The 288,358-nt window shown below is 38.0% G+C and overlaps 5 protein-coding genes across 10 annotated transcripts in view; 1 reads left to right on the forward strand and 4 right to left on the reverse strand.

Annotated features, from left to right (window-relative positions):
• Positions 1-34,525: 34,525 nt before the first annotated feature.
• LOC121309474 (histamine H3 receptor-like) lies at positions 34,526-61,564 on the reverse strand. Its single transcript, XM_041242428.1, has 3 exons — positions 61,339-61,564; positions 48,814-48,980; positions 34,526-35,452 (listed from the first exon to the last, which is right to left on the reverse strand). The coding sequence occupies exons 1-3, from the start codon at positions 61,562-61,564 to the stop codon at positions 34,595-34,597; spliced, it is 1,251 nt and encodes a 416-aa protein (XP_041098362.1). The 3' UTR covers positions 34,526-34,594.
• A 10,642-nt stretch (positions 61,565-72,206) lies between these two features.
• Positions 72,207-159,413, reverse strand: impact (impact RWD domain protein). 2 transcript variants are annotated; one of them, XM_041246125.1, is made up of 11 exons: positions 159,126-159,413; positions 155,968-156,096; positions 155,433-155,485; positions 153,025-153,087; positions 151,676-151,761; positions 121,239-121,373; positions 119,325-119,419; positions 115,416-115,489; positions 112,950-113,040; positions 90,164-90,298; positions 72,207-72,622 (listed from the first exon to the last, which is right to left on the reverse strand). In XM_041246125.1, exons 1-11 carry the CDS (start codon positions 159,174-159,176, stop codon positions 72,563-72,565), a joined length of 972 nt encoding a protein of 323 aa, XP_041102059.1. In that variant the 5' UTR covers positions 159,177-159,413; the 3' UTR covers positions 72,207-72,562. The 2 variants fall into 2 exon arrangements, with proteins under 2 accessions (XP_041102059.1, XP_041102058.1); XM_041246124.1 differs by having other exon boundaries at positions 121,239-121,376; positions 159,126-159,412.
• A 5,809-nt stretch (positions 159,414-165,222) lies between these two features.
• On the forward strand, positions 165,223-219,198 carry osbpl1a (oxysterol binding protein-like 1A). Of its 2 annotated transcripts, XM_041246126.1 has the most exons (29): positions 165,223-165,618; positions 168,581-168,705; positions 169,478-169,563; positions 169,662-169,736; positions 169,996-170,107; positions 170,469-170,554; positions 172,759-172,903; positions 173,188-173,255; positions 173,733-173,777; positions 174,264-174,337; positions 174,426-174,489; positions 174,937-175,038; positions 175,472-175,594; positions 176,017-176,098; positions 179,407-179,513; positions 195,856-196,018; positions 197,717-197,876; positions 205,449-205,524; positions 206,737-206,871; positions 207,879-207,976; positions 208,175-208,357; positions 208,856-208,963; positions 210,667-210,756; positions 211,883-212,009; positions 212,610-212,726; positions 213,671-213,794; positions 214,944-215,034; positions 215,726-215,746; positions 217,291-219,198. In XM_041246126.1, exons 1-29 carry the CDS (start codon positions 165,566-165,568, stop codon positions 217,391-217,393), a joined length of 2,943 nt encoding a protein of 980 aa, XP_041102060.1. In that variant the 5' UTR covers positions 165,223-165,565; the 3' UTR covers positions 217,394-219,198. The 2 variants fall into 2 exon arrangements, with proteins under 2 accessions (XP_041102060.1, XP_041102061.1); XM_041246127.1 differs by lacking the exon at positions 215,726-215,746 and having other exon boundaries at positions 165,224-165,618; positions 217,291-219,197.
• Positions 219,199-245,258: 26,060 nt separating this feature from the next.
• On the reverse strand, positions 245,259-280,606 carry LOC121313498 (tetratricopeptide repeat protein 39C-like). 3 transcript variants are annotated; one of them, XM_041246129.1, is made up of 15 exons: positions 280,410-280,606; positions 279,616-279,766; positions 274,490-274,538; positions 270,880-271,008; positions 260,703-260,817; positions 258,897-259,251; positions 257,894-258,062; positions 257,398-257,491; positions 255,446-255,553; positions 254,114-254,223; positions 253,185-253,308; positions 248,795-248,892; positions 247,868-247,972; positions 247,124-247,162; positions 245,259-245,596 (listed from the first exon to the last, which is right to left on the reverse strand). In XM_041246129.1, exons 2-15 carry the CDS (start codon positions 279,753-279,755, stop codon positions 245,507-245,509), a joined length of 1,725 nt encoding a protein of 574 aa, XP_041102063.1. In that variant the 5' UTR covers positions 279,756-279,766; positions 280,410-280,606; the 3' UTR covers positions 245,259-245,506. The 3 variants fall into 3 exon arrangements, with proteins under 3 accessions (XP_041102063.1, XP_041102062.1, XP_041102065.1); XM_041246128.1 differs by lacking the exon at positions 280,410-280,606 and adding an exon at positions 279,930-280,225; XM_041246131.1 differs by lacking the exon at positions 280,410-280,606 and having other exon boundaries at positions 279,616-280,225.
• Positions 280,607-286,635: 6,029 nt separating this feature from the next.
• Positions 286,636-288,358, reverse strand: part of LOC121313499 (laminin subunit alpha-3-like) — a 150,651-nt gene continuing 148,928 nt past the window's right edge. For both annotated transcript variants that reach the window (XM_041246133.1, XM_041246132.1), the window contains exons 77-78: positions 288,180-288,296; positions 286,636-288,074 (exon numbers count right to left, since the gene is read on the reverse strand). In XM_041246133.1, the coding sequence (XP_041102067.1) occupies positions 287,932-288,074; positions 288,180-288,296 (260 nt within the window). In that variant the 3' untranslated portion in view covers positions 286,636-287,931. The remainder of the gene's footprint in view (positions 288,075-288,179; positions 288,297-288,358) is intronic.

A 288,358-nucleotide genomic window follows, 5' to 3' on the forward strand; every position in this document is an offset into this window, starting at 1 on the left:
ACACTTCCTTTTAAAGGTGTGCTAACCAATGCTTTAAAATGAATATTCTTTCCTTTAAGGTTTGTTAACATTTTATGGTATTGTGCTGATTCTTCACTTTAATGTGCATGTGCTTAAGCTTGCATATATTTAAAGTACTGGCACGATACCTTTGCTGAAGGTCACTTGGTCTGATTGCAGCTTGATTATTGTAACCAGCAAAGAACCAAAAGATCTTCCACAAATGAAAGGGGGCTGTGGTACTGAATATTTCTGGTGGTAATAGGATGTAAGAAAATATTGTACTTTTAAAACCTTGCTTAATTCCAATGGTTCCGTTTCTTAGTTGCTCTGCACATACTGCAGTGCCATATTGAATATTGTAACAACACCATTATCTCTCTTAAAAGGAAATGGGATTTGTGCCTTGCCCTTGTAGACTGCAGAAAATGATGACCCTTCGCATACTATGATCTAAAGAGTTTTTGTATAAACACCACGAACACTGCAAAATATTAGCTTCTGACAGTGACTTGGTCTTACTCGACTATAAACATCTCTTTGAAAGAAGCCTTCAAGGGCTTGTAAAAAGAAGAGATTAGGTGCGACTTGACGACGCTAATGGCATAACTTCTGTAATGGAATAATCAACCAACTACTTCCCCTTCTGACTGACATGCATAAAACCAGTAGCAGGCTTTCAAGCCGAAGACTTTGCTGAAGTGACATGACCTAGTGGAAGATATAATGTTTTAAAATGAAAATACTTATTTGCTATAACTCTTGCTTCTTCCAAAACTGCACACTTGAGACCTATTTAGGGAGTGGAAGTGTTTGACAGGTAAGATTTATGGAATTATTTTGTCTGCTTTAACCACTGTAATGACCAAAACTACAGTGCCCTAGTAGTAAAGCCACACTTCAGCATAAAAAGATTTTGTTTTGTTTTGTTTTGTTTCAGCTGGTGAAAAATACAAAATCTCTTCGTCATCTGTGTAACTCAAAGTCAAAGTAAATGCAAGATTTCTGAAATATTGACTGTGCTTCACGCTGCTGTCATATATGTTGATAATGAACTCCATTGACAGTTGATGGGTTTTCTATTCGCCGCTTCTACTGGGATAGGTTGATGTTATGATTTTTTGTCTCTGTGGTCTCTTATGGGAAGAAGGAAGCCACCATGCTATGATCTGAACAGCAGGATGGCTCAGGATCTTTTTAGGAATGGTAAACAAAACAGTGTACAGTAAGCTCTCATATACTATACTAAGCAATAGAACAGTTGTACTTCTATACTTAAATGTAATGTTTCTTGAACACCCCCCAAAAAATGGGCTAAAGCTATGTAACAGTGTGATATTACATACGTGGGTCGTCACTTAATAATACTGAATCAGACACAGAGCAGTGGGTGTTGACACGCCGCACATGGGTGCAGATTTAACATCAACACATACCAACAATGGTAATCTTAGCACTGGATTTAATAAAGAAAAGAAAAGAAAACTAAACTAAAAATAAAAGTTTGCCACACAAGGTGAGTGCTAGGCTCACTCCAGGAGCCCACTACATTACAAAACCTCTCTATACTTGTTTGAGAGCAAATCCCCTAAAATGACCTAGTGAAGTCCCGGCATCCTCCTCTCGATGGAGACAACGCTCTCCTCCTTGACGTAAATACAGCTACCTTTAGCTCAGTGTCTGTTTGTATAGCTATGGCCACGCAATAGCCTCGAGCTGTGGTGGAAACACCTTTAGAGCTGTGCGCCACCTCCCTGAGCAAGCCCCCTAGCCAATCCGGGCCTCACGACCACTCAGCGCCAGGCAAGTCTAACTGATGTGTTGCCTAGCAAAAATTGAAGACACATTTCCACCGTGAGGTATATACATTTTATTAATGTACCATTATTAGGATTCAAATATTAATTTTATTTACTATAAAAGTTAATTTTCTGAGCAAATATGTGTTTCAAGGCTACAATCAGGATAAAACAAACATTTGTAAAGAGCCATAGTGACATCTGCTGGGCAGTAGAAAGTAATTTCTCATAATAAACTGTCTATTGCAATTTAGTTTGTGCAACTTTATTCATATAAATGTTGATATATTATTCTTATAAAACAAAAATCCTAAAAAGTTCTTTGTAATCCTTAAACAATGAGTTCAGTTTCCAACCCTGCGTCCAATACTAAATCTGTTTTGCAGTCCTTTATAAGTTATTTGTCCTTTCTGCATTTACTTTAGAGTAAAAACTGCTGATACATCAGTAAATAATGTAAAGGATTGCAATACTTTAGACAGGTAGCTGCTCATCTGACAGACAGGACAATCCTAGCAATCATGAAAAAGTTAAAGCAGCGATGATATATGCTGACTGAATACAATTGATAAAATACATTCATTCAAGCTAATTTGAATATTTCATACTATATCTGTCATGCATTTTAAATGTCAAAATAAGTAAATATATCTATTTGTTTATATTGTACATAATAAATTAATATTTTGGCACATTTTTGAAATAGAGCTTGAATAAAATAAAAATTAACATAATTCTGAGTGCTTTCTTAAGGGTAACAAAACTGAATGCAGTTCTCACACCAGCCCTCTCGAGACAGATATGTGAGCCAGGTTAGTGAAATATCAGATAGCTTTCAGAATCTTCTTTTCATCAGAATATTGAAAATAAGTTCTTTAAACCCAGTTTTTTGACACCAGCAAAGACAAATGAAACATAAAATCACCAATAGGTGGTGCCATTGATTCACAAAAGACCATTCTTTCTTTTTTTCTTTTTTAACATTCAAGACCTTTGTGTTCATTGCTTGCCAACGATGTTTTCATTCACAGTGTTTTAAACATTGTCAATGAAACAGTTTTACAGCATAATAATTAGATTCCTGCAGGCTTTCAATTGACTCGTTTTTTTTTCAACAGACCTCGAGGTGGTTGCCTTAACCAGTGTTGTCTCTTCACATTTTGCCACATACATCCTTCTCACATATCTTATGCCACGCGTATGTGTTTTTCATGCTAAAAGAATGGTGTGAGAAATGTGAGAAGCAAGACAAGTGAGAAACAATTGTAGGAGGTTGGAGAAAAGCTTGTTGCCAGCCAGCCCTTGATGATGGGATGGGATTATGGGCTAGATTCTCATAGCTATTTATTCCAAATCGTCATAAGTATATTTTTTATCTGAAAGAGGGGAAAACAAAAAGCCACCACAATTCTAAAACAAATAAGAAACAACTCAGGACTACTTACAAGTTCTTATTTTTTTATATCTGGTTGGTAACTTTATTGGGCATATTTTGTCCTTTTTGAAAATGTTCTGAATGTTCTAATGACGATTCGAAGTGAATAGCATTCAGAATTTAGTCTTATGTATCTAAGAGACAATGGTCTAGATTCTCAAAGCTATTCACACCAAAAACATCATTAGCATAATTCAGCTAGTAAAAACAACCAATAAAGTTACTAAACAAGAATTAAACAGGCATTCAAATTAGGGGCTTGTGGGTAGTGTGACAGAAATAGAATTGTTTTTAATGGTAAATCTCCCTCCCGACCTGTGAGGGAGCAAAGTAACGGGAACAGAGTACCCTACCCTGGTTGGCTTGACAATTCATTCCCAGGGTTAAAAGGAAGTTGGTCATCTAGAAAGGGGGTGAACTTCATTGCAGTAACTCACCGACCAGGTAGTCAACAATGTGGCAGCTGTGGATAGGAGGAGCGGCTGCACTCGTTTACCAAGGGGTCATGTGTAAAGTAAGTACAAATAAGGGACGGAGAGACGTGATTTGTTCCTTTGTTTCTGGTTAATGAAACAACCCGGAAGGACTACTGTTGTGTTATCGTATGTGAGGGTTTTGTTTGTTTTGTCTCATCTCTAATTGTTGATTGTCATTATTAGTAGACAGCTAACACGTTCTGGAGCTGTCGCCAAGAGGCCAGAATAAACTCGGATATCACTACACCTGTGTCACAATAATTATTGTATTAGCACCACAAGCACTGCAGCACACATCTAGGACTGGTGATCCTGTTTGTATCGTGTGTTTGTAACTGGACTGTGTTTATTATTTGGGACTGCAAACCCTTTGTTTTGAACAGTGCAATACACATTGCTGTGTATTGCCTGACATTATAAATTAAATCTGTTTTCTGATTGTATTATCATTGTCTGTCTCTTCATTGCGCACCACATCACTCCTACACCTGTACCCTGCTAACCACTTTGCCACAGTAGTTGAGAGGTGTTTTTGTTTGATTTGAATTGCAAATAATGTTTTTTTTTCCCCCATGAGACAAAAGTAATGCTAATGACGAGTAAACAGCTTTGAGATCCTAGCCCAATGTAATTGTGTACCATTATATTCTTTATTGCCATCAGGTCGTCTAGTTACATTGTACTATGCAGTAGAATGTACACACTTGCTTTTGCTGTACTAAATCAGGCTTTATTCATCTTATAATGTTTTAATTTCCAATGTAATCATGTGATTGTAAATTTGTTTGAATATTACTGTTAATATTGTAAAGGGTAAAGAGTTTAAAAGAATAGAATACAGTCCAAGAAGAATATATTAATACAGTGTGTCACCAAGTTAGCACATTCTATTAAATGCTTGAAAGGGGGACTCTGTACAGTGTAAAAGATACAAAAAAATATATACATCATCCACAGACAGACCTAACAAAACAGAAATCAGGAAAAAAAAAAACTGACCTGAATATTCCCTGATGCACAGTATTTATTTTACTGGTTGTCTGTCTAAAAGCTGCACTGTGATAGAAAATAAAAAACAGGACCATAGGTTTTTATCGGTACTACAGTGGAGGAAGAAAGTGGCAGAAACTCCTTAGAACCAAATAGTACATATTTTCTTTGGTAATGTATTCAAAATGATCCCTTATTGAAGCAATATCTGTAAAACCCATCAATTCAAAAGATGAATTTGTTCAGCAATAAATGAAGCCTGACCCCAGGCACCTAGGAGATTGAAGCTTAAGGCATAACATAAAAAAAATACTTTTTGTACTTCTCCACCTCCAGCATTGCTTAATAAGTGAAAGTGAACGATCTGACATGTGGATATTGTATTTTCGGCGATAACTGTTAAGACCACTGTAAAATAAGGCAGCTTAACTACCGTTTAAACATACACATTTTGTACAAATAAAAACTGGTAATTAAGTATCAGAAACATGTAGTTACTGTGTGGTAGAGTAGCATTGTGGTCAATAAAAATAAAGATTATTATTAATAATAATAATAATCAAACAAGATAATCATATGCAATTATAAAATAGATACTGTGTCATTTTAAATCACTTTGTCAAAAAGCAAAACAATTGGGTAAGAATATAACTGGTATGTGTTGTTACTCCTCCTCACAGCTTTCCGCATATGGTTTTAACTATGTAAAATGCTTTGCAGCAATTTATTGCAAAAGGTGCAATATTAAATAAAGATAGATTGATTGAATAGTTTGGTTGTTTTGTATGTTTTAGTGATCTACAAGGTTAGATTCCCGGTCCCAAATCTGGATATTCTAATACTTTAGTTACAATCACATAATAAATGTTTCACAATACATTGATTTTAATTTGTAGTGTATTTAATATTTTTGTATGTCCCCAACCCCCATTTACCAAGATTTATTTTAGGCCTGAAAGCCAGTGTTACGTGCTGAAAAGACTCGCCATGTTGAAAAGCCTAAGGGCTGAATCAACCAATCAGGAAGGACCACCGTCACATCTGATTGGGTACAATATCCAATACGGCACAGGCAAGGCTTTTTATCACAGTATTTTTTGCTTTTATTTCGAATCAATTCTAAGAAAGTATAGGACATTCTGATATAAATATAAGCTTTATGTTTTCAAATTGTTTATACACTCTTGTTCTGTTTTTTGCCCATGTTCCTCTCGTCTTGTCAGTTTTACTTATATTTGAATAGTACAAAGTGATATCATCTCGTATTTCACCCCCATCTCTCGTCTGTTTAATTCTGCATAATTCTAACATATATAAGAACATGTACGTTCATTTGAAACACACAATCACATTTATTACATTGCTTATGATCCCAGGTTTCATTGTAGAAAATAAGTATTCGGTGAATGTGTATTCACTTTATTAAAACACATTTTCACTAACAGAGAACATAAAAAATACATGTACAATGCAGTCACGCGTCTTTCTTTTTCATGCCATGTCAACACACATAAACTGCGCGACTTGCTTTTTTTCTACTAGGAGTCATTGCGGACCAGGGATTATACTGCACATGCTGTGTATATGCCTAATCACATGACATGTGATCAAATTCAAATTCAAAAACAGCTTTATTGGTTGTTGTGACAGAAATACGATGAGTTCCGGTTGTAAATCTCCCTCTCGACCTGTGTGGATGTCAAATAGCGAAAGGAAAAGTATCTGGACTGGCTGGCCTGACAGTTTGTTTCCTAGGTCGGGAAGTCGGTCAGCCTGGATGGAAGCGAGACTCTGTTGCAGGAACGTATTGACCCGGAAGGTAAACGAGGTAGCAGCTGCAAGCAATAGACGCAGCTGGAATCATTTACCAAGGGATCATGTGGGATATCATAAGAGGGGCCAGAAAAACGCTAATCTTTTCCTTCGCTTGGGTTTGCGCTTGAACCGGGAAGGACTGAGAGAGCTGCATTAGAGATTGCCAGAGAACATGAAAGAATATTTGTAAGTGTTGTGTTTGTTTGTATTGTCTGTTAGTAACTGTCTGTGTTATTGAACCACCAGACAGCTAATAATTATCCGGAGCTGTTGCCTTGGGCCAGCACAAGCCGGATTATCACTGCACCAATAGTCACAAAATAACATTGGTTATCACCCATCACCATCACGAGCACGACCACATGCACCCAGGACTGGTGACCGTGTGTCGTATTAATGTGGGGCAGATACGTTGGTGATTATTGTTTGGGACTGGATTATAATTAAACCCACTTTTCTACTGGATTACAATTGTTTTGTGATTTCTTCTGCACTCCATCACCTCTACACCTGTTCACAATCACTAGTCACTTTGCCACAGTTGTACACGTACAATACTGGCTTTGCAAACAATTAAAATATGTGCCAGTTATCAGGCACTCCAATTCGGAGTGTACCATCAAAACTGGTATGTAGGGAATCAGACACTGATTTTTTTGTTCCTAGTGCCTATTCTAGGGAAAGACTCATTTGATTTTCCCATGGACAATAGATCGCTTCATTGGTGCCCAGGCACCAAAATTGGACTGGTCAGGCGCCATATAAGCATTTCCATAACAAATGGGTAGAGATTCTTAAGTCAAGGTTCTGCCTATAGAAAAAGTATGGCTTTCCAGCGCATTCTGGCTCGACTACACCAATGCATACAACAGTATCTCAAACCGCTTTACAAGTCATTAAAAACAAAAATTACAATTCAGTTAATTAAAACAATTACAAAAGCATGAACATTAAAAAGTTATAGTAAAATACATCTAAACAACAAGAAAATATGTATTAGTAGAGAAATAAAATGAGAAAGCACACTTTTAACATTTTGCTTAAAATGCTAGTCTGAAAAAGTGAGGTCCTTTGCACGGAGGCCCACAAAAACCTGGTGCCGGGCCTGGATACGAGCCTCAAAAAATAAATCAGAGTCAAATACAAATCCCAAATTTCTGGCCTCTGATTTTGGGTCTGAAGTTTTGTTTTTAGAGAATGGGCAAATTGCAGTTGTTGCTAAGAACCCAACATTAAAACTTAAGAAAATCCCTTGCTGCTGACAGTCTGTTAGCCCTTAAATTTGTATTCTTCTGGGGAGACGGTTCTGAGGGTTCTGGTTGGGACAAAGTAGTAGTTTGACACAGCTAAGAGTTCCACCGCTTTTTTTCTTTTCTTTTGTTTCACAGCCGAGCGCAGACACAAGCTACAAAACCAAAACACAGAGCAGCGGCCAGACGCTGTTGCTCAGTGTCCAGCCAGAAGAAGATTACTACCTGTGCGTCAGCAAAAACTGTCCCACTACTCACACAACATAACATAGCAGTATTATGCAGGGAAAGCCTTACAATAAAATAAAATATAATCAATGTCACATCGCCATAGCTGTGAAAATGTACTCATGTATAAAGAAAATAATATAGGACCAAGAATCCTGATATTGACTCTCCAAAGGAAACAAAATTCCATCTATTAGTAAGGTATGACTTAAACCAGTTTAGTACAGTTCCAGACAACCCTACCCAGTTTTTAAGGTTATCCATTAAAATGATACAATCAACACTATCAAATGCTGCACTTAGGTTTAATAAAACCACAATGGAAATAGACCCAGAGTCTGCATTTACCAATATTTCATTTCAGCACTCTAACCAGTGCAGTCTATGAATTATGAGCTGGTCAAAAACCCGTTTGGAATTTTTCAGGAATTTTACCATTATCGAGAAACATATCAAGTTGATCTCCAAGATCTTAGCTATAAAAGGTAAATTTGTCTAAAATTGAATCTAATTTCGATTTTTTGAGTGATGGCTTAACCATGGCAGATTTAAAAGCAGTTGATACTGTTCCAGTTGATGAAGATCTGATAATAATTTCTAAAACAAAGTCACATAGATCACTAAAAATGATTTTGAGGATTTTTGTTGGAATTGAATCTAAAAAACAAGTGGAAGAGCTCATCTGCATCATTAACTTTTTCAGAGCTTGTATGAGGGAAAATGAATCCATGAAAGAAGTAATTGGTCTAATCGGCACATTAAGATCAGAACCACCCTGAAAAATATGATCCCTACTTTACAAATAATTAGGGAATGCCTCACAGTTAGCTGCTGTATCTTCATTGTGAGGGACTGCAATCGAGGATGGGTTAGCAAATTTATCACTAGTGGAGAAAAGGACCCTGTGATTATTTCTGTTTGCATTCATAAGTTTTGAAAAATTAGAGCATTGGGCTTCTTTCAAAGCTTTATTGTACTCCAGCCTGTGCTGTTTCTAGATATCATAATGAATATGCAATATTGCTGTCCTCCATTTACTTTCTATTGTTTACGACCTTCCTTTTTCTTTCAGCGCATGTCATCAGTTATCTAAGGTGAGGTTTGTTTAGAAGAAATTTTGAGTTTTAGCCAGTGCCGCTGTATCAAAAGTATTTGATAAAAGGCAAGTAAAACTATCAACTAACCTATCAAGTGAAAGAGACAGAGCAGCAGTGAGCGGTGATAGCCTCAGTATATCAAAGGGCCAGGATGCAGCTGATGAATATATTTTGCTTTTAATGTAATGCACTGCACTCTAAGAGGTAGATGTACTAAGATGGGCCAGTCTCAAGGCAAACATCCCATAATTTGCATTTCTGTTGGAACAATTCGCAAAGTATTCATTTTTCAGTCTATACCAAGAGAACCGCAATATACTAATTTAAATAATTGTTGAGTCATCTTAGCAAGATCTCTAGTATTGCAAGAGTCCTGTGACATTTTTTCCCCAATAAATAATGAAAGGCAGTTTAATCCCATCAGATTCTGCAGTGGGGCCTCCACCTTCACCCCCAAATAACAATTGTGTTTCTATCAAGTCCGACATAAGGAGGTGTTGGGTTTAAAAAAATACAATAAAATTGTGCACACATACATTTATAGTGCTCAATGTACTTTACATGTATAAAAGATTGCGCTGAAATAACAGTAAAGTGTTTTGGGTAGACTGCACATTACATTATTAACAAAAATATAAATCTCTACAGTATGCCTATACAGAATACAGTACAGTAGTAAAATCAGCACGTTTTTTTTTTTACATTAGCCTGTAGGCTACCAGTAACACATAATAAATTATGCTGCTGCATTGAACAGATTGGTGTACAATGCGAATAAAATATTATTTTAAATTGAAAGTAAATTATGTTATTATTATTATTATTATTATTATTATTATTATTATTATTATTATTATTATTATTATTATTATTTGGCCTACTTAGTAGCACAGACAATTAGCACAAAATAGATCACTGTGCCGCTTTGACAAGTTATGATAATTACAGGAGGGCAGTTAACATGAACTTCGAGGAACCAGCAACAAATTTTGCATTTTACCACTAATTTGTATTATCACAATTATCCAGTAAGCCAAATGCATACTGTCGTTTTTTATTTAAGTTAGTCAGGGGTGCAGTGCTAAATTGTGCACAATTACAAACCACCTGCACATTAATAGAATAGGTGTGTTTCCTATTTAAATACAGATGTTCAGAATGAGCTGGATTGTTTTCAAGGCTTGTAAGTACACCCTGCTTTTATGGAAAAATAGGTATTTGGGTGTTCTTGAAAATGCATTGAGCACAGCTGCCAATGATCAAGAAAAAGCAGACTGGAAAATGCCAGCAACAATTGTGACTGTTTTAAAAGTTCTTAACAAATGAATGCAATTGTAAGTGTCACAAGTGGTTTGACACTTGTGGTGTCAGCAGTGGTTTGCAACTATTGCGACAGCAGTAACACTTTAGTACATCTACCCCTTAGTCTGTTAAGGCAACTTAATCTAAAAAAAGAATAATCAAAATGATCAGATATAGTAGGATCTAATCTTGACAATTTTTGAACATCTAAGCCATGAGAAATTACTAAATCTAACATGCAAGTCTAATCATGAAAATCTAAAAGGCTTTGAAATTCCACAGATGTAGGAACAGCTCCAATAACAACATGTATATTAAAATCTCCAACCAAAAAGACCCTATTGTGTTTAGCAGAAAGCAATGACAGGAAATTGACAAATTCTGTCAGAAATGATTCATTCAATTTATGCGGACTGTATATGACTACAATAAGAACAGGTAATTGCATATCTTAAATTAGTGTTGCGATTCAAATGAATAATAATATTTATTATTTTCTTGTTTTATATTGTGATTTGTTTGACAAATAGTGGCAAGTCCCGTCCCGTCCCGTCCCCCACACACACACAGAGCATGCATTCTGCAAAAAAGTATAATTTGGAGAAGAAGCCTCTATCAGGGAAATACAATCATCAACACCACACCATGTTTCAGTTAAACATACAATGTCAAGGTTGTGCTCTGTAATAAAATAGTTAATTAGAAAGGTTTTGTTTGATATAATGTTTGCAGCTGGCAATGTTGGCACAGGGTTAATATGTAGCAGCTTATTAAGGGAAGCCCCAAAAGATTTGCATACAGGCATAGAACGGGAGGCCTTTGATTGTATAACTTCTATTTTTTAAGCAAATCAGTCTCAACTGTAAAGGAAGACATCTCAGAATACAACTACAGATTTTGTCTATATGCTGTCAGAAGCATCTAGTGACTGATGAGGGAAGATGGAGCCTGTGACAATAATTGAATGCAGAAAGACAGCAAGCTTTATTGATCTGACACAAGCGCAGGGAGTTACACAAGATTGATTTTCACCTGCATATGTTTCATGATCCCCACTGTACTGTGGCTGCAAGATTAATGGTTAAGACCCCATTGCAGTGCAAACTGCCAGAGATTAAATAAACAGAAAGTTGTTCAAGCTTTTAGAGTGTCACTACATATCAGTAATCTGAACTCGGCCCTTGTTTAGGTTTATACAGTAGTAATATGACCAGTAGCCTGACCAGTAAGACCAGTAAGCCTGACTTCTATTATATGCAAACTTATGGAAACTATAATAAGATCCAAAATGGAAAATTACCTATATGGTAACAGAGTACTGGGAGACAGTCAACATGGTTTTAGGAAAGGGAGATCGTGCCTAACTAACTTGCTTGATTTTTTTGAGGATGCAACATCGATAATGGATAATTGCAAAGCATATGACATGGTTTATTTAGATTTCCAGAAAGCTTTTGACAAAGTCCCGCATAAAAGATTAATTCTCAAACTGAACGCAGTAGGGATTCAAGGAAACACATGTACATGGATTAGGGAGTGGTTAACTTGTAGAAAACAGAAAGTACTGATTAGAGGAGAAACCTCAGAATGGAGTGTGGTAACCAGTGGAGTACCACAGAGATCAGTATTAGGTCCTCTGCTATTCCTAATCTACATTAATGATTTAGATTCTTGTATAGTAAGCAAACTTGTTAAATTTGCAGACGACACAAAAATAGGAGGAGTGGCAAACACTGTTGCAGCAGCAAAGGTCGTTCAAAATGATATAGACAAGATTCAGAACTGGGCAGACACATGCCAAATGATATTTAATAGAGAAAAGTGTAAGGTACTGCATGCAGGAAATAAAAATGTGCATTATAAATATCATATGGGAGATACTGAAATTGGAGAAGGAATCTATGAAAAAGACCTAGGAGTTTTTGTTGACTCAGAAATGTCTTCATCTAGACAACGTGGGGAAGCTATAAAAAATGCCAACAAGGTGCTCCAACACATTGTGAAAAGTGTTGAATTTAAATCAAGGGAAGTAATATTAAAACTGTACAATGCATTAGTAAAACCTCATCTTGAATATTGTGTTCAGTTCTGGTCACCTCGCTATAAAAAGGATATTGCTGCTCTAGAAAGAGTGCAAAGAAGAGCGACCAGAATTATTCCAGGTTTAAAAGACATGTCATATGCAGACAGGCTAAAAGAATTGAATCTATTCAGTCTTGAACAAAGAAGACTACGCGGCGACCTAATTCAAGCATTCAAAATTCTAAAAGGTATTGACAGTGTCGACCCAAGGGACTTTTTCGACCTGAAAAAAGAAACAAACACCAGGGGTCACAAATGGAGATTAGACAAAGGGGCATTCAGAACAAAAAATAGGAGGCACTTTTTTACACAGAGAATCGTGAGGGTCTGGAATCAACTCCCCAGTAATGTTGTTGAGGCTGACACCCTGGGATCCTTCAAGAAGCTGCTTGATGAGATTCTGGGATCAATAAGCTACTAACACCCAAACGAGCAAGATGGGCCGAATGGCCTACTCTCGTTTGTAAACTTTCTTATGTTCTTATATATGATAATATAGGCTAGAATTATTATGAATAGCATTCATTTGGGACTGAGTAATAAAATAATAACTTGGTCCCAAAATGACTTTTGCAGCTTGAAATCCAAAATATTCTATAAAGCAAGTGAACTAACATAGACCAAAATAGTATTGTAATTTTCTGAAGGTATAGTATGCAGGGATGCTTTTGGGTATAGTATGCAGGGATGAAAGCTGCTAAGTCATAGACATTATACACAGGGTTTGCAGCCAGGCATTATCGAAAATTCTAATTACATTTCTTTACTGTTTTTAGTCTGAAATTTGTAATGAAAATACATATTTGGTATTTTGTCATTGCAGCTGTTTTAAACATAACTTAAGAATATGTAAATTAGAACCAAACTGTGTGATACAAATACAGTACTGTGCAAAAGTTTTAGGCAGGTGTGAAAAAAATGCTGTAAAGTAAGAATACTTCAAATATAGACATGTTAATAGTTTATATTTATCAATTAACAAAATGCAAAGTGAGTGAACAGAAGAAAATTCTACATCAAATCAATATTTGGGGTGACACCCTTTGCCTTCAAAACAGCATCAATTCTTCTAGGTACACTTGCACACAGTTTTTGAAGGAACTCGGCAGGTAGGTTGGCCCAAACAACTTGGAGAACTAATCACAGTTCTTCTGTGGATTTAGGCAGCCTCAGTTGCTTCTCTCTCTTCATGTAATCCCAGACAGACTCAATGATGCTGAGATCAGGGCTCTGTGGGGGCCATACCATCACTTCCAGGACTCCTTGTTCTTCTTTACGCTGAAGATAGTTCTTAATGACTTTCACTGTAGGTTTGGGGTCGTTGTCATGCTGCAGAATAAATTTGGGGCTAATCAGATGCCTCCCTGATGGTATTGCATGATGGATAAGTATCTGCCTGTACTTCTCAGCATTGAGGAGACCATTAATTCTGACCAAATCCCCAACTCCATTTGCAGAAATGCAGCTCTAAACTTGCAAGGAACCTCCACCATTCTTCACTGTTGCCTACAGACACTCATTCGTGTACCGCTCTCCAGCCCTTCGGCAAACAAACTGCCCTCTGCTACAACCAAATAATTCAAATTTTGACTCACCAGTCCAGAGCACCTGCTGCCATTTTTCTGAACCCCAGTTCCTGTGTTTTCGTGCATAGTTGAGTCGCTTGGCCTTGTTTCTACGTTGGAGGTATGGTTTTTGGCCGCAAGTCTTCCATAAAGGTCACTTCTGACCAGACTTCTCCGGACAGTAGATGGGTGTACCAGGGTCCCACTGTTTTCTGCCAATTCTGTGCTGATGGCATTGCTGCACATCTTCCGATTGCGAAGGGAAGTAAGCATGAAGTCTCTTTCATCTGCTGCAGTAAGTTTCCTTGGCCGACCACTGCATCTACGGTCCTCAATGTTGCCTGTATCTTTGTGCTTCTTCAAAAGAGCTTGGACAGCACATCTGGAAACCCCTGTCTGACTTGAAATTTCTGTCTGGGAGAGACGTTGCTGATGCAGTATAACTACCTTGTGTCTTCTTGCTGTGCTCACTCTTGCCATGGTGTATGACTTTTGACAGTAAACTGTCTTCAGCAACCTCACCTTGTTAGCTGAGTTTGGCTGTTCCTCGCCCAGTTTTATTCCTCCTACACAGCTGTTTCTCTTCCAGTTAATGATTGTGTTTCAACCTACATATTGAGTTGATGATCATTAGCACCTGTCTGGTATAATTGTTTAATCATACACCTGACTCTATGCCTACAAAATCCCTGACTTTGTGCAAGTGTACCTAGAAGAACTGATCCTGTTTTGAAGGCAAAGGGTGGTCACACCAAATATTGATTTGATGTAGATTTTTCTTCTGTTCACTCACTTTGCATTTAGTTAATTGATAAATAAATATATTAACATGTCTATTTTTGAAAGCATTCTTACTTTACAGCATTTTTCACACCTGCCTAAAACTTTTGCACAGTACTGTATATCAGGGGTTAATATCCCATTTTATCGTATGTTTATTATTCATGTAGGGCGGTCTAATTAAAAGACCAGTAAAATGTGCTTATAGGTAGTCCCTTTAAGTGTTTTTCGCATCATCAATATGAGTGATATAGACTGCCTTTTCACAAATTTGGGTTAACGTAGTTTTCTTTGTAGGATGTTAAAAAAAGCATCTATTATTTTCCATATTTAATATTATTATGTTTTATTCATATTTATTTCCAAAAGTGTTTTAATACAACTAATACAAAACAAGCAGAGTCATTCGTTAAATTGATGGATTCCCAAATGTTTATACAAGTGTTAAAGGAAGTGTAGAACAATAACCTTCCTATCATTCATACAATTTCTTGGTGGTCTAGTATTTTAGAATAGGTAATGTTTATTAGCCTGTCACTGAAAGAAACAATAATCTTCATTCTTTTTTTCAATATTTGTGCATAAAGCTGTGTTGAATCCCGATGAGAATTACTCGGAGAAGAGCAGACTGCAGGGAAATACAGTATTACATTGGAACACCCATGAGAGCTTTTTTTTTAAACCAGACATGGAATACTCTTAGGACATGCTATTTATAATATTGACAGTAACATTCCCTTATATGTTGTTTTCACTTAATAATGTTTGGAATCTGTTTGCATAGCACTTACTCATGAGACTGCTAAAAAAAAGTTTTTTTTTTTTTTTTTTTTTTTTTATGAATAAAACATAAAGTCTGTTTCTTAAAAGGTAAGTTTAATATTCACAAATGCCATCTGGACTGTTGCTGGCTTCTTTTTATTTTATTTGTTTTATCAATGAAGGAGGTCCTCTGTATGGTTCTCCCACGGTTTTTTTTTTTTTTTTTTTTTTTTTTTTGGCAGCAGCTCCTATCTGTAGGAGAGAGTCGGGTCCTATTGTAAAATGTTCACCTTTTCTTTCTTTTGGTTGTGACTTAAGTGATTATTAATGAATTGCTGACTTGTTGCCTTACCTCTTATTTTCCATAGGTCTCAGCCCTCCTGTGGGTTTCAAGTTCTTCACAACAGTTTTTGCAGACATCCCTGCCAGAGGTACTATTCATCCCATGTGGGGTTTGTTTTAACCCCATGACTGCCACCTATTATATTACTTTTCCCTTTAATGTCTGAAAGTGAACTGTTTTTTACTTTGCATTTATGATCACCAACTAAATTGACTATAATTGTCTATGTTTTCCACATGTGTGCAGAAATTGAAAAAAAAACACATTTCCAATAATAGTTGGCACTACACATCAAAAAAACAGGTCCAGTGAAAAGTAAACAATAATTGTTTTGTTTTATTTTAATAAAGGAAAATCAGCTTATTAATAAATATAATCATAAAATATAATAATAATCATATAATAATAAGTAAATCATTTCTGTATATCAATTATATATCAACAGTACTTGCTAATTTACTATTTCATTAATGGACTGTGACAGAGAAAGAATAATTCTTGGTCATAAATTTCCCTCCTGACGTGTGAGGGTGCTGTGTAAAAGTAACACTGGACTGGATGGCCATACAATTCATTCCCAGGGTTAGACGGAAGACGGTCTGTTATATAATGACATTAGAAATGTGTGTTACAAAGGAGAAGCCATACTAATGGGGGATTTCAACTTCCCCCATATAAAATGGGAAAACCTGGTGGGGAGCACGACGGATGAAATTGAAATGGTGGAAATGACAAATGACTGCTTCCTAACACAATTTGTCAAGGCACCGACTAGAGGGGAGGCATGCCTTGATTTAGTCTTTTCAAATAACAAAGACAGAATAACTAAAACAGAGGTCAGAGAACCATTAGCAAACTCAGACCACAACATGGTCTCATTTGAAATATTTTTTAAAACCCCCAAAGTAATGACTAAAGCTAAGGTTTACAATTTTAGAAAAGCAAACTATGAAGGTATGAAACAGAGACTAACAGAAGTAGATTGGAGTAAAATAGAGAAAACATCTACAGAAAAAGGATGTCTGTTCTTCAAAAATGTAGTACTAGAGGCGCAAAACAATTACATCCCTAAAGTAGACAAATCTAAATGTAAAACTAAATTGCCAAAATGGCTTAATAATTCAATTAAAAAAAAATATTCAGCGAAAAAAGACACTTTACAGAGCGTTAAAAAGGGACCAAAAAGAAAGTACACAGAAAGAGTACACAGAACTGCAAACGCAAGTCAAAAAGGAAGTTAGAAAGGTCAAGAGAGAAATAGAAATGAACATTGCTAAGGGGGCTAAAACCAATTCCAAAATGTTTTTCCAATATTACAACAGCAAGAGAACATTCAAAGAGGAGGTTAAATGTCTAAGAGATACAAATGGCAAAATCACAGATGAAGAAAAAAATATATATTAAATGATTACTTTTCATAAGTTTTTACAAAGGAGGATACGGACAACATGCCCCACATGTCATCCAGTTCCTATCCAGTTTTAAATAACTTTAGCATAACCGAGGCAGAAGTGTTAAAGGGACTAGGAGCTCTTAAAATAAACAAATCCCCTGGGCCGGATGAGATCCTCCCAACAGTACTCAAAGAAATGAAAGAAGTTATTTACAAACCGCTAACCAAGATCATGCAACAGTCTCCTGACACAGCGGTTGTACCGACAGACTGGAAAATTGCAAACTTAATACCGATCCACAAAAAGGGAAATGAAACTGAACCAGGTAACTACAGACCAGTAAGCCTGACTTCTATTATATGCAAACTTATGGAAACTATAATAAGATCCAAAATGGAAAATTACCTATATGGTAACAGGGTCCTGGGAGACAGTCAACATGGTTTTAGGAAAGGGAGATCGTGTCTAACTAACTTGCTTGATTTTTTTGAGGATGCAGCATCGATAATGGATAATTGCAAAGCATATGACAGGGTTTATTTAGATTTCCAGAAAGCTTTTGACAAAGTCCCACACAAAAGATTAATTCTCAAACTGAACGCAGTAGGGATTCAAGGAAACACATGTACATGGATTAAGGAATGGTTAACTTGTAGAAAACAGAAAGTACTGATTAGAGGAGAAACCTCAGAATGGAGTGTGGTAACCAGTTGAGTACCACAGGGATCAATATTAGGTCCTCTGCTATTCCTAATCTACATTAATGATTTAGATTCTGGTATAGTAAGCAAACTTGTTAAATTTGCAGACGACACAAAAATAGGAGGAGTGGCAAACACTGTTGCAGCAGCAAAGGTCATTCAAAATGATATAGACAAGATTCAGAACTGGGCAGACACATGCCAAATGATATTTAATAGAGAAAAGTGTAAGGTACTGCATGCAGGAAATAAAAATGTGCATTATAAATATCATATGGGAGGTACTGATATTGAAGAAGGAATCTATGAAAAAGACCTAGGAGTTTTTGTTGACTCAGAAATGTCTTCATCTAGACAATGTGGGGAAGCTATAAAAAAAGGCCAACAAGATGCTCAGATACATTGTGAAAAGTGTTGAATTTAAATCAAGGGAAGTAATGTTAAAACTGTACAATGCATTAGTAAGACCTCATCTTGAACATTGTGTTCAGTTCTGGTCACCTCGCTATAAAAAAGATATTGCTGCTCTAGAAAGAGTGCAAAGAAGAGCGACCAGAATTATTCCGGGTTTAAAAGGCATGTCATATGCAGACAGGCTAAAAGAATTGAATCTATTCAGTCTTGAACAAAGAAGACTACGCGGCGACCTAATTCAAGCATTCAAAATTCTAAAAGGTATTGACAATGTTGACCCAAGGGACTTTTTCGACCTGAAAAAAGAAACAAACACCAGGGGTCACAAATGGAGATTAGACAAAGGAGCATTCAGAACAGAAAATAGGAGGCACTTTTTTACACAGAGAATCGTGAGGGTCTGGATTCAACTCCCCAGTAATGTTGTTGAGGCTGACACCCTGGGATCCTTCAAGAAGCTGCTTGATGAGATTCTGGGATCAATAAGCTACTAACACCCAAACGAGCAAGATGGGCCGAATGGCCTACTCTCATTTGTAAACTTTCTTATGTTCTTATGTTCTTATCTAGAAAAGGGGTGGAGCCACAGACACAGACTCTGACCTCACTGTACAACAAATGCCGCAGCGTTCTGCATGTTATAGGCCACATTGTGAGAACTGTTGAACATTGTGAGAATCTGCCCCTTCAACCCTCAACCATTGCCCTCAGTGTCTATGGACATGCCAAAACTGGGTACGTTGCAGCTGCCGGTACGTTATGGTACCCAGTTTATTCCTACATTCATGTTCTACATCACAAAAACTGGAGCCAACTTAATGGACCTTGACTTATTTACTGGCCTTGGTTTTTCCTTGATGAAATACAGTGGCACATAAATATTGCATGTCTCCTCCCCCTGGCAGCAATAATGGCACGTGCTCTTTGACAGTTTGTGCATTCTCTCTGCATTCATCCACCAACCTAAAATCGACTCCACTGTGACTCTGGTCATTCAACCACTGCGCCACATTCCTTTTGCATTGCGGGACCAGGTGTCAATGGACCTGAAACTCCTGCTGGAAACTGACATTATACAGCCCATTAATGAATTCCCCTGGATCTCCAACTTGGTTATAGCAAAGAAAAAGTCTGGGGTACTTCGAGTTTGTGTAGACTTGCTTGCGGTGAACAAGGCCGTTATTCTGACAAATATCCACTCCTGACAGCTGAAGAACTCACTACCCACTTCTATGGCTCTGCTGTCTTCAGAAAGCTGGACTTACGCCAAGGATACCTCCAAGTTCCCCTTGATCCAGCCAGCAGGGACCTCACAGCATTTGTTACTCATGCTGGAGACTTTCGCTACACCCGCAGGCCATTTCGATTGAGCTCCTCACCCCAATCTTCACCGGCATCTCAAGAGTGTGCTTGTACTTGGATGACATTGTGTTAGGTTCTTACAGCAGTACTCAGCCACCACTTCACCCTTATGTCAGCTTTCTTAAGAAGGATGCCTCTTGGGACTGGACAGCAGCTTGCCAAGCAGCTGTACACACGCTTACAATGCATCTCACCACACACCTCTTCTGGCTCATTTTGACCTCAACAGCTCCACCTTGGTCACCTGTGATGTATCAACCATGGCATTGGGGTCGTTCTGTACCAGATGCAGGATGGTGTGGAGAAGCCACTAGCTTTTGCTTCCCATGCTTTGAGCGCCATGGAGCAGAAATATTCTGTGGGAGAGAGAGAGAGGCATTAGTCTGGGCATGTGAACGCTGTCACATGTACCTGTACGGCCAGGAGTTCACCCTCAGAATGGATCACCAGGCACTCATGGCTTCAGTTCACCACTGGGCATGACAATACTGTTGCAGACCTTTTATCCAGCTCAGTTATAGCCCCTGAACCCAGACTTCTGTCAGATGACATTGAGGAAGATCTGATCCAACTGTTACATGGGCCCCTCCAGGACTTTTATAGGTTGGTGGATGAATGCGGAGAGGATGCAAAAACCGTCAAAGAGCACAGGCCATTGTTGCTGCCAGGGAGAGGAGACATGCAATATTCGTGTGACACTGTAGATACAATTTGAGAGTTCCTAGAGAGAGGTGCAGCTTCTTGTTTGTGTGAATAAGGAAAGACAGAATTAAATCCTATTTGCTTGCAGAAGGTCATGAAGGTGGGGCGTAGGTGGATGGAGCGAAGGCAGCAGCCATATAATCTTGAGCGGAATCGAGGAGATTGCAAAGGGAAGAATTTAGTATATTAGAATATTAGATCGCTGAATGGAGGAACAGGCAGGGGATAACTAAACTGATAATCTTCTGTAGAGTTGCGTGGAAATATGCAAACAAAAAGGATGAGAAAAAATAAGGGTACATTTTTTTTAATTTATTTACATTTTTATAGCACTTTGTGGCAGGGTGATTGCCCTGTACAATGGGTAATTAGTGTTGGTGTAATTTGTATGTGGGAATGGGTTTATTGTGTCTTTTTGGAGTTGATTTGTGTAATTGAATTGTTTACAGATGGGCGCGCGAGACTTGTTGCCTGCTAGGCTTGGTTGAGGGGAAGGGCAGCAAGTGATTGGCTGTGCTGGTCCTCAATCAGCAGGTCGGCGGGTCTTGACCAAATGTCTGTCAGTTCAAAAACATCCGCAGGAGATGACTCGGGGCTGCTACACGGCCATGAGACTCGGCGCTACGGAGGTCTGGAATCCCGCTGGAGACTGCTGACTAGTGCATGGGTTAACCAGGGTCAGGGTTCCAGCATTCACTCAAGAAGAAACTGCAGACTCCAGTGGTCGTGTGTATACCGGAGCGGGGTAGGAACGAAGCTTAGTTTCAGGCAACAACAGCCTACAATATAGAGAGAATTGGATTCCAGCGGGACCTCCTGTTTAGGGGAGTAGCGCTACCCATTTTTACCGCACCTTTTATTTGTAGTTTTTTGTACTGTCTTTTATTTTGTATTTTTGTACAGCTTACTGTATGAGTCCTCTGTGCATTACCATCGCTGGTAAAGTTACATGACCACCTTTATTTATTTTGTTTGTTTATTAATAAATCCTGCGCGCCTGTACCGGCGTTTCAACTCCACCCCCAGTTGTCTCTCTGTATTGCTTAATCAGCAGCTTCCCACACACGTGACACGAGCAAGACCCTGTCACAAAGGCACTGCGATGGAGCCGAGAGATCCCGAATGCCAGAGAGGCTGAGGAGGGTCCGTCCCCGAGAGCTGCAGAAGGAGGAGTTCCGGTCCTGGAAGCTGGCGAGGGAGGAGGAGAGACTGGAGCCAGCGGGAGGAACTGCCTGCCGAGCGTCAGGAAAGGATGACCTGTTGTTTGTGGGGGATCTTCTCAGAAGGTTAATAATTGTTAGTGTATAGCAAGAGAATGATATATTATGATAAAACAATACATTAGTATAACATAATACATATACATCTACCACTGTTAGATCATAAGACAGATTAATAACAGTGTAGACTACAATTGTAAAATAAATACATACAAACATAAGTGGCAATATAGACATACATATATACACTTTTATATAATAGTACTAATAATAAAGTACTAATAAAAAATAAAATGCAATGATGCAATAATAGCACAATAAAAGCAGAAGTTAGATTTAAAACCATTAAGATTAAAAAGGCCAATTTATATTAATACGTTTTCAGTCTAGATTTGAAAACTAACAGTATCAGCTTCCCCGACAATTACAGGCAGAGCATTCCAAAATTTTGGTGCTCTACAGGAACAATTAAATAATTGATCATTTTAATGTTTATCTGGGTTGATTAGTTCTCTTATTAAATTGACGTGTTACAAAGATCAAGGATTTAATATGAACACACATTTATGCGCAGACACAAGGAATGTTTAATCAACAGCAGTATTTTATTAAGTACACAAATAATAAACAGAAATCAAAAAGTCAGAAAGTAAATCTTTTATCGCTAAGCACAAAACACAATTTAAAACTCTCACTGCACTCATGTTGACTTGTTTGTCCAATAACAGTCTCTAAGTTTTACGGCAGTCCTCAAGACGGGATGTGGAGTGCAAAATATTTTGTTTTGCTTGGATATTTATAGTCTTTTTCACTCTGCTAAACAGCCACTTTCATGTTTGTGTATCTTGCCTTTTTTTAAACTCCCAGTTCTTTGATGTTTTAATGTCCTTTTCCACTGGGACATCACTAGATTATGTCTTCCTTGCATCAAAATGATTGTTGTTCCAATTGTGAATTATCTGTATATAATTCAGCTGTCCGCTCAGCCTAATCCAGTCCAGGCGTCGGTCACCTAATCAGTAGGTCACATAGTTGAGTATGTCTGCAAGCAAGAGGCCCCCTTCTCAAAACACAGCAATTTGCCTTGTTTCTCAAAACACAGTTTCATTTAATGAATCCAGTTACATTTCTAATTCACATTCATGTATTATTATATATGTCCCACATCATCCCCCCCTTTAGTTTGGGAACTTATTTCTGAAGTTCAAGAATGACAATGTAAACCTCACACAGACTTGTATTACAACACATTCAAAGTCACATTAACTCTTTTAGTGAAACTTGATGAATTTCTTAGCATTTGCTATATAGATATATGTATACAGTACATATCTTAACCATAAAAGTATGTGTATATCAAACTAAGGTTAATATATTTATATATCTATACATACATACATACATAGAAATCTAGAAGAAAAGTAGAAAGATCACACACATTGGGTTTATTTGAAACTTGTATCCTCTAAATACATCTAATATTTCAACTTTTGCCTTGTGAAAAAGTCTCCAAGTAATAAAGGGCTAAATCTCCAATATGGGCAATCGCCCCCCTCGGCACCATGAGTAACACAGGGTGTGCCAGTGGTTTAATAACTTTAACAGTATCCTTCTTGTCATATGACAGTTTAAACTCTTGTTGCAGGGTGCTCATGAATCATTGAGCATTAGCGATTTCAACTGTGGCTTTTGCCTGCCGCCCCCACCCCCCCACAGTAACTTTGCATTTCTCAGCAGTAGCATCTTTCCTCAAACTACACAATATCTGAGCTGTATCCCTAATAAAGGGTTTGCTAGGGCCCTAATAGTGCTGCCCATTTCTAAGTTAGGGACCAAATAGAGATTAGGACTGCCATCTTGATACGCAACCACAGGTGGTGTGACTAACTGCACATGCTTATCACCTTGCCAGAACCCGATGTTCAAGACAGCTTTCAATCGATAGACATTCACTGATTCCACCACCAGCAATTTAAACAATTTAAACAAAAAGGCGGCTTCTCTTGCCCTTGTATCCACATATATTGGCATGGCACTTCCTAAACTGTACGCTAAATGCATTTGCAAGGGCTGTACAATTTCTTGCATTGCTTGGTGTATGGCTGTGAGAGTCATCATGTCATCCTGTTCTACGAGGGGAGAGAACAGGACTTGGCTTTGACTCATTCTTGCTAATATAATGTACTTTAATCCATTGGCGGGGTTTAGCCTTCTCGTCCCCACTTTCCAAATATTCAGGACAAGGTCCTACCATGGGAAGGGTCAATTCAATATCATAAAATGACTCACCCACAACCATGCCTATGTCAGTGTCATGTATGTCTCTAACCCTTGCATGCAGTATACCTGATCTAAAGTCAACCTATGCCCCTGTCCTTATGAGATAGTCGTCTCCAACCACACAGTTTACTGGCAAGCCTCCAACTACATGCAATTAATGCGTAAACATCCAATCTCCAATCCCAACATCAATAGCACTAATACTTATGCTGAGGACAGGGTGTTTACTATGGGGGATGTCATTTAACATTTCTCTTTTGTTTACCTGTACCAGCTGTGGGTTACTCTCCTGAGTCTGATTAAACAGATAATACTCACTGACCAAAGTGTTCTCATACTGTGGAGTTACAACAGTATCAGCCACTTTAGTACTTTCTACTTTCACACATGCACACATCCTGTCCGTTGTGAGGTGAAGAGGGACATGTATTTGCATCGAGCCTCCGTCGGCCCCATGACCGCCTTCAATCCTGTCAGCTACGGATACTGGAGACATTAATTGCCCCTGCAAGGTCTTATTGTTTTGGTTTTTTGGGGGAGGGGTTGGTCTGCTTAAGCTGTTTTTCTGTCAGGTCCACGAACTCCACTCATATTTAAGGGCTGTAGGGGGCCAATATAAACTACATTCAAAACGGACCCTTCTCTTTCTATACACCTTTTTTTTTTTCCTCAAACCTACTTCACTTCCCGAACTTGTAGGTTTCTTGTAGGACACTGGTTTCTTTACACCAGCCCACAACACCTTATCACTGCAATCACTCAGGAGTCAGAGTTTCATCAATAGATTCGCCTCAACCAACAACTTTTCTGCGGCTGCACTTGTAATATACAAAGGATGGGTAACTTTGAGTTTCCCAAACTCAAAACACACCCATCTAATTCCAAGGGGGTGGATACAATCATTGATATAGCTATGAAACTCCTGCTTGCTGGGTGTCAGTCTCTCCTGTCTATTTGAGTCTCCTATTACCCGATTCAAATTTAGTCATTAATGTACCATCTGCAAAAAAATCCTGTAACGCCTCACACGTTACAGCTCCCTGCATCATAATTGAAAAATATGATCGACTACCTTTGATTATGATATCTCCAAACTTTATTCCCGGTATTGTAACATCACCCAGGTCTGACATAGTATGCATTTCCATGCTTCCCACCTCACTTTGTTTCAGTGGCTCCTCTCTGCCTGACTGTATTCATCTTGGGAAGCTGCATTTGTTCCCCATCTAGTCATGTGGAGGTAGCTGTTGGTGCTGTAGGCTGTGTGTTCTGTCTTTGGGCAGTGCTGACACCCATGTCACTTTAGGGCTGCTTAGTAGTCAGCTTCTTCAAAGTTTCCTGTATCTTCTACTAGGGTTGTAAAATATTAAACGGTTAAACGTTAAGTATTTATCATAACGTTAAGTATATGTCTTACCATTAATATATTTTAGTTGCTATTTTTAAACTCAGCCGCATTAATTTCGTTGCACTGTCTCACCAAACTTTAAACTGAAACTACAGAAACAAAGCTTTCAAACGGCGTCTTACTTGTTGCCACGTTTCGGAGCCTTAGCAATAGCCCTCCGCATCTCAAATCACGTCTCATCTTTCAGGGCGCAAGTGGATAGGTTGCTTTACATGTCCATCACTCAAAATAAAAAAACTACGTCCCCTCTTGTTATCGCAATATTTGGTAAATACTTTTCCAGAGCAGTACGGGCATCCATAGTTTGAAGATGGAGCGATCGATAAGAAGTAAAGCCTGGAATCATTTCACAAAAATAACAGCTGTCACAGTGAAATGTAAACTGTGTAATACAGAGCTGAGGTATACAAAGCATTGGAGCAATGCTGAACCATTTGAAGCTGAAACATCCCTCTGTTTCATGTGAAGACGACAAAAATCAAACACTGACAGCTTTTGTTTCTGGCGCAAGGAAATGCAACACACAACGTGCCGAAAAACTAACAGTTGCTGTGTACCATGATCACTACAGATATACTGCCTGTAAGTTTTGTTGAGGGTACAGGTTTTCGTGCATTGATGAGTTTTGCAGAACCTGAATACCATGTTCCTGTGAGACAGACTGTAACCTCGCGACTAGAAAAGTGTTATTATAAGTGTTAGGATAATATAGTAGAAAACAAACTGCATAATTACTTCAGGGAGCCTTGTCCTTCATTGGAATGCATCGTCTGTGCCTTCAGAACGTGTTTTCTCCAACGCTGGGAAAAATTTAGTATCGCCCATCAGATTAACTCCTTAACGGTTAGACTTTAAACGTTAAACAGTATTTTTTTTAAATGATATTTACATCCCTATCTTCTACAGTATATGATTACTGTTTTTTGTTAGAACTGTGTAGTGTGGGTATCTCTGGGATATTGAAAACCTGGGGTGGTAGCCTGAGGGTTTCGGGGAGGCAGGGCTGCAAACTCAACCTCCTCAGCATCAGCTTTAGTTCTATCCCAAATTACCATTGCTCTCTCATGTTCCAACTCTTCAATTCTACGTTTTACTGCAGCCTTTTCACAGATCAAAACACCTTACACCTCATTATTCCAATGCATTGCTTTGTTAAACTGTGTGTTACACAGTTGACACCTATCCAGGCTAATCCTCAGATCTTGAATTTCGGCTGCTGTTTCATCTCTAAGCTTAGCATGCTCTCGCCTCAAAGCCTGATTCTCAAGTTACAGCCTGAAGCTGTCCAATCAACTCTTGATTTTTGCTCCTTAAAACCTGACATCTCTCTTGTACCACCTGACATTTGTCCTGTGCCAAGTCCAACCTTTTAGTTGATAGATACGCTATGGTAACAATTGCACTAATAGGACTTGAGCTGAAACACATCTTCCTGAGCCCTCCTAAGACTCAACTCTGTGGGGGAAACGACAAGATCCCCTGGATCGGGAGCCCCTGGTGTTTCCTGTTTAATCAGCTCTACCAAATATTCATATAGCCCCTGCTCGGAAGCAACTTCCAATCTAGGCATCTACACCATGACATCAGTGTCTGAATCTGAAACTACAGACATGACTATACTTTCTAACTTGGAAAGCCTGCAGTTATACACCATTAAAACACACAAGAAACCAAACACTGCGGCAATAAATATTTGATAAACGTGGTTTGCGGAAAGATTACTTTACTGCTCTGTGATTCTCTTCTAACAATGCTGTTATACGCTGTTAGAAGGGAAAAGCAACTACTTTACAGCACTCTGATTTTAGATTCCAACCAGTTTGTTATACACAATTGGAAGGAAAAAACTACTACAAATTAAAAAAAAAACTACTACAAATTAAATTCTTAGTTTAATTCTTTGCATCTGTATGTTCATAAACCCGGCCCTTATTGTGCTAAATCAATCTTATCACATTGGGAGTCACCAATCTCCCATATTACTTTTGTTGACCCTAGGAACCACAAGCAAATTTCTAATTTTAATTCTGATGAGAGACTGTTAATGTCTAACTTACATAATTCATCATTTTTTTTGTTGATGCTGTGAGCCCACAAGCATGACCCCTGTTTGATCCTAACTCAGCATTAAGAAATTATATGACATCCAACGCTTGCTGTCAGCAAAACAAGCAGATAATATCACCTCAGTCGAAGGATTGCCTGGATGTATGGATAAATATAACTAGGTGTCTTCTGCATAACATTAATGGAAATATCACCTAAGGGAAGCATATCGAGAATAACAGGAGACCTAGAATAGAGCCCTGCAGAACACAGGCACTCTCCCCTATAGAGACAAACTGGAACCTATTGGAAAGATAAGACCTAAACTAGGATGGAACACCTCCAGACAACCCCACTAAACTTTCAAGCTAATTTAATAGAATGGGATGTTCTATTGTGTCAAAAGCAGCACTAAGATCTAAGAAAATTACAATTGAAGGGAAGCCAGAGTCAGAATTAATCAAGATCTCATTTATTACCCTAACAAGGGCTGTCTCTGTGCTATGCGCAGCATGAAATCCAGATTGAAATAAATACAGTATTACTCAAATACAGTATTACAAGCTAGACATGTATAAAGTTGGTTGGCAGTAAGTCTCTAAAACCTTGGCTGAAAATTGGAGATCGGATAATGGCCTATAGTTCCTAAGTGCTTTAGGATCAAGGTTGTTTTTCGAGCAAAGGCTTTATCATCTCAACCTTAAATGCAGAGGGAACTCTACCAGAGAAAAGTGATTCATTTATAATTGATAGGATGTGTGTATTAATGGCACAAAACACATCTTTTAATACTTTGTTAGGAATTGGAACAAGGGAACATGTAGTAGGTCTCATATGTGTAACTAATGCAGTCAGGTCTTGTAAAGCCTCCACTGTAATTCTATCAGGTCTAGTTAGGTCAGGTAAAGAATGGTCCACACTAGAAGGATTCTGAGAAATATGATCTCTAATGTTAATTATTTTATTTTAGTTACTACAACTAATATTAGCCCCAGTAGTGGAGGTAGTAGCATTAGTAGGTGGATTTATTAATATATCTATAGACGCAGTAAGAAAGCATTCCTATATTTAAGCTGATGGTTTTTCCAAACAAGGTAATGAACATGCAGATTGGTACCCTTCCATCTACGTTCCAGTTTACAACCCTCGCATTTAAGTATACGAGTCATCATACCACGGTGTGCTTCTTTTGGAACAAGTTTTAACTGGTGCTACAGTATCTAAAATCTTAGCCATAGAGATATTGTAGGTATTAACCAGCTCATCTAAGGACTGATTAACTGGTGATAACTTTAAGTTTAAAATCTTACGAAACTTTACAGTAGTTTCTGGATTACCAGAGTTTTGATTATAGGATCCTGGCTCTTTACAGCGAAGGGCAATATAACCTCAAAGAAGACTGCAAGATGATCAGAGATAGCGAGGTCTGTAGTTGTAACATTTTGAACAACCAGACAGGGGGAAATTACCAAATCTAAAGTATGGCCACAGTTATGCGTTGGACCTTGAACATGCTGAACAAAACCTAAGGGGATCAAATAGCTCCAAAGATTCAGAACCTTTAGGATCTGATGTAATATTAATATGGATATTAAAGTCCCCCAGTATGAGAATCCTATCATAAAACTGACAGACAATTGATAAAAACACACCAAATTCAGTAAAAAAAAAAAAAAAAAAAAAACTCCTTTAGTTTAGGCGGACGGTATATAATTGCAAGAAGAATACCCAATTCATTAATTACAGTTAAGGTTAATAATTCGAAGGATGAATATTCCCTGAAAGATATCTGTTTGATTATGTATTTGTTGTGAATGTTAGAGGCGAGTCCACCTCCCCTCCCAAAAGAGCGTGCTTTCTGAGGAGTTAAGGAGTTGTTTTTAGGAGAAGCCTTGATCATGGATACATTGACCTCAGCCCTAAGCCATGTTTCAGTTAATGCTAGAAAATCCAGATTAGAATCCTTAATAAAATAATAAATGAATAGCAATTTGTTAGAGAGAGCTCTAACAATAAATAAAGCCAGATGTATTATTGTATTATCACATGCAAGCTGTGTAGTTCAATGAATAGGGATTTGAAGAAGATTGGTGTAAGTACTACAGGGTTCATAATCGTTTGAGTATTTAGTAAAGAATGTAGTAGTGATTCGATCATGAGAAGCTGACAGTTTCAATGGGATAAGCCTTCTGGAGATTAATTAATTGGGACTGTCTTTGCTGAATAAAGTTTTAACTAATACTTTGCCCTTCCCTATATCTTAATCTAAAAAACATTTTAGGTAGTTTTCAAAATGTGTAGCGAGCCTACTTGCTCCAGTTTTGTTCAAATGAAGCCCATCTTTACGATAGTTTTTTATTTATTTTTTATTTTTAAACAGTCCCAGTTGTTGATGAATCCTATCTGTTCTTGAACACACCAGCCAGCTAACCAATTATTTATTGATGAAATTCTACTATGTTGTTCATCACCTCTGCCAAGAACAGGCAGTAGGCCAGAAAGAATGGGTTTGCAATGCAGCTCTTTCAGTTTTAGTTTAAATTGAAATCTTTGTTTCATCACTTCTGATTTTCTATCTGTTATGTCATTGGTACCTACATGCACAATTACTTCTGGTCCCTTTTGTGTTTTATTAGAACTGTTTAACAGTTTGTGTATCCTAATATCAATGTAAAGGCAGGTATAGACCTGTTCAATGTATCTTTATGAGTGAAATCACGATCAACATAATTAATTTATAGACTTACATATTGCACATGTAAGGCTTAATGTACCTGCATCACTTCTGCACATGATCTGGGCCGGCGTCAGCACCTGGGCGACCTGGGCAAGGGCCCCCAGCCCCGACACCAGAGGGGAGCCCACACACATACAGAAATAAAATTGCATATGCGATACAATGTACTGTTTCTGTGCCAGATATCCAACGTTTTGTTTTCATTAAACTAAACTGTATGGGTGTAGTGAAACATTTCAGATCTCCCCTTTTTTCTTTTCTCTTGTGCTACTTAGTCCCGCCTCTTCTCACTCCCTATTGGCTTCCGTCCTCCCCAGGTCTCCAGAAAGCCGAAAGCTATTGGTGATGTCCTTGGGAATGAGTAAACTGAGGAAAAGTGGATCGCTGTCTAGAATTTGAAGTGGAGGTTCCATCGTTCTGAGGTTTACGCCTATTAGTACTACGTATGGGAAATTAGTAGATCAGATATATTAACTAAAAATAAATTATTTTAAATTAACTTTGTCAGTGTCATTTATATATCTGTTTGTTTAACAAATGTCACAGAAACTCGAGATGTTTTATTACACGTTTAACATCTAAGCAGTACTGTAAGGATATATGCAAGCGATTATCAAAAAGTTAAAGCACGATTTTCAGTTATGGATAAAATTGAGATCCATGCTGCGATTACTAACTTAGGCAACGATGCACAGCTATCACTGATGCACTTGTACTATTTATTATGCGCTTTGTTCTTTCATTTATTTTTACAGAGAGCTCTCATTTTTATTTTCCTAACCTAGGTATACAGGCTGCATGACAAAACTTCTGTTCCTATTTAAACAAAAAAAATAAATGTGTTTACTAATTCAGCTGTCATGTTTGATGTCTTTTTAACTAGGATGTTAACGTTTCGTCTTTGTAAACTGTGATAGTTAACGTAGGCCTACTGACAAAATAATAATAGACCTGTCAATACTACAATCAATTGACAAATTTATACGTGTGAAACCTTTTAATATACAGTAAATAAATCTTTGCGCTTATACATCAACTGCATCTGATTAACAACAACATTTTTACAGGCAGAAGAAAGCTGACAAGCATTTAACACTAGGCCTAGTATAAAGAGAAACGTAAATTACAGTATAACTGAACACTTTGCATCGCACATATATTTTACAGACCGAAAATAAATGCAAAAGAAAAAGTTGATTAATGTAGTTAACCTCTCCTTTAATCAAAATGCTGCTGCCCCTTCCTTTTGCATTTTTCCCCCCAGTCTACTAATTCCCTACAACACCGGATCTTGGCATACAATTATACAAAAGACATTCTATAATTGTCACATTTACTTTCCAACAACAAAGACGTTCACTTGACAAGAGTTTTGTCATCATAATGTCTATTAATATCATAACACCTAAATGCCTATTATAACTACACGATTTTTAAACCATCAAAAATTAAACCTGCCCAACCTCTGGACCCTCCAAATAAAAAGAAACACAAATTTGGATGGCAAAAACAAAAGGAAACGACTACAAAAAAAGAATTAAAAAACTGCAATAAGCACACTGTCAAATGTTCTTGTCAATTTAAAAAGGATTATTTTGGTAGTGTGTGTTCTGTTTTATGTTAATTGTATACTAAGTAGGCTACAGTAAAATAGAAATCCACTAAAATCAGTATCACACAATAATACAGCCCAAGACCAATGTTATTTTATATATTCCATGTTTCTAAAGCGAATAGCATTTAAAAACAAACCACCTCTATTATCACTCTTACTATAACCAGCACAGTAGAATGGAGAATAAATAAAAAAACATGGACATTCAACACTGAATTGAAGTTTTAAAGCGCTCGCGTGCTATGTTCAAACAAAATAATCAAAAACACCTATCTCCTTTTTGAGCACTAACTAAGCAAACACTGGAGCCTAATCTAATAAACCAGACAGCTAAGCTGCTTACCGGCTGAAAAACAGAGAGAAAAAGAACAAACAGTACCTTTTTCTTTGATAAGACTGATAACACACACACACAATCACACACAGCAGCAGCAGCCCTATATGTATATATTGGTGAAGACTTTGAACAATATCTTTATTTTGAATGTATTACGTCTTCTCCGTTGTACTGTGCTTGTTCTAGCGAGACTGACAATACTGTTTGTTTTTATGAAGCTGCTGACCAGGGAGCACCATGATGTACATATTTCTTTTAAATATAGCACTCTGTTTCCATGGCAACATCGAATATAGTTAGGGCTTCTAGTTTTCGTTTTTATTTTCCATCTCTCTCACTTCCTTTAAACCTTAATTAACAGTTGTTAAGCCTTAACTGAATACCAGACTGTTTAAATTAGCGACGCACTACTAGAACCTAACGCAGTGGAAATTAATAAGCTGAATGTGGCGATTGGAGCCAGTATGAAATGCAGGTGCAGATAAAATCAGGTGAGATCAATGCACGTCATTTGTTAACTCAATCAAGATATGGGGGTAAAAAGAAACAACTTCCTTTGGTAATTAGTGTTTGATTAAGAAAGCGAATCGGCTCAAAATATGTTTAAAGGGCCATCACATGATCAAAAATAAAAACTGAGAACTAGAAGCCCTAAATATAGTTCAATAATCAATATTTCACAGTTGAGATGCCAAAGTAACATAAAAAAAGCTTTGCAGAAAGTTTATGGATGCAATAGTTATGATTTTCCCAAAAGATAAAACCCAAACGAATCCAAAATGTTTGTATAATGAAAAAACGCTGACAGTCTTACCATAAGCTGGTGGCATTTTCCAGAGCTCATCGGTCATCACGCACTTTTCTGCATGTAGATGGTTCATATTAACATTGCTTAATAATTTGAATATAGTAAAACTTACCTGATTGATTCTGACAGCTCTCAGTAGGGATAACCGCATTTTCATATTTCGTAGTTTCTAAAATGGTTTATTGATGAAAGGTGCTGTTGCTAATACAAAAAGGCATATGCAAACACACAGAAGTAACAAGCTGAAGCACGACATTTTTTAGTTAAAAAATAATAATTGTTGAGTCTATTGCGTCTTTTAAATTTGTCTGTGTAGACCCACTGTAGTGTTGACCTAAATTAAATAAAACAACCAAACGAAAAAGTATTTAAAGAAAAAAAATGTTAGTTGAGGTCCAAAATCACTGTAAAACTGGAATAAGCAGTAAACTGGGCAAAGCTGCATAATAAGCGAATGGGGTGCTGCATGGATGAACTTTACAGTAATCTGAGGAAAACTGCGCTTACTAGTACCTGGATTCAGGGGTGTCAGCCTACCGCTAGGAGAGCAAATATCTGGAAGGTGCTTCAAATTAGATGCTTTTGTGAGCAGTCAGTTTATTTTTATTACGGTTTACTGTTTATTTGAAATCAGTTTTGTTTGTTTGATTACAGTACTTTGTTGCTGCATATTTACTGAATTCAAGTGAAAGTGTCTTATCCACAGAGTCATATATATTACAGTTACGGGCTCTAATAAACCAGCATATCAAACCATGTTTTTTGGGGGGCTGGGGTCTGGCGGCAGGCCTGACTTCTAGTTTCAGTAATTTTGCAGACATAAATCTAGATGATATTTTAAATTAAAAGTGTTTCCTCATCAGAATGTATTTTAAAATGCTGCCAAACATCTCAGTCACTTTGAAGCCAGCATGTTGATTAAATCATTTCAGTTTCGAAAACCATGGGCTGCAGTTCTACGCAGATGTGATGAAAGTTGAATGTCTCTTAATACATTGTATTATTTATACATTGTGTCTAATTGTATAACACATTAGTATGTTGATGCAAAAACACTCTATTCAGCTTATTTGGCAAAGTTAAAAAAAAAAAAAGTCATGTTCCCTTGGTTGCACAAATGTATTTGTTATTTGTATGAGAAAAACAGCTGAAGGAGTTGATAAAAAAAAAAACCTGATCATAACTGACTTGCATCTCTATTTTACAGTGTGTGTGTGTTTTTTTTTTTTTTTTGTCTATGATATATATTTTTACAAGGTACCATTACTGTAAAACATATCTGTGCAAAAAACATTCAATTTAACATATTTAAAAAAAACCAAAACAATATATAATTACAAATGGATACTGTATAGCACAATTATATATTTTCTTATTAAAACTGCATCTGACCAAGAATGGCAACATTCAAAAGCTGGAGTTACTTTAGATTATTAGCAAGCAGCACAGTAAGAAACAAGTATAAGGCTGTATGACAAACAAAACATATACCATATCTTCCCCACTGTTTCAAGATACTGTTGCGCTCAGATTTTAATATGAACAACATTTCCAAGCTGCCATGGTTTATATAGTGGTTACCAAAGCAGTTGGTCTGTCATTTGTTTAGTGGTTCAGAATGCAGTTGGTCTGGTCATTTATATTTTTTAATGTTGACAGGATTGTGGTTCAACTTGAGGCTGTATAGACTGTCGTTTGGGGCACAGTATCTTTGCAAAGGCTCTTCTAAAACTGCTGTGGCAGAGAGGATACAGAAACGGGTTAATGGCTGAATTCAACCACAAGAGCCAAAAGGTGATTTCGTACCAGTGGTACTGCACGCAGCGCCCACTACAGGCTGCTCGTATGATCATCAACAGCGTATACGGAGCCCAACATATGCCAAAAATGCACACTATGATGGCAAGAGACTTTGCAATTTTCTTATCCCTGGACAGTCTGAAATGTTGGGTGAGTTTCTGTGACACAGTGTCGAACCGTCCGTCTGCTGTCGAAGTGTTGACATTTACGCCCTTTAAAGTGCATAAGCCCCTCTTCTTTTTGAACGCAAAGAAGGTGCTGCTGGGGCAGCTGGAGGAAGGTCTGTCCTCCCCTTCTATCACCACAACATCAGCCACTGGCTCGCTCTGAGAAGTTTTTCTTGTTTTCACAAAGAACACTGAGCCTAGCTGCTCTGCATCTTGTCGGCTTTGGAAGTGACCGTTTCCTTCTTTCATTGAGTTTAATTTGTTTTTGTTTCTTTTCCTGATGTTCAGGTAGATACTCAAATTAAAAAAGGTCACACTGATGAAAGGTGCAAAAAACTCAAATGTTGACGCACTAAGCAGGAAATACCAAGTATGGTAGAACTCACCGTAGCATTCTTCCCAGGGAACATTGCTTTTTCCTACAATAAAGTCCCAGAAGATTATAGCAGGACCATAAAGGAGAAATGCAAACACCCACACAGCAACCATCTTGGTAATAGCATGCTTGGTCATCGCTTGCTGGGCTCTGTATGTAACCTATAGTTTAGAAAGAAGAAAGAAAGAAAAAAAGAAAGTCAAATCTAACAATATTACAAACACTCTAAGGAAGCTCAATTGAAACAAAGTGGCTTTTTGTGTGAATTCTGATTTGAAAACCATGCCCCTCCTGTGCAAATGACAATGAATGCAAGAAACGATGCGGCATCCATGGATTGAAGGAGCGGCTGCACTCGTTGACCAAGTGGTCATGGTTGACGGTATTTAAGGGGACGTAATGATGTGATCTGTTCCTTCGTGAATGGTTAAAATTGAAATCAAAAGGAGACCTGAATTGTGAACCATGAGTGTTTGTTTCACGGAGAACTGTATTTGCACCACGAGCACTAATTCACTCACTGTGGACTTGTGTATGTGTTTTGTGTGGGTGTTTAAAAGAACGGGACTATTATTATTTCGGGGTCAACCTGTGATTTCCATTACATGAGAGTAGATGTTAAAACTTGATGCTGATTTGAACTCAGCTCTCACCAAGATAAGCACCAACTAAGACATAGCTTTACAGTAAAGTAATGTGATCCATCTGCATCTCCATCCATTTGCATTTCTTTCCATCTGATGATGTAGATATCCTTTTGCCTGGTGTTGATGGCTGAAGTGTAATGCTGGCTCCAGGGATCAGCTTATTTTGCTTCCCCGGTGCATCAGCACACACAACGGCTGCGATGCTGGCTCCAGGGATCAACCGCAGTGCGGTCTCCCCAGGGGTTATAACTAAAGCAATACACGCTGCTGTCCTGCTTATCATTGTTTATTTTTTATTGCTGTTTGCCATCAAGCCATTGGATTTAAAAATAAAACACCATTGCACCTGGATTATCATTGTATGTTTGATTATTGATCATCTGCACCTGCACACTGTTAACCACTTTGCCACAAACAATTACTCAGTGAATTCTTTGTTTTATTTAGACAATTTTAAGTTATTAATAAAATACATTTAAAAAAAAAAACAGCAGTGAAATACACCAGTAAAGGACACCCTTTTAAAGGAAATCAATAAGAAAATATACAGTTTAATTTTAAATGCATTAAGGTGAGTAATAAACTAACTCCATTGTGATTTAGCAGTTGGTTTAAACAATTTAGCAGCAAATGCTGGATTTTTTCTATATAATTCTGTGTAAATAAATATAAAAATAAAAGAAGGGGCAACAATATTAATCCATATGTAGGACAACATGTTTTTTTTTTTTTATGCTGGGTTGTTTTTTGGATAATAATAATAATAATAATAATAATAATAATAATAATAATAATAATAATAATAATAATTATTATTATTATTATTATTATTATTATTATTATTATTATTTCACTTATAAAAAATAAATATAAAAAAAGCCTGTGTCTAATATATAATCCAGCTACGAATAAACAGACCCAAACAAATACATTTTCAAACAGGATTTAAAATATTCAATTGTGCTAGCATTCCTGATATGAATCAGGGACAAAGTTCCAAAGACGAGGGGCATTATAACTAAATGCTCTGACTCTAACAGAGTTCACAGAATTTGAGGGACTGTCACAAGATTAGCATTTTCCAATCTCAGGGAACGACTAGAGATATATGGGGTCAGCATTGAAGATAAGAAGGTCCAAGACCATATAATGCCTTATAGGTAAGAAGAGCTTTAAAATAATAATAATAATAATAATAATAATAATAATAATAATAATAATAATAATAATAATAGCATCAGTAATAAAACAAATTTGAATAAGATGGATGCAGTAATTGTATTAATGAAATATGCAATTAAAACCAAGATTAACTAAGATTCAAATTTTTAATCATGAGATTAATCACGATTTTTTTTTATTTTTTATTGCTTGACAGCCCTAGTTCCCACGATTTAGTTATAATGTCTCTCGTCTTTTGCCATTTGGGTTTCATACTGAGTAAAAGTAGTAAAGAGATTCTTTTGTAATGAAGTAAATACCTTTCTCATTAGATTAAAATACTAGCCTATAAATATGAGTCCCCTCGCTGTTGAACAAGGAGAGGGCTTGGAAAAAGGTGGCTTTCCACAAGTGTTTTTATTGCTGTAGGGAATGGATCAATTATTGTCTCTGCAGTTAGACAAGATAAGAGCATATAAATCACCAACATACATGCTTGATTAATAAAGATAAAGGTCACAATTATAATACTAATATTAAAAAAAACATCATGACTTGTCTCAGCCAATTAGATTCGGAGTAGAGTGGTCATTATCCCATTTTAACCCTTTGCGGTCCTATGTCGGACCAGGTCCGACATTACAGTTGATCAGGAGATGATTTAGCAGTATGCACATTATGAGGGCTTGGCTGGAGATACAGTACCGATGTCCCTTTGCTATGCAGGGCCTTTTAAACCTGTTTTACACTTAAACAGCATGTGTAAAATAAATAGCGCATGTGAAAATTAATTTGATCCGAAGCGCCTGACAAGCTCTCAATAAATGGACCGCTAAGGGTTAATATATGTCAGGAATACAGGGAGCAATCGCATTGGCTAATATGTGTTCCAACCTTTGCAGATATGTCAATATACCAGCACACCTTGGAACTTTTAGAACCATTCTGCCTTCACTTGAAAAACCAATTCACTTTGGGAGGGGCAGGTTAGAGCCATTAAACAACCTAGGCCTGTGGATTTTGGACCATATTTTAACAGACTGAAGTTGCTTTCTTAGATGACTGCAAAAACAAAGAATTTTGGAACTGTCCTTTTCTATTTTAAAAACCATCTGCTCTCTGCTGTAGTCAGTACATTTTTAAAAACACCAAACAAAAATGAAAATGACGAGTGTTTGGGCAAATTACAAAAATATCTCAAAAACAACAACATGTAAAAGACTCGTGAACTTCACTGCTGCTAATAAAGCTTTTACTGCAGTGATAAACCAATAAATAAATAAATAAATAAATATGAAAAGAGACAAAAGACAGAAATATACTTTCATTACTGAAACTGACTAGTTAAATAAACAAGAAACACCAGCAGTGTTTAACACTGATAATTTGATCTTGATTGGTTTTTGCAGTGGCAGGATGTTTGAAATATCTTGTGATCTAGCAAGTCCGATAATTATATTGATAGAAAAAAAAAGTAAAAAATTGTAAAAAGCAGCCATGGTGCACTTCAACACCCATGGGATAAATCTGTCCACATTTAGCAAGCATGGGTGCCCCACAGGTGCACTAATCACTAAATTAGGTTGAATGCAGTGCAACGACTACTCTCAAACATCAGATCAAGAAACACTAGACATATCTGTAATGAGTCATAAAAATAAATTCTAAAATGTACAAAGTGTAAACATACACCACACAAAAGCATATGTAAATATAATAATTATATAATATATACCAGTAATAAAACAAATACACTACAAATAAGTTACTGTGAGGCCACTCATGTCCTTTAATTTGCAGTAATACTGAAAAGAATCCATCTTTTAAAGTACCCTAGTGTTTCTCCTTAAATCTTTCTCAAGTGCTCTCATTTGGAAGCCTATGGTTTTCAATTGAAATTAGAGAGCAAGAAATCAAAAGAAACAAGGCCCAATTCAATGTCATATTCGTTAGCTTTGGTTTCTAAGTAATGCTGCTTTATCCATTTTCGTGTCACATTAATATCCCTATACAGCATTGATACCCTAACAAATTAATTGATTTTGCTTCATAAAGTCGAATAAAACCTACTGAATAATGCTAAGTTAACGTATTCAATTACATACTGTTTTGTAGTTTTCCATATACCGGTACTTAATGAAAAACTGACAAAGTGACATTTTGACATCTAACATGAAATAGTACCACTGTTATGGCTTCCGGCAGACACCTGCAATCTAATTTTGTAATTTTCTTTGATTACATGTTAACTTTAGTGGAGTTGGGGGGCGTGGGCCAGGGCTTCTCCCCTTCCTAATTTCACCTACCTATCATCACAGACTCCCTATTTAAACATAGTCTAAGCCCTGCTCGTTCTTTTGCGTTTGCTTTTTGCCAATACACAGAGAGAGAGAGAGAGAGACTTTGACTTTTACAATCCTTTATTAAGATTTATAAAACAAAGAATCTATAAAAAAAAATGAAAAAATCAATACTGACTCTAGGGAAACTTCCCAACACATCAGTATTAAAAACCTCTACAAATACTGCGCTTTAAATTCCTAAAAACAAGACTAAAAATAAATTAAATAAAAACATTAAGACTCCCCTCCTCACTCAGAGAACAGATTGCCTCTCTCACACACCACTTCATCTGGAACCCTTCTAAGTCATGAACCAATTTAAAATAGGCGAAATCCACCTTGAGCCTGCTAACCACCATCACTCTGAACAGCCTGTCCACCTGAGTCAGCCCTAAGCCTGCCAACTTGTTCTTCCGAGACTTCAGAATGGCCAGTTATCCCTGCCCTAGAAGAAAGTTAACTATTAAACATACATTGCTATCCCTTCTCTTGTAGAGGACTCCAAAAATAAACATAATCTTTGCGTATTCAACTCCCAGCATCTCTAACATTCTGCTAAGGAGTTGAAACAGAGAGTCTAGCCTCTTACACTCACTGTATGCATGAAACACAGTTTCTTCCTCTGTACAAAAAGCGCATTCTGAGTTAATACTGGGATCTATTTTATGAAGGAGCCTACCTGTGGCCAGTATACCATGTATTAGTCTCCACTGTAGATCTCCTACTCTCTTATCCAGAGGTAGCTTATACAGTACCCTCCATTCTGGATTCCCCTCTTCTCCTAATTCTAGGTGGCCTCTCCATCTGGAATCTACCACCCCCTTTAACTCTCTGTGGTGGACTATTTTTATGCATAATTTATACACATCTTTACTTTCCAGATTTTTAAAGTTTAGATGTTTCATTTTGTGTATTTTCAAAATCCTTCCCTTTACTTTCTCCTCCCCTTGCTCCTCTTCTCCCTCTAAAGGAGACACCAGCAGCTCTGGGAATTTAGTGTCTTGTCCCTCTCCTCTCTGCGTTGCCCCATCTTCCAGAGCTTCCCTGATCTTTAGAGACAGACAGCCCCTCACCTCCCTCAGCACCTTCGCTGCCTGCCTCTCACATCGCCAGCTCAACATGCCTTTCAATTCAGCTGCACTCAGCCAACAAAACAGTCCAGGCACCAAAAGCTGTCCTAACCTAGTAAGACCTGCTTTTACAAAACTGCCCTGCAGTGCTAAAGACTGAAGGCACTGCGCTGAATTGAGAAAATTAAAAAACAGTGGTTCTTCCAAGAGATTTTGAGCTTATCATATTCTCCTCCCTCTGCACTATTAGTGTTCCCCACACCTTTAAAACACTGTGATGAAAAGGGGGAAGAGAACATCTGTCCAGAGCGATGTGGTTAATCAAAAACAAATGAATGCCATATCCCAACCCCTCCACTTTATTGAGAAAGAGGCTGGCTAACCTCTTCCAGTGAGTTCCCTCCCCAGTGTACAGGAGTCTCTGCAAAGCCTGCATTCTAAAAGCTGCCACCCTGCCGGCGATGCTAACCAACCCCTGCCCACCCTCATCATGAGGCAGGTACAAAACAGCCGACCTTAGCCAGTGCTTACCTCCCCAAAAAAACTCCACCAAAAGCTCCTGAATGCTGTCTACTAGGTTTCTCGGTGGATCTAGACACACCCACCTGTGCCATAACATTGTTGCAGCCAAATTATTAATCACCAGAACCCTCCCTCTGTAAGACAGCTGAGTCAGCAGCCCTCGCCAATGATCTAATCGAGCCTTCACCTTCTCTATCATGCCCTCCCTATTTTGCTCCATATAATTATCTGTACCAAGGTACACTCCCAGCACCTTCATCCCCGTCCCACCCCACCTCAACATTTGGGGCAATAAAGGAGGGCCGCAATCCTGCCAGCTCCCTGACAAAAAAGCATCACTTTTGGCCCAACTTATCTTTGCTGATGACACTCTCTGAAAAATATTAAAGCTCTGCTGTAATTCCTGAACATCTCTATTACTGCTGATAAAAACAGCAATATCATCAGCACAGGCTGACACTCTCACTGTGGCCACAGGGGCCAAGTAGGGCACTGTCCAGCCCACCAGCCTGCTCCTCAGCCGAGCCAGCAAGGGCTCAATAGAGATGACGAACAGCATCCCGACAGGGAGCAGCCCTGCCTAATCCCCCTGCACACTGGGAAGGGTCTACGCAACCCACTGTTTATTTTTAAAACACTAAAAACATTGTTATATAAGAGTTAATACATTTAATAAAACCAAGTAGCAATGGTCAACGCGGTCAAAGGCTTTTTCCTGGTCTAAGGAATCCAGACCCACATTAAAATCACAATTTTTGGCTAATGATAAAAAAAATGGGGGATGAGGTTCAACACTGTTCCTATCATTATTAAAATCACCCCCTAATATCAAAATATCATCATTAATTGTTACAAGATATTCCTTTAGAATATTAAAAAATAAAATCCTATCTCTTCTTATATTGGGAGCATAAACATTAATAAAAACATAAATGCCGCCTCCTATCTCAGCTCTTACTTTTATCATACGCCCTAAAATGATCTCTTTAATTTCTAAAATACTAAATTCCATGTCTGGTCGAAAGAGCACCGCATCCCCAAGTTGAGACCCAGAGCTACCATGACTCCCCCCAGGGTTCAAATCAGGATCCCTCACACCATGGGATTCCACTCCCGCAATGCCGTGGCCACCCACCCCGGACCTCAGTCTCCTATCAGACCCAGACGCAACCCCCCTACCACCCGCTTCAAAGCGGGTGTGTTGAGCCAGCCCAAGATCCAAGGAGATCGCTCCAGAGCTCTGCTCCAACACGCTCTCGTTTTCTTTAACAGTTTTATCGTTTTTTTATTTCTTTTCCGTTTTTCAATCATACTAAAACCTTGATTGTCAGCAGTATCTCCGTCCTTGTTTTCTTGTCCTGTTAACTGTACTGCAGGCTCTGCCTGCTCATTCGGTCCCGCAGATATCTCTGACTGCAGTGTCTTATCCTTTTCCTCTCCCCAATCACCCTCCCCACCAGTCTCACCCTGTCCTTCCTGTACACCCTCCTTACCGGACAGTTTTTCCGTTGATGCCCATGAGCTCCACATTTAAACCATCGTAATGTGTCAGTGCTCGCAAAAACTATACAATGACTCCCTTCTACATTGAAGGTCCAAGCTACATCGATTTGTTCATTGGGCTTATTTAATAACAAAAAAAAACTGCCTTCTAAAGAATAATACATGTTTTAATTTGGGATCTTTACATCCCAAAAGTACAAACCGAATCGGAGACATTAACTTCCCATATCTCATTAGTTCTTTTTCTAACAGTTCATTTTTTAAAAACGGTGGGACATTGGACAGAGTGATTTTAGTTATTGGGGTAGCTAACAGGGACACCATCACCAGACTCCCTTTCAGCACAAACCCCTCCTGAACCAGTGTGTCTACATCTTGAGTATCACTAAAAATAACTAATTGTTTGTTCATATGTGATGCTGATCTTATTTTATCTTCTCCAACTACCTCACTCACAGCGAGCAAACATTCCTCCACTGAGACAGCACTGTAGGGAACACAGCGACAGCCATGCCTGCGAGTCAAACCTGCCGCTCCCCCTGAATGAGACCCCACTCACAACAAATCATTTAATAAATAATTAATTAAAAGGATTAACTCAATCCAAACAAACCTTCCTCCTACAAACCTCCAGCTTCCTCAAACACCTCACAAGCCCCTCCCACAATCCCACAAACCTCAACAAGAGAGAGAGAGAGAGAGAGAGAGAGAGAGAGAGAGAGAGAGAGAGAGAATATTAAATTCATTATCGTGATTAAAACCTTGCCTGTCTGACTTCCCTGATGACTCAATTTTCGACTCCTGAACCTTTGACTACCCGAACCAACTTCGACCCTTTTTCATACTACTTCCTGATTTGGCTTTGACCTTGCAGCACGACTACTCATCTGAATATCGAACCAAGACTGGACCCGATGCTGAACATGGATTTACCTGCCTCTTCTTCTTCCGACCCTGAGAATCCATGGAACATTCAGATCTGTCCAGCGGCACCTCCTTCCTTTGCTTCAGCCCTTCACTCAGAGCTTTCCCGGCCATGTCGTTACAAAAGGAAATGCCAGCAGGATTCCTTCTCTACCCAGCTCTTCTTTAAGGACTGGTCCATCACCAGATTATTAAAAGCCTTCAGAAAGCCTAGCCTTCAGCAGCACCAGCTCCAACCACATACATCACCACCCTAGAGCTGTAGCTGAAGTGTAGCAGAAGCCCAGCAGCTACATTCAGCTGATGATCCACTATGGCAGAGCTGCAGCAAAAAATCAGGGATGAATGAAGCACTTTATGCTGCCATTTGCAAACACCTTGTCTGCAATTCTCATTTAGATGGAAAAGACAATCGTCCCAGCACTCCTCCTTCCACCGCTCATGTCAATCTCCATGCCCACCTTCACTGCATCTTCCATTTCAGCAGCTCCCTTTCTCGCTCCAGCCCAGGCAGCTTCGGCTCCGCCCCTGGTCTCATCTGTCAGCCTTCCAGAGTACAACCTGGCTACAGCATCCCAATCAGCAGCAGTCATCCAACGTTATGCCCTCTCCCAGTTGATCTGAAGGCAAATAATTTTAGGTAAAGACATTAACCTGGTTTCTGTTCTCATTACTGCATCTGAATGTATTGATCAATGAGTTGTCCATTGCGGAGATTTAGCAGTCATGCTTAAATCCTGCGACCCCTGTCTGCTTAAAAATCTGTCCCTTGGCGAGTTTGTTCTCACATTTTCCATCTATGGAGACGTCATGTGTTCTGCATACCCCCATTGCCGCCAAGATATGAATCAATATATGTTTTATGTCATAGAACTATTGGTGAGATACGGGGGCACCCTGCTCTATGAATACCGCAAAACCTTCTCTGCAAAAGCAGCCGCTATTTTGGCAAATGACAATCATATCATTGACTGGTCATCCCCCAATGTAGATTTATTTCATCACATTATCAGCGGGGTCAGGGCGAACGCATGCAGGGTATGTGCATCCACTGCGCACTCATCTCACCTGTGCCCAAAAGTGGCAAAGGCAACCCCATTCACATCAACTGCCACCAACCCCAGATTCAGCAACAAATTGCTTCCCTCCTCCCCCGACCGATCCATAACTAAACACAAATATGGCCGTCCCATCAAATTTTCTGGAACAGGCAAGTTTGCAATAATTTCAATGTCTCAGTGTGTTCCACACTGTTCTGCAGGTTTCTGCATGTTTGCAGTATCTGCGGGGACGCACACTCCAAGACCATCTGCCCAGCCAAATGAAAATCAGTACTTTTTTCAGTCTCCATCCCCATCAACATCCAAGCCCTAGCCAACAAACTTAAACACCACCCATATAGGCATTTAGTTTCTTATCTAATTGATGGCCTGCAGTTTGGTTTCTCTACTGGCCTTCTAATCTCCCCTCTGTCCCATTCATATGCAAAAAGTTTCATTCTGCTTCCTCTGAGCATAAAATCACAGAGTCTCTAATTCAAGCCGAGGTGGACAAAGGATTCATGGCCAGTCCCTTCCCAGCTCCACCATTCCCCATCTTCAGGATTAGCCCCATCGGAGTAGCGACATGCAAAATATCGGAAAAAAAGCACTTTATCATCAATCTTTCCTCCCCAAGAGGCAGTTCCACTTCCAGTCTCAACGCCCCAATCCCCCACGATTAATTGCCCTCATTACATTACAGTTTCTGATGCTATTAAATCCATTAAAACAGCAGGCCAAGGCACCTAGCTCGCAAAAGTGGATATTTCAGATGCTTTTAAACTCATACCCATTCAACTCTCCTTCCACCACCTGTTCTGGATCTACTGGAAGGGTAAATACTATTTCACCACCAAACTTACCTTTGGCTGCTGCAGCAGCCCTAATATCCAAAGTCCTCTGCTGCATCCTTCTCAACACATACTGAGGCGACTTCTTATATCCCACCCTTTGGACCCTCCTGCTCAAGCAATCTCCAATCTGCGATCCCTGTTTTCTTCAGTAGGCTGTCACACTCTCTGAAGATAAAACCATTGGCTCAGCAACCCGACCAGAATTCCTCGGAATCACCCAGGACACCATCAACTTTGAAGCCAGCCTCCCATTTGACAAACTGGAGCGCACTTGTCAGCTCATTAACAATTCCCAAGTATAAAAATCTATCTCTAAATGCAACCTGTTATCTCTCCTTGGCCATTTCAATTTCACAATTTGCATTATTCCCCAAGGCAGAACATTAATATCTCACCTTTTCGTTCTTGCCTCAACTGCAAAAAAAAATCTCCTCAGAAGCAAAAAAAGACATCAGAATGTGGTCCACATTGCTGCAACACTGGAACAGCCTCTGGTTATTCTACAATGATTTCATCTCAGCCCCTCACGATCTATCTCTACTTACTGACACTTCACCCATAGGATTTAGGGGGGTTCTAAGCAACAAGTGGTTCTACAGCACTTGGCCCCGCAAAATTCAAAACTTATCTCCCCATCTCAAGTCTTCAGCTCTATTTGAAATTTACCCCATCGTCACGGCTGAACAACTCTGGGGCACGCTTGGTCCAGAAAATCAATATTATTTTTCAGCAACAATCAGTCAACCGTGCACATCATCAATAAAGGTAGATCATCCTCCTCTCTCCTCATGCAACTACTTCACCATTTAGTCTGGATGTCACTTTCCCAAAATTTCATTGTCCAAGCTCACCATCCTCCAGGCATCCACAATAATGTGGATCATGCTTTATCTCGTTTACAGGTAGCCAAGTTCCGCAGCCTGGTTCCAGCAGCAGTTCCATCCCCCCTCCAAGTGCTGCCATTCCAGCAACTCATCTTCAATTAAATCTAATCCTCCCCATCCCCAGAGCAGGTCTTTCTCCCCAATTCTACAGCACACATTTCTTCAGGATTGGTGCAGCATCTTCAGCAGCCACAGCCCGCATCAGCCAGAGCCCACATCAGCCATCATCTGACCAAGACCATGGCGCGCTGGTCCTATTCAGCAGTCAACCCCTAAATTCAATTGCTGCCATCCGATATCACGGCAGCACACCAGTCTATAGCTAGCATACCCGATATGGGAGTGCCCTCTCCACCAGGACCACTGGAGGTGGTTTGTCCTCTATGCAACACATGGCTGACACATAGCTCCTTCCCCTAAACCATCTGTTTTAGGTTCTTGCTTTTATATTATACATTGGCATGTGGTCTTTGTTTGTCTTCACAGGTGCGGATTCAGCGGGGAGCTGGTGGTCCATCTTTTTGGGGGATAGTGAGTCTCACTTCCCTGATCTAGAGTTCCAGTAACTCTGCAGGTTCTTTGTGTGGTCAGAGGGGAGGTTGCCTTCATACTCTTAGTGTTTGAGTCCCATAACTAATAATTAATTGTATTCCTTCAGATTCTTTTTTGTTCCATACGTCAAGGCTTCGTATCAGCCGTTCCGTTCTCTGAGGGTCGAACCTGTTCAGTAACTGGGACCCAGTCGCAAGGTTCCGCCTGTAACGACTCTGAGAAGTCAGATGACTCTGTATTTTCAGGGGCCCAGAGGCTGATAGGGCTAGCTTTGACTCCATAGGGAAAGCTCTCTCAGTTGGAGTCTGGCCAGTCTTTTTCCTTCTGCCCTGTTCTAGAGCCTCCAATCCTAAGCTGGCTCCTGCCCCGTGAAACAATGTTAAATAAAATATCTAAATTATGTTCATGATTATTTATTTATTTAAATTATGTCTTAATCCTTAAATTCTAGGTGACGCTAAACTTTTGATGTTATCACTTTACTGCCCTAGCTTTGCAGCAGGGACCGATCAATACTAATCATCATACATTCAGGTTTCCTTCTTAAAACATAACTACTTAGCCTACATAGTAAATTTGTCCTGAAAACAAAATGCACTTACCCACAGGGGCGCTGGAACTAGGGGTGCTGAGGGTGCGGCAGCATAGTTTTGTTCAATGTCTTTCAGCACCTCTACTATAAATCTTGTTGCCACACGTCTGCTCAGCCAACTTAACATACTACATTTTTGTACGCTGAAAGTGTCAGACCTGGTGCTGAGAACAACAATCGGGAAAGGTTGCACGAGGTCAGTACTGTTTAAATCAATACCAGAAATGTTGTGTGCTGCCTGTAGCATACTAAGTCTATATCAGGGAGCTCCACTAGCGGCTCAGTAATCAAGACGTGATGTGATAAATGCATGCACTGAGGTTTCACTAAGCTCCTATTAAATGTATAGTAAAATCCACACAGTAGTCTGATAAAAGCTTGCTGTAAAGCTTTTTGCACACATTGACCTCCAAAGTTAAAAAAGATGACCTATTGGTTTTATTAATCATTTGGTGGTCATTACATTATTATTATTATTATTATTATTATTATTATTATTATTATTATTAACTAATACTGTATGTGTGCATGTACAGTACTTTACATTGAGCATAGGCTGTTGGATTGTGGTATGAGAACAAAGGTCTTATTATTCAAATATATATAATTTTAATGTAATTTGATATCCTGTGTGGTCATTTATATTCTTCTATACTAAACTGCCATCAGCTTCTCTGTGGACTTGTAGCATTCTTAGAACTCTGCTGCTTCAGACTATGAACTAGTATTATAGTTAATTAAGCAGGAAGATCACATATTTTTAAGATAAGTGAAAAATATTTTCTAAAATATGGCTGTATAAACAAGGAAACTGATGTAATTTCTCAGGGGGTAATGTTTTCACTCTGTTGCCATTTCCTTCTTTGACTTCCAGCCACATTTTTGAAAATGAGTTTTTGTTAAAAAAAAAACTTTTTTTTACTGCCGCTCTCAAGCTAATCAAATAGTGGAAAACAACAGCTGATATAAAAATATGTAAAAGTTATAAGTTAATTTATGCCACCTATGATTGAACATTATTATTATTATTATTATTATTATTATTATTATTATTATTATTATTAATTATGTTGTTATTTTAATCACTGGCTAAACAGTTTTCAGACTTCTAAGCACAGACAACCACAAAGCACAGATTATATATTTTTTTTATTTGATAACATGTTCTTAAATAGTTGAAAGGGTTAAATGGGTTGCACATTAAATCATTAAATAATCATTAAATAAACAGTCCTCAATTTAAAATAAATAAATAAATGATGCTTTCAAATGATATGGGGCCCAACAAATTATACCTAGTACAGTATGTAGTTAAGTCTACAACCCAGGCTGTTTTATTATAAGTGAAAAGGTAATAACATGTAACAAAGGTAGAGCATATCATTTCAAAAGACAACATTTTAAAGGTAATGACAACAAGATCAGACTTACAGCTCTAGTAACAGAAAGGAAGCGGTCATAGCTTATCAGGACTATATTGAAGACTGAAGCTGTACATAGGAGGTAATCCATCACCAACCAGAGCTTGCAAAGGCCTCTCCCAAACATCCATCGCCCAGTCAGTATATAAGGGATGTATACTGGGATGCAGAAGGCACCTATAAAAAAATTTAAAAAAAAGAAAGAAAAACAGCACTTACTAAAAAATCTTGTTATTCTAATTCATGAAATACAGTTCAACTTACAGTTCTGAGCACCTTGTTTAATCAATACTGTTCTCAAACCCATCTAGTTTGTTCACACATGATGTAATCTAAGCAACAAACCCTGTCTCGGTTTTTGACTGTTTTTGACTGGCACGCTTAGAAAGGAAGATACACTGGACATTTTATACACATGATTATTTACACAGAGGACACACCACGGACATTCACGAAGTACTGTGTTTATTAGTGAAGCTGTTTCGAAAAAAATACAAGACACCGAAGGGGCCAAGTTTTGAATTTAATTCTTGTGAGGTCCTTCATACAGATTACTAGTAGTTGTTTTTGTCTTGTTGGAATCAGAATCGCCATTTTACACATAGAATTTTGGCTAATTAAGCTGGAAGATTGTGTATATTTAAGATAAGGAAAAAACATTTAGTAAAATATGACTGTATAAACAAGGAAATTGATGTTTTATGTAGTTGTTAACAATTTTTTGAGCAGTTTTATGTTTTATGGTTTGAACCGGTTCAGGCAGGCAGAGCAATTATGCTAATGTAGAAAAAAAAAGTTCTTGTCAAAAAGTTATCGATCAACTAACTTCCCTGTAGGATAGTACTGACACTTCCTGTACTGACTTCCCTGTAGGATAGTACTGACACTTCCTGTACTGACTTCCCTGTAGGATAGTACTGACACTTCCTGTACTGACTTCCCTGTAGGATAGTACTGACACTTCCTGTACTGACTTCCCTGTAGGATAGTACTGACACTTCCTGTACTGACTTCCCTATAGGATAGTACTGACACTTCCTGTACTGACTTCCCTGTAGGATAGTACTGACACTTCCTGTACTGACTTCCCTGTAGGATAGTACTGACACTTTCTGTACTTTACATTCCTCAAACTTTCCTGTACTAACTTCCCCAAAGTCGATTACTGTTAAAAACAAATAACACCAACAGGAAATTGCAAGTTTTTTAGTATTTCATGTGTTCTCCCTTGCTTTTATTACCTCTTTTAGACATTTATGACAATTCTTAACCATTGTGTTACATATTTCCCACCGCTCAGACAGCTTGGATACACATTGTGTGGCTGCAGTTTTTTTTATGAAGCATTTCAATTGGGTTGAGATCTGGTGACTGCGAAGGCCGTTCCAAAGCTTTTATCTTCATTTTCTTCAAGAATTTCAGAGCTGACTTAGCTGTATGCTTTGGGTCATTGTTGTGTTGGAAGATGGTATCATTGTACTGTGTAAAATGTTTTGATACGTGGCTGCATTCAATTTTCTTTGGACGGCCACTTCTTTCAAGCGTTTCAGTTGAATGTGTTCTTTGGTACATTTTGCTTATATCTCTGATTGGATTTTGGTATTCCATAATTACCTCTTTTTTCTGGCTATTGACATTACAATTTGGCTTTCATCAATTAATATTTAATTAGTTTTTATAAAATTACAGACTTTGAATTTAAAAGTGCCAATAATTGTGTCATGAACAAATATCTGAAATTGTCTAAGTGATCCTTGTTTTGTTTTTTTATTATTATTTTATATAAAGATTGTTTGTTAAATTACCAGAAATGTTGTATTTTGATCTTTGTCATATTAATTAGTGGCTAATGTTCACCAAATGCTTGTATTTAATATGTTTTCTGTTACACTGTAACACCTTCTGACTACTATTTACAAAACCAAGACCCAACACATAAATAATATCTGTTTATGGTACAATACATTGTGTTTGCAATACAATGTGTTACCTGGAGAAACAAAACATATTTAATCAAGGAGAAACTACATAACTAACACAGATATATATATATATATATATAATATATATATATATATATATATATATATATATATATATATATATATAAAGCTCCAGAAAGCTAATTTTAATATTTATAGTCCAGTACTGTATTGTACTTGTTGCTAATCAGCAAACACCAGTGCCAAATATGCCCTGCCAAAGAACCCAACTCAAAGCATCCATGAAATTGTAGCACCAGGAAACAATCAAGTCATTAGAAGCCTTTATAATAGTGGTGCACTGTTAATATCATGACACTCTGCCAAATCTAAAGCCATGCCCCAGTAAACATTTGGCTAGTAACAGTGTCATAATAAACATTTAGCATACACTGAGAGTTACCCCATGCATTTAAGCACAATATTACCATTAATATTTGCACAATATAAACAATGTTACTGATATTTATTTATTGCCATGACTTTTACAGTTAATTATATATAACTATTAAACTCCACTGTGGCAGAGCAAAGCTCTGCCCTTTAAATTGGCAGGGATGGGGTTAACTTCCCCTACCTGCCTGGGTTTATTATGTTCAGGTGGCTGGGGTTGATTAGTTGATTAGGTTGATTAACGATCAATCAGCGCCCAGCCACCTGATATAAAAGGAGGCCTCTGCTTCTCATTTGGGGGAGAGGGAGCTGAGGAAGCAGGTTGGTGTTTGTTTTGTGGTTTTTGAATTTTCTAAATCCAGTGAAGGCATTGCCCAGCCTGGAAACTTTATTTTTGTGAGTTTTGTTTTTGCTTTATTTGTGTTTGAGTATCTGTTATTTTGCCCTTGTGCACTTTATTTTTGTTTATTTATAATAAAATAGTTATTTTTTTGAACTGCAGTCTGTCTCTGGGCCTCTATCCACTCGCCAGCCTGCCACATCCACGTTCGAGATTCAGTATAATTAAATAATAATCTTTGAAGGTTGTACCCAACTAATGCATGCTTCAATTGCAACGAGGCATATTATCATCACTATTAAAATATTCCACAAGAACACTTCCAGATCAATCAAATTACTATAGGAAATGTCAACGCTACTCTGTGTTTATCTTTCTTCCAGTAGTGAGGATGTGGCTTGTGTATTGAACTGTGACTTTGTTACTTAGCAATTAAATGAGAATTTTTGATACTAAAATGTCAGCATAATTATCTTTCCAGTCTGACAATGCCAAAGCAGAATCACTGAGCAGATGTACACAACAGAATTTAAAACCACATTACAACCCTTTGAATCTATTTGAATCTATTGAAAGTTTTACATTCTTTCTGACTGTTACGGCACTAGAAAACTCAGATGACCTTCTGATCAAAACAAATAACACTAATAACTGACACGTTCAGAATATGTACTTCAGTTTAGTTTTAGAATTGTTCTGAGTTGAAAGTATTGAATGAAATACTTCTGGAGCAAAATAGGTTTTATGGGTGTGCTTTGCCAAATATTTTGGTCGCAAATATTTATGGCTTTACAGAATATTGTTTAAATATAGCTGATACAGCGTAAGTAAATAACTAAATAAATAATGTTTTTGAAGTTCATACCTAAAGTTTTTATTTCTTTTTTCTTTCTTTTGTAGTTCAGAAATTTTATCTTCTTGTTATGAGTGGAGGTGGACGGCATACCAAGCCCTACAGACCCAGCAAAGGTTTAATACCAGGGTGGTTTTTTCTGTGTTTTTTAAATGCAATTTTCTCCACTGATTTTGGTAGCTAGGCACCTGTGCTTTTTTTACTTTTCCTAAATAAATACATCTCAACCCATCAGTAGACTCAGGGTTGCAGAAACTTTTGGAGATATAATACGTTACACCTAAAACTACCGCAGCTGTCATTTTGACTGTCAGTAAAAACAGTGGGTTTGGCTTAGTGCTGCTGAACTTGAGAGCCTTGCACTGGTTTTGAATAGCTACAGGAGACATTTTCAGACATGCTTTATCTATCAACAGTTGTAAAAATACTTATTTTCAATTTAATAAATACTTATTTTCTAGTTAAAATGAATAGACCAATAAAACAAAGGACTGCACAGCAAGTCTTAGGCGTGATTATATTGAAGAAAAAAAAAAGTTACTGAATAACAGTGTACCAAACCAGCTATTGCAAGACTGGAGACAGAAATTACCGTTGAATAGCTAACAGAACTCAGGCGCAAAATAAAAGGGCAAAGAGAAAACACTTGCATAAAACAGTCAAACAAACAAATCTCGGGCACTATTCGTTATTGCTTCACAGTGTGTCGTAAGCTCCCGCTGCAAGTCAAAAGTCGTCTCTGAGCTGCTAAAACCATTCTGTTTTATAGCCCAGCATTTGCAATCATGTCCCCTTCCAACACCACCCCCAAGTCTCGTGTCAGTGTTCGTGTTGTAACAAGTTTCCCTCATGTGTAACAAGCAGGCTGCAAAAACTGTGTCACAGACAATATCCTGAAGGAAAACAAACAATAACTTCAAAACATGATTTACAAAGAAATTATGAGAAAATACAAGTGAAGAAATCGGAATTATTGGTAAGCACTATGTTTTTTATGTTAAAATAAACACGCTGTTTTGACTACATTTAACACAGAACAGTTTCGTAGCTGCAGTAGTTTCATATGCATTTTAATAGAATGTAAAAAAGGCTTCTGCGGTAGTTCTAGTTATGTATGTATGCCCGGTAGTTCTGGTGTTAAAATAAATAAAATTAAAAAATTTAAGATTTGACGGAGTTGATCAAAAGGATCAACAGAAATACAGCAGAGATGAATGAGGACAACCGGAGATGGAGACAGGAGCGGGGGCTGCCAGAACCACAGCCTTTGGAGCTGCAGTGGGTGCTAGTGAGAGTGGTGTGTACACCACCGAAGCGAGAGGGGCAGCCTACAGAGTGAGAGGTGCAGCAGACGGAGCGAGAGTTACCAGCTACAGAGAAGGGGGAGAAGGTGAGGAGCCCGTAATCACCACAGCCCCGACCACCACCCCTGCAACCCAGTCCGGCGCCACTGGGTATGGTCCCTTGCTCCTTGCTCCTGGACACCCTGCCGATCTGCCTGGACCTCCTTGTGCTAGACCTGGAGCCCAGGAGGCCGCACCATCAGCCACAGTTCTTCCCATTGTTCCCTACTCCGCTCTCCCCGAACACCAAGACGTCGCTGGGCTGCTGCCAGAAGTCGCTAATGCTCCCCCTGGGGGATCGGACATTGCTGCGCCGGTACCCAGTTGTAAACCTTTGCCAGGTGCTGCAGCCTTCTGTTCCCTGGCCGTCGCTCCAGTCACCCCTGTGAACCCGGTGGGGTCCCTCGTCGCCATTTCACGGCACATGAAGAGGAATGGAACCGACCCTCCCTCAAGTTCGCTCGAGGAAGAGGGTGAAGTTGGGACTTGAGGGAGGGTGATTTTGGGGGGTAGGGGTGGCCTTGGTAGGGCTGGTGTGCTACGCACAAAGGGAAGGATCTGTGACAGACTGAGGGGAGGAAGAGAAAAAAAATGTAGTCCAGGAGGGGCCAAAAGACTACATCCCCAAGAATGCCACATGAGGGAGCCAAGATGACTGGTAAACAGCTTAGCTGTCCAGTTTGATAGTTTAAAGAAACACTTAAGTTCATTTAGTACTATGTGTGGGAATTAGGTTTTTGTTTCTGTTTCATTTGTTTTGTTTTATTTTATGAATTTAATAAATCCCGCGTGAAAGTGCTGAAAACTCCCAATTCTTGTGTCTGGGTCCCAGTTTTAAAAGGGCAAAGGAACCCAAGTGAGTAACATATTTAACTATATATCTGTACTCATCTGAAGCAGCAGAAAGGAGCAGCAACTGGCTGTGGTTGAGACGGAAAGATTCTGGCTGGGGATCTCAAGCACAATAGAAAGAAAGCAATGCTGATGTACAGGTAAGTAAGCTGGGCTGAGCTGAGTGGGGGATGGAGGAGGGTTATGCTGGTGCACTGGGGAGACCACACTGGGTTGATCCCCGGAGCCAGCATCACAGCCCTTGTGTGTGCTGATGCGCTGGGGAGGCAAAATGAGCTGATCCCTGGAGCCAGCATTACACTTCAGCAATCAACAACAGACAGAAGGATATCTACATCATCACATGGAAAACAACGCAAATGGATGGAGATGCAGATGGATCATATTAGTTTACTGCAAAGCTACGTCTTAGTTGGTGCTTATCTTGGCGAGAGTCGAGTTCAAATCAGCATGAATTTCAACATCTACTCTCATGTAATGGAAATCATAATTTATATATATTATATATATATATATATATATATATATATATATACTGTGCTCCCTTGCTATAACACGGGTCTCAGGGGACATACATTATGAGCCTTATAACCAAAGAGCTTTATAAACGGGGGAGGGATTGGGGTGTCGCGGGACACATAACACACATCTGACTAAAATACAAAATAAAGTAATTCCCTCTCTATAGTGTACATATAGTGAAGCAAAAATGTAATTTTGTAATTGATTTAACCATGCATAAAGTACCATGTTACAGTCACACTTGTGGATCATTTTAATTAGCAGTTTTTAAACTATACACAGCCTGGCTAAACGGCAGTCGGGAGTTCAGTTCAAAGCGACAGACAAGCAATCAAGGGTGAGAAGGAGAGCGGGTCGGGCGAGGGGAAGAGGGAATGGGCTTGCCCCAGGTTCGGCTGCCGGAGCGGGGCTGAAATGAAGCTGAAGCGTCTCATCTCCCGGAGAAAGCTGCAGATCCTCTCGCAGCAAAAAAGTTAATACATTAGTTATTTAGAACGAACGCTGAATAAGATGTCTGGGTTATAAAGTGCCAGCGCAGCTTTTCTTCAGGTCAGATACTGTATCAATATATATATATATATATATATATATATATATATATATATATATATATATATATATATATATATATAAAGCATACAGAGGTGATAAATAACAAAAGCAAGAAAAGTATCAACATTATTTATGACTAGATCCTAATAAAAAACACACAAATATATTTTAGTTTTTACTATTTGACAGGCAGGCACGATGTAATAGGCGACTCTCCTCTGACTGTATCATCAGCTGGAAAAAAATACACACATTTATACAGCTAATAAAAATGTATACATACTGGTAATAGCTTTTCAGAATACTTATTGTAGTAAAGGTAAACGAATCATACACATCAGCTACATCCAGTTACCTGGAAATATACGGCCAGATGTTTTCCCTCATTTCCATGTCTTTATCATTGTTGTGTCCTTTATTGTATAGCTCTGGGTATTTTAATAGCATGGTCTTTTCTTTGCCATTGTTTAATGAAGGAACACAAAGGAAGCTGCTCCTCATTGGTCAGTTTCCTAGCAATAAAATCATAAAAATAGACGCCTTCATATTTTTTTCGCATCACTTCTGTGTCGCTTCAGTGTCGCCCGTCACATCAAGGCAGTGTGAACGTCTTGTATCAAAAATACATGTTTTATTTCACACATTCGCTTGTGGCATCGCGTCCAATGTGTAGAGGCCTTAAGAGTCAACAAAGTAAAAACAAAAACATATTTTTCTGCGTTTTTAATTGGTATTTAAGCATAACTTTTATGCTTTTGTTATTAATCATCTCCGAATGCTTTACCCTACATTGATCTACCTATGATTAAATACATAACCTTTACAGTACATATAAATTCATAAAATATGGTTTAATTACAATATATAATGGTAATTAAACCACATATATAAGTGTGTGTGTATGTCTAATATGCTTTATATAGACGGTTATTATTTGTAACATTGAAAAACTTGAACCAAATTTGAGTACATGTTGACTCTTTTTGTCTTTTTATACCAACACATAACCGATAGTGGCATTGTTTTGTATTTTTTAACCTGTATTAATAACATTTGTTAATATACTTTTATTGTTCAGCTACTTAAAATTTGTGTTGGCTACACAAAATTGTGTAACTGGCTTATACATTTCGATCCCTCACTGTTTAAAATAATTGTATATGTATTTGGCATGTTTTTGTTTATTTATTCATGTATTGATTGTAAACCTATACGGTTAATTAAAAACCATTTACAAAAATGTTGTCTATTTAATTTAATAAATGCATAGTAATAGCATGTGCGATGCGGTATTGCAAAACCACAAAACCACTAAAAATGAATAGAGCCCAATGTACAAGTTTTATTGATGCTGCAATTAATTTATATAGTAACCAAACAAAAACATACACAGCCAAAATGTTTGTTCTTTGTTTTATTTGCCATTTCATCTGTAGCCCATTTAACAAAGAGGGTGGAGGAAGACAGACACAGCTGTTACATTGACAGCCCTAGAAGAAAAGAACAAAGGGAGAATAACAGGACAATGATGTCAGGCCAGCACAGTTATCCTTCCCAAAATCAGTGCCACCAAGTACTACAAGGAGTTGATGATAGCTCCTCAATCACGCAACAGTCAGTTTCAATATGCTTCACAGGGAGTTGAGGATGCTACATATATGTAGCACGGGTGAGTTAAAAGTCGGGAGAAACTGAAAATATAAAAGTAAAAACAATTGCTATTCATGCTCGAAGCACCAGCATGATACTTGTTTGGGGTTTGGGTTCACTTTTTTTTGTCTGTTTTTTTTTTTTTTTTGGCCATCGTGCCATTTATTTTGGTGTCTCAGTGTTTTGTTTGATTAAATCATTTTATTTAATAAATCTGTGCATCAGCGCTTCACTCACCAGACTGTGTCTCTGCATTTCCTGGTCTCTGATGTCACCACACAAGCTATCAGTGACATATAGTGTCAAGAAGTGGGAAACAGTGCATTCACAGGGCCAGGAACACTACAGCAGGTACACAGTGGGGGTTTTTTTGAGAGGATTTTTTTTGTGTGTTGGGTTGCGAAGATGGTCCAGGGAATGGATGTCGGTTTCACCTGACTAAAATGGGAGTAGTGGTGCTTTAACATCAGGGAAGTCACGCACGTATTATCCGACTACCACAACCCACACCTGGAGCTGCCCGAACAGGGCTAAGTGAGGCACCAGGCACAAAGAAAAAGAAGGGGAGAAGCAGCTGTCGAGGGGGGGAGCACGAGGGGGGAGCACGAGCATCCAACGCCCTCGATTGAGATATGGGACTAACTGCTGGACCTCATGGAGGCCATCCCGATAGTGGTCGCCCTGTTGTGGGCCAGAGATGTGGAGCAATAGGAAGCCTGGGAAGACCAACATCGCCCAGTGTCCCTCTCAGCCATCACAGACATTGTATGCAACTACCTGGCTGTAGATGTAAGCTGCTAGTCCCATCAGGAGGGGCTTTGCCTACTCTAGCTCCATGAGCAGTAAGCACGTCCACGCCAGAGCCACACCAGTCCCCAGAGACTAAAGAAGAGCCAAACCGGTCCCCCGCCACCGAAGAAGAGTGCACCAGTCCCCAGCGATAGAGGGATGCTACCCACTGTTCCAGCCTCCACCGCCAGGGGAGCCTACCTGCTGCTCCCACCGCCACAGCCAGGTACAGTTGGGGGGCATGCTATTATGGTACACAATTTAAATCAATTCATATAAAAAAGGCGCTACCTGATCTGTCTCACAGTGCCGACAACTGGAGTGTCACCCAGTGTTCCCTAAAAGCCTTATGTTCCCTAAAAGCTTTTGTCCTCTGGAAGGTCAATACGACATCCATTTCGTGTGACAATACTGTGAAAAACACAACACACCACAAAAAAAGCTGACCTGAGGACTGTATTGTAGTGTAATACCTGACCTTTCCAAACATCTAAAAGGCAATTTTAACATTCGAAATGTGTGCTCAAAGACAGACTGACCAGAGGTGATGGTTTGATATACCTGTTTTCATCAGGAGTACTTTGGTTGCAAACAACTACAATGATCTCAAAGGAACCAGTGGCAAACAAAGTTAGTGCAGCTGTGACCTTTAATGCAACAGTCAATGTGTTACATCTTCCCATATCTTGTTCCAAATCTGTCTGCAGATATCACAGTAAAAAAGACACAGGTTCGGAAAATTCTATTTTGATATCTCCTTCTCTCCCTTTGATGCAGGAATGCTGATGCATATTCCATTTTCTCTAAAAACAAATAAACACAAAATAAATAAATATTCAATTTATAAAATACAAACATGGATATGTATATATACTTACGTTTTGTCTTTATGTTCCTCTTCTCTTGTTTCTCCACATTTCGCTTCCTTCTACCCCTGGTGCCGATGATTGCGCTCTGAATAAGCCTGTCTGAGACGTCTCTTTTAAATGCAAATGCAGCACCAGTGGCATGCGGTGACTTTTTAGCAAGGTATGCAACAACTTTTAGATGACAGGTAAAAACACATTCTTAAAATGTAGGCAACTAATAGCAATTCAATAAACCAAATACCACAAATCCATTCACAACTGTACACTGCGTCATTAAGCAATTTTGACTTTTTATAATTTTTATAATTTCTGTTTTTGTTGCAGTGTCTCTTGCACTAAATGGATTAATCAACAAACTTTTAACAGAGTTTTCCATTTTGATTTTGACATCGTTTGTGCGCCAGTGTTCAGTAATTCTAGTTCCATGCCTTACCTGTGTTTTCTAGTGCATGGCCACCAGACAGTAAGGATAGGGGTCTGGGCAGGTAGGTGACCGCGTTGCATACATAAACAGCACACCGCACTGCAGGACCCAGCGCCAGCTTCGCGCCTCATCAAAATCACTTCACAGTGAAATGTTAATGACACCGCGCATCAAAAGTTATGCAACACTGGCGCTAGCGCTAGACCTAAAAGGCATGGCTACATAATTCCATTCCCGCACAAAAAAAAAAAAAAAAAAAAAAAAAAAAAAAAGTTGGCATTGGACTTTAAGCTCCAAAAATCGTGCCCAACAACCTTTGCGCTTGCAACACTAAAACATCATGAAAATCGGGCCCATAGCCTCTGTAGACCGTGTATAATATAATCAAATTGTGATTTCATACAAGAATTAATGACTGTTGTATATTTCAGTATTCGGTTTTCTTTAGCTATAACCGGGATTCGATTTGTCTATAGTAGACAATTTAGAGATATTTTTATAACTGGAGTTTCAAATTCATGATACATGTAAACTAAAACATAAAAAATAAATTTACAATAGATTAAAACCAGAGCACACACTTTCATTAAGATATGAGATGAAAGCAATTTAAAAAAAAAAACTGTTACTAACAAGTTAAACTGTACCTTGTTTAATGTTCTGTGTTAGCCTACCTATATAAATTTACGTACAGCGTTTGTCCGACCACAAAACTACTTTCGGACACGTCCACCTTTTTTTATTTGGAAAAGGAACAGTGTTTAGTCTTTTCACGAAATTCGTTATATTTTTCTGTTCTTGCATCATGGCTGACCGTGACTGGGGGATGCTTTGCGATGTTTTTTTTTTCATTAGATTCCAAGCAGTGTTTTCATATTACTCTAACGTGCTCGCAAGTGCAACGCATCTTTTGCACAGCGTTATCGGCGCTATGCTTCAAAGCACAAGGTCCCGGGTTCGCGTCCCACCTCCGCCTGTGACAACCCCCTGCTTACGTGAACTGAGGTTCTCTATAATATGTAATAAACTAAACATTAATAATATTATTATGCGTCATATGTATTTTAAGAAATCTCGCAATACAGTACAGACCTCTGTAAATCCAGACTACTGTAAATATTGCAAGTACAGTTGACATTTATCTTAGAATACAAAGAATCAGCAGTACAGCTATGGTCAGTGCATCACCCTATAAAATTAACTAACTTTGCTCATAAAGTCGAATGAAACCTTACGTTAATATATTGAATTGCATATCATATCGCTTTGTAGTTTTCCATATACAAAAAACTGACTAAAACTGAAAGATCTGACATTTCAAAATCTAACATGAAATACGGTACTACTATTATGGTTTACGGTACGGTATCGCAAATCATTTTGTAGTTTCTTTGATTATGTTCATATATTTATTTTTCTCTAAATTATGCCTCAATCCTAAAATTCTAGGTGATGCAAAACTTTTGGACCTAACTGCACCTGCAGGCCACCGCCATGTTTCACCGTGTGGAAGAGCCGAGGAGACTGTGCTGTTCGACTGATCAAGCGGAACACGTTATACGGGAGGAAAGTGGGACGGTTTTGCTAAATCAGATGATTCAGTTCAGTTCGGTGTCACAAAATTACGTCTTCAATACATCAACATGCATTTGAGTCTCTCCCTCTTGGTACACCTTAACGCTTTGCACGTCGCCGACCCATTGCACTGTGTTAAATATACAACATAAATACAATTACATAAAACGTCCCAACGCTCCACAGTACAGTTACCTTGCATAGCATTGACTGTTCACAGCAATAAAAATAACAACACCCACACCCATATATATATATATATATATATATATATATATATATATATATATATATATATATATATATACATATATATATATATATATACAAACACACAACATTAAGCTAATGGGACTGGAAAAATGTATACCACAGATGATAAGTAACTTACCTACTAAGAAGTCTGAAATTGCCAAATTAAGGAAGAAGTAATTGCTTTGGTTTCTAAGGCTCTTATCCACAATAAAAGCAAGGATAACCAGAGCATTCCCCAACACTGTGACTGTAACCACTATGACCATAAGGACAGCCAATATCACCGTGATACAGCCAGAGAATGAACCTGCCGCTGCATCCCCGTGTACCTTCGAGGAATCACCACCGACAGCGGAAGACATCGTGCTTATGTTAAAAACAGTTAAACTCTCTCCCATAGTATTTTCATCAAAAGAAATGCCTTTAAATGTCAAAACATAGTTGTTTGTTCGTAAATTCACACCGTTTATTACGGGGTGCATAAAACAGCTCCTTGCGCGTTGAATCCACTGCACTGTTTTTTAAGTTGTCTGTTCAGGCAAAAAACAAAAAACACACACACACACACACACACACTCATTAATGTTCTGTTTTCTAAGTTAGCTTAGAGTTTTCTTTCACAATAAAGTAAAACAGATCTTCAGGATAAAAAATAATAACAAAGTATTTAACAAGCCAATATCCAGGAAAACCACAGTTTTCTTTGCATAACTTACAAACGATCTACCCTTTCTAAGTATTTAACATTTCACATTTCGTCGTCTAACTTGATGCACCTGTGCGGTTTTACATTCACGGAAATTCTTCCTTATACGTTGCACAGGTTGCAGTGGAAGTTATGCAGGTAGAACGTTTACAACACAACCAAGTATCTGTTATCCGTAAAATAAAATAAAGCGAGCCCCTGTGCAGAGCTGTGTTATCACAAAGCAAAGCTACTGATGTGATGACGTCTCTAGCCTAAAGCAACGCTGCTTCTCTTTTTTTGTGAAAAGGATTTGTAGTTGTCCTACCTCTCCAGCAGGCTGTTCTCCTCTCAGTTTGTTCTGCTTATCTTCCTTTCTGCAGTTTGGCTTCGATTTAGTAAACTGCATTTTAACTATTTATATGTATCCAGTGCAGTTTTTTTTATTTATTTATTTATTTATTTATTTGGCGTTGGGGTGTTTATAAAGTATATATAAGTAAAATTCATTTAAATGGTGATTATTCCACTCTTGCATCAACTTAACCAAACAAGAATGGTTTGTTAAGAAAAGGTTGTTTTATGAGTAGTGTAAAAAAAAAAAAAGTATGTTGTTTGGATTGAAGGGAAATTAAGACTGACGGAGCGCTGCATTCAGATCTGTAATGGAAACGATTAATGATTTAAAAATTGTTGAGGCTATGGTAAGATCCTACACTTTCAACTGAGTACCACATTGAAGCCACTTTAAATGTAAATTTAAATGTACATTTGAACTGGGGTCTGTCTGCAGGTTGTTTCATGTATGCTACAGGAGTCAAAACAGTGTCGCATACATTAAATGCACTGTTCCATAGATTTGTTACAGTATCCTAACACATGACTGTAAGCTTTGTGCCAAAATTAGACATGTGACTCTTGAATCCGTGTGGTTCTACACCTGTTACATTTTTGTTTACATGTTAAAAGAGGCTTACACCACTGTTAAATGAACAAGATTAAAAAAATATATTTGACAAAATCAACTTCAATAAAGAAAAGTACATTAATTGTGGCCAATCATATTTTACTTGATAATAAACTGCAAACAAATTGGATTGCAAATGTACAAAACAGTAAAGACTAAGCTGCACTAAAATGTGTGTTTCAGAGAAAGCAGTATTGATAAGCTTACCATGTATCATACAGACAGTGCTAATCTAATCACTGAAAGCTAGATATCAGCTATTCATTAAAGGCTGCTTGCTAAACTGCATCCACTAGAATCACAGGTCTGTTGTTCTATTACTACTTTTTAGTCAACTATTTTAATGTCTCACATCGGTACACATGTGTGAATGTGATACTGGCAATATGGCTGCTATATCATTGTGGGGGTGGAAATCTGCAGCAAGGTTCTTTAGCCCATGTTGTCATCAGTTTGTTCAGTCTTGAAAATAGGAGCACCAACTATCAGCCGTCTATAATGACAACAGTGGCAGGTGTTTAAAATTGCATTTTTTAAAAATCCAAATCATGTATTTATATATTTTCTCATCCACTGCCATCATTGACAGCTCAGTTGTCTCCAAGTTTATTCACAATTAGCTAAAGTATTGATCTATTGGTCAAGACAGTCAGTGATAACTGAGCTTTAGGGAAATCAAACATGTCACTGTTCTGGTAGTCTAGCCCAGTTGCAACTTTCAAAAATACTTACAAACTTAGAAAATGTGAATTTAAGCATGCGATTTTGTGCTAAGTATTTTTTTTTTGTTTGTTTTGTTTTGTTTTGGGGGGTTTTTTGTGGGGTTTTTTTTTGCAAAAATATGAAACCAAGTGAAAGTAATCTTGGTTGGACATAAAACACAGGAGCTGAAAACCTAGCTCTTTGCTACCTGTATTTATTTTTTTAGTTCATTGTTCAGAGAGCAAATGCCTGTAATGTAATGTTCATTTTCCCTAAAAAGAGTTCTTGGCAAAGCAAGCCGTGCAGTGTTTCAAAGCAAGCCGTGCAGTGTTTCAAAGCAAGCCGTGCAGTGTTTCTTTAGAAAAAAACTGCTGTTGAGTGACTGCAGTAAATAATAACGGCAAAGAATGACAAACAATTAAACAACACTTTATGAATCTTGATTAATATCTTTAAGCTTCCCCAACTTGTTTCTGATTTGCCTTCCTCAATCCTACTGTCCTGTTATGCATTTTATATGTTTTCATATTAATTTTGTTATTTTTTACAGAGGAATACTTCAGTGAATTATTTTAGAAAATTGCTGAAAAAAGCAAGCTAGTTTTATTACACCGAAGTGAATTGACTGCAAAAGCAATTCACAAAAAGATATGTAGCAACATGTTCAGTATCACTTGTGATTTCACTCTTGGCAATTGAAAGTATTGGATCTCTTTAAAAAAAATTATAAATTACTGTCAGCAGTCCACCACATTTTACTGTATTTCTGTTTTAGTATAACTTCTGCCAACTTGAATTACCTATCATCATATCTTTTTTTTGAACAATAAGTAACACATTGCCAATAAAGTGTTCATCAAATATGAAAAAAAAGATCCATTCCATGTATTTCATGAAATTATGATTTCAATTGCTTTTGTCATCTCTTTGTGCTACTTACGTGCCACACGATGTAATGCCTGCTTTCAAATTTTCGTCGTGAGCTTTGCTTTGACCTCTGCAAGTTATTTTGGGGGCTTTAGTATAGTGACCTATTTTATGGTTTTGCATGCGTTACGAAATTTGTCAATAAGTATTTATAAATTTTTTTTTTGGGATCTTACTCTTAAAATGTATTTTTTTAGGCCCTATTAAAAAATAGATTGATAGGAGGCTCCCAAGTGGTGCATCCAGTAAAGGTGCTCCTTGTGGAGTGCAGGATGCACCCTATAGCCTGTTCGTCGCCTGTTCGAGTCCAGGCTATTCCACTGCCGACCGTGGACAGGAGCTCCTGGGGGCGGCGCACAATTTTCCAAGCTCGGCCCGGGAAGCGGAGGGCTTAGGTCAGCCAGGGTGTCCTCGGCTCACCACGCACCAGCAACCCCTGTAGTCTGGCCGGGCACCTGCGGGCTTGCCTGTAAGCTGCTCAGAACTGCATTGTCCTCCTAAGCTGTAGCTCTGAGGTAGCTGCATGGTGGGCCTGCAGTGTGTGAAAGAAGCGGTCGGCTAACAGCACATTCTTCAGAGGACAGCGTGTGTTTGTCTTCACCGCTACCACCCCTGCACTGACTCGGAAGCGGTGAAGACGAACACACGGTGAGCCTAAAAATAATTGGCTATTCCAAGTTGGGGAGAAAATTATCAAAACAATTGATGATCAAAAAAAAAATAGATTTATTTAAAGACTGTGCTTAACCTGTATCTTATGCTACATTCTGTCCACACCAGGTCACTTTTGAATAAACACTCTCTGGATACAAGCTAAAGTGACATACAGACAGACAACCTCCTATACCAATAGACTATGACTCAAATGTGTTCTAAGATTATCAGATTATCAGATTTTATCACAGTTGGAGAATATTAAAAACCTTCTTAGACTTTAGGAACCTTTAAATGCACTTGCATTTTGGGTTGTCAGTTTTGCCTTTTTTATTGTCAATTTTTTATATTTATTTTACTACGTATTACCATGTGCACCCCTCCAACCCATGCTGCAGGTCGCATTATCTAATTGCAGTTAGACCACAGATGGATATACATTGACATACAGAACAGGAGGGATTTAATACTGGGAATTAACTCAAACATTTTATTCTAAACAGTTGTATTTGTAATATGTCAATATCTCAAATTAGTACGAATATAGAACCAACATATTGTGGACACATTATCTTAATAATGTTGTGTGACAGAGACCGAATGATCCTTGGTGATAAATCTCTCTCCTGACCTGTGAGGGTACTGTGTAAAGGGACAGAGTATCCTGGGCTTGATGGCCCGAAAATCCATTCCCAGGGTTCGGTGGAAGTCAGTTATCTAGAAAGGGGACAGAGCTACGGTACACCAAGTCATCAACCCGGAAGGGAAGCAATGTGACAACCGTGGATTGGAGGAGAAACGGTTGCAATTGTTAATCAAGGGGGCGTGACTGACAGTACATAAGGGGACATGGTGAGATAATTTGTTCCTTTGGAAATGCTAAATGCTGAACCGGAAGGAGAACATATTGGTATTGTGAGTGTTTTGTTTGTTTTCTAAAATCTACCTGTTTATTGTTATTAGATGGCTAACACGATCCAGAGCTGTCGCTACAGGCCAGCACTAAACTTGGATAACACTGCACCTTGTTCACGATAAATTGTATTTTCATCACAAGCACTACAACACTCACTTTGGACTTGTGACTGTGTTTGTGTATATTGTGTGCGTTTAACACTGTGTCTATTGTTTCAGGACTGAACCCCGTGGATTTAACTGAGCAATACACAGAACTGTGTACTGCCGGTTCTCATTATTATTTATTGTTGTCAAATGAAGTTGGATTACAAATAAAACTATAATTTCACCAGTAGCATTGTTGTTTGTCATTATCTTGAGCATTGCATCACTGCTAGACCTGCGCACTGCAAACCACTTTGCCTCATGTTGCTAGCGCAAATTAGAGGTAAGAAAATGGATAACTAAACGGATAAAAAATCTTAGCTATGAATCCATTAAGAACAAGAGTGCTTGTACCTGGAACTATTATTTACAATAAATTACATTTAGTGGGTCCTTTCTCACTCAAAAGCAGGTGTGACAAAGATCAAATTGACACAATTTTTGTTTCTAGTCTCCAGAAGGAAAGTTTTGTGAATGTTTCCCAGGGGTTTTCTGATAAAAGCTCTCATGTGTAAGAGATCTGTGAGATAAAGGAACTCCCTGCCTGTCTCATCCAACTGTAAAAACCAACCAACAGAAAAATGAACACCACATTAAAGTACTGTAAGTTCACATTACAATACAAATCTAGCAAAATCCTTTGCTGTAAATCCATGTGTACTTTTCTGGTTGATATACAGTACCATGCTCAGTAACTGCAACTTTTGAAATCCTAAACAATTCCTTAAGGATGCTCTACACAGTGATCTTTTGGTTTGCAGTTTGAGGTACAGACGCTGGGACTAGTCTGCTTTGATGGACATACAAACAGCTGAGTTGACCTGTGTTGCGGTTAATCTCAAGTTAATCACATTGTTTGGCTCTTCTGCATAACATTGATTTTCCCACTATATTTCCTAATACAATTCCCACTCTCCCAATAATACATACAATTTTGAGAAAAGATAAAGTATTATATTTAAGAGATAATCGTACTGCTATGGTATGTTACACGGCCTCAGGCATTATTGACTCTGGAGTTTCAATATTACTGAGGAACACGCTACAACAGAAGAACACTTCATTTGTATACTTTAATGTCATCAAAGTTTAAGGGATTTTATTTTTTTTAATATACAAAAGATGTTTAGAAACAGGCTTACAATATCCTGCGCAAAAAGCAGGTAGAGAAAGGCAGCGACACTCACATCAATGTGTCACTGAGAATCACTACTGTGGCGAAGTGGTTGATTGTGTACAGGTGCAGGAGGGATGCAGTGTGCAATAAAAAAAAACAAGGAGAGTTATAATCCAGTTGGAAAAGTATTTTATTGTATCCAGGTCTGGCATCCAAATAATAAGATCCCAGACAACAATGTGTACTGCGTGTTGTAAATAACAACAGGTTGCAGTCCCAAGGTCAGAGGCTGCTTCTGGAATGATACTTCCTGTGCTCTGGTTTTATGGGGATGTGGAAATAGGCATCTTTGTGGTCCACCATGGTGAACCAGTCGCCTGGCCTGACTGACTTCAACAGCTGTTGCATTGTCAACATTTTAAAAATCCTTCGGCTCAGATACAGGTTGACCTGTCTGAGGTTAAGGATCGGTCTGAGGCCACCATCCGTCTTGGGCACTACGAACTATCTGGAGTAGAACCCTTCATCCAACTGGAGGTGGTCTATTATGCGAATAGACAATTTTTGCAGCAGAGCTGCTGCCTCCTGAGACACCACTGTAGCATCCCGAAAGGGAGGGGGACCATGCTTGAACTGCAGAGTAGCCTGTCTGAATGATAGTAAGCACCCAGATGTCTGTGGTGCACTGACGCCAATACTCCAGGGGGCTCCCTGAAAAGGGGCCCTGGGCCTGTGGCAGCAAACCCCTAGGGCTGCTGCCTGGCTTGTGGCTCCACTGCGGTCCGGTTCTGAACACCACTTCTGGGAGCAGGCGCAACCGGCTGTGCCAATCTTGGAGGCTGCCGGGGCCTAGGGGACTAGGTGGGTGCTTAGGAAGCAAGCACACCAGCTCCTTTGTAGATTCCCACGTACTGTTAGAGCGCTACAGCCTCTCATCCACCACGGGACCAAAGGTCTGCCCTGGTTGTGTAATAGGGGCATACAACAGTGGTGCTTTGTCTCCATGAGGCACATGTTCCTGGGAAAGCCAAAGCTGCCTGTGTGAGGCTACCAGCACAGCCAGGTTTCTAGCAACAGCCTGTCTGTTCAGTCTTGACAGGTGTAATAGTTTCTTATTAACCAAGCGCAGCTCATCCAGTTGTGTGCTGAGGCTCTGTGATTGTCAGAGAGAGGCCTCAGCAAATAGGACTGGTAGGCTACCAGAATACTATTAAAGTTGCCCAGCCGTGTGACGAACACAATCAATGTACAGTAACACTGTACAGGTGCTGTCTTAGTCTGCTTAAAGACAACAAAAGGGCTGTTCAAGACTCAAGCAAGACCGCCTTGGTACAGTACCGGGGATGTAAGCCCTGGTCGGTAGCAGGTCGGAACCAAGGTGGTACCAGGACAGTTCCATCGGTACTGATTTGGAGACTTTACCACCGAGGCAGTAGGGTACGGTACCGGTGTGCAGGTACAGAGCAGGCCAGTGAGATGTGAGTATTGGGCACAGCAGTCTGCCTCCATCTTATTTGTTGCAGCAATTCAAATTGGAAGTCCTTATAGATACTGTACCATACTATAAAAAGTGAGTGATTATCTTTTCTACTTCCATACTTCAGAAAGCATTCTTTCTTACCTAAAAGCTCTGTTTTCATGTGTGGTCATTGATAATAAAGCTGGAATCCCCTTGTATTCCAACATAAGATAAGTAATATCTTTAAACCACTGTGTTGTTTCAAAAGCTAAGCCAATGAAATCCCATTCACCATTATTTGTTATGTGACAGCTTTCATAAAGCTTAGGTAATTCAAGAATTTCATGAATATTATAAACCACCGGCATAATAAAAAAACAAAATAGGGTTCTGTAAAATTCAGAATGATTTGTTTGCTATTTTTATGCAAAACAGTAATCTCAATTTATTTATTTTTTTGTTGCCAAAAGTACATTTTTAAAATGGGTTACCTAGTTCAAGGTGGAAAGTCGAAATGTCCTTTGACAAAATAGATGGTAAATATTTTGTGGTTTTATTCATCAAATTTTGACAAATAAATAATAACGTATTTTCATGGTAGAATGGAGTGTGCTCATCTCGTTTTTATTACAAAATATTATGCTTATCTCCTTGCAAAAAATATCAGGATGTGTATCGGACATCTGGGCTAACAACAGGGGTAGCTGGATGGGTCTGTTTGTCTCCAAGGATGGATAATGTAATTATTTGTTAAATGTTTCCGCAACAGCTCATTTATTTTTTATTTTTTAAACTATGTATTGTTAATACATAAAAATAAAACAAAAAATAAGCCCAATGGGAATTTGGCATTACGGTCATCAGCATCAACAGCTTCACTGTAGTAAAACCTTGGTAAGTTTTAAGTTTAAAAAATATCTGGTAAATATATATATAATTCTAAAGAGAGGTTATAACTACTTTTATTATGGGAAGAGAATTACCTTTGTATTAATATTATTTTTTAAGGGCCACAAACAAAGGTTTTATGGAATAATCCACATGTATAATTCTACTAGGTGCTGACATTTCAGTGGTCTTATCTGTGACAGCTGTGTTGCAGCTTCATACTATATTTGTCTCTTGAATTTGACACATTTTTGACCCATGGAACAAAGTTATTATAAACATAGCCAATTACATCAGTGAAAAGGGGTAAAAATAATAAAGACCCAACCCTCAGATTATTTATTTGTACGTACATGGTTTTTAGGTATACATGTTTTTTGCATATCCCAGATGTGCTGAATTTGAAACCTAAATGCATATTAAATACGGCTCCTATACTACACATTTATATAAAAGAGCAGGTAAGAATCAAACTGTATTTTGATAGGTTTTGTTCTGCAGCTGTAATAGCTTCTTACCCTGTAGTTACCAAGGAAACGCAAACAAAGAGAAAGTCAAAAGGACACGAACATAAATGTATTCTGGATGTCACATGTGGGGGAAAACATAACATAAAATAACAGTGCTCTCTCAGTTCTCAGTGTACGCAAGATTGTTAGTTTTTTTTATTTTTTATGCACCTGTCAATTCAGCAATGCAAAAGCAACCAATCAATGCACCATGACTACATCTTGAAATAACCTATTTAAATGAAAATGCTGTTGTTTTCACAAATCATTTTAAACAGATAACAGTAAACCAACAACAAAAAGTTTATTGCTAATAATAATAATAAATCAGTTCCTTATGTGTTTGTTTATAATTTTATTTTTGTATATAAAATAAAACCAACCAATAGAAGATCTGCATTTTCTCCACGGCAGTCCAATCAAAAGTGAGCGGAGGCAGGACATGAGCAGTTGAAGGTATTCTCTGCCTCATCTGACAGTGCTCATGGTGGGTGATACAGTTTATATTTGTGACAAAGGTGCAGTGTTATCTAGTTTCGTGCTGGCCCCTGTTAACAGCTCCAGAACTGTGTTAACTGGTAACATACAAGACGAGACAATTACAAACAAACAAAAACACGATTTCTGGCAACAATACACTTTTACTGTCCTTTTGGCTTTTACTCACAACAAACCAAATGCAAAGGAACAGATTACGATTCTCCGCCCTCCTTATATGCTGTCACGCTTGACCCCTTGGTAAACTAATGCAGCTGCCTTTATAATCTGCGGCTGCTATATTGTTTCCCTTCCAGGTCAATACATTCTTGCAAAGGAGTCTCGCCTCCAGACTGACCGACTTCCCAACCCGGGGAAAGAACTGTCAAGCCACACACCCCGTCAAAAGTACTCTGTCCTTGTTTAGTGCCCTCACAGGTCGGGAGGGATATTTACAATCAAGGTTCATTGTATTTCTATCACAGAAAGTCAAAGATCTGCCCTGGTTTTGCAGCTGTCCAATGAATGAGCAAAGGCGGGACATAAATATACTAAGCCCCAAGCATTGTAACAATAGCTGAATTTAGCTGAATATTGCTTATTAAAGAGAGTTATTGAGAATTAAATTGAGAACGTCAAAGTAATATTTAGATTTACTTTTTACAAATAATACAAAAGAAAATCATCAGACATTGGAGGCATCGTAGTCAATTTGGTTATGAATCAATTTTCAAGAAGAACTTTCTCAGAAAAAAAATGGGAGATTGTTAAAAAGGGAAGTACAGTATATACAACAAATACCCGAACTGATGTGATATACTCACCACTTCCAAAATTTTAATTATTAAAGGTATCCGTGGCTTACCGGTAGCTGTCAATTAAAAAAATAATACTGCTGGAACTGTCTTTTGTTCAGTACAGAAAAGGTGATATGGAACAGCACAGGCTACCGCAATCTAGGATATCTAATGAAGTCAGCACAAAGACATGAGCGTTCCCAAAGTCACTTACAAGCCAGTGGCTCTAAAAACTTTTGGACAAACCCGGACTGATGTTCAAATGGTTAAGCAGAAACATAGGAATACAATACTTCAAAATGAGCAGCAATAACTGACATTCAGAAGCACGATGGAGGCACCAATTCCTCAAATAGAGGTAATTATGTGGAATTACTTTCTCTGACACTTTCTATGACACAGTGTTAAGCAATCACTTGTCAATAGCCAGAGTATTCCTAGATACCTCTGACAAGATACATAACACCTTAATCTCTTTTAATCTCTGTGATGCAACAAAAATGAGAAGCCAAGTACGTAGTTGTAATGGTAAACGCAGCTGTCCTGTGTTTTCATGTATGTGACTGACAGTGGTCCAAATGAACGGTTGTTCTGTGAAAATTTGTTACATTTAAAAAAAAAAAAAAAAAAAAAAAAAAAAAACAGCAAATTCCCATTGGGCTATTTTTATTTTTATTTTTTAGATTCTATTGATTTAGAAGTATTACTATGCAGGACAGCTACTATAAGATTGTTATATTTTTTAATAATATGGATGGATTAATCTACCAATTAGTCAACTAATGCCCATAGATTAACCTATCAAAAATGTTAATCAAGTGTATTACTCTGGGCATACAAGCTAGATAACTGGTGGTATTGGGAGATAAGTAAAAAGATGATCTGAAACTTCAGATATAATAAATCTTTAATTGCATCTGCAGGGAACAGTTCTTTAAAATGACATGACATTTGTGAAATTAGAATGTTCCGGTTGTAATTATAATCAGTAGTTGAGCTTGCATGGGGGTTTCCTGTATAAATTACACTATCTGTGAAAGTATCAGCAAATAACTAGCTTCTGCAACGTTTTCAATCAAGAAAAGCATGCCCAGGGTGAACAGCACCGGATCTCTTTCATTTTCCTTTCTTGCTTTTTTGCTTCTTGTTCTTTCCTCCTGATTTGGCTGGGTCATCCTGGAAGAAACAAACATGTCAAAGGAATGGTTGCATTCCTACAGTACTTCGTTACACTTTAACTACATTACACTAACACCAAAGGTTGGTATCATTACTTGTTTATTTAGCAGACACCTTTATCCAACGTGACTTACAGAGACTAGGGTGTGTGAACAGTGCACCAGCTGCAGATTCACTTCTCACAACATCTCACCCGAAAAGCGGAGCACAAGAGGTTAAGGACTTGCTCAGGGTCATACAGTGAGTCAGTGAGTGAGTCAGGGGACCTCCTGATTACATTCCCTTTACTTTAACCACTGGACCACACACATCATAGCAAGGTGTCTAATTTCAACACAGTACATTAGACGCTAGCTCATCCAAACAAGTTGGGACAGAACTACTTACCGAGAGATTGTATCTAACCAATTGTCAGAGGTATGCAAAGGTGCTGTTCCCTACTTAAGACGCCAGAGGCATACATCATCACCTTCTGGCTAAAAAGGTGCTAGGTGGGTGTGAGAGGTTAGGTTAGGGGTAGTATATGCTTTTTGATTTAAAAAATCATGGCATTTTTATACATTATATATGCACATGTCTTCCTGCTGTGTAAACACCCTTGTTATTCGGCCTTAACCTGAGTAGCATCCTGGTTGTGCCATCATGTATTACATTATTTTATGTATAAATAGAATTATGCATGCTTTTTATGTTCTCCTTTGTTATTATTATTATTAGTATGTATTGTTTGTAGATAATCTAGTTGTTGTGGGATATTAAATATTCTAACAACTTCATAACTGGAACAAAAACGTTAAATACAATGCAGACAAGCCTTTAATCTCCATTGTGCTGTACCATCTGCTGGGTAACTCATTTACAAATTGTCTATTTGAAACCTTTGATTCCAATGGCAAGTAGCTGGCCTCTAGCAAATACCATATATACAGGTATTTATTTGAAATGACAACATGGACTATTCTAGGATATTAAAGGATAATATTTGCACATTAGAAGAATGAAAAAACAATACTAGTAGCATGAGGATAAAGGAGACAATACGTCCATGTTGAACAAGTGCTTAATAGCGGAAGGTACTGTATACAGGAGTAAATGATATGCACACATCCTTAAGGTTTATAATATAACAATAAAAGTAGATACACTGTAACTCAGACTATAAAATGGCTATTTATTTTAGCAGAATATCTATGTGTTGCATATAGGGTATACAAAGTTGCTTTTCAAAGGAATTCTTTTTTTCTCTTCTTATGATGGTGCAATATCTGTCCCTATGACAGTTTAGTTTAGCACCAACATTACTTCATTACTAACAGAAAAAATAACAGCACTCGCTATACTGAAAAACACAAAATAATTCAATAAACAACATTTTTGAATTGTTAATGATATTTTACTTTCCTTTTTTGTGAACTTGTTTCCTGTGTTTTACTACATGACCAAACAAAAAGCAACTAATTAGATTTTATATCAAAGTAATCATAAACAGCCAGTTGGGTGGGGTAAATGTCTAACACATGACCATGCAAAGTTTAATCAAATTTGGGTATGAATTTATTAACATATAGCACTGATTAATCCACCCAATCAGAGACATTTATTCAGACACCTTCAAGAACTTGAAAACAGACCATACATAAGTTTAATCACAACTGGATGAATGGTTCTTCGGTTATATAGCTAACATTTAAGAAACACAAATTGGATCCTGTTACAACTAAGGCTAAGGTGATACATCGATCGATCACGCATCGTATCGTTTGAACACTATCGATAGTCAAGCCTGTGCATCATTTCTGTGTAAAGCTTTTAAGCAAAGGGAAGTTTTTTTTTGTTTTGTTTTGTTTTTGGAATCTTCATCATTTATTGTATTTCAGCACAGAGTTTTCAGCCCCATTTGCCCCAGGTCTGCATGTGATTGAGGACTGAGCAACCGAGCTTAGATCGTACCGTCCTTTACATACTGTTCGACCCCGCCCTTAGCCTCGGCCCCGGTCACCGCTGTACCCAATCGGCGTACATAGTAACTCCGACTGAGGCACGTGCCGCGGATTTCCGCATTCGGGCGGAGCGAGCGATCTTTCTGGAATTCCCAGACGGTTCGACCTTTGTCTTTTTCCCGGTCTCGTCCCGTTTTATGCAACTCCACCAGCGATCGGGAGGATCAACCACAGCTCCGACCCACTGCACCCTCGTCACACAGTGCCTCAGAGTTTCATGCATTTAAATGAGGATTTTTTTCCACTTATCTACACACCATACTCCACACTGTTAAAGGGGAAAAAGTTTTTATTGAGAAAAAAAAATTATATATTAAAAATACAAAACTGAAAGATCATAATTGGATAAGTCTCCACTCCCCTGAGTTAATACTTAGTGGAAGCACCTTTGGCAGCAATTACAGCTGTGAGTCTGTTGGGGTAGATCTCTACCAAATTTGCACACCTAGATTTGGCAATATTTGAACAATCTTTACAAATCTGTTCAAATTCTGTCAAGTTCCTTGGGGAGCGTTGATGGACAGCAACCTTCAAGTCATGCCACAAATTTTTAATTGGATTTAGGTCGGGGCTCTGACTGGGCCACTCAAGGACATTTACCTTTTTGTTCCTTAGCCACTTCAGTGTAGCTTTGGCTGTGTGCTTTGGGTCATTGTCATGCTGAAAGGTGAACTTCTGTCCCAGTTTCAGCTTTCCTGCAGAGGGCAGCAGGTTTTCCTCAAGGACTTCTCTGTACTTTGCTCCAATCATTTTCCCTTCTATCCTGACAAGTGCCCTTGTCCCTGCTGATGAGAAACATCCCCATAACATGATGCTGCCACCACCATGCTTCACAGTAGGGATTGTGTTCTTTGGGTGATGCGCTGTGTTGGGTTTGTGCCAAACATAATGCTTTGCATTTAGGCCAAAATGTTCCATTTTAGTTTCGTCAGACAAAACTTTTTGCCACATGGCTACAGAATCTCCTGAGTGTTTTTTTGCATACTTCAAACAGGATTCAAGGTGGGCTTTCTTGAGTAATGGCTTCCTTCTTGCCATCCTACCATACAAGCCAGATTTGTGGAGTGCTAGGGATATTGTTGTCGCATGCACACTTTGACCAGTCTTGGTATTAAAAGCCTGTAGCTCTTGCAAAGTTGCCATCGGCCTCTTGGTAGCCTCTCTGATAAGTCTCCTTCTTGCTTGCTCATCCAGTTTGGAGGGGCGGCCTGATCTAGGCAGGGTCTTGGTGGTGCCATACACCTTCCACTTCTTAATAATCATCTTGACCATGTTCCAAAGGATATTCAAGGCCTTTGATATTTTTTATACCCATCCCCTTATCTGTGCCTTTCAACAACTTTGTCACGGAGGAGTTCTTTTGACAGCGCCTTGGTGCTCATGGTTGAGTCTTTCCTCAGTAATGCACTACCCAGCAGAGGGAACCTACAGGAACTGCTGAATTTATCCTGAAATATGTGTATCATTACAATTTAACACAGGTGGAGACCACTTAACTTGGTGTGTGATTTTGAAGGTGATTGGTTACACCTGGGGGGGGGGGGGGGGGGGGGGCTTGTTTAGATTTAGCACATCTTATAAAAACCCACTTAACCGCTGTTGAAAAGAACATCATTTCTGGAGACACCAAATTTAAATATCAGGAAAGATTAAGGTGAACAGATAGCAAGAGTGAAAAATCGGGACACTTTCAGTTGGTGAGGGGAGGAAAGAAACCTTGTGAACTACTGAACAACGCAAGTGACGCAAACTACTAGCTTCCTCTGTAGATAGGCTTTTTTTATTCCTTCGCCTTCCTGTATGCATTGCACTTAGGCAAAAACAAAAACCTAGAGTAATATAATTTAAAAAATAAAAATACTTCAAAGCGGTTAACTTTCTTGTTTACTCTTCAGATGACAGCACTGTTTTAATCAGCCTATCAGTGCGTCTGTACTGGCTTTTGTGTGACCCGCTGTACTGTACGTAGCAGGTGGGACAAAGTCTTTGTTGCAGTGCTTTGATTTAGGTTGCTAAAATCTAGTTTTCACCATTAGACGTAAAGTACCATAAAATGGGCGACAAAGCAAAACAAGCAAAGTATATTTCGGCTGAGGATCGTGTCAAGATCGTGTCAAAAGAAACTGAACATGCAGATGGAGGTAATTGTTTTGCACATCTTGTAACGTGACTCAAAGAAAATACAACTGATCGCTATAACTTCAGAATCACACATTAAACAAAAGGCTACTACAGAGGCTGCTGAACAGAATGTAAAACAAACAGCTTTCAGAAAGTCAGCACAGACAAAAAAGTATTCCTGTGTCGGTTGTAGCCAAGTGAAATCAGCACTACAGGTACAATTTAAGCACAGTTACCTCGGTTCAAACAACCTGCTGTTTACTTTTTAAACGCAGTTACAATTTAGACAACGTATAACATGACAATGAATGTGCTGCATATATGGGCTTTATTAAAAAATGCCAGATACCTTTGGGTAACTGAGTTTTGGGACATTTTCTAAGTGATGTCCACATCTGTATAACTTGGCAAAGCTTTGCCTTACACTTCCAAACAATTCAGTGGATGCAAACGTGCAGTATCAATGTAAGGGCAAATGCACACCACAGAATGTCGGCAGCAACTTGCCTTTTAACAAGTGACAGTTTTAGTAAGGAAGCAAGTACCACTATTTTTAGGCTTTTATAGTGCTCTGAAATATTACCTGTGTTTAATGTTTAAACAGGTCTGCAAAATGTTTGTGAAATCCTAATTATAAACCTAATCCTAATTGGATGACTTCACCATGGGCATATGAATGAATCAATTTTTTCCCCACTTCGTTCAGTACTTGCGCTGTCCTTTTTGCTTTTTAGTGACAGGCTCGTCAACAACACCAGCCATCACGACGCTTCACCAGTAAAACCAGACACACAGGCGCACGCACCAAGAAAAACACATGACGCGGCACACTATATCATATTACTGCAGGTTAACGTGATTGGATAGCCACTTCAATGCAGTGCAAACAACTCACTCAAACAACACACCCTAAACCAGTAGAGTATGCTGTTGCCCGAGAGACAGTACCGCAGCCACATATAAGAAATTTCCTAATGGGAAAAAAAAAATTCAACATTTTACGCCTGGGTTTTCAACATTTAGTCTAAAAATTGGGACAAATGGCATCCCGACAGTACCTTCATCGGGACGCAGGACAAAGCCCCTAATATCGGGATGATCACAATTTTATCTGGACAATCCCGATTTTATTGGGACATCTGGTCATCCTAGGAAAGATCATAGTAAACAGTGTTTAAAAACTTCCATAACAGTTTGCTTGTGGCAAAATAGCTTTGTTTTGAATATGCCACTAAACATTTCAGCAAATACTGGTATGCCCACCTTTGGCCTTGATTACTGCCTGGCACTTTCGGTGGTTTGGATATTTTCTACGCTCATTTATTTAAGGTAAATATTACTCATGACCACCACATAGCTATTCCAAACATGAAAGACCTAAAAGACTGATGCAAACCTAGCACAGTGGTAAATGCTCTGGAGCACTTTGCAGCAGATCATCAGTACTTCTAGGAATTAACTGTAAATACTTTGATCTGTAGTAAATCAAATCAAATCACATCAAATTTATATAGCGCCTTTCAAACAAAGTGTATCTCAAAGCACTGTACAAGACAAAATAAAAAAAAAATAACAATAAAAAAACACTTGTACAGAGATCCCAAAAACGTGTCACACACACCCAAAATTAAACAATTCAACCGTTCAATTAAAAACAGTAAAAATTTATTGAAAACAGCAATTTAAAGAGATAATTGTGGTTTTAATTGTAAAAAAAAGCTATTTTGTAGCAACAAAACAATTAAATTTATGTAAATGTAATTTAAATTTAAAAAAGGGCAAAATGAAAATGCAGTTTATATTGTAAAACAGAAAAACTATGATAGAAAAGCTATTCTGTAAAAATATGTTGTTATAAGATGTTAAGTGGAAACTAACAGCAGATCATTAAGAATACAAAATCAGGCCATGATAATTTTTCCAGTTTGTTCTGAAAGTGCTACTGATGAATACTCTAACCACTATAATTAAGTGAGTAGATATGTTTTAATTATTAAATTGCACTCAAATACAATTACTATTCAAAGTACAGAGAAGAAGCAGACTAGTTTTATGAATAAGAAAGTGGACAGCTTATGATAACAAAAGTCAGGGCAAATTATAATTATAGCAGTTTTACCTGAAAGATTTTGAGCTAGGTGTAAATCAGTTTTGAAGTGCTATGAAAGACCTATGCTGTTAATTATGAAAAATACATGTTTGGGCTTCTCAACTCCTCAGCTGATTGTGTAAGAAAGGCTATGCTCTCCTTTTAAAAACCCTGGTCCAATTACATTATCATATTAATGAAGGCCCATATGGCAACTTTATCCATCTTTGATTGTAGTGTTTGAGACAGAGAGTTATAAAGGTGTGTGACAAAGGAGCCCTTTAAAGGACCTGGAGGATGTATAGGCTATAAGAAATGGTCTCTCTAGCAGATACAAGGGCAATTAGCTAATGTGGGTTGCTGGAGAGGGGGATCTTCTTATCTAGGAAATAGGGTTGCTATGTTTTGCTAAGGAGAGTGTCTGTTTATCTGCCGAATGTATGGAATGTGACAAGTTGGGGGTTGTAGAATATCTGTTGTGTTATAATTAGGGCTTCTGTTTTTTTGTTTTTTATTAATTGTATTTTACTGTGCTTATTTTTACCTATTTTCGAGTTTTATGTAAATCGTTTTTTTCGGGGCTTTCGTTTTTGATATACTGTATGAAATTAGTGTTTTCAGTTACTTTCCAAAATGCTTGAGCATTTTTTTTTTTTTGTCAAAATATTTACAGTAACTCGACAGTACTTGCACACTTAAGTTGTACCTTCTTTCCTTTGCTGTCTTCCATAACGAATTCCCTATGGTCACAAGCACATTCTTCTGGGGTTTTTGTGTGCAGGCATTTTTTTACATTTCGCCTCAATTCTGTTTTAAATCAGCCCTATCTTAACTGTAATACAGCCTTAAATCCCGCTAACAAGCCTCCATCCCTGATTGTAATCTCGTTTTAAATCTCGCAAGCGGAGTCTCCAATAGAAATCTAAGAATGTGCTGTCACACAATAGTTGGGGCTGGTTTAAAGAATTCAGAACGAATAAATGATAGATACAGGTCAAGAAGGCGGGACATTGCCCAGCAGCACTGGGAAATGTATTTATTATTATGTTTGTAGTCGGTTTTTATTTTTTAATGGGAAAAGGATAACATCAACGTGAATTGATTAACCATTTCCACAGTTTTTCCGGTGTTTTCCAGTGTTGGCTTTCCACTGATTTTTTTTTTTGTATCGGAGGTGTTTTATCGGGTTTTATCACTTAAAACTGAAAATCAGAAGCTCTAGTTACAATGTTAACTCAGCACAGTTGGAAAACAGAGAAGAGCTCACATTGCCAGCTGTCCGGAGCTAGTAGCTGTTGGTACGGTGTCATTTTAGGACCTCCTCAGACCTCACCCCTCCTCGAGTCAATCGTCACCCCTCCTTGAGTCAATCCTTACCCCTCCGCGACTCAATCGTCAGACCACTTCAAGCCATACTAGCCCCTTGCCTTTTTATAGTTATACTGGAATAGCTGGACAGAAATTTAACAGTGCAGTTTTACTTGTTAGAGAGATTGGTGAGTACTATGATTGTTAAAAAATAAAAATACACAAATTAAATAGGCTTATATTAATATAGGTACACAAACGTACGTTAATAGGACACCGTAAGTTAGTACAGTTAAATGTGTGCTGCACTAACCTGTGGTCTTTGGTTCCACACCAAGGGTTGTCTCTGCCACCTCCGGGTCAGTGCATCGCAGGGAAGGTATTTCTATATAGACTTTATATATAGAACAAGATACTAAAGATAATTTTAAAAAGCACTTTAAACGGTACAAAGTTTAGTACCTTTTTCTACTGCCAGCTTGATGCACCGTGGAAGTAACCAAGGAGATGACATTAATGTTGCACATTTTATGTTTGTTTTTGTTTTTTTGTTGCCTGGAGACATGCTTAGAGAAATTAATTAGATGGTATCTAGTGTTTAAAGACAAGAAAGCATGCAGAGGGGTGATGCACTGATGTATTGAATTACAGTACATGCTCAGCATGTACTGTATTATGCATTGTTCCTCACTATCTTATAAAGCGCTTTGTGATGGTGGTCCACTGTGAAAGAACATAAGAACATAAGAACATAAGAAAGTTTACAAACGAGAGGAGGCCATTCGGCCCATCTTGCTCGTTTGGTTGTTAGTAGCTTATTGATCCCAAAATCTCATCAAGCAGCTTCTTGAAGGATCCCAGGGTGTCAGCTTCAACAACATTACTGGGGAGTTGATTCCAGACCCTCACAATTCTCTGTGTAAAAAAGTGTCTCCTATTTTCTGTTCTGAATGCCCGTTTTTCTAAACTCCATTTGTGACCCCTGGTCCTTGTTTCTTTTTTCAGGCTGAAAAAGTCCCTTGGGTCGACACTGTCAACACCTTTTAGAATTCTGAATGCTTGAATTAGGTCGCCACATAGTCTTCTTTGTTCAAGACTGAACAGATTCAATTCTTTTAGCCTGTCTGCATATGACATGCCTTTTAAGCCCGGAATAATTCTGGTCGCTCTTCTTTGCACTCTTTCTACAGCAGCAATATCTTTTTTATAGCGAGGTGACCAGAACTGAACACAATATTCAAGATGAGGTCTTACTAGTGCATTGTACAGTTTTAACATTACTTCCTTTTATTTAAATTCAACACTTTTCACAATGTATCCGAGCATCTTGTTAGCCTTTTTTATAGCTTCCCCACATTGTCTAGATGAAGACATTTCTGAGTCAACAAAAACTCCTAGGTCTTTTTCATAGATTCCTTCTCCAATTTCAGTATCTCCCATATGATATTTATAATGTACATTTTTATTTCCTGCGTGCAGTACCTTACACTTTTCTCTATTAAATGTCATTTGCCATGTGTCTGCCCAGTTCTGAATCTTGTCTAGATCATTTTGAATGACCTTTGCTGCTGCAACAGTGTTTGCCACTCCTCCTACTTTTGTGTCGTCTGCAAATTTAACAAGTTTGCTTACTATACCAGAATCTAAATCATTAATGTAGATTAGGAATAGCAGAGGACCTAATACTGATCCCTGTGGTACACCGCTGGTTACCACACTCCAGAGACGCTACATAAAATAAATATTGATTGAGTGATTGATTAATTGATTGTTGGTACCCTAGCGTCGGGCCTGTGTTGGCATTAAATTTGCGCCCCTGTGCAGCCTGTCATCACCCACTGGTCTGTGTCTGATTTAGTATCATTCTGTGACAACCGACATGTGTACCATCGCCCTGTTAGAGACCAATGCTGCTTTGTGAATAATCTGCATTGGGAATGCTTTTTTACATTAACAGTTATGTGACATTTTACGTCTCTACTATTTCTGCTCTCTGGTGTCTTGAAGAACTGAATTAAAATAGAAAGAGGGAGGTGAGCCTCGTAATTCCTTCACCAGGACTCCCAATTTAGGTCCATCAGCAGGGGTCAGCTCTATCCATAGCAGAAACAAAACATGTTACACTTTTACTGTTATACAGTACATTGGTTGATTACATTGTTCAGCTACAAACATAACCAACTGAGTCAATAAGGTCTATCATTTTAGGATCTTTTTCAGTCAGAAAATACACTATTCACTTTTGCAACAATAAAAATAATGAAGAAGCAGCTGTTTGGAGTCAATTTAGACAAATATGGTGTCTGTGTATATTTATTAGTATTAGTATTTCACACAATGGGGATGGCCACAATGTTATTACCTATGGAATCTAATTGTATTCCCCAACGGTCTTGTTACATCAAAGTCCATTATGTGAACTTACTAATATATAATTTTTCTTTTGTTTGTGTTTTTTTTTCTCACTCTTGCACAAATTAAGCATACAGATAAAACCTTAGCACACACTTACATGATGCATATCACTGTAATCATCTGAAGCCCCTTTCGCACACAAATGCTACTGAGTCGTCTTAGAGACGTTAAAAAAATATCTAAATTACTCACTCACACAGCACAAAATTGCGCAATATATGCCAGCATAATATCATTATAACGCTTTCACTAGGGCTTGGAATTTACTTTTCCATGAACTAGCCACCATGGCTAGTGGATGGAAAAATCCACTGGCCACACAAACATTTTACCAGCCAACACCGGGGGCAACGCAGACAAAAGAAAATGCAAAAACAACAACAGGGTCTGAAACAATCTGCCTCACGAGTGAAGATACAGCTTCTGAGATGTGTTGGGCATCTCCACAGAATTATTCATATACTAGCTCCTCTTCTATCACTGTGCTAACGGTTGAACCATCTGACATTACCTACAGCACCTTTTATTTTCTCTTCCAGCTGCTTTCTTTCTACCTCAGCAATGTAGTGCTTGTTTGTCATTTCTAGTCCTTTCATCAACCCTATATAATTAAAAATAATTTAAACAATTTAAACAAAATGCTATTTTCTATTGTCATACTTTCTGAATGAGGATCTGCTAAGCATTAACTTACTATGTTTTTTCAAGCTTTAAAACAAGTCAGTTCAAGATACAATTGATTCCAATAAATAGTAAATTCACCAAAAGGAATCTTAAATACCAAATAAGAGATTACTTTATTTAACATGGTTACATTGTAGTTTACTAGCAATCATTTGAATCCCTTTTTCAGAGTTTGCAGCACACAAATATTATTATTATGTACAATAATAATAATAATAATAATAATAATAATAATAATAATAATAATAATAATAATAATAATAATAATAATAACTAGAACTGCTAGGCAGTTCTATGGCTTCCAAGCTCAGTACCAGTTGAAAATTTTGGCAAGCTGTAGCATTGCAGCACAAGTGTCAGCAACAGATCAGTTTTATGGAACAGTTTCAATTAAAAATACTGCATGACCCTACCTACACACTGTAAGCAGTTATAAGCTAATTTCACATCTAACCTTATGGTCAAGGTAATTTTTTAATAGAGCATATATGGGTTGCTAAATGTGTTGTATAGTATCTGTTAACCTATCTGCACTTTGTAAGGAGTTACAAGCTAGTTTTACATTTGACCGAAGATTTTGAAAGGTTTTTAAAGAAATGTGTCAGGCGCCCATATTGATTTATGCACAAACACCAGTTTTGAAAAAGTCAGTTGTATTGACACAGGGATGATGCTTGTCAACTTTGGAGTTAATCAAATAAACAATTTTTCAACTGATGCGGTTTTAAATTTACGAAGAAACTGTAGGTCTAGCAGCCATCTGTTTTACAAAAGAGCACAATTTTTCCCTATTTGAATTTCATTGTCCCGTGGATGATGTCTACCAAGTTAAGAGTTAATTGGTTAAACGGTTTGCAAACGGAAGAAGTTTGATGTTGGGACGCATTTTGGTAAATTTGGTGGCAGCTATTTTGATAGTAAAATTTATCGCAGCAATTTCTGCTTCCAAACTTGAAGCGGATTTGGTTGCTGATGACATATGTGAAGTTTCAGATCAATCAGTTCACCACTTTCCAAGAAGCAGGTTTTGAAAGGTTTTTCCAAAAAATGTGCCAGGCCACCATTTTGGTTCCGATGAACACCGTTCTGCTAAGAGTCAGTTGTGTTGATACAGTGACAGGGATTATGCTTGTGAAATTTGGAGTTAGTCAAGTAAGCCATTTGTTAACTGAGGCAATTTTAAATTAAAGAAGTTAATGTACTTTGGCGGCTATATTGTTTTACAAAACATCACCATTTTGACATATTTGTATTCCATCATCACTGGGACGATGCCTACAAGGTCGTGACGATGGGTACCAAGTTTGGAGTTTGTTGGTCAAACTGCTTTCAAATAAACGCAGTTTCCTGTTAGGGGTGCGTATTGGTAAAATATGTGGCATTCATTTTCATAATAAAATTTATCATAGCAACTTTTGCTTCACAAACTTGAAGTGGTTGAAAGGTTTTTCCAAAAAATGCATCAGGTCACCATCTTGGTTGAAGCAGGACTGCAATATTTTTGCATCTGAACTGTAATCTACACAGGATGATAACTACCAAGTTTCATGTTGATTGGTTACACTGCGTTTGAACAGGAGGCATTTTAAATTGATGTAAGAATAATAGTAATAATAAGAAAAATCCTAACAATAGCAATAGACTTCCCAGCCATTCTAATAATAATAATAATAACAATGTGTTGGACCTAGTGCATTTCATAACTACAAAGTGTTTAAAACAGAAGTCAGTGTATTAAAATTAAAACTTCACCGGTTACACTTTTAGTGAGATTAAAATACTCACAAGCTGATTGCACTTGTTCAGCAATTGATACCCATGCATTCTCTTTATAATCAGCTCTATCACTGCATATACGCAGGGATAAACACTGAGCAGCTTCTCCACAAACAACCGCTCATCCATTTTGGCATTGTAATAACCATAGCAACGGGGTCAAAGTTCAGTTGATTTGAACTGTCAGCGACTGCAGTTTGTTCAGGGCGATTGCCAGTAGAAAATATGAACTACACAGTTTAACTGCTATTTTACCTTCACAACTTTACTGCGTGTGTATGTGTTGTTTATTTACTGCCTTGCAGTTTAAAAAAAAAACAGAAGTGTGATTCCTCCACCGGGACCAAGCTCTGCTGCGCCCCGCTGTTGAGTTGAATTAGCTGGCTTGTTTCAGCCTGCCTACTTGCCGCGTTTGGTCACGCGCCTGGCGTGGTGAATGTGTTTCTCCGATAGCTGAAATGCTGTGTGTGTGTAAGCCTCTATATTTCTTATTACTGCCTTTGCAGTTAAAATAACAATAATAAAAAAAGTACACTTTAATTTTTGTCTAACATACCGCAGCTCCTTGAGCCTGTGCTCCACTCCGGCATACGCTATGCGCTGCCATAGCGTTGCCCCGTTGTGTGACTGCACGTGGTCCAGAACCAGGTTATCGCTGTGCTGCACTGTGGTGTAGCACCATGCGCTCCCCTGTACTGCTCTCCTGATTGCCTACCGCAGCCACTCGAGCCTGTGTATCCACCCCGGTGTATGCTATTCACTACCCTGGGTTGTGTTGACTACATGCAGTTAAGGCTAGGCACCTCTCAGTGCTTCGGCGCCTTCAGTGCTTAGTACCACAGCATGTCAATAACACCGCCTTTCCCGTGACCTGATTTTTCGATGCACCGGTACTGTATTCTACCTCATTCATTGTCCTCAGTGCTTCTGCACCCTTGGTGCCTGAGTGCTTCAGTACACAGGTCTACACCATCCCATGTTTAACCAATGCCTTTGGGGCTGTGCAGACATCAAGCACGGCTAAATTCCTCGCTTGCACATCCTGCACAATGTCCCCTGCTAGTACGGCTGAGCCGTAACCGCTCAGCCAATAACGCCAGCCCTGGAGCTGACCCTACCTGCACCAGTGGTCAAAGCCGGATGTTACAGAACTGGATGTCAGCATTGCTGAGGAGGACCAAGATGCGATTTCGACCGTGGCCTCATGGGAAGGTGGCTCCTTCCTTCAGAAGCAGCCCCTACCTCCCCTGACCATTCCATTGGACCAGCGGTTGAGGAATTACTGCAGCGCTCTCACCGAGAGCGCAAGCATCTCAGCAGATAGCCTCAATGCTCCCCTCCTGTACTCTGGTACAGGAGAGAATGCCTTACTCACCAGGCTGTCTGGCTGGTAGAATGGTTTATCACAGTGGACCGAAAGGACGCGTATTTCATGTCCCTATTCGTCCAGTGCGCAGGAAGTATCTCTGCTTCGCCTTTCAGGGGAGCGTCTTTGAGCATTCCTTGCTGCCAATCGGCCTCTCCTTAGCTACCCTCAAGTTTTCAAATTGCTTGGATACCATCCTAGCTCCCTTGCGGCTGCAAGTGATCAGGGTGATGAACTACCTGGATGACTGGTTGATCTGTCCCAGTCGCTGGAAGGAGCAGTGGCTGGGTCTCACCCTCAAAAACGCCACAGCCACGTCTGGATTCCCTTTTTATGCAAGCCTACCTATCGGATGGCAGAGTAGCTGCCATTCGCAACTGTCTGGCCCTGTTCAACAAGGGTTCACAGTACAATTGGTGTTGTGTTAAAAATTACTGGGTCTGATGGCCGCAGCTTCATCAGCCACCCAACTAAGGTTACTCCACTCCGACCCAAGTGTGTTTCAGTACCTTTCGGATACACCCCAAGTGCAACAGACACCGTCAGCTGACCATGTCTCATCTATGCTGGGAAGTACTACGGTGGTCCAGGCAAGCCTTTCACCTGAGCAAAGGCTTAAGGATAGGAGTGATAAACAAATGTCAATTGGTGACGACAGACGCATCCAACTATGGTTGGCGGGCAGTCTGGGCAGTTAGAAGAGTCTGTGGACCCTGGTCGGGTCGATAGACATCCCAGCAAATTAATGTGCAGGAGATAAGAGCTGCCCACGAGGGGCCCAAAGCGTTTTGTACGCTTTCCTGCCAATACCGTTACTTCTTGCCTTCTTCAAGAAGGTCAGGAGAGACAAGGTGACAGTTCTTTTGGTGGACCCCAGATGGCCCAGGAGATTCTGTTTTTCAAACCTCTGCCAGCTGCTGCAAGGCCAGTCCTGGGAGGTGTTGCTGCGCATGGATCTCCTCAGTCAGGCACAAGGCACCCTCTGGCACCCAGAACCAGGTAGACTCCAACTGTGGGTCTGGCCCCTGAACAGGACCATTGTCCACCTTAAGGCTCTCGGATGCAGTTGTCAGTACACTGCAGAGCGCTAAGGCCTCCTCCACAGGAGCGTTGCGCCTATTAGTGGAAGTATTTTCAAAATTGGTGCATGACCAGAGGCCATGACCCCAATTATTGCCCTATAGCAACTATTTAGCATTTTCTGCAAGATCTGTTAGAGGTGGGTCGATCCACCTCCATGTGGAAAGTGTCCTTAGCAATCATATCTGCATGTCATTTCCCCACTGACTCAGTGTCCTGGGCGCTCATACCCTAGCAACCCGTGTTTTGAAGGATGCTCGGCGGTTACACCCTCCCAGGAGGGGCGTTCTCCCTTAATGGAGCCATGATATTGTGCTGGAGGCACTCATGAAGGCCCCATTTGAGCCCATACGCTCCTTAGTTGAAGTATCTGTCTGTGAAGACAGCCTTCCTCTTGGCTATCACCTCCACTAAGCGGGTCAGTAAGCTCCAGCTGCTGTCAGTGCACAGCTCCTGTATGCGTATTTGGGACAATAGCAGCAGGGCTTCACCGCGTACAAACCCTACTTTCCTCCTCACGGCATTCCACATTAATCCGTCTGTAGAACTGGAGTCATTCCATCCACCCCCATTTTCTTCAGAGCAGGATAGGAGATTGAACTTCCTCTGCCTGGTGCAGGCATTGAGATTCTATGTGGATACTGACCATCTTTTTGTCTGTCATGGTATACAGACCCTAGGATAGCCCCTCTTGAAGCAGCGACTGTCGCATTGGATTACGAACACAGTCTCAACTGCGTATGATGGTGCTGGTTTACCCCCACCTGGTACATTGATGGTTACATTTTGTTTCCACATACTGCTTCTGTTAGATGCTATTGGCCAACATTAGCATCAGTATATGCATGTTGATTGGCCGAGCTTTCATCCTGATCAGATTTCATTTTTACATGCGTCACAAATCCCCGCCCATTTTGCTTTGTGTCAGTGCTCATTAGTTGATCAAAGAGAGAAGACTTTAGTGCGATGTGAAAACAGTGGCATGGGGTAATATTTTTTTAGTGCAGCGGATATTCAAATGACCATTGCCGCACACAAATTTGAAGGTAAAAATCCACGCCAGTGTTCGCCACAAAATACACATATTATAAATAATTATCACACCGTGTTTTGCCATGAACTGATTTACCACCTTGCCAGAATTTGCGCGACAGTTTTTTAAAATGGCAAGTGATGTGTGGGACAGCAGGGATTAACATTACAAAAACAGGATCAACAACTTGCTGCTTCACATTTGGTAAGCGAGTCAGAATCGGGTCACAAATGTAGGTGTGAGTCATGCTTTTCAAATACTGGCCCAGCTTGCAAAGTACATATTAAGTATAGTGATCAATGTTTTATTTTGTTGTGATCCTAGTATTGTCTGCTACTTTGACTGTAATAAACATAAAACAAAACAGTGAGGTGTTTTTTCTTTTCTAAATTTTTTTGGAAGAGTTTATTTAAGTTAATTTTAAGTTTTCACTCGCATGTACATCTAAAAAAAAAAAAGGGTAGGTAAACCATAGTAATAATATTACTATGAAAATGTGTCTTTTTATAGAATAGGCCATGGTAATTAATCTACACAGAAACACAACAGAGAAGCACACATAATATATTATTGTAGGATAAGTAATAAGTAAAAAAAAAAATAGAAACAGGGATATATGTTTTAATCCAAGGCTATCATTGTAGCATGGCCAGGTTCTGCTGTAGGGGAGTACCCAGAGTCTGGAAAGTATGGGGATGATTTCAGAGAATACTATAGAGATTAAAAGTCTAATACATAATTTTGTTACATTAAAAATTAGAGAGGTATTGTAGCCCCTATTGCGCATTGTTTGACTACAGCAGTTACAGCATAATGTAATATTTCTTAATGCTTGCCATTTAAGGTTTAACTTAAGTGTTATATTACAGTACATGACTGAGTGATACATGCAGAGAGTACAAAGCTTTTAATATGTTCAGCCTCCTGTTTATGGTGAATTGGTGAATAAGGCTTATTTTGTATTGCGTACCGATATGTATACATTTAAGAAATATTTATTCACTGGCACTCAAATTGTCTCAATTTTTAAAATGCTTAAACCCAGCTGCACATATGAGTATCTGCATTTGTTTGTTATGAATTTCACCCCTGAACATAACCATATATTTATGTTTGCAAAATATGATTTGATATGCACTGCATATCAACAGGACACTCAGTACTGCATCTCCAGCCAAGCCCCACCCCTTGTTCGCTGTATTTTTCACATACCTCTTTATGGACGTGCCCACTGATAAATCCTCTCCTGATCACTCGTTTTATCACCAAACTCCTCAATAATCCGATCCAAGTCATTATTTTATTACTATAACACCTCAAAAAGCTCTGCAAATGTCTGTGATATTCTTTGAGAGCTGGATGCAGAAGCAGCCACCTCCTTTGTTATGTGTCCATGTTATCTCTGTGGTGCAGGGGCTATCTGTATAGCTCAAATACGCCCCCTTTTTTTCGGCTTTATCGGCCTCACTCTGCCATTGAAAGGTTTTCTCTGTTTTTTCCGGAGAAAAACGACTAGAAACCTGTGCTTTACGCCTTTTTGATGATGTCGGACAGGGTCCAACATCGGACTGGAAAGGGAAAATTGTAATGTCAGACCTGGTCCGACATAGGACCGCAAAGGATTAACCTTGACATTCATACACCGTTGTTATCCCAACACACTTACCGTTGACTCTATGTAGTTTTCTTCTACAAGTATGTTCCTGGCACAATTGTTGATATGCTTGAAACGGTCAGGCCCAAGCAGAATGCCTCCATACCACCTTGACACCACCACCATTACATTGCGCACATCCAAAATCTGTTGAGGGGAGAGAAAATAGGGTAGTTATGTCTTTTCGTTAATTTAACTTAGATTTATATTTACCGAGCATTTATGCATTTATTACAACTACTGCTGGCCGCACTTATTTAAATATACACTGCCCAGCCACAGTCTACCAAACCATATTTCTATAGCCTCCTTGGTAAAGACAAAAGGTTAAGACTTCTTATTTGAATATCACACATGACCAATTGGATATGCAGTTTTCCAGATATATGTATGTGTGACATACATACGTAGAAAGGGTTAAGACTCATAATGGTGGCTACTCACATAACCAAGGTTCTCTGAAGGGAACCTTTCATTCATCACCATTAGGAAAACCCTTGTTTGTACGCTCTTTCATGGGATTATTAAACAAAGGCTCTTCTGGGCATACCCAGAACCATTCCATCTGCGCCACCTGGGGGTTCAGTTGCCAGTCCACATTTGACAGTCGTCCTCTCAAGAGACTGTCGGAAGCGATGCTTGAGATCCTTGGTACATGCTCTTATCAAGCTGCCTTGCTCATGGACCCAGTGCAATATTTTCATAGACTCTTTGCAGAGGGTGGAGGAGCGTACCTTACCCTGTCTGCTCAGGTATCCGCCACTGCTGCATTGTCTGACCTCAAGAGACTGTAGGGTTGGTGTTGACTGGAAGATGTGCTGTGTTGGGCCTGCGCCAAACATAACGCTTGGCATTTAGACCAAAAAGTTCCAATTTGGTCTCGTCTGACCACAACACCTTTTGCCACTTTTTTGCAGGATCACTCAGGTGCTTTGTTGCAAACTCCATGCAGGCTTTGAGATAGCTTATTTTTAGTAATGGCTCGGGCTCCTCCCTCACCTCCAACGACATGCCAGAGAACATGGGGTCTGATTCTGAGGCTGCTACAGACAGCATATCATCTGAACTAGACAGGGCAGGATGCACCAATGGAATCTCTGATAGTCTCGCCACCAGGGCGACGTACTCCTGGGAATCAGCCTCTGGCAGACACGACACCGAAGGGGCGGTGTGCAGCTGCACCAGGGACATGACCATGACCTTCAGGTCTCTAATCTCCCTGCTCTCCTTGTGGGAGCATTGTTCATTGAGGGAGAGGGAGAGGAAGGAGGAGGGAGGATGGAGAGCCCCTCCTCCTCCTCCTACCATGCTTCCTCGAGTGTCCTGCTTCACCTGGGGAGTTGAGGGTGCTGGAGGGGCCGCTGCATCAGGGCCTATCTGGGCCTTAAGCAGCCTGTTTCCTCGCTCACGTTTGCAAGTCAGTGAACAACTTTGGTCCTTGCCCGAGCAAGGAACAGGGGTACCGCTCTATCCCAAATACACAGAGGCCCTTTTCTTTTTTTTTTGAAGGAGGGGGACAGAGTAACCACCAGCAAGCACCTATAGACATCTATCAGGCTCTCTCTATCAGCTTCTACCACAAACACTGAGCAATTTCAGTGATGGGGAGCTTGCACCTCTCTCAAAGCTACCTGTGTTAGACTGCTTGCCATGTAGTAGATACACAAGCACTGGTCCTGCTACTCTACTATATGTACTAAAACTGTGTCAGTACTGGGAGCAGCTGGCTCTGTGGTCACAACTGCACTGAGGCTACAACCTACAGCTGAGCCTGAAGCGGCAGGTGTGTGTGTGTGTGTGTGTGTGTGTGTGTGTGTGTGTGTGTGTGTGTGTGTGTGTGTGTGCGTCAGTTCCTCCTCTACCTGCGCTGAAGGAGTAAGATGCAGGATGAAAGCAGCATAGCACTTACTCCTTTCAAAATACATTCACAATTAAAAGGTTAATTACTAGAGGAGCAGAGTGTGGGTGCACCAGAGGAAACTGGGAGATGCTTAGTTAGTGTATACAAACTTTTTATACTAAAACACTTTAAATTCCACAACTTGCATGCTCTATCTAAGCCCTACCTCTGCTGACGTCACATGAAAATCAACTAGAGTACATTATTATGCTTACCATCAAAAACAGCAAAGTAGAGTGGATGGATTGCATAATAATAACAAAGTCCTTTTGTCTAAAGATAAAAGAAAATAACAACCAATAGCTCTTTTAACATTGTATATATAATTGAAAACCTTCATGAAGATCAAGCATCTAGCCACTCAGCTCCACCAAATTAAAACCATGTAGGGGAATAGCCTATGTTTTCTTTAATTAGATAAATCAGTGCTTAGAAATTACAGGTTAATTAATTAGTCACGTTTCTTCTCCAATATGATTTACATTTCATATGATTTAAATATGATTTAAATTTGTTTTGTACAAAAATTAACATGATCACAACAGAACAAAAACAGATGTTTTAGTCAAGAGTGTTAAAATGTATACATATATTAACCTGTTTAATCTAGTAACAAATATTCTATTTGATATAAGCAAATTTTTGTGATTAATTTATTTGTATTTAAAATCAAGGTAAGTCTGCCAATTGTAAAGTCCACTGGGGAGACAGATTTAGGATAAGTATAGACTTAGGGAGTAAGTAGCGGGGTTCCAAAAACATATATATATATATATATATATATATATATATATATATATATATATATATATATAGCGTTATACGTCCCTACGTGATGCTACAACTATTTAAATAACGTACCTGTAATTTTTCTTTTCATTGTTAACATCCTGACAACATTTTACACTTATAACTTTAAAGTCAGTTTCAAAGCTCTTTTCAAGATGACCGCTGTAGTGCACTGATAGTGTGAGGATTGTTGCCCACATTGTCAAACAGGTAACACGGCAATACAGATCCATGATGTGGTGCAGAACAGAAAAGCCAGAGCACTTGCTGTTGTATTTATTTTTTTAAATCACTCTTCCTGCAATGATTTAGAGGACAGATCTCAAACCCCAGTGCACTAGAGAGGACATTTTGAAAACAGCTTTGATAACCTAACATTCTCTTTCAAGTATGAAATGTAAACATTACTGTATGGGTGAGTCTACCGAAGCTGTCGTAAGGGCAAGACTGCAGAATGACTGGAATGCCAGAAGGCTATGCCAAGAGACTGTCCTGTGCTTTGCCATGCAAAACCCCAGTAACCACTAGAAAGGCAGAAACTCACCTCTATGCCTGTGTTGTAAGGGTCGACTGAGAAGCCACCCTTAACACTCTAGTTCCAAAACCAGGGTTTTGAGTAGGGCTGGGTATCGTCAGTGTCTTCACAATACGATACACATCACGATGCAGTAAATTAAGCAGGAAACATAAAAATCACACAACTGCCTCATTTGCTTGTGCAAGTGTTTGCAATAACACTGGTAAAGCACTTTTGGTCAAATGAGCTTCACGACCTGTTTTGCTTTTGATTCCTGTTTATTCTTTAAAATACCTATCTATAAAACAAAATTACAAATCAGGGCTCCAGACACAGTTGTTGCCTTAGGATCCAATTGCTCCTAGGCCAAAAAAAATTGGGTGCCAAATCCAATTGCTGGGTGCCACACTTCTGAAGCAAGTTGGCTGCTGCCATATTCAACTGCTTAAAATACGAAACTTGTCAAGACACTAAGTGATATTAAACAGTAACTTAATGCCTGTTGCCATATTCTATTGTGTGGTTAATCTATGCAGCTGATGACTGCAATGAACTCAGCATGTTTATGTTTTAAATATTTTGCAAGTGTTGTGTCTGGAATTGTTGACGGCACCTCTAATTGTGTACAGTTGTAACATGGGAAATAGCAGCTCTCATGCTCAGCGTTAGATAAGTCCTGATCTGATTGCATGTAACACACACAGTTCTTATACATGCTATTGTTTACTTAAGTTTATTTATGTAAGTACAAATAAGTTTAAATTGCAGTGAGTTGGTTCTGCTATTTATGATGTTAAATACTAAATGTTTACACAACACTCAGACTCAGATTTGGTCACCGTCACAACTGTTGCATGAAACTGGGGTTACTGTATTCTGCTGGTGTTAACACTAGCACCTATCTGTGCTTACAAGCATTTGTATTCAATGACATTTTTAATATTATTTGTTTATTTGTTACTGTCCTTCTCACACTTCAGATAATTAAAACAAGTGATATGAGTTTTTTCCCCTAACAGACCACGTCATTCATAAATACTGACACATGCTTAAAGGGAAAGGCACTATTTTTAGCACATTCATAAATACTGACTAGGGGTCTACTTAAATCGCGGTACATTTATGTATTTTTCATGGGTAGGTTGCGGAATAAAATTAGGATTTCGCGGACATTTTGCAGACCTGTTTAAACATTAAGTAAACCTAAGTAGATAGCATTTCAGAACACTATAAAGCCTAAAAATAGCGGTACCTGCTTCCTTACTAAACCAGAGTGCTTGTCATTTGTTAAAGGCAAGCATGCAGCATCCCCCTGCAGTTGACTTGTCCATACATTGAGACTGCACGTTCTGCATCCACTGAATTGGTATAAAGGCAAAACTTTGCCAAGTTATACAGATGTGGAAACCGATTAGAAACAGATCCAAAACTCGTTTACACAAGGTCTTCTGAAATGCTTTAATAAAGGTAGTATGTGCAGCACGTCCGTTGTCATGTTATTTGTCCCATTCAATAATTAATTTTATTAGTACCGAGTCAAAACACAGATAACGTGGCTATTCGGGGCTAAAATTCCAACTGCAAAAAAGTAAGCAGCAGGTTGAGGTGAGGTGGCTGTGCTAGATCATTGTAGTACTGATTTAACTTGCAGACATGAATACTTGTTGTCTGCGCTGATTTTCCAGTTTGGTTTCTGAAAGCTGTTTATTTTATGTTCTGTTCAGCAGCCTCTGTAGTAGCCTTTTGATTAATGTGTGTGTGGCAGGCTGGCGAGTGGATAGAGGCCCAGAGACAGACTGCAGTTCAAAAAAATAACTATTTTATTATAAATAAACACAAAATGAAAGGGCACAAGGGCCAAAACAAAACAATTTAAACACAAAGAAAGACAAAAAGCAAAATTTACAAAAATAACAGTTTCCAGGCTGGGCAATGCCTTCACTGGATTCAAGTTTTCCAAACAACCAAAAAAAACCAACCTGCTTCCTCAGCTCCCTCTCCCCAAATGAGAAGCAGAGGCCTCCTTTTATATCAGGTGGCTGGGCGCTGATTGATCGTTAATCAACCTAATCAACTAATCAACCCCAGCCACCTGAACATAATAAACCCAGGCAGGCAGGGGAAGTTAACCCCATCCCTGCCAATTTAAAAGGGCAGAGCTTTGCTCTGCCACACACCTCCCCCCATGTACAACGTACACCGGCCGCAATCAGCCAACTCCCCCCTTCCCCCCACCCTCCTCCCCCCAAGAGTCCAATTATGTCCCTTGGGTGGGCTGTTATGGTGGGTGGTGGTGGGCGGGGTTGATGTCGGAGCCCCCAAGCCTTCTTTGGTTGAGGGGGCCCCGAATGTCCAAGGTAGCATGGCGACGGCGGCCCGGCTCCCTCTGGTGGCGGAGGCGGCGACGGCGGCCCGGCTCCCTCTGGTGGCGGAGGCGGCGACGGCGGCGGCCCGGCTCCCTCTGGTGGCGGAGGCGGCGGCGGCCCGGCTCCCTCTGGTGGCGGAGGCGGCGGCGGCGGCCCGGCTCCCTCTGGTGGCGGAGGCGGCGGCCCGGCTCCCTCTGGTGGCGGAGGCGGCGGCCCGGCTCCCTCTGGTGGCGGAGGCGGCGGCGGCCCGGCTCCCTCTGGTGGCGGAGGCGGCGGCCCGGCTCCCTCTGGTGGCGGAGGCGGCGGCCCGGCTCCCTCTGGTGGCGGAGGCGGCGACGGCGGCCCGGCTCCCTCTGGTGGCGGAGGCGGCCCCTCCTCTCTCGGGCTCTGAGAGCGGCGGCGGCTCCTCCCTCTCGGGCTCTGAGAGCGGCGGCGGTGGCTCCTCCCTCTCGGGCTCTGAGAGCGGCGGCGGTGGCTCCTCCCTCTCGGGCTCTGAGAGCGGCGACGGTGGCTCCTCCCTCTCGGGCTCTGAGAGCGGCGACGGTGGCTCCTCCCTCTCGGGCTCTGAGAGCGGCGACGGTGGCTCCTCCCTCTCGGGCTCTGAGAGCGGCGGCGGCTCCTCCCTCTCGGGCTCTGAGAGCGGCGGCGGCGGCTCCTCCCTCTCGGGCTCTGAGAGCGGCGGCGGCTCCTCACTCCCTCTCTGGCTCTGGGAGCGACGGCAGATCCTCCTCCCTCTCTGGCTCTGGGAGCGACGGCGGCTCCTCACTCCTCTCTGGCTCTGGGAGCGACGGAGGCTCCTCCTCCCTCTCTGGCTCTGGGAGCGACGGCAGATCCTCCTCCCTCTCTGGCTCTGGGAGCGACGGCAGATCCTCCTCCCTCTCTGGCTCTGGGAGCGACGGCAGATCCTCCTCCCTCTCTGGCTCTGGGAGCGACGGCAGATCCTCCTCCCTCTCTGGCTCTGGGAGCGACGGCAGATCCTCCTCCCTCTCTGGCAGAACATATGCAGTTAAAAGAGGCAGTCTTCCCAGCGACAGCGAGTGGAAGCGACAGCGAGTGGGAGAAGTACAGCGTGGAAAAGTACAGAGCAGTTTCGAAGCAGAAAGGAGAAATTGCATCTTGAATTGCTTTAATCAGAAAACAGAGGACATTGGGGAAACACAGCCGCGTGTGTTTTTCTGATAACAAACAAGCTGAAACTCGGAGCAGCTGATTCAAATTCAGCGCCGTTTTGAGACACGGGCGAGGGGAGGAGCCGACAGCACAGCAGAACAACGCAGTTAAACGAGGCAGTCTTCCCAGCGACAGCGAGTGGAAGCGACAGCAAGTGGGAGAAGTACAGGCGTGGAAAAGTACAGAGCAGTTTCGAAGCAGTTGGAAAGCAGGTTGACGGCTGCAGAAGAAACTAAACTTCAAAAAAAAAAAAAAACCTCAACATGGTCTTCAAGCCAGTAATCTGTGACACCTGCTTGATGTGGGAAATCCGAGAAAACCCAGCGGAGCTAAACCAAGTGTGCGTAAAGTGCCGCGCGATCCAGGATTTGCATAAACTAGTAAGCATGCTAGAAATGGAGCTGGAAGAAGTGAGACAGCAACAAGATCTTGAGGAACTGGCACACCCACAATTCATGGAAGTCTGCATCACCCCTAACAGACTGAAAGCCACCAGGGAGATAGAAGGTCAGAACAGCTGGGTTCAGGTAGGCAGAAGCAGGGAAAAAAAGAAACTTTGTCAAACACAACCACCAGAAATCAAAACAACCAACAGATTTGAGTCACTTCAGAATTTTGATGAGCAGAACCAACAACAAGAGAATGAAAGGAACAACATCCAGGACCCTATTGACAGTGGTGACCAGACAGCAAAAAGAAGGGAGGTCATGATTGTTGGGGACTCCATATTGAGAAACACAGCAAGTTCAGTTCGCAGTTTGGACCCCCTTACTACAACAGTGTGCTGCCTTCCGGGAGCCTCGGTCAAGCACATCACTGAGAACGTGGACAGGCTCCTAGAACGAACAGGAGACGACCCGGTAGTAGTCGTCCACATCGGTACAAACAACATTGGAAGAGACAGACCAAAATCCCTGCAAAACAAATTCAGAGAGCTAGGAAGGAAATTAAAAGAGAAAACCAAAACTGTGGTATTTTCTGGTATACTACCCGCACCTTGCAAAGGACCATATGGACAGCTGGAAATAATAAATCAAAACCAATGGTTGAAGACGTGGTGCACACGGGAAGGCTTCACCTATCTTGATCATTGGACCACTTTCTACAACGAGGACTATCTGTATAGACGGGATGGACTGCATTTAAATAACAAGGGAACTAGTCTACTTGGAGAAAAGATCCTCGAGCAGGTTCGGAAGCATTTAAACTAGAAAGGAAGGGGGGAGAAATCAACAAAAAAACAGAAGGGAGACCGCATCAAAACAAGAACAACAACTCAGGTAAGACAACCATTAAATGTGTTTATCTAAATGCTAGAAGTATCAGAAACAAAATTCTAGAACTTGAAGCTACTGCACTAACAGGTAACTATGATGTGATAGGTGTTACAGAAACTTGGTTATCTGAGAGTGATGGGGACGAATATAATATTTGTGGGTATACACTGTATAGGAAAGACAGGCAGGACAGAAGAGGAGGAGGGGTAGCGCTATACATAAGAAACAGTCTTGAAGCCCAGGTGTTAAACCTGGACAAAGAAAATAAAACCGAATCAATATGGGTCAGAATAACAGACAAAAATTCAAAAGGCATAATAATAGGAGCATGCTATAGACCGCCAGATTCAGACGGTGAGCACAATAATCTGTTATACAATGACATTAGAAATGTGTGTAGCAAAGGAGAAGCCATACTAATGGGGGATTTCAACTTCCCCCAAATAAAATGGGAAAACCCGGTGGGTAGCGCGAAGGATGAAATAGAAATGGTGGAAATGACAAATGACTGCTTCCTAACACAATTTGTCAAGGCACCCACTAGAGGGGAGGCATGCCTTGATTTAGTCTTTTCAAATAACGAAGATAGAATAACTAAAACAGAGGTCAGAGAACCACTGGCAAACTCAGACCACAACATGGTCTCATTTGAAGTGTTTTTTAAATCCTCAAAAGTAAAGACTAAAGCTAAGGTTTACAATTTTAGAAAAGCAAACTATGAAGGTATGAAACAGAGACTAACAGAAGTAGATTGGAGTAAAATAGAGAAAACACCCACAGAAGAAGGATGGTTGTTCTTCAAAAATGTAGTACTAGAGGCGCAAAACAATTATATCCCTAAAGTAGACAAATCTAAATGTAAAACTAAATTGCCAAAATGGTTTAATAGATCAATTAAAAAAAAATATTCAGCGAAAAAAGGCACTTTACAGAGCATTAAAAAAGGACCAAAAAGAAAGTACACAGAAAGAGTACACAGAACTGCAAATGCAAGTCAAAAAGGAAGTTAGAAAGGCCAAGAGAGAAATAGAAATGAACATTGCTAAGGGAGCTAAAACCAATTCCAAAATGTTTTTCCAATATTACAACAGCAAGAGAACATTCAAAGAGGAGATTAAATGTTTAAGAGATACAAATGGCAAAATCGTAGAGGAAGAAAAAAAAATAGCAAATATGTTAAATGATTACTTTTCACAAGTTTTTACAAAGGAAGATACTGACAACATGCCCCACATGTCATCCAGTTCCTATCCAGTTTTAAATAACTTTAGCATAACTGAGGCAGAAGTGTTAAAGGGACTAGGAGCTCTTAAAATAAACAAATCCCCTGGGCCGGATGAGATCCTCCCAGTAGTACTCAAAGAAATGAAAGAAGTAATTTACAAACCGCTAACCAAGATCATGCAGCAGTCTCTTGACACAGGGGTGGTACCGACAGACTGGAAAATTGCAAACGTAATACCGATCCACAAAAAGGGAAACAAAACTGAACCAGGTAACTACAGACCAGTAAGCCTGACTTCTATTATATGCAAACTTATGGAAACTATAATAAGATCCAAAATGGAAAATTACCTATATGGTAACAGAGTACTGGGAGACAGTCAACATGGTTTTAGGAAAGGGAGATCGTGCCTAACTAACTTGCTTGATTTTTTTGAGGATGCAACATCGATAATGGATAATTGCAAAGCATATGACATGGTTTATTTAGATTTCCAGAAAGCTTTTGACAAAGTCCCGCACAAAAGATTAATTCTCAAACTGAACGCAGTTGGGATTCAAGGAAACACATGTACATGGATTAGGGAGTGGTTAACATGTAGAAAACAGAAAGTACTGATTAGAGGAAAAACCTCAGAATGGAGTGTGGTAACCAGCGGTGTACCACAGGGATCAGTATTAGGTCCTCTGCTATTCCTAATCTACATTAATGATTTAGATTCTGGTATAGTAAGCAAACTTGTTAAATTTGCAGACGACACAAAAGTAGGAGGAGTGGCAAACACTGTTGCAGCAGCAAAGGTCATTCAAAATGATCTAGACAAGATTCAGAACTGGGCAGATACATGGCAAATGACATTTAATAGAGAAAAGTGTAAGGTACTGCACGCAGGAAATAAAAATGTACATTATAAATATCATATGGGAGATATTGAAATTGGAGAAGGAATCTATGAAAAAGACCTAGGAGTTTTTGTTGACTCAGAAATGTCTTCATCTAGACAATGTGGGGAAGCTATAAAAAAGGCTAACAAGATGCTCGGATACATTGTGAAAAGTGTTGAATTTAAATCAAGGGAAGTAATGTTAAAACTGTACAATGCACTTGTAAGACCTCATCTTGAATATTGTGTGCAGTTCTGGTCACCTCGCTATAAAAAAAGATATTGCTGCTCTAGAAAGAGTGCAAAGAAGAGCGACCAGAATTATTCCGGGCTTAAAAGGCATGTCATATGCAGACAGGCTAAAAGAATTGAATCTGTTCAGTCTTGAACAAAGAAGACTACGTGGCGACCTAATTCAAGCATTCAAAATTCTAAAAGGTATTGACAGTGTCGACGCAAGGGACTTTTTCAGCCTGAAAAAAAGAAACAAGGACCAGGGGTCACAAATGGAGATTAGAAAAAGGGGCATTCAGAACAGAAAATAGGAGACACTTTTTTACACAGAGAATTGTGAGGGTCTGGAATCAACTCCCCAGTAATGTTTGTTGAAGCTGACACCCTGGGATCCTTCAAGAAGCTGCTTGATGAGATTTTGGGATCAATAAGCTACTAACAACCAAACGAGCAAGATGGGCCGAATGGCCTCCTCTCGTTTGTAAACTTTCTTATGTTCTTATGTTCTTATGTTTCTGGCTCTGGGAGCGACGGCAGATCCTCCTCCCTCTCTGGCTCTGGGAGCGACGGCAGATCCTCCTCCCTCTCTGGCTCTGAGAGCCGGCGGCTCCTCCCTCTCGGGCTCTGAGAGCGCGGCGGCGGCGGCTCCTCCCTCTCGGGCTCTGAGAGCGGCGGCGGCTCCTCACCCCTCTCTGGCTCTGGGAGCGACGGCAGAGTGACGGAGGCTCCTCCTCCCTCTCTGGCTCTGGGAGCGACGGCAGATCCTCCTCCCTCTCTGGCTCTGGGAGCGACGGCAGATCTTCCTCCCTCTCTGGCTCTGGGAGTGACAGCAGATCCTCCTCCCTCTCTGGCTCTGGGAGCGACAGCAGATCCTCCTCCCTCTCTGGCTCTGGGACGACGGCAGCTCCTCACCCCTCTCTGGCTCTGGGGACGACGGCAGCTCCTCACCCCTCTCTGGCTCTGGGAGCGACGGCAGCTCCTCACCCCTCTCTGGCTCTGGGAGCGACGGCAGCTCCTCACCCCTCTCTGGCTCTGGGGACGACGGAGGCTCCTCACCCCTCTCTGGCTCTGGGACGACGGCAGCTCCTCACCCCTCTCTGGCTCTGGGGACGACGGCAGCTCCTCACCCCTCTCTGGCTCTCGGGAAGGCGGCTCACCCCTCTTTATTGGAGTGACCGGGGCATCTCCCATGTCTACAGCCAGGTAATTAACCACCATGAGGGCAACCTCTGGGAAGGACGCCGGGTGGTGTTGTTCCTCCCACTGTTCCCACCTCTCCCCATCTCGACGCCACAGTGTGTTGATAACTATGGGGAGATCGTGGACGAGGTCTGCCTCAGGGTGCATCAACCAGTCCCAGATCTCCTGTGAAGGTGGTGAAGGTGGTGGTGCTGGAGGTAGTGGGGTGGCCCCTGATGCCCGGGGTGAACACGGCACCTCTTCCTGGGCCTGGTTGTAGGGGCATCCTGCCCAGTTGTGGCCGTCCTCCTCACACCGGCCACACCAGTTTGCCGGTGGCACGTCTGGGCAGGACCGCCAACGATGGTCCTCCTTCCCACACCAGGAACACCAGGGGAAGAGGCTGGCCGGGTCCTCCAGCGGTGGCTGCAGCAGCTTACATTTCTTCAGCTGCTGCTGCTTTTCCTGCCTTTGCCGCTGTCTGCTCTTCTTAAAAATTCCACAAAACAAAACAAAAATACTGCTCTGAGCCTCTAGGTGGCGCTATCCCACTCTGACACCAAATGTGGCAGGCTGGCGAGTGGATAGAGGCCCAGAGACAGACTGCAGTTCAAAAAAAATAACTATTTTATTATAAATAAACACAAAATGAAAGGGCACAAGGGCCAAAACAAAACAATTTAAACACAAAGAAAGACAAAAAGCAAAACTTACAAAAATAACAGTTTCCAGGCTGGGCAATGCCTTCACTGGATTCAAACTTTCCAAACAACCAAAAAAAAAACCAACCTGCTTCCTCAGCTCCCTCTCCCCCAAATGAGAAGCAGAGGCCTCCTTTTATGTCAGGTGGCTGGGCGCTGATTGATCGTTAATCAACCTAATCAACTAATCAACCCCAGCCACCTGAACATAATAAACCCAGGCAGGTAGGGGAATTTAACCCCATCCCTGCCAATTTAAAAAGGGCAGAGCTTTGCTCTGCCACAGTGTGATTCTGAAGCTAAATAGTGGTGGATCACATTTTCTCCAAAGACACATTGCAAAACAATTACCTCCGGTTTCTTTGGAAAATATCTTGACACAATCAATCACCGAAATACACTGCCTTTTTTGCTTTGTCATCCATTTCTACTATTTTACCTCCAATGCACCAACTTTGTCCCACACCCCTACTGCACAGTACAGGTCACAGAAATGCAGTACAGATGCACTGATAGGGTGATTAAAACCTTGTTGTCATTTGAATAGTAAAAAAGAACGTTAACCGCTTTGGATAATTTTTTTTGTAAATGTTGTGGACTGTTTTTTGTTTGTTTGTTTTTTGCTTAAGTGCAATGCACACATGACGGTGAAGGAATAAAAAAAGGGCTATCTACAGAAGGAAGATACGTAGTTTGCATCGCTTGCATTTTTTTTTTCTGTCCGTACTTGTTCAGTATGCACTGGCCCCTAAAGAGGTGAATTTCGTGGTGACCCCTCAATTTCACAATATCCGCGAAATCACAATTTAGGTAGACCCCGAATACTGACACTTGCTTTTAAAAGGAGAGGCACTGTTTTTAGCACATTCATAAATACTGACACATCGTTTTAAAGGGAGAGGCACTGTTTTTAGCACATTCATAAATATCGACACATGCTTTTAAAGGGAGATGCACTGTTTATTTTTCTTTTTTAACAAGCGTCAATCTGTCTACCCCAGAAAAATTGTTTACACATTTTATTGGTCGCAGTTCCAGCCATTTTAGTCACTGTCTGCAGCCCTGCAAATACTGTAAATAATAATAATACAGGTAACTCTTTGCTAGCGCGCACAGATATTGGCGATAGTTTTGAACAATTTAATGTTTCTAGTGTTTGTAGATATCGTGTTATCATACCTCCTAGCACCACCTGTAACTGTGATGCGATGATGTGCTGTCGATATGATGGTGTCATGGACACTCAGATTGGTTGTTTTCTCTGAATACTCAAGCCTTACACATTTTACACACAACGTGACAACATGAAGGGTCTGGGAAGTTGCTGTCATCAAGCCCAGGCATTTCTGGAATGTCAATACCGTGAGCTCTCTGTTGAGCTGAATGATGTCCAAATAGGCGCCTATGTGGATCTTCCCTTCTCTTATAAATGGAGCGTCTTTCTGAACACTACGTTGAATAAAAAGAGCCACTCTAAAAAAAGAGGCTAACAGCCCATTCACACTTGCGGTTTAGGCCGGCTCAGGGCTGCCTTATCTCATGTGTGAACGCTCGAAAAATGAAAAGGCGGTCCTAGGCCAGGTGAAATTTAGACCAGCTTTTTGATGCGGCCTAAAGTAGGCAATGCCTCCTCAGGGCCGGCCCATCTGTATGTATGAACCCAATGCAGGCCCTGGTCCGGCCTTAACGTGTCAATGCGGTGACGTAGCTCAAACCACTCCCCTACTAAGTCGAGCGCTGTAGATAAAACAATGTCTGTTTTAAGAGGTAGCAACTGGGACGATGCAGAAATTAACCTTAGCGGTCCATTTATTCAGCACTTGTCAGGCACGTCAGATCCAATTTATTTTCACATGTGCTGTTTTAAATATTTTTTCTGAGTAAAACAGATTTAAAAGGCATTGAATCGCAAAAGGACACTCAGTACTGTATCTACCCGCCAAGCCCCACCCCTTGTTCGCTGTATTTTTCACATACCTCTTTATAGGTGTCCATACTGATAAATCCTCTCCAGATCACTCGTTTTATCATCAAACTCCTCAATAATGCGATCCAAGTTATTATTTTATTACTATAACATCTCAAAAAGCTCTGCAAATGTCCATGATGTTGTTTGAGCGCTGGATGCAGAAGCAGCTATCTCCTTTATGTCCGTGTTATCTCTGTGGTGTAAGGGGCTATCAGATATACCCTTTTGAGTTCAGACAAATACTGAGCCTCAGGCCAGGGATAAACCCACCACAGATCTTGGATTCTATGGTACCTACGGCTCTCTCTAGCCCGGAAAATAGCAATGGGAATGCACTGAATACACAGATACTTTTGACGGTGATGATGGGTCAGTTATGAGTGGTAAATATTTGCTCATCGTACTGGTTTAATTAAAACGATAAAACTTACTATATATATATATATATATATATATATATATATGGTCAAAAGTTTGAGTATGCCTGCTTGAAACCAGGTTTCACATGATTATCTATGCTTTTAACTGTATAAACTTGTCTATAAACGCTTAATATTTCATTATATGATACGTGTACTTATATAAGCTGATAACACCGTGTAACAATTTTTTTTTTTTTTTTTTTGTTCCTGGGTAGTAAGTGTTATTTCCTAATTGCTTATGCCCCACAAACTTTGCTTTTGTGACCAGGACAGTGATATTTAAAAATATCACTATTTCCAATGGGAAAACAGGCAAACGTGTGTCTTTTCGTTCACATAAAGTCAGAAAAAAACAACATATGAATCCAAATTAACAAGTATTTATACTAAAGTAATACAAAAAATGACTGCAAAAGATTTAGAAGTGAGTAGTTTTTCGAGATTTACGATTATACTGTAAATACAGTACGAAAAACTACTCACTTCTAAATCTTTTGTAGTCATTTTTGTATTACTTTAGTATAAATACATGTTAATTTAGATTCATATGTTTTTTTCTGACTTTATGTGAACGAAAAGACACACATTTGCCCGTTTTCCCATTGGAAATAGTGATATTTTGAAATATCACTGCCCTGGTCACAAAAGCAAAGTTTGTGGGGAATAATAGCCATTTTCTATACTTTTGAGGCATAAGCAATTAGGAAATAACACTTACTACCCAGGAACAAAAATTGTGTTACACAGTGATCAGAAGTGAATTGCATTCAAAAATTTTATTTTTAAATGAAATTGTAAATCTGTCAATTTCAATGAAATAGTCACCCAAAGCAAGTGGATTTCAGTCTGAAGCCCAAGTCAGTTAAAAGTCTGAAATGTGTATAACACAGTGTTAGAACACTGGCCTAAGTATAAAAGTGTCTTTGTTAGATGTTCTCTGAGTTAACTAGCATGTTACATTATTAACCTTTTGTCACCAATTACTGTTAACAGGTGAGGGTCCACGATTACTATAAATATATAGGTAGCATAGGCACAAGCTTGTCATTCCTGAATGTAAGGGAGCAGAAAATGGCAAAATACGATCAGTTAAGCGAAGAAAAAAGACAGTCTGTAATTACTTTAAGAAATGAAGGTCAATCTTTAAGACAAATCGCAAGAACTTTGCAAGTGTCTGTAACTGCTGTGGCCAAGACCATCAAGCGATTTGAAGAAATGAGGACCGAACAAGGTCAGGCAGGCCAAGGGTGACCTCAGTTCATTCGAATCTCAAGTCTGCCAAACTGGCGATTAACTGCCCCTGAAATACAAGCTCAGCTGAATGCTACTAGAAGTACAGATGTTTCAACATCAACTGTTCAGAAGAGATTGTGTGAAGCTGGTGTAACTGGAAGAATTGCTGCAAAGAAACCATTGTTAAGAGTGCAGAATAAGAGGAGGAGACTTGCCTGGGCCAAAAAACACAGAAATTGGACATTTGAGGAGTGGAAGTCGGTCTGATGGACTGATGAGTCAAAATTTGAAATATTTGGGTTCAACCACTGAGTATTTGTAAGAAGCAGAGAGGTTGAGCGCATGAGTTCTGCATGTGTGGTTCCCACTGTCAAGCATGGAGGAGGCAGTGTCATGGTCTGGGGTTACTTTGCTGGTGACAGAGTTGGTGATCTTTACCAAGTCCATGGCAAGCTCAATCAGCATGGCTATCATAGCATACTTCAGAGGCATGCCATTCCATCAGGATTACGGCTAGTTGGGCAGTCCTTCATTCAGCAGCAAGATAACGACCTGAAACACACCTCAAAGTTGTGCAAGAATTATCTGGCGAAGAAGAAAAGTGAAAGACAACTCAATCTAATGACCTGGCCTACCCAGTCTCCAGACCTCAATCCCATAGAACTTGTATAGGATGAACTGGACAGAAGAGTCAAAGCAAAGCTACCCACAAGTGCCCTACATCTCTGGGAATTGCTGCAGAAGAGCTGGAAAGACATGTCAGGTGATTTCCTGCTGAAACTTGTTAATCAAATGCCTCGTGTTTATGAGGCTGTTATTAGGGCAAAGGGTGGATATTTTGAGGAATCCAAGGTTTAGAGACAATTAAAAATTTTCTTGAACATTGCTTTGATACTCCTTATGTTTTGTTTTGTATATTGTAACACGTGTTTTCATTTTCAAGTATTTACAGAAACATATACAATGTAAAACATTGTCAATTATGAAAAAAATCTATTTTCCAGCAAGTGTACTCAAACTTTTGACTAATACTGTGTGTGTGCGTGTGTGTGTGTGTGTGTGTGTGTGTGTGTGTATATATATATATATATATATATACATACACACACACACACATTTCAGATTGTAGCTACGATTGTAAATCTCAATATTGATAAATAGTGCATACGATGTTGCATATTCAGTCATTATTAATATAATAATCTGTATTGTGATTAATGTAATGTGCACGTCATTGTTTGCTGCATTTACACATGATCCAACACTATCACTTCTTTCCACAGTAACCGACTGCACTGTCAACACACACGACTGCAATAAGTACAGTACCAACTGGTTGCAAAAAATAAGATGGCCATAATTACGTTTGCAAATTTCCCAGCTCAATCTCTTATATTGACTGTTTATGTCACCATTTACATTCCCGGCAAGCACTTTGCTGCAATTTAGGCTTCCTTTCTAGCCACATATGTGAATGCACTTTGGCCTCCTAAAACTTCAACTGTGAATAGAAATTTGAGGTGACCCAGAGAAGGCCCAAGGCCGGCTCAGTAAGTGTGAACGGGGTCTACGTATGAGCTCAGCTGAAGTGTCTGCTATTGAAGGAAACGTAAATAGAAAAAGAATTAGCCCACTGTAAAAGGGTTTAAGGCAGATAGAATGACTTCCTGAACTGGATTACTTTCAACAATGTGTAGAGGAATTTAATTTGCCAGAGGTATTTCTACAATAATGGCCATATGGCTCAGTAAACAGCACACTTACTTCTGACAATGTTTGTCCTGTCCTACAAAGAAGGACTCTTTTGCTGGCTAAAAGCAAAACATATCAGAGGATTATACATCCAATTAAAATAAACTCTATGCACAGAAATAGAAGAAAGGAAGTCTGGTAATACCATTCGCTAGATGTCTGCTGTGCCTTTTTTATTTCTATTTTTCTCTAATAACCACTCATTCTCATTTTATTTTTTTTTCTAAAACAGCACCTCATTAGAAACAAATCCCTTTTTGAGGCAACAATGGGGTGCTTAATACTTCTGGCATGGATTCGGAATTCAATTTAAAATTAAAGACCTGTTTGTTTTTTTCTTTTAATCATACTAATTTAGGTATGGATGTTACAAGAACTGTTTTTTTGTTTGTTTGTTAGTTTGTTTGTTTGTTTTTAATTGAGCAATTTCAAATTCAATGATCTGTCTCCTCTTAACCTGGGGTACTCATTGATAAGAAGATGCCATCACTGAAACACTTCTTATGCAAGTTACTTGTTAGCTACTTTAGATACTGTATTTCACAATATGCAGGTCTTTATTTACTTTATTTACTTCCCCACGGTATCAGCCTGAGATTATATCAGGGTTCTATTAACATTTTTTAATGCTTTAGCAATGAGCAGCACTGATTTAAAAACGTATTGTTTTTTAACACATTCATTAGTTGCTTGGATGAACATCCCTCATGCTAAGCTTGGCACGCTTTCTTTTAAACAGAAGCTCTTTCACATAGAGTAAATGTGCAACAGTATAACATGCTTTCAATGGCAGTATATGCTGTCTTCTGTTTGGTCTGTATTTATTTTAAGGTAAAGAAGAACAAAACAAAAAGCAGCTTTGATTTATCTGTAACAATGTTATATATGGTGTTGAATACTGTAATATTCTCTGCTGAAAAAAGAGCTTGGTGAGAATCAATTAGAAGTTCTCTAAACTTCTCATTTCAGCACTCTTCTGCTGTTCAGACTAATCACCCTGAAGAGATGAAATCTTTGTTTGATCTGTGGGAAACTTCACCAGGTCTTATCTGTGAACCCTCTGAACCCTGTACTGTTTCTAAAGTAAAACTAAATCACTGCACACAGCATTGACATACAGTGTGGTTTAGTAATGTTAAAAAAGCTGTTTCAGTAGGTTCTTAAAGGTCAGAAACACAAGCAATTAAATGTATTCATTTAGTTTTTACAGTGTATATTTTTGTGTAGACAAACTTTACCAGATGCACAGCCAGTTGCATGCTAGATCTGATTTCCTAAAATGTAAAGACCTGTAGCTACTGTAAAACAGGACTGCTCTTCTCTGGGGTCTCTGTGTTCTGCTGGCAAGTCAACAGTAACACCCTAAAAAAATGACATGGAAAATTCAGTATTGTATTATATTGTAAAAAGCGCAAATCAAAGTTTGAAATCTACTGTTCTACCTTTTATTAGCTAGCTTTTATAGCAGCACTATCACCCCTGTTCTTCTGTTGAAGATCTTTTGGTTTACTTGTATTTTGGTCCTCCGCATTTTATCTCAATAAACAATATCTTTAAAAGGTATTTTGGGCTCCTAAGTGGCACATCCAATAAAGGTGCTCCACATGGAGTGCCAGATGCACTCTATAGCCTGGAGATCGCAGGTTTGAATCCAGGCTACGTCACTGCCGACCGTGACCGGGGTTCCCAGGGGGCAGCGCACAACTGGCCGAACGCCGCCCAGGTAAGAAGGGATTAGGTCAGCAGGGCAATCCCCAGTTCACCATGCACCAGTGACCCTTGTGGCTGGCACCTGCGGGTCTGTTGTGGAGCCATTCAGATCTGTGTTGTTTTCCAGCAGTATAGGTCTAGTGGTGTCACTGTGGATCTATGTGTGAAAAAAGACAGCTAGGTAGGGACATGTTTCAGAGGACGCATGTGTCAGCCGGCATTCCAAGTAGCCAGGGGGTTGCAGCAGTGAACCAGGATTAATAAAAAAAATACAGTTGGGGAGAAAACTGGGGTAAAATCATTGGTGAGGACTAAATTTCTCTCTCTCTCTCTATATATATATATATATAAAATAAAAGGGATTTTGTTCTTGTTTAGAAAATATTTATTGAAGTTTTCCCCTGAACATTTTTAGCTAAAGGGAAGCAAACAGTGTAGCTTGGCACACTTCGCAATACCAGAATTAAATAAACATATGAGGGGTTCTAATGTATGTGTAACCAACAACCACAAAACTTGCTGTCTGGGTTCTTGTGAAATGAGCAGTAATTTGTATGAAAGTGCTCAGTCATTGCCACAGCCTCATTACATGTAGATAGCAGATTAAGTAATATGAAGCAAGCTTTCCGGTTATCTAATAAAGCATTCAAAACACGGTGCTCTGGATACCTTGTGGGCTGCAGCTCTAACATGACTGGAGCCATTAGGAGCTTGAGACGTGACATGTTATAGATCTCTACAATGAAAACAACACTTCAGAATTCCTCTCTCTTTAAATACACCTACTCAGATACCATTAGCAGCACTATCAGCCCTATTCTTCTGTTGAAGATGTTTTGGTTTAACAGAAGGCTGCGTGGTCCAGTGGTTAAAGAAACAAGCTTGTAACCAGGAGGTCCCCGGTTCAAAGCTCAGCCACTGACTCATTGTGTGACCTTGAGCAAGTCACTTAACCTCCTTGTACCCTACAGCTGATGTATAGTTTACACACCCTAGTCTCATATCCTGTAAAGTGCTTGGTGATGATGGTCCAGTTGTTGTTATTATTATTAGTATATAACATCTAAAAACAAAAAGCCTGTGGGTATATGACTGGCAGTCATACAAGCCTCAGACCAGAAGCCAAAGAAATAGTTCCTGAACTCAAACCTTATTCCTAACTGTGGCAGGGCAGTAGGAGAGAGCCCTGCACATAATTACTGGGGGCAGGGTAAAGCCCTGCTTCTAAATCTATTGCAAATATTGCATTGCGGGTTGAAATGTGTTTAAAATAATGGTTTGTAGGTTTATTTAAAAGAGAAATGGATTGTTTATGTTTATTTAAACTGGTAATATTAGTGTGTTATGATTTAAATGTATTTTGTGTTTATTTAAAACACAGTGTTTTGTGTTTGTTATTGTTGGTTTGAATGTGATCTGGCAGAGGTAGTGTTAGCAGCTCGTCTCTGCCAGACAGCTCATGTGAATGCATTGTCGGCAGTCTGATTATTGACTGACAGCCATGCAAACAAAAACGAGTGTACAATGTGACCATCTCCAAATTCAATAATTTAGTGTTAATTCAGAAATGGTCACAAGTATAAAAGCCTCCAGCTTTTCTTGTCCAGGGTGGGTGTTCAAGAGGTAGAACATGTGTTTGTGAGACAGAGAGAGAGAGAGAGAGAGAGAAACGAAATGAAACAAAAAGAAACAGAAAGTAAAAAGGATAATAATTGCTATACATGCTAGAAGCACCAGAATGGTACTTTTTTCTTTTTGTGTCAGTGTTTGAAATCTGTTTTTGCTAAAGCTTTTATTTTGCTCTGTGAGCATTGTTTTTGTTTAAATATTATTTTTTTTATTTTTGTTTCAATAAATGCAGCGCACAAGAGCGTTTTCAACAGTAGTACCTGTGTGTGTGTGTGACATCAGCAACACTCAGCTACCCTGTCACACTAACATTACTATTAACTGAATTACTTCTTGAATGTGACAACCAGGCATCCTCGTAACTAGGTTAAATGAAAAGCTCTTTGTGAACAGAAGATAGCATGCTATTGTTACTTCTGTGTTGAAGTTTGATATTTGGTTCTGATGGGAAAGAGATTTGCTGTATCTTTAACTCTGCATGTTTCTTGTTCAGTGGTTAGCAGCTGCCACACCTTATTGGCTGTTGCAGATTTTATTTCCAATCTACAATAGTCAGGACAGTATTCTTTTGGATGACACGAATGTTGATCAGTACCTTTCTGTTCAACTTTGAAGTGACATTGGGGTCTAATTGCTGAAAGCGAAAGACTTAAATATTGCCAGCCTTTTATTCCAAAAGAAGGTAATTTACTGACCCTCATTACCACTACTGTATAAACAAAAAATGTAAGGGAAAGAGGTGTTTGTTTAAGTGGGTTTACAAACTAACATTTAGGTCTGGTTCTGTTTTGATCATTACAACATGACCCCAGTTTATTTTTTGTTTTGTTCTTTGCTGTATAGTATGTCAAGTGGACTGAATTGCTGTAAAAACTACAGAGATATACAACGGGTTGGGGGTGGGGGTGGTGGTAAATAAATAGCGACTGCAAACTAAAGGATGTGCATAAATGTGATGATGATTATAATTCATTGTAATCCTCAGCAGATTTTAGGTAAAGACGTCATTAAAAAGATTTTGCAACGAACTTTAAAATCAAGAGGACTGAAGTTCCCTCTGAAGCCAATCGCATCTTTTTACCTGCTAAACTTAAGCAACAAGTTTTGCCAAGCTGCTGAACCTTGGAAACAAAGCCCTACGCGGCAATGCTGGCTAGTCCACCTGGACTCATTGGTTGCCTGACTAGTCGTGGTCGCTGAACTGAGATGAGGTGAACTATACCCATTTTTTGCCTAACCCACAGGAACACAAAGGCCCTGGACGTCAACAGTCTTCAATACCAGCTAGCTCTATCAAATGACTCACCTTGCGATAAGATTCATTAAGACTGCTTCAGTATTTTATGGTTATTTGGTTGTTAATAAAAACATGTGAATTTAAAACCACTGCAGCACACCAGGGGGTATACGGTAAATTTACACTGGCCATGAAAATGTTTAGCTATTTAAAGTTTTTCTACCCATAACCTCTTCCTGAGAACAAAGAGGACAGTTATGAAAAGTGCTAAACCTATACACGTCTATTATGTTAAACCAGTCGATCAGGGACCAAGCTATGGATATCTACACCTATTCTATGTGAAACGTGGGAAGTTGTCACTGCAAACCAATCTTGGGATTTTAAACTAGGGTCAATTCATTAATCTATTGTGCCATCTATGGAAGTGATGTTTTCCAAGTCAATGTTTTATCAAAGCACCAACTTAATTTACACTTCCTTTGTCTAGACATATACACTTACCTCGAGGGTACTTGCTTCCAAGTCTAAATAAAAGAATGTGTGTGAGTCATAGAGATTAGTTTTTGACAGTAGCTGAATTGGCCAGCAAATCCCTTCTGTACCTGAAGTAGATGGAGTAGCCGTCCCCCTGCTGCAGTCTCTCCATCATCCTCACAATCCTGTAGGAAGGTCTGCTTGTCCTCACAGTATATTCTGCAAAACATACAGTATGGAAGCTTTTGCTTAAGACTGTCTGATACCAAAATATGCAGTAACAAGGCTTGGGGTTATGGTTAAGTCATTTTAATTATTCACTTTGCAGGACACGAAACTGATGGGATCCAAACACTTATAATGTTTTCAACAAATACATATAGTATAGGTGATCTCCCAATAAAAAATAAAAAAAAGAACAAAAAATTTGACAATTTATCAATACATTATAGTAAGTCACAAGCCTTGGTTGGCTTGAGGTCCAATCTAATTTAGGGCAGAAAAGAAATAAGTTTGGTAGTCTCAATTTAGCTAGTGGTGGACATTAGTCTGAGATCATAACCTGATGCTATAATCCTGCTTTCTGCTATTATACCTGCTTCAAAGTTTTCTTTTCTTTTGTACCTTTTGAGAAAGTGGGAAAACTGCATTGTTTACCTTATATCATGTATAGTATATATATATATATATATCTAATATATATATATATATATATATATATATATATTTTTTTTTTTTGTCAGGATCGTTTGTATGGTCAGTCTATTTTATTTCAAAACAGTCCTAGCAAACATACCAGCTAGATAAAATAAATCTTCCTGTGGTCCCTGCTGTGTTAATGTATGCTATGGTGTGGGGAATACTGGTTTAGCAGGGAGGAGGTTACATTTTTCCCTATCAAAACACATGGGAATGTGGCTGGAGCTGACAATTAAATAAATGATTAATTAGATGATGATTACAGGTGTGTAAAATAGGTGTTCACCGGTGTTGTGAGGATTAGTACGATTAATGTTGGTGACAGAGGTGGAGGTCTGTGGTATGTGTCTTCCCGTCTTGTTTACGTTCGTGAGCTTTTGTAGAACCTTTTGTTTTGGCCCTTGTGCCATTTATTTTGTTAAGAGTGTTTTGTGAAGCATTTTGTCTGTGTTATTTTTGTTTATATGTGAATTAAAAGAGTGCATTAGCGCATTTAACTTGCAGCTTTCTGTGTCTGTCTCTGTCCTTGCCATTACTATCTGGGCTTTGATGTTACCATAAAACATCTGATCCAGTACAGCAGTAGCCAAATTCCACACCACTGGCCATTCAGCCTGGCTAAGATTCATTGCAGAAAAAACTAAATATCTAAACATATGAATCATATGAAATTGTTCTAAGTTTAATTACCCACACAGTTACGCTAAAGCAGGGCCGGATTAACGTATACGCAAATTACACTATAGCAGAATTGGTGCTCCATGAGGTCACTGTTTGTTGGGACATTTTACAAAAACTGTACGCGGGCGGACTGGCCCAGACACACAGGAAGAGAGAGGCACATAGAAGCTTGCTTACGGTTAATTATTTTATGACGGCTATGCATTTCTTTCTCGATTACAGCATACCCAGTCTCTCACACAAGCAGCTTCCTGCTAATGTACAATACCTAGTGCTCCATGCCCTCTACCTCCTGGGAGAGATCCGTTCCTAGTCCTGCATCAGAGGCGTCAATCTGTGCAGGATAAAATGAATGAAGCAGGCTCAATTTATGTATTCATTTATTTCAGTTTTAGTGCCAATTTAAAAACTTGTCCTGTCTCAGATGTGCACAGCATGCTTCTTTAAATTTTAGAAACTTTCCTTTTTCATTTGGGGGTTGAAATTTTAGAAAAAAAAGGCGGAAATTCAAATGTGGATGCGTAGCCGACAAGAATGGTTATGTCCATACTGTTTGTTTCTCTTGCTATAAAAAAAAAATAATCAAAAAGAAAAGGACAGAAAAGTTTTTTTAATTTTATTGTTAAACAACATTGTTTTGTTCTATTGAATGCAATGCGACTACTAGTCCATAGCAGGAATCTACAAACAGGTTATTTTTATACGCGAGTGTGTGTGTGTGTGTGTGTGTGTGTGTGTGTGCGTGTGCGTGTGCGTGTGCGTGTGCGTGTACGTGTGACTGGAAATGACTGAGTGGTGACGCCAGGCCGGACTGCAGGAAGGAAAACAAACCAGGTTCTGCAGTTTAGAACGCGCTGCACGCCATTTATTTAAAGACAAAAATAAATAAAATATTTAAACACAAAAAACACTGCTCACAGAGCACAAAAATAAAAGTTTCAAACAAAACAAATCACGAACACAAAACATCTGGCTGGGCAGTAGCCTTCACGGATCCAATAACTTTTAGATTTCTCTCTCTCGCTCCCTCTCGTTCCTCCTCTGAGCACCCACCCGGAGTGCACAGAGCTGCAGGTTTATATACCATGGCCGAGGGGTTTAACTAGCTAGTAATTATTCTATTACCCCTCAGACACAATCTGCACGAGTTTACTAAATAGTGGATGGGGCTTCCCACTGATTTATTAAAAAGAACCCCTGCAGTCCTTCAGTACCTGTAAGCATGTATGTTATGGGTGGCACTCGCAATCTTCCTGTTTGCATATAATTTATCGAGGACCATTTTCACCTGTAAGACAGACAAGACACTGAGATTAGTGTGTTTTTATACACTGTTTTCTATCCAGTTCTACTGTACATTTACCATTATAATTTGGTTCTGTAAATATATTTCTATTTTATTATGCTGCTTGAAGTACTAGGCAGCGTCGTAACTAGAGCTGACATTCAAACTTAGTTTTCAAACTATAGCTGGCAGTATTTATATGATTGCTTGGTACTTACTATTCAACCTCAAAAATCTGTGTTACACTGCAAATCAACGGAGAAAATTAAGGAGTCTATAACAGGGGTGCTGACACCCTGGGAACTGTAGTGTGCATCTTGTCGCTGGATTTCACTTTTGACTTGACCAGCGTCGTAAGAAGAACATTCTCCCTTGATGATTCTTCAAACCCCTGGCTGTTCTCACCTCAGTCCAGCCACAGTACAGACCTGAAGTGCCACATATTGTCCCAGAGCTCTCACTAGAGACTCTAAGCTGCACAATTGTGTAATGTAAATTTGTTTTAATGACAAGTTATTTAGGGCCTATGTTCAAACTGCTATGCAATGGGAGCCTTTTTCTATTAAAAGGTTGGTTAGATAAACACCACTTCATTAAACAGCCAATACAAAAAAGCAGATCAAGGAAAAACTGACTTTGTGTTGTCCTTATCCACTTTCAAATCTTTTATGGATGTACTTTTAAAACAGATGAATCTCATTAATTTAAAAGAAAACAAGCTGATATTGATGTGTGAAACCTGTATAAACTGGGGTAATACTCCATCAGCCCTAGAAAGCCTCGAACCTGCTTCTTGTTAACCGGTCTCAGCCACCCTTTAATTGCCTCGACCATGGCAATTTGTGTTTTAATTAACCCTCTTCCCACTGTGTATCCCAGATACTTTGTCTCCTCTAGCCCCAAGTAACACTTGGTGGGGTTCACCGTGAGCCCTGCCCTCTTAATGGCATCTAGCACCGCCTGTACCCAGGCCAAGTGGGATTCCCAATCTGTGCTGTAGATCCCCACATCATCTAAATAAGCCAAGGCATAAGCTTGGTGCAGTCTTAGGACCTGATTCATTAGTCGCTGGAAAGTGGCTGGGGCCCCGTGCAAGCTGACGAGCATGACGGTATATTGGAACAGGCTGTCTTTTCTTTGACTCTGGGGGTCAGGGGTATTTGCCAGTAACCTTTGGCTAGGTCCAGGGTGGACATGTACAGAGCGTTACCAATTTTCTCTAACAGTTCATCTACTCAGGCCATGGGGTAGGCATCGAACTTTGATATTCCCTGGTATCCCCAAAAACACCTCCCTATTTCTGTGCACAAACATCCTTACCTCTTGTGCTTGTGCTGGGGAAAATATAGTGGAAACATGCACTTCTGGTCTCTCCAGTGGCTGAGTTGGGTAAGTGACAATGAGTGCTTCCCTCTCCCGCCATGCTTTCAACAGAGAAATCTGTTCCGAGGGCTGACGACCTGGCTGTCAGACCTGATAATTAACTTCTCCTGCGTGGATTTACTAGCTCTGCCCTCACATACCTGCCGTTAATCACCTGGCCCCTTTGTTTGCCACTCTTCATACATTAATATAGATACATCCATTGCTTTTGATATCTTTTATTTAAACAGAAAAAACAAAACTACCCCTTTACTGTGAATCCTTGACCAACATGCATGTGTAATTTGTCAATTGAGAGAACTATTATTCTGAAAGGAAAAAAAAAAAAAAACTTCTGAAGGATTAACATATACATTTTTGGAAATTCTGGGGCCATTAAGACCATAACTGTCAGCTCCCTCATTATTTTAATTTAATAATCACAGGTTCTTTTCAATGAAATAGCTAGCTTTTGCAAAATAAAACAGTATAAAGTGTACTAAAAAATGACTGAACATGCATTAAATCATTACTGTCTGCAAGCAATCATTGATACACTCTGCAAAAAACTAGAATCACTGCTACTAGAAATGTTCATTATCTGCTCCACATGCCAGCAAAAATTAACACTCTGTTTTATTCTATTTTTTAAAAGATGGGTCTTTGCAGTAAAATGTAGAAATACTAAAATAACCTAAATAAATTAAATGACACACATTTTTACTATGTCTTTCTCAATGACTTTGGATTTACTTAAATAATTTTCTGCACCCTGCCGAGACTGAGCGAGCACTGGGCATCTCAGCAAAGGCTTCCCCAAACCTATGCCTATTTGTTTACAGATGTAGGGGTCAATTCCAATTCCCTTTTAATCAATCCAAATTCCTATTCCAATCATTTTACAACAAAGGCTTTATTGAGCAAACAAATACAGTATACAACTTAATAAACTTGTCAGGGAACCTGATAAAGCCGATGGCATAAACCTCAATAAAGACGATGTAGGAATTGGAATTGTATAAAAGAGAACTGGGATTGGAAATGGAATTTGGAATTGAAAAAATGGAAATGACCCAACTCTGCTTCACACTGCCACACACAAGTCTATCACTGCCTTTGTGTATCATTTAACTCCTAGTCACGCTGGAACTTGGAGCAGGAGGGACCAGGGATCAGATTCATTTAAAAAAAACACCCAAACGGGGATGCATATACATGCATAGTATAAGATAATAGTGAACACGCTTTCATGCAGGGTTGCTGAGGGAGACATCATCTACTTGAATTTAATCTACTTGCTCATTAGGTAGAGAGTAAATGGAGAGAGTATTTTTCATTTGATTAGGACGTCATCAATGAGGCATTAAAATAAAATAGCTTTCCCTTCTGCTCCGTTTATTGTATTTTTTTTTCTTTAAACACTTTTACCAAGTTAAAAGTTGAATCAGGCAGTTAGGTTAATTGAAATGGCTGCAAACAAGCAGCTAAATATTCAATCCAAGCACCACAGACCAGATAAATATGTTAAGGATTGCTTTAAGGCAAAAATATTATGAAAGTAGTTTTGCATGGATTGCATGCGATTTGTCTATATGTATGACTTTAATCGGTTTTTAATGAAAATACTTTTTTTCTGACGCACCTTACCAGAAATCAAAAGCATGTGTATTTTGTGTAATGTAATGTGTACTCATTACTATGGCCTTTCCACTTCCCCAGCAGACCTATCTGTTCCACTGTAACATTCTTGTTTCCCTGACAACAGTAAGCCCCCAAGACCTCTCATCCAAATATCACCACACTAGTATTGTATTTGTTAGAAACTAAATTGGCAGCAGGGGACAGAGAATGCATGTTGTTTATCCAGTAATAAAGTTGTTTTTTCTGCAAACTAGGTATTTAAACTTGTGGCATCCTTTATATTAAAGACATGGGATGACTTTGTGAGTATTAATCAACATATTTATTTCAGATGTGCTGAACCAGTTGTACTGAAACTGAAAAAAAGATGTGGAATTACTAGTCTTTCTGCTCTGAAATGTGAGTATGTGTATGAACAGGGAGGCTTGGTGGTCTTGTAGTTAGAGAAAGGGGCTTGTTACAAAGAGGTTCCACGTTCAATCCCTGCTTAGCCACTGAGTTACTGTGTGTAACCCTGAGCAAGGTATTTAACCTCCTTGTGCCCCTTCCTTCGGATGAGATGTAAAACCAAGGTCCTATTGTATGTGACTCGGCAGCAGCAGTTGTGATGCATAGTTCATCCTCTAGTCTCTAAGTCGCTTTGGATAAACGCACCTACTAAATGACTTATTAAAAAGAAAATTGAACAAATGACTATTTGGAGTCAATACAGTAGCTTTGAGAATATAGCCTATTGTGATTTACTGACATTTCTTTGAATACCACCACTATGCTTTTTCCACACACATGTGTGAGACAAAGCATTCAGTGTGTGAAATAACTGAATCGTACAGACCTGTTTTGGTGTCACAACTGGAGCCAGGTGGGGCTGGAAGGTACTTCGTCTGTCAGTAATTGGTTCTCCATGCTTGATAGGGGGGAGTTCCTCATCTGCAGGTTAAACTATGAGTGAGTGGAAAAAAGTGCCCGCCTGATTGCTCTAAAGCTGTGATTTTGCCGGTTGTAACAAAAACCCCACAGTAAACAAGAGTAACAGAACCCACTGTATTCACATCCACTGTCTCTATACAGAAGAGGCTCAAACGACCTTAATACAGTATGTTAGAGAGGTAAATGTAAATTAAAACAAGGTCCCCTAAATGGGATACATACATGCATACAATAATTAATCCATATAGTACATACATACATGCATACATGTCACCAGTGTGACAAACCAGTTATCCCTGTGTTAATAATCCCCATACTAATTGTAAATGGATGACTGTATTGCAATTAATTGTTAGTCTATTCTGTTCCTGTTTTAGCTACCTCGTGCAAATGCAGCACTAGCGTATTAACTGAAGAACACATGTAGCTCATAATGAGGTAGGGCTGTACTTTAAAAGATGGGGTTTTAGCCAGCAAAAGGTGTGGTGGGGTTTTCTTTTGAGAGAGAAGAGAAAGAGAGAATGTAGCGCCACCAGGAAAGTCTGGGAAAGTGAAGCAGCACGGGATGAACAGGAGTAAGGGTAAACTAAGGGCTTGGGGAAGATAGGAAATAGGCGAAGTTAGATCGAGGAAAGAATACATAAGGAAGAGAGCGAAACAGTTAGTTGTAGAGAAAAAAAAAGTAAAATATCAAACCAGGCAGTAATAGGGACGGCAGGTGCTTTGTATGGTGATTATTATTATTTTATTTTATTTTTCCAGTTACTGGGAGAATAACTGGAGCCAAGCACTTCATGTTGTTTGTCTCTGTCCCCCGGTCCACCTGGCGAGAATAATCCAATTCCCCCAATCAGTGTGGAGCTAAGGGGTTGATGAAAGAATCTGGTGGCTGCCTTAAGCTATTCATAGGCTGGAAGAGGGGCCCGGCGCTCCCAGTGGTATGGTGCGGTACTGTAATAAAATGTGGCTTTTTTTTTTTTTTTTAAAGAGTGCATGGGGACTGTTTGAAACTGTTTTTTTTTTTTTTTCCTTTCAGTTTTTTTGGATTACGGAGTGTGGATTTATATACTGAGTTTTGTTTTTTTGAATATTAATTATTATTATTATTTTTTTTTACAACTTGACTAAGTGTGGTTTGCTGTGGATTTGTTTGTTTTTTTTTATTATTAGCACTCTGCACTTTGTCGAGAGGGTTGAGCTGGACCGTACAGGACTTTTAGCAAGTGGTCGCCCCCTACAGTTCCGGAGGATGACGTGCAGGCATGTCTTCACTGTTGAATGTACAGTATTTTTTAATTATTGTTTTTTGTGGGACATACTGAGTGTCTTTTGGGGACCACCATCTCGAAGTGGATTTTTTTTTTTGATGTACATTTTTTTTGTGTGTGGAACGGGACTTTTTTTGTTTGTTTGTTTCAGAGTCAGTGCTTGGCTAATTTTTTTTTTTTTTTTTTTTTAAGGTTCGCAGCTACACAATTCCCTTTTCCCTCTTAACTAATGTTTTTTTTTTTTTTTTTTTTTACTAATAAAAAGCATATTTCTTATTAGACTTGTGTGGTGTGTCTGTCCATCTCAGTGTCTGATGGTGTGGACTCAGATCAAATAACCTGTTTAAGGAAAAAGGAACCAGAAAGCATTATTTAGGGAGTAATAAACGTTACTTACCTCCATTTTATTACGGGACCTGGTGCCCATATAATTGCAACCAGTTGGCGTAGTATGGTTGGAAAAGTTAGTGAGGCACAGTTGTTTATTGAGCCCACATACATGCATACAATAATGAATACATACATACATACATACATACATACATACATACCTTCTAAGCCTTCTGATGCAAGTAAAGCTAAAGCCTGGATTTGGTCTTGACATTTTGGTAATTGAAATCCAGGGCTAAAATCATCTTCTAAATCTTCTACCACCTCTTCTGTTGTCTTTTTGAGTACAGGGCTTTCTGCTTTAAAAACAAATAAAAACATTTTATCACATGTTTACTAGATGAGTGTTTAAGTGGCTGACTTCGAAAAAGTCTTGTTTCTAAAAGAATAAGGTTCACTGTAATAAAAATAAAAATACTATTATGCTACAATGAACAGTTTTTGCTTCAATGCACATAATCAATATATGAATATAACATAAATGTATTTGTAAAAAAAAACAAAAAAAACATAGACTTCCTGTTTACAAAAAAAAAACTCACAATGGAGTTTAAAACAGTGGTTTTCAAACTTTTTAGGCCCCTTACCCCTTTCCAAATAATCTAGTCTACCGCATAACCCCATCTGTGATAGGGTCATACTATACAAGATAACGGCTTGCTAGAATGAGGACAATTAGAACGCAAGCCAATATTGTATTTCGGTTTCAGATTTGTCATGTGTTGCAGGGCAGATTTCAGTAAAACTAAGCCCTGATTACTAAACAATGCAGCCATACAAAGAGGGTATGTAATTCTGTATTTAAAAAAATGTACCAATAGGACTTTAAGTTACAAAAAGCTTTAAGCGGGTGTGACAGAGAACGAATGAATCTTGGTTATAAATCTCCCTCCTGACCTGTGAGGGCGCTGTGTAAAGGGAACAGTGTGCCCCGGACCGGATGGTTTGACAGTTAATTCCAGTCATCGCCCCAGACTGGAAGCAATGTGGCAGTCATGGATGGGGAAAAAGTGATTGCACTTGCTAACCAAGGGGGCATGGCTGAAGGTACTAAAGGGGAAGTGGCCGAGCGAACTGTTCCTTTGTTATGGTTACGGACAAACCGCTGAAGGTCTGTGAAAGTATCGTGTTTAGTGTTTGTTTGTTTTGTCGTGCTAATTGTAAACTTTTGCTTTGTTAGGCGGCTAATACATGCCAGGAGCTGTCGCTAAAGGCTCGCACCAATCTGGACATCAGTGCACCATTGTTCACAAAACAAATGTATTTCACCACTCGCACTTGAAAAGTACAGTTGTCAAGTGACTTTGGATTACAAATAAACCACCAGTACACGGTGAATGTTGTTGCTTGCCATTATTTAAGCACTGCATAATCTCTACACCTGCACACTGCAAACCACTAGGCCACAGCGGGCCATTAAAAAACTTGCAGCTCAGGAGACACAAGAAGAGGCTAGAGTTCACCCATGTACTGTAAGTACTGTAAATGGAAAACTGCTATTAAAACGAAAGAAAATTAAATTAGTTAACGACGCTAAATGCACCAACTAAAAATGCTATGTAAAATTATTTCGAAATCTAGATTCCAATAAGTATGCCGAAACAAGTCCAAATTAAGAGTCAAAAACAGGTTATGCTGAAGAACAAAACTAAGGTTCCAATTTAAAACAAAATCAAAAAGCAATTCAACAAAGGTCATGCATTTATTCCAACAAATGCAGAAGTGTAGAGAGAAAACAGATGGGGCAGTTTGCATAAAAACATTTTAAAAATTTACAAAAATAGGCATTTTTTATTATTTTTTTAATTGAACTGAAATTTTATCGTTGAACACTTGAACAGGGGCAGTGTAAAATGCTGTGTGTGTGTCTTGTGTGGTATCGAATCCAACCAGAATAAGCACATTTTTTCGAACTGAATATTTGTGGAATGTAGAAAGGGGATATTTATATCATGCAGTCCAAAATAACTTTTAGGAAGATGCTTACATGTTAAAATATTTGGTGCAGTAGTCTGTTCATGTTAATAAGCTGTAAGGCAATTAAAGCTTGCTGAAGGGCACTCACTGTATGATATGAACACACTCAATCAGACTGGAGTAGGGAATCCAATTCCGGACACTTTTCTCAATCCCAGGATTTAGGGACTGATTTTTTTTTTTAATCCTGCGATTTCATTTTTGTAATAATAATAATAATAATAATAATAATAATAATATTGTGCTTTTGCTTTTATTAATCATTACCGATGTGGAGGCGTAGGGTAATGCACTCAAATGACAAAAGAGTTCTTCAACAAATTAATTAATAATGAAAAAACACATACAAGCATTGCAGGTAAAGATAACAGTCATGTTGCTCCAGCTCCAGCACAGAACAAGTGATTTCACTGTAGATCGGCCCAGCTGCCTACTCAACTCAATAACTGTTATTTAAAAATGTAAATGTATATAAAACACTGACACGATTAAACTATTAACACTCAACATTTAAACTTCAGAAAGTAAACTTACCTAGTAAATTCTACCGATTTTTAAAAAAGCAACATCATACAATGACAATCTTAATATATATATATATATATATATATATATATATATATATATATATATATATATATATACATACATTATTTTTTTTTTTTTTTTCACAGACGGCTGCAGTAATTGCCCTGCTATTTAACTATTTAAATGAGCTTGTGTGCACTCAACGGTCACCACTGTCAGCAGCCGGTGGGTGTTTATAGGAAACAATCACCAGTACAACTGTGGTTTTGCTGACACCAAATTCAAACTGTCCTCGAGTTGTAATAACTAAGCTAACGATTCAGCGTTTCATAAAAACATGGTAAAAAAAAAAAAAAAAAAAAAACTATAAAAATTATTTTGTCTGCCATTACAGGATTGTTCTCGCATAACCCCTGACGATCGCCCGCATACCCCAGTTTGAAAATCATTGCTCTAAAATAACAATTCATCACCAGTGAGTTGAGAAAGTGCAAGCAAGGGTATTATAGTCTCAAACACTGATCAAAATTTATCACACAATCCTCACAGTATGCCCCTGTGTATCTGAAATAACATATTTCTAATATTAAGCCCTTCTCATTTTATGGACTGGCAGTCCATTCAAGATTTTTTGTACAGTTATTTTCTCATTTATTTTAATTCATCAGTTCTTGGCACTTACTGGATTGCTTCATTTCACTCCCCAGGCTGTATTCACAAAAGTTCTAAATCGAGTAATAAGTTATGAGTTCACTAAGATTGAATCTGTATTGTACATACAATAATTTTTTTCTCTGACAGCCCTGAATTTAGACCAAAGCCCTACCTGGGATTTTGGAACCCTTTACCACGTTTTGCTGTTATACTGCAAACCCGGTCACTTGTGGTATCCCCCAAGGATCTGTTCTTGGGCCCCTTCTCTTCAATATTTACATGCTTCCCTTGGGTCACCTCATCCGCCAAGCCTCATGTTTCACTCCTATGCTGACGACACCCAGCTCTACTTAAAACTCAACCCTGGAAGCCCCTCTGCCAGGGTCTGGCTCTCGGCTTGCATTAAAGACATCGAGGCCTGGATGTCTGCCAATTTTCTTCAGCTGAACACTAGCAAATCTAAACTCCTTCTAGTAGGATCTAAAACTCAACTTAAGAATCTTAATATAGCTGCCCTGAACCTTGGAAACTGTCTGTTGCTGCCTTCCCCCACAGTATAAAGCCTTGGTGTACTTCTTGACAGCAACCTCTCTTTTGATGCCCACATCTCCTCCGTGGTCAAATCTTCCTTCTACCATCTTCTAAACATCTCCAAAGTCCGGCCTTACCTTTCCCTCCCAGATGCAGAGATACTTTGTCATGCATTTGTCTCCTCTCAACTCCACTACTGCAACTCTCTATATGGCCGTCTCCCGGCACGTACCATACACCGACTGCTAGTTCAAAATGCTGCTGCCAGGATCCTTACCAGATGTAAAAAACGTGATCACATCACCCCCCGTCTTGCCCAGCTCACTGGCTACCTGTACAGTTTAGGATTACTTTCAAAACTCTCCTGCTCACCTACAATGCCCTGAGTAACTCTTCAATTTGCTGACCCGCTATGTCCCTGCCCGCAAGCTGAGGTCCTCTGACTTTGGCCTGTTTGTTATTCCCAAGCAAAAGTGCACCACACATGGAGAACGCTCAGCTTCATGGCTCCGACTCTTTGGAACTCTCTCCCAGAATCGGTGCATGATGCTCCACTATCACTCGCTTTAAATCAACTCTCAAGACCCACCTGTTCTCACTTGCTTTCCAAGCTCTTTAAGCCTGATACCTGCTATTAGCTGCTGTGCTGTTGCTACTATTTCATGTATTTCGCTATTATCATGTATTATGCATTTTTCTGTATTTAAAGTATTATGGATTTTCTTGTTATTACTGCTACTATCTTGTAAAGTGCTTTGAGATGGTGGTCCACTATGAAAGGTGCTTTATAAAATAAAGATTGATTGACTGATTGATTGATTGATTGATTGATACTGTTGCATAATTTTATCGTGTTTCAAACATAAACTGCAATTTTTTTTCGGAACAACGAGGGTGCAATCCTGAAAATGTTATCCAAATCTATGATGGTGATAATTTTAAAGAGTAAGTAGAAGGGTTCCAGAAAATATAGTGTTACACGTCCCAACATGTTGCTGCAACTGTTTAAAAAAAAAAAAAAATATTTGTAATTTTTCTTTTCATTGCTAACATCCTGACAGTCCCGTACCACATCATGGATCGTTACTGCGTTGTTACCTGTTTGACAATATCGTCAATAATCCTTACACTATCAGGAGCGGCCATTTTGAAAAAGGCTTTGGAACAGACTTTAAAGTTATAAATATATAATATTATAATAAAGTTACGAATATTGATTACAGGTATATAATAAATAATGTATTTATTTAAATGACACATTACGCCTTTAATGATAAAAATATTAAACATTAAAACATTGTATGGTCATTTTCTGAGAAAATACCCTGTACCCTGTTGGTATTAGCTCCACCCACTTCCGATGACATCACCCAAATATGCATATCCACATTGGTTTCTGGGTTCTATAGTAACACAAAATGTAAATTATACTACAACAAAATACAGTAGCTGTAGATGACTCATAAGCTCTGCATATTAAAAATTAATAGGTATTACTACACCATAACACTATAGAGGTATTTAGAACACATTTCACCAAATTTGCTGCACGGCTCTTATCCTTTCCCCTTGTTCTACTTGATCTTAAATGTCAGGAAATAATAGGGATATAATAATAGCATCTATGAGAATCAATGATCAATAAATAATGAACACTATCGCTAAAAAAAAATGAAAGAAAATCATGTGCATACAGTTGCAACTGATTATTACAGAAAGATATAAAGAGAAAGTATATAACAGCCAAATCAACAACCTCATTACAGTGCATGTTCAATGTTTGTTAAAGATAATTATACTAGTACTATTTGATTAATAGCTGCAATGCTGTGCCAATTTAGAATCTTGGTTGGAGATACCCAATTAAAAAGGACTGTGCAATGCTGTGTGAGACTGCGTGCATCAGGGGAGGAAGCAGTGGTTCTCTGATCATACGTGAATGCCTGCCAGGAAGATTCACAGCCTTCAGCCTGCAGACCACAACTCATTCTTGACCTGGTAACCCTGATGTAGAAATATGTCAATTGGATGAGGGAATACAGTAGAAATCTTACAGGAATTGTCGGGAAGATACAGATTTTTAAAAACACAAACTACTTGCAGCTAAAATCTGAAACTGTGTGAAGTGTCCAGCTGATATCCCACATCTACACATTCCAAACTATACTCACTCAAACAGTACATTAAAGTATCAATCTTCTGAAGAATTATGAGACATGCAAAAAAGAATAAAAAGTCAGTAATTGCAGTAGGCCCATGCCCACCCCCTGAAGAGTACCGTTTTTTGTAGCCCCCCCCCCCCCCCCCCCACACACACACACACACACACACACACACACACACACACACTGTGTCATTGTAGACATTGTGGGATATGTTACATTGATCTAAAACTGTTGCAAATGTAAAGACTGTCGCTGTTTAGATACTTTGTGATATCTCTAAATAAACAGGACGTTATTTCGAGATATCTTAAAATGATTTAAAGATATCTCTAAATGACAGTTTGGTATCTCAAAATGAAAGGTATCTCAAAGGTATTTAGGTAACTCAAAATGAAATTAAGATATCTTCAAAATCATTTATTTTACAGATATCTCAAATGCATTTAAAAGATATCTGCAAATGATTTCCAGATATCTCTAAAAATGTAAAGAAATCTTAAAATGCAATTTGAGATATCCATACATGACAATTTGGCTTGCCATAATCCGAAAAGTGTTGGTTTAAAGAGGAAACATATGGTACATGGCTTTATGAGGAAATTAAAAAAAGCTTCAGCATTCATAGCATCTTGATGTATTATAAACCACTGTAATTGGATGTATGAAATGTATGAACATGTGTATGACAGTTTAACCAGTAAACAATCGTTTACACAAAGGGTTTAAACGTTCAATCTAAGTATCTTTAAATTGGAAAGAGAACAAAATTGCACAATTCTATAGATCCATTGGGTTGGGCTCCTCAGTCAGGATGCCAAAAAATGTTTGTGAACCCCTGCATTAATTCACGCAAATGTTTACACACACATATATATATATATATATATATATATATATATATATATATATATATATATATATATATATATATATATATATAGAGAGAGAGAGAGAGAGAGAGAGAGAGAGAGAGAGAGAGAGATAGATTTCAGCTGTGTACATTATTAAATGTTCTGAAATACTAAAGCACACACATGAATGTGAATGATTTTCCATTTTTTAATTATGCAAAGAAAAAAAGAAAACTGCTAAACAACTAGGACTTCCACTCAAGAAGATGATGTGCCAGTGGTCCTTGAAGCAACATTATCTCTTGAAAGTGCTCGGGGGTTGACTGGAATTGAGAATTAATTCAATATTTAAGGTCAAATACTTTATAGCTTGAAACAATGACGAGGCAATAAAAGAAAAGAAAACTTTAAAAGAGCCCTGGTGAACACTAACAGAGAGAGAGAAAAATGCCTAGTGTTGCAACCTTCACATTAGAGAATGCAGGGCACCCCCTCATATAAACATAATGTATGTAGAATGAGGATTAGACAAGAGTGTTCACTTGCAGGCTATCTTTTATCCTCATGGTTGAAGTTAAGACACCCAAAGTCAATGGCAGCTGAGCAGTGTGTTATGAATGTTACAGTACCTCAGGTGCTAGGTTTACAGACCACTATTATGCTGCAGTAAAAAGCACTATGCAATCAATTTATGTCTTATTGAGATGCAGTAAAGCCATTTCCTTACTGTACTAAAACACCCACAACTGAAGCTTTCACACAAAGACTAATATATATATATATATATATATATATATATATATATATATATATATATATATACACACACACACACACACACACAAAATTGAAATACATGTGTGCAGTTACCATGGCATCAACACCATATCAGTATTTCCACTGATTGTTTTCAAACACACTTTCCCTTAAAAGGTACATTAAACATACCGAAAAGCTGGAAAGTTGGCTATTTTGAGCAAAAACTTTTATATTTTTCCCCAATTTGCAGTGTCCAATAATCCTCTCGTCGCAGCAATTCCCCACACAGCTCAAAATACAGAAACGGTTTAGTGGGTGTCCTCTAATCCCACGAGCCAGCTTCCTCTTCTACACCCAGGAACTCGAATGATGTCAGTGAGCTACTGACCTTTGGAGGACCAGCTTTTGAACTCACTGGGCACCTGGCCAGCAGGGTCTGCTTTAGCGCAATGAGAACAAACAGTCCCTGCCGGTTTTGCCTCCCTAACCAACTGTCATTGCTGTGGTGTGTATTTCTGTAATATTTTTGGGAAAACAGGACAGAACAAATCTTGTGTGGTCTTAGTCCCTGCCTAGTGTTTACATTTACATGATAGATCAGAAAAATCAAGATCAATTCTAGCTTTATAAAATACTAAAACATAAATAGAAATATGTCAATTTTTGACAAAATTCACAAAAAAATGACATTGATGCAATGTTGTATCAGCCTATATTTATGAAATCTACTCTGAAATATTCTATTTGATATATTAATTGAGAGAGCTGAAACTGTGACCTTTTTCAGTTGTCATGGATACCATACTGCATGAATTTATCAATCTAAATCCGTGACTTGCCAGCACCCAATTCTCTGAATGTTATCCCTCTTGATATGTGATGACCCTGACACTACAAGAACAATCTGATGTAAAATTGTTCTTCTTTTTAATGTTAGTATTACCTGGGTGCAGGATTTTACAGATGAATACAACAAACTTAGGTTTTGAGTTAGTCTTCTTGTGAATATAGTAAAGTTGGTATGGAATTAACAGTAAAATCATATACTATGTTACAGGTAATGTAGTTCAGTTTTCTTTTCTTTCTTGTTGTCACAGACAAGGTGCTGTTGCCCTCAAAATCACAATGAAAAAAAATTGCCTGTCCTAAAATTATTGGACTAATCCCCAAAAAATAACATTAGGTAACAATTTAGATAATAGCATGTTTAGTATTAATTATATTTTTTGCAGGGGGACTCCACTGTGAATTCTCTCTATGGACCTCCTTGAAGCACTGATTCTTTTTTTCTCCATTAACATTCCATTTAAAGAAGGGATTAAAAATAGGTTCCAAGATTGACTAAAATACTGTGACAGCTTAGTATAATTGCCTGACTAATAAGGATGAACATGTTCTGCCACTTAGTATTACAGACTACAGCTCATTAAAATATACTCCTTGTCCTGTTCTTTTATGTTAAACAATTTTCTGCACATTTTTTTTTTTTTAAGTTCTGTAGACTAATTTTGACTACATGCATATGAAATAGCATTTAGCAAGAATCACACCCCACAAACATACAATCTGTATTACTCTTTCCCAATGTGCTCCCTACAGTTTTAAAATATAGGAATGGATTGAGAACATCACCGGAGCACTGAAATTTTACAACACGATGTGCTCCACATTGTCACAACTGCTACTTAGTCTAACAGAATATGTGGTTTCCCACCAATCGTTGTTGGAAATTAGGGAAGCACACATCACCGACATTGGGCCCCAGTGAGGTTGTGAAGCAAATCATGTTGTTTATCTAATAGGGGTGTAACAATACATTACTGTCACAATACGATGCAATCAACAATATGCAGGTCATCTGGATTACTTGTATAATTCATTGTGGAAGGATGTGGGTATTCACTGACATGGGAGATAGAAGTGTATTTGCAAACACCGCACAGGTGCCCAGTTTTTTTTTTTTTTTTTCTTCTTGCAGCGATTTATTTTAGCCCACAGAGGGTGCTGTTGCCCGTGGCCTGAATACCACCAATAGTAGACAGGTCCACAGGAATACCAACATAGGTAGATAGTTCAGTGCTGGCTCACTCACAGGTGCTCAAAAGAATAATGAAAACAAAAGGCGAAAGAAAAAGGGAAAAAGAAACACTAATAAAACAACATAAAAAAAAAATAAAAAAGTGCTACTTACACAGTGTCCCCACTGCCACTATGCTGGTCATTTATTTTATAAGGTCTTCTTTCTCTAGGCTGACTGTTTTCCTCAGCCGTGCTTGCGTATTTTAGTCCCATGCCCCAACCACTGGCTTTCCTGCCTGGTCTATGTTTACACAGGCATTCTCCGCCGACGTCTCTGTGTATTCTCAATCACGGCCACGCAAATGCACAACCAAGCTCAGTATTTATAGGCCGGGCAATCCCCCAAGGCCACTCAGAGAGAGGGAAAGCCAACACACCTCTCCGTGTTATCGTCATGACTGACAGGCGGATCTTACGGGACTACTGCCCTCATCCTGCAGAACCAAAAAATACACCAGACCATCAGCACAGATCTCCCGTTACATGCATACAAAGATCAAATGATCACTTAACAATGGGACTGTTTTGTTAAAAATACTAAGATTAAATGAAATAGGGAAAGCATGTATTCATACCAGCTATAAAACACACACTATCATTAGATCCATACTATCTAACAGAGCTCAGTGATCCTTGCTTGCTAGTTTTCAAGTGATTTATATGTAAACTGCAAAAAAAAAAGTAATATCTACAGTATCTTGTTCAGATCAATGACTTTTTATTTTAATTAGAGAATAGGAAATACATTTGTTGAATATTTAGGTATTATGGTTTGTAGTTGTATTTCCTGTACCCAATGTTATCCTTAATGGCATCAGCAAATTCAAGTGAGGGTATGTGACAAAGTGGTTAATAGTGTGCAGGTGATCAAAGAACAGACAGATAATTGTAACCCAGGTGAAAAAGGTTTGTTTATTTTATTTCCTTATATCCAGTGATTGACGGCGAAAACAAACAGCAAATAACAATGCTGGTAAGGGTTAAGGCTAAGCAACAGTAGACAGAACAAAACAAACAAAATTATTCACCATACAAATACAGGTCCTTCCAGGTCACTTATTAATAACCAAATGAAGGAACAGATTACGATTCTCCGTCCCCTTTACATGCCGTCACGCATGACCCCTTGGTAAATCTGCAGCTGCTACATTGTTTCTCTTCCAGGTCAATACGTTCTTGCAACGGAGTCTCGCCTTTTTCCAGACTGACCGACTTCCCGACCCGAGGAAAGAACTGTCAAGCCAGCCCGTCAAAAAACCCCTCACAGGTCGGGAGGGAGATTTACAACCAAGGTTCATTGTATTTCTGTCACAGGGTACTACTACCTTGGCTCAACTAACAATCTTCTTCCACTATACAGTACCTGCATGTGGGCAGCAGCTTGGAGTATAAAAAACTAAACAATCTGATGTCTAAACAATCTGCGCTGGACAGTCCCGGATCAGCCAAAAGAAACCTTTAGCAAGATCAGCATCTGTGCTAACTATTACTACAGAAGTGTTATAGAAATGGGCAAAATATAAGCAAAATGTCAAAAAAATGAATAAAAACAAACAAAAAAAAGAAATACATATTTGCTACAAGGTTCTTCCCATTAATACAAATTCGTTTTTTTTTTTTTTGTGAATCTGCCACAATAAGCTACCAAATGTTGCAGTTCAACCAAATGTGTATGCTACCCAGGAATAGCTGGAGTCAAAGTGTATTTTATGTAGACTGACAGACAGTTGTGCCCTTTTCCTCCAGCAACTGACAAGATAAATTTGGAGAAGCCAGCCATAGTACTAGTTATCTGCAGTCTTCTTAAACAGCTCAGTCAGATGGGTGCAACTCCCACAGGCTTGCTACTTCCCCTTGCTGCTCTCTATTCCACTGTGTGGGAAATCTGAAGTGCACAACTGAACTACATTCTCAGAGGTACTTCTCCTTCAAAGCAAAAACACAGTGAAGTTCTTCCAATTGACAGTCATTAGACATGACTGTGAAAGCTGTGCCAGTCGCTTTATATGTAGTCCTGCACGACTCAGGAATCTGAATCTATTTAATGGCCACTAGAATAAGGCAATAATAAAAAATAAAAAAAGTACAAATACTTTATTCCTTTGAACTCTGAAGCTTAATTTGGTTACTGATTTTATGGTTAAAGTGCTTGGAAGGATTGAAAACGCACAACAGACAAATACTGGCACAACTGTAGTATCAGCAGTAAAGTGCCACAAAATTCAACACACATTTGATTTGTCTTGGACTGACAGAAAATATCGAAAATGACACTAAATCCTAATAACATAGTCATAGTCTTAATGGAATTTGTTAGGAATTTTGCAGCTGAACATATTGGCAAAATACAGAAATATAATGTGACAAAATGTGCACTTTTTTGTCTGTTGGTCTTAGAAAAAGTGAGATAAATAGCCATTCAATTTATACAAAATTTTAGAACAGTTGAATATTGTTCTTTTATGATTCAGATGAAAATTTCCACTTGTAAGAAACAGGTATGTAACAAGGTTCCTGGATCGAAGTGTTATATCATTATAATAGGTGCATTGCCAAGTCCAAGGTGATTTCAAAGTCATTGGATTTCAAAGTTTTTATTTCAAGTATAATAATAAAAACAAACTATGACTGATGGATGTAACATCACACTGTACAACAACCCAACAAACAGTGCTGTTTTATCGTTACCAGTCTCCTGTACTTATTAAATAGTAATACTTTAAATTTTAAAATGTCAACAAATTAAGTGATGTCTTATATTTACTATTAAAGTGTTGAAGTCAAGATCCATGTAGGAGCACATACAGGTTTCAATAGAATAAGTTCTGTAGGATATTGTGCAAGCTTCATGCATAGCACCACATGATTTAACAGTATATAAAAATTTAACTTCAACACTGCAAAAGAACCAGTTTAACTGTTATCTTTGGCACCATAAATAGTGTCAAATGTTAGTACTTGAGCATTGTTAGTGGAATTTTATTAGCATTTTTTCAGATCATTTTCTCTCTCCTCCAGCTTCACTTGAACAGTTTGCAGTTTTGTCTTCTTTTCTTTTCTCTTGGACCTGAGGGCACTTGCTTGAGCTAGTTTCTGGGCCATGTTTTCAGCTTTTGATTTCTCAGCTTCCTCTGAAATCTTGTTTACGCTTTCCTCAAGGTTTTCAATGACATTCTTGAGAATTTTTGCTTTCTTTTTGAGGCTTTCTATGTCCTCCACAATTCACTTCCTTCTTCTTCATCAGTGTTCTGCTTCCTCTTCTGTTGTTTTAGATAATCGTGATACCTTCTCCTGGCACTGTTCTTTCTTGAGTGATTGGTACCTGGAGGACACCCCCACAACTGCTCACTTCGTCATACACAATCCTGTGGGCAATGAGTGTGTCTGTGTGCGGGTTGTCTTGCAACACATCTTTGTTCACAGAGAAACCTCTCTCTACTGCAGCCTGGCCATGAGAAAGGAGCAGTAGATTCTTACAGACTTCTAGCAGATGCTCGTACTTGGTCATGTGCTCCATTAGGAAAGTATCAAGCCTAGTCTTACTGGAGCTGAAATCTTTAAAATCTTCTGCCCTTGCCTCTGTATGCACAAACTGCTGCAACTCCTGACAAACAAGTTCCCCAGCAACCAAGCCTCCTGTGAGGGTTTTAGTAATGACAAGGTTGTGATTGAGTTTCTTCATTTGACTCGCACAAATCTCAGGCTTCTTTGACATCTTTCTTGGGTCTAAGCATGAGAGTACTTCAGAGGACTTTTGTCTAGGATCTTTTTACTCATAGCGGTCAATCCTTTCAGGCACTCCATTCAAAATTCCAGCAGTTGTCTGGGGCTGATTTTTTCCTGCCGGGATAGTACCTGCAAAGAGAGGGTAGAATATGTTTACATACGCTGTTGAAAAGATTAAAGTCTTCTCTAAGATAAGGATACATTTGCAAGGAAAGCACCACATGCCTAAACACATCCTTATTAATATACATGATTATATTTTGGTACACACACCCCTACGCTGCATGCATCATATCTGTAATAGAAATATCAAGCAGTGCAACACACAACATGTGCACTTGTCATAATGAGAGGTGTAGTGTCATATCAAATACTACTATCTACATGTATAATAAAGTAAACTTTTCATACCGTCAGAGTTGCTTCAGCAGCAAAACCAGTATCCACTTTGCTGTGATGTGCATGCACCTCCTTGTTGGCTTCTCTGGTGTTCCATGTGAATCAAGGTTGACCTTGATGAAGCAACGAAGCAAACTCTGAAATTAAAATAATCCTTTGCGTGATAATTTAGATTTTGACTAATCTTAGTATGTACAAAAATGAATTAAAGATGGGAAACAGAAATCCTATTTTACACTGTCATGTACATTTATTGACTCCGACTACTTTCAGAGGCTTTTCTATTTCATTTAATGTTATTTTGAAACCCACAGTAATTGTGACATTATTGAATGACAGCTATCACAGAAATGCTATAATTGTTCAATGCCAATCCTCATAATGAAAACTTATTTATTGATTTTTTGTTTAATTTTCACAACAAACTGTGAATAATATCATGACATTGTGTAAAATCATACCATTAGTAAGTCTTGCAAGTCTAGCCATGCAGGGCAGTACAGGCTCATCACACTGGTAGCGAGTCAGAAATGGGATGACCGTCATTGACACTGCCAGGAAAAACTGCATTTTTATTTTTATAAGCTGGTCTTTGCTTGCCTTTGCCAGAACATCAAAGGATAGGTTGTGGGGGTGTGACACTTTTTTTCTCAGTCACTGCTCTGATGTACTTCATGACCTTCTCCAACACATCTAAGGCCCTCAAAACCATGGGCTGATTTTCGAGCTATCTATGCCCACAGAACTTCATCGGGAAGTCACAATCCTCTTTGATTTGATTAACTGTCATGTAGTTTTCACGTCTACCAGGGGCATCCTGATAACACTTTCTTCAACTCCCATTCTGTGAAGCAAGCTGAAAGCATAAAATTATTATATATATAATTATATATATATATATATATATATATATATATATATATATATATATATATATATATATATATGCTAATCTTGAGTGCTTTCTCTCTAGTAAAACTCATATGATATATAATAACCCATTTTAGAAACTTTTATCAATAAACTTTACACATGCATTCCTTCAAAATTACATCCTCACAATACTGATAATCATTAAAAATGTATGGTATATTCACATCAAATAAATATCGAACTCTGCAATTGACCTGTTAGCTTTGAATGCATTGTGCAGGGTGTGAAGCCCACAACTGCCTGTCATTAGGAGCAGCTTCCCCCCAGACTGTTCTTTCTGTTCATCCTGCATGTGCTCAAGGAATTTCCGATTTACATTTGGACCATGCATAGAAATTGATATTATATGTTTCAGGCTGAGCTGTGCAGTACACTCCTGAAATTGAAGATATCATTTTCAAACAACACAAAGCATAACCAGTGGCTTAAAGCTCTAGTACATAAACCCTTACATGGGCTACTGCACAGTGTACACAATCTAATACAACTATAAGCCTTCAGTCTAAGTCTGTTCAAGCTGGAATGTTTTAGAAGTGTTTGACAATTTTTCAACTTAATCTAGATTTAATATTAGAGATGTGTGGTTAACCAAATTTTCAGTTTGGTTAAAAAAAAACAAAAAAAAAAAAAACTAAACCAATCTGAATAAAAGTGTTTTGTTTTGTTTTTTTTTTTTTTTTTGTTTTTTTTTTAAGTGCGCTGCCTGTTCCTTGTTGAGCGTATCTTGTGGATGTGCAACACGTTTCTCAGTGCACACGTGTGAATAATATCCATAGGGAGTAATGGAGAAATAAAATAGTGATTCCTACATTATTGTCATTGGAAAATAGTAGTAATAAGAATTCTAACATACTGATAACATAATTTAGGAGACTTGCGGCAAAGTATCACCATCTCCTATCAGGTAGCTACTCTAATCAGCTGTTTTACTGTTCAGACAAACGATCAGACTGAATAAACAGAAGATCAGTGTTTCTGATGTGATTGGTAGAGAAATTCAAACCTTTTTTTAATTCACTTGAGAAAGACAGTAACTTTAGTATATTAGTGGCTAAAAAATCTAGTTAGCTTAAAAAGAAAAACCAAAAAAAAGAGTTTTTAAAAGTAAAACCGAAATGCAACCAAACCAAAATAAAACTTCCAAAACCGCAAATCTCAGCTTCATATAGCTCTAGATCCTCCCTAAAATGAGCTAGTATCTGGATCTTAGTCTTGATCTAGTATAGTAAAATAAGATTTCAGCTGCTCACTTTGAAATGAGTGATCATGTCCAGTGCCGTGGCATGATGCAGGATCTTACATGGTGAGCAACCGGCTTGGCGTTGACAGATCCATACTCCCAGTACCTGGCATGAATGTCCATTTGCTTCATTTTTTTTTCTTGTTGAGGATCTCATCGAATAATAGCACAAAGTTGGCTGAGCTGACTTTTACTATAAACTTATCTTTAAAATACAGTGCTTATCCCAACTTAAATAGCCTGTCTTGGTCTTCCCCACACTAAAACGCCTGGGCTGCTTGTCTGTCGGGAAAGACAGACCACAGAATTTCCGCTTTTAGTGCTTCTTTACTTGACTCGACCAGGTGTGCAATCGATTTAGGCCTAGGCTGAGGGGTGGTCGTTTGACTGCATGAATGATGATAGTGGAGGATTTATTTACGTTTTTTACAGCCTTTTTGTGATTCTGGCCGGCTGCATGAGTTTTCAACGCAGTTTTCCCCATATTCTCGAGGCTGCAGGTTTTCTTGCAAAGGCGCCATTGGAAAGAATACTTATCTTGTACGCGCTCTGTCGACGAGGTAAACTCTTCCTCAGTGGTGAGCTACTGCTCATTGAATATGCATTTGGTTATGTGAAAGTGCTAATATCCTCAATGCTCAATGTACAGTCGCTCAATGTACAGACTGATTTGAAAGTAAGTTTACCACATCAACCCATGGTGCCACTAGCTTTATTATAACTTGTTCTATTGCATTTATTACAGCAAACAAAGAAAATTAAGAAAGCGGACATACTTCAGCTTACCAACTGCTACGCAAATTAATCAAAATAAAGTTTCTTCACAGTCTGTAATTTTTCAACCACTGAACCATTTTTTTTTACCACTGAAATATACCATTTAACTTACTATTCAGTTTACCACTGAAAACAGCATTTAAATTACCATTTGAAATCCAATGGTATACAAATGGTAATATTTAATGGTAAGCTCCTATGGTAATGAATGGTACATTTCTGTAAGGTAATGCTTATAGCAATTCCATCCAGATGCACGAAACATTAAAAAATGTCCTTGTGGTTAAGTCCTTATGGTGCTGAATCATTTTATATATATATATATATATATTATATATATTATATATATATATATATATATATATATAGTGTGGCAAAGTAACTGAAGGGAAGTATGTTAGTTTATGGCACAGTAAAGCATTATTCCTCTATATAGAATTTGTATTAAAAAAAAAGTGGGTAAAATAGACAGCAGTACCAGTGTGCTGACCACTAGAGGTCATCAATCTGCAGATATCACAGCATCACCTTGGGGGTAAACCCTTTACAATACCTTGTACAAGGGGATCCAGGTGAAGGTAATCAAATTAAATGAATTGTTACCCCTTTCAGGTGCAAGCACTTATTAGTGGGATGCTTCCCCAGGACCATGTGTTTTTTGGCTGTAGTTGACTCTCTCCTATAAAAATTCACTAAAAATCTATTTTTTACAGTAGCATCTTGGAAATGGTGTCCTTTTTTCAGAACACTGGTGAACATTATAAAGTACACCACCCACTCGATATATCACGGGTGTCAGGGTCCAATACAAATCCGCTATATATTGAGGGCCATGACAGAAAAAAGAGACCCATAGAAAAACAAATAGGCTAATAACAAATACTGTACAACCACGCCCTTGTTTTATTGGGTGCATCAGGGTCCAGTATAAATTCTCTACACAACCAGCTTTTTCTAATTTTTCAGATAAAAAGCAGCACACCGTTTTAATTCGTATTGCGAGGGGTAATTGCTTCTCATCAACTTCAGGCTTCAACTAATTTCACTGGTCTTTCTCTCCTTTCTCAAATGCCCAAACCTGCTGCACTGAAAGAATCCATTCGCAATAACAACATAGCAGGCTTGTTGCTATGGAGCTGACATCACTGCCTGTGGCTTTTGCTAGTGCATTGCTGCCACACGTGAACACCTTGTTGGCTAAAGTAGATATTTAATTTGCTTTGTGTTAACGTTCAATGCGTGTATATGATAACAGTACGATATTAATGCTTTGTTTTTAATTGTTTTGTAAATTTTTGTTTGTGGTGAGCAGTACGAAATAAAACAAACAGTAATTCTAAGTTAAATTGTCTACTATATGTATATTGCAGGTAAGGCATATGCAGTTAGACAGTAAAAATGGGGAGCCAACTCCAGGACCGCGATTTATCCAAATCTGCAGCATAGAGATGGGCGATACAACGAGGGGTGGGTGTACTTCACAAACCATACAAACTTTTCACTTTCTTATATATGCCTTGCAAAAGTATTCAGACCCCTAACCAATTCTCTCATATTACTGAATTACAAAAGGTACATTGAAATTAAACTCAAAATCAATTATTGTAAGGTGACATTGGTTTTATGTTGGGAAATATTTTTAAGAAAAATAGAAAACTGAAATATCTTGCTTGCATAAGTATTCAACCCCTGTGTTGTGGAAGCTCCCAGTTTGCACCGATGAAACAAATTGCCCTAACGAGGAAACAATTACCTTACCATTGGCCTCCACCTGTAAACCATTAAAGTTGCTGTCACATTTTCTGGATAAAAACCCCACTGCTGAAGGATCATTGGTAAGGCGGTGAATCTGAAGGAAAATGAAGACCAAAGAGCATCCTACAGAAGTTAGAGATAAAGTAATACAAATGCACAGATTAGCAAAAGGGTACAAAATAATATCCAAGTGTTTGGATATTCCAGTTAACACAGCTGGATCAATAATCAGAAAGTGGAAGCTGAATCACACCACCCAGGCACTGCCAAGAAAAGGCCGTCCCTCAAAACTCAACGCTCAAACAAGAAGGAGATTTGTGAGAAAAGCCACAGAGAGGCCAACAATCACTTTGAAGGAGCTACAGAGTTCAGTGGCTGGGAGTGGAGTAATGGTGCACTAGTCAACCATATCAAGAGCTCTGCATAACACTGGCCTGTATGGGAGGGTGGCAAGAAAGAAGCTGTTACTCAAAAAGTACCATCTGAAAGCACGTCTGGAGTTTGCCAGAAAGCATGAGATTGACCCAGCTGAGATGTGGGAAAAGGTTTTGTGGTCAGATGAGACCAAGCTTTTTGGCCAAAACTCAAAGCGCTATCTGTGGTGCAAACCCAACAATGCCCACGCCTCAAGACACACCATCCCTACAGTGAAGTATGGTGGTGGCAGCATCATGCTGTGGGGATGCTTCTCATCAGCAGGGACTGGGCATCTTGTTACAATTGAAGGAAGAATGGATAGAGCAAAATACAGGAAAATACTGCAGGAGAATCTGCTTCAGTCCGCTAAAAAACTGAAGCTTGGGAGGAAATTCACCTTTCAGCAGGACAATGATCCCAAGCACAAGGCCAAAGCAACATTGGAGTGGCTCAAGCACAAAAAGGTGACTGTCCTACAGTGGCCCAGTCAAAGTCCTGATCTCAACCCCATTTAGAATTTGTGGAACTATTTGAAAATTGCGATCCACAAGAGTCGTCCATCCAACCTGAACAACCTGGAGCAATACTGCCAAGAAGAATGGGCCAAAATCACTCCGACACTGTGTGCAAAGCTGGTACATACTTACCCCAAAAGACTTAAAGCTGTTATTGCAGCGAAAGGTGGCTCTACCAAATATTAATGTGTGGGGGTTGAATACTTATGCAAGCAAGATATTTCAGTTTTTTATTTTTCTTAAAAATATTTCCCAACATAAAACCAATGTCACCTTACAATAATTGATTTTGAGTTTAAGTTTTAAAATAAAATATCGAACAGAACGAAATTTCAATGTACCATTTGTAATTCAGTAATATGAGAGCATTGGTCAGGGGTCTGAATACTTTTGCAAGGCACTGTATATATATATATATATATATATATATATATATATATATATATATATATATATATATATATATATATAGAATAAATGTTCTAATATAATCAAGCCTGTACTGTAAAGTACGGTGGTCTGTAAGTCATCAAAATTAGGTCCTTTTTCTTACTGCGTTTACACTATTACGGTCCTACAAGCCCACTTCAGTGTGTTCGTGTTAACATGATCCCAGTCCTTAAAGGGCTAAGCAATTACAGGTGGGGTATGAAAGGTCTCTGATTACGCAGTTCTGGTTGAAGGGGAGAGGAGCCAACAAAGAGTGCAGACTACAGAGTGAGAAGAAGGAATTGTAAGAGAGGAAGAAACCTTACAGGTAAACGGTGTAGCCGTCATCAGCTAGTTAGGGATACAAATAAAAGTGTAGTTATAGCAAAAAGATTGCTTTTGTTTTTGTAAATATTCTATATAAAACAATTGAAACATATTGGAAGACTGTACAAAGCGTTGTTTTGAGGAAACGGCATCAACACATCCAGCAAAATACCACAATGTATACATATATTCTAAAGATGTACAGTGTCGTGAAAAAGTATTTGCACCCTGTCTGATTTTCTGCATTTGTGCATATTTTTGACACTGAATGTTATCAGATCTTCAACCAAAATGTAATATTAGATAAAAAGGGACCCGCAGTGAACAAATAACACAAAATTTTGATACCTATTTCCTTTATTTATTAAACAAAGTTATGCAACACCCAATGCCCCTGTGTAAAAAAGTAAATCGCCCCCTTAGACTCAATAACTGATTATGCCACCTTTAGCAGCAATAACTACAATCAAACGCTTCCTGTAGTAATTGACCAGTCTCTCACAGCGCTGTGGAGGAATTGTGGTCCACTCCTTCATGCAGAACTGCTTCAGCTCAATGACATTTGTGGGTTTTCGAGCATAAACTGCTTGTTTCAGGTCCTGCCACAACATCTCAATGGGGTTTAGGTGTGGACTTTGACTAGGCCCTAAATTTCTCGTTCTTCAACCATTCTGATGTAGACTTGTTTGTGCGTTTCGGATCATGGTCTTGCTGCATGACCCAGCTGCACTTCAGCTTCAGCTCACGGACGGATGGTCTGACATTCTCCTGTAGAATTCTCTGATACAGAGCAGAATTCATGGTTCCTTCAATGATGGCAAGTCGTCCATGTCCTGATGCAGCAAAGTATCCCCAAATCATGACACTACCACCACCATGCTTGACTGTTGGTATGAGGTTCTTACTGTGGAATGCAGCTTTTGGTTTTCGCTAGACATAACAGGGCCCATGTTAGCCAAAAAGTTCCACTTTTGACTCATCTGTCCAAAGAATGTTGTTCCAGAACTCTTGAGGATCATCCAGGTGCTTTTTGGCAAGCTTGAGTCAAGCATTCATATTCTTCTCAGTGAGCAGTGGTATCCGCCTTGCTGCTCTGCCGTGAATCCCATTTTTACCTAGTGTATTTCTGATGGTGGAGTCATGAACACTGACCTTAGCTGAGGCGAGAGAGGCGTGCAGATCCCTGGATGTTGTTCTAGGTTTCTTTGTGACTTCCTGGACAATTTTACGCCTTGCTGTTGGAGAGATTTTAGCAGGACGGCCACTCCTGGGAAGATTCACTATTGTCCCAAACTTTCTCCATTTGGACAATATGGCTCTGACTGTGGTTTGGTGGAGCCCCAGAGAAATGGCTTTGTAACCCTTTCCAGACTGATAGGCATCAAAAACTTTTTTCTTTTAATTGTGGCATGATGTGCCTCTAGAACCTGTGTGCTGACAACTTCACTCTGATGGTAAGGGCCAAAGTTAGTCAGATTTATATTGGGCAGGGCTGAAGATTGCATGTTTGATTACCTTGCACACCAAACAAATGAAAGAAGCAACAAACTCTGGTGTCGTTTTTTTCTCTGACTCCCTCTATATACTACTACAACCCACAAAAAGATCTGACCAAATTCAATGTGAAAAATGTGCAAAAATGCAGAAAATCAGACAGGGGGCAAATACTTTTTCACGACAGTGTATATGCAAAAAATTGAAGTGTGACAAGCTAATGGATGAATGAAAGGAAAGACAGAAAACTCCCTATATCACTATGAACCTGATACTCTCAATAACTTATGCTATAAAGCTTATTAGCAAGTTTCATGACAATTGAATATGCGGTTCTACAGATACATGCAAAACGGTATGACAAACCGACAGTTAGCTATACAGACAGACAGACACCTACTGTATATCTCCACAATCTAATAGTCACAGTAACTTATGCTAAATAATGTTAATGCCAAGTTCCATGACAACTGAGTAAGTGGTTTCCAGATATATGGAAAAATGTACTACTGCCACCACTATATCCCCTTTGCAGGGGATAATAAGTGTGTGTGTGTGTATATATATATATATATATATATATATATATATATATATATATATATTGTCACCTTTTTGCTTGCCACAGAGGCTCTCACGGGTTCTTCTCCCTTCCGAATCACGACCCAACACACAGGATTCTACTGAAACAGCGCTCACGCACACTTTTAATAAACACAAAATGAAATAAACACAAAACAAACACCTAGCTCCTATTTGGAGCACTCACTAAACATAAACAGGAACCTAACTATCACGCAGGACGGCTAAACCATTTACCTGCCACAAACATTCAAAAACACACCCTTACACAATACCTCAATACGACTGCTCACTCACACAGTCGGGCTCTTCTCTCAGCAGCAGCCTGGAACAGACTGGCTGCCTCTCAAATACCCTGCACCTGGCTCTAATTTACAATTACCACCAGGTGCAGGGGATTACTAAACAATAAAACAATTACACAATTAAACCCCATAACACCCAAATGTGCATTCTCACAAGGTTTTTAGCAGGGAAGGATTTTAACCCCCTCCCTGCTATCTCACAATATATATATATATATATATATATATATATATATATATATATATATATATATATATATATATATATATAGACACACACACGAGTTCACTTGCTGGAAACTAGGTTTTTTTCATAATTGACAATGTTTTACGTCGTATACGTTTCTGTAAATACTTGAAAATGAAAACACGTTACAATATACAAAACAAAACATAAGGAGTATCAAAGCAATGTTCAAGTAAATTGAAAATTGTCTCTAAATCTTGGATTTCTCAAAATAGCCACCCTTTGCCTTAATAACAGCCTCACAAACGCAAGGCATTCGGTTAACAAGTTTCAGCAGGAAATCACCCGACATGTCTTCCCAGCTCTTCTGCAGCAATTCCCAGAGATGTAGGGCACTTGTGGGTAGCTTTGCTTTGACTCTTCTGTCCAGTTCATCCCATACAAGTTCTATGGGATTGAGGTCTGGAGACTGGGCAGGCCAGGTCATTAGATTGAGTTGTCCTTCACTTTTCTTCTTCGCCAGATAGTTCTTGCACAACTTTGAGGTGTGTTTCAGGTCATTATCTTGCTGAAGAATGAAGGACTGCCCAACTAGCCGTAATCCTGATGGAATGGCATGCCTCTGAAGTATGCTATGATAGCCATGCTGGTTGAGCTTACCATGGACTTGGTAAAGATCACCAACTCTGTCACCAGCAAAGCAACCCCAGACCATGACACTGCCTCCTCCATGCTTGACAGTGGGACCCACACATGCAGAACTGATGCATTTAAACTCTGTGCATCTTACAAATACTCGGTGGTTGGACCCAAATATTTCAAATTTTGACTCATCGGTCCATAAGACCGACTTCCACTCCTCAAACGTCCAGTTTCTGTGTTTTTTGGCCCAGGCAAGTCTCTTCCTCTTATTCTGCATTCTTAACAATGGTTTCTTTGCAGCAGTTCTTCCAGTTAGGCCAGCTTCACACAATCTCCTCTGAACAGTTGATGTTGAAACATCTGTACTTCTAGTAGCATTCAGCTGACCTTGTATTTCAGGCACAGTTAATCGCCGGTTTCGCAGACTTGTGACTCGAATGAACTTATGTCTGATTCTGAGGTCACCCTTGGCCTGCCTGACCTTGTTCAGTCCTCATGAGTGCCAGTTTCTTCAAATCGTTTGATGGTCTTGGCCACAGCAGTTACAGACACTTGCAAAGTTCTTACGATTTGTCTTAAAGATTGACCTTCATTTCTTAAAGTAATTACAGACTTTTTTTACATTCTTTTTTCTTTGCTTAACTGAGCGTATTTTGCCATTTTCTGCTCCCTTACATTCAGGAATGACAAACTTCTGCCTATGCTACTTATACTTATAGTAATCATGGACCGTCACCTGTTAACAATAATTGGTGACAAAAGGTTAATTGGGTAACATGCTAGTTAACTCAGAGAAGATCTAACAAAGACACTTTTATACTTAGGCCAGTGTTCAAACACCGTGTTATACACATTTCAGACTTTTAACTGACTTGAGCTTCAGACTGAAATCCCCTTGCTTTGGGTGACCATTTCATTGAAATTGACAAGATTTACATTTTCATTTAAAAATTGAATTTTTGAATGCAATTCAATTCTGTTTATCAGCTTATATAAGTACACGTATCATATAATGAAATATTAAGTGTTTATAGATAAGTTTATACAGTTAAAAGCATAGATAATCATGAAAAACCAGGTTTCAAGCAGGTGTACTCAAACTTTTGACTGGTACTGTGTGTGTGTGTGTGTGTGTGTGTGTGTATATATATATATATATATATGTGTGTGTGTGTGTGTGTGTGTGTGTGTTTGGATATTTACTCAATTTAAATATTTGGATATATTAAATATTCTTATAGTCGTTTATTTACAAAAAGTAAAAAAAGCCATTATACTGCTCAGAACACAGGTAGAGACAGCATAGAAGCAGGGGCAGAGTGGCGTGTGTGTGCCTTTATTTTACAGTAAGACATTACAATATGTAACACATTAAAGTAGAATATATCCCAGGAGTAAAGAATACACTGTGTAGGCCTTACTTTACACCGATGAATAAACTATAAAACAAAGGAGGCCCAACAGTAGTTCAAGTTAAACATTGTTTTGATTATTCCCGAAATAAATAGTACATAAAGCTGACACCACATTTTATTTATTTCTTTACTTGCCATTGCAGTTTCTTCTCAATAAACAGTGGCCATAGACAAGTTTTCATAAAGCACTAACATTAGGTTTACTACATTCTGAGTATACATCTACACTAATACAATTTAGACAGCCGTTGCAAAGGCCAAACTATATAAATAAGTCTTCAAGTTCGTTTTGAAGAATTTCACAGAATCGAAGTCCTTACTTTCTGCTACTGAGTTCCAGAGGTTAGACGCACAGTTTGAGAAGGCACATGCTCCTTGGGTAGAGAGTCTAACTCTGTGTTCCACCAATAATCCATACCTTGTGAGCACAGGGCATGACAAGGGACATATGGAATGAGCATTTTTGCAATATAAACAACCCTGTATTGCACTGGAGAGTCACTTATTCTGTTCTGACTTTGTACTAGACAATAAGCTTATGATTGTACGACGAAGCATGAATACACTGTATACCGTATTCCTCTGAATTTAAGATGTACTTTTTAAACAATTTTTTCTTCTCAAAAGTAGCCTCCATGTTAAATGAGTACAGTATAGTGATGCATGTATTAAAAATTGCCAATAAAAGATGTGACTACCCAAGTGTATAAACAGCAACGTGACCGACTGCCAAGAAAACCAAAACATTACTGCCTCATCTCGAAGCATCCATGACATACAGGCAACCATTTTCAAAGAAGCGTCATTAACCCTTTGCTGTCCTATGTCGGACCAGGTTTGGCATTACACTTTTCCCTTTCCAGTCTGATGTCGGACCCTGTCCGACATTATCAAAAAAAACGTAAATCACAAGTCTCTAGTCTTTTTTTCACCATGTACCACAGAGATAATACGGACATAAATAAAGGAGATAGCTGCTTCTACATCCAGCGCTCAAGGAATATCACAGACATTTATTTATTTGCAGATCTTTTTGAGATATTATAGTAATAAAATAATGACTTGAATCGCATTATTGAGGAGTTTGGTGATAAAATGAGTGATCAGGAGAGGATTTATCAGCATGCACGTCTACAAAGAGGTATGTGAAAAATACAGCGAACAAGGGGTGGGACTTGGCTGGAGATACAGTACTGAGTGTCCTTTTGTGATTCAATGCCTTTTAAACCTGTTTTACTCTGAAAAAAAAACCCCTTTGGAATTCCAAGAGAAGTTTTTACAATTTCAGTGTTTCTAACAATACCAGCTTAGACAGACCGGAAATACTGATCAGACCCCCGTATTTTTCGACATGCCAAGCAATACCACAGTTCACAAACTGGGAGAAAAACAGGTGCGAGTAATCACGACTGGAAATGAGAAGCAGCACATAACTGTAATGCTCTGTGTAACAGCAGACGGCCGCAAACTGCCTCCATATGCGTAATTGAGGTTGTATCTTTGTAAATGCATATTTATTTGATGGGGTTTTTTTCCCTCAAATTGAGGATGGAAATTTGGGCTGTGTCTTAAATTTGACGGTGTCTTAAAAAGGAATACAGTATATAATGTATGCTGTATAGAGAGCACTGGCTCCCTTTAAATTTCTAAGTCAAGTAAGAAACCGGTCAATAAATATATTGCTATAACATACATCCCCTGTCAACGCTGTGAATACACCATGTCCACCATCCACTTCACACAAGGCTAATTGCAATTGTGACTGACAATTAGCTAATTAACAAACTCAGTTTTTGAAATGTTACTCATCAAACTTTTACATGTACTGTATGCCAATTTCACATATTAATTAACTCAATTTGATGTTGTAAATACAGGGTTCATATAGATTTTCTGATACAAATTTCAAGGACTTTTCAAGGACCATTTTGACAATTTTCAAAATCCCTAATTTAGGAAGTTTGACACGATAACCGTCTTGCGATCTGTACTTAGTGTTATGTGTTGTATTGTTTTGTGTAGCTGTTCCGTGTCTTGTCTGTGTCCTGAGTGCCTGAGCAAGTGCACTTGTTGGGTGGGAAGGGAGTGTGATCGATTTGTGAACCCAGTGTTCTTGTGAATGCTGTTCAATCATGTTGTTTGTCCTTTGTTCAATCTGTGGGGTCCAATAACGTGTCTTGTTATGTCTACATTGTATGTCTGGTTGTCTAAATGTTACATGCTGTTGCTGTTTTTTTCTGTATAAAGAGGCAGGTTGAATGCTGCTGCAGGCTGTGCTGACCTTGCTGAATAAAGTCTGCTGTTTAGCAAACAACATCTTTGCGGTTGTCCAGCTCCTGATTTTCACTCAATGTTACAGTATGTATTTGTGCACTGTTGTTTTAGGTTGGCAGGGAAGGGTTAATTGCCTTCTCTGCCAAATCACTTCACATGTAGAACATATTTTGATATCGTAAGTTTTGTCTGAAAAATTCTCTGCTTAGGCTCAAAATTAGCAAGGACAGCCGAGCAATGTAAAGGCATACCATTCAGTTTGCATGCAGTACTGTATCTCCAGGAGCTGTAGGTTCTGCATCACAAAAAGATTGTTTTTATGCAATCACAACAACAGTCCATAAGGGGACGTGGGAAATTAATGTCCACTAACAACTCATATGAAAACATTACATGACAAAATACCTTAACTTTTAAATGCCCTATCTAGTAATTGGGGCTCAGAGACTACTTTAACCAGGCCTACAGATAAAGAATACTGAAACCTGTAGGTCTATTGTGTTTTAAAGCTTGCTCCTAGTAGAGCTGTATTAGTTTATTTTCTTCTTTATATGCCATACAGCAATGTTACCTCATAAAAAGCTATTTGATAAGCGCCTCCTGAGTACGACAGTAAAAAATTACTTGTTATGGCAAAGTGAATATAGAAATATGAAGAAATAAATCACAACCAACATCTGAAGATTAGAAAGCTTTTAATGTTATACTGATTTAGATCTGAAATGGGAATTTCTCAAAAGTATTCAATGCCTTTAAAAGACTACCTGTATAGTGTTTTTTTTTTTTTTAAAACAATCATTCTATTTCTGCCAGATTTTTTTTTTTATATAAAGTTTGTAGTCTCCAATTTTTTACCCTGGTTTTCTCCCCAATTTAGTGTGCCCAATTACTATCTGTATCCTCGGCTCACCGCTAGCAACCTCCCTGCTGACTCGGGGAACGGGGGCTGGAGCACGCGTCCTCCGAAACATTCTCCTGCCAATCCTTAATTTTTCGCACTGCAGATCCACAGCGAGGCCACCAGACCTATATCGCTGGAGGACAACACAGATCTGGCAGATACACTGCAGAACCACAGGCGCTCTATTGGCCACAGGGGTCGCTGATGCGCGGAAAGCCGTGGATTCCCCTGCCGACAGCGCTCGGCCAATTGTGTGCCACCCCCTAGGAACTCTTGGTCATGGTCAGCTGTGACATAGCCTAGACTTGAACCTGCGATCCCCAGACTATAGGGCACATCCTGTACTCCACGTGGAGCGCTTTTACTGGATCGCCACTCGGGAGCCCATTTCTGCCAGATTTTAGGGCCATCTGAGATGAAGGTATTGAAAATAAACATCTACGCTTCACTATATACATCTGTTCTATTGATGCAAAAATTAGGCCCTATCTGACATTTTACATACTTTTGAAAACAAAAATACCATGAAGAAACTTTCCTGCAATGTATAAATTGCACCACTGTTAAGAGCAGGGTTTCTCAAACTTGATCCTGGGGACCCGTATCTGCTGGTTTTCATTCCAACCGAGCTCTCAATTGCTAAACTATACCCTTAATTGAACTAATAATTAGCTTAATTAGACCTTTTTACTTGTTTTCAGCTCTTAAATAGTTGCAGATTTCAAGTTAGCCATAACATTTTATAAGTAACCTGAACTATGCAACTGTTCAAGAGCTGAAAACAAGTAATAAGGTCTAATTAAGCCAATTATTAGTCAAATTAAGGGTCTAGTTAAGTAATTGAGAACTCGGTTAGAAAGAAAACCAGCAGACACAGGGGGTCCCTCGGCCCGAGTTTGAGAAGCCCCAGTTTAGGCACACCAGCATTTAGATCACATGGTGTCCACATGTCGATCCTACACCATCAATGCACATCAATACTACTTTGTCAATTGTAATTTCTTCTGGTAATCAGTACTGGATTAGTCAGCTTTATCAGTGAAATGTATTGTTTCATCTGGCGTTTCTTTGATAGTTCCCAATTTTTGCAGAGCAAAATGTATTTTTATACAACAGCATGAAATTTAGATGCCGTTTCAAATGCAGCTTATTTTTTATCTTTTAGCTCCACTGACTATTTTACATGACATCAGTTTTGGGGGGAGATATTTACTGATATACTCATTCTGATATATAAGCAACTGATTTATTGGTCTTATTTTAGATGCCTAGGACTCAGTCTTGGAGACGTTGTTTTGTTTTGTTTGTTGTTAGCAAGACACTTGATCACATATGTTGGCAGCTACAGCATGACTGATAACACAGGTGTCTCTAAATTATTTTCATTTAGAAACACAGCATAACTCAATTATACCCCATGCACCGATTGTCTTCAATGATGTGGTGTTTTGGGATCTGAGTACTGTAAATTCTCTTCTATCCCATGTTTCCTTACACAAAGGAAGAAACTGAAAGTAAAGAAAAAGCAAGCTTGGCTTCTTACTGGTATTTCAGGTGAACAAGCATACAAAATGGAAGGCTGGCTTGCCTCTTGCTGCTCGCTTTGTACAACGTGATGTGACTGTGTGGATATTAAATGAAATGCTATACAAAAAAAAAAAAAGCCTTGAGGTATCCATTAATCTGTAACAAAGCATTTTGCACATATAAACTAATTAACTCTTTCAACACTGCAGACCTGTGTAGAGCTATAGGACAGGCTAGAAATTGCAGTTTTAGTGAACAAAAATAAACAGGATATAAAAAAATGTATCATTGATCAATCCATACATTAACAACAATGTGGCGCAGTTCACTGGACCTCACCTGTAAAGGGACTGCATCAACTGTAGGTAAAGGAAATAACAACAGCACAACACTAATTATTCTGTAAGGTGCAATTCTACCATGAATTTGAAGTGAAAATATAAACAGATACAGATCGTTCTCCTCATCCAAACTACAAAAAAGAGAAGAAAGCCCAGGCAGCTTCTACAAAACAGCAAGCTGCATGTTAACACTGTAAGAAGCTAATACTGTATAATGAAAGAGAAAGCCAGGTTTTCAGGAATCTAAAATATGTGCGTATGCTTCCACCTAGTGGAATTAAATTCAACCCAACATGAACAAAGACATCAGACATTCAACACAATAAACAACAATAGTAATCAAAATCTTTTTTTTTTAAATGGAATTAAAGCTTAAAATTAAATGAGATTAAAATCACAAAGGCATTTTTAAAACAGCTAGGGTATTTTTTGCTCAGATATTTTAGAAGTTCATTTTAACTTAAAGGTTCTTATTACAATTCCATAAGTGATCAACTGATAGTTCACATGCTCTGATCAATCAATCAGTTTAAACATCAAAACATCACAATCTAAATACAAGCAGATAATTAATATTTCTGTATCAAGATTATGAAAATCAAAACACCTAACAGTGCATGCGAGTCAAAATGTGAGACGGCCAGACGTTTACATCAACTGATAATTAACACCATACATTTAAACCCCCCCTCTTAATTAAAAAGTATTCTAAAAATTGCCTTTACATAGTAGAGCAGGTCATTTTTAGCACTTTTGTAATTTATTATGCTACATAATAAGTGCAGACTACGGGGGCTAATCTACGGGGAATACTGAAGTTATCTAAAGATCTATAGGCTAGGGTACAGTTAAATACTTTCAACCTTACCTGAGTCAGCAGAATGTGATTTCTCCACAAGGAATTCTCGGATTGTCTCCACCCACAGATAAAGAATGCTCTCCCCAATATTCTGCCTGTTAAAAGCATTCCAGTCATAAAAGACATAATGTACCTTCTCTATGCACTAATTAGAAACCATACCTAGTTTCAACAGTACACACATTTACTCCTAATGTGAAGTTGTATTATACTGAAAACAATATATAGGGAACATACAAAGTATTTTCCCAATGGTAAATGCACAGAGTTGCAATGCATTAAAAAGGACACTGCTGCTTTATGAATAGAGCTCTTTATTCACCTAAATGTGGTACGTCACAAATAATATATCTCAATTCATTATTAAATGATGTAGAGTTTAATTTTTATTATTTTAATAAATTAATCCCTATAAATGCACATTCACAAGAGGGTTAGTTTAGGAAACTATACAAGTAGGCATAACTGTAGGCTTTCTCCACACAGGGCTAGATTTACATATCATTATTCCTGGTTCAGGTCTTAAATTTCTTATTTTCAGAAAGTAGGACTCATTCTCATTCTGTGACCAGTCAGTTAGAAGTCAACCATTTCTGAGACACTATTTGTGCTCCACTGGTCACTGTACATACCGTGCCAATTATTCATTTTGCAGTCCTCATTTAATTTGTTTTGATCAGACTAGGATTTTAAATTAAAATGGCATTTGGAAATTAGCCCATTTGCACCAAAGTTCATTCACTCATATGCACCTTTTTATTTCTCTGTTTATGTAATCATTCATATTTCTATTTATTTAATTATCAAGTCAGAATATATTCTTTCTTTACTTTTTTATTAAATAAGATTTACTGGACAGACTAAATATTTTGTGAAACATTCATATTCTCTGTCCAACTGTGGTACAGTATGTACATACTAATCATCAAATCTTGTATGTCTCTTGTACTGTTTGAGTGACAGAAAGGAACTTAAATGTTTGTTCAAAAGGAATTTAGTGGCATTCTTTCTATATCTTATCTATAGCTGTCAATACAAAGAGTATTTTACCAAGTCTGAGTTCTGTCTTTAAGGGAAGCACCTTTCCCACAGTTCTCTTTGCAGTTTTATGTATTGTACACTTGTTAAGTTCTGTTATAAGTAATTCAAAAGATAAGTTAAATAAACTGAGTTTAGCAGTGCCTGCTTCTGTCCCTTGTCAACTGCCTTGATTTGACACTACCTAACAGTCCACCACACAAGACAAAGCCATAGGCAAATACACAGCAGATGACTCATTCTGCAGCTCTGTTGTTTAAACAGCTTACCCAGGATTTTTACAGCTTTCAAAAACATCAGTACAGTGTCACTTAACTTACACATAACTTTCTTCAAGTCTGTTAGATAGTTCCATTCTTTCTGGACCTCTGAGCCAGGGAGCACTGAAACACAAAGGGATTAACAAGAAGGTTGACCATGATTTTATTCATACACAATTTATGCTGTGCATGGAACACTTAAGCAACCAGCTACATTCACCATGTGTTCCTTTCATTGTTCAGAGTATTAAGAATCAAGTGTGCCTATTCAATTGATTTAAATGGTGGAGCTAAATACTGCCATTCTTTAAAACATTAAAAAAGACCATCCCTTCTTTTCAATATCTTAGCAGATAGAAGCAAACTAAGGACAAGCACATTCACTGTTAGACGATGTATTTTATATCTGTGTGACAGAAATAGAATGATTCTTGGTGGTAAACCTCTGTTCCTTCCTGTAAGGTCGCTAAGTAAAGGGAACAGAGTACCCTGGACTGGATGGCCTGACAATTCATTCCCGGGGTTAAAAGAAAGTCGGTCACCTAGAAAGGGGATGGAGCTTCGGTACACTAACTGATCGACCCGGAAGGGAAACCTGAAACAGGTGTGGAGTAAAGACGTACAAATACAGTAGGTCTTCAGGTTTGAAATGGCAAATTAAAAAGTTTGTGAAATCCCTGCGCTATTAATTGAAAACTCGAAAATATACAAATAAAATATAATGTCCCAACAACTGTCAAAATATATACTGTACATAATCAGTGTTGTTCAGAGGTAGAGAGCTGGTCTAAAAATGTTCTACACTGTACTCAATTGAATTCAATTAAATTAAATTATGACCGTCCGCTTCCGCAAGATACTCTGATTTCCGCACTAATAAAGCACACGAATCCCCGCTTCCACAGAGATCAAATGATCAGATGATGTACTGTATTAAACTGCACGGATTATGGAAACACAAATTATTGAAACACAGATTAACTGGAGTGTACTGTAATAATATAATAACATATAATATAATAATACAATACTATTAGTGCTGGGAGGAACACAGGATTTTCATGTTTGAATATTCGCTCATAATTTAGATATTCGTTAGGATATTTGTTTGTTTTTCAAAAAGTAATAAAAGGCATCATAGGTAGCGCGTGAGTCTTTTGTTTAGGGAGGCTATTCCATACTTTTCCCCCTGCATTTATTGAACCCAATGATGTACAGTAAGCATTTTATATATATAAAATTAAGACTTGCATTATTTTATTTTTTTATAATGCTGTTACTAGTGAGTCTGAATACTAAGTTTCATTCATTGTGTTGAGTTTGAAAAATAGCCAGACTGATGGACGAAATATAATGGTGGTGCGTAACAGACAGTGTTCTATGAAAATATTTTGCCACAAGTTCTGTAAAATCAGATTCGGATCAAGCTGTTTGTTTAGATAACAGCAATTCGAACAAATGCAGAAATTGTTAAGAGGATGTTCCAGGCAAGGGAATGAGTGAAAATGATTCAGTTTTCGTCAGCTGCTTCCTGCAGCGGTATGGGGGCTCAGATCAGCGGGAAGGATAGACATTAAACCAGCAAAGCATTATCTCTTCGAATGACAATGAAATGCCAACGAAATCTAGAACTACAGTGTTGATTTTGATATGCCAGCTGCCCTAGCGGTCTGGCAGTTGCGCAGTAGGAAAAGGATAAATATGCTGCTTTGCGTGCTGGCGGACAATTTATTTGGGAGAGGCTTAGCCTCCCCAAGCCTCTTACACACTCCACATATGAAAGCCATTATATTGCTCTGAACGCTGGCAGTGACAGCACAGCAGCAGGGGGGTGTGGCTCACTCTGAAGCAGCACAATGCATTTTTGACTCAGGTGGCTTTCCATAGAGATCACTAAGGGTGCGCACACATAATCTTGTTTGTTTACTTTTTGCCGTTTAAAACTTTTTAATAAAGACTCAAGAGCTGCTGTGTTGACTCTGTGTTTTTTTATACAGTATATATTAATCTCACATATCACACAGAGCTCTTTTTCATTTGCCATTTTTTGACACTGTGTCGAAAATTCTGGTGAGGCGGTAAATAAGTGCAAGGTATTTTTGTGATTTGTAGTTTATATGAAAATCTGAGTTTTGTATCCGAATACATGTCAAAAACTATTTATTCGAATATTCTGATATTTGTCCCAACACTAAATAATATAATACACAGTTTCCATATGTTGTGTCTTGTTTGGAAGGTTTGCTCTACCTTATTTCCACAATACCAATAAACATTTAAGAACACTACAGTGCTGACTTTAGGTAGCAGTTATGCAAGACCAGCAAACTAGCAGATATCGCAATCCACCCATCCTGTACATTAGGATATGGGTCAAATAGTCTGCTGTCAAAGTATTAGAGATTGAGATCTCAATTTAAAAAAATAAATAAATAAAAAACTGATCATGTTTAAAAAAAATGACTTACTTCAGCTGATAGATAGGTGGAGCTGATGTTGGGTACTCTGATGGCAGAATGACCTGTCAAAGAAATAACATTTCAAATTATTACCACAATAATGCTTTTGAAAGCAGAGGACTTCAAAAGTGGTGCTTTCCCCAGACACAACGGTCAAAACCTGCCTATATGCAAGTGTAGATAAAATTACCTTTAAAATGAATTAACCTACCTTAATTTCCCTGATAGTAAAAATAATTTACAGCTCTCTGCTCTACCTACTGTACTTTGTTCATCAATCTGATGTTTAAGCAACTATCCTTTGTACTGGTCGTTCATTAGATTGCTTACTCCATAGCGAGTGAGTTGGAAAGATCAATTTCTGGCCACCCACATTTTTACTTGGCCTGACAGAATCCCAATTCAGTTTTATCTTGGACCTGTTTCAAAGTATTTTCAATTGGCATTAGTGTGGCTAATGCGCATCATGTACTTTATTATAATGGTCTTCCTGTGCAGAGGCGAATATATCCTTTTAATTCTTATTAATGATACTGAACAACACCTGCAAGCAAAGAGTCCATTTTGGTTGATCGAGGTCATCTGAGATTTGAATACAAAAGATTCTTGAAGCTTCATCAATGACACACCACTCATCTCCATATATAGACGAAAGTGCTTCAATCTCGTCAATCTAAACAAAAAGGGGAAAAAAACATAATCATATTATATATAGTAGACGGATAATGACGATATCAGAAATTTCCTCCGGAGGGGCCATATTTCATGGGTGACCAAATTTTGCGTGACATCACATTTAGATCAGCTTTACTGTTTCATTATACAGAAATTGAAGGTGATTTCCCCCCAGTCAAGGTCTGAGCATCCAGAAAGGTCACTGGGGTGGATATCAGTATATACAGTGCCTATAGAAAGTCTACACTCCTTTTAAAAATGTTCACCTTTTGTTGCCTTATAGCCTGGAATTAAAATGCATTAAAATAGTTTTATTTTATTTATCCACACATCCTACCCCATAACTTCCAAGTGAAAAAAATATTCTAGAAATGTATAGAAAATGTATTAAAAATAAGAACTGAAATAGCTTGGATGGATGTGTCCACCCCCCTTGTAACAGCAATCCGAAATTAGCTCAGGTGTAACCAATCACCTTCAAAATCACACACCAGGTTACGTGGCCTCCACCTGTGTTAAATTGTAGTGATTCACATGATTTCAGGATAAATTCAGCAGTTCCTGTTGGTTCCCTCTGCTTGGTAGTGCATTTCAAAGCAAAGACTCAACCATAAGCACCAAGGCACTTTCAAAAGAACTCAGGGACAGAGTTGTTGAAAGGCACAGATCAGGGGATGGGTATAAAAAAATATCAAAGGCCTTGAATATTCCTTGGAGCACTGTCAAGACGATTATTAAGAAGTGGAAGGTGTATGGCACCACCAAGACCCTGCCTAGATCAGGCCGTCCCTCCAAACTGGATGACCGAGCAAGAAGGAGACTGATCAGAGAAGCTACCAAGAGGCCAATGGCAACTTTGCAAGAGATACAGGCTTTTATGGCCAAGACTGGTCAAAGTGTGCATGTGACAACAATATCCCAAGCACTCCACAAATCTGGCCTGTATGGTAGGGTGGCAAGAAGGAAAGCATTACTCAAGAAAGCCCACCTTGAATCCTGTTTGAAGTACGCAAAAAATACTCAGGAGATTCTGTAGCCATGTGGCAAAAAGTTTTATGGTCTGACGAAACTAAAATGGAACTTTTTGGCCTAAATGCAAAGGGTTATGTTTGGCGCAAACCCAACACAGCGCATCACCCAAAGAACACCATCCCTACTGTGAAGCATGGTGGTGGCAGCATCATGTTATGGGGATGTTTCTCATCAGCAGGGACTGGGGCACTTGTCAGGATAGAAGGGAAAATGAATGGAGCAAAGCACACAGATGTCCTTGAAAAAAACCTGCTGCCCTCTGCAAGAAAGCTGAAACTGGGACAGAAGTTCACCTTTCAGCACGACAACAACACAAAGCACACAGAAAAAGCTACAATGGAGTGGCTAAGGAACAAAAAGGTAAATGTCCTTGAGTGGCCCAGTCAGAGCCCCGACCTAAATCCAATCGAAAATGTGTGGCATGACTTGAAGATTGCTGTCCATCAACGCTCCCCAAGAAACTTGACAGAGCTTGAACAGTTTTGTAAAGAATGGTCATATATTGCCAAATCTAGGTGTGCAAAGTTGGTAGAGACCTATTCCAACAGACTCACACTTGTAATTGCTGCCAAAGGTGATCCACCAAGTACTAACTCAAGGGGATGGAGACTTATTCAATTACGAGCTTTCCATTTTGTATTTTTAATATATAATTTTTTGTCAATAAAAACTTTTTTCCCCTTAACAGTGTGAAGTATGGTGTGTAGATAAGTGGGAAACAATCCTTATTTAAATGTGTGTGTGTATGTGTGTGTGTATATATTTATTAAGTAGCTTACCCATGATATTCTGCTTATTTGTTTGTTTAAAGTGGTACTGGTAAATTGGAGATTGGCCTAATTATTCCGGACTTTGGGGTCCAAATTGTGTTTCTTGAGCATAGGCTTACCAGAGCCACTTTAACTGCTCAGGGACGTATACCTGAGGAAAGTGAAACATTTATCATTTTTAAAAAGGTGGATATTAATAACACCAAGAACATATTTTAATAGTTTTGTAGGAATATGATCAAGAGAGCATGTGGTACCTCTCATATGCTGAACTAGCGCTGTGAATTATTTTAAAAGAATCAAAGAAAAAGCCTCCATAGTAGTCTTAACTGTTCTAATTGGTAATACTGTGCTAGCATTCTCTTCAACAGAAGGGGACTGTGTGATCTGATTTCCAATGTCCAGTAATTATTTTATTTTTTAAAGTTTTAAAAGTCATTGCAGCTAAGAAAGGAGCCAATGTCAAGGGAGCGAGTATTAAAGGGGGGGGGGCAATTCATTTGTCTTGGGTAGCAAAAATAAATCTAGGACTATTTGTATTTGTTTCAATGAAATTACAATAATATGATGATCTAGCCAATGCCAGAGCCTTCCTATAAATAACCTGATGGCCCTTCTATGCAATGTAATGAACATTAAATATTACAGTTTTTACTGCAATGTACAATCAGTTATAGTAGACTTTACTTCCTATTATTTCATGAAACATTTTTACAATGGAATGAATTTAAAGCATGAATTTAAAAATGGACACTTTTGTAAACGGTGTACATTCTCTGCTGAAAATTCTAGTTGGATGTTGGGACAGATACAGATACTGGGGTACCCCGTATATTACATAACAAAAGCAAATATGCACAACATTAATTGCAGTTGTTTAGGTGTTTAAACAACAGTTTGCCCTTACTGTAAAATGGACTATACAGCCACTGTTAAACCAGCTTTCAACTATTAATCACAAGTCTCTTGGTTCAGATTTTTTTTTCAAATATCTGTATGCACATTTATTTTTTTCTTTTCTCAACACTTCAAAATACTTTAAAAGATTTTTTTTTTTTTTTTTTTTTTTTTTTTTTTTTAACTATGCATCATATTTCCTTAATAGCCGCAAAGTAATACAACAGCACGTGATGTGTTGTATTTAGGCTCGATGTTTGTTTACAAAAAATCTGGGATATAAATACCGTAGCCTAGTATATGTGAAGTTTATATTTTCACAACCTACTTGCTTGTGGAGATTTTCTTCTTCTAAACCAGTATCAGGAGTGGTCGCCATTCATTCGATTGAATTAGTTTCCACAGTGTACAGCAATTTGAAATAAGCACTGACTCCAAACTCCACAATAAATGAATGCAGCACAGTACAGCAGGGAAACTGCTAGGCAAATTAGTTATGGAACTGCCAACTCGGTCCTTCAATAACCATTTTACAATGTAAGCGACTACAAAGTTCGCTCACTCATTTCATGAACATGCACTGGAGATGAAATGCTTCCGGAGCAGCACGCTTGACACTGGGAAAAAAAACAGATACATACACACACACACACACACACACACACACACACACACACGACAGGTAAAATAGTGGGTGCGTTCACAGAGATCATTCTGCGTAGATATGTGCAGAATCTGACCAATTTAGCCAATGGGTGCGTTCTCAGAGATCATTCTGCGCAGAATGGTCGCTGTGAACGCACCCAGTGCTTGTACTAATGCGCATGCACAATAGAATAGCAGCTTTACTTTAGTGTTCTTGGCCATCAGCTTTTCTTCTGGATGTTGCTCAACTAATTGTTGTAGTGTATGTTCAAATGTATTTTAAGTGTGTGTGTATCTATATCTATAGATATAGATATATAAAACAGAGCGAGTTACAGGGTACTAGGATTTATGTGACGTAGTATACTACGACACCGTTAGGTCGAGTTGTATAAACTGTCAAAGAAATCGAGATGGAATTATTTTCCTGAAGCCCATCTATTATTTTTTATAATACATGGATATTGGTATCTGTAATAAAAAACACGGTAAACGGGTGCTGCTTCAAATATTTTACAAATAAATTATAATAAAATCCGAGCGTGATTTCAGCGAGAAACTTTCCTCGACATCACTTTTTTGTTTTTAAAATTTAAGTCTCAAATGTACACGAATGATTGCTAATCACTGATTTGAAAGAGTTTACTCCAATTTTAATTCGTTTTTTAAAAAGTCTATGCAGAAAACGCAGTGCCTACAATTGGTACCGCGAAATGTTCCTGTCAGGACAACTGAAGAAGTCAGCACCTCGGTCACTTTTTTTTAAAGTAACAAACACGCTTATTCACTGCCAAACACGAACTACTTTAGACGTGTAATGGCTGCAGTATAGGATACTGACCTTAGTTTTATGGTTTCGGTGTTGGGAGAGGATTATTCATTGTTTTATTAACAATAATATGATAACCAACCTGAGTGTCCGGAACATTTGATAGCACCTTAAGGACAGCGCAGAAAACAATGAGAGCGCCATATTGTTTAGAACCGTATAGCAACAATATCCAAGGAAGTAAGAGTGTGACGAAACCACTAAAGAGCTGTATACAGAAATTACTTTTTTCGCCACTCTGTACAACCAAATAAAACTTGCAAAGTCACATTCAGTTGGCTTGCAACCCACACCCAGGGTCCCCCGGGGCAAAAAAAAAAGTCGACCCGCACCTGGCTACTGTCGACGCGACCTGCGCTGGTTTTCTTTTGAAAACTTTTGATTTAAATCCTGCGCTTTAAACTTTGAAGTCAGTTTTGCAAACGTTTCATTTCATATTATTATAATATTATATATTATTATTATGTATTATTATATTATTATTATTAATAGGTTGTTTTGTATAATTAGCGCTGTGAGCTGTGGACGATCAGTAGTATAAATCAATAAAAAAAAAACTGTATATCCAAACATTTTAATAAATCAATTTCCGGTATGTAACAACATTTATCAGTTTGATTACTTGATTTAGTTAAAGTTGAAACACACATCAAAGTACTCAATATTTTAACAGCTAATTTGTCACAAAAACATATTCATCATAGACATTAATTGCATTTTTAAATTAATGTTATCAAATACAAAAGTTAGTATGAAAACGTTTCTACAAAAGAAAAAACCCATTCCAGCGCTCAAACCACGATACAAATGCATTCAAACTCCTGTAGCTGCCTTTTTTTGTTTTTTATACTTTGCAAAACGTATTCTTTAGTAGCGGTAGCGGATTCAATATATTGTATTTATTATATACAATATATCGTATCGTAAATTGTATTTATTTGGCCATCCTCCTCATCATTGAAATCATCCTCATCCTTGTTGGAATCATCCTCATCCATTGGGGTCATCCTCGTCATCATTGGAATCATCCTCGTCATCACTGGCTCTGAATGCCATTAACAAAGTTACCTTGATCAATACTAAGCTCTGATGAATCTTTGGGCACGGCCAATATTGCACAAGCATTGCATAAAAAAGGTGTTATATCTTGTACATCTTTTATATTGTAGCGACCTGGGGCCTGTGGGGTGAGCACCATTGCCATAGAGACAGTGACAGCTGATTGGGGTAGAGAGTGGGGGGGTGGTCCCCACCGGGTTGTCATATAAAAGGGAGTACTTGGAAAGACAGGGTATGGTGTGTGTAATTCTGAGGTATAAGAGGGATAGTCTAATAGTGCCTGATTGCAGGACGTAGGGTGGTGGAGAGTAGAGTCAGAAAGGAGGGCAGGACAGAGTACGGGGAGATAGCTTAGAGGTAGGTTTGTTATTTTTGGCATGGTCTCAGCCCATATGGACCTCATGCTATTACAACAGCAATACACAGCTCTCAGAGCATTAACTGGGAAATAGTTGTCTGACCATTAAACCACTCTAAACATCTTTCACATTATACCATAGACCTATTGATATCATTTGGTTTTCTGCACACACAAAACACCTGTTGAGGCTTAGCATTGGCATTAGCAATTCCTGTACTTATCACTGAAGTAGTTTGTTCACAAGCAGCATCATTAGAGACATATTTTATTGTACACAGCTTTATTAGTATACATTGAATTTCTTTCTAGTTCAAAACTGTGTCATTCAACTTGCAGCCAAGATTTAAAAAAATGCTAATTCCTAATATTTTATAAGAAGGGGGTGGGGGTGGGAAGGGGGGTTCATTACATAGTTTATGAACGCCTATTCTGCAGGCTACGGGTGTGAGTACTGATGGAAACAACATGCTTTGTAATAACATTAGAGAAATTTAATTTCCTGAAATGTGGCGCATTGCACGTACCAGGCTACTGCTTGATAACATTTGTGTTGTTGCGTCACGTAAAATTTCATTCAAAGAAGAGCACAAGACATACTTTCATAAGTTAAATGGTTTTGTACCTTTAAATGTTTATTATGAATGAGTATATTTCACATACTGTATTTGTTGCTTAGTTCAAAACAACAATGACTTTTTAATTAAATCTCTTCTATCAAACAAGGCCTTTTTTCTTACAATTCATAATAAATGCTCTACTTTTAATGCTCAATAGCACTTAATAGTACTGAACATGCCACTATGCACCATACTCTAATCACAAGACAATTGCTTAACCTTCAACATCACACCCAGCTTGAGGTGGCAAAGCCCTCACAATGTGTGCGAATATGCAGGAAAAGAAGGGTGTGTGTATATAATTCATGACATAGCCTGTGAATGCCTGCTTGTGCCACCCTGCAATCTACTTTATTTTGAAGATAAATGTTCAAGCTTTAACATTATACCCTACTTGAGGTGACATAACCAGTCTATCGATATGATTTAACCCTTATAATATAAGCCAGTACTGAAATGGCAACTATTGATAAGGGAGTGGGGGTATATTTCATGGCGTAGCTTGTGACTGCCTACTTGTGCCACTCTACAAACTACTTTATTTTGACGATACAAGTTCAAGTTTTAAAATGATACCCTACTTGAGGCGGCACAATCAAAAGGCAAAAAAGAACACATATTTTTACTGGTTTCATTTAAATCTAGTATTTTTGTTTTACTAGATTTAAACATAAAAATGTCAGATCACAGATGTAGCTTTATACATAAATGTTTAACAAAAAAAGTTTTGAAATGTGTAGTTTCAGATATAATTTATAAACATTGAAACATGTGTCACAAATTAAACATTTAAAATCAATTTGACAGTTAAATCTGGGAAAATCTGGGTTTTGTCAAAACAAATATTTATTTTGCAATCTAAATCAGATTTAACAGGGGGTTGGTCAGATGGGCGGGTATCATTTGCATTTTAGCTTCAGATTTAGCTTGCAAAATAAATATTTATTTTGACAAAACACAGATTTATTTCCCCAGATTTTTTTTTTTTTAATTGCTAACCTCAAAGATTGATTTTTTTATTTTTCTGTCAACTAAATGTTAACTCACCAAGTGTAAAAGAAAAATCAAAGAAAATGATTTCTGTAATTGTTCTATTGAAATATATAAATTAAAGCAAAGATTCAGCTTAATAATAAAACCAAAATAACATGCTGTGGCAGGGATGAAGCCCTGACACTGTTAATAATATATAAATAATCTTTGTATATTGTATGTGAATGGTGTTTTGTTTTTTTACTGTCTTTAGCAGAGATGGGGTTAAAAGCATGTGTGTAATGTGACCAGAGTAAATTGTTTGATTGCTGATTAGCTCTGGCCACATACTATAAAAGTATTCAGATGCTGTACCTCTGGGCGATTGATATTTTACAGCATTCAGCATAATAAGGTTGCCAGTGTCTGAGGAAGAAAAGCAAGCCCACGCCACTGCATGTTGTTTTTGTTTTTCTTGGTGAAAAAAGTTAGATTTTGTATTCACCTGATCACTTTATATTTTGCAATTTTCTAATAAAATCAGTTTTGAAGTACTGTACACATTTTTAATTTTCCATTTACAGTACTTTAATATTGTTGTCTAAAGAAATTCATTTTATCATCATAATGTGTTGTTACACTGTGTAATCTTGTGCGTGGCTATATATTATATTTTAAAGTTTACAAAACACTGTAAGTCGCCTTGGATAAAAGGTGTCTGCCAAATTACTAAATAATAATAAGTTCCATTTCCTCTGTATCTTACTATTACATTTATATTAAAATTTACTATAATTTAAAATTTCTTTCTCTATTCCCATCTTTCTAAATCTTACTAAAATTATGTAAATGTTCTATCACTTTGCTCTATTTTTGTTGTTTTTTTAACTTTTTTTTATTAATCTGTGGAAGACATCATTTAATTTGTTAAACATTTGTTATATATAATATTATATATATATATATATCGATATATATTATATATGTGTGTGTGTGTGTGTGTGTGTGTGTGTGTGTGTGTGTAAAGTTATTCACTATTAACTTGTATAATTTTACATCAGGACAAATTCATTCGACTTGTAGATTTCAATGTTATGTTCTTTCATCAGAAAAAAAGTAAAGGGGATTAACGGTGTCAAGAAAAAGTTACAGAAAAAATCCTTAATGTTGTAATTGTTAGTTCATGCAAGATAAAACTACATTCATATCCTAGTTTTCTGTACCTTAAATGTTCTTATTAAAATCAAAGTAGCACTTTTTTTATTTATTATTTTATTTATTTTTTAAGGTACAGTTCTTAGAATATTTAGCCCCATAATTTCCAATGTAAAGTTACACAAACGTTGAGGCTGTTATATCCCACGTAAGACACCGGTACTGTACCATTGATCAAGGTACTTTGTCCAGATTGCTCCAGTAAAAACCTAACTGTATAAATGGGTACCAGAATGTGTATGTAAAAATAATTATACTCCCGATAAGTCGCTTTGGATAAAATGTCAGCCAAATAAATACATTATTATTATTATTATTATTATTATATATTATTATAACTTACTTTTTGACAAAATGCTACATTAGTAGTTATCATACAGAACCTTTTTATAGCTATGGTATTTATACTTCTTTACAAATTATTATTGGTATTCATGCCTCTTAAAAAAAACCGTCAATCATAGGGTAGAGTTGAAATAATCGGGTGTATTTATGTATGTATGTATGTATGCATGTACAGTATGTAGTTATTTATTTTCTTTCTTAATATGACAATATCAAAAAGCCTGCGGGGGAAAAAAAGCTTCTCCTAAGCTGTTCATTAGCTGCCTGACCTTCTTGAAAGTTTAAACAACAACTAAACACGTCTGTACTACCTCTGCTCCTTTTCTGTTGCCTTCTATCCATTACAAGGAATGAAGTTTCTTGCCTAGGCAATATGGCCGCCCGGTTTTCATACTGCTGCTTGGAGTTTCATGGGCGTGGTCGAACTAATCCTTCTATATGTATGAGTGCAACGCTTTGAAAAAGTTCCAACAACAGTCAAGCTGTCATTTATGTCGTTGCAGCAGGGTATGTAAACAGGAAGAGTCAAGAAGGAGGCTTATTTTTAATGCAGTCACATGCTGGCCCATGGTAGTGGAAATTCTCTTTCTGTGTAAACAGAGAGCTGTGAACTCAGTCAGTAGCTCTCGCATTCAAAAACGACACACTACCACTGCTTACTTAGTGTCAAACTGAGGAGTTTGCCAATACGTTTTTATTTACAAAATGAGAGCTGCAAGATTGTTATGAAATTGACAACAACGTTTTTGTTAGGAGCAACGACATCTATGGATTCGCGGTACGTCTTTATTTAAATGCGTTGTTGTATTGATGTTGAAGCTTGAATAGTTTAAACATATTATGTATTAGAAAATAGTATGCACCGATATGTCTTTTATGTTATAATGCACGACCAACAGTAATTGGACAAGAGAAACGAGCTAATTAATTTATATTGGTTGTTTTGGTATTTGCGGCTGGGGGAGGGCAACAGGGTGAACAGACGTTGTTTCTATGCATTTTTTTTTAATGTTACACAATTGTATATGACTGCATTATTACTCACCAGACTGTATAAATGACTAAATAACTGGAATACGTTACAGGTACATGTTGGGACTGGTGGTTGGATGAGTGATTCCAGGGCCACATAAGTATCTTTTTGTACTGCCTTAAGTTCATTGGGAACTTTGGGTCAGAACATTCCATATGGGCTGTCTCATAGGTGCTGGAATTAACAAAAATAAACTATTACCGTTTGCTTAGCAGACATGTACCCTGAAAAACCCTTTGATATGTAGATTAGTGGAAGTGGCTGCTGCATTGGCTAACTTGCTGTGGCTGACCTTTAACAGTAAATGGGCATGTTACCAGGACACTGCAGAGGGTCACTGGCATTCTCCAGGGGCCTTGTGTGTTCATTGGGCATTATTATGATGACCACTGTGCTAGATTATTAAAAGGGTCCAGTACCTGACTTGTGTAAATTGCACTACTGGGTAAAACCAGATTGTGAATGTTTTAAATACCTGGTCCTTAGCTAAGCATTCTACCTAGCTAGAAGTTTTTACAGTAGTACAAACTGGGTTGACCTCTTGGGATTATTCTGAAACATGTTTATATTCCATAAAAAAACAACACCCATGACTTGTCTTTTTCACTACTTTTGTCCCTTGACAGACTTTTGAAAGTGTGATTCTTCATAAAGTTTAGATATTTAAAACATTTTAAGCCTGAAAAAAAATTGTTGCCAGAACTGTTTAAATAAAGTACATGTAATTTTTCTTTTAATTTAACATCCTGACACATTTTTACACTTATAACTTTAAAGTCTGTTTGAAAGCTCTTTTCAAAAGGTCTGCTCTAGTGCACTGGATTTTGAGATCTGTTCTCTAAATCGCTACAGGAAGAGCTATTAAAATAAAATAAAAAAAAAACAAAAACATAACAATAAGTACTCAGGCTTTTCTGTTTCATAGTGCACATGGATCGTTATTGCTGTTTTACAATGTGGGCAATAATCCGTGCACTAGAGTGGACATTTTTAAAAGAGCTTGTTTGTTTGTTACTCTCGCCATGTTGGCAGTCATTGTTGATATTGATAGATGCATCACAAAAAAACAGCCGACACTGTATGTTGTTGAAACAAAAGTTAGTTGCACTTTAAAATAATTGTTGTAAATTCCTATGAATTCCAAAGGAATATCTGTTATTCCTATGGCGTTCCACTACGATTTTATTATATATCTGTGGCAATTTTGTCTGTTATTTGCAGAACTACACAGTTCATTAGATAACAAGAAAACATTATTCAGATGCTATTCATATGCATTCCAATTCAATTCTATTGCATTAGCATTACCCAAAAGTTTATAGGCTTTCAAAAATTTCAGTTGTGTGTAAAATCTGGCAACCCTTGTGGCCAACAGGAATAGGTTACTGTAAAATATATAACCCTAGGCTTGCTTTTCTCCTTCTCTCTCTTGTAATATGTTTTTATCTTAGGGTTTTTTTTTTGTTAAAGAAATGTATAACCACCAAAATACATAATTACATACATTCTATAAGGTATTATACATACATTCTCTAAGCTATTAAAGAGAATTGGCCTACATTCATTGAAGTATGTACACAGTGTCCTTGTTTATTGTTAATTGACAGGGTGTGCAATGTGTCCACACTGTTTGGTTTCCTGGAGTTTACTAACAGACATTTAGCCATAGAGTCACAAGACTTCCTCCGTCATGTGCAAGAATAAGGTTAGAAGAAAAAAAAAAAACAACTAGTTGTGTTTATTCCAGCTGTTAATGACAAATGGGAGTTCAATTAAACCATTTACTGTAATGTGGCAGGAGGATTTGAGTAAATATTTGTGTGTTGCTTCTAACTTCCATCTATTGAAACAGCATTGTTTGCTTCTCTAATTTCAAAACAGTGTCATGTTGGAGACCTTTAAACCCTAGGACAATGGCATGTTTATGTAGAGAACTACAGTGCGTTAACTATTATAATTTGTATGCTGTACATCATTTAATTAATTAAATACGCAATAATTAAAAGATGCAACAGTTACATTTTTTTCTTATACTTGAGAAACCTGTATTTCCTCAACTGAAGAATACAAAAACAAGCAACCATAAAAACCCAAAGATCTAAAACACAAGAAAAAGGTGACCAGCTATTAAGCTATTATTAACAAGGGTGAGAAACCTTAGTTGGCGCTCATTTAAGGACTTTATAGTGTGTTTACTCATTTACTGTGCCTCAAAAACCACAAGATGGCAGTCAAGGGCAAATACTTGGAGAGAATGAATAAAATATTGGAGAGGACAAAAGCCAACAGAAGCTGAATTGGAAATCCATAAGGATAATTTGTGAGCTTTATTGTTCCTTACCTGATTCAGAACAGACACATGCTGTATCAAAAGGTTGGCGATTCATGTTTTCACAAACTAAGAAACATGTTATTGATAATATGTATGTAGACAATATCATCACCACTCAAAGATATATTAACACTTTCTACCATAGAGTATTGAACTTGACATTCTAGACCAGAATGTTCCATAACTTAAGACTTTGCAAGACATGTCTGCATTGTTTATTTCTGGTTTTATAACTTTAGTTGTTAATTTTTCCATTTTGAAAAAGTGCCGATATGAGGCGAAGTGCTTTGAGAACCCAGTGTCTACAAGTAAGATGAGGGGCCGTTATAAACAGTCGATAGCCAGTAATACCAGTGAATCTGATGTCTGTCACAGGAGGATAGATTTGGACCCTGAGGAGCAGTTTCTTCGCGATGCCCGGAATGGTAACATTGAGGAAGTTCAGAAGCTGCTGGATTCCAGGAGACAAGGAAAGACAAACATTGATATAAACTGTAAAGGTAACCCATCCTTCAACTAATGATAACAAGATAGAAAGCAAGGTGTCCTTGTGTGGTGTGCAGGGTGAGTCATACAGTCAGGGGTGTGGCTTTGCATCCTAGCTGGACAACGCTGCTGATCTACACTGGGGAATCCACAGGCAGCATTGCATTGACTCTGACACTCCTGCAGGCACAAACAGTAAGAGCAGCTGTAGACACTCCTATTAAACCTTGATCACTACAGAATGTTAGATCTATACATTGAATAGCAATGCAATGTCCACATGAGAGGAACTTGCATACATTTGCAAACCTGCACCTACTACTGATGTTTGTGAACCATTTAAGCTGGAAACTTCTCTTGCTGTGTCAATTATACAGAACAAATGCTTTGACTTCCCATAGAGTCGTTATAGTTGGTACAAAGTTGAATTCTGTGATTCTCTCTCAGTTCCATTACAGTTGGTGCCCAATGAACAGTAACCAGTGATGTCATGTAAAAATGAACCATTAGGCAGCATACAGATCTCTTTACTTATTTCCGTATTTACAAACCATTCAATCTGATATGACAAACCCCTCCACTTATGCTAATTGGGAATGCTTTGTTTCTTCTTCTATTATCTATTAGCCTATTATCTTGACTTTTAAATAAGGATATTAATGTTAGTAATACTGTGTGTGTGGTGGAAGGGGGGCTGTGTTGATTACTGGTGTGTAACTTGTATGTTACAATGCTGCGTGCAACAGTGAGGTTCCATGTCAATTGCAATTTCATTATCTGTGTCAGGGAAAAGCAAGTCTAATTTGGGATGGACTCCTCTTCATCTTGCCTGCTACTTTGGACACAAACATGTGGTGGAGGAACTGTTAAAGGTAAGGGTCTCTATTTAAACACCTCCGCTTTGAACTTAATACTAAAATTAAGAGTATTCTTCGCTAACATGTATCCAACGTACCTGTTATATTGTCAGGCTGGTGCAGAAGTAAATGTGCTTAATGACCTGGGGGATACGCCCCTGCATCGTGCAGCATATACTGGGAGACAGGTAAAAAGAAACCCTTATCAAACAAATACAACCTGGTGGTTTAGAAATATTTGGTGTCTATTTAAATTCTATTTAACAAAATTCTGTTACAAAACGTTAAGTACTAATTTACTGGGTCAGTATATATGGGTGTTTAATCTGATAAATGTAGTATTAACATCTCAAATGGTTTATTTGTTAACGTGTTCTCAAACTTTATTTTGTGACATCCATCTCCAAATTCCCCCCCCCCCCCCTCAATTTTTGTTTTGTTATGCAGGAGCTGGTTATGCTGCTGTTGCAGTACCATGCATTTGCTACTATTAAAAATGGCACAGCACAGACACCAAAAGAAGTTACTCAGGACAAAGAAATACAAATAATGTTAGAAGGTAAGTATTAGATGATAAAAAGGAACAGTAATAATCAGAAGTTATTGTTTGTACAATAATGGCTTAAAACACAAAAAATAAAACTCTATGGCGTAAAAATCAAGATGCAGATTACTGTACATTGCCTCATGTTATATTTAAAAGCGTTATACTTTATTTAAAATAGCATAACCTACATTGTAACATTTAGATCATACTTTGTACTAACAGTATGCAAGTAAAACTTTGAATGTGAACAAGATATTGTAGAATACTATGATATTTTGTCACTGAATGTTGTAACTAGTTCTTAGTGAAATGAACATTGAATTAATGCAGGTTCATTGTTTGTGTTGCATTAATATCTATCTAATGGTTTCAGCTGCAGAAAGGACTGAAGAGAGGAAGCTTGAGGAGATGCTCTTAGCAGCAGTGAGGGAAGGGCAGACCGGTGCACTCACTGAACTGGTAAGAGATTTCTTATTTGTTCATCTGAAAGTATTTGAATCCCAGTGCTGTATGCAGAACTTGATTGGTGGTCTGTATCGTTGGGCCTTGGGACACCACACTATTTGGCCATTTTAAAATAAATAAAAGTGAAGACTTCTGTTTATTTTCAGTTAACCCATTTTTTTTATTTCTAAGTTCAGATTGGACAATTATTTTGCCTAATTTATTTCTCCAAAAGGTGTGAAAATGGTTTTCAATATACAATATATATTACAGTGGGTTGCGAAAGTATTGACCCCCCTTGGAATTTTTCCTATTTTGTTGCCTTACAACCTGGAATTAAAATTGATTTTTATTTGGATTTCATGTAATGGACATACACAAAATAGTCCAAATTGGTGAAGTGAAATGAAAAAAATAACTTGTTTCAAAAAATTCTAAAAAATAAATAACGGAAAAGTGGTGCGTGCATATGTATTCACCCCCTTTGCTATTAAGCCTCTAAATAAGATGTGGTGCAACCAATTACCTTCAGAAGTCACATAATTAGTTAAATAAAGTCCACCTGTGTGCAATCTAAGTGTCACATGATCTGTCACATGATCTCAGTATTTATACACCTGTTCTGAAAGGCCCCAGAGTCTGCAACACCACTACGCAAGGGGCACCACCAAGCAAGTGGCACCATGAAGACCAAGGAGCTCTCCAAACAGGTCAGGGACAAAGTTGTGGAGAAGTACAGATCAGGGTTGGGTTATAAAAAAATATCCGAAACTTTGAACATCCCACGGAGCACCATTAAAGCCATTATTAAAAAATGGAAAGAATATGGCACCACAACAAACCTGGCAAGAGAGGGCCGCCCGCCAAAACTCACGGACCAGGCAAGGAGGGCATTAATCAGAAAGGCAACAAAGAGACCAAAGATAACCCTGAAGGAGCTGCAAAGCTTCACAGCGGAGATTGGAGTATCTGTCCATAGGACCACTTTAAGCCGTACACTCCACAGAGCTGGGCTTTACGGAAGAGTGGCCAGAAAAAAGCCATTGCTTAAAGAAAAAAATAAGCAAACACGTTTGGTGTTCGCCAAAAGGCATGTGGGAGACTCCCCAAACATATGGAAGAAGGTACTCTGGTCAGATGAGACTAAAATTGAGCTTTTTGGCCATCAAGGAAAACGCTATGTCTGGTGCAAACCCAACACCTCTCATCACCCCGAGAACACCATCCCCACAGTGAAGCATGGTGGTGACAGCATCATGCTGTGGGGATGTGTTTCATTGACAGGGACTGAGAAACTGGTCAGAATTGAAGGAATGATGGATGGCAATAAATACAGGGAAATTCTTGAGGGAAACCTGTTTGTCTTCCATAGATTTGAGACTGGGATGGAGGTTCACTTTCCAGCAGGACAATGACCCTAAGCATACTGCTAAAGCAACACTCGAGTGGTTTAAGGGGAAACATTTAAATGTCTTGGAATGGCCTAGTCAAAGCCCAGACCTCAATCCAATTGAGAATCTGTGGTATGACTTAAAGATTGCTGTACACTGGCGGAACCCATCCAATTTGAAGGAGATGGAGTTTTTTTGCACTGAAGAATGTGCAAAAATCCCAGTGGCTAGATGTGCCAAGCTTATAGATACATACCCCAAAAGACTTGCAGCTGTAATTGCTGCAAAAGGTGGCTCTACAAAGTATTGACTTTGGGGGGGGTGAATACTTATGCACGCTCAAGTTTTCTGTTTTTTTGTCTTATTTCTTGTTTGTTTCATAACTAAAAATATTTTGCATCTTCAAAGTGGTAGGCATGTTGTGTAAATCAAATGATACAAACCCCCAAAAAATCAATTTTAATTCCAGGTTGTAAGGCAACAAAATAGGAAAAATGCCAAGGGGGGGGTCAATACTTTCGCAAGCCACTGTATATGTACATTGATGACTAGTATAAACAGAATAGGTGGTGGTTCTGCTTAGATAATGCAAAATATCAATTTGAGAAGAAAATAAGCAACTTAATGTATTTAGTTATGTTTATTCTCTTTCATCTAAAATTTTTGCCATATCACATTTGCTCATGTACTAACGTACTAGAGACCTTAGTGAAGCTTGGTTGAGCATTAAAATAATAAACTGGAACCTGTATTCAGGTATCAGCACCAATTACCTTAAACAGACAACAGACTGCATTATCATAGCATCTGTTGTACCTATTTTTCCAGCTCAACAGGTCAAAGCCTCCCAATATCAACTGTGTAGACCTGCTTGGCAACACCCCGTTGCACTGCGCAGCGTACCGAGGCCAAAAGCAGTGCGCGCTGAAACTTCTCAGGAGTGGGGCAGACCCCAGCATCAAGAACAAAAACAGTGAGTAACGGCTAGAGGATTTCTTTCTTTAACATTTCAGTCAACATATTTATATTGGTTCTAGCACTTAACGAGCAACTAAATAGCACCCACTTGTTTTTTAACACAAGTACAAAACATTATTAATCAGTTATATACTGCTATAGTGTTGCACACATTAAACAGCTAACAGTTTGGCAAATACACATTTTAACTTTTCTTTTATGTCTGATCACTGATGCTGATGTGTTTTGGCTTTTCTAAGTACGTGGAATAGATTGTCTTTCAATTTTTTTCATGGACAGATCAGACTGCTCTTGACCTTGCAAAGGGAGCTGAGATGAAAGAAATACTCGAGGGCAGTCCTCTGAAGGTCAGTGCAGATACTCATTTTAAACAAATATCAAGTTTCATTCATAGGATATCATAATGTTGCTTATACATTTGCAGAGTGTTCACAGTCAAGTCATTTCCATGTCAAAATTGGCACATTTTAAGTCAGCACATGTCAAACCTGAAAATGTTAAGTGCTCAGTTTTGAAGTGGGTTAACTACTACATTGTTACCACTATTCTGATTAAACTGTAATTTTGTATTTGTTTTTTTATGTAATGCTTGTTTTGTTTACTGTATCTTCTGAACATGCAGTGCACTTCGAGTGACTGTAAACCTACTGAAAATGGCATGGGTTAGTATTTTAATTTGTTCAGTCTTTTTCTGCCAACTGAAAAACAAACAAAAAAAAAAACACAATCAAAATCCATGGAAACAAGTGAGCATAAATAGGCTAAAATGTAGTGCATATTTTTTAGCCGTTAACAATTTTTTTTTTTTTATTTTTATTTTAAAGGGTGTGAACCGAACCTTGCAGAAATTTCAAGGACCTGTTTGGAAGGTAATTGGTGGTGTTTTTTTTTTTCAAATATGCCATGTTCAGATGAAAACCTGGATTCATATTCGGTACATAACTGTATTCTTTGATTTTCTAGGTTAAGTTTGATCATGGATATCGTGCAAGAAATAATGTCAGATTATCATTTGAAGTAGAGATTTCACATTTGCAGGCGTATATTAACCCTGCACCTTAATGTGTTGGTGACCGTAACATGACCTTTGAGCATATTGCTACCATATTGAGGTCTTAGGACTTTTAAGTTTCTTGGGTGTAGAGACATTGAAAATGCTGCACTCTGATGAATCCTTCCTCCTTCATGAATGCAGTAAAACATACAGATGTCGGCTAGTGGCCCGTTTTATCACTCATGTTGGCATCGCTCATGCTGGAATTTTTTTTTTTTTGAATTAGTGAATTATTAATCCCCAAGTAGCGGCATATTGACTGTAACCACCCTTTTATGTAATCCGTCTCATTCTGCCCTAGAGTTCCCGCTTCTTTGGTTGGCGGCTTTATTGGGTGGTTCTCCAAGATGGAGTTTTGTCCTGGTATCCAAAACAGTAAGTTTATTCTTTTAAAAAAAAAATTCACATCTTAAACTATCCGTGTTTTGGTCTTTTCTCCTTCTCTACATCATTCCCTTTTCAGGTCAGATGCTGCAGCTAATAAACACCGGCAGGGATGCAAGCACCTCACACAAGCTGTCTGCACGGTAGGGTGTGCCCTGGAAATCAATTCTGAGCTTTACACTTCAGAGGCCCTTGGGCAAGTTTAGGAGTAACCTTTGTTAAAGCAAACAAAAAAAAAAATCTCCATAAGTTTATTAACCCCTTCCAAAAGCAAAATGTGTTCCCACATAGTTTTTAATATAGGCAAGAACTCAAGAACCACTTTGCTATGAAGTGTTGAAACTTGGTTAAGGACTTTTGTATAGTGTAACATTATTGCGAACATCAGATATGTGGATAAAGTGAGAGACTGTGTCCTTGCTACTTTTTTTTTTCCTTTGCTCCTTAGTAAAGTAAACAATATTCTTCTGTCTCCATCAGTACAGTTACAGTCTACACTGGCTATTTCTGCTAATTTTTTTATGTATACATTTTTTTTAAATCTTTTTTTAATGTGGTTACATTCATTGCTTCTTTTTTTTTTCACCAAGGTGAAATCCAGAGACGACTCCCTTTTCTCTGTTAAGTGCTTCGATGATAGCGTCCACAACTTTAAAGTGCATCCAAAAAATGCACCAGAGCTTACAAGAAACGTAAGATCAATCCATTTATATTTATTTGCCTCCTTACTTTTAGAAAGTACCATTGGGGTGGGTCATCTGTAATTTCTGTCCCCTCTGCAACTGTGATTAGTAAATGGAAAATCAGAAACTTTCTTTTTACTTAACCCTAGAATACTCATTGGTGTATGGGTGAGAACAAGCACAATAGTGGTTTACTCATTGTTGAAATACTGTTTTGTGTAATCTGTTCTATTATTGCAATATCTAAAAATAAATAAATAAATCATGTTGAGTAGCATTGCCATACAGTAAATCTCTGTGTTTCGTTATAGCTTTTATTTTAAAACAAATGAATTATGCTAGATAGATATGTTTGACAATGTTCTTTCCTTGATAATGAGGAGGGTCAGTTGAAGCATGATTTGCAAGATTGACTGACCTGATTTAGTTTTCTTCTTTTAAGAAATGGCTGGAAGCAATAGAGGAGCATTCTGCCTACAGCACCCACTACTGCTCCCAGGACCAGGTGAGCGAGGAGGAAGAGGAAGATGAGGTATCTGTGGGGCAGCTGAGTGATTCATTACAGGTAAGAATGAGTGTTGCCTAATTTACATTTCCCTTGCTGACATACAGCAACTTTTATTCAGTACATTTTCAAATCTTTCAGTGAAAATGTACCAAACTATCTTTTCATCACCTGTTCCATTTCTCCAGTGAAGTGTGTGTGTGTGTGTATGTTTAAAAAATAAATAAATAAATGAAAGTATTGGAGGTATACTTTTTGACAGCAAGGGGAGAAATGTTTTAAAATCTGAACAAATGATGTTTTGTGGCTGATGATTCCTTTGATTTATAAGCAGATTGTGTATTTTGTCTCTCTATTGTCTTATTACTCATCTTATTAAATGTTTGATGAAATTATTAAAATCACAAATACATACCGTAACAAATGCAATAAATAAACCTCCTGTAGTTTTTTATGGTTAATACTTTCCCCCCCCCCCACAGAAAGCACAAGCATGCCAGCAAAAGTTGAAGAAGGAAGTATCTAGTTTTCTTTCAATGGTAAAAGAAAACAAGGTTACAAAAGGTAAGATTTGGGGTGATTGAGAAGTTTATAGTGGTCCATCCTGTACATATGACCATAAAAAAAATTTTAAAAGGTTTGTGCTCCACTGCAGAAATCCTTTGGTTATTGCATGTAATAAAGCATGGCAAAGCATAGATAAGCATTGCAAAGAATAACAAAGTGTGGTAAAGCATATCAATAAACATGGCAAACACTGTATAACCATGAGAAAAGCATGGTAAAACTGCAAAACTACTGTGGTAAACTTTTATAAACATACACTCTGTATATACTACGATCCACCAAGCATGTCTGGCAGGTTTCTGTGCCTATGTTATTGTTTTCATACCCAACACATAAGGAATGCACACAGGTAAAGCTGCATGCACATATAACTAGGGACGTTTATGGATCTTGTTAAGGTGGAGCACGTGAATCAGCCTAAATCATGATCAGGTACAAACCCAAACTAGCATGGGTATGTTTTAACAGGACACTTCTTGTCTTTGTCAATTCTTTACTAACACATACCTGTACAGTACGGGGTAAAATTCAGAAGCGATAGGCTTTGAAGGAAATGGAAACAAATACAGAAGGAAACGCGGGTAGTACTGTGTACTATATAAATGTAAAGAAGCTAAAGTACCCCAGCTACAGAGTTGTACAAGTATCTTTTACTGTATTTTGGATCTATAAAATGTATGTGCTGCAGGAGAGATTGTGGCTGAAGTTCATTATAATGTGCTGACCTTGATGGCACTGTCTGGTAATGCTTTCCTAAGCATTTAAGGATAAGCTGTTTATTTAATTCTTTACATACTTAAGGTTCTGAGGCTGTTGTTCTGAGCAGTAATGGCTCTTCAAAGAAAAGTAGAGGGTTCAAAGAAGTACTTTCAGATATAAACAGGTGGGTCATTTTTATTGACTTTGTTTAGAAATCTTATACTACAATGAAAAAAAAAAAAAACAGCCATAAAAACAAATGTGATCAATTAGTAAAATCACTCGGCATCCTCCTTTTAATCGTGAAACACTTTGTCCATGTTTGGAAATGTCCACCAGTCCATGGGGGAGCTGGAACTTTGATGGAAATTCTCATTTACTGTAGATTGAGGTAGACATGCAAACTTTACATTGAAGATAACTGACCTTTTTAAAAGCAGGTTCTGGGATGACAGAAATTATTGAGAATCTTCCAGTCCGCTAAGATTGTATATTATGGCAGAGTGCCCAATCAGAAATATTTCTGTAGAATCATAGTTGCAGCCCGCTCTTGAGTACTTCCTTGTACTATAGAAGTCGATGTCCAGTAGAGGATCAGTTTACGGGGGATGTGATTTATGGTTTATCCAGGAGCAAAGTCTTTACAAGGACTGAAATGTTACTAGGAAGCTATCCATTATAGCAAAACACTTAGCACACTCACCTGTAGTTTTAAAGCTTGCAAGTTCTTATCCAACTGTCTCACACAACTTTATTTATTTTTATATATATATATATATATATATATATATATATATTTTTTTTTTTTTTTTTTTTTTTTAATAGATAAATTTAGAGTGATCAATTATTATTTGTATTTATTTTTCCCACAATTTGGAATGTCCAGTTATGTTTTTTTCTCCTCACCGCTACGAGTCCCCACACAGCACAGACTTTCTGAGGGTGTGTGAGCCTAAAGCCAGACTCGCTTTTACGCCGAGCACTCGAGCAGATTTGGGTGAGCTACCAATCCCGGAGAAGTCTGGAGGTCAGCCCTGCTTTTTATCCACACTGAATGTGCTCGGTATCTGGCCAGTAGGGTTCACTGTTGCACGATGAGGAGAAGGAATCCCTGCCTGTTTCCTAACCCCTGCTCCACGAGCGTCGGAACCAATATGACACCCCCTTCAGAGTCCCCAGCAAACTTTAGCCTCTTTGCACAGCCTGTACAAGACCTGCCACCGTCCAAGCTGTGTGACTCTACCTGTGCTCCCAGCGGCAGTGCTTTAACTGGATGAGCCACTCTGGGACCCCTTTTTAATTATTTTAATAAAAAATATTTAGTCATGCCCATGAGGGAAGCAGCATGAGTTCAAATTCATCACCACTGCTACAACCGCTAATATTGCATAAACAATTCTGCTAGCAAATTTTATATATATATATATAAATGTAGTGTGCCTAATTATTTTACCTTATGTTTTTCTCCCCAATTTAAAATGTTCAATCGTTTTTTCCTCTCGTCGCTGCAATTCCCCACACAGCTCATGAGAACTGAAGGGGCCGTGGGCATCCTCCTATCCCACGACCGAGCCAGCATACTCTTTTACATCCAGGAACTCGAGAGCAGGTGTCAGTGAGCTACCAACCTCCTAAAGGACAAAGGCAAGCCTTTTGAGCTCACTGGGCCCCTGGCTAGCAGGGTTCGCTGTAGCGCAATGAGAAACACTCCCTGCTGGTTTTGCTTACCTAATCCATGGGCGTGTCAAAGCCAGCAAAGACAGGCCACTTTGCACAGCCAGGACGCTAACCAGTGCTGTATAACTCACCCTACACATCACACATGCAACTTCATATTTTTATGGACTCACCTCAGGAACAATCTAATGGCAAATTAACCATTTTAAAGCACCCTTTTTCAATATCTGGATATCTGGGTATATCAGTGATGCAGATCTTTTTCACATGTCCATTTTACTTCATGTTTCCAAAGCATTTAATCTGATATGACATTTGATTTGTTTTTTGTTCTAATTTCATTTTTTTTTTTTTATAAATAAGATTGAAATTGCACTTTTTAAGATGTAAATCTCAAATACATAAATATGGATTTGGGAATCTTGATTAATTTTATTTTTATGATATTGCAGGATTGTGGAGTTACTAAATTATTTGATCTTTGTGTTATTTGTTGTATTTTATGTATCATAGACATATACTAGTCACACACTGAACTGTCAGTGGATCTAGTATATGTCTACGATTTCAGAATTATTGGTTATCTGTACACCTGCCCAGAACAATCACTACAGTGTGAAGTGGGGGTCAGCAGAGTTTAAGTGTTTTGGAGGAAGGAGTTGTTTTCAGACATACTGTTTTAAACTAGAACATGTATATGGGGTACAAGAGCTATGTTTGTCTTTACTACATTGGTGAAACCAGTACATGTTTAAAATGCATAACTGTTCAGAGCATTAGTAAACATGAAGTAACCTTTCTATTGAAGACTTTTCTATAACTTTGTCCTGAGCAATTTGGAAAATAGCCCTCTTTGATATTAGCAGCCTTGTTTATTACCTACACATGTCCCAAAACTCACTAAAAATTGTACTTCTTATTTGCTCCAGGTTTGCCTGTTTCAGTCCTCCAGAAGTTAAAGGAGCTTTCTGAAGTTTCTTCTGAGACCTGTGCAGCCCTGAGCAACTGCCTCACACTTTTCACCAAGCAACAAGGGGTTTGTATTTAAACTTTGTTAATAGGCTTCTTATTTTGAAGTTTGCACCTGGATAAATATGAATTTATCTGATCTGTGCAGGGGTTGCAGAATGTAATGCTTTAGTTCTGATCATGTCTTCTTGGTGTTGCATCATTACATTTTATTAAGTTTTAAAGTGAGTATTTAGCTTGCAGACTTGCATTACATCAAAATGTGGTGTAAAACACGGCTTTTCTACAAGACCGTCATCAATATGATCATTGTACAGTTTTCTAGACAAGTTGAACTGTAGTATTTTCTGTTAGTATCCAACATGCAAGAATTAAGAATGAAAACGGTATGTCTCTTTGATTTAAACCGGGTAGATTTAGTTTATACCATATAACCATTCATACCCTGCTGTCAACAGTTTAATAGTAATCTATTTGTGAAAGTTTGGAAGTAAGTTTGGAAGTAAGACATTTTGTAATATGAGTCATACAAAAATGAGTATTTATTTATTTATTTTTTACCTTGAGGCAACCAGCACATTTTAATGAATACTACTTTCTGATACCAATGAGGAAGCTGTTTGTTAACTGCCTAAGCTTTTTATCATCCTTTCTCACCTGCCATGTGCAAGGTTGTATGTCCTTGGGATAGAAGTATCACTGTAATCCCTGGTTATACAGGAGCTGACGGTGTGAGGGTTTGTTTTTTTGCTGAGGCTTGCAAACTGCACAGAGCTCTTCGTCTCACTCACTCTGTCACTCACTCTCTCACTCTCACTCACTCACTCACTCACTCACTCACCTAGAGACCATCTCAAACAAGGAAACTGTACTGGGAATAAGAGCAGTAACCTGCACAAGCAGTAGAGAAAACAATCTGGAACACACAACAGCAGCAGCCAAAAAAGGTAGATGATTCATATTGTAATTTCTTTATTATTATTTATCATTTCTCAACATAAACAGTATGTTTGTTTGTAAGCAACATTTGCACCGATTTGTGCCAACTCACAGGTAGATGTAATACAAACAGTTATTTTACCTTTAAAATGATTCTAAGATGTGGTAAAACATTGTGTATTGAATTCGATGTTACACAGAAATGGAAGCCAGATGGGATATTTAAAAGCTGATTTAAAGTGGAAGGCAATCGTTGTCAAATAATTATTCTGTAATCAAGAGCTGATTATGAAATTATCTTGCACAAGTAAAGGAATATATTTGTGCTTTGTAAAATGTAGCCTTGTATTTAGCCAAGCATGGAGTATGCTGTGTTAACTTGGATGACAGATGTGGCTTTTGTGTGAGTGAGACAGGGTAAACATCAGTTAATAGCAGTGCAGCGTTTCTCAATGCTGTTTGTGTGGTGGCTAAAGATGGGGGAGATCCTGAGGGATTTATTTACATAAAGTCATTAAACAACAGATTTCGATGAATCAAAATACAATAAATCTGACTGAATACAAACGTAGAACATCTGTCCTTGTATTGTGTACTGTGTTGTTTGTTTGTTTTTTACTAAATGCTGTTTTTTTTTTTTTTTTTTTTTTTTTTTCTGTGGAGTAGTCCATTTTCCTGCCGCTTCCCAAGGCCAAAAAAATATATACCAGCATGATTAAAATATGTTTCTAAAATGCAGTGTATTGTGATAATAGCATTTTTTTGTTGTTGTTGTAAAAACCACAATCCACAGTGTGTAAAGAAGCGGTCGGCTGACGGCACACGCTTCGGAGGACAGCGTGTGTTCGTCGTCACTGGTCTCGAGTCAGCGCAGGGGCGGTAGCGGTGAGCTGAGCCTAAATAATAATTGGCCATTTCAGAATTTGGAGAAAAAAATAAAACAGGTAATGAAAACACATTGACATTGAAAGATTCTTCTTCAGTTCCGGGATGTATTTGTGTATAAACATTATGAAAAGTGTTGACGCTGTGGTAGCATTTTGATTAATTACTTGCATGCTGTACCTGATGGGTATTGCTGTTTAAGCCTGTGGAAACAGTGTTCAACTAAACTGCATGAGGGGACAGTGAGAGTGTGATATTAAACTCCTACTATGCAGTGTCACAAGTCAACATTACTGCATTTGTCAAACAAACACATGTCCATTAAAAAAAGAAATGGTGTACAGAGTAAAGTTAGTGTTGGCACATTCTAAAAGGCGACCATCGTGTCAAACCAAAACAGATTCAAATTTCAGCTTTTAAATTGATGGTCATTTTTTGCTGGAATAATTTGATGCTAGAATAGTGTCATTTTCATTTAATTTTAAGATTTAATGTCCAAAGTACATGCAATTTTCTGATAATTTTCATAACCAAGGTAAAGTCAGGGGTTTTGTAGGACAGAATGTTCTAAGTTGGTCTCTATGAGTACTTCCTTTACTATGCATTTCACAAATATAGTAATATTACCTCTCCTTAAGCATTAATTAAGTTATTGGTATGTGAAATACTGACTGGATTCAGTATAGTGCATTTAGAGCAACAGGCATTGAGAGATGTAAATTGTGTTCAGAGAAATCATTACAAAATGAGAGAAAGGAGTAAATGAAAATGGTTCCGAAAACGAAAGTTAGAAAATGCACATTATCGGCCAGAACAGGTTTAAGAATTGGTTACTTCTGAGAAAATGGATTATCTGGGCTTATTGCATGTGTTGTGAGCATGATCTTAGTATTAAGATATCAGAGCTCTTAAGGAGAGAGCAGTGCGTGTTGTAATGCTCAAAGTGCTCAAAACTGGCTTAAATTTAAATAGAAAGAATTGCTTGTTTTAACTCTTTCAGAACTAGCTACCATATGATAGGTAATTCAATTGTTTCGGTGTCTTATACTGAAAAATCGGTAAAAATGGCTGTGGATGTACACATTAAGAAAATAGATTTGTAGGTCTTCTGTTTGGCATATAATTATAATTGTAATACTGTATTGAGAAATGTAGAAAGAATTATTGTTCTGCCATTCAAGATGCAGTCGTTTGTGTAAGAGCCTGTTGTGGTATTCACCTGATTGTGGAATTCTTTGCATTAGGATGTACCATTACAGTTAAACTACAACATGTATGGGAATGGTGACAGACTGCATGTGCCTTGTTTGAGTAGGCCCATGCCATGTAATCTGGGTTTACCCTAATTGTAACGGGGTTTAACTTGATTAGCTTGTCTTGCACATTTTAATAGTTGTCTTATTTCTGGCAGCAAGATGCAGAGGGCCATATTCACAAAGAATTTACAGCTGTGGTCAGTTATCTCCCAGTTTTTTTTTTTTTTTTTTTTTTTTTTTTTTCTAAAAAGAAAACTAAATGTTGTTAAAAATCTTTAAACAAGCATTTGATAAATAGCATTTTAGTAACTTTAACGTTAGGGCTAGCACCAACAAGAAGAAGTAGATCACCATAAGCTATATTACATCTACTGTAGGTACATGTGAAATGTAAGTTTGCCATACAGACATGCATTGATGCCTCCATATACTATCAGATTATGATACTCTCCTTAACTTGTGCTGAACAAGGTCCTTTGTATCATCATAATTAGATTTTCTATGCAAAACTAAAAACTCAAAAGTGTGATATTAAGGTAACTGTACATATAAATCTTAATTTCAATCAAAAGAGAAATACTATACTCTGGAAAAAAGTGCCGTTGAATAGACAATGACACCTATAGCATATATTTGTAAAATTGAACAACATTTTAGTTCTACTGTAGCAGGCATTCTCTGACCACGGGATGCCCATGAGACATCATTGAGAAAGTGCTGTTGCTGCCACCTCCTGCAGAGGTGAGATACTCCAGGACTTGAGTTGAGCTGGGATTGGTAATGTGGTTTTTTGCATCAAGTCCATTCTGCAAGTAAAGAGAAGACTATGGTTACCTTATGAGTGTGTACCGATAAACATGAACTCATATTGTTAAACTAACAACAAAAGATTAAGTACCTCCAGCTTGGATTATTACATTTCTCTTTCTATACAGTACTGTATGTAAAATATGTTTTAAAATATTAGATTTAGACTTGCGTACATGATCTGAGTCAAGTCCAGGACATTCACGGGATGTTTCTGTAAGTGGACGCATGCTATTCTTTTAAAATGATTTGATATTGTATAGAGAGAGATTAATTATGTATACTGTATTTAATATTGTATCCATAAGAAGTTGAGCATGATGTTATATTTGATTAATATGAGTTTCATCCCAGCTTTTCTTTTGTCCTGTACTACAGTACTGTATGGTGTAGGTAGTACTTACTCTTAACACTTGGTATGCTGTTCTACCCAAGTATAATTATAGATGACTTAAAAACAGCCTTGAGGTCTTAACGTAAGATTTCATGCTTTTAATTAAGCAAAATAACCTTCTGGTACAGTAGTTGACCATGTAAGAGCCCAAGCTTCAGGTCGCCTTCCAGACAGTCATTATTTATTTATTTATTTATTTGCAATTAGAATACAGTAAACAGTGCCTTTTATTGTAAACATTTAAAAAACATGTATAAATTTATTTACATTTTCAAGTTTCCCTTTCCTTTTTTTTTTTAATATAAAAGCACTGCATTGTATCTGAAAGTTCAGCGGTTATGTACTGTGTGAAAGTGCCCTGCAATGGAACATCCTGATTGGTGGTTAAAGGGTCTGAGGATTCTAAAGCAAAAACTTCACTTTAAGGGCATTGGATGGACACTCAGGTGGCATTCTTGTTGTTGTTGTAAACATTTTTCTCTTTTAAAGTTTGTCTTCTCGAATTAGTTTCCTTGTTAGTTTTAACATATAATCTGCTTTACCCATACTGAGGGGATCTGGCAAGGGAACTAAATAAAGATTTTAGGTATGTGTTTGAGGGTATAATAATGTAAATAGTTACATTCCCTCTTAGAAGCTGCAACTTAGCACATGGCATGTCCATCAGCGTTTAATGTTTAAATGGTGAAAGTTTAAATGGAATGTGTAAAGAATATGCATAGCAATTTTGCTGCACAGCTTGAGTTCGCATGTTATCAAGCTTCTTGTACTTTGTCGGTTCCTGGTGTCTCAGTTGTGAATTGTGAATATACTGCATTTAGAGCGGGACTGCTTGGCTGTTGGCTTCCTTTTAATTTTTTGGTTTTATTGTTAAGCGCCCTGGGATGCTTTGCATTGCAGTTAATGTAATGCTGTAGTTAATGCATCCCCCACAAGTTATCACTAACGTATGTACAGTATTTATTGAAAGTACACAGGATTACGAGGAAATGTTGCATTTTACCCACATAGTGTCTAAATTGGAGAGTAAATTACTCAATGACCCAAAACCTTATCTGGAGCGCTGCGTGGATGCATCGGGTTTCTTCTTGGGCTTCAAGCGAATAAACTGCAATCAAGAGGATGAGTGTGAAATCTGTATCTCCAGCATCAGCACCCACACGTTTTGTATAGCTTACCTGCCCGGTGACTAGGATTTACTAAGGTGCCCAAACATATGAATGCCAGTTGGGACCACACGTCTCGTTTCGGACGGGAAAATTAACAGTCCCTACCCCAATGAAGTGGAAGGGGACGGACGGCCCAAAATAATCAAGTAACGACCCCAACTTAATCAACTAATCCACTAATGCTAGTTAGTAGCGGGAGGTGGACTATCTTTGCCTCCGGGGAGTGATAGAGTAAACCCCTCTCCATCGACTCATACGTCAACAAAAAAACCAAACATCTTTGACCTTCTCAGTGGAGGAGTGTTATTTTTTTGCGTTTTGTATAGCTTACCTGCCCGGTGACTAGGATTTACTAAGGTGCCCAAACATATGAATGCCAGTTGGGATGAAACTTGGTTAGAACATTCTTTAGCACGTATTAGGACATGTTGATTTTTATTTTCTGCATAATATGTTATTATTATTATTATTATTATTATTGTTATGCATAATAATATTGATATGTGTAGTTACTGATAGACAATACTATCATAACATGAAAGAGTCTATTTCTTGTAACTTTTTTCCTCTCATCAACAAAAGCAAAACTTTTTCCTAAAATTCTTTGGTTTCAAGAAATTTCTAGAAATTATAAATTTCCATTGGGGTATGTAAACTTTTTGACTACGACTGTATATGTCATTGAAAACTTGACACTGATAAAGTATGTGTCATTTAGCATGATGCAATAATGATGTAAAAATAATGGCCGCGTTGAAACCCTAGAAAACCTTTTTAGAAGGAAAAAAATATCCAAGTTCACATTTTAGACGATGCCACAATGGTAAATAATTTGCTTTATTTATATATTCATTTAAGAGTATGTAACTATTCACAAAAATCCTTTGACTGTTTAGTCCCATTAAACCAAAGTTGTAATTTTCCTCTGGAAACACCTTTCAGTATGTACCAGAGAAACTACTATTCCCAGAAGACAGTATCAGTAAAGTGAGACATATTTTCAAATTAATATTATGATACAACTTTCTTTCTCTTGGAACAAATCTAGCTGTTGTGTCTTTTTTTTTTTAATTTAAAAAAAAAAAAATTTCTCTGTTAGTGTTTGTTGGAAGTCGTGTTTATATCATTTTCCAGCAGTATTTGTTTATTTCCCCAGCCCAGACAAACTCGTTCACTTTCTTTTCGCTTGTATGGTATTAATTATGTTGTTGGTCATTTATTTAAGTTTAGCAAAATTTAGTCGATAGGATGTGCTTGATTTGTGTCTGCCTTTCTCCTGCCTTAACTTTGTTTAGAAAATATTGTATGCAAAGTATGTTAATTACGTGGTCTTGCAGTCTAAATGCCATATTAATGTTCTTTACAGTGTATTTTTAAACATAGGCTGGTAGTGTGTGACATATTATAACATACAATATATTATAATGATATGATGAGCTACTGCTTATTTGTCTCTGTTGGCTAGTGGAGAAATGCGTTTAACAGCCAGACTGGTTTAAAACCTGATTAGGTGACACTTGTAGATCTATTGCTTTACGCCTCCTATGCACTTTGCACTGGATTTGCCTGTCCTACAACACTACCATTGCACTATTACACCACAATGTCATTGTAGATATAACTTGTTGTATTCCTAACTTGTTACATCCTGCTAAAATACAGTATGAACTAGGATTATTTGCATTTACTGTAAACTATACTGTATTTAAATATTAATCGTGCATTGTAACCCTGTACAATACTGCCCTTGGATAAAGGTGTCTTCCAAATAAACTAATAATAATAATATGAAAAGTGTTGTCAGTCAGAACACAATAACAAGATTTTACTGCTGTTGGGGGCATAAGGGGGTTCTGAGACCTCTGCCTTTTTTCTGCCTCCCCATTTTGTTTGGCCTCCAGCTTCCACTGCTGTTGTGGTGTATATTTCAAGTTCTTTATCAGCTGAGACATGTTTCCAGGTCAATGTGGTGATGTCATGGAAGCACTGCTTGTGTTTTCCTGTTCTTTTGATAGCTCTCACATTACATTGATCCAGTTTAAAATGACATGCTCTACCTGGTAGAGTGCTTATGGTGGAGATCTCAGTGCAAACAGCAGCACTTCAAAATAATTAATAATGTATGTCATTTTCAAGAATATATTATTCATTACAAAAATTGTAAATGAAAACATATGTCCATTTTTCAGTAAAACTGTAATTTAAGTCTGAAAGAAAATACATTGGTTTGTATGTTAAATAGTGTTTATTGGTTGTTTTGATGGCTTTTTGTTTTTCATGGGTTTTTTTTGTTTGTTTTTTTACAGTGTGACAATAAAATAAATCTTAACTGTTGCTGTGCATTTTTTTTTTTTTTTTATGACAAAATGTTAAATGTTGATATCTTACAATCCAAATCAGAATGTGACTTGTGTTTTTGCTTTTTTATGCTCGGATTACTTCCTCATTTTGCAGGAATTTATGAATGTATCCAGTCATCTATTTTTGATCAATAGAATAGTAGAGCTTTAGCAGGTACTTGATCTGTTTTCCAAATTCAGCACTTTGTTTCATTAGGTAAATAACAATAGTAAAACTATTATTTTTCTCCATGACTAATTCAGCCTGTGAATGTATCTGCATTATTAACTTGCACATGCAACTTGTAAAATCAGCATTTAGAGATATTTTACTGTTCAGTTTATTTCCAAGTAGGGAAATACTGTTGAGTTAGTGTCTAAGGTGAGTGTACTGCTTACTCTGTGTGTGTTCGTTTGAGAGGTTTGCAGAATGAACTAATTAAGTTAGATTTAGTTTTTTTGTAATAGCAGCTGATATATTCAATGCTATAAACTGTATTGTAGCAGCTGAGCAAATTATGTCTGTTATATGTGAATCAGGAGATGAGAGATTCAAGCCCAGTCTTGTTTAGAAATGTTCTTCCAATAGGGCTGGCTAAAAGCAGCACACTGTTCGCTTCTTGTGAGAAAGAGTAGAAAAGGCAGTAAAATCAGCCTTTAATTGTTTTGTAGGAGGCTGTTGATAGGCCATTTTAATGACACTGCAAACCTTTTCTGAAGAAGTGACGCTGTGTTGCTGCTGCTGCTGCTGCTGCTGTAGTGTGTTGTAATCTTCCTTGTTGCAAACTGACGGTCCGGTGGTTTGGCAGTGGTCGCTAACTTCCTATGGGAGAAGTCAATATTTTTGAGACCATAAAAAATAAGGCACATTTATGGATCAGTCCTTAAATGTAAGTAATAACTTTTATCAGTGGCCTGGTGGCTTTTAACATTTTTAAATGAACTGTATTCACTTTTAAATCAATCGTTTGCATGGATGCAGATCTGTAATTAATACTGTAATTGCTTTAAGTGTGATAGTAAATGGATGCTACTGTAAGAAAGTTTATTGAAAGCCAAATTGTTTTCAGTTAGGGCTGATGTGCTGTTGAATGTGTATGGCATGATTCTCTAATAAACCAAACATTAGAACTTTACAATAACTGCAGACTGCATAAGACATAGTTTTACAATAAGTGTTTTTGATTTAAAATTCAAAAGGTTATTTTATTAATACAGCTATGAAAATGCAGCACATTCTTGATTCTGCAGAGTTGTGTACAGAGTATTTCTTAATGTATGTATAGGACACAAAACAGTCCCAATCAAAACCATAGTAGTATAGTTTTTTTGTTTTTTTCAGGTAAGATTAAATACAAATGTTCCATAGCGGATATACTAAGGCACATTGATTTTATTTTATTTGTGTATCCTTCAGCTTTACCACAAAATTGTGATTGTTAGCCACTGTATTGCAGTTATTTTTTATTTGCAGTTTTACATTCCTTTAATAAATACAAACCTTTGATGAAGGCAATAGCTGAAACATTTCTCTTCTGGACTTGGTATACTATTTCTTACAAGGTGTACCTATAAATAAAACCGTTGGACAGGAACTCGATCGTATCTTGCTAATAGCTGTGGTTGGTTGCATTCAGAATAAATTGGACGAGACTGACACCAGCAAATAGTGATCCAATGTCTCATTATAACAGACAGTGTTATTGAGTTGTCCTTTCAGGAAAAAGACAGCATTGCATTATAACTTGCATTGCATTGTGTTGTAATTGTCGCCACCATCCATAAATGTCAATAACAGAAATTATGACAACTCTGCAATTATTAAATATAATACTGTTTCCTAAACTTTTCTTTCGTATCCATTGCTTTCTCTCGGTTTCTTTATTATTATTATTATTATTATTATTATTATTATTATTATTAATTATTATTCAACTTGTCGTTTCTGACGCGATTTTGTCAACGCATCTCCTCCAACAGTTTTGAACTGATCAACTCCAAACTTGGCAAAACTATTACACTCTATCTGAGTTGAGTTGCTGTTACTTTTGGTGTCGATCGGATGTACGGTTTTGGGGGTCTTAGGTCAGGAAGCCCAAAACGTAAACAGCTTATAACTCCTTACGGGGACAAGATGGCGTCTTAGTTACTATTGAACATGTATCGGAAACCATTGGTTCTCTATAAGACCAATGGTTTTTTGGTTGACCTATGACCTTCCTAGACCAAGATAATGGACATTTGGCTAAGTAAGACATGACCATTAATACTGGACAGCTCATAACTCCTGAAAGAGGGCCGATAGGTCCAAAATTTGTATTGAACACGTATAGGAACCATTGTATATGCTATAAAAAATGTTTTTCTCTCTTTGACCTTTATAGAGCCAGATAAAGAATTTTGGCATTGTTTCTGATGAATAATAAATGTCAATAACAGAAACTATGACAACTCTGCAATTATTAAATATAATACTCTTTCCTAAACTTTTCTTTTGTATCCATTGCTTTCTCTCGGTTTCTTTATTATAATTATTATTATTATTATTATTATAATAATTATTATTATAATTATTATTCAACTTGTCGTTTCTGACGCGATTTTGTCAACGCATCTCCTCCTACAGTTATTGAACTAATCAACTCGACACATGGCACTCTAACTGCACTCTATCTGCCTTGAGCTGCTGTTACTTTTGGTGCCGATCGGATTTATGGGTTTGGGGGTCCCAGGTCAAGACCCACAAAATGAAACAGCTTATAAGTCCTTACGGGGACAAGATAGTCATAGCTACTATTGAACATGTATAGGAACTCATTGGTTCTCTATAAGACCATCATTTTTTTACGTTGACCTATGACCTTCCTAGACCAAAATAATGGACATTTGGATAATTAAAAAATGACCACTAAAACTGGACAGCTCATAAAGCATGAAAGAGGGCAGATAGGCGCATAATTTGTATTGAACACTTATATTAACTATTGTATGCTCTATAAAATATGTCCTTTCTATTAAATTTGACCTTTGACCTTTCGTTACTGGTCAAACTGGACAAGTAGTTGCTAATATCTAAAATCTCCCTAAATACTGCAGATAGACTCATATGTACTATTGGACACTTATAGGAAACCAACTAAGAGCTTTCTAAAATTGTCTTTGACTTTGACCTCTGGTCAAGGTCACATGGACAAGTGACTGTTTTGACAGCTTATAATTCCTTTAAAAAACTTCATTATGGCCTTTGAATTCACTTGTAATGTAATACAGTTTTAAAGCAACCAGTTCAATAGGCAAACAGCATCAATGCTCGCGTTTTACAACGCAGACTAAGTTTCCCCAGAAACTTCCATTCTAGTTTAGTTTATTTTCTGTACCTCTGCAGATACAGCTGCTTTTAAAAGTGACCAATAAAAAACTAACAACTACTGTACTAAAGATAACTGATGTTTTATGACATGTCAGCATCCTTAACATAGCATTATCCTCAGTCAAATAATGACTGAGGATAATACCCCAGCTAGGCTCCATTTTGTGAAGTAGGCAGGATGTCTGTATGTCGCTTGGTACTGGAGAGAGAATACTATACAGTGGACCAACATCGATTATACAGCATGTGAACTGGAATCCTGCATTGTGCTTATTGTGGAATCTCTGTCGGGGAAATTAGGAGCACAGAATTGATAGAAATGTTCAGCTAGTAGACATTTCCCAGCGCTGTCAAGTAGATATTTGAATAATTTGGTAGTCATGTGCATATCCTGAATCAAATGAAACAAATATCTGGGGCCTGAGGATTTATTTCAAACTTGAAACTGCTTTCTTCAATTGGCATTTACCCCATCAACTGAAATTGTCATGTATTACAAAAAAATATTTAATTACTGCTTGGAGACCAGGAAGCAGGTGGTGGAGTCAGCAGCACGAACTAGAGGATATGTAATACTGTAGTTTTCTGTACTGTCCTTATTTTTCACAGTGCTTAAGGAAGCATTTTGTTTAAAGCTCTTTGGTCAATTTGTTAATATGCTACAGGCAAACCCAGGGTTCACACAGGTTATGTTTAATTTTATCATAAATACAATTTAAAAAAAAAAAAAAAAAAAAAATGGGGTATTTAAAAAAAAAACAAACAAAAAAAAAAAAAAAAAAAAAAAAAGCCCTGAATACCTTTTGCATTGGCTTAAAAAAATAACTGCCAACCCCGACTGTTTTGTTGATAAATAATTAACATGTACTATACTAGATCAGAAATTACATCCTGAGAACTAAAAAGCTGCCAAGAGATCAGTTCTGAGTGTTCTGCCTTGATGTACAGTGTGTACGTCCTTGCTAGTGTGGTAATTGACCGCGACTGGAGTTATATGTCCCGAGCCATAGGCGCGGGCGCTAATAAAAGCCAAGGTCAACTACCACACGGAAGAGCCTTCATCTAGAGGGCACTATCACTGTTAGAAAATTATTTTCTTTAAAACAGCACTTTTTAAAACCTATATTTACCTTGAACTTCTAATGATTTGTCGGGTACCCTTCCGCTGAGAGTTTTAGGAAAAGTCACACACATAATTAGAAAAAAAACTTGATTAAATAAATAACTGTTTTACTTGTCAGAGCGCCTTGAAGATTATCTGAACCATGCCAGATATCTGAATGGAGCAAAATTACTAAACTGATCGCGTATGGTTTGTTGTTGTTGAAAGATGCTGAGCTCCAGGCTGACAGGCTGTGATTGGCTCTTGGCTGTTGCAGGTACAGGATTGGTTGCTTTTGTCAGTGCAGAGTATTGATTGGATGGTGGATAATAAAATAAATTTGGGCCAATTTTGTCTTATTTAATATTTGCTGTCCTATATATGTGAACTAAGCTTAAAAATAAAGCAAGTAAAAATGAAAAAGCCAGATTGCTTTTAAATTTGATTCACAGGTGATGCTGTTAATGCCTGCATAGCTGGAAGCTGATTGGCTGTGTGTGTGTGTGTGTGTGTGTGTGTGTGTGTGTGTGTGTGTATATATATATATATATATATATATATATATATATATATATATATATATATATATATATATATATGTATATATATGGGATATATGGACTGGACCCGGAGACGAGGGGCTATAGTGGAAGATTATCACTGCCCGAGCAAAAGGTTATTTTTTAGCAATGGGGCTATAAAAATACATGAAGCTGCAGGCACCCTGGACGTAACAATAGGACCTCCATTAGTTATCAGAGGGTATGGCATGCATAAGCGACGAGTACTGAGTGACAGGCAGGAGACGAGGCGGAGTGTTGAAGTCGAGACAATCCGCAGGCAAATAGGATTTGCATCACCGTACACAAATGACCCGCAGGTGTTTCCACGTCTGTGTTCAAAACAGCACAAGTTGCTGTTCATCCAAACAATTGAAACAATTGATTTTTTTTTTTTTTTTTTTTTTTTTAAGCTTTTGGTGAACAATGGCTCTCATTCCTCTCCTCTCACTCACAAACTCAACCCCTCTCAACTCTCTCAATTCTCTTGCCGCCAGATCCCGCTTCTGTCTTTCAAACTGTCATCTCCACACACACACACACACACACACCCAAGTCCCTCCCCTTTCCTCACTCATTGGTCCAACACTCCCTATCTCTGACTGCTCGTGTCAGACCTGCTGTCTTTCAACTTTAGTCACACAAGCACCAAAACACAAAAAGAATGCTAACAGATCTGAACAATAAAAACACAGTTTACAAGCACACATTATTTACAGAGTATTCCCATCCCCTTCCTAAGTCCAAAATTAGGTCCATTCCCTCATTGTCCCCAGCTTTTTGAAGCAACGTTGCATTGTTTGCTGACTCACAGAGCATGCTCCAAGCATGCTTTTGCAAGCGCACAGCATCTAACAGAGACATTTTATTTACACTGAATTTCTGTGGTGGTGTGCATTGCTTTTCTCTTTCCAGTCATGCTTGCTTGCTGTTGCAGTCAGTGTTGTTTTTTTTTTTTTTTTTTTTTTTAAAACTGTAAATAAACCTGACACTGTGTACAGGGATTAAATAGCCATGGAACACTACAGGAGTAATCGCTCAGTAACCAGGTGCAAACAGCTGATTGATCTGTCAAGCATTGAAATCTATGTCAAAGGCAAGGTAACAAGGTAAAAACAGCTGATTTGTCGATTTTAGTAAGATCGATTACTACAGTATAAAGCAATGTGTTTGTTATTTAAATCTATATGGATGGCACATAATGAGATCCAAACAGCTGAAATAAATTGCATGCGTATATATATATATATATATATATATATATATATATATATATATATATATATATATATATATATATATATATACAGATACTACTGAAATTTAGTTTGGAACGTCAAACGCTATTTTGTCCGATTATAAACGGCTGCCCAAAATAACCTTGTACGGTGTAAGTGGTGGCGACTGATATATGTATGTCTCAAACAAATGCTCCAGATTTCCATAACCTTAGAATATCAGGCTCCAGTTAATAGCAGCAATTGCTCCACCTTACCCACCTAATATGATCTTTTTTTTTTTTTCTCATCTCAAATACTATACTACTGTTCATGAATTGAAGCAGGCAATACATTAGGTATTTGCAGTAAGGGTTAGGAGTTAGCATTAGTGCTAGCTTCAGGATTACAACAATTACTGGACATATTTCTGTAGTGTGTTTTTTTTTTGTTTGTTTGTTTTTTCATCCCTCCCAGTGTCACATAAATGGGTATTCCGCAGAAACTTGAAACATAAAAATTGCTTTAGCAGATTAGTTTGTACAACCGAATGGAACAGACATCTGAAATCTTCCCCTGTGTGCTGGACAGAACAATCTTTAACAGAAATCTTTCCGATTGTTTGATGCAGCCGGTTGGTTTTTTTTTTTTTTTTTTCATTGAAGACATTTTTAAAAAATGACAATTCAAGTTAGCAATGTCTTTAACACATTAAATAGGAGAGCATTGCTGTAGGCTAAAAAGGGATGTTCATGAAGTGACCTGGTTAATATTCAGGGAAATATTGCATTCTCTTTAACACACAACACACAAACGTTAATGCATTGAAAATCTGATCAATTATCTTATCTGTTGGTAGAAACCTGAGATAACATATTTGTCATAATATCACAATAGTCAAAAAGCATGTATTATTTACATGCTACAGTATATTCAAACTAGGCATGTTTAATTTACAAAAGGGCTTTAACGTACATACTATGCAATAAATATTTCACAGAAAGACTGCACAGGCATGTTGCAGAGTCTTGAGAGTGTTAAATTGCCAGGAACAACCAATAAATTAATATAATGCTGTACTTTCATACCTCTATGAATTACTTTCTAATTCATGCTTTGAAAAGTATACGATTGGTGTCATGTCTTGTTTAAGAGTAGAAAGATTAGGGTCACGCTTTCAATCTTCAGTCTTGCAATCTACATTATCACTACAATGTGATTTTGTGATTCTTGGGAAATTCAGTTCACACACTGATCATTATTGATGAATAATCTGTAAAGGAAACTGTAACTGGATGGTGTTTCTTTTTTGTTTTTAAAGCAATACTGCTGGGATGTGTCCTAAAGTTCTAGCGTACAGTTTTATCCTCGGACGTCATTGCCTTTAAAACCTGCTTGCTGCTATACTATTCTGTAATATATACAAGATCGTCAAGCTGTAGAATCCAAGTGGTGTTTTTGATAGAACGTTTTACCAGATACACATTTGAAGATTTTATTTTCAACACAGGCTATATTAAAATCATAGTGGGCACTACACAAGATGTTGCTGTGCATTATTTAATTTTTTTTTTTTTAATAAATGATACTGTATATCTGTGTAGGAGCAGATGACATTGGGCACTCTTTCTGAAAGCAGATCTTTCACAGGAAGAACAACACATCTCATATTGCCAGATCGGAAACTTGATCCTGCAGTCAGACCTTTCTGAGCCTGGTCTGGTCTGGTCTTTAAGAAGGGTGATTGTATTCCAGGCTGAGGAAACATGACCTGTGAGAGGCTGTTACATTAATGATATGGTATACCGTACCTCTGCCGTGATGAGATCAGGCAGGACCCAGAAAACAGGCTTCTTTTATGTTTTTAAATTATATTCTCAAGGAGCAATAATAGCAATAAGAATAACAATATTTTAATAAATAATGTACACCCACCTTGACGTATCAAGGATGTAACTGTAGAAGTGCCAGTCGGTGTCAGCAGAATCACTGACCTGTGCAGTATGGGCAGTTTTGGCGTGTTTTATTGATGATACTACTCTACGACATGAGAGTTTGCGTTTTGGACCATTTTTCAATTTCTCCCCTGGCAACCCAAAGATAATCTAGAGGCCATCATCATGTTAAATGTGGGGTTTCCTTTGATGGCAGTTTTTTTTTTAAATTATTATTATTGATGCATGTGTATCTGTAATTGTTTAGATATGCAAACAATGTACTAAAGCTGCCATCCACAAGCATGTCATTATAATAGCATGGCTCGGACTGTGCCTAGTTCATTTTTTAGAGTGGTTGGGTTCAGAAAAAAGATATAAAGGAAGGTTTTTGAGAATGTTTTTCTGATAATACATCTATTAACATTTATTTTAAGGTGCAGAGCTTGAGACTGGAGCAGGAACAAGAGAAGAGTAAGATTCTTTCTGAGGCTCTGCAGACTCTGGCGACGGAGCACCACGAACTCGAGCAGTCTGTTGTGAAAGGATCTCCACCTCAAAGTGTGCTTAGTGAAGATGAGTTTTATGACGCTGTTTCTAGTGAGTCAGGGTCCTACTCTTCTTTGTATTAGTACTAGCTGTATTGTTATTGACTCCCCCCCCCTTTTCAATTAAAGATCTTGCTGTATAAAAATCCTGATGTATGAAACTCACTCTAATAAGCTAGCTGCAGTCAAACCATGTGAATTACAGCAAAGGTATGCAAACCAATCACAAGAAGTAATTTCACAAGAAAATTTTATTTAGTATGTGTGTGTTTGTGTGTGTGTGTATGTATGTATATATACATACATACATACACACACACACACACACACACACACACACACACACACACACACACACACACACATATATATAAAAATAAATTTCACAAAGTTTTAGTAAATAAAAACATTACCAGAGGGTCACTGCAATGAATGAGCAGACGAATCTGCTGAGCTCTGCAAGGGCTATTCCACTTCTTGCTGCTGCCAGTGGAGTGTGATCTTACTCGGTGATTGGCAAAGACATTTATTTTAAGTTCATGCTATTGTATTCATTTGTAAATCAAGGTTCTGAAGTGAAATTGCTCCCATAACAGCATAACAGTTATGTAGTGAGTTATTGTATTAGTTGTATAATTCCACATTGAATTCAAAGCAGTTATTCTCATTACACAACTCAGAGGATCACTTAGGCTTTAGTAAACAGTATCATGCTGCTACAAAGTAATCAACTGCACCTTAAGGTAGAATAGAAAACCTGTCTTTGGGTTGTACCTGGCAGAAGGTTTGACCTTGGATTGAACAAGGAGAATCTCTGTTGTAGCAATGCACTGGACATATAGCTAACAAAATAATATCAGTAAATCTTACCTAATATGTATTATCATTATATCTAATATATCATCATTTTTAGGTCTGATGATTTCCTATAGTAGATGTTTTTTTTGTTCACTGATATTTTTGTCAAAGCTATAAATGAAGGAAATATAGTGATCGTTCATTACAGGTAATTCAGTGCTGCGCTGTGTCACGTCCTCTCGTCCTCCTTCATAGGTCACACAAAGGAACACAGTGAAATGAAAACACCTAAATCATAGGAAAGCAGCCATTGGTTTCTGAGAATGAGAGCCAGTTTGTGAGCCTTTTGGGGGTTTGAGTTCTTGTAAAACTCCCATAAGACACTCCTCAGTAACTTACATGACTCATGTGTTTCCAACATCCCTGCATTCCTTAATGTGACTTCTTTATAAGACCTAAATATGTTTAAAAATGCTCTGCTTTTTTTGTTCCTTAATTGCTACAAAAAAGCATTTAAATAATCAAACATTCACAATATTGTGTGTGTCTTTCAAAATAAAAATGCAATCCTTACGAAGTGATGGTGATACATATTAGAAAAAAACTGCTGGAATTATTTTGTTGTTTAACCAAAAGCTAAAGTTGTAGTGACTGCCCACTGTATTTAATGCTCCATATCTTATTAAAAAATGAAAACTCAGGACCCCCCCCAACATTAGTTTTGGTCTTGCTTCCCATTAATGAATCATTTATCTGACTTTTTATGTAAAAGCTCAGAGGCTGGGCAAACATCGTTCAAGGAAGTTACCAGGTGCAGGCTGCAAACACAACAATATGCCCTGATCAGGTTTCTCAGTATGCCGCAGAGTGGAAGGTTTCAGTTGTTGACAGGAGCTCTGGCAGCAGGCTGAGGTGCTTCATTAACATGTTTCCTGTTGCTTTTCCAATGCAGACTCTGATTCGGAGCACTCTTTGAGTGGATTTGAAACTGTTACAAGCCATTCCTTTGACGAAGAACCCGTCAGCTACAGCAGCGACCGCAGCAGCCAAACCAGAATGGCAAATAACCATGGCAATGAGCAGCCCCAGTCCAACGGAATCAAGAAACACAGGTGAGGGGGCACCGGGGTAAAATGTAATGCGCAGAAACCAGTGTGCTTTCTGCTCCAAGTTAGATGAGTCATACCTCTGTTTTCTAGTGGGTGTCATCTGTAAACACACATTAAATATAAATACAGCTGCATTTGTAAAGAAAAGTTTCTGTCAAGAACACCACACCATGAACACAACAGCTAACTGATGTGAAAAGACATCTGCAAGGTCAAACGTATTTTTAGTGTGTCTGTTTCATTTTAATGAATGCTTTCTGAAAGACGTTTGAAAGTAAAGGATGCATTGTTTCTGTCCTTGCTGTTCTTATAAAAGAACATTGCTAAGAATCAGCTGGAGATTAAAAAGAGGAACATGTCTTCCTTAAAAATTATATCTGAAGGAAAAAAAGATTTTGGACACATTGATCTGGGGAAATACTATTCAGTTGCATAGCCTAAATGTTAATGACATGTAATGAATAACTCTCTTTTCTCTCATGTACTTTGGTCCATATCAGGTATTTGTATTATAACAATATTCAGTTCCACTTCAGTTTCCATATTCAGTTGTTTTTTGTGTATTTTGTCATGTTTGATTTTTTCATAGATATGTATATTTTTTTGTTTAAGCTGAACTTAAGAAAATGTAATACAGTCTATGAAAGTATCCTTTGTGAGCAGGTGCGCTATAAATAATTGAGAGTAATGGCATGCATGCGCTTCAGCAAAGAAGGGTCTGCGAAAGCAACTCTATGTAGGGCACATTAATCATTAATAGGGTTACAATGTAATACAATCATTCTTGTAATCCAGAAGTATCCTGTGCTGAGTGATTGCTAGAGTATATTGAATGGAAAGAATCCAAATGTATGGTGCTGGATATGAATTTTAATTAAAACAACAAAAAAAAAAAAGGCTCAGCTGTTTTTTATTTCTGGAATATCTTGCACCTAGTCAGCCAGCCATTTATGAATAATCCAATAGCTCCTCTGAGTCAGAAACCAGTCTTGACTGTCCCGCTGTAAAGGACACTTAACATGTATGGTGATTTCATATCATAAAATGTATGGTAATCATATTCTGCTTACATATGCATGTACTAACTGGTTCTGCTGAATTTTTATTTATGTACATTTCATAAGATACAGTAATACACGCCTACAGTATGATATTTTGCTCACTGCTAGAGGGCACTGTAGCTTAAGCAACTAAAATACAAAATTCTGAGAGATAAAGTACGCATTTTCAGTGTGCACAATATGCTGTGTCTGTGTCAATTTATGAAATAATCTTTTGGGTTAATAATTAGGTACAATTTAATTTAGCGATTTCAGACCTTGACTGAAAAAACAAAAATGTTTAGCTCTATCTTGAGAAATGCTGATACAGTTGTTGATAAAACTTGGTCAAATTCCTTAGTATAAGTTCTCAAGGGTATCAGAATCTAGGTCAGTGACGTACTTGGACATTTGTCAAGCAGTGGATTTCGGTCATGGTGACCTTCTGTTGCACATTACTGACCAATTGGCTGACCTATTGTAGATTATATCTTGGACTTTACGTGAGCATCTATTTTGGGATTATTTTTGAACACGACTGTAGCACACATACTGTTTCTATCCGTTTTTTTGTATGGATGGATGTTTGTTTCTCTGCAAGGTTGTGAATCTTAATGTGTTAGATTGATTTGATAATGTGCGTATGCCTTCAAAAACACACGTTTATCAAACAAACATCGAAAACACTCGCCCACTGGCTAATTGATCTGTGAGCATAATCATTCACAAATGCAAATGTGTAATTTTGTAACGTGTTTAAGTCAGTGACCTACTTCTGCATTGTTTTGTAATGTGTTATGTCACGTGTGTTATTTGCATAACCTGATATTTTATTCCTTTCATGTCCAATGTTCCCAAATCTTTCAAAACATGTACCGTAATTGTACAGTATGTCACTGGCAATGGAGTGAGACAACCAATACTGTTGCTTGGCTATGTGTGCTGTCAGATATAATAGGATGACTATCTGTAGGGAAAAATTGTATATTATTTAAAGCCAGTATTCAATTCGAGTTTAATTCCTCTTCAAGGAATTTATTTCATGGTAGTACCTCCCCTGCCTTTTGATTGCTTTTATTTTCTAATAACAGTTCTTATTTTTCTTACGGAGTTTAGAGTTGATACACCCCGCAGGCAAACAGGTTTTATTTACATAGACACAGACTGCAGTTCCCATGACACTACCAGCAGTGGTAGTACATGGAGTACACACTGACCAATGTACGAAAATAAAAATAAAATACTGTACAAAAACTATAAAATAAAAGGTACCGTGAAAACGGCGTGCTCTACTCCATTAAACACAGAGATCCCACTTGCACACCTCTCTGTGCTTCATGGAGATCTACCATCCCAAAACTAATCTTTACGCTTCTTAACGGCGGTGTCGTGTTCTTTCTTCGGCTCCGATCCCAAAAATTGAAACATTTGACATCGAACATAAAATACTGTACTACTATTATGGCTTCGGTAGACTTTTGCAATATAATTTTGTAGTTTCTTTGATTACATGATGTTAAATAAAATCTCTATATTATAATCTATATATCCCTGATATATGCCCTTAGAATATTTGTAACCACATCACAAATCAAACAAGATCACTCCATCAGCTATTAACAAAATGTCATTTTAAAGTAGATTTCAACCTTTTTAATAAGATCTCAATTGAGGAATGTCTAAATCTAAACATCCCAGAAAATACGAGCAACTCTGAGGTGTTTCTTCATCAAGCTGTTCCGAAGGTAACACTGCTTCTGCTGTCCAAGTACTAGGCAACTTTCCCGGAAGCATTTTTGATAACTGCTAGATATCTGGAAATATTCTAATTAATTACCAAGGAAAATACTTAATAATAATAATAATTACAATTGCACGATTTTTTTTTCCTGATCATTATCCTCACTTTATTTTCATGGAAGCAGTTTTAATAACTGCACTAATAATAATAATAATAAGAAGAAGAAGAAGAAGAAGAAGAAGAAGAAGAAGAAGAAGAAGAATACATCTTTCACTGTCTTTTGTTCTCTTTTTATTCAAATAAGTATACAGTTTTAAAAAGCTGAAGATCGTTGTTATGGAGAGCTATATTTATAGAACGTTTATTTTAGAGCGCTTATGTGGCAGGATACGTGGGAAAAAAAGGAAAACCTAAAAATTCAGTTTAAAACAATAAATATTATAGATATAATATTAATGATAATAATCCACATCAGGCATTAGCAGGCATTGTACGACCATTTGGTTGTAATAGCATCCTTGACTTCATCTCAGGCCCCATTACCCACATGGTCATATAATGCCTGGTAGTGCCCTCTGTGTCGGGTCTTATTGCTTACATATATACTTTGTGAACCTGATGAAGACCTGTTGTGTCGAAACGTGTAGTTCTACTGCCTTTTTGTTTGTTTGCTCGGTTTAGAAAAAAAACATGTTTAACTAATAAAGAAAATCTTTTTTAAAAGACTACAGTAAATCTTGTCCTTATTTTGAGTGTGTGACCAATTGGTCTTTTGGACTTCAATTTGTAAACCAAGGTTGTTGGGTCGATTTGAGACGTGAGCGTTAGTCCAAACAGACTTTTTGTATAGATTGTTTATATAGGACTATGCCCAAAGCCACAGGCAACAATAGTCTTTCCGAGAGGAATTCAGTCTTCCCGAGAGGAATTCACTTAGCTGAGTATGCTGTACATATTTAATATAGTAGTCAGTCAAAATAAACAACAGTGTGTTCTCCCCCAACTTTTTTTCTGCAGTGTTTTTGCTGTTTGCTTTTCAGATCGCCCTCCATGGCTTCGGCCCTTGTGTCTCCCTGGTGCTTGCTACGCGCTGACCAGATGTGTGACCATGCAGTTAGGGTAGGCACCATTGCATAGCTGCCCCCCAGTGCTTTGGTACCTCGGTACACGCGTAGCCCTCAGTACTTCGGTACCTCGGTGCACGGACACACTGTGCTGCACGGTATTCGTTGCACATAGTGCCTAGTGCAGTGCTACCCCAAGTACCATACCCTCCCTCCCCCAGGGGAGATCAGGGTGAACGTGAAGAGGTGTCCCAGCTGGCAGAGGAGGACATGTTGTCTGTAGCGGCCTCCTGGGATGGGACCTCCTTCTCCTCTGGCATGGAAGAAGGAGGAGAGCCTGAGCCCCCTGCCAAGGCGGAACCCGGCTTTGAGGTTGCCTCGGAAGCCAGTGTACCACCACCACTGTCTAGCTCAACTTCACCACTTATGGGGTACACTGCAGTTTTCTTGAAAGGTCCCCAGACTCCAGCTGCAGAACCACGCCGGTCTGTATTCCAGATGCAGACAACTGCTTCTTGTCCTCAAACTCCCAGCCTTCCCGGACTTTTTGGAGGCTCTCCTGGGATCGTTTGGACTCAGCTCCAAGTCTTCTGAACCAGGCCATTCAGCTTGCCTCCTTGGAAGGTGCAGCTGGGCCAGACGAGGTTTCCCCCAGTTAGCTCCAGTGGGAGGATTGGCCAGAGACCCGGAGTGCCCGAACCAGCAATGCAGGGTGATGGAGACGCACCTCAAGAGGATGTACGCAGTGGAGGCATAGGTAACCCGCCTGGCAAACACGGTGGGTATGCTGACAGCCTACATGGATGGCATACTGTGTGAGACTGTGTGAGCCAGTGGCAACCGAATTATGCCTTATGTGGCTGTCGCAAGCGAGGGTTCCCAATGTGGATAAGGCTGCGCTCCTAGACGCACCAATATCCCCGGGACGTACTTTTGGGCCAGCCGTGGAGGAGATCCTGCAGTGATCCCACCGGGAACGCGAGGTGTCGCGGCAGGTGGCTGCGTTACTCTTTCCCCGCTCTCCTGCGTGGGGCAGGTCGAACCGCTGACAAACTACTCCGACGGGGACTGTCACCAGAACAGTTCCGAGGTCCCACGGCTCCGTTGGGTGACCTTACTCACCACCTACAGGGCACAACTACAGTGAACAACCAGAAGAGGCAGAGGGAGTGCAGGTCATGGCCAGCCCACACACCAGCGTCCCAGGAGGTGGTTCCAGGGCCACCGCCCTAGGCAGCCGCCCCAAACTGCCCCGCCACAACATCAGCAGCCCCAGCAAGGCCCCTGAGGCTTGCGGCCTCATACACTTTGGCACACCAGCTGCATTATTGGCACATTTGCACCTTGGATGTCTGGGTGCTCGCCACCATGCACAACGTTACGTGCTTCAGTTCCTCTTGGGACCTCCTCCCTTTCGAGGAATCACAAATGCTTTTGTGACGAACCCACTCCAGGCCTCAGTACTTCAGAAGGAAGTGGCCGACTTACTGTGCAAGCGAGCCATTTCTCTCATAGACCCCAACTTCCAACAAGAATGGTACTATTCGAGGTATTTTCTGGTGCCCAAAATAATATGGCGGCTTTTGCCCCATCCTAGAGCTGAGGCTTCTCAATGACCTGAGGCTTCACCACTGTGGACATATGCAAAACATTTAGCCATAGCTGTACAGTATGATGTGTAAATATTTGAATATATTGGTATATTATGTTAGCTTTCTTGCCTACAGTTTTTTGTGGCGTTGTAAACAGACCTGCAGTGTCGTTAAAAAAGAAGGCTTCCTCAGTACATCCATGAACACTCGTTTTCACATTTGCATTCACACAGACATACACACACTCTGCTTAGATTTTATCCACACTCACTTTTCTCCACCATGCCACCCATCATCCATGCAGACCTCAATAGGTGAAGTCCAGAGTCCAGAGCTACTACAACTAGCAGTATATGACTGTTATTTGTATATATAGAAAACAATCCATCTGGGATTGTATTTATTTTTTCATAGTGAAGCCGAGCATCTGCAGGGTTAACTGCAGACATAAGCCATCGAAAATACGCCTTCAAAAAACTCCTGAATATTGTTTAGTTTAGATGTTTTGATTGTACTGTGTGCTTGATTTAAGGGGTGAACATCTTCTTTACTTATAGAAGTCAGTAAACATTAGCCGTGCTCTGACTGCTTGGGTAACATCAGCTGATATTTACTTTAAAACACGGGTAATGGCTGAATCAACATGTAACACCTACTGCAGATGAAACACTCTCTACAACCCATCATTTTCAAGTAAACAGTACAGTTTAGTAAAACTCAGCACTAATCATTTGATTTTTATACGTAGTGTTATGATTTCCTCCCCTTTTATTAGGACAGAGCAAAACCTCTGTAACCCCATGTAACTGCCCCATCTCTCCTCTGTGCTTACACTAGAAGCAATTGAGAGTGGAAGAGTTAAGACCTAGCAAGTCAAGAACTCATAGGGACTTAGGAACCAATCGGTACTAAGTTCTTATGCCAACTTACCTGTATGTATGCAGGGAGTTAACAACTATTTGGGGAACCAAGTTATCTTTAACCTGTGACTTGTCTTATGCTAGGAATCATAATAAAGCTAGTAAGTGTGTCGCCTCTCAGACTACCGGTGTCTTCCTACAGTTGTGTTCCTACAGGTGTCTTCCTACAGGTGTGTTCCTTGGCCTCGGATTGATCCTGCACCTCACCCCGCGCTGATGGGCACAGAGCACCATATGCAACCATCACAATATCAAGATACAATAATTATCAATTGCTGAAAAAGGGAAAAAAATATATATAAATCAGCATAAACACTTTCGTATCTTGGATCACAGACAAATGAAAGATTATGGATTTTTTCACAATACCGGTACCTGGCAAGCATTGTGCTATAGGGGCCGAGATTATATCATTTTTTAATGTAGGAGAACAACGTACTAATTTTGAAGATTTGTGTTCGAAATAGTGCCTGCCTGAGACAAGACCAGATATGATCTCATTCTCAACATTGTAAATTGTATTTATTAAAATAAAAAAATAAAAAACACACATTTGCTGAATGACAGTGCCTCCCAGATGTTTCATATCTGGACGTGTACTGTATAGTCAGTATGTTAGGAAAGGAAGCAGGAATGCAGCTGGGGTTAAATGCCCCCGCTGATTAGTGTTTTTTATTTATTAATTTTTTTATTTTTTTAATATTAACAATGATCCTATTTCTTATATTTTGTAACTTGCTAATGATTATACATTGTCTAATATTTTTTATGACTTTTTTTTATTCTGAGATATTTCACATATTGGTCATGTAACTAGAAGCCTACAGTAGTTTCTACCAAACTGGGGACCGTTATAACCATTATAATCATATATGATCAACATGAGATGTTGGTTTTTACTCTTTCTGCAAGTTAGTTGTGTACTTTGAATATGAAACCAGACACTGATCTAAGGCCCTATGGGAAGAATTTAATGGGCTCCGCTGTGGGTGATCCTAACCTAATGATCTGGCAGGGACATATACTTATGAATGAGAAACATTGCCTACTAATAGGAATAAGAAAATACTGTTAAAATATGCTTACAACTGCACAGCTTCCATTGTTTTGGAAGGATTACAAAATACTTATTGGCATGCAAAATGTTTTCAAGATGATGAATAATTTTTTGAGTACCAAGGCATGCTTAAGAATGTATTATTTGTTTTTATTTATTAGAACAAGCTTACCCGCACCCATGTTTTCTAGGAATGATTTCAGTATCTGGAGTATCCTTAAAAAATGCATTGGAATGGTAAGTTATTGTATCTTCTGTTTCTTCAGTGTCTACACCTGGAAATAATGCTGTGATAGAATAAGTGAACAGATTGGCTTTGTCTCTTATGAGATACATCTTTATTAAGATGACAACAAATTGTGAATTAAGTGTGCCTGTGCACAAGAAGAAACTTTTGGGCTGACTACATGAAGAAGCTATATGTAATTCACGAAGACCCTGACATGCTTATAGATTTGGTTATATTTAGAATGTGCAGTAATAATTATAATGATGCTTAATGCAGAGGAGAAACACCTGTTCTAATCCCAAACTAAATTTAGCTGCACATAAAGGAGAGCAGTGTGTGTCATGATCAGATTTGTAGATATGTCCCCTTGATCCCCAATTAAAACGAGCTCTGAACAGCTCCATAGGCCAAGCTGTTCTACCAATTTACAGTGTGAATAGCATGAAGTAAAATGAGTATCATAACTGTACTGTATACTTAAAGAAACATTTGCATTTTAAACATCATAATACAATACAATGCTCTGTCTCAAGGTATTTTGACAGTTACACAGGTAGAGACTACAAAAAAGTGGATGTGAAATAGCAATATCATATTGTCATAATATCTTGACAAAGAGTGTGTGCACAGTATAGAGAATCAAGCGACACCCTAGAGAGTTACATGACAGTATTACAGCTGTTGTGTATTCAAATTTCTCAATCCACTCTTCCTCTGCTGGTTTATCTTATGTAAGTGCAAATGGTACTTTGTTTAATCTGTTTTGTATTGTTTTTTTGTTTTTTTTATTTCTCTGGCTTGTCAAAAATGTTTTCGGATTTGGGTGCGCATTATACTGAAAGGTGCCTGTCTGCATTATAAAAAACAAGAAAAAAATACTGTACCTTATGGCATTTATTTTTTATTTCATGTTGTACACCGAGGGGTCTTTTAGCCATAGTAGTATAAAACACAACTGTTGCATGTATTATACCCAAGTTTGCAACATATTCTGATTCAACAATTGTAGATGGGTACATGTAAGAGACTGTTCCTTTATTTATTATTGTACAATTAGGCTTATAGTTAACATTGTCATAATTCCAACTCAAACACTGCATGTTTAAGGAAGTTATTAGGGGAAAAAAATGTTGATAAAGCTAAAGTGTTGGTTTTGCCGTTTATAACAAAAGCCTCCTTTTGGATTATTTGCTAACACCAGTGTGATATTGTGCTGGCAGGAGCTCTCCAAGATCACCATGCCTGTGATCTTCAATGAACCGCTCAGCTTCCTGCAGCGCCTCACCGAGTACATGGAGCACACGTACCTCATCCACCAAGCGAACGCGTCCTCAAACTCCATTGAGAGAATGCAGGTACTCTTTTTTCCCCGCCTTTATATCTTTTAAAGTTAATTTTCAGGCTCAGTTTCTAGTTTGAGGCTTGTGATAACATGAAGGAATGTTGGCTGCTAAGTGGGTAGCACCCACCTCAACTGAGAATCACAAAACCACAATGACAGGATTTGTTACAGGATTAACTACGGCAGTGTGCGATGACGTCACTGCATGGTGTGCACAGGCTTTGAAAAAGATGTTGACTGTTTTGAATGCGATTCTGTCCAAGGTCCCATCTACTCCTACATGTGGATATGGCACGATGATTTGGTTATGTGTTAAAATTTAAAGCGTGATTCCAAATTTTAACAAAACAGTTTTAAAGCTTTTTTTAAGGCTATTCAGAACGAACACAAAGCGTCAACAGTAAATAAAACTGGTAAGCAATTTGACAGCGATCAATTGAAACAAGATAATGTACTTTAATATAAATATAATGGGGGGCGGGGGGGCGGGTGTATAGAGTTTATTGCTTGGAATCCTTTTATACCACAAATGATTCCAGGTAGTATCTGATTTCTGCTACATTTTATAAACTAATTGTGCTATTCCGCGGTATTCCTTTGCCGTGTGTTGTCCAGTAAGAATGATTTTCACAAAGGACTGCAGTAACTAGGAAGCGGGCACAAAATCCGGGATCTTGTGGCGCATCAGGGTTTAACAGCTGGTGAGAATCATTTTCAGGCTGTGTTACTGGATCGGTCAGTTCCATGATCAGCTTGGAGATTAGCGCTTCAAAATAAAAATAAAACTTAGTATTTTGTTTGTTCTTAGTTTGAAATTAATTTTATTATGCTATAAATTGAAACAGTATTTTAAAGATTTATTTTTTAGTTTTAAAGATCAGTCTCCTTGGTTTGATTGTGACAACAAAACCATGCATAAGTGTTACATTTGAAAAATCTTATACAGTGTGTTTTATGTCTTCTAGAGAGGTAGAAATAACAATGCAAATGTGATATTTGAAAATTGCTTTTTTCGTACAGTGTGTTGCAGCCTTTGCTGTTTCTGCTGTTGCCGGGCAATGGGACCGAACGGGTAAACCATTCAATCCGCTTCTGGGTGAAACTTACGAGCTTGTCAGGTGAAGGTCAATCGTCTTTGATAAAGCTTCAAAACATTTTCATTTTCAGTGTATTCAAAACACTAAACTCGAAAGGCATTTTCCTTTGATACATTCAATGTATGAGCTTTATTCTTCTTTTTGATTTTCAGTGTAAGGAGAATTATATTCAATACATTTTTTTTTTTTTTTTTTTGCAAATTTGTTACATGTTATCAGAGAGGATTTGGGATTTAGGATCATATCGGAACAGGTCAGCCATCATCCACCAATCAGTGCTTTCCATGCTGAAGGACTTCAGAAGGACTTTGTTTTCCACGGATCCATTTATCCCAAGCTCAAATTTTGGGGAAAGAGTGTGGAAGCGGAACCCAAAGGTGTTATAACACTAGAACTTTCCAAGTAAGCTTGTGATCATACATGGGTGAGGGTGGGGTGGGGGGGTAGGTTTGTCATTTCAAATCTACACATTAACTACCAATAATGAGACTGCATATTCTGGCACTGTGATTTAATATAAGTTTGCCATGACCTAACCTATTAAAACCATATTCAGTGATTTAAGATATCATCACTGAAAAACCACTTTTGTCTATTGTGATTCGGACAAATCGAGAGGTTGTTTGTCAAATGTATAGAAGGTATGTCATGAAAAACTGTGACATACAATATTTCTGACATGGGTGGGGCATGGCGGTGGCAAACAAGACCTTGTGCAAGTGTGTCATCTTTCCACTGCACATCCCCCATGTTTTGTAAATATCAATGTTTTGTACAGTGACACGTGGTATGCTTAGCAATAGAATGTATCTGCATTGCATGTTCGGGTCACTTTTCATGACATAGTTTCTCATGGAAATGTAGCCCCAAGAGTAGTTTAAAAATATGTGTTTATTGCAGACACAATGAGTCGTATACTTGGACAAACCCCACATGCTGTGTGCACAACATCATTGTTGGAAAATTGTGGATTGAGCAGTATGGCAACGTGGAAATAATCAACCACAAGTAAGTAGACCTCTCTTCAAATATCCTTGAACCTTTTCAGTGCCACGAGAAGCTGGGATTAGTAGGTTTGGAGAAACCAAGAGGAAGCAGACCCTTTTTAACCTAAAGAAAATGTTGCTAAAGTAAAATAAAAAATAATTAGAAATTGTTTGCTTTAGGATTTTTTGTACAACACTTTTTGTAAACCACAGCCTTGAAGCAGCATCACTCCCCAAGTGCTAGTGTAATGGTTCGGGACTGACAAATCCCCCGTTACCCGGCTTTTGTCGAAATGCGTATTAATGTGTGTGTTGATGTTTTAGTTAGTACCGGTAATGAAGGTGTGTTGGTTCTGCTATGAGGCAAAATGGGGGATTGTCAATTATCACATATTAAAAGATAAGTTAAGAGAAGTGAGCAGGGCTGATTGTTTGGAAAAGCAGAAGTTAAAGTAAAACAAATGTTTAGCAGTCTAACTAGTATCAATAATCCTTCCAATATAATTCCCGTTGTTTTGTGCACAAGGTACGCTATAATGTGAATTGAACCGCTAATCAAATGTTGCTTTTAGATTAGGGGTTTGGACAGGGTATAGGTTTTAACTGAATAAATAAAAGGACATTTTTAGAAAAGTAATAGGAGGGGCACAGATCTGGGGCCAGGGATACTGGCTATGGCAGGGCCTTCATTTAGATTTAATCCAGTCTTTGTTTTATTTTTTGCACAATATTAATTTAATGTGGTTTTGTATATTTTCACAATGAATTGTGAACACTGGAATTATTTATATTAATATTATCTTTTTATGTTCTTTGTTTTGTGTGGTTTAAGTTTAAATTTAGAAGTTAGATTTTGTGTGTACCTGTTCACCTCAATGACTGTACCAGAGTTTGACCTAGTGGAGTTGTGTCCTGAGCTCCATCCAGTATGTTAACCCTGTTCAGTGATGTTGTAAGTAAGTTTACTCTGTGCCAAAATAAGCCTGCGTACTGTTTTTATGGTCTTGCTTCTGTATCTGGATTTGGGTTGCTGATCCACACCGCCTGGTTCTTTCCCTATTTAGTAAAACTCAGATTAGATCCCCTTTATAAAATAAGTTAGGGTACCTAGGAATCCAGTGCGACCTTGTCAGCCAAAGTTGATTGTACTGTTACAATAGCATTGCTGGTAGCTTGGTGTGGCGCTTGGTATATCAACTGCAGTCCTTCACAGTGGATTCCTGCACACTATTATAGATGAGTTTGGGTTTTGCATAACTGTCAGCATCGTGCTTTTGAAGCAGGAAAACTAGGCACTTGCAATAGTTTTCGGTATTTGCAATAACGGAGTTTATTAAACTTTTCGGTGTAATAAACTGAAAAATAACTGCTTTCTTACCAAAATACTTACTAGTGGTGTTGACTGGAAAGTGCTCATAACCTGCAATGTGGCCTTACCCCCCTTTTGGTGGAGGTGTACGTATGTCGCATTTTAGGTATTTACATTCAGTACACCTAACAAACTGCTTATATTAGTAACTGGCAAAAGTATGTATACATCATAAAGTGAATGTCCATAAAGAACTCGTTTTTATGATGCTAATAGCTATTTTTGTATTTACTGCTGTGACTGACAGATAATGTCGTGTATTGCAATTGTGTTTTTTTAATGAAAAAAGGAACGCTTTTCCAAAATTGGGAAAGGGTGTTGGATCCCATTTATTTTATTGTTTTCTTTCTCCACAGAACTGGGGAAAAGTGTTGCTTGAATTTTAAACCATGTGGCCTTTTTGGGAAGGAGTTGCACAAAGTTGAAGGCTATATTCTGGATAAAAGGTTAGTTTTACACTAGCAAATATGCTTCAGATACTGTATGTAAGAATAAGGTGGTCTGTTTTGGTAAATTGGTATAATGCTAACTTGACAAGAGTTTTCAAAACATCAGTTCTGCTCCCTAGGGTGGGTTTTCAGTTTCATTTATAAGTTAGTACATCTGGGTAGGGTGTTTCTTATTGTATGTCAAAAATGCATTATAAAAGTGAAAAGTTTCAGCTGGAAGTTGTTGTGTTTAAAAAAAAAAAAAAAAATAAATCATACCTGTCTGTTACTGTGCGTATACCTACAGTAATTTGAATGTAAGGTGTGTACTGTATAGCAAAATATAAAGTGATGATGCTAACGTAGCTAAATGTCCAAATGTAAAAGTACCAGAAGATGCACCGCTGGTTCAGGACTTGAACCAGAGTAAGTAGTTAAACGGGAGAAGCTGCAAAAAACACTATCTGAGAGAAAGTGATGCAACAGACACTCTCAACTGAAAACCAATGTTACAGCAATTTCATTAAGATCATGTTTACTACACTGGTGAGGTATTTAATCCTGACCTGTCCAACATAGCACTACTGTAGCAGTACTGGCGTTTTATTAGATGTGCTCCTTTTTGTGTTAGCTTTCAAGCTGGCGTCACTTTTTAAAATCACTGATATACTGGAGTAATGCACAAAAATTGTTTTAAGATTCAAAAGGATGCAACGCCTGTAGTCCTAGTGCAAATATCCATAAATTACTTAAATTGATTCTGTGAGCATGTCAGTTTATTTTGAAGCAAGGTAATTTACTTATTAGATATTAAAGGCCTGAAATTAACTTCATTGTTCTGCTTACTTTCTTATTGCTTTCTGTCGGCACAGTTATTGAATTCAAGTGTAAACACACTATTCATCAGTGCCATAGTTAAACATTTCAGGCCATATTTTCAAAGCAATTACTCAAATCTTTAACTCCTTTTTTAATGAGGGAAAACATTATTAAAACCTGTTAATTAAAAACAGAAAACTAAAACTAAACAAAAGGATAAGGTGTCATTGGTTGAGTTCTCATAAGTGAATTTTAATTGCTTTTAGAAATGAGATTCAGACAGTGGAAGTTATTTTATTTTAGTTATCAAACTTTTATTTCTCAGCAAAAAGAAGATTTGTGCACTGTATGGCAAGTGGACCGAGTGCCTGTACAGCATAGACCTGGCCGCATTTGATGCACACAAGAAGAATGACAAGAAGAACGCAGATGAAAAGAAGAATAGTAAACCGGTATGTGTAAAATGTACTAAAATGAAAAGTGTATCTCAAGCAAAAGTTATGAAAATTGTATATCATGAATGCACCGACATAGGTAAGGCATTCGGTGAAACATCTTACAGATTCAGAATTCAGGATGAAGTATATGAGGCTATGGGTGTCAAAAAAAAAAAAAAAAAAGATATATGTATGTCAGCACTACGGTCTGCAACATTCTCAGGTCGTTAACTGGGCTCCTAGTACAGCAGGGCCTTATGCAAGATCATTTTGATGGGTGGGTGATGGGTGCTTAAATTACTGATGGTATGTTCTTTGTCTCCAGCAGGCACAGTAAACACAGAAGCAGACTGTAATCATTATTCTCCATGCTTCTTGACCTCTCAACTTCTCCCTGAGTACTCATTTCAGTCTTTCCCAGAGGTTTAGACTATATATTAACACAAAAGCGAGTGCCTCACTCTTAGAACAAGGGATCTGGAGACTGCAGGTTAAAATTAGTTCACCCACATACTCCATTGAACCAAATATACACTGCTTCTGTCTGACTGTAATAACTCATTGATGGGACAATATACTATATAACTAGAGTTTATTTATTGTATTTTGTTTTAGACAACAAGCTCTGAGGAGACTGAAGAAATGCCAATGCCAGATGCAGAAACTGTTCAGGTTATTCCAGGAAGCCATCTTCTCTGGAAGATAGCCCCTAGGCCTCCAAACTCTACAGAGGTGAGTAGATAACACCTGGCCACTTATAGGGGAGCGTGAGTCCCTCTGTCGCACCTAATACTGTTAATATCTCATGAGCCATATAAACTGGCAACTTCATATTTTCAGTGGTATGAAAACTCAGCAGGTAAACGACCCATTCATTTTGACCTGTGACCTGTGCTTAATGTATTGATTACCATAATGTTGCCCTAATATGGTTGCCATAGTGATGTCCCGTGACCTTTTGAAGTTACAGCTGCACAGGGACAGTGCACTTTGAGCTGCTGCTTTGTTGCACAGCTTTCTTTGTCACACGGTTTTAACCTCCGGCCATATTAGTGATATATACAGTACCACATCTTTGACACTGGTCTTTTTAGTTAGTACACAAGTCATTTTCTCTGATTCTCACAGTAAAGTTTCATTACAAGTGGTGTCGAATGAACAAACCTTTTCACTGCCACATTGTTTTTAACCTTGTGATATCAGTGATGCAGATCTCTTTTGCATTTCCATATTACTTCATGTTTACAAACCATTTGATGTGATATGACATACCCCATAGATCATATTATTGGGTGTGTTTAATTTGTGTTTATTAAAACTAACATTTCTAGTTTATTACATAATGTGTAATTCTGTTTTCAAAATAAAATAGAAGCCGTAATGCCCATAGCACAACAATAATACGTCTTAGGTTGATTTTTTTGTGTGTGTGTGTGTGTGTGTGTGTTTTTCGCTGATGGCTTTTTATATTATTTTTTATTTAACCTTTTTAGAGTTGTTTTTACCATTATTAGAATAGTTTGAAACTACGTTAGTAAAGTCTTGCATTGATAAGCATAAAAGAAAATAGACTGAATCTCATAAGAAAAAATATTTAATTATTTTTTCAATGTTTACTGTAGTTTGTTGTGATAACCCAAGTGCAATGAATTACTTTCCATTTACTTTATTTTTAGATGTACAGCTTCACTACCTTTGCCATGCATCTGAATGAATTGGACCCAGAAATGGAGACTGTTATTCCTAAAACTGATTGCCGGTTACGACCAGATATAAGAGCAATGGAAAACGGAGACATAGGTACAGGAAAGTGAGCTGACTATTGGGGCTGAAGATATTATGCAAATATGTTAAATAGGCAAATCTATCTAGCTGTATAGATAAGTAGATTTGCTGGTAGATTATGGTTATTTAAATGTTGAATCACATTGGATTTATAATGTTGAATAGGCCCATGTCTGAAAAGAGGAGCGAGCATTCAGATACTATGTGAACTCAGGCAAAGGGTCAACCCTAGGTTAGTGTGACTCAGTGGGCGGTCAGGGGGTTGAAATTCACAATGTCCTCATATGAACATTAACTTTTGCATAAAAAGCTTCATACGAAGATTACTGAACATAACTCCGTGGAAATAACCAAAGGGCCCTTTCAGACTTACATAAATAAGGTTATGTGCTCTTCATATGCCTTTGTTATTTGTAGATGTTTTAAATTTCCGTTCATTATTGTTAATATTGTGGTGAAATATCTTGTTTTCCCTACTGCCGTATTTTTTCTATGGCTGTTTTTCTGTGTTTCTGTTTACTTACCAAAACGTCTTAGAGTAAGTAGCGGGGTTCCAAAAAATATAGCGATAGATGTCCCCACGTGTTGCTACAACTGTTTAAATAATGTACCTGTGATTTTTCTTTTCATTAACATCCTGACAACTTTTTACACTTACATAACTTTAAAGTCTGTTTCAAAGTTCAAAATGTCCGCTCTAGTGCACCTATAGTATAAGGATTATTGTCCACATTGTCAAACAGGTAACACAGCAATAATGATTTATGGTGTGGTACGGAACATAAAAGCCAGAACATATGTTAATTTAATCGCTCTACCTGCAGGGATTTAGAGGACAGATCTCAAACCCTGGTGCACTAGAGCGGCCATTTTAAAAAGGGCTTTGAAAGACTTTAGCTATAAGTGTAAAAATTTGTCAGGATGTTATCAGTGAAAATAAGAATTACAGGTACGTTATTTAAACAGTTGTAGCATCACGTGGGAATGTGTAACGCTATATTTTTCGGAACCGTGCTACTTGTTCTTTAAAGCAGACAGGCAGTTTTTTTCTTTTTTTCTTTGGTCAGACATGGAAAAAACATCCTTGTTAGTGCTTCTATTTTAGACCAACAGCAGCACACAATTCCAAACACTTTCTGTATATCATATGCCCTTCTGTTTCAGACTTAGCAAGTGAAGAAAAAAAGAGATTGGAAGAGAAACAGAGAGCAGCTCGTAAAAAACGTTCGAAGTCTGATGAAGATTGGAAGACCAGGTCAGTATAATATTCATGATATTCAACTGGCAAACCAGTATTTTGACATATAAATGAACAATGTTTGTATGGCAGTTTCTTTAAGATACATTAGCGCTAATGTGTCTTAGTTACCCAGATGCAGTGCATTCTCATTCTCCAAGCTGTAAGGCTGATCTTTTAAAACAATAATATAAAAAAGAGGGTATTTAGTAACAAATACCTTTACATTTCTGTTAACTGTGAATTTTATATAATGTTTGATGGCCTGTATCACTTTTGCTCTTTTTGCACTACCTTAATCTCTTGCCTATCATTCTACTAATTGCACATTTCTGTTCACTAATTTAAAAGGCTATTTTGATGTTATGAGTCATTAAATAATAAATGGAAACCACTGTAGTTGTTATAAAATGAAAAGATACATGAGATCACTGGCAGTATGCAAGATGCTCAATGTCTGTTTTCATGTAAAGCCAATTTTTAAAATAGTTTTGTAGTGTGAATATGTCATGGTTGACAATCTAGTCATTAGTAACAATATAGTTACCTTTTTACTGTGAGATTGCTCATACAAAGCTTTTACATGCATTGTGTAAATTAGCTTTTCATGCTTTGTGTAAAGTAGCTTTTCATGCTTTGTGTAAATCAGCTTTTCATGCTTTGCATTTTCTAATAAGTTGGTATTTTTCTCCATTATTTTCACCTAAAGCAACCCAGCACTGGGCCCCAGGTTTGAACTATTTGTACTTTTTGGAGTGCTTTGACTTGTTCTTGGAGTGCACTGTGTTAATGCTCCACAAACTAGCACACTGCTGGCTGCAGAATATTGAAGTACAAGAATATATGCATGTGCTGTGTAGGAATGCATTCATTTGACCAAATGAAAATCACAGGAAAACTTTATAGAACGCTATATTTTTTAAAATGTGTTTCACCCATAAAAATCTAAATCTACATAATTTACATTTGATCTCAGCACTAACACAATGTTTCCATTAATAGTTAGGGATACTGTTAGACAACAGATTTGATAAGAACACCACAGTCTTTCTCTCCTATGGTTTTAAAATGACACAAGGTACCAACCCATCTTTACAAGAATAAACAAATGAAATATCCGCAAAATAAATAATTGTATTTATCAAAACACCATGCCAACAGGTCAAATCAGCATTTCGATATGCAAGAGATCTTCATCAGGATCATCTTTGCACATTTCATATTTTCTAGCATATGATATATTCAGTTATTCATTATGATGTAGCAAACTATATTTTCTGTATGCTTCTTAGGCATCCAGGCAATCCTTTGATGTTATGACAACAAAAACACCATGTATTCAATAATTTAGTATGTGTACTGTTACTGTTATTCTGGCAGTACTACACTGTGAATGCATCTGTATCGTGTTTCATTAAATCCTTAGCTACTGTATTTGTTGTGCCGTGTGCAGTTGTAATGGTGGGTAGCAAACCTAGAAAACCCTAGCCCTTTACCAGTTCCCTTTTCATATTATTTGAAACAAAATACACGTTTCCTTTTCTTTGCATCTGTTGGAATGTGTTTGTATTCAGTCACTGGTAGTTTCAGTTTTATTTTCAAATGCTAACATCGTGATGTGTTGGCAGTGTTTCCCAGCAGGACTCTCTGTAGACTGTTCTGAAAAAGTATGGAGCCCCCTCAATTATTCCATCGGTAATCTGTCAGAGGAAAGATCAGGTGTTTAAAAAGTCAGTGAAAGTATTACTCGCAGAGAAGTGGAACGTGAAGTGTGCAGTAACACGTCACACAAAATTTCAGTGCTCTGACTATTTTCCACTATTGCCATTATTCCCCAACCCAACTTTCTAACTACTCTACAGTGTATATGAGGTTCACCTTTGTACTCACCACTAATCAGCAGTGTAGAATAGAAGGGTCCACCCCATTCCTCACTTTTTGTAAATGTTGTAAAAGAGTACTCCTTCAGCATTTTAAATGATAAGACAGTACACTATCAAAGACAGCATAAATAAAGTGAAAAGGTACAGCTGTTAAAGAACAAAAAATAGAGAAATAAATAAAGGGATGCAAAAACTATGGGAGGATAAAGATGTCTGAGAGAGAGATTGTTGAGAACACGGTCAAAATTAACCGATAGTCAGAAAGACTGTACAGTGCAGTATACCACTTCCAGTATAGATTGTTCTGTCTTGATTAAGAAAGGAATGTTCTAAGTTTTTTTTTTTCTGTTTGATAGTAAACTTTGTTTTTTTTGGTTTTTTTGTGGCCCAGCTGGTTCCACCAGGGATTGAACCCTCACAATGGCGTGCAAGACTGGCTCTTCTCAAGTGGCTATTGGGACAGAAAGTATTCTCACTTGCCTGACATTTATTGATAACATTTGTTTATAGCTGGTAGTATATGTGGTTATTCAGAAAAATTCAGAACCTCATTGTGTTGTTTTTTCTTTAAATACTGAATTATTGTTATAAGGCTTATTCATGGGTAGGTTGGTATAAATAAGAAAAAAGACGGCCCTTAATTTAGTAAGTGTAGTTCTCATCACAGTGAATTCACAGGTAGGCCCTGTAACAATAATGTATCAGGTATTAACTGGGCAGACCATCAAGCCAATATTTGGTTGTTTCCATTTCTAACAAGATGTACATCAATAGTTTCAAACATTTTTTGTTGTTGTTATTGTCATATTAAGACCTACTCAGGCACAATAACTGTATTGCAATACAAGCATTATCACGACAATAACAATCCTGTATCCAGTAATGCTTCGTATTGTTTATAGAATAAAGTAACTCTTCAGTCATCTAATTCATAAAGTTCATTGTGTGTCTATCTTCTGTGTATCCTTCACCATTTGTGCAAGGACAGAAATCCAGAACATTTTGTTTTATTACTTTCAAAATGTAGTGTTTTGAGTTGAATTTGGTATGTCATGTTGTGTGTGTTTTTTTTTTGTTGTTTTTTTTTCCCCAAAAGTTCTTGCTTCAGGAATAAAGAAGCCATGGATAAAACCATTGCTGACTTAGTTAAATAAAATGTACAGCTGCTTGTGTAAAGATTAATCTTTATTTGTAATAAAATCCAACAGAATTATATTATGCAGTGGCTGGATAATATTCATATTGTATTCAATCCAGTGATGCCACTGTATATTTTGTAGAAGTCTCCTATGTCTTAGAAAAATGCATAGCACATCTAACCTTTAAAAAATATAAAATAAAAAAAAAATAAGCTGGTATTTTGTGGTGTTGCACTAAGGACTTCTCTGTACCCTATTTTAGTTGGGTACGTCATTCAAATTAAACTATAGGGATAAGATATTTATATGTGGTATGGTCTATCGTGTAGAAAGTTGTAACCACTCTGAAGTTTTATGTAAAATAAATGTTAGACTCACAGGATTTAAATTGCTGCTCAATAAAGGATTAAAATCATGTATGAATAAAATGAGTTGTATTTTGCTTCCCCATCTAATTGTTCACTTGCTCTACGTATATAAATATTTAAACGTACCTCTAAGGGAAGATTTAGTTTGCGAATATCTCAAACTATTTGAGATGCCAACTTCATATTTCAGGCATTTCATGTCAGCAGTTTTACAGAGCTGTGGTCCCCTCAAAACCTCAAACTATTGGTAGTTATTCAGTGTACTGTAACCAAATGTATGAATGCATTTGTTTCTTATGAAAATCGAATTCACAATTAACCTATATTTTTAAACACTCACTAATGTATGTAGTGTGTATCAGATTCATCTTTTTTTAATGTTACTTTCCCCTTGTTTAGCATTAAATTTAACTATCAAATTGTGTTGCTTATGTTTTGTAAAATTGCATTGTCTGTCCACTCAACAACCTACAGTACTTGAATCCATCTTGTTAATAAATTATGTAAGTTTCTCAGTAAACAATAGGGTTAATTAAATACAGTTATCAGATTAGTTTATTGACAGCTACAAAGGGAAAATTAACACGAAGTTCACCAAACAGGTCTAGTTCCAGTTTCTTGATATCCTTCTGGAAGACAAACTTCTAACCCTATTGTTATAATAAAAGAAGAAACAATGTTATTATAGTAGCATCCATGTATTGGTTGTTTCGCTGTAATGAGGATTAGCGACAATATTATTCTACTCCACAGCCCAATTCCATCTGGATTCAGATGGCTTATGTAGCTTTGCTACATATTTATTCATCACAGAAATGTTAAATTTCATAGGCTTTATTTAGCCTTGCCTACTTTGTTTAATGGCTACCTCTAACCAAGTTCAGAGTGTAGCTGTCATACAAAGAGAGCAAAAAAATAAAACACATCAACTTAGAGGTAGCCTTTGAACACAAATATTATAATTAATCAAACGTAAAAAGAGAAAAGCATATATTAAATATAAAATCTGTTTGTATAAAACCTTAGGGTTAATGTTTAGAAGCTCTAGGCTCAATTAGAACTGTAGTTGCTGCTAATCACCTCCAGGGGGGGCGTGACCAATGAAAAGTCCAGTGCACACTAAGAACTGGCTTGTTTTTTATTTTAAAATTAAGAATATTCTGTACTTTGAAGAGAAAATAAAATACTGTACATCCTGCAGTGTAATGTGGTGAGCCCTTTAGTTCTTCTCTCCCTGATGAGTAACATCCTTTACAAATGTGCCTATTCCATAGACAACAAAATAAAAATACAACATTTAATAGAGTAGTCTCATTAAGGTTGATCTTGTTCTTTTCTGATTATGGTAGTATTATTCCAATTGTTGTAGAGAAACATGGTAGCAGTATTATTAAAAACAACTTTCAATAATGATCCAGATGGATAAAATGTTATTTTCATTTTATCCCCAAATATCTTTTGGGTCTGTGGTGTTATAAACCTTGTACAGAGTGGGCTGTGAAAAAACAAGTGCAATATGTGTTCAGCTTTATTTTTCCATATTTAATTTAAAACATAAATAAATAAATATGCATTGTATCTCTCCTCCCATTTTTGCTCAAATATCAGTGATTTCTTGATTTGCTGCTGTGTTTGTGAAACCACAAACTGGCACCAATTTTTGCAGCATATCAGAATGCAGTTTTAGATTTAATTTACTCCCAACTATTGTTTAAATGTGTAACTTTAAGCGTGTTATATAAGAGCAACTTTGACGCTGTTATTAAAAAAGGGGCCTGCGTTACCTAGAGCAGACCATATAATGCTTGAATTAACTCTTTATGGAACGGGATCATGTTAACACAGTCATACTGAAGTGGGCTTCTCGGACCATGATTGTGTAAACATGATTTTAAAAAAAAGCACTTTGTTTTGATGACTTACAGGGCCACCGTACTTTGCAGTACAGGCTTGAAACTCATATCAATGGATAGGCGAGGGACTGGCATTCAGTTCCTGAGTTTTTTTTTTTTCGTTTTTTTTTCGTGTGCTGTCTAAAGGACGGAGAGAGTTTACAGCAACCAGGCAGAGACAAAAGCAGAAAGAAAACATGACAGGAACTTGTTTAGAGCGACTTAAAGGGAGAACACTGTACATCTGATGCATTTGACATAATTATATTACAACATTTATTCTGTCTCGTGTTTTAATATCATTTATAAATATCAAGAAAGAAATGGATATTAGTAGATAATTTTTCATGAACTAAATGTACCAGGCTTACAATGTAACAAGAATAAATCTTACCATGGTCCTTTTTCACTGATTCGGAAACACCTTCAGGATGGTCTTTTTTAATAGCAGGTGGTAGAGGTTTGGAGTCTGGCAGGCTTGGTTCTTTGGCAGCAGTAAGAGCTTGGCAGACAGGCTCTGACAAAACATGTCGTTTACTGATAATAATGGAATGAATAACTATTTATTTATAAATATTTATTTGGAGAAAGCAATCGAGAGTAGTGTCCATTACTGTTTATAAAGACCCTGAGAATAAACGTGTATTATGTCATTGCAATCACTCAGGTGAAACAATGCCTTGTAATCTACCCAAACATCAATGTTTTTCACCAAAACTTAAGTAAGTATTGTGAGGTCCCTCGGGTCATAGAATAACACGTTTTTTTTTTTATATATATATCTGTAAGCAGAATACATCATTTAAAAATAAAAACGAAATATTGTGTTGTTGTTGAAGTGAAAAGTTTGTATGGCTTCTGAAGTACTTTATAATATTCCCCAGTGTCCTGAAAAAAAGAACACCTTTTCCATGATGCTACTGTTAAAAAATAGATTTTGTGATTTTTTTTCAAAGGAAGAGAGTAAAATGCAGCCAGAAAACACCTGGTCTTGGGGGAGCATCTCATTGAAAAACACTTGGTCCTGAAAGGGTTAAAGTGTTTTTAAACCAAGTTAAATTATAGCCCCCCCCCCCCTCCAAGGCACATCTGCAAAATGCCCTTTGTGTGGTGCCTTTCATTGTTATCTTTAATACCAAGGAATTAGACCTGTATTGTGCATTTGTTGTTTTAGTACCACATGCATGTCACCTTAGATAAGGCAGCACACAGCATTAACTATTCACACTACCTAAAAAAATCACCCTTATGAAGACTACCTCTTGTAACACAGAAAAGAAACAGCATTATTTTTATCTACCTGAAAGTGCTTTGTCTCCATCATGGGTTTTACGTGATTTCTTCACTTGTACCATTTTGCCTACTGGTATGAATGTAGGCAAAGAAAATGTAGGTTGGCTAGCCAGTAGTCTATTTTCCCCTCCTTGGGAATTACCTTTATCCATAGGAACATGTATAGGCTGGGAGCTTGCTGTCCACCCGGCTTGGATTTCCAATTGCCTAGCTGACTTCCCTTCACGATGAACTTTATCTGTATCATCAAGGTTGACCAATGGGCTGCTATGAGGATGATGTTTATCAGCAGGTACGGGAATAAGAATATATCTTTGAGTACCAGGTGAGGATGTGTATGGAACTGGACCATGCACGGGTGCCAACAAATCTGTTTTGTGATCCTGGTTACCAGGATCAGGTGATGCTTGTTGAAAAGGTAGCATGTTGTAACCATGCACACCTGCTGGAACACCATTAGGGGCTCCTGATGGTAAGGAAAACACTGGTCTTACCTGATTGTTTTTATTTACCATAAGATACTGTGGGTAATTCAATGTCTGAGGCCAGGGAAAAGCCATTGGAGAGGTGGCCTTTAAAAACTGTCCAATCAGTTGGCTTGGAGGAGAGCATGGTCTCATCTCCTTCAGATGATCCTGTGTCATGGGGGAGTCAGGATTTCCTTTTACTAATATATGTTTAGAGCCACATTTTATAACCGATGGACCGGCAACACGAGGATCCGGTAATTTAATCACAGTCGGTGTAGATCCAAACTTATCCGGCTTAGAAATGTTTAGCACTTCAGACTTGTGATGACCTGCTTCAGTAGTATCGCCATCAGATAATGCATGCCTGTCATCAGTAACTAAAACAAACAAAAGAAACAGCCTTATTAATACATCATCATCTTTATGCTTATATAGGACTTTTGAGAACAAGGGACATCCAAGCTTCATGGTATTATCTCTAGCTCTTGAATTATTTAGGGGTCTGCTGTCTTGAACAAGTTAATATCAGTTTTATAGTAAAAATATAATAAAAAATAGATTTGAAAAAGTGACAACTAAAGTTTTTAAATTATTTTTCTCATCTGTTATTCACATTAGCAATATTAACACTGGTCCCCCTTTTTTTTGCTTGCATTATATATTTCAGTTTGGAATAAGATATTTATGGTTGCTGTTTAGGTGTGCAAACTTGCAAAAGCAATTTCCCTTAAACTGCTGCAGCTTCCTGTTGCCTTATCACTTGTGCCAAGTGTACTGTAGTCCAGACACACCACATAGTCCAGCTACAATCAGTCCCTGCGAACTTCAATGAAAGTATCAGTTTGCAGTGGTTTATCTGTAGTGTATTTTTACATATCCTGAATTAACAAAAGAACCAAATTATTCTCAGCGCAATAAATGGAGGACATGTTATACTGTTCATGTACAGTAAAGCATGTCAAAAAATGTCAATCCTGGTTATCTTCTTCAAGTCTTTGTTATGTACCCTAGGTTTCAAAATATTGGATATTATCACATCCATTATGTCTCGTAACTGAACACTACACATCTTACATGTATTGCATATATGCAGCTTAGTTTAGTTTACAATAAGAACTTCTAGAAAATGAAAACACACCTAAATATAACTAACTGGGAGAAAACACAATGTTAAAAACCTATGTTAAAAGCTTCTACTGGATCTGGTAACCATCCTTATAGAAGTTAACCGTGGTCACTATTCAGTTTTCCCATGCTTTGTATGCATTTGCCATAGTCTGCCGTGGTTTGCCATGTTTTTGAATATGTTTTATCAAACCTTTCCCGTTTATCATATTTTCTGTGCTTTTACTATAAGGAACTTTTATAAGGGCAGCCTGAAAAAAAGGGTTATTTTGGTCTACCTAAATTCAGCACTGTTGAGTGTTTACAAATACACCAATTACCTGAACCTTCTTTAGTAATTTCACGTCCTTTATATCTGTAATTACTACAATGTAACAAGAATAAATCTTACCATGTTCCTTTTTCACTGATTCGGAAACACCTTCAGGATGGTCTTTTTTAACAGCAGGTGGTAGAGGTTTGGAGTCTGGCAGGCTTGGTTCTTTGGAAGCAGGAAGAGCTTGGCAGACAGGCTCTGACCAAACATGCCGTTTCTTTTTCTTCTTCTTGGAAGATGGAGAGCCTTTTCCCTTTAGTTGTGAAGACTCGTAATGAATCCGGGTTATCTCATTATTGTCTTTGGGTATTTCCGGTTTCAGTGGTTTCGCTTTCTTCTCTTCACCCACTGCTTCTGATGATGCTCCTCCCCCTAAAAATATTATGAATATATTTCACTTTCAATAATACATTCTCAGCTAGACAAACGTTCATATCATACAATACACAGGCCTTGGTACTACTGTACCAAGGTAATACTGTTGGCAGTTTTTAGATTTTAAAATTTGAAAAGATTCAGGCTGTTTAGTGCTGTAACAATGAAACAGTTTGACCACCATCTTGATTAATGTAGTTAAAGTCCATGGCAGAATAGCAGGTATCTTACCGGACAGATGGTAGCAAGATGTGGAGAGTGTCTCAGTTCTCATGAATGACGTTGTTGTTAAAAAGCAACCATTTGCCGTCCGTGGGAAATGTGAATGAGCTGCCCTTCAGTATGTGATATTTTTGCACTGCATACGCTTATCAACATAACAGCAGACTTTATCAGCCTCCTAATCTACCTTCACAGACCCACTTTAAAAGGTAATATACACAATCTGGACTGCTCTCCCATTGTTTTCTATGGGTGCCAGTAGTTACTCAATAACGGAAAAGATGACACTAATTAACAACCTGTTTTAAAACCGCTGCTTACTGATGAAATGCCTCACAGGGACCCTGGAGCCCTGCTCTTAAAAGTTTGTTTCTTGATACAGACAGACTTTCCATTAAGAGGAGGATGTCCTGTTCAACCGTTAAGCAAATATGTAATATAAAGGAATACCAGGAACCACTTGCTGTACGCTGTAACACCAGGAGAGGTCACTGGAACAGAATCAAAAGCCTGGAAGTGAGAACATTATAGAATCCACCATACAGTACAATAATGGAATTGCAATGACTTGTTACTCACCACAAATGTTTGGCATACAGCAATCCATTGCTGGAAGTTTTCCTTTTTATCTAGGAAAAAGATAACTTTTTTAGACTGCAGCAAATGGTTAAGAAATGGCCATTAAAACCCTTTCTGTCTGGCTGAGTGGAGTTCCCACCCAACCGGATCCCGACACAACCCTGCTATTTTCTCCCTGTTTTCTCCCTTCTTAGACACTTCAAAGGTAGTAAATGAATCTGCCAGGTGTTGAAACAAATTCTGTCTCGAATACTTTGCATCACAGATTTTTCATGTTCCCATAGAGACTGTTGTTAAGGTAGTCAGTCATATGTAACATTATGTAAGTGATGTTTACTCAGTATGCAGGAGAACGTTGGTTTATACCTTGAGATAATCTGATTGGTTGCTCATCAACCAATCAGATTGCAAATAGTAATGCCATCACTAGCTGTCATAATGCTTTGTGACACAATCCAACAGTTTTATTTAAGGAAGGGGATGGGAGGGCAGCACACAATTAACTGTTTTTCAGATTAAATGATTTTGTCACTTCTTAAAAAAAAGAAGGAGAACAAGAGGGAAATGAAAATACAAAAAGGGGAGGTTGGGGAATGATCGTAGATAGTGTGTAAATATTATTGCCAGCACCAGGAGTCCAGATCTACTCCAGTTGCATTACATATATGCAACCAGTACGCTCAGTGAAAGAAAGACCTAAGAACAACAATAGCACAATTAGCAAATAGCCCATTTGGAATTAAAAAAATAACCCCACTATAATAGAAAGTATTCCCACTTAGAGCTCACATTATCTACGATCCTCACACATCCTCCATGATATTTATATTCTTAGATTATCTCATGCCTTTTTTTTCCCATTCTTGTCTAAGTGACTAACTAGTCAGGGATCAGTGCTAGTTAACATTGTGAAGTCAGGCTTGGTTACCTGGCAACCAGGTAAACACAATATGTTACACAATGAATCTGATGATATAAAGATGTTGTGGTTATGCACCTAACATGATGGCAATATTTAAAAATGTGTGAAACCCAAAACATCACATGACATATGGCATATTTAGTTTTAAATCAATGTCACGGTCTGAGAAGACTAATCAAAGTGATACATTGTGTATACATAGCTTGAATGTAATATGCTCCTGTGTCCAATGGTATCTCTGTATCCAGTTTGCAGTCAGACTCCCTGGCCTTTGCAACCATGTTGGTGAGATGCCTAATTCTACTTCGCTGGAAGCAAGCTGCCCCACTCTTTCATATCCACTGGGTTAGGAACGTCATGCAATTCCTAAAACTAGATTTAATTTGCACTTTGGGGATGCACAGGAAAATTCTCCATGTAACATTTTCAGATCAACTCCAACCCCACTCCCTCTCCCAGCTCAAGACCTGCTATATTAGTTACCACTCACTCCTTTTTGTCCACCAAGTAAATGTGATGATTTTTGATGTTTCAGTTCATTCGTTTTCTTTCTTTCTTTTTTCTTTCTTTTTCTACCTCTTTTCCTTGTTCTGTTATTTCAATCAATTGCAGTGTGCACTTAAGCTCCTTTAATTTGATGTATAATTGCTGTATAGTTGCCTGTAATTGCTAGTACCCCCCCCAAAAAAAACTAAGGAGAAAAAAAAAGAAACAGTTTCCACAAGATCAGTTTATTGACAGGTACTAAAGTTAAATGAACATCTACCAAGTCATAGTCCACAAAGCAGATTAAAAGTCCCAATTTCTTTAATGAGAGACTTCCATACCTATCGTGAAAGAAGCAACAATGTTATTAAACGCACAGTCACAATCACATGCATTTCCTTTATGGCTGGCTGCTGTATTGTAATTAGCGCATACTTTTTGCAGCAATAAAATGTACAGTATATTGTATGTCTAGCAAGGCAGAAGCCCTGCTGCTGTAAATAGTGTGTGTGTGAATGCAAGGTTGGCAGGGATGGGGTTAAATATGTCCCTGTCACACTACCCTGTCACAGTATGTTTACAGCATTCTCTGTCGAAAGCAAAGTTTTTAGCTTTGGAGGACTGTGCTGAAGGGCAAAAACAGACAACCTATTGACCCTATAAACACATTGTAGCGTGCATGGAGGAAGGCAGCAGCAGGGCTGGTAGGTGACTTAATCACACACAAAGACATAAGCCCGATATACGCTCCTTGCTAGAGAGTCAGCTTTTTTGTACTGCAATATTGGCGCTATGCTTTAGTGTGAGAGGTCCCAGGTTCGCGCCCGTCCTGGATTGCCTTGCCCTGTGTGATGCGCCTGCCTGTATTAACCAAGATATTTGTATTTTTTTTTATATAAAGAATACCTACGTAATGTTGAAGACTGGCTCCATAGTGACAGTTTGTATGTCCAGTCTAACATCTAAAAGCTTCCAAACGTGAAAAACCCTCGATCAGAAATAATGTCTTACAATTTAATTAGACAGTATTTCAATCTAAATGTGTCAGATCTTTGTGTTTGTTCTGGTATGTTTTTTTTTTTAAACGTCCGTTTTAAATATCAATGTCAATCCATTTAAGACACTGCTGAGCCCAAAATGAAATATATTTTATATTTTTACATTTTACCTTCTGCCTTTATCAGGTTGACTTAGTTTCTCATAAGTTTTAACTTCCAGTTACGGTGGCTCTCCAAAGTATTCACTCCCCTGGCCTTTTCCACATTTTATTGTGTTACAACATGGAATCAAAATGGATTTAATTAGGAGTTTTTGCCACTGATCAACACAAAAAAAGGCCACAATGTCAAAGTGAAAAATGAAAATCTACAAATTGTTCTAAATTGATTATAAATACAAAACAGAAAATAATTGATTGCATAAGTATTCACCCCCTTGAGTCAATATTTGGTAGAGGCACCTTTGGCAGCAATTACAGCCATGAGTCTCTACCAGCTTTGCACAGCTGGACACTGCAATTTTTGCCCATTCTTTGCAAAATTGCTCAAGCTCTGTCAAGCTGGATGGGGACCTTTGGTGAACAGCAAGTTTCAACTCTTTCCACATATTCTCAATTAGATTGAGGTCCGGGCTTTGACTGGGCCACTCCAGGACACTGACCTTTTTGTTTTTAAGCCACTCCAGTGTGGCTTTGGCTGTATGTTTGGGGTCATTGTCCTGCTGGAAGATGAGTCTTCTCCCAAGTCCCAGGTATCTTGCAGACTTCAACAGGTTTTCCTCCAGGATTTCTCTGTACTATGCTGCATCCATTTTGCCCTCTATCTTCACAAGCTTTCCAGGCCTTGACGCAGAGAGGCATCCCCATAGCATGATGCTGCCACCACCAAGCTTCACGGCAGGGATAGTGTTCTCAGGATGATGTGCGGTGTTAGGCTTGCGCCAAACATAGGCCTTAGCGTTGAGGCCAAAAAGCTCTATTTTGGTCTCATCAGACCATAGAATCTTCTTCCACTTGGTCTCAGAGTCTCCCACATGTCTTCTGGCAAACTCTAGCTGAGATTTGATGTGAGTTTTTTTCAACAATGGCTTTCTTTTTGCCACTCTCCCATAAAGGCCAATTTTGTGAAGCACCCGGGCTATTGTTGCCATATGCACAGTGTCTCCCAGCTCAGCCGTGGAAGACTAACTCCTTTAGGGTTGCCATAGGCCTCTTGGTGGCCTCCCTGACTAGTGCCCTTCTCGTCCGGATACTCAGTTTTTGAGGACGGCCTGTTCTAGACAGATTCACAGTTGTGCCATATTCTCTCCATTTCTTAATAATGGACTTTTCTGTGCTCCGGGGATATTCAATGCCATGGAAATGTTCTTATATCCTACCCCTGATTGGTGCTTTTGAAGAACCTTATTCCGGATTTGCTTTGAATGTTCCTTCGTCTTCATGATGTAGATTTTGTTAGGAAATGTACTAACCAACTATGGGACCTCCCAGAGACAGGTATATTTAACCTGAAATCATGTGAAACACCTTAATTGCACACAGGTGAACTCCATTGGTTGCACCAGAGCTTATTTAGGTGTGTCATAGCAAAGGGGGTGAATATTTATGCAATCAATTATTTTCTGTTTTATATTTGTAATTAATTTAGAACAATTTGTAGATTGTATTTTTCACTTTGACATTATGGACTTTTTTGTGTTGATCAGTGGCAAAAACTCCAAATTAAATCCATTTTGATTCCATGTTGTAACACAATAAAATGTGGAAAAGTCCAAGGGGGGTGAATACTTTTGAGAGCCACTGTAAGTTTTTTCTGAAGTTATTGATAAGTATGATTGACTAATAAATGTAAACAAACATACCTGCTGAGATATTGGGTGGGTCCTTTAGTTCTCTGTTGAGTCTCATTGTTTTTCCTTTGTGCCTATTACAGGGACAATGAACATATACGTTAATGTGATTATAATGAAGTCTCCCTAAGGCAGGGGTTGTTAAACTCAGTTCCTGGAGGGCTGCAGTGTCTTCTGGTTTTTGTTTCACCCGAGCTCTCAATTACTTAATTGGTGTAATGATTTGATTAAATGGACAAATGTAACACTTCTCTCCAGGTCTCAAAATGTTTAAATCGGTTGTGTACCTTGAATCAAGCGCATTTTTTAAATCATCAACTGTAAAAGACCATGAAAAATATGAAATATGTTCAAATGAACAAATACTTAGATCAATTATGTTAATTGAAAGTTTAAGTTGGAATGAAAACCAGAAGACCCTGCGGCCCTCGAGGGCAGGAGTTTGACACCCCTGCCCTAAAGGGTGATTTTGCCCCTTCAATTTATATCCCCTACCCCCCCACCCCCTGATAAAAGATTATGAATTTACAATGGCTTTCATGTTCAAAGTAGAAATAAACTTCACAGTTTAGTTTAAATTTAGTTTTTCCGTGTTCATTTTGAACAAAGAAAGATTAAACGTAAATAAAAATTGGTCATGCCTATACAGTGCTATGTTGATTTCTGGCTTCAGAAAGAGATGTTTATTTGTTGGGAAATCATCTTTTTCTAAATACTGTACTTGTTTATTAGAAGGGGGACGTGCAAATGGGGCATGTGTCTCGCAAAGGGGGCACAGCAAGTTTGGGAACCTCTGCTCTAAAACTATCAACAATGATTTAAAAAATACAGTAGCTGACGTTATACAAAAGTGTCTTTTCCCTACCTGGATCTCTACTAGGGACATTCATTCTGACTTATTGCAGCATTCCACAATGACCAAGTTTCCCACTGGGATGTATGTTGGTTGATGCATGGAATTGATTTCATCTGCACCCACCTGGAAAGCCAGTTGACCAGATCCCCATACCTGAAGTTGAGCTCCATCAATAGGTATGGAAACTGAAAGGAATCTGGGAGTACATGGTCTCTGTAAAGGTACATAAGGCATTTTCCCAGGAGAAGCCAGTATATTCATGTTCTTTTCTTTAGAAGGAGAATTTATCAAAACAAACTGAGGGGTGCTTGGTCTCCTATGTGTGAAAACATTCGCAGGGTTGGTACAGAACATTTGTCCTGGTGTAGAAGTCTGAATGGGTACAAAACCACCACTCGGGAATATTCCCTGCACTGTGGAAGTGCCCTGGAACATTGGGTAAAAAGGCTGCTCTGGTACAAATTGTTGCATTGGTGAACCATACTGCTGAGCCTGCATCATATTCCCTTGTGCCCCAAAATCATTTAGACAATAAAGCGTCCAAACATCTCCTGCATCATCCTGACTAGGGCTTTCTTCCTCGCTGCCAGCCTCAGCAGATGAAGCTTTAGCTTTCTGTTGCTGTGCAATGACTGAAAGAAAAAAGCTCATCTATTAGTAGCTTTAGTGATACAACAGCAACCCCTTAAATTTCCACAGCATAAGTCACTGAAAAGAGTTCCAATTGGAAACCGTAATAAATTAATACAAAGACTAAAGACACTCAAGATTATTTGTAAACTAAAAGGATTCATTTTTCAATTATGGTAGAGGTCTTCTTAAAAAAAAAAAAAAAAAAAAAAAAAAAAAAAAAAAAAACAATAATAAATAACATGTGTACCTTTCAGAATTGTTCATATTCTAGCTAACTGCTTCTAAAATAACCAGTATGGCTAAAGCATAGGCATAAATCAAGTCTCTCCAATACAACTTGTAGGAAGAAAAGTTGTATTTTAGCAAAAGTGGCACCCACTATAATACACAGCTCTGCAATATGACATGCCAGCCTCATAAAATTGTAAATGAATGTATGATCCATACAAATCTATATTTTTAGAACAGTACTAAAGTTCATGAAGCCAATTCCTTATTTATTTTGGGGTTTGTAAGAATGTAAGTAGAAAGAGCCAATGGCAAGATTTAATGACAAACACGGAGACCAGATCGTCTCTGAGTCTGATAGATTGATATTGTTTAAACAGCTGTCTTTTACACATTGGATAAGTACTGATATGTAATATAAAAAAAGTAAAAAGCTAAAACTCATAAGAAATTCAAACTAAATTCGGAAGAAAATATTTTGGGTAATACCTTCATCAGTGTTGCTAACGGATGAAGGTTTCGTGAAAACATTTGGCAAACTGGGTTTCCTATTAGATTTTCCCAGATTAAAGACTGAGTGTTTAAAGTAATGGGTCTTACCACATTCTGGCTTAATGCTCTCTGCTCTTCCAGTATGTACTTCAACACCAGAAGCTGAAGGTTTGCGATGAGTGGAAAGCGCTTCTGCTGATGAATGTTCCACAGCTTTCACAGGTGGCGTCTCCTGATTGACTGTTTGATTGGCTGAAGGGGTAGCCAGCTGACTGGCTGATGGAACTCTTTGGAACACTACCACTTGGTATCCATTTCCTGGTGTTGATTGCCCATCCTGAACATTTTTATGTGAAGTGGTTGATTTATCAGGACCTAATAAGCTTGTGCAAGATTCTTCTTTAACTTTATGGAATACTATTGCTTCCGGAACATTCTCAGAATGAACAATTATTACCTCTTCATGAGGAACAGCAGGGGTTTTAATTAACACTGAGTTTGAGGTGGCCTCATATACGCCTGATGGCACTCTTTGAAACATTACAGACTGAACAGTACGTCTAGCTTTTGGGTCTTGATCAGCGGAAGAGCTCCTTAAAGTACCCTGTTCTTCAAAAGCTGATGAAGTTTTATGAAGAGCTGCCACCCCAGGTCCATGTTCCTTAAAAGAAGATTTAACTGTACCAGGATCACAAAGCATGCAGGAACCTGAGGTTAGAATTATAGGGTGTATAGGAGGCATTTTCAAACTATCAGTGTCCTCAAAACCGTGATCCGCTTGGGCTAAAGGCATTTTCTCAACAGACGGAAGCCTGGTAGCAGAATAATTCTTTTGGTAAAGAGACTGAACATTTTGGAAACCTGGAATTTCACCGCAAATTACCTGAGGATTCAGAGCTACTCTCTCAAAGTAACAAAGAGCTTCCTTCTGTGAGTCAGGTTTACATACATCAGCCTCTTGAGAAAGTGGTGGGCAAATGCTCTCCAGTGATACTGTTGAAATGGAATCAAAACTGAGCCCCAACTGATCAGCAGGGATTTCACTATAGGGGGCACATGAAGATGCCTCAGTAGTGGATATTGAGTGTCTTAATGAGCCCGTAGTAGGAACAGATTTGTCCCTTATAGATGAAGATTCATAATGAATATGGGTTATCTCATGGGTATCATCGGGTAACATTGGTTTCGGAGACAGCACCCGTGCAAACGCTGGATTTTCTAGCATTCTCTTGTCGTGGCAAGCAGCTGTAGGTAACCAGCCCACTAAAAACTTTATGAACAGGTTTCCGGTTTCAGTTTATATTATATATAATATTTAATTTAAAAAAAAATGCAGTAATTTTGCCATGGTTATACTATGCATTTACCATAGTATACAATGTTTTTAGTAAATGAGTGCAACACCATCTCAGAATAATATATATATATATTTGATTGCAAACAACATGATTGTATTGGATATGAAAACTGTAATTTTCATATAGTGTACATTGGACTGAATTGTGAGATGGGGATGTATGTTGAGTTCAGGGAGTTTACAGTTGTAATATGAATTGATTGAAGTTGTCTGACAGTTTATTGGCAGCGACCTGGCATGTCAAAGTATAATTTCCAATTATTCCTGTATTCTATACTTTGCTTAAAATACATTTAAAAAATGATTGTGTCGGGAAATGATTCTATTTCTGAACCTTAAAGGAAATTTGTAGATTTTTTTTTTTTTTTTTTTTATCAAAGACATTGTCAAGGGATTGCCATCATATTTACCTGACTCACATGATGTGATTAAGATACTTTCTAAACTCAAGGTAGGGGTGGAGGCAATGCCATCTTATTTTTCAATTACACATAAAGATCAGCCTACTGATTTACTGCTTACATGAACTGAATATATACGTGCATCTAATTATTTTCTATTCAATGATAAGTATTACTTACAAACCCAAGGGACAGCAATGGGATCAGCCTTTGCACAAAACTACGTTAATATCTTTATGGGATACTGGAAGAAACAAAATATAGATGACATTGCCACTAAGCCTGTTTTACAATATATCCTATTTTAGAAAAGATTCATTGATGATATATTGTTAATTTGGACAGGAACTGAAACTGATATTTTTTTGTTTAAGGATTATATCAATAGTAGCAGAAATTATTTGAAATTCATGATGGAACATAGCAGAACTGAAATACACTTCTTGGAACTGCTTATTACGATAAATAATGCTAATCTTATTAACATTTTGATTTCTCGTTTAGAAAATCTGATAGAAATACCATTCTATGGGCAGATAGTAATGACCATAAACTTTTAATTAAAAATATACCTTATGGCTAATTTCTCAGACTAAAAGAGTATGTAGAAATACTTCTGATTTTCAAATTAAAGCCAAAGAAATGGCTAATCGATTTCACTATAGAGGTTAGACTAACTGATGTAGCCTTCAAGAGGACTGCGAATAAAGAATGCAGTGAACTTTTGGAATCTAGTGGAAAAACTACTGACATAATGAGAGCCAAGATGACAACATTCGTAACCAAGTATAATCACACATCAAATTACGTTAAAACAAATCATCTTCAAACATTGGAAAATGTTAGAATATCTCCTCATCTCCAATCTCTTGCTACAACTTCACTGCAATTTCGTTTTAGAAGGAGTAGGAATATTAAAGATTCCCTTGTATCCTCAATGTATAAATCACCTACAGAGAAAAATTGTCTTAGCAAAACTGTTGACATTCATGGTAACTATCGATGTGGTAGATGTGTTCATTGTTCTAATACTTATAGTGTTAAATATTTTACGCACCCACATTCTGGAAAGAAACACTTAATACAAAGTTTCATTAATTGTAACACAACCTATATAAGTTACATGCTTAAATGTCCTTGTGGCCTGATTTATGCAGGATAAACTAAAAGGAAGTTGAAAATAAGAACAGCAGAAAGTAAAGCAGCAATAACGAGTAAAAATGTGGACTATGCCATCAAGAGACACTATAAAACTCACAATCACAGTTCGGTACCGAAACTTAAGTTCATAGGTCATGAGAAAGTCACACTTTCTGATAGAGTGGGAAATATAGTTAAACAACTTATGAGGAGGGAGACGTTCTGAATTTACACTCTAAAATCAATGGAACCTCATGGGCATTAGGCCTTAACCCATACATTTAAAAGTGTATTTATAAAAACATGTAATTTGCTCTGCAATTGTCTTGTTAAATTTTGAAAAATGTTGTATTGTAATCATTTTGTGACACATTTTTCGTCTGACACCGGCCTTTGACTCTGCAATGGATTTTTACTCGAAGAAAAAAAATTCTGTATAAAACACTAAAGCGATGTGGTATCACGGTTTTGAGGACATTAGAAACTTTTCCTGTAGGTCCTACTGCAAATACTGTTGTGTATTTAATTGATAATTTGTTTTTGCATGTAGTTTAGGAGGAAAACATTCCAAATTAAATTTTTAGAATTTGGAATGTTTACCTCCGAGTTTACGAAACTTAAAAACAAATTATCACTATTATACGCCATCACTTTTATATTAAAAAAAAAAAGTATTAAAAAATATATTAAAAAAATGTGTTCTGTTTACTTTATTTTGCTTTTTTCCCCCTCAGATACCCAAATAAATCTAGCTTCTGCTGTAGTCTACATGGTTGCCATAGTGATGGAATGCTTGTTTTTTTCCATCTTAAAATAGTTCCATTTCATACACTATAGAAATCAAAAGCTGTAATGTATCATGTTATATCATACAGTAATGGCGATCTAATTGGTTGTAAAGGTATGAAGTATATAAAGTATGTATGTTATTTCTGCCTATTTAGGTCATTTCAGATTAAGGGATACTTCATACTTATATTTGTATATTTTCTTGATATAATTTCTAGCATATAAAGCAGGTAAGAAATTAAATACACTGAACATTTTAAGATAAACATGTACAAAATCCCTTAAAGTTATTGGATTATAGAAGTAAGATACAGCATTGTGCAGTATGACATAACCCCAATATTGTATTGATTATTGTATTGGTTTACAATGCTGTACAATAATACACTACCCTCGGATACATATTAGAACAGTGTTGGGACACAGGATAAGGGATAGTGTACCTACAGTATTAAGTTATAATACGATGTTAGAACTTACCCTTCGTTTTCTGAAATTCTTTTACTAGGTCTTGTAGGTCCAGTGAAGGATTTTCTGAAGAACAAAATGTTAAAATAACAACTTTACCTTATAGGAACTGTGAGCAATATAAATTCAGCCTTACAATTAGTAAATATAACTTGAACGTACCGTCTCTGAACTTCAGTAGTTCTGTAAAGTAGCAAGAAGCAAACATTTGAATGTTTTCTGGCTGTCCCCTAATCACAGCTCTGCTGACCCCTTCCAGTAGGGTATTCAGGCCACCAGGAATGACCAGGTTTAGTTGATGCCTTGACATCTTGAAATACCTTCAGTGTTCTGCTGTGTTTAATAATAATAATAATAATAATAAAGTGGTATCATCATTATTTACCAATGTTATTAAGAAAAAAATTGTAGACCTACCTATACCAGAAAAACAACAAATCACCATAAAAATTTAACACTGTCCTTACAAAATGTTTTAGAATTCCTAGTTTTGTGTACAACAACTATAGTAAAACGGTAGGTCCAGTTTTCAAAGCATTTACCTTTTGCAAGTACTGTTGTTTGAAAGGAGAAAATGCCAATGTTACAAAACATACAATAAATACAATATCGAATACGACACCTGAGCCCAGAAAACGTTGTCTCGTGTGGTCTGGATATACGTAAATATTAAAACTGCTACTTTCATCGTAGTTACCGACAACAGATATTTGTTTTGTATACTCTACAGTATGTGCATGACTTCAAGCATAATTCCATAATTGGAACGTTATTTTTTACGCGACAAATACAACGATTAAGTACATCGAAAGGGAACAATGGTAGTACAGTACTGTGCTTGTCACGTGAACAATAACTTACACAAAGTACAGCATAATATTAAGAGTGGGCGAAGCTGGCGTCTGGCGATTCTGCTCAGGGCTCGGTGCTGCTCAACTCGTTGTATAATTGAATACTCACCAGTGACTCACAATCTGTCTGTATTATTTATTAGTATGAATACATTGTAGAACAAAACCGGGCACTCATAAAGCGTGTTTCCAAAATTGTTCTATATGATACGATACTCGGCTCCTGCAATGAAAAACAAGCACTGCAGCTTCAAGCCTCGGGGTTCAAGCGCAATTTACAAATGGCAGATTATTTTCAATATTGATTTTTTTAAATGTGACCTCACGTTGCAGGTGTGAAACTGTCACAACAGTGGGCGTGGCCAGGTACGTGTCTTTTTTAGAAAAAGGTATTACATGTATTTATTACAAAAAAATGTAAATGTAAACAAAGATTTTATCAGAGGTCTTCGAACATATTCAACAGATATTGAGAAATACTTAGTCTAAAAGTTTGTCATTGAATGTATAAAGATTTTTTTCCCCCACAATGTAGCACTATTTGTTTTTCAACTAAAAAAAGAATCTAAAATTAAACAATAGTGGTTGCGTAACCAGTATCCTCTAGAGAAAAGTCAAATAACTGATCTCTGAATATTCCCTGTTCCTTTTGTAATTCCAGTTCATTCTGAGGTGCGTGTTAAATGGTACAGGTACTGCACACTATACAGTAGTCTTATTGTTTGTTGGAAGCAGCAGTTTTTCATAATCATATTAGACGTTACAATGAATATGCTTTTTGGTACATTCTTCCAATGTTTGTAGACACTATTTCAAAATCAACCTCATTGACTTTCCAGTTTGTGAATAAAAACAAAGCATACCCCATAACATAATCTAGGGGTTAAAAATGATATGACATTGAAAAGATTAATATCTATGGGAAACAATTCAGTATCATCTGCCAATCAGCTTCAGGTAAGAGGCAGGGGTGTGGTTCTGTGGGGTGGAAGCAGACCATTCACTCTATGGGCAGAAGGAAGTGCAGATCCCATACTTCTTACATAGATTACTAGTTTTGCATTATTAATTTCAGTGCATGTATAATGCTAAAATAGTCAATTAAATATTTCTCTCAGATTTCACGTACATTTAATGTAAAACAAGATATTTAGCATTTTTATCGTTTGATAATCTAATGAAGCATTAAGCCTAAGGCACCACAGCAGATGGGTAGACAGCATTGACATAACGAAGTTAAGTTGATTATATTAAAAAGATCAATATTTTAGTAGCATAGTGCTACTCAGACTGTACTGGGAGATTTTCCATGCCCAGTTTAAACATGTTGCGCAGTTGGGGGGCTTGACTGAGGGGAGAAGGTCCTCCAATTGGCGGCAGGCTTGACGGAGGCTTGCTGTGTCTATTGATCCTGGCACTAGGGCAGAGGCTGGACTATGGGGCATTGACAGGGGTGCTATAGAGTGTTGCAGCTCCCGGAACTCATCGCCTTGCTTCGGGCCACGTCCACACAGGACCCCCGGTTGGTCAGTCCCCTGCTGGTAGCAGCCTCCCCACCTGTCATCATGGTCCCAAAGACAGATGATAAGTGACGGTTTTGTGTGGACTACCGACGGCTGATTGAAGTCACCCGCAAGGACTCCTGCCCCTTGCCCTGCATTGACGATTCCTTGGACTTGGTAGCTGGTTCGTCATGCTTCAGTTCGCTGGGTCTGAAAAGCAGGTACTGGCAGGTAGAACTCACCCCTACAACCTGGCCTAAGACTGCCATTCTCCACTGGCAGAGGGTTATGGCAGTTCAAGGTGATGCCATTCGGATGGTGCAATGTGTCTATCACATTCGAGTGGCTGATGGAGGGGTTGAGAAGTGTCCCACCACAGCACTGCCTGGTGTACTTAGATGATTTTCTAGTACATGTGCTGACCTTCGATAAGGCTTTACACCTGGGCAAGGTGCTGTGGCACCAGGAGGTCTGAAGCTGCACCCAGACAAGTGCTGGCAAATGCAGTGGGAGGTAAGCTTCCTGGGGCACAGAGTGGGCCTGGAAGGCGTTTGGACCAAGCCGGACAAGATCAGTACTGCCAGGAGCTGGCCGTCCCCGCAGATCAAAGCCAGCTGTGGGGGTTCCCCCTCCACCGACTGTTGAAGAAGGCTTTTATTAATTGACTACTGTATAGTTGGTCATTTAATTAATTAATTAATTAAACAGTATTATATAAGTGTATACAATTTATTATGACGATTAGCAATTCTGGATTCAATTAAGCTAATTAGTTTATATAAATTGACATTGTATTTAATTATGGAATGATGTTCTATTAAAAAAAGGTAACAATGTTCATCTATAAAGATGTTTAAAGCAAAATAGAATATGTATTACCATAGCACAGGAAATAAAGTATTTTGCTATCACTAGAAACCGTGATCTCTGCGCATGCACCAATGACGGTCTATGTTCAGAAAGGTTTTTCGTATAAATTATATTATGTCCTCATTTACCAGTTATGCATTTATAAGTGAACCCTGGGTAATACTGTAGTAAAAACAAACTTTAAAAGTTTTTTTTTTTTTTTAACATTTTTAAATACTGAGAAAAAACAACCCAGTCCGACCCAGCTCCATCGACACAACATAAAAGTCACTCTGTAGCTATTTGTATCCAGTATAATAATCCCTTGTGCGTCGCATGGTGGAAGTAAAGGTGGAGCTGGGTATTTCATTTAACCTTTATTTTACCAGATAAGAAGATCTAATAATAACACATTAACAAGTACAAGCACATGCATCAGACAACAGTGAATTCAGATTCCCATTAAAAACATCCTCCGAAACAAAACTCTGCAGTTTTAATTTGATTTGAAATTCATTCCTGTCATAAGCAGCCGCAAAACTGAAATGAATTACACCCAAAAAACAGTGGACATTCTGGGAGGAACCAATCTAATAAATGAATCTGATCTTAAATTGTAAACTGAAGCAGAGTACTGTAACAGGTTGCGCAGATATAGTGGGGTTTTCCCAGTCACGGTTCTATAAACTAAGCTAAGGCAATGATCCAATCGCCTAGTGTGCAATGAAGGCCATTCAACCATAATGTAAAGATCGCAGTGATGAGTAAGATAAGAAGCACCAGTTACAAATCTTATAACAGAATGGTATAAAGCATCACGCTTCCCCAAAGCAGCTTTCAAGGCCATTTTATAAACAACATCACCATAATCCAGCACTGGCAGAACAGACATCTGGACTAGAGAATACCTAGCAGAATGTGTAAAACATAATTTATTGTGAAACAGAAAACCAATACTAGATTTAACTTGAAATTGAACTTCATCAATACGGGGTTTAAAAGACAAACCACTGTCCAGCCAAATATCTAAATATTTCTAAACTGCTACTTGCTCTAATTCAGTCTTACGAGAATTAAACATTTTGCAAAACCTTAAACTCTATTAAAATGCATGTTTAGTTTTATCAATGTTCAGCAAAAGATGCAAGTCATAAAAGGCCTGTTGAATTTGAGCAAAGCTAAGCTGCAAATCAGACATTACTAATGGCAGTGTAGGACCAACTGAATACAAAATAGGGTCAATACCTTTTGTATCTTCATAATAACTCTGAAACTTTAAGTTACTACCTTAAATAGTTTATGATATATGAGGCGTTGACACTCTAGCGGTGCAATTTTGTATGAAGTCAGTATCTCAAAGCTTTATAAATTGTCTTCTGAAAACCAAAAAGTCACATGACCCCAATGTGGTCGGCCATAGGTCAAAATGAAGGAAGCCTTTTTCCCAGAGTTTCTACAACTGGATATACAAAGTTGCCAGCTTAAATGTTTTATGGGATATTAACAGTAGTAAACAGTAGCCATGTGAGGCTATTGCATTAAAAACAACTTGGCAAAACGATGTAAACAATATATACAATATATACAAGTGTTACAAAACAAATTGCATTTTCGTAGTTCATACACTGTAATTATGGAAAGTTTCAGGATCCGTGTTCATTTTCTATTTTATCTTTTCAACAAGGACATCAACAAAAATGTTTTTTTAAACTCTTCAACAGCCTAATAAAAGATTTCCATAACTAATTAACTAGCTAAATAAATAAATACAACACAGCTATAGTAGCAATGGAAACTTTGATTTAATGACATTTTCAATAATAATGGAAACAAAGACAGATTTTTAGGAATTCGTTCATGTTATTTATAATAAATACTCAGAGCTAGTTTGAAGTGGCAGTCCTCACAGACAAAATTATTCATGACAAAGTTTCATAATATTGTGATGGGAGTACTATGAATTTGCTATGATATATACAAAACAAACTCAACATTAACAATATCCATGTCTTATTATTACACATTTTGCCCATACTTTTCACGCACAACATATCAACATTTTTTCCCCAGTATAATAAGAGTATCATTACCGTATCCAGACAACACTTGAAGACTCAGTATAAAAGCACTAGGATTCCCCCATTCTGTAACTTAAACTCTTGTTTCCTGAAGCACCTTATCATTTTGATTGCTAGTCCAACTTGGACTATTTCCTGAACCAGAAACATGATTGTTCATAGGTAACCTATTGAATAATTTTTCTAATCTCATATTTATTATTAAAACATCAATATTTTAAAAACTTTTTTTTCATAAACTTTGTAATATGTATTTTAGTACATAACATTTTACAAACTGTAGGTTTGAGGCCATTTAATGCAATTTGTTTAAAATCGCAATGTATATATTAAACTGCCATAAAACAAAATCCAATCTGGTGTTTCTACCACAAACAAGCCAATACAATGTTACATTTGTTTAAACCTCAAGTGTAACTCAACCACACTGTATGCAAAACAGGAGAACAGAAATCTCTTTGTTAGCTGTCTCTCTTAATAAACATTGAGCATTGTTTTGCTAAATGTTTGATTTTAGTCGTGCTTAACTGCAATCTCACATTTTTTCTGTCATGCCATTATCTGTTATATGTTTAAGGATTCAAATAACTTTTCCAAAATCTGAAGCAATAAAGAATAGATAGGGACCAACTGAGGATCACTGCACAGGAAATGCTGATTGTTTCACCCTGAGAAATATTCTTAACAGTAAAAACAACATTTTAAAAATATTTCAAACAGCATGTCTGGAGTTGGGTGAGTCAGTTAAAGGTCTAAGTGGGTGAGTCTGAATATCTGCATATAGCAAATCACAGTTATGGGCTATTCTTCAGAGATCAAGTTGTTTTGTTGCGGTAAATAGATTTGTTTTGTAAGAAGAGTCTTCAATAGACACATATCACCACCACAGATATGCATTATAAACATAACTTGGATTACATTTTGAGAAGAAATAAACATAAGCTGTCTGATGCACAGAATACATACCTGCATTCTAAGACAGGAAAACCAGTTCCTGCAACAAAAAACACAACCACACACACACACACACACACACACACACTGCAGGGTATAAACAGATTTAAATCAAATATTAAAAAAAAAAAATCATACCTTGTTTCAAAGCAACAATGTAACAGTCATAATTTGCATGAATTTATTTAACACACTCACATTGTTACACAACTGAATTTCTCTACTATAACATCTGGAAGGGTTTGCTGCAGGATCAGAAATACTGAATGATTGTCTACTTAAACCACATAGCTATCCCCAATATTATGAAGAAAAAGACTGTACCCCTACTCTACCAAGACAGCAACAATGAAATGTAAGCTATTCATCGTCTCTTGAAAAGGTTTGACCCTATAGTTACAATATCTAACCACAATACATTTCCATTTTATTGCTCTTTGATCACACCACAAGTTAAAAACATTTAAAGTCTATGTTTTTTTCTTTTTTGTTTGCTTTGTTTTTACAGCACTCGCCACCAGCATGATCCAACGTCTAAAGACTATCCTTGCCGTGTAACAAATGAGGACCTATTTTTCCCAGATAATTAAAATTAAAAAAAAAAATGTGTATATATATATATATATATATATATAGAGAGAGAGAGAGAGAGAGAGAGAGAGAGAGAGAGAGAGAATAATAGATGGGCTTCAGTGAGTTACTGGAAAATAATTCCATCTAGGGTATCTGTGACATCATAAACCGCAAGACCATTAATTATTGTAATAATACATATATATTAGTATCTGTAATAAAAAAATGCAATAAACAGGTGTTAAGGTTTAGATTGCAAGTGAATGTAATGAATAATAATAATGTAAATTAAGTCAATATTAAATAATCTTAAATATAATTTACTTTACGATAATTCAGGAACGTGAATTAAACTTGGTAGATAATGAACTGCAAAAAATAAAAAATTTTAATAATAATCTTTATATAGCGGCTTTCATAGTGGACCACCATCACAAAGCGCTTTACAAGATACGAGCCTAAGGTGTGCGAACTATGCATCTGCTGCAGAGTCACTTACAACAACTTCTCACCTGAAAGAACGAGCACAAGGAGGATAGTGACTTGCTCAGACTCACACAATGATTCAGTGGCTGAGCTGGGAACCTCTTGATTACAAGCCTGTTATTTTAAACACTGGACCACACAGCCTCCCAAGGAAAAGGTGTTTCAATGGGGCATGATTTTTTTTTTTCTTAGTCAAAGATTATTTGTCTCGTTCGCTTGTTTGGTGCTCCAGTTGGTGGAGGATGATTTGTTAAATGTGCCCATAAACTGCGAATTGTGGGTGTTGTCAAGTAATTCAAAACGAGACATTTTGTGTTTGAAAGTCTCAGGGTGCACAGGACTCAAATATGGGTCAAAGATCAAGTATAATCTTCTAGATATATGCCATTTTGACGCCACTAATGTGGTATTATGCTTTTTTTTTCAAAATTACTTAGGAGGCAAACATAGCTTTCATCCATGCATATATATATATGGAAGGAATGGATAAGAATACAAACAAAAGTATGCAATGTTATTATAAGAGTGAAAAAATTGAAATGGCCGTGGGACGGACATGTAGCAAGAAGAACAGACCATTGCTGGACCAAGGAGATACTAGACTGGATCCCAAGAGATATGAAGCAAACAAGAAGACCTCCAGGAAGATGGTATGATAGGAAACACACCGGAGCAACGTGGATGAGGGACGCAGCAGAGAGGCATTTGTGACAGAATCTTGAGGAGACCTTCATCCAGCAGTGGATTGAAAAAGGCTGATGAAGATGATGATGATGATGATGATAATAATATATATATATATCAGCAGCAGCAGCAGGAGGCTTTTTCAATCCACTGCTGGATGAAGGCCCCTCATATATATATATATATATATATATATATATATATATATATATATATATATATATATGGGTAACTATAGTTTAAATATAAGATAGGATAAAAGAACAAGAATTGTTGTTAGTTGTCAATAACATTACGTAAATAATTAGAAACCTTGACGGAACTGATCTATACGTATTAAATTTTACCCTGCACATTGTATATGAATCATTAGTTAATCTTTCGAAATACACAAAGTAATAAAAATAAATTTAGATTTTTTTAGTGACCTACCAGGTCATTCTGCTTTTTCCACAATCTAGATCCTGATGTTAACCAAATTAGTATACCTTATCAGAAGTTAGCAGAAAGTTCTTAGCCTGATATGAGAAACACTCAAGAACCAAATGTTAGATTGGCAAAAGGCTACAGTATAAATCATTTGCTAACAGGTTGTCAATTCAATTCCACCAAGGTCTTGGCACCAATACATCTTTTCCACTGTACAAGCCAGGAGCTGGTTGTCTTTCCACTGCAGAGTCCGAGCCACGCAACTGAAGTCACACGCAATGAACACGAAGAGTCGCATGTAGATGATGCAGTATTAAAAAGTGTTGTATTTTCACCTTTTCACATCATTGTTTGGGGCTGCAGTTTATGTCCATTTGTTTCAAATCAGCAGAAATTCTGGAATAAACTTTCTCATTTGTGACTGATGATTCCAGCTCTGCCTAAACACCTCTATCTGTCACAAACCACAGCCTGTACTTTCTTATGTCCCAAGGCTGTAGTTCTCTTCTCCGACTCACTGCACGCCATGTTGTTCGTCTTCCTTGAGTGTACTGACTGATGCTTGGGGCTCTCACGGCTCGGATGTGCCAGTGGAAAATGGCTACAGTGGTCACAGGCAGACAGTCACTTACTGAATCTTAGTGTTGGATAGGTATAGAGACTCAACCAGTCACCACAGCAATGAAGCACATTGTGGGGAAACTTGCACTGCTGCTGAACCTCTGCTTTCCAGTGCGGTCCAAAGTGTATGTACAGCATATGAATAATTTATATATTCGAAGCACCTGATAAATCAGAAAAACTATACTGAAAAGCAAAAAAAAACATTTTAGTCTCTTGGCATTTTAAGGTAGCATGGATGGTATTAGACTGATGTAAAATGTAAAAAAAAAAAAAAAAAAAACTTTGTCCCATCTCTAAAACTATGTTTAAATAGTGGGGGGGTGAATGGTTGGTACCACTTTAGAGTTGGCAAATTAAGATGGATGAATGGTTGAATTCATAAAACAACATACGTGGCAAAATGGCAGGCTAAGACCTTTTTCATCACCGCTCACATGATAAACAATCAGGTTTTGTTTTTGTTTGTTCCATTTAGTGCACATAGATTTGATGTGCAGGTGAACACTTTAAAAACCATTGACAGAAATGCACTACTACAAATTAATAAAGTACAGACTGCTAAACTGAACAACGAACCACCTAAAACTAAATAAACAGTCACTTAAGATTGAACTCTCCTTTACTCCAGGATGTATTCAAAAGCTAAAAACAACATGTTATTATGACACTGTTACTAGTCAAACTAGAATTCATCAGGACCAATGGAGGTCTCCACAATGTTTTTGTTGTTATTGATTCATCTGGTTGACAAATGATTCACTTGTTGTGGTTTAGTTGGATTATCGAATTTAAAGTACACTTTAAAGTACAATGACTTACCGAAAACTTTGGAATAGGTCCGAGGGAATATTGATGTCTTTAGACTCTCCACGAATGTTGTGCAAATTCTTGTTGGTAGGAATGTTCCTCGTGAGGATAAAGTACAGACTGCTAAACTGAACAACGAACCACCTAAAACTAAATAAACAGTCACTTAAGATTGAACTCTCCTTTACTCCAGGATGTATTCAAAAGCTAAAAACAACATGTTATTATGACACTGTTACTAGTCAAACTAGAATTCACACCAACAACCAGTATTTCTTATTTTTTGAAAACATGTTTGTACTGATGGCTTTCAGAAACAATGCCAGGCTTCCCATATCCACTACAGAATCTGAGTGTGCTTTTGCTCAGGGGTCACTGTGGAACAACCTCCTTTAAGGAGGCTAGTGCTGCATGGATGCGAACATGCAGTCTGTTGTCAAAATCATATCCAGCAAATTCTTCCTGCAGAGCAAAGAAAGACAGACAATTGCATAAGGTTACATTGTGCCCTATTAAAACACCAGTAAAAGGAGGACTGTACACTTAAGGACAAATTAGAACATTGACAAACATTTTTTTTTTTTTCCTCCCCGAGACAGATAACAAACTTAATAATTATTGTGTTTTTTCATAATTGTTCTAGTTAAAAAAAATTCTTATAAAGCCCGGAACAGACAGGCGCGGCATGTCACGTCACATGAGGCATTTTGCCGCCTGTGTCGCTGCCATTGCTTTCATATGGTGTTGGACAGATCAACGTGGGACGGTACCGCTAGCTCTGCGGTGCTGCTCAAATCAAACCCAGAGCGGTTTTTTTCTGCCTGCCTCGTGGTACCATGGGTGGATTAACCAATCACAGCCAAGTGATGACAACACGTGCTTGGCAGGAAAGATCATGAATGAAACTGTCGTCTACGGAGGTGTCCAAGCACCCTGAAGTGTTTGATCCCTCCCATATTTCATACAAGGACAGGCAGATCAGTATTTTATACATCGCCCCTGATAAGTATCCTTCCTGTAGCCAATTTGATACTGTTATCATTTTTTGCCTTTTTTTTTTTTAAATAATTTCTGTAGTTCACTACTATTTTGACTAAATAACTGTAAAAGGATATATTTTCTAATACTTAGTAGTAGGCTACATGCAGTTAGCAGCGTATTGTATGTTTCTTTGCCAAGTTGATAGGTCCTATACCGGCATATACACGACAGAAAAACAACTTTGATAAACAAACCAGTGTTTTTATTTAGTAGATTATATGGCAGGCATTACGGCTATGGCCAAAAGTTTTGCATCACACCCTAATTAACATGGTATCGTATTGAATTACATATTGCTTTGTAGTTTTCCAAAAATTTAAAAATGTGACATTTCAAAATAGACTTTGCAATATCATTTTTTAGTTTCTTTGATTGCATGATGTTTTTTATTTTTTAAATTATGTCTGCATCCTAATATTCTACTAGGTGATGCAAAACTTTTGGCAATATATGTAAATTATCTTCGAGTACATAACCTATGGTGTGGTACTGACAACTACTGTGCTTTACCATTACATTTTTCAAGAATACTGTAAGAAAAGTCAGTCCCGTAGTGCATACTGCTCCTGCGTGTCCGGGTGCAGAGCAGCGGTATCGCACCGTGAAAATACCAGAAGTGCCGTGCCGCACCTCTCTGTTCCGGGCTTTAGATGACCAAGTTTTGTTCAATAAACTGTTCCAAATCACAATATTCTCATACAGATACACATTATACTGACTAAAGCAAAACATGGTTGGAGCATTTTTACCACTCGATTAAAAATACATGTTTAAATATCAGATAGTACATGGATTTGCTGTCTAATAAAGTTTATAACATTTATATTTTTTCAGAAAGTGTACATATATATTCAGCGTTTTTACAAAATAGTTTCTGGGTCAATGACATCAACAGAAAGTTATTTATTTTCTGTATAAAATGCTTTCTTGTCTTTGACTTAATATTACCTTAGCCTGAAGAAGGAAGGCTCTACCTTTCCCTGTAGTCTGCAAAATGAACGATTTCGTTAGTTTACAAGATACAATGAATGTGTTATTGCAAGATTCACCCCTCATTACAACACCAACAAGTCTCTAGAGTATTAATGAAACAGCATTACTGAGTGCATCTTCAATAAAAAGGACTTAACAAATTTCCATCAATATTCTCATTTCTTTAGATGGATGTGACTACTTCAAAATGGTTCTAGGGACATTCGAGGACTACTTTTTCCAGCTGAAAATCTTTAATAGCATATAAGTTACTCTTAATAAGCACAAATACACCAAATAAAGTATATATAGTGTAACACCAGACTAGCTGTTGTACTTTTCAAAGACTATCTCTGGTATCTCTGTACACTTTACTTAAAATCTTTTATCTTTTTTGAAGTCTTGGCTCTCCGTCAAATAGTCTGTTCAATTTAACCCGAACCAAGAAATGGGCAGATATACCAAACTTTTACCAGAGTGGTGGGAAGTGGGGTGTCCCCTTCAAATGAAATTTCAAATAAATGTATTAATGCAAGTGGGTTTTAGTGGTCTTTGTTTCAAGTACTATCCACTAGAGAATGCATTCTTATTTGAAAGCTTTCATTTTCATAACAGCGCTTGCATTTAAAGTTGAAAAAAGAAAACGGGTTGAATGACTTACTTTAAATAGACACCAATGCATTCATATTGTGTCATGGCAATGCAGTAATGCTTTCTTACCTGAGGATTATCTAGCAGGACACAACCAAGTTCATAACAAGCGTAAGGCTGTATGTAGGTATTGTTCTGTCGGCCCAGCTCATTGCTTGCAGCCAAATGAAAAGCCTACAGAGAGAAAAAACAAAACAAAAAATATTTACACCAACGGTAATTGTCTCAATATGATGTTCTCTTCAATATCTGAAAGATCTGACAGGTCTGTCAAGTTTTTTAATGTTTATAGTGCGATACGCGACAATTCTTGAACTCCCAAAGAGTCATCACTTTTAAGACTATTCCTTGTGAAGCATCAGTTTGCATAACAGTCAGTCATGTGAAGGATAGACCATTTCACATATTTGTGTCAGAGAGGGAAGGTGTTTCCAATTGTTTGTTCACTCCTTTAATACGTATTTGTGTGAAAGGATAATTATGTTCTGCTGATGCATGTGGCTCTATAATTTGTCACAAAATGTTCTATAATTCCCTCCATTTAAAATTAGCAAAGCAGTTCCAACAGCTGTACAGATCACTGTGTTAAGTGTCTCTTAAAACAGTAAGAGACATTTCCTCTGCCTTCCAATTAAGTGACTCCTGCTGAGCAAGACAGTGATGCAAGTACAGTAGCTACAGGAATTCTCACAGATGTCTCATAGATTGAAACAATGTGCAACCTACAAAAAACAACCTCTGTCTAGCCATGTGGTCCCATTTTGATCTTGATGGGAAAATGGAATCTCAGGTTTAATGGAGGCAGGTTTAAAATATACATGTGAACAGTAGCTAGATTAGGATTGTTTTCCAACCGTCTGCCTAAAAAAGAAAAAAACACAATATTCCACACAATTTTCCAAACAGTCAAATGAAATAAGCAAAATATTTTGTAAGGCACATCCCTAGAATTCATTAAGCATTCCTAGGGCCAGAGATACAATCCAATAATCTCACCTGAATGGCATCTTTTGAGTTCCCAAGACATTTGTGAATGGCACCAAGGAGCAAGTGTTTTAAACCGACATGTAATGTGTCATCCACCTCTTGCAAAGCTAGACAAAAGGTACAGTAAGAATGTAAGTAGGCATTTATTTACATTAATATCTATGGAGCAGAGCCTAGTTTCACTTTCTATTGATATCTTCTCTGCATAACAGGGAGCAATCACAAGAGTAATACTTAATTTTATAGTTTTCCCATTGGCTTAGCCATTTCTGAGTACTGTACGTTCAAGGTTTTTATTACATATTTAGTGTGTATATATACAGCGTCTATAGAAAGTATTCACCCCCTTGGACGTTTTCACAGTTTGTTGTGTCATAACTTGAAATCTTGATGCATTTACATGGGATTTGTTTTACTATGATTTTTACAACCTACTCCACAATCTGAAGAGGCAAGAGAGGTTTTATTGTGAAACAACAGTTAATGAAAAATAAAAAAGAGAACTGAAATGTCTTGGTTAGATAAGTATTCACCAACCCTGAGTCAATACTTGGTAGAACCACCTTTGGCAGCAATTACAGCTGTGAGTCTTTTCAGGTAAGTCTCTACCAGGTTTGCACATCTGGATCGTGCAATATTCACCCATTCTTCTCGGCAAACTTGTTCAAGCTCTGTCAAGTTGGATGGGGATTGTTGGTGGACAGCAATCTTCAAGTCTTGCCACAGATTCTCAATCGGATTCAAGTCCGGCGTTTGACTGGACCACTCTAGGTCAGGACATTCACGTTCCTGTTTTTAAGCCACTCCAGTATCACTTTGGCTGTGTGCTTGGGGACCTTGTCCTGCTGAAAGGTTAATCTCTGTCCCAGTCTTACATCTTTTGCAGACTGAAGTAGGTTTTCCTCAAGGATTTGCCTGCATTTAGCTCCATCCATTTTGCCCTATATCCTGACAATACATCCCTATAGCTTTATGCTGCCACCACCATGCTTCACAGTAGGGATGGTGTTACCTGTGTGATGTGCTGTGTTGGGTTTGTGCCAGACATAACGCTTTGCATTTAGGCCAAATAGTTCAATTTTTGGTTCACTGGACAACAGAATCTTTTGCCACATCTTTTCAGACTCTCCCACATGCCTTTTTGCAAATTCCAAGCGGGATTTTACATGGGCTTTTTTCAGAAATGGCTTCCTTCTTGCCACTTTTCTATACAGGCCAGATTTGTGGAGTACCTCAGCTATTGTTGACACATGGACAGTTTCTCCCATCTCAGCTATAGAATGCTGTAGGTCTTTCAGAGTTGTCACTGGCTTCTTGATGGCTTCTCTGACCAATGCCCTTCTTACCCGGCCTCTCAGTTTGGGAGGACGGCCTGCTCTAAGCAGATTCTGTGTTGTGCCATATACCTTCCACTTCTTAATGATCGACTTGACTGTGCTCCAAGGTATATTCAATGCCTTTTAAATCTTTTTATATATTACTGAGCGACTAACTGTACTGTGTGCTGAGAAACTGACACTGACAGCACCAGACGGGATGACAGAGGAAACATTCTCTCAGCTGTGTCTCCTTGCCGACCATGAAGCTCTGCCTGAAATTGACAATGGTGACACAACTAGAATGTTTATTTTATTGTACATTACATGTGTTGCTGTTAACAAAAATGTTGTCTGGCTATGAATTACTAGCTACAATAATTAATGTACTCACGTACACATGCAGTCTTCACAAAATTCCCAATTTAAAGACAGTACATTTCACTGTAGCCCTTGGGATTTAATTGTTAGGTAGGTTTTTAATTAGCAGTGGGAGAAAACCACAAGTACAGTAGAATCTGCCAGAACTGATGGATGCTGAATCTACTATAGATAGTAATGAGAGCAAAACAAATATAAAAGAAAAACAAGGTAAACGCAGATCTTTTCAAGAAAGCTGGGAGCCTTTGTATACATTAATTTTATATTTTTAAATGCTGAAATAACAGTTCTGCTTGTGAAGCATCCACACTATAATTGTTGTATTTAGTGTTTTTAAAAAAGTAATTTCAGCTTTCAATCACTCAAAATATGCTGATGATAATGTAAACACCACCAAGCTAAAGACAGCGAGTCCCAAGCTTTAAACATGTTACTATTTATAGATAAGAACTCAACTTTATTATGAATATTGTGTTATTATGTTTTAATCAACATACTATGATAGTGTTCATTATGGTAATTGTTTGTTTATTAGTTTTAAAATATTTAGTAAAACTTGACCTATTGTTTGACCTCGTTAGTACAACTGGCCCCCTTTGCTAATGACATCTTCAGTCAGGGTCGTAACCAAGTATAAATCTCCTCATTTTTGTAAAATGACTTTAGACTTACTTCTAAAGATGCAAAGCGTTTCATTAAATTCAAATGATAAACTTTGCATCCCACACAGAGGGAGAACACAAACGTAAAACACCATTAAGTTCCATTTTAGTTTAGTCAGACCACAAAACTTTTTGCTACATAGCTACAGAATCTGCATACTTTATATGGGATGCAAGGTGGGCTTTCTTGAGTAATGGCTTCTTTCTTGCCACCCTACCATACAAGCCAGATTTGTGGAGTGCTTAGGATATTGTTGTCACATGCATACTTTGACCAGTCTTGGCCATAAAAACCTGTAGTTCTTGCAAAGTTGCCATTAGCTTCTTGGTAGCCTCTCTGATCAGTCTCTTTCTTGCTCGGTCATCCAGTATGGTGGTGCCATACACCTTCCACTTCTTAATAATCATCTTGACCATGCTCCAAGGGATATTCAAGGCCTTTGATATTTTTTTATGCCTATCCCCTGATCTGTGCCTTTCAACAACTTTGTTCCAGAGTTCTCTTGAAAGCGCCTTGGTGCTCATGGTTGAGTCTTTGCTTTGAAACTACAGGAACTGCTGAATTTATCCTGAAATCATGTGAATCACTACGATTTAACACAGGTGGAGGCCACTTAAGTTGGTGTGTGATTTTGAAGGTGATTGGTTACACCTGAGCAAATTTAGGATTGCTATTACAAGGGGAGTGGACACTTATCCAACCAAACTATTTCAGTTGTTATTTTTAATTAATTTTCTACAAATTTCTAGAATATTTTTTTTACTTAGAAGTTGTGGGGTAGGATGTGTAGATAAATGAAAAAAAATATTCATTTTAATTTTAATTCCAGGCTATAAGGCAGCAAAAGGTGAACATTTCACTGTAGCCCTTGGGATGTTCACCTTTTGTTGCCTTACAGATTGTTGGGACGCATTTGGCAAGAGCTTCAGTGACCAAGACAGATCAACTTGCTGATGTTTCATAAGTTGTTCATAAGCTGATGTTTCATAAGCAACGGTGTCTAAGGTGATGTCGGCATGGAACTCCGAGGGAAAGACATCATCAGCAAAGGGCAATAGTGGGCAGAAGCGCATATTCCAGGATTGTGATATCCGTGCATTAATTCGAAGTGCAAGGCACTTCTGGTGGTTCCGTAATGTTTGGGGGGCGCATTTTCCTGGCATGGTTTGGGTGCACTCATTCCCTCAGAAGGCAAGGTCAATGCTAATCGCTGCTTAATGGGACTGAGTGATCATCTTCAATCCATGTTGCAGCATTTCTTCCCTGCCGGGGAGATGGGGTATCTTCCAGTATGACAATGCTCCCATTCATAGAGCACATGTGGCTGCCCAATGGTTTGATGAGCACGACACTGATGTTATCCATATGTCATGGCCTTCTCAGTCACCAGATCTGAACCCAATCGAGCATTTATGGGATAGCCTGTAACGATGCCTGAGACAGCATTTTCCACCTCCATCAACCAGACGTGAGTTGATTGACTTTCTCGTCACACTGCACATCACCTAGTCAGCACCACCCCAACTGTCAAGCATGGTGGTGGCAGCATCATGTTATGGGGATGCTTCTCTTCAGCAGGGACTGGGAGGCTTGTAGAAAGCCAGGCCCTAGGGCAGGTAGTAGTCAGTCTGATCCAGGCCTGCAGTAAATCCACATGGGACTGCTGATCTAGTGAGTACAGGGGATTTGTTTTAAGTCCTGTTGCTTTATTTTTCCTTTCATGGCTTGAAGAAGGAGGTCCAATTGAAGGGCTACGTTTTGATTTACCTTTGCTGGACTGTTATATGTACGTTGGGTACACTTCTGAGACCACTTAGCACGATACATATATGTACTGTAGTTATCCTTGAAGATTTAAACAATACATGACTTTTGTAGCACTACTAAAGACTTGATGTTGTCCCCTTTACTTGTGCCACGGGACCCATTGGCCACTTGGATAAGGGCCCTGTGACAGACATTCATAAGAAATAAATAAATAAAAAAACTTAAGGAAGATAAATCTTGGTAATACACACGTTAAAAGTAATTTAGCTCACCTTGGCTCATGTGCTGCAGTTTGGAGGATGAACAGTTTGGAAGCGCCTTCCACAGGTAAAGCACCTCAATGGCTGCAAGAATGCAGAGTTCCTTGGAGGGAGGCTGTTTTCTCAGACTCTCGGCCTGCAAACATGGCAAACAAAGGGATAACCAAGTTCTTAAGCCAGCTATAACAATAGTGCAGGTTCTGTGAAAGTTATAGATTACAAGAGGTTTTACATTTAAAAAAAAACAGATCAATAGCAATAAATATAACATGCACAATATATGCACTGAAATGCATGTGTTTTAAATGTTACAGTGTTAAAAAATTAACATAAACACGAAATATCCAAACATAAAACTGTTCACTTCACGCCTGTGTAAAACAAAAAAAGGGAGTAGGCTTACAGTACACAACGATGTACTGCAATTGTCCTTACAATGAGTAACGCAAACAAAAAAGTGTGTTGTACTTGAAAGCAATTGAAAAATAACACAATTTTAAAATAAGAAATAGTCCAACGTTGTCTGCTTTTTGCAATGTACCACCTCCCACTGTAAATCTGTCTCAATTTTGCTACTTTGTAGCTAGATTCAAAGCCACGATTTTGCCTCAGTCCGCCAGAAATTCACAGTTTCAAAGTCAGTGTGTTATAAAAGCTGCATGAAGTATGTGCATAAATCATGCAAGTGCGCTCTGTAGCACTGGCAACTAGTAATAAAGTTGTCAATAAGCGATGTGCAGTTGCTAATATCAGAAGTCTATGGGAGAGCATTGGTTCCTGGGAAAATATTGTTAATAACTGAAAGTTGTCTTTATCAGGGTTGCTAATAACCGGCATCTACTGTACATCTGTTGATAAATGCAGATAAACTGAATTTCTATTAAACTGGCTTACAAAACATCTGGTAACAGATCCTTTTCTATAGAAGTGTAATTTCCTACCCGTTTCAATGAGAATTGTTCAATCTGATTTTTTTTTCTTTTGAAGAGCTTCTGAACCTCTTTAAAAACACTCTCTGCGCCTTCCACATCACCTGAAGCTCCCTGGCACACTGAAAAGAACAAACCAAACACATTTAGGTATTGCTGGATGTATCATGAAGGAATCAAATGTCTAGATCAGTTTCATGAGTAGTATGTTTTATATATATATATGTGTGTGTGTGTGTGTAATCAATCTAAATATATAAATAACTCCTGAGGTAAAGCTTTGTAAATAGGTCCAACTGTGTGTGTTTTGCTTTTAACAGTTCTTTTAACATTCCTTATTAATGTACTTACTATGGCTTTGGCTATAATACAGTCAGCACCCAGTTAAGAACAGAGCAGACTATAAGCCAAAATAAATACTAAATAGGGATGGGTTAGTGTAGTCGATTTACACAAATAAAAAATAGAAAATAATTAGAACAGCATATTACATATTCGAGTACACGAAAAAAAGCCTTGTGATATGAGAAATATCAACTGGATGAGACCATTGAAAAGATTGCTCACCAGTTAACATAAAGAAATGCTATGCAGAATAACGCAATGAAAAAGCAAGATACTTGGAAAGGAGTTATTTAATGCTGGACTGCAGTTCAATGTAAAACATCTACTGTTGACTTTCTGTGAATTGACGGAGTAAGGTCAACATTTGCACTGACCATTGCAAGTAAAACCAGCTGTATTCCTTATTTACACATTACTGAACCAGCAAAGTCACTGGTGTCAGTACTTAAATCATATGGCTAGCTGTAATGTTAAACTATTGTCATGTTGGAATGCATATTGCATTGTTCAGATTATGTTACAAATGTTATTTGTTAGAATTATACAGATTTAGAATATTTAGGTTGCTGTATGATAAGTATTATTTTTTTTCTCAATACAGCAAAAAATGATTATTTTGTACCCTGTTTTGTACTGCGAAGCATTAGACTATTGTACCTCAACTGCGTCTTGGTACAAGTTTCACTGAGGTCTGTGTTTCAATTCGGTAAGAAAAAGGAAGATCCGGTGCCAAACAAAGTATTTAAAGTTTACCGGCTTACACCGTCTGCTTGTAGTACACATACAAATCTGTCTTTTATTCTTAGGAGCGTAAGAGCAGGGACTAGAGTTTGGGTAATTGAATACCCAAAAATGTTGGACCCCATGTATTCGAATACAAAACTATTTGAAATTCCCACCCCTAATAGTAAATTAACATTTGATGAACTTCTGAAACAAAACCCACTCATAAAACTTAAGTAAGCAAGAACTGCTTATTTGCTTGTGCAATAGACATACCTGCTGTCAGATAAGCGTAATAGCACTGAGACCATCTTGACTCATTTTTAAGTCGTTCAAAGGACTCGTATGCATCTTTGAAGTTCATCTCAATCATGCTGCACCAACCTAAAAAAACCCATAAAATATCAGCATCTAGCACTGCAGGGCAACATAAGTGAGGTCAAGAACATAAATAAAGGATATGCCACGGCCCAACGGAAAATATCACATTTACTGTACGAGTTAGCTTCTTCGAAGAAGTCAGGTTATCGAGTAAAATTAAATCTGGTATTTTCAGTCGGGCCATGGCGTATTAGACTAATGTGGCAGGGAGTGATAGATTTGCTCACACAGGCCCAAATTATTTGTAAAGACATTAATTTCTTGGTCTAGTTGCTATGCCTCGCTGTGATTATAACATCTGCTTTCAGAGGTGAACTATTTTGTAGTTCTTGTTCCTCATTCACAGGTTGATGACATTTTAAGATTGATCCCCTATTTCCATTTTGATGGTTCCTGTTTATGTTGTGAGAGTTGATTGGGCATAAAGTTTGAAGTGACTGTTAAATCTTTGTAAACATTTCACTTTGTGCAGTTTTTCATTTTATTTTTTAAATACAGTAAAATTAGATTTTGCTACGACGGGCACAACAGCTGTTAGTTTTTGGTATGATGCATTATAAACACAGATAACATGGTTTAGCTATGAAAATGTATTTTCACACGTGTTGTACAAATATCTACTTTAAATGATAAGGCTCTTTTTATTGCAGTGCAGAAAAAAATGAACTGCAATAAAATTTCAGCCGTACTGTGGGTCTTACTCTGATAGGACAATTTCAAATTCAGTTGGAAATAACATTAAATCTACACAGAGTATGTAGAAGATATTGCAATGTTACAAAGACCTGCAAATTATGTCTATGAGCCAGTATCTTTCAAACAAGAAATCTAACATCAAAAAGCATTTACAACTTTTGTTGCCTTACAGCCTGGAATTAAAATGCATTAAAATTGTTTTTTTTATTTTTTTAATTTATCTACACAGCCTACCCCACAACTTCCAAGTTAAAAAAAAATGTTCTAGAAATTTGTAGAAAATTAATTAAAAATAAAAACTGAAATAGCTTAGTTGGATAAGTGTTTTTTTGCCTAAATGCAAAGCGTTATGTTTGGAGCAAACCCAACACAGCATATCACCCAAAGAACACCATCCCTAATGTGAAGCATGGCGGTGGCAGCATCATGTTATGGGGGTGTTTCTCATCGGCAGGGACTGGGGCACTTGTCAGGATAGAAGGGAAAATGAATGGAGCAAAGTACAGAGAAGTCCTTGAGGAAAACCTGCTGCCCTCTGCAAGAAAGCTGCAACTGGGACAGAAGTTCACCTTTCAGCAGTCCAACTACCCAAAGCACACAGCAAATGCTACACTGCCTAAGGAACAAAAAGGTAAATGTCCTTGAGTGGCCCAGTCAGAGCCCCGACCTAAATCCAATTGAACATTTGTGGCATGACTTGAAGATTGCTGTCCATCAACGCTCCCCAAGGAATTTGACAGAGCTTGAACAGTTTTGTAAAGAAGAATGGTCAAATATTGCCAAATCTAGGTGTGCAAAGTTGGTAGAGACCTATCCCAACAGACTCACAGCTGTAATTGCTGCCAAAGATGCTTCCACCAAGTATTAACTCAGAGGGGTGGAGACTTATCCAGTTATGATCTTTCAGTTTTGTATTTTTAATATATAATTTTTTTCTCAATAAAAACTTTTTTTTCCCCTTAACAGTGTGGAGTATGGTGTGTAGATAAGTGGAAAAAAATGTAAATGCATGAAACTCTGAGGCACTGAGTGAGTGACACAACAAAATATGAAAAAGTTCAAGGTGGTGTAGACTTTCTATAGGCACTGTACTTTACCAGCTATACTGTGTGTACAGGAATAAACTTTTTCAAATAAAAACAAGCCCTTACCTATTTCATAGAGACACACATGTTGAATTTCTCTTTGATCCGCGGCTAGTTCCAAAGCATCATGAAAAGAAATCAAGGCACTGTTAATCTGGCACTAGAAAAGGAAAAAAAAAAGAAAATCAGGTTCATACAGATTTTGTTGTACACTTTATTAGATAAAAGTATATTTACAGTGTGGACTTTATCAGTGGAATATTTATCTAAACAAACTTTATAGACTGACAGGTCAAACATTTCAGAATGTAAAATCCCCTCGTCTACAATGTAAGCCAATTCATGTTGTCATGTGACATACCATGTGCTCCACTAGACCTATAGAAGCTGTGAGACAATAGTGGGAAAGCTTCATAGTTACATCAAGGGACATTTATCAAGGGTTCCTGGAACAGCAAGTGAGCCATACAAATCTATCAATGTCATTTAAAATACTACTGTATACTGCACAGATCCTTATTTGCTGAAGAAACAGGACATCCATCTCATAAGCAATCCATACCTCTAATCTTTGGACCCTTCCTTTGAAGAACATGAAGAGTGAGGAGTTTGGATACACAGTTTCTTTCTTCTGGAGGATCTCCTTTGCTTCTGCCAATCCTGCCTGAGTGTCAGTCCCGTCCAGGGCGAAAAATGGCCGGACCACTGTGTGATACCAAAGTAACGCTAACCTGATGAGACATAGTAGAATGAGTGGCACTTGGAGACTGAGCTCTTTCAAAGTTTGGGTCTTTAAACTTTTGTGCAAGACCAATTTTCGGACAGAAAGGAAACTATTTATGAAATGGAAGTGGAATGGCATCATTTATGGATAAAAATGATCTGTATCATTGATATGTCCAGAGGTTAAAACAATGTGACAGTGACCAGTACATTTTTACTGTACAATTTCCTTATTACAGCACAGTGAAAATCGTATCCACTTCTCAGTAATTGATTATATTGCCATTCATTTATTTTAAGCATCTTCACCTGATTTCAGTCAACATTATATTATAGAAGATTTCAAATACTTTTCCTAAACAATAAAAAACCTGTTTGTTATGGAATAGTTTGAAACATGAAGTAAATTGGATATGTGAAAAAGATCTGTATCACCAGTGCGGTACAAAAGTGTAAATCGATCTCTGAATAACAGATATCCACGGTCACGTCTGTAAATTCAGAAAAGCTATCAGTAGCATGAAAAAGTAGACAAACATGACCTACTGCCACAGTATTTACATGTAAAAATGTAACCAACAGACACGTTCACAGACAACTCCATTCATCCCCAGATTTTGACACTCAATCCCATGTGTTAAAGAAGGACCTTCCCTAGTTTTATTATAATGGGCAGTTCTCTTTAGTGTAATAGTTTAATATAAGTACAGGCTCCTCCACTACAACCTTATCCCAAGGGAAGTGCATTCCCACAGTGAAAACTACCAGTTGGCCAAAATAGGTGCCTCAGTTAAGTGTCATTTAACCTTCTTCCCCCAGAGCAATGTGATACACCTACTCACGTTGCTAGAGGCGCCTTCATGTCCTTACTTTCACTTGAAAAAGTGAGGGAAGACAACCCCTGTAGCCGGTCCCCGGGAAAGCCAAGCAGGTTGATGATTTTGAGCAGGTGAGGCGGCACCATGGATATACAAAGGTGGAAGAGACCGTATCCAAAGCTCACAGAGCCCTTCAGTCTGTTGAGAGACTCAGCCGATACACCCTCAGTGGTGACAGAGTTGTCGTTCGCCCTGTCCGAGGTCAGCAATTCCTGAGACAACGTCTTCTGACACGACTCCTGCAGCACGCCGATGTCGCTGTAGCATTTATTGTAGATCTTCCAAGCCTTTCGAAGGATCCAGCCCCCTTTGATGTAACCTGGGGGGAACGGAGGGATGGGGACTTGGTTTATGCCATTCACTATGTCAGTTTAAAAAAAGAAAAAGACAACATAGGAAATGGACTATCTACTATATCCTTGTCACCAGGACAGGGATAACAATGGAAATAGTTACATATAAAACGCTGTTCTTTTTATTTTCTATCATTTTTCATTTTATTTTTCACAAATTCTGTTTTATTTCATTTTATCCACTACAAAGTGTGTTTTATTTTGCTTTATTACAGATACACATTAATAAAATAACTCAATAGATGTATATAAACAAAAACAAAGTATACATATACATATTTTTTATTAAACATTATCAGTTTTTCTATTATTCTGACAAACAGACCTAGCACAGAAATGTAATTTAGTTACCATAATTTCTCATTAGGGACAGACGACGGCAACATACGTGAAGCCCCCCACTGTTTTTAATTAACTGTCTATTTATATTAAATACTGCTCATGCCCTTTATAAAAATACAATAAGATAACATAACAATACAAAAATACTTTTATTACTGCACAATGGAAATCAAATCAGCATGAAGAATATTAAATAACAAAAACAAAAAAATGGCTTATTTCAGAACGTTGTACAATTCAACATGAACTCAAAAAGCAGTTTACTGAAAGAAAATTCGGATATTTTACGTACGTTTTCATAAGGAGCTTCAATCTGCCACAAATATTAAAATTAAGAATTAAATGCAAGCAGATAACAGAATTGTACGTTTTCTTTTTCATGGTTTGTCGTCTGTCACTTACAATCACTGAATACTTTGAAAAAAACCCAAAAACGTTCACAGTCAACGGAAACCACAGGGTACATGAGACAAGAAATCACGGTATTGGATGAGCTGCTATTCTGGCAGCAGATCCGAAACAGCATGTCAATAACATCTACAGAGCTGTCAAAATTATTCTTAACTGCATCTTTCACACTGTCGCTTAGTTTCAGGTACCAGAACACAAAATCATGTATTTCCACTTCTCTTAGCAGTGGCACGGTCAGTGGCTCCTTCAACATATTTGTATCCACTGATGCCCGACTGGCTGTCTCCAGTGGATTGAACAGAAGTCAGGAGAAATTCTTTCCAGCATTCTTCAATTGTTATGTGCGGTTTAGGTATTTTAGAAATTGTTTTATTTCATTTTATATGTTGTATTTCGTTTTATATGTTGCATTTCATTTTATTTCGTTTTATATGTTGCATTTAGTTTTATTTTGTATTTGTGAAGAATATGGGGCTCTAGTTAAATACAACATCTGGTTCTAATAAAAAGTCCTGAAAAGGCTGCAAAATTATACCTACGGTTTTACACTCGCTCAACAGAGGGGAAAACAGACTGTTTGCCTTTTGCACTGCATCTTGTTCAAAAAAGAATGCCTTAAAGTGCTACTGAAAATGATTTCCTGAACAAACACATGGTAACAAACCTGAGACTTCCTGTTTGACAAAGGCGAGCACGGCCAGATAGACCTGACAGTCTGCTACAATGATTTGTCTCTGAAGTCGATCTACCACTGAGAGGGGAGGCTTCTGAGAGTCAACCTGTAAGAACAGACACAAAACTAGAAATGGGAGTTTTTGGAAAACAAAAACAAAGCATCTTGGTAGCATAATCTGAGAGGTAGGGGTGTGTAGAGAATCTACTCATACTTCTAATCATACTCAGAAACAAATACTTGTACTTGGATTTTACTTGCATGATATCACCAGAAGTTGGTGGGGCTAAAACCTGAAGTGTTATTAAAATGCATTTCTGGCCCTCATTTTCACTCAAAGTGACCACCCATTGTTTTAATGTTTACTTAAGAATGCTTTTTATCATTTTAAGTCTTGATGTGTCATTTTAATTCTTGTTGCGTAAGACTTATTATCAAATTATATGGGGTGTATGTGATAGGGTGGGGATAAATATACACAGTTGAAGTGGAGACCACTTAGACCAGATTGATCTATTTACTGGGGGTGTGGGGGGAGGGGTGGGGGTGCTTGTGTATAGTACATAATAAAGTATGATAGCATTGTAGTCTGGTATTAGGAAAGAATTTCACCGTTTGCGGTCCATTTATTCAGCGCCTGTCTGGCACATCAGGTCCAATTTATTTTCACATGTGCTGTTTATTTTACACACGCTGTTTAAAAGTAATTTTATTCATAGCAAAACAGGTTAGCTAGGCACTGCATATCAACAGGACACTCAGTACTGCATCTCCATCCCTGCCCCATCCCTTGCTCACTGTATTTATCACATATCTCTTCATAGTCATGCATACTGATAAATCCTCTCCTTATCACTCGTTTTATCACCAAACTCCTCAATAATGTGATCCAAGTCATTATTTTATTACTATAACATCTCAAAAAGCTTGGCAAATGTTTGTGATATTTTTTGAGCCCTGGATATGGAAGCAGCTACCTTGTTTGTTTATGTCTGTGTCATGTCTGTTGTGAAGGGACTATGCGTATTGCTCAGATCTGCCTCCTTTTTTCCGGCTTCTCTCGGCTTCTATCGGCCTCTATCAGTCTCACTCGGCCATTGAAAGCTTTTCTCTGCTTTTTCTGGAGAAAAAACGACTAGAGACCTGTGCTTGACGTCTTTTTGATGATGTTGAACAGGGTCTGACATCGGACCCGAAATGAAAAACTGTAATGTCGGACCTGGTCCGACATAGGACCGCAAAGGGTTAATATTTCAGCTAAGGCTGTCAGGAAAGCTCTAATAATTTTGATGTGTATTGTTAAATTAGTTTAAGTTATGAATATATGCTAAACTGATACAAGTGTCAGTAAAAACTTTACACTTTTGAGTAAATTAAGGCAGTTAATAGCAAAAAAAAAAAAAAAAAAAAAAGAAGTGGAGATTGTGTTTAAAAGTTGTTAATATACACCCCGGCTTGTGTTTTGTTCCCTTCTTGATAAAGATATTGGATGAGCAAGCAACAGTGAGGGAGAGAGTCCAGGTTAGTTCTGCAAGAGGGTATGGTCAGCAAACAAGCAGCATCATCATTATACAGCCACATGAACGACAATTAATGAACGACTTATGCATCGATGAAAGTATTTCAGTGTCTTGGGTGTAAAAATTAGAATAAAACACAATGCAGTTACAACATATATTATAGGCTGGGATAGGATTATTATTATTAAGGGGAAGCCTTTTATACTGTATAAATATACTGTGTTCATACCAACAACAAGAGAATGAAAGGAACAACATCCAGGAACCTATTGACAGTGGTGACCAGACAGCAAAAAGAAGGGAGGTCATGATTGTTGGGGACTCCATATTGAGAAACACAGCAAGTTCAATTCGCAGTTTGGACCCCCTTACTACAACAGTGTGCTGCCTTCCGGGAGCCTCGGTCAAGCACATCACTGAAAACGTGGACAGGCTCCTAGAACGAACAGGAGACGACCCGGTAGTAGTCGTCCACATCGGTACAAACAACATTGGAAGAGACAGACCAAAATCCCTGCAAAACAAATTCAGAGAGCTAGGAAGGAAATTAAAAGAGAAAAACAAAACTGTGGTATTTTCTGGTATACTACCGGCACCTTGCAAAGGACCATATGGACAGCTGGAAATAATTAATCAAAACGAATGGCTGAAGACGTGGTGCACACGGGAAGGCTTCACCTATCTTGATCATTGGACCACATTCTACAACGAGGACTATCTGTATAGACGGGATGGACTGCATTTAAATAACAAGGGAACTAGTCTACTCGGAGAAAAGATCCTCGAGCAGGTTCGGAAGCATTTAAACTAGAAAGGAAGGGGGGAGAAATCAACAAAAAAACAGAAGGGAGACCGCATCAAAACAAGAACAACAACTCAGGTAAGACAACCATTAAATGTATTTATCTAAATGCTAGAAGTATCAGAAACAAAATTCTAGAACTTGAAGCTACTGCACTAACAGGTAACTATGATGTGATAGGTGTTACAGAAACGTGGTTATCTGAGAGTGATGGGGACGAATATAATATTTGTGGGTATACACTGTATAGGAAAGACAGGCAGGACAGAAGAGGAGGAGGGGTAGCGCTATACATAAGAAACAGTCTTGAAGCCCAGGTGTTAAACCTGGACAAAGAAAATAAAACCGAATCAATATGGGTCAGAATAACAGACAAAAATTCAAAAGGCATAATAATAGGAGCATGCTATAGACCGCCAGATTCAGACGGTGAGCACAATAATCTGTTATACAATGACATTAGAAATGTGTGTAGCAAAGGAGAAGCCATACTAATGGGGGATTTCAACTTCCCCCAAATAAAATGGGAAAACCCGGTGGGTAGCGCGAAGGATGAAATAGAAATGGTGGAAATGACAAATGACTGCTTCCTAACACAATTTGTGAAGGCACCCACTAGAGGGGAGGCATGCCTTGATTTAGTCTTTTCAAATAACGAAGATAGAATAACTAAAACAGAGGTCAGAGAACCACTGGCAAACTCAGACCACAACATGGTCTCATTTGAAGTGTTTTTTAAATCCCCAAAAGTAAAGACTAAAGCTAAGGTTTACAATTTTAGAAAAGCAAACTATGAAGGTATGAAACAGAGACTAACAGAAGTAGATTGGAGTAAAATAGAGAAAACACCCACAGAAGAAGGATGGTTGTTCTTCAAAAATGTAGTACTAGAGGCGCAAAACAATTATATCCCTAAAGTAGACAAATCTAAATGTAAAACTAAATTGCCAAAATGGTTTAATAGATCAATTAAAAAAAATATTCAGCGAAAAAAGGCACTTTACAGAGCATTAAAAAAGGACCAAAAAGAAAGTACGCAGAAAGAGTACACAGAACTGCAAACGCAAGTCAAAAAGGAAGTTAGAAAGGCCAAGAGAGAAATAGAAATGAACATTGCTAAGGGAGCTAAAACCAATTCCAAAATGTTTTTCCAATATTACAACAGCAAGAGAACATTCAAAGAGGAGATTAAATGTTTAAGAGATACAAATGGCAAAATCGTAGAGGAAGAAAAAAAAATAGCAAATATGTTAAATGATTACTTTTCACAAGTTTTTACAAAGGAGGATACTGACAACATGCCCCACATGTCATCCAGTTCCTATCCAGTTTTAAATAACTTTAGCATAACTGAGGCAGAAGTGTTAAAGGGACTAGGAGCTCTTAAAATAAACAAATCCCCTGGGCCGGATGAGATCCTCCCAGTAGTACTCAAAGAAATGAAAGAAGTAATTTACAAACCGCTAACCAAGATCATGCAGCAGTCTCTTGACACAGGGGTGGTACCGACAGACTGGAAAATTGCAAACGTAATACCGATCCACAAAAAGGGAAACAAAACTGAACCAGGTAACTACAGACCAGTAAGCCTGACTTCTATTATATGCAAACTTATGGAAACTATAATAAGATCCAAAATGGAAAATTACCTATATGGTAACAGGGTACTGGGAGACAGTCAACATGGTTTTAGGAAAGGGAGATCGTGTCTAACTAACTTGCTTGATTTTTTTGAGGATGCAACATCGATAATGGATAATTGCAAAGCATATGACATGGTTTATTTAGATTTCCAGAAAGCTTTTGACAAAGTCCCGCACAAAAGATTAATTCTCAAACTGAACGCAGTTGGGATTCAAGGAAACACATGTACATGGATTAGGGAGTGGTTAACATGTAGAAAACAGAAAGTACTGATTAGAGGAAAAACCTCAGAATGGAGTGTGGTAACCAGCGGTGTACCACAGGGATCAGTATTAGGTCCTCTGCTATTCCTAATCTACATTAATGATTTAGATTCTGGTATAGTAAGCAAACTTGTTAAATTTGCAGACGACACAAAAGTAGGAGGAGTGGCAAACACTGTTGCAGCAGCAAAGGTCATTCAAAATGATCTAGACAAGATTCAGAACTGGGCAGACACATGGCAAATGACATTTAATAGAGAAAAGTGTAAGGTACTGCACGCAGGAAATAAAAATGTACATTATAAATATCATATGGGAGATACTGAAATTGGAGAAGGAATCTATGAAAAAGACCTAGGAGTTTTTGTTGACTCAGAAATGTCTTCATCTAGACAATGTGGGGAAGCTATAAAAAAGGCTAACAAGATGCTCGGATACATTGTGAAAAGTGTTGAATTTAAATCAAGGGAAGTAATGTTAAAACTGTACAATGCACTAGTAAGACCTCATCTTGAATATTGTGTTCAGTTCTGGTCACCTCGCTATAAAAAAGATATTGCTGCTCTAGAAAGAGTGCAAAGAAGAGCGACCAGAATTATTCCGGGCTTAAAAGGCATGTCATATGCAGACAGGCTAAAAGAATTGAATCTGTTCAGTCTTGAACAAAGAAGACTACGTGGCGACCTAATTCAAGCATTCAAAATTCTAAAAGGTATTGACAGTGTCGACCCAAGGGACTTTTTCAGCCTGAAAAAAGAATCTGGAATCAACTCCCCAGTAATGTTGTTGAAGCTGACACCCTGGGATCCTTCAAGAAGCTGCTTGATGAGATTTTGGGATCAATAAGCTACTAACACCCAAACGAGCAAGATGGGCCGAATGGCCTCCTCTCGTTTGTAAACTTTCTTATGTTCTTATGTTCTTATGTTCATCCTGTCGGGGGAAATAAGGTTAGTACTTCCCACCATCATATAATGGGTCCATTGCAATCTTTAGAGTGTTTGCAAGACACTCAAAATAGATGCTGAATCTACATCAGAGACAACTCACAACAAAAACAACTAAAGACACCACAAGATAAAAAGACCTACTTTAACAGCAAGAAACTCTAAAAGTATCTTACCTTTGTTAAGACAGAAGCACTGTCTTCATAGGACGGTCAAGAGATACTATTGCTTTTTTTTTTAATGTATGCAGCAGCAGTGCATTTGTACCCCTTGCACAGACAAAGACAGAGTAATAATAACACTACATGACAGGGAAATAGTAATACTGTAACCCCCACAGTCCTCCAAAAAAACTGAAACAGAATTCAACTGTGTACCAACTATTAATACCCTGTCATTGATATGGCCAGATTTTAAAGCAATGCGGCCGTGAAAGGGGTTAATTTTGAATTCACAAAACTGATAATGGAACTTAAGCATGACAATTAAAGAATACAGAACTTAGTCACATGACCTCAATATGACAGCCATATTATGTCAGAGGTCAAGGTAATGGCCATCACATTAGTGAAAGGGTTTATATAGCCATGGAAATATAAAGTCCTCAAATGGGCTCTGAGATCGAGGTCTGCTCGGGCCTAAATTTAAAACCCGATCCAAACCCGACCCGACCAAACAAATCCGAACCCGACCCGGTCCCGAGACCTTTGAAATATTTGCATACCCGACCCGACCTGAAGATCTCCACAAATATATTCTAAACACATGCTACTGAAACTTAGTCCCTTCAATGTAGAGTATTCCTGGTTTCCAGTTAAAACGTAAATAAAGAAAGAAAAAAAATCACTCAGTTAATCATATCTCATTTACTTCCTTTCCTAGTAATCCAGCACTGCATGGATTTAAAAGATGACAATAGGCTTCTTCAAAACTTTGTTACCATAAACAGCCACACAGAGGCTAGCAAATTCGCATACTCATTTTAGACAAGCCTATATCATATCAAATCGCTAAATTAATGTTCAACAACAAATATTACACCACAACTATGGCTTTTAAGAACAGCTACAGGATGAATACATCCCTTTTCAGTACGCCACTGCAGAGATGAACACCTCTATGAAAAGCCCAGCTCACTCAAAGCTGCAGCTAATTTATGCGTGATGTCACACCAGGACAAGCTTGCAGACATTCCAGCTGCTTTCCTGCATTACCATTCGCCATAACCCTTGTCAGTCACACATGCAAACACCCAGGGGAGACATCACGGTAAATAAATTGTAGTGTATAGTTGCTCTAACACACCAGGGCCATTGGTATATCTTTATGAGTTTCCAACCACTGGAGATTTACAAAGAACAAAACGCTTCACTGCTGACATGAAATGATCGTTCTTTATGCATTCCTGCAGTCTCTAGTCTCGACTCCCGCATAAGAACTTGATCTTCTGCCTCCCGATCACTCCAGATTATTTAGATCGCCCATCTTAATATAAACTTTGCCTTTATTATTATTTTTAAAGCGCTGAGGAGCGCCACTTGAAGTGTCCCAACACCCGCTTTTATAATTGTGCCCGTTTGATATGGACCATAATTGCCCCACACATGTTCCTTATAACTTTTGTGTTTTTGAGATCTTCTCTTCATGGCTTGTCTCTTTTTGTAACTTTTCTTTTCACATTGACAGTGTTTTTATAAAACATAGCCTACTCGTTATCTTACTAGCCGTGGATCGTAAGATCATGTTTAAGATGGTACGGTTGAATTACATTATTAGATGGTACTGTACATTCTAGGTTTAAATTAAGTTTAACAATTCCTGCTCTGAAACATTATTGCTTTGTATTTTTGAAGCCAGGCTACCTTACATTATTTACTGTATATGTAACAATTATTACACTGCTTACAGAAAGTCTACACCCTCTTGAACTTTTTTCACATTTTGTTGTGTCAGTGCCTCAGAGTTTCATGCATTTAAATTAAGATTTTTTTCGATTTATCTACACAACATATCCCACACTGTTAAGGGGGAAAAGATTTGGATGCTTGTTATCGAAAACTGAAAGATTTGGATATTTGTTAATACTTGGTGGAAGCATCTTTGGCAGCAATTACAGCATGCCACAAATTTTCGACTGGATTTAGGTCAGGGCTCTGACTCTGCCACTCAAGGACATTTACCTTTTTGTTCCTTAAGCAGTGTAGCTATGGCTATGTCCTTAGGGTCATTGTCCTGCTAAAAGGTGAACTTCCGTCCCAGTTGCAGCTTTCTTGCAGCGGGCAGCAGGTTTTCCTCAAGGACTTCTCTGTACTTTGCTCCATTCATTTTCCCTTCTATCCTGACAAGTGCCCCAGTCCCTGCCGATGAGAAACACCCCCATAACATGATGCTGCCACCACCATGCTTCACATTAGGGATGGTGTTCTTTGGGTGATATGCTGTGTTGGGTTGGCTCCAAACATAACGCTTTGCATTTAGGCCAAAAAGTTACATTTTAGTTTCGTCAGACCACAAAACTTTTTGCCACATGACTACAGAATCTCCTGAGTGGTTTTTTGCATGCTTTAAATGGGATTTAAGGTGGGCTTTCTTGAGTAATGGCTTTGTTCTTGCCACCCTACCATACAGGCCAGATTTGTGGAATGCTTGGGATATTGTTGTCACATGCACACTTTGACCAGTCTTGGCCATAAAAGCCTGTAGTTCTTGCAAAGTTGCCATTGGCTTCTTGGTAGCCTCTCTGATCAGTCTCCTTCTTGCTCGGTCATCCAGTTTGGAGGGACGGCCTGATCTAGGCAGGGTCTTGGTGGTGCCATACACCTTCCACTTCTTAATAATCGTCTTGACCGTGCTCCAAGGGATATTCAAGACCTTTGATATTTTTTTATACCCATCCCCTGATCTGTGCCTTTCAACAACTTTGTCCCAGAGTTCTTTTGAAAGCTCCTTGGTGCTCATGGTTGAGTCTTTGCTTTGAAATGCACTACCCAGCAGAGGCAACCTAAAGAAACTGCTGAATTTATCCTGAAATCATGTGAATCACTATAATTTAACACAGGTGGAGGCCACTTAACTTGGTGTGTGATTTTGAAGACGATTGGTTACATCTGAGTTAATTTAGGATTGCTATTACAAGGGGGGTGGACATTTATCCAACCAAGCTATTTCAGTTTTTATTTTTAATTGATTTTCTACAAATTTCTAGAATATTTTTTTCACTTGGAAATTGTGGGGTAGGATGTGTAGATAAATGAAAAAAAAAAAACTAGTTTAATGCATTTTAATTCCGGGCTATAAGGCAACAAAATGTGAACATTTTGAAAGGGGTGTAGACTTTCTATAGGCACTGTATATTGATTTGTGCAATAATTTGGAGTAAGTTGTACAGTAAGTATGAAAAAAAGATTCCTCCCGATCCCGTGTTTCTAGAAATTGCAAGTATGCAGATGCAATAATCAAGTGATATTTTTCTAAATTCGCCATCTGAATAAATACACTTGGCACAAGCCTTTAACTAAAAGCAATAAGAAGATTTGAGACGTGAATATACTGCCAAGAAATGCAAATTCAAAACCTGAAACTGACAAAAAAATGCTGCTCTACCATCGACAACATACCATGAAGAGAGACGTAAGTGCAGAAAAGGTAAACAAACTTGTTTTTTTTAACAGTGAAATAACTTTATCACAGACCCAGGTTAGCACTAATCTTGAACTACCTAATGTTAAATTAAGTAAACTAATATTGGAATGAGACCACGGAAGCTCGTAGTTTGTGAATTTTACATTTATAAATTCTTAGATCATATTTAACTATGCCAGGCTAGACTGTGTAGGATAAAAAAGCAATGATATTAAGCTAATTTAACAAATTCATAGCATATTCAATAAGTTGACTGCATAACCCTATATGCACATTAAACTTAGGTCTACTACTAACCATTCAGAAGCGTTCATCACCTTCACTTCTTACTGCCTGTGTTTAGATCAGTGAATGTTCTGGTGTGACGTCACACACGCTCATTCTTCCAGGTAGAGGAATCGAAGGTTTTTGAAAACCACAAATGTGACTTTTTTTCACCTTATAAGCAACAAATGTGAATGAAACTTTCAGGACATGTTTTTATGTCAACTTTCATGACTTTTTTATGTGATGACACCTCCACCTTTAAAGAGCAGTGTTTTAATATTGTACATTTCGTCTTTCTTTACATTTAAACACATGCATATAGTTTACTACAGGACAAATACGTTCTGTATCATTAACTGGAACGAAACAGTTTGTGTCATTATCTAAAAAAGGCATGAATTGTCGACTGATAAGAGGTATCAATTAGGCATTGCACTTGGTGTTTTATTTTTATTTTTTGTGTGCATTTCTATAAGACTGACTGTTAAAATTTGGTGACGTTGGTGTTTTATAACTGAACTGTATCATGTTAAGGCCTCCCACGCAGCATTTGACAGGCTGCACAAAATGTCAGTTTATCAGCTTAGATGATTATTGCTTGTGAGTTGCGTTGGAAATCCATTACATTCTGTGGTTACTTAGTAAAGCCTGGCCATGCAGCATGTGACAGGTTGCACAGAATGAATAAGCAGGTTTATGAGATGATATTAAGAGAGGTAATTTCTCAAAGAACCTATGGTGCATGGAGTGGTTTTTCAAAAACTGTGAAGCAGAAAGTTTTAGGAAGCACTTGCATACAAAGGAAGAAAAACACTAACTTCAAATTAAAAATGCCATAATCGCTGATAACACACCCGACCTGACCAGAACCTGACACTTATTGTCGGGTCTTGTTGGGCTTGGCTCAGGTAGAGAGGCTCTACTGAGACATCAGGAGCAACAGTTATTTAACTATCTACATTAGCTCTGAATGGGAACATTTCAAGCAGCTGTCCGATCAACATATATTAGTTAGTTCATTGTTGGGTTTTACCAATAAATTGTACAGTAATCTTTGAACTGTGCCTCACTCTCTAGACTCACATTCCTTTTAAGCTTGTTCTTGATTGTTTCGATGACTCCAGCTTCACCACTCTCACACAGCTTTTCTGTTGTCTTAAGATCCTCACAGGCCGTGTGCATCTTCTCTTCTTCGAAAGTCATCACGGCATTCTGTACAGAAAAGAAGCAGCACAATCAACCATCAAACTTCTGATTCGACCAAGAGTCCCACACAAATGCAGTTACAACAAATGCAGCTAAACTAAAAATCTGAGTGATCAGAGATGCACCAGGCATGTTGTGTCTTATTGTACATCTTAAAAAAGATTTGCATACATCTTTTAAACATACATATTTAGTCAAGGGTTTCTCTCAAGCAAAGATGTACAGTTGTTTCTTAAACCGTTTTCAGGTGGCGCCTTTAGTGAAACATTCTTTATTACCAAACACCCTGCCTCCTTCATGTAATCTGGAACAAGAAGATTCATGAAGCTATATCCTAGAACTCATAAAAAGGTATAGACTTGTCTATGTGTCGTTACCTCGTTATACCTCCCATATTCTTAGAATCCTAGTCAAGTTTAATCACAATTGAATAAGCAATTTTCAGAACATTATGTAAAAATACAAGTGGGACATAAAGATCGACACACAGGGCACTTCCATATAGTGGCACTGGCTACAGCTGGCCATGGTTCAGGCAGTTGATCTGCTGAATTATGTGCTGGTCTTGTGATGTGGACTACTGTAATGCCTGCTGGGGGATGGGTAAAAAAAAACCAAACACTACACAAATATTACTTGTGACCTGAGAGACCTTAAACCAGCCCTCTAGGAGAGAGAAGAGATACTGCACCTCTGACCCGCCCACCGCCCCACCCCCCCTCCTTTTCTATATAATTAGCATATCCAGTCATTATATTGAAAGCATTCTGTACAGTACATCCAAGAATATTTTGGCCAAAAAACATTTCTGGCTTTGATTGTATTTTATGATGTTATTTATCAGCTGAGGTGGCAGAAAAATCTGGAATATGAATAAGTTATTTAAGAATTTTGGGTAAGACACATGCTGTGTAAACTCTTAAAAAGAAGAGGGTCTGTTTACAGCTGTATTCTGTTTCATGGTGTTAATATTGCCATACACTGTAGTGCTGTATATATGTTGAACCTGACTGGGTGAAGGAGATAGGAACAAGACCTAAAGGCCTGAGTCACTCTCTTCAACACGCACATCAGCACAACATCTGCAACATACCATCTAGAATTCTTATAAATACTGTTTTGTTTATTTTTTTATACATAAGCAACAGACAGGGCACTTCCACATATCGCCAGATTGTTATACTCTCAATATATTGTGCTAAACATGTCTTACAATGTTTAAATGTCTTGATATGACATACTGTACAGAGGGATGGACTGACTGATAGCCAAGGTTGCTGTTGCCTCTACTATATCATTTAGGAAACAGGAGACTATACTAGATATATATATATATATATATATATATATATATATATATATATATATATATATTTTTTTTTTTTTTACATACACACACATACAGGTGCACTCCACTTATAACCAACTCCAAGGGACAATGGAAATCAGTAATTTATAAACAAAGTATGTAGTAAACACAATTAGAAATGCTGTCTAACTGCAAACATAGCTACCTTAAATAAACAATACAAGAAAGCTTAACTTCCAAGTAACGGGAGTTTATCATGTTTTCCAAAACACCCCCCGTGGGATGTACAATGTAACAAGTAGAACTATTTTACAAATTTATATTTTCGCTAAATGTGATTAACTGTATACATTATGTGTTTAAACTGTACAACGGCTGTGCCAACAAAAACAGAAGAATGTAGAAAAGTAAACAGTAACTGTTTTCCTGCCTGATGTCACAAATACAGCAGTGACTGTCATTTACTGTCCCGGATGTACCTTATTTGCACAAAAGACCTACCTGCGGAACAGGAAAACTGTACGTATTAAACGGTATATATGTTACAAATTACTTTTTAACCAGAGTAATTCCCCATTCAAACCCATATTGTTTAGCCTCTTCAATACGTTGTAAACAAAACTCTGCTCTAAAAGGATTTGTTATAAGTGGAGTGCACCTGTATATATCTTCTATATATTCCACCATTAACATAAGACTGGATAACAGTTTTAAGAAATTTAATTCGAAGAGGAAACAAGCAATTGCAAAGAAAACATCTTCGTTTTGACTTATTATCATGACAAACAATTATAATGCTAAATAGGCTTGCTTCAAAATGACACAGGTCGAGGGTTTCTGTGACCTTTTTGACTTCTTCGTGGATTATAGCTGTGAAAAGCAAGGGTCATTCTAATTAATGCCCTGGATGTTTATTATAAAAGTCACACGATTCAATGCACAGTATTTTTTTTTTTCCTCACTGTATATTGTCAACTACTGACTATGTTTAAAAGCAGGCCAATACCGATCTGGACTCAGAATACATAGTACTCCAAATTACAGTTCCAGGCATATAAATGGGGTATTTGCAGAATCTAGGAGCTCAATACTTGAAGCAGAGTTTTCAGAGTCCACAGAGCAGAATACCCGATATCAATAAAGAATGGAAATGTACAAGTGGTATTAAATCAGTATTTGCTTACTGCATATTGTCTCAACTCCCAGCAGCACATCAGCCAAGGGCATAACTGGATCAGCTTTGTTATTTTTATTTAAGTGTATAGGGTAAGGAAGGTTTCTGTTAGAATAATGCATTATATCAGTACTTAATTCCTTCACCCATCAGAAAAGGTTCCCACTTCCACAGCTCATCTCTTATGTTACACCCCTAAGGCTTGAAGCATTCGCTCCTTGTGCATGTGCCCACTGTCAAACTGTATACAGTCATTCAAAAGGATGGAGCTGAAATACATGAACACTCTTAAAGGGGCATTGTAATTCAGTGTGTAAATGCATTTACTCCCTCTACACCCTTGGGTGACAAAGGACCATAAAGAAAGATAAAATTGTCTTGCAGATTTTATGTTAGCAAGAAGGCACTTAAATTAATTAAGGCTTTTATTTACCATTTTCGATACAGAAAATATGTTTGTAAGTAATGCAGATGTTTCACATTTGGGTATAGCTCTAGATCACACTGTAGATTTAAATGTACCAAAGTAACTCCCCACAGTATGTGTTACTTTTGTTGGTCAGCAACAACCCTTATACAGTTTTCCCATAGTAATTCTGCAGCTAATAATGCTTTTACCAATGTACTTACCATATTTTAACATGGTTACGAAAATGCTTTACCATACTTGTCAACCACTATGTTGTGTGTGTTACTATTACACACATACAGTACAACCATGAATTTCTACATTAGTGTAATGGATTTTTATCTATAAATACTGTATTTATAAATACCTATATATATATATATATATATATATATATATATATATATATATATATATATATATATATATATATATATATTAAATTTAAACAGTGAAAACTTCCTTGACCTAATTACATATCTTATGCTGCCCTACAGCATTCAGAGCGGAGCACATAAACCAACTCACAATATTCCATAATGAACCTCAAGCTTAAAACAAATAAGGCAACTACTGATATATTTTAGACACTTACCAAGAAACTGACAAAACTGGCTCCAAAGCTCATTAACGGGCTATGATTTCTGGAAGAAGCAGATAAGAAAAAGAGAGCATATTAGTGGATTCATATTAAGCTATCTGTTTAAAGCTTGAAGTCAGACTAGACTAACTGTGACTGTGCCAAGGCTGGTTAAATTGATATTTGATTTTCGTAATAGCACTATTTCATGTCCTCCCACTACAAGTTGGAGTCTGTTTCTGTCAGGACATCATCAATATGCCTTGGGCATTTCCATCTGTGCACCTGGAAAAAACATTCTGTCTTGATTCATTCTTTGTTGTATAACTGAAGCTGCAGTGTCCCATACATTATATTTAACAGAGACCCTGATTTACACTAAATTAAAATGTTGTTTACATTCTCCAAGGTGCAGATACACGTTTCCTCCCTCTGTAAATGGAAATGTTAGTAAGATAAGTTGATGCTTTATACCATGTGTGTATCAAGTTTGTTATTTAAAGATTTAAATAACAATGAATTATCCAACAATAAATTATTCCATAGATGTAAAGCAGGTGGCTTTGAGTCTTTCCAGGAAAGTAATACACTCTAGCTTTTTTAGCAACCGATAAAAAGAAGAAAGGATACATTTTTAAGTGGTTTTGTTAGTGAAAGTATTAGAATTACAAGTAGCTGAAAATGGAATATCACAATCTATTATTTTAGATAAATGGAATAGAATGGTTCTCCCAATAAGATCTGAATTTGGAGCAATTCCATATCATATGTATTAGGGACCCTGTATCAGTGCCTTATCTCCAGCATTTGTTTGAATCACTTAAACCACAAGTACACATTATTTTAGAGGTAGAATATACTTGACTAATTTAAACTGATTTTACCTTAAATTTTGCATTAGGAGAATATTTTATCTCACTCCAAAACACATGTACTTGGTTCTGGTAATTAACCTTACACCCACTTAAACTGAGTTATGCTCTTAAAACAAATCTGTAACTAACCTTCATGTCATAATTACAGACTTCCATAATACTAAATTCACCATAATGAATAATAAACTACAGTTATGGGAACTTGGCATTAAAGAAACATTTTCTGATGAGAACTGGTATGTATTTATTTTGTAATTCTTTATATGAAATAATTAGCTACCCCCCCCCCACACACACACACACACACATTTTTAAAACATATATTTTGCAACAAACATGATATCTAAATCACCAAGATTACTAGATTAATGAGTGATCACATACTATACACAGTACTGTTCATGTCATGCACTTAAAACTGAAAAATGTGAATGGGCTTTTATATAGCCACAGCACTGCAAATATTGAAAGCTTCAATACAATTAGACTGCTTTGAAAAATTATACCTATTTTTGGGAGATCAAATGATTTACATTTTGCTGCCACAACGTTAGAGCTTATAGTCTCCTTGTTATGCTGGCAAAAATAATACATGTTTATATTTAAATGAGTGCTGGGATGAACATAGGATTTTCATGTTCGGATAAGTGCTCATAATTTAAATATTCATTTATTTTCAAAAAGTAATAGAAGTCATTATAGTGCTCAGAACACAGGCAGAGACAGCACAGCAGCTGGGGCCTTATTTTACAGCAAGACCTTACAATGTGTAACACGCAGTGTTGTTTTAGTTATGTATTTTTTTTTTAAATTATAGTTATGATTTTTTTTTTTATTTTAGTTATGGTAAGTTATAGTTATTAGTTTAATTTTAGTTATAGTTATTACAGTTAACAACTAAATATAGTAGTGGTTAGTATTTAGTTATTATTACAGTTAACAGAGTGGGGATGAAATCTGTCGAGGTAAAAATAACTTGGGTAATGCCAAGCTCTACACCTCTTCACAGTATACTCCTTAGCAAAGCCAACAACCTAAATGTATTGATCAGAGATTACCACATTTGATCAGAGATTACCATTTACTAGCCAAGTCTTGCTGTACAGCCCTCCACACACTTTAATACTCATAGGCTTTCCCAGAGATCAGGAGAAAACACACTGTAGGGCCATATTTATAAAGCATTTACCTTTTTTTTTCCTTATTTGAAAACAACACAAAGATGTTGGAGTGTCAGATAAATCTGTCATGTGCTAATTAACAGTCCTTGTAGGCAGTTCAAATGTCTATTTTTGATTTTGGTTGAAAATGCTCTATGAACATGGACCCAATTGAAACAAAAACTCATCTTAAAATGTACATTTTCTATAGGCCTACACTACCATTCCATATTCTCATAACAGCTTTGTCGCAAGATACACTTTCATTCCATACATGTAACAGAGCACTTGTTTTGTTTGATTAACTTTGATTAAAGAATGTACCGGGGTTTTTTTTTCAGTCTTTATTTTTCCATTCAAGCAGAGAATGGGTGAAATCGACCTTTAAGCTTAAAAAAAAAAAACTTTATGCCATTGAGAAACCCCTTTACCATATAAGTTAATACGAGTCATCTCACACAGTTTGGTTGAGGACCGCGAGACGATGCTGAGCGGTTCTGGCTGCACAAACTGTGTGAAATGATGTCTCTTATACAATAAGAGACACCCTTCACACAACGTATTAACTTATTATAAACCACACACATAAGGATTAGACACACATAAACTTTAAAGTGAAAACATTTTTTTCCCATTAAATATAACATTCAACCCCACTCGCCCACCTAGCAACAGAGCCGTAATTTTGACTGACTTTAATACATGTTTTTATTTATAACCTACAATATTTGTATATTTTATAGTAGCGTGCACGGGGGAAGGCAGCAGCAGGGCTGGTAGGTGACGTAATCACATTCAAAGACATAAGCCCGATATACGCTCCTCGCAAAGGAGCAAGCTCTTTTGTACAGTGGTATCGGCGCTATGCTTTAGTGCGACAGGTCCCGGGTTTGCGCCTACCCTCCGCCTGTGTGTGGATTACCTCGCCCTGTGTGATGCGCCTGCCTGTGGGAACCGAGACCGCTACTCTCTCTCTCTCTCTCTCTCTCTCTCTCTCTCTCTCTCTATATATATATATATATATATATATATATATATATATATATATATATATATATATATATATAAACACAATATGTGTTGTTATCTCTACTGGACCTGGCAGCCATCAATTCCTTCATTTTGTACAAGGAATGCACCAGGGACAATATCAGTAGGAGAGATTTCAGCTTGAAACCACAGCACTTCAGCAGAAGCATTTCGATCAGAAAACTGCAAAGCTGCAGGCTGCTGCAGCTCAACCTGGATTCTGTGCTGCACTGAGTGACACACGCAAGAGCTAACACATGCTACTTTCATTTTAAATTAAAAAACTACTTTTGTTTTTACAGTTGTATATGTACATCTATCTGTTTGCACACTAGTTTCTTTTAAAATGTTTATTTTATTGTATTTCTTTTCATTTTTTGCACTGCTTTATGTGTGGCACATTGGAAAATAAACCCTAATATGTTTAACTCTTCATTTAAGTACACCGTTTTGGTTGTGCAGATGTTTGATATGATGCACTTGAATAAAACTTTTGAGTTGTATCGGATAGCTCTCTTTCATTTTAATATTGATGCTGTTTAAAATGTACCATCATAATGACTGTTGACGGTGGTTTTAGTTATGAGTATAACCGTGGCGGTTCTAGTGTTAACGTGGTAAGTATCGTGATAGTGTCAAATATAGTGACTAAACATCCTGCTGCTTATTAGCAATAAAGGTCATAGTGTAGCGAGGACTAAACTGGGTTTAAAATATAATTTATGGTAGCCTTCTACGCCACTGAAGGCACTACCTTCAGATTAAGTTAAAGATTTTAGGTTGTTAGCACCAGGTTATTTTATTTGGGCCAGAGGATAAGGTCTTGAGCAAGTACAGCACAAGCACACAATAAAAATGCCAGGGATGTTTCAATTCTCCACTTGCACAAACTAGTGCTGTCTGTTAGTTACAGTGTTTCAGACAAATACTTCAATTCAATACATTATTTCTAGAGTTCAGTCGTTCTTTCTCAGACATTACACTGTTACAGCAGCAACTCATTTAGAGCAAAACAGGCCCACACTGTTTCATTTCTCTCTTCTATTCAGACACATACACACAGCACTAGACAAGACAGGAGTTTCCCAATTTAAACAGACATAAAAACAAAAACAAACTGTTTGTTTGTTTGTTTGTTTATTCTGTTAATTTATTATATTTATTTATTTATGCGTATGGCACAATGTAAAAACTAATGTATTTTTTGAAGAAGAAAATGGGAAAAACATCAAGGGTTCTGTATTTGAAGCCATCCTGCATAATATTAAAATCTAAACTGTTTTGCTTTGTTTGCTCATTTTTCATTACATGTTGTAAACTACATAACTGTAAGATGTGTTTGCTTGCCAGTGCACTGTAATTGCATTGTATCCATATTGTATCAAATATATGTAGATATATGAATATGTTAAATACATCTAAAGACATTATTTTCTCATTGTAAAAAGAACCAAAAAGTTGTGAAACTGTTGGAGCTATATACACGTGTTATTATTTTTAATCACATATAACTGTCACAGTTTGGGGCTACCAGCAATTCTAGACCTTTGCAATTGTTCTACTTGTGAAAATAGTGTTACTTTATCACCTCCTTCCCTGAAAAGTAGAAAGAAGGCCTCACTATATTCCACTATAAAGAAAAGAGAAAAACGATGTTAAAAATATGGTTCTTCCAAAATCTTATACACACACACACACACACACACACACACACACACACACACACATATATAATCAGTTTAGAATGCTTCTATGTAGTGTAATGCTATATGTTACAGGTCATAGTGATATGAAATTATATCTGCTGACCGATGCAAGCATTATCATTCAGTATTCATTAGTGTTGTGTTGATGATTTTCTTGACATGTAACGTAAGTGTTTACACGCAGCAAACATTAATAAGTGTAGTATGAAACGTAAAAAAAAACAAAAAAAACTACAAGCTAACACTCATGCATTCTTACAGCATTATGTCCACTATGTATGTAAACTGAAATTGAAAACATTGTATTTTAATATACTGAACACAAGGTGCCAGCAGGATCACACGCACAGCTAACGACTGTCCTCTCTCACCTGTATTTTCTGAAGAGCTCGTCGCTCTCTCTGAATCCGTTGCTGAGGAGCATGTTGATACCTTGGAGTGCCAGTTCCGCATCATCTATGCTCTGACAGCTTTCTTCTTCCCGCTGCTGTATCTGTTCCGGCCCTGCCATGTCTTATCAGACTTAACCGGGATAACAAAAACAAACCAAAAACAAAATCGAAATTCAAACCAAAAAGGATTCCTTTTCAAAACCTCAGTTTTAACCGAACCTAACAACACATAAGCCAGCAAGCAGTAAGACATGCGGAGGAAGTTTTTGAACACCTTCCTGTATGTACTGTACCTTTGCAGAAGCAAATTACTCGCCGGCCCCTGGTATTTCTTTTACAATGGCTACAGCAATGCAACTGCACTGCAATTGTCAGAATTATCTCTCTGCGTTACCTTGGATTCAAGACCCAATCCAATTCACTATATATCAATACAGTAATTGCGTTTGTTGTACCGGCTTTCTTAACGCCGCCTCCCCCCTGCACACGATACCCGAATGTATGTCTATAATTCAGCATAATTGGAATTCTGTACGTTTTTTGTTTGTTTGTTTTTATTATTCATAGCTGATTTCTTTCACCTTCTCTTTCTCTTCCTCTAGGCTTTTGCATTCAAAGAAAAATATATATATATATATATATATATATATATATATATATATATATATATATATATATATATATATATATATATCTGAATATACTATATATATATTATTAAATATATGAACAAGAGATCGTTGTTCTCTATCTCGACTAATATATGAAAACACCATTTATGATCGGCCCCAGGTGACGAATCCTCCTCCCTCGGTTTATCTTCCCTGTCCAGAATCTAAAAGGAAAATACAGTCATAGGGTGCATTCACTGAAATCATTCTGCGCAGATTCTGTCCAGAATCTGACCGATTTAGCCAATGGGTGCGTTCACAGAGATCGTTCTTACAAGATTATTGGCTAAATTGGTTGATTATGTACAGAATCTGCGCAGAATGATCTCCGTGAAATCACCCATCGTGACAGCCACAACCTTTCACCCCAACGACGCAGGTGTGAGCCAATCACAGCTGAGGATCACCTGCCGAAGTTATGTGCATGCAAATATGCTCGAATTGTGTAGATAATCGTTTGTTTGTGTAGCATTATTTAGGAACACTCAGATACAAAAACAGTACAGCACCATACTGTATCAAGTGCCTTGCTATTGTTTCCTGTATTTTGTAAGTGTAGACACACACACACACACACACACACACACACACACAAACACATGATACATTTCATAACACACACACACGCACACACAGGAATTAAACAGTCTGCCTCACAGAACTTAATTCAATAAAGTAAATTTAAATCACAAGACAAGAGATTTGAAGCGCAGACGCAAGCAAGTCTTAGTTTTAAGTACTCTTTTTGACGTCAGTATTAGCAGTCATACTCCTAAAAGTCAGGAAATTATCATGCATTTTTAAGGGGTATCTCACGCCAGTTTTTTTTTCAGTCTTACTCATTTGGATATTTTTACCTTGGCATCTCTGCGCACAGACTCAGGGACTGCCATGAATAATCAGATTCAACGGATACCAACATTTTAATCAGTAATAACTTTAAATTACACTTTATTACAAAAAAAAAAGTTTGTATTCAGATCATATATTGATGCTTCTTTAAAACTCACATTTGGGATCAGATGTAGGGGCCACTATTAGATTGTTAACGTTAGATTATTACCATAACCCTGGTTCCCTGAAAAGAATGACAACCATTACCGAATGGGAAAAGCTTCTCTGACCCGTCAATCACGCAGCATATATTAAAAAGCTGCCCTATCAGGGCCCTGCTGTGAGGAGGAAGTCCCTCCCACCTCCTGCTGAAGAGGGACGTCCTCACAGTAGCATATCGCCATTTTTGAAATCGAAGGTCAGCTGGGGGACACGATCTCGAAGGTAATGGTTGTCATTCTTTGCAGGGAACCAGGATTATGAATGACAACCATTACCGAATGGGAAGATGTACCAAAGCTGTCGTGGCTACAGATTACCGACAGTACAGCCTCACAGCGATAGACTCAGAGCCCTCATGATGTCTAAGATCATTCCGCCTGCAACACCCTAGAGCCCAGAGAGGGCTTCGCTCAGTTTGCAACATCAAGACGGAAAAAACGTGCAAATGTCTGACTACCTGTCCATGTAGCAGCATTTCAAAGCTCATCCAAGGAGGCGCCATGAAAGAGAGCCCATGAAGTAACTTGGCCCCTGGTAGAATGGGCCGTAATGTCCCCCGGCATGGGGGAGTTCGTCTATTCATATGCCAAGCATATGGCATCTGGCACCCAGTGCGCTAGACGTTACTTCGACAGGGCTTGACCTCTAGAGCGGGACCTTTAGAGAACAAACAGCTCCAGGATGATGTCCTATCCAGGTAACAGTGCAGAGTCTGGACCGGCAAAGCGCGTGCTGTCTAATGTCTGTTTCACAACCTAAGGGTGCAGTCTCCACTCCTAGCTTCTCTGGACAGGAGGTCTGCTGCTCTGTTGTCCTCACTGGGGAGGTGATCCGCCCTGATGGAATGCGTTTCTATGTGTCCAAGACAGGAGTCTGTGAGCTGTGTGGTAAAGGCCCCACAGCCTGAGTGGAGCCAGTGCTACATCCATGCACTTGGAAAATGTGCGGGCACCAGCGAGAGGCCAAACGGCAGCACACAGAATTCATACGCTTTGCCTCGAAAGGTGAAGCGCAGATATTTTCTGTGCGCAGGATGGATCGGGACATGGAAGTAGGCATCTTGCAGGTCGATCGATGTGAACCAGTCGCCCGGCTGGACGGACTGGAGGATACTCTGTGCAGTCAACATGTTGAACTTCCTTTGTATGAGGAACAGGTTGAGGACCCTGAGGTCCAGAATAGGTTGGAAACCACCGTCCCTCTTGGACACCAGGAAATACCTGGAGTAGAAGCCGCTGAGGGCATTGTTTGGGTTTACCAAGCACACAATGTTCTTCTGTTGAAGATTGGCGATTTCCTGTTGAAGGAGAATCGCGCACTCTGGTTTGACGGTGGTAAAGAACACACCCTTGAAGGGTGGTGGGCCTAAGGGGAATTATAGAGTGTAACCATGTCTCATAGTCGATAGCACCAGGAGTCCTTGCCATGGGTCGTGTCCAGTGGTCGGTCCGGTTGTGAGGGGGGAAGGTGACAGCCGGAGCCCCTCAGGGGCGGTCTCCCTTGGGCTTGGGAGGGGACACATCTTTTTTAGGCCCCGACTCTAGCCTGAGAACCAGTTACCCCTGGCCAGCGGTGGTCCCTTGCCACCTGCTCTTCCTCTGCCTGCTTGTTTGGTCTGGGATGGAGGGCGGCGTTCAGACCCAGTTGCCCTAGCAGGCTGGGAAGGCCATCTAGGGCGCTGATGATAGGCAGAAAGGCACGAGAATTTGGAAGTGACCTCCATGGCCTTGTGGGACCTCTCAAGGCTCACATCAATGGTTGCTCTGAACGTCTGCCCCGGTGTTATAGGGGTATCCAACAACGCAACCTTCTCCATCTATATGACCTTGGCTTGGGTTAGCCAAAGATGTCGGCGATGGGAGGGAACATACCTAGACCAGCGGTGTGCAGTAGGGACTCCGCTGTTCTGGAGCCTGAGGTAGCAGACGCCGGGTTGCTCCATGAAGAGCAAACCAGCTCTACGAAAGTCATGACACAGAGGGAGGGCGTGTTGTGGGTGCCCTTTCTGTTTCAGGAAGTGGTTCCCCTTCTCCTCCTGTTCTGCCAGCCAGGGAACGTCCGTGGCAGCAGCTGTGTGCTGCATTAGGACCCGGAACTCCTCCCTTTGGGAAGTATGAGGTATGGGTGGTATGGAGCCCCCCGCTGTGGACTGCCCAACTGAAGTGGCGGGTTCGGACACGTCTGACCTCGATGCTATAAACGACAGCTTACCAGGGCTTGGGGGTCTAGGTGGGACCGGGGATGGAGAGCAGGAGTGGGGAAGCTGGGGCTGCCCGGTAGTAGGGGGCAGTCTACCCTACGATTTTAATAGGGTCTCCAGCTTGCTGGTCTCTCACCGTCTGAGCGAGCTCCTCAAAGCGATGCTCAGCCGAGCTTTGGCATCTCTCCAGCAACTCAGAGAGGGAGCGCCTGCGCCTACGAGGGGAAGGAGAGTGGTACCGCCACGGCGACAGCCTGCCTCCCGGTGAACGCACTCTCGAGCGGTGCCGCCTTGGCGAAAATAAGCTGATCGCCAATCTCAATAGAGGGGTCGAAACCAACTCTAATCGGTAGAAACTACTGACGCGAGACTAAGGCAATTAGCAATCTCAAAAACACTTGTATCAATGCAGCTTACTGTTACAAATCCAATTTTAGGTCGGAACCGTACAAATGAGCCAATTTTCAGAACAAAGAAAGCACAAGGCAATCTGTGTCTTCTCTCATTGAGGTGAGAGAGAAAATAGCGATATGATACTGTGAGGATGTCCCTCTTCAGCAGGAGGTGGGAGGGACATCCTCCTCACAGCAGGGCCCTGATAGGGCAGCTTTTTTATATATGCTCAGTGATTGACGGGGTCAGAGAGGGTCTTCCCATTCGGTAATGGTTGTCATTCCACTTGAAAGTGAACTGCAATCGTGTGTGTAATTATGTTTTTCATATACCATACCAGCATATAACAATCTGTGAATAATAAACGCAGTAACACTTTCAGAAAAGCGCATTTTGAAATTGATTCAGAGTACCTTTTTTATCATTATACAATTCCCTGTCTAAAAAATTATTTTCACTAAAAATCCCATTCCAGCTGAATTCAACTGAAGAGATGGCATTCCTGCTTCCTGGTGCCTTCTCCCTATAGGCACATTTTGAATCTGTACTTAAAATAAATACTTAACACCACACCAATACGTCCAATTCATTGATTACTCACAGTTTTAATTAATTCTGACCAACATAGCAGCAGGAGCAACTATCCAGGAAAGTATATTGAAAAGATTGAAAAATGCAGTCAAGCCAGTCAAGCTTTTCATAAAATGTTCTCCCAGCAATCAATCATACAATTACAACTCAAATAAAGGGGGAGGATGCCATTACACCAGAGTTCTTTACTGTAGAATTATCTGTGCACAGCATGCCTTTGCTTGGTCCAGTTAATCAATTTGGTGTATAGTTTGAACAAAAACCAGGAGGGCACTGGCCCTCCAGGATCAGGATTGGGCACCCTGGTCTAGTGTTTATTGAACTAACATTTAAATGCTGTCAGTGTCCGTCCAAACTTCCCCCTCAGTACAAAGCCTTAGTGTACTTCTGGACAGCAACCTCTCCTTTGATGCTCACATCTCCTCTGTGGTCAAATCTTCCTTCTTCCATCTTAGAAACATCTCCAAAGTCTGTCCCTACCTTTCCCTCCCAGATGCGGAGATACTTTGTCATTCATTTCTCTATTTGAAGTATTATGGATTTTCTTGTATTTATTGCATCCTGTATACCTCTTTGTGGTGGTGTTCCACTATGAAAGGTGCTATATAAAATAAAGATTGATTGACTGATTGAACATAGTATCACATATATGGGATGTATTTTAAATGCATGAGATTGAACATTGCTTATCTGCACTACTTTAAAATTATATTATCACTAATTCCTTCAGCAGAAGCATAATCATTCAAATTCAATTAAACAGACAATAGTACTCTCCAGGGCAGTTGATTAAATAATTCAACAGACTGCTGCAGTCCAATTCACTGAAGGCCTTGCATGCAAAAGGACACATTTATTCCCAGCAGGTCATGGGACTGTGACATCCACAAACTGATGTTTGTCTGCACTTCCTTTCAGATTGCTGAAACTACTGAATTGTCTCTGCTACTCTTGAAAACAGGATGTTTCATTTCAAGGGTGTATTCTGGTATGTGTACATATTTTTCTGCATAGGCTGATTGAATTTTACAGCACTGAATTGTAGGGAAAATTGGTGTTTAAATACCCAATTAAAGATAATTAATTCATACTTGTAAGGGTGTAGCTTTAATTAGCACGCTCAAGTTATACATTTCTCCCAGACCAGTTCAAAGCCGCAGAAAAAAACAACTGAACAACAAAACACGCAACAGCATTATATCTTGTATGAATTTTATCAAAAACCTAGTCAAATAATATGTTACAAAAAACAGAAGATTAGCATTAAAATAGCACAAGTAGGTGTATTAATTTCAGCAAGCAATAATATTCAGATAGTATCTCAACTTCAGTGTAAATATCAATAACCTGGAAAAGCAAGCATTTATCAATTGTCTATAATTTGTCTTTTCTATAGGAGCTAATACCACCCTTAAAACAGCAAATATAAGAATACAAATATGCAAGCAGGATAACTGTTTGGGTAAATATGAGTCATTAAATATCAAAATAAAATCTCATATTAAAACCTGGAATTTAAAAAATCATAATTCATTCTTTAGCAAACATGTTAAAAAATATACCTCTGTAAAACTTAACCCAAGGTACACTAACTTAACACCCATTTCATGCGATTATTTTAATTCAAGCACCTTTTACTCTGAGATCATTATTTAATTCTCACTCTGTTTAATTACTTTCATGAAATATTAAACTGTCCCCTTTTGTTATGAAACTCACTTATGATCACACCCTTGTACATTCCATAAACATCAACCTTTTTGCAAATACATATTCATTACATTCCCCAAATACAGTTTCTGTAAACCTTTTCTATTCTTTAGTTTGATTTGATTGTTTAGCAGAATCAGTCCAGTAGCAAGGAAAGGGTGCGGTCTGTCATTCAGGCTTTATTCAATAAGAAAAATCATTTTCACGTAGACCTGGCCTTTACCATTCATTTTTACAAATTCGTTTCTCTGTCTCTCTCTCTCTCTCTCTCTCTCTCTCTCTCTCTCTCTCTCTCTCTCTATATATATATATATATATATATAATATATATATATATATATATATATATATATATATAATTTTTTATTAACCGTTAGTGGGCATTACCCTTGGCTTTTAATGACTGGATTGTACCCTTTTAAACAAAAAGGGTGGTAAAATGTGTTTCAAACATGGCTGCCTGTACACTTGTTAAATCTCCTGGTCTCCTACAGCGCGCCCTAGGGGCTTAACATGGAACAATTAATTTGCAACAATAAACTGACTTTTTTTTATAGTACAAGAATAATGGTCACAGGGTGAGTGGCTCCAGTCTCATATAAAGGTGGCATGTGGCAAGTCCATACTGTGAGCAGAATGTTCCCCAGGCAGTTAAACAGTCATGTTTTAAACAGTTTTTTCTTTGTTAGGAAGTGCCCAGTCTCATCAGCAGCTGGAGCGGCCTGTTTATTGACCCCCAAGTGCTAAATTACAGATAGCATCAAACATATACAGAAAGCAGGACACTCATTGAGGACGGTAGATTGTAGCAGCTGCTTATAATAAGAAAGCTACAAAAGGTGGTGTTACATTCCTACAGTTTTGTTTGCTATGTGTAAGCAAACTGAAAACCACGTCACACAAACACAACAATGGCGTAAGACTTTCGAGAAACATCTCACATGGGAACATTTTCATACAGAGAAAACTGGGGTTTCCTTATGTATATGAAAGGTCTGAAAGGACAGTCCTACAAAAAGGGCAAGCATTCTAGGTCTTGACTAGACACATTCAATATGAAATAGTTCATACAAAACCACATTTTAATTACTGACACAATTTCAAAGGTGCAGCCTGATAGCCACAGTAAAATGTATTTAAAAAAAGCTTCCCCTTTCAAAATGTTTTGGTGCCATTAAAAAATTGTTTTTAGAATTGTGGCAAACTCGTTCGGATTGTATTATACTACCAATTCTAATAGATAGTAAATGAATAAAAAACAAATTTTATGGAAGTGGTAAATAATATATTTTATTAGGCCCCACATAATTTGTACAAAAATGCAGATATTCCCTGCATGCTTGTTATATTTTACAGCTTTTAATACCAATTGCACTGTAAGTGGCGATACTGTAATGTCTAATGCTTTTTTTTTCTAAACCAGTGTTTACCAGAATTAAATACACATTCACTTCAGTATGTTGTAAGAGGTACCCCCAATACACTGCTAATCTTAACAGAAATATGTACATACGAGTATCAAATGTATAACTTTAACAAAGTTGTTAGAGGCACATAGAATTAGCATGATACCATGAAGCAAAAATAAGACTATAGGCCAGCAATAAATTCAGCATTCACACATCCATAAAACATTGCACATAGTGGTCTTGCATTGAAAAAAATTACACCATCTTAAGCCAATGGACATCCGCTTAGAATCACTGGGCCATGGACTTCTGCAGGGTTGAACGACACAGGGTTCCCATTGATTTGCACATTCTGTAAACAGCCGACAAATGAAGTGCTGACAGGAAGTAATGGACTGGGTACTGTATCTGCAGAGATGAAAAAAATGATGATTTTGTTTTAGAAAGCTGTCACCTTGCCTTAAAAGAGATACATGTCCACTGCTGTTCAATTATTTTCCATAAGAATTTTACCTGGAATGCCCCCAATGTAAAGTTGTTCCGTATCTGTAGACTGTGAATGCAATGTTCCCACTGTGTAATTGTGCTTCGTATCCACATCTACCTGGATTACGTTTTTTCCTCTATTTACTGTAGAAATTTTTAAAAAAAGTGACTGTAAGCATCTAAACAGAAAATACGTCAATAAGCAA

This window comes from Polyodon spathula, chromosome 3 (assembly GCF_017654505.1).
Source record: "Polyodon spathula isolate WHYD16114869_AA chromosome 3, ASM1765450v1, whole genome shotgun sequence".
In the NCBI taxonomy this organism is placed as follows: domain Eukaryota; kingdom Metazoa; phylum Chordata; class Actinopteri; order Acipenseriformes; family Polyodontidae; genus Polyodon; species Polyodon spathula.

Excerpts from the sequence above, each read along its gene's own strand:
- LOC121309474 (XM_041242428.1), bottom strand. The coding sequence starts at position 61,564 with ATGTCTTCCGCTGTCGGTGGTGATTCCTCGAAGGTACACGGGGATGCA. Across the intron at positions 48,981-61,338 it reads AATTTCAGACTTCTTAGTAG|GTGCCTTCTGCATCCCAGTA; the intron begins GTAAGTTACTTA and ends ATTTTTTTATAG. Across the intron at positions 35,453-48,813 it reads TCCTTTCTGTTACTAGAGCT|GTTACATACAGAGCCCAGCA; the intron begins GTAAGTCTGATC and ends TCTAAACTATAG.
- impact (XM_041246124.1), bottom strand. The coding sequence starts at position 159,176 with ATGGCGACCACTCCTGATACTGGTTTAGAAGAAGAAAATCTCCACAAG. Across the intron at positions 155,486-155,967 it reads AATGGACTCTTTGCTTGCAG|GTCATTCTGCCATCAGAGTA; the intron begins GTGTTGTTCAGT and ends TTTCTTTGACAG. Across the intron at positions 113,041-115,415 it reads CATAACATACATGCTTACAG|AATATACTGTGAGGACAAGC; the intron begins GTACTGAAGGAC and ends TATGTTTTGCAG.
- osbpl1a (XM_041246126.1), top strand. The coding sequence starts at position 165,566 with ATGAAATTGACAACAACGTTTTTGTTAGGAGCAACGACATCTATGGAT. Across the intron at positions 170,108-170,468 it reads AATACAAATAATGTTAGAAG|CTGCAGAAAGGACTGAAGAG; the intron begins GTAAGTATTAGA and ends TAATGGTTTCAG. Across the intron at positions 208,358-208,855 it reads ATAACACTAGAACTTTCCAA|ACACAATGAGTCGTATACTT; the intron begins GTAAGCTTGTGA and ends TGTTTATTGCAG.
- LOC121313498 (XM_041246129.1), bottom strand. The coding sequence starts at position 279,755 with ATGGCAGGGCCGGAACAGATACAGCAGCGGGAAGAAGAAAGCTGTCAG. Across the intron at positions 271,009-274,489 it reads CCAGTTTTGTCAGTTTCTTG|AATGCCGTGATGACTTTCGA; the intron begins GTAAGTGTCTAA and ends TTTTCTGTACAG. Across the intron at positions 248,893-253,184 it reads ACTGCAGCACATGAGCCAAG|CTTTGCAAGAGGTGGATGAC; the intron begins GTGAGCTAAATT and ends CCTTTTGTCTAG.